Source organism: Aspergillus ibericus (assembly GCF_003184845.1).
Source record: "Aspergillus ibericus CBS 121593 unplaced genomic scaffold BO80scaffold_20, whole genome shotgun sequence".
NCBI classification, from domain to species: Eukaryota; Fungi; Ascomycota; class Eurotiomycetes; order Eurotiales; family Aspergillaceae; genus Aspergillus; species Aspergillus ibericus.
In genome coordinates this window covers 1-243,161 of record NW_020292118.1, presented here as the reverse complement: position 1 = coordinate 243,161, position 243,161 = coordinate 1, and the positions used below count along the sequence as shown (strand labels likewise).

Genomic DNA, 243,161 nt, shown 5'->3' with positions numbered 1-243,161 from the left:
GGTCATCACCGGGCAGGCCACGGTTCGTGCCGATATCCGATCCACCCTCGTTGACCCAGCTGTCCGACTCCATCCAGGCGACCTCGCGCACGGAGCAGATAGGAGTGTCGTCATGGTGGCGGCACAAGCCAGGGAAACCGTTGTGAATAGCAAGGGGGGTGTGGCCGCGAGTCAGGCAGTAGGCGACAGCGGCACGGGTAGCCTGGTTCATACCACCGGCCGGGGCACCGACGTGGATGATACCGATACGCATTCTCTGCACACAATCAGCTAGGTTCTATGACTTTCACAAGCAACCCACCTTGTTCTCAGGAAGCAATAGCTTGGGGTGATCGGGAGTGGAGGTGTTGATGTAGGAATAGTGGTATTCTTTGAATTCCGAGTCGCGCAGGGCCATCGCTTGGTCGAACTCCTTGGCCTGGATGTGCTTGGTAACGGTCTGGGTGTGCTGCACTGCCTCCATCAAGGGCATGCGCAGGATCTTGTTCTCGCGGATGGTGATCACCGGGGACGGGGAATCGGGCTTCATGTCTAGCACGGCGCGGACCGCTTCCACACCCTGCAGAGTGGACAGCCAGCGATCATAGGCACAAGCCGCACCACCTCTCTGCGTGTGACCCAACACGGTCACACGGGTATCCAGGTTCAACCGCTCCGTCAGAATATCCTTGACCTTTGAGCTCGAAATCTTGTTGAGGTGCCGGTCCTGTGCTCCCTCGGCCACGATGACGATCGTCCTCCGCTTTCCGCGCTCTTTTCTGTTCTGCAAACAGTTAGCCTACATCTGTGTTAGACATGGCTCTGACGTACCTTGGTAATAATAGCACACATGTCATCCTCCCATCCGTCCTTAGGGGGCATCTCAGGAACAAACAGCCAGTCAGCACCGGTGCTGATAGCCGCCATCAAGGCGAGCCAACCGCAGTGGCGTCCCATGACCTCGATAACGAAACCACGCTGGTGAGAAAAGGCCGTGTCGAAGACGTCGTCGACGGCGTCACAGATGCGAGTCAAAGAGGAGTAGCAGCCGATGGTGGCGTCGGTGCCGGACATGTCGTTGTCAATCGAACCCACCAATCCGACGATATTCAAAATCTGGTATGGCTTGACCTGCTCCTCGGTCAACTCACCCTTCTGGACCAACTCCTTCAACAGACCGGGCCACTCGGAGCGGAAGACATCAGCACCAGTCAAACTGCCGTCACCACCACACACGACCAAGGCATCAATACCGCGGAGGATCATGTTCTTTGCGGCCTGCAGACGACCGGGACGCTCGCGGAAGGTCATGCAGCGGGCAGAACCGATGAGGGTACCACCGCGAGACAACCAGCCGCGGACATCCTCCCAGTGTAGCTGACGGATCATGTCACCGCCATTGACAAGACCTTCATAACCTTCAAAGACAGCAAAAGCCTCACAGTCGGAGTGGATGGCCATGCGGACGACGGCCCGGACGGCGCCGTTCATACCGGGAGCATCGCCACCCGAGGTCAAGACACCGATGCGGCGCCTCTTGGGAGGTTGCACGGGAGCTTGGGGGGGAGCCATCGTGCGAGGTTCAGCAATTGATCGAGAGAGCAATAGCTGAACAGACGTAAGATGGAGATGAGACGGAGAGAAGAGGAGCTGCGGAGGGAGCCAGAGATAACTTGTGTGAGGGTGGGGGAGGTGCCGGTGAGAAAAAGCGGGTGTGGGCAGCAGTACGTCACAGACTCGCCGGCCGTCACTGCCCCGCTAATATACCTCGTCGTGCTCGGCAGATGCAGTGAAGAACACTCGAACAGCCCACTCTCGTGGGGAATGGCCTAGATTCCCTCCGACTGCCGATCGGCCGTGTGACTGCAGTTGCTGCAATGGGGAGATTGGGTGGTGTGAATGTTGGGCTGCTTCCGCTGCATTTCCTCGAGAGTGACTCGTTCTGGTCGCCGACCGCCAGCGGCTGATGTCACCGCCAGCTCCTCATTGGGCTAGTGCGGGACACGTCACGTGAAAGAGTGGGTTAGGGCCCGTGCTGCACGTGATAGCCGTCCAGTCCCAAAGAGGCAGCCACGCGCCTAATCCCCCGGCGCTGATTGCTCCGCCAGCGATAGTAGTAACACCAGCGGGAGGCTTCTCCGTAGAAACACCAACCTTATCAGCAAGGTGGCATGATATTACTCCGTACACTGGAGAGGAAACCAACATAGGCGGCCTCGTCAAACAATCGCCCTTTTCAAATCATCTGTCGGGTGATGTTGATATGCTTGGGCTCACTCTTGATCCCCGGTCCACTCCTACTATATAGTACCCGGTTTGGCGGTGGAGACATGACAACATCGCTCACTCTCCATACAAGCATGCTGGCTCCGGTGCTCATTACACAACTCCAAGCAAGACACTGGACTTTCAAAGGGCACAACATTCAATAGGCTGAGTGGTCCGTCACCACATCACATCGATTGCTTGGTGTAACACGGTGATACCTTCTGTAACGACCCAGCAGTGGCGCGGTACAGAGCAGCCTGAAGCCTCGTCACTCCTCTCCCTAGCAAGAGAACCGTCAGGTCCTGGCAACCATCACGAGATCCATGAACCACCACTACTCTGACACGATACCCCTGACCAGGAGATCCAATTCAGCAAACCAACCAGCATCCCAATCAATACCATCAGCGACTGCTACAACTTATGATCCTCATTCAGATAATTCAGACTGAAGCACGCTGAGTAAGGTACACCTCTCCTTTTCAATCACAGATTACTTATCCAATTCCAGGTATCATTACTAGTGTTCTTCTGTCCTAGTTTGAGCATACTACGCCTTGCGGTGTCTTCCGCGGTGTCTTCCACGTTGGCCCACACGCTATTATATACCTCATCTAGGAAGCATTCTTCAACGAGCAGCCCGGCTAGCTCAATCGGTAGAGCGTGAGACTCTTAATCTCAAGGCTGCGGGTTCGAGCCCCGCGTTGGGCTTATCTTTTTGCTTTTTATCGAATCGTTGTGTGGAATGTGCTGCGAATTCAAAAATTTTTTGGTTCGGAGATTTGGGTGACTCCACTGGCTCCACCCTTGCCTTGTCGAGTAGAATTTCACTTTCACCAAACAATGAAAATGCAAGTGCAGGTAGGTCATTTTAAGTATTCACCATAGACTTCAATAGAATAAATAATAAGTGGAATATGCCTCCGGTTGATGGTTCTAGATGCCAATTAATATGTCATGCTTTTCCCTGGACCTCTTTTTCTTTCCGTTACGGATGCTTCGTATCCGCAGAAAATATATATATTTGAAGTCACCATCAACGTCCTCATCTAGCCCGTTCATCCAGATTAGAAATAGTAGCCTAGTACTCTCCCCATCCAACAGTAAACATGCTCTCGAGAGTTCAAATTCCTTTTGTTATCGTAGGTAAAGCAGGTGGCGTGGTACACTACCACCCCTGCCCACGCCAAACCTTGTACTACCCCCCAAGTCAGCAAATACGATCATCACGAGATGTATCCGCATCACTTGCTACCCCTGACAGGATGTCCCGGTTAGCAGATCCATGTCCGTCTTTGTTTAGGATTTGCCATCTAGGGTGTCATAGGAAGAGCACAGATTAAGCCTTTGAGATGGGAGGAGACTCCTGGTCTCCTTTTTACTTTGCTGGATTTACGGTATATTATAGGTCATTTCACTGGAATAATCCACATGCGAATATTGTAAAATTATTTGTGATTATTTTGTGGATAGCCACGCTGCTGCACTAACAGTGTTCAAACTCCTGCAAATCACCGTTTTGTAAAAGTAATTCGAACAGCAACGTCTGATTGCTTATCCCACAATAGTATGATGATAACGCTGATATCCATATACATAGCGAAAGTCAATCAAAATCATAATACTGAGTTTCCTCCCGAGCCAACTCATAGATATTTCCACCCCGAGGTTCGAATTTCTCCCCCTGAGAGAGCTTCGATGCCAGATACATCCAGCTGACTGCGTTTCCGACCGTTGTAGTCTCATCTGGAAGCTTGGCATTCTTATTAAACACCTTCCTGGATGAAGGATTGGGCTTAAGCTGATGTGGTTCATCGCCACTGAAAAGACGAACCAACTGCTCTGCTATAGCATCCGTGTCCGCTTGGTTGACCAAAATGGCATTCTCGTGTTCACGGATGAAAGGGAAGAGTTGTGCTTCTCGGATTGAAATCACCAGTGTTTCCTTCTGAATTGCTCCGAGTAGCAATTCAGGGACGCCGTGCAGGATGGAGAGTTGCACAAGGGCCATTGCGTTGGTGAGGAGGGCGTTCCACATCTGGTCCAAGGCGCCGATTGGGATGATGCAGACGGATGAGGCTAAGCTCTCGATGTTGTCGAGCTGCGACATAACGGTGTCGTAGAGCATGGAGCTTTCGGGGCTTCGGAATGGGCCGTGGTGGCAGATGAGTAGCTTAGGGAAAGCCTGTCCGGGATATTTCTTGATATATATGTCGCGGAATTTTCCATATGACTCAAGAAGACAGAGGGTGCCATCGCCGGGGCGGAACTGTGATAGATGGAGGATGTATTGCTCTTCAGACAGGTGTTACTGAGCGAACACGGTTGATGGAAAGTGGGTGCTGACCTTCAGGATATCGTATGATAGACATCTGCAGGGTTCGGCACAGGGAGCTGAACTCTCGGCCATAGAATACCATGTCCCAGTTTGTCAATGGTTTATTCTGACCGTCGAGCCTGGACCAATTAACAAGTGTCCAGTTAGCCTATGGACTAACGTACTGGTCAACAGAAAATGGCATGTAGCCAACATGATCTTCTGGCATTATGCGTGGTGCAAGTTCCTTGGGAAGAAGAGACACCACCAAATCCACATGCGTCAGCCTAGTTTTGATAAACTCCCATGCCCGAGATTGTGGGCTATGAGGATCCCCAAGCGAGTCGCCTTGAGGCTGGAGGCTGCTCTCAAAAATGACAGGCCTCTCGGGGTCTTGCTGCTTTGAAAGAAGAGCCAACGTCAACAGAGGTGCACTGTCAATGATTACCACATCGACGCCACCTTCTGCACGCGGCCGGAGAGGCCCATTCTCGCACAACCAATATCTTCGGGCATTTGAATACGCAAAGTCGAGAATCAGTAGCTCGTCGTTGATCGTGATATCTGGAAGGGTATCGCCCAGTCCTTCAAGGGTGTCCTGCATCTTTCGGATAAGAGGAATCATCCCGGGCCGTGGCTTTGGTACGAACCTGAATAGATTAATATAATTTAGCTACACTCAGCATAGTCATAGCGAAGAATAACCTACCATTTGATGTAAATCCCAAGGCTCTGGGAAAACCTTGCGAGTGCATGTCGTGTAGGAACATCAGGCTTGCCTTGGCATGTCATACTGAAGAAAGCAATCTTCACATCCCTCTGCCTTAGGTCCTGGGCATAGTTTTGAGCCAAAGACCATGTAGTAGGGTCGACGGTGTTCTCGTAATCGTCCTTATTAGCGAGGTGCACATGGTAACTTCTGTCAACGTCTACCGAGCCATCGAGGTTTATATGATTGTGCAGTACATGCCCGATGCCAAAAGACCTGCACACGTTATCAAAGCTCACATATACTCCGAGACACCTACCGTATGCACTTTCGCACCATGGAATCCGCCCGCTCGTCAAGCTCCTTCTTATGCCATCCGGAAAAGGTAGCCAACTCGCCCTGGTCGTCGTATTGTCGTTCGCGGTCTTTATGGTCTAGGACCAAGGGCACAATGTCTAATTCGCCCCAGAGTCGCGAGCAGAGGGATGGACACTTGTCCGCGAGAGACTCATGCAATGCAGCGCTGATTATCTTCTCCCCATGCTTATCCCTGTACTCCCTCAGCTCCGAGATTATCTCGCTGGTGGCGTGGTCTGGCGCATCGGGGCGAGGGGCATGCAAAGTACAGACGAGCAAGTCGACCAGGTCTGTAGAATTCCGAATGGCAATCGCAACTCTTCCGCCTGAGGCATCGCTTACAAGCTCCGTTATCCCTGCGTATATGATCTAAACCACAGCATTAGTACTAACAAAGTATACACTGGGACCAAAGCATGATCTCACATTTAATGGTCGCCCAGCCCAGGCGTCCGCGGTGAAGGAAGGACTGACCGATGCCATTTGCTTTGTGTTGGAATTAAGCACTTGCTTTATCGGAAGAAAGCACTACCTAGATAAGATACAGTGTCTACCCTGCAGGTCTTCCCGTGCTACTGATACTTGTGTTGCCCCGCCAGTTGAGGGGGTGTCGTTCCCGAACGCCGGGCCGGGGCCGGGGAAGGTTCGGGGGTCCCAGACACAAAGACACCCCCTCTTTATCTTGACGCAGATATGACATCCATTGAGAAATCGTAAATCGTCCATCGTATGACATGAAGCGTTTCAGCCAATCTCGTCCCTGTATGTCGCTTGCATCACGACGGCGATATTTCGGAGAACTCGGAGCATCGATGCTGATCCGGCCGAGCTTTGATTTGAATCGGGAGTTCAACATCTTCGTATCGGAGGGGATATCTGCAAACTGCTTTCAGTGGATTGTTAGCGAAGGATATCTCGCTTTGACATCGCGGCGACACCAACCAAGCCAGCTAGGATGCCGATGTCATCGCTGTTCGGCAAACTTGAAGTGAAGTTATCCTCAGGAACTGAGTTGGCAGGGGAGACGAGTTGTCGCTCGCTATGATCACCTGATTGGGGCTCTTTCACGGCATTACAGCGGAGCATGGTTGTTTGCAATGCTAAGTGGCTACTGGGATAATGGCTTCACAGCAACTTATGGACCAGTCTTATATTCATCTCATTTCATACAGGCACATTCATTCTACAAGGATCTCGTTTGGGGAACCAGGTCATGCCACTTACGAAACACATTCTGCGGATCATACTTCCTTTTGATCTCCTGGAGCCGGGGCAGATTATCCCCAAACAGACTTTGGGCGCTTATCTCGTGTCCTGTTATGGTTACTACTCGCTAATAACGGTAGAGAAGCAATGTAGAGAGACTTGCCAGCAAAATTCGCATGCGCCGCGACATGCTCGTCAGTACTGCCTTGTTGCGCCTCCTGAATCTTGGATACCATATGTCGCTGAAGAGCATGCATTTTCGCGTCAAGGTCGGGATCATGCCAGCATAATACCCAACCAACGTTGTAATACGGGCCTCGGTTGGCGCATGCGGTCTCCTCAACAGGCACCTGGACAACCTTGGAGTATGGCAGCATCTCAAAGACTAACACGCTATCTTCCATGCGTGGGTATGCTTTCATGGCGTGGTCAAACTGATCCCAAAGCTCTCGTACTAGGCTTGTGTTGAATGGTGGCATGATGTTCGTGCCACCGATACTTTTTCGGCCTTCTGGCACTGGATCGACATTCGCCATGGCATTCAACTCCGAGTAAGACATCATGCCAGCGCGGTTGACCAGAGACGGTTGTGATAAAATAGGTGCAAAGAATGCTGCAGCTTCGGAATGAGTTCCGTTATAAAAGAGCATGGTCAAGACCACGGTCTGGCCGGCTGGTCGCCAAGTCGTGAATCCAAAAAAGAACCCACTGTTCGGATCCTGTTGCTCATCGAACCGATTGGCAAACTCGATAATCGTTGGCAATTTGTCCACATCAAAGTACATCAGCCCCCCGAAAACGGTGGCAGGAACCTTGTGAGCGCGAAACACAAACTCAGTCGCGATGCCAAAGGCTTGCCCTGCGCCACGGATGGCCCAGAATAGATCCCGATTGCTCTCTTCCGACGCCTCGACGATGCTGCCATCGGAGATGACCATCTTAACACTCAGCAGCTGGTCTATGATAAGCCCATGCTGCCCGGTTAGCCATCCATAGCCACCTCCCAAGGTTGACCCGCCTACCCCGATGTGACTGGCGGTGGCACCCACCACAGCAAGCCCGTAGGGAACAGTTGAGTGGTTGACAGCATCCCAGGTAGCGCCACCCTGAACGCACACCGTCTTGGAGGCAGGGTCTGTCAAGACTTTGTGCATACTGGCCATGCTGATCACGACGCCCCCGTGAGACGAGGAAGACCCGGTTGTAGAATGCCCGCCCGCCTCGACCACATAGTCAATGTGGTGTTTTCGGCAGAAGCGGACAACTTCGGATACTTCCGATGTAGTCGTTACCCTGACAATAGCGCCCTGACTGGGTTAGATCTGAACCTATGAATGGAGCAATTCACACACAGCATCCTTCTCGCAAGTGTCACTCCATCGGCGAATGCTCGCCGCATAATCGTCGGACCCGAGACAAACGACCTCTGCCCTGGTTCCTTCCAGCTGTCGTCTCAACTCCAGTACACGGGCAAACGATAGAAACGGCATGACTGCAAATGATACGATACATAGATCTTGGACGATTCGCCATCCTAGTATAAAGAAAACATGGCAGGAAGCTAACCAACCCCACAACGCGACAGCGATGTGAAACACTTTTATCTACGCATCATGAAGGCCATTACCTAACAGAATAGGAGATCCCGGACCATGACATGGAAGCGTCCCCGAGCCGCCACTAGGAAGCGGGGAACCGTAGGTGTGACAGTCGGGATACAACATGAAGGGCGATCTGACTCTGATTGCAGATATCACACGATCGTAGTTCTTCATGCCGCAATTGTGACGTTCCTCGTGTGTGGCTGCTCGCGACCACGGATGGATCCGTCTAGGTCTCCGATTCTCCGGCTTAGAGTTTCTGCCCGTATATCCTCTTTGCACGGGTGCAACCACTACAAGCATTACCAGCCAATCATCTTGAAGTCCACGGGCTCGGCGATAACCATTCTGTGGCCTGTGTTTTGGTTGCTGGCAATCCCTACATCCATCTCGTGATTTACCGTTCATCATGACCGTTCTATGACATCGTGGCTCTTGGAGTTCCAATGTCACGCTGCAGGTGTCAACACCTTTCTCCTCATAAGCCTATTGCTCCCTGATTACTTGTTTGTTTCCATCTGTCTGACACAAGACCTGACTACTGGCCGGAATTACCCAGATGAACCGTCGAGGAAGCTTTACCAAGCGCGATCCAGCGGCCACCCACGCCTGGCTTATCGGCAGTGGAATTGCATCTCTTTCCGCAGCGGTGCATCTGATCCACGATGCCCATGTTCCAGCCGCTAATGTTCACATTCTTGATGTGCACTCACACGCCGGCGGTGCTATCAAAAGCTGCGGCAACGCCGAGGATGGCTACGTCCTGTATACTGGAAGCTTGCCCTACTTCCACGATCGATGTGTAGAGAACCTTTTGTCTCTGGTCCCAGATGCCGAAGACTCGCAGAAATCACTATTGCAATCCATCAAAGAATTTGACAAGGAATCTGTCCCGGAAACCGCAGCCACGACGCGTCTCATGAAGCAAGGGAAAGATGGCCCGGAACTAGCTCACACCAAAAGCATGCAAATTGGTCCTCGATACCGGTTGGAGTTGATCAAGGTGATGCTTGAGAACGAACGGACTCTCGGGGAGAAGAGCATCCAGGAAATCTTCGATGAGGCTTTCTTTAAAACTAACTTCTGGACGCTGTGGTCTACCACGTGAGTTGCATCTTCGTACGATGTTATGCTAGGCTAACGAGGTACAGCTTTGCTCTGCAGCCGTGGCACAGTGCAGTGGAGTTCCGGAGATGCCTCTGTAAGCATCTGGCTGATATCGAACGCCTGAACGATGTCAAAGCTCTGGATCGAACCAAGTATACAATCTACGAGTCTATCATTCTTCCGATTGAGTCATATCTGAGAAGATCTGGGGTCGACTTCCACTTCCATGCAAAGGTTACCAACCTCCAAATGAACGCGAAGGAGGTCCAAACCACAGTCTCGCAGATCTTCCTGGATGACGGCGGGGAACAAAAGGCCATCGAGGTACGACCGGAGGACATAGTCATCGTAACGCTTGGATCAACGAGCTCCGGTTCCCAGAGGGGCTCGAATGATGCCCCTCCAACCCCACCACAGGAGGTTAAAAATGGTGACTGGTCATTGTGGATAGAGTTGGCGGAGAAGTGTTCGGACTTTGGAAACCCATTGAATTTCCACCGGAATATCGAACAAGCAGCCGTGGAGAATTTCACAGTCACCCTCCGCAACTCCGACTTTATGCAGCGTTACGAAACGTTGACCCACGACAAGCCTGGTGCGGGTGCTCTAATTTCATTCGCTGATAGCAACTGGGGTCTCAGTCTCAGCGTTCCCCGTCAGCCCGTGTGTTCTAACCAGCCGCCCGACGTCGACGTATTCTGGGGCTATGGGCTGCATCCGGAAAAGGCTGGCAACTTCATCAGCAAGCCGATGTCTGCATGCTCGGGCAAGGAGATCATGACCGAGGTGCTTGCCCATCTGGGCTTCCCCCCAGAAGATATTCTTGCCAAATCAATCACGATTCCGGTCCTGATGCCCCTAGCCACGGCACCTCTGCTCGCTCGGGCTCATAACCACCGCCCGGAAGTCATTCCATTCCAGAGCAAGAATTTAGCTTTTGTGGGGCAGTACGTTGAAATCCAGGATGATACGACACTGAGTATGGAGTACAGCGTTCGTGGAGCCCAGCTGGCCGTGTGCTCTCTGATGAGGCTTCCGAAGCATCCACCGAAGATTGAACGACACCTTCTATTGAATGTATTCGATTTGCTTGGCGGTGCTTAGTTGCCTGTCCCATGATACAGCGTTGAGTGATTCGTTTACTTTTCACGGGCTATGCACCCCTATTGTTTTTTCTAATCTGGACATACCTTGATGTTTATCATTTCGCACATCCCTCCTACTGCTTAATTCTATGTTGCTACACACCAAAATGATAAGGCCTAGTGATTGTCGAGGGTTGACCTCCAGAGCCTAGCTCATCACAATATGTGTACTCAATCCAGACTGACCAATACCATAAACATTCTCCTGCCAATTCACAAACATAAGACTCCTTCCAACCCACCACCCCTACACCACCCACTCCTCCTCCCACTCCCTCTCCCCCTCCCGACAATGCCCCTCCTTACATCCCTCACACAGTTTCCGATTATGCGGCCCATTCGATTTCCCCCTCCCCATACTATAAACCGGCCTCTCCATCCTCACCCCACCCCACTTCTTAATCCGATACGCCACTCTCTCCGCGTAACTCTCATCCAACTCCGGCCGACTCAGCCAATCACACTCCTTACACCGCTGATGATACACTCGCGCGTTGTACTCGTTGTCTCTGTATTTTCGGATCGTGATGGCGATTTTCATGCTTGACCATCCGGTTGAGCTGCAGGAGGGGTTCGCGCAGGTGAATCGCCCCATGATGTTTGTGTCGTAGGAGCGGGTGCAGGTGTGGGAGTCGTCGAAGGGATGGAAGGTGGGGGGTGGGAGGGTGGAGGGGAGGAGGTCGAGTATGTCGGTGTGGAGGGCTGGGTACATGGACCAGCGCGGGTGGGAGCGGGGTTTGGTTTTGCGGGGGGACATGTTGGGATGGTTTGGGAGGATGTGGGCGGTTTTGAGGGCTCGGTAGGGTTTGGGGCTGCTGGGTGAGTTTTGGGAATCTCTTGATGGTGAGGTAGATATGCAGGAAGGTATGATGATGGTTTTGTAAAATCAGGCTATCGATGGATTCGAGTCATGACGATTCACTAGTGAGTCTACAGAAGCTACAGGATCGTGTATATAGAGAAGAAACTTGACTAGATCACATGCAGATGAAGGAATCGTCGTACAAGAACTAAATACTGAATTGGGAAGTAAAACGCATGCTTGTGCGATTTAGTGCCATGGCTGTTTGATTTAGCGCGTAGGGATTCCGCCTATGGGATATAGACCAGTACCATGGACTGAGCATTGAATAGTATGAGAATTGGTCCGGATTGTAAAATGGTAGTAATTGTATGCTGCAGCCAATGTAGCCAGAAGTTGGGAAGACTGTGTTGAACAGCTCTGTGGTCCTGATCTGGAAAGACGGGTATATAGCCTAGATAGGTTGGAGTCGAAGGGGTATTCCTGCCACACCTTCAGCATTATATCTTCTCATCGCATGGAATCTCATTAACTATCCAGAAAGACAATTAACTCAGAAATAGATATCCTGCATTGTGGTTGGTTATTGATAGTATGTATGGTATATATTACGCTAGTCCCAGAACGGACTTAGAGTATTAAGCTCCAAATCACGTGCTCCTATCAGTCAATCAAGTCCGTCACAGCAATCAACATCCTCTCCACACCTGCAGCTGCCACCACTTCGGCCAGGGACTGCACCATGTCCGACTCCTTCAGTCTCCCCCTGCGGCCGCTCACCGAGAAGCGCGACCATCCCGATACCCTCCCGATCGAGATCGCCCAAATCAACGCCCGGTGGGGATCCTTCCGCGACATCAACGAGGAGACCCTCCGAGCCAAAATCGAAGAGGAAAAGAACCGGGACTCATGGTCGGACGAAGATGAAACGGACAAGCCTGCCGAGGATGTGGACACAACCGAGCAACGGGAACAATTGTACAAGCGACGGGCGGAGATCTTGCAATTCGCCATGTAAGTTTGTCGAATCGAGTCCGTATGCACTGGACTAATTGAACTGCTAAAGGCAGGCGCATATGGAAGCCCTGTTCGCTTTAGATTTTGTCTCCCTCCTCCTATCCAAACATACCCCTCGTCAGGCTGAGACTTCCATGTCCAGTTTTCTGAAACAGGTTGCGCCTCTCGGTTCGCTCAACGCGGAGATTGTCAATCCGCCGCCGAAGTCGGATGCCGCTGTGCAGGATGTCAAGACGGTGTCGCGGGGCTGGAGAGTGCAGAACTTCAATGCTGCCGCGAATAAATTGCTCAATTCTGCGACGCGGTTGGAAGGAGAGGTAGCCTCGGAGACGAAATACTGGGATGAAGTACTCTCGGTCAAGGAAAAGGGTTGGAAGGTTTGCAGGTTACCACGGGAGAGACAGGCGTTGGGGGTACAATACGGGTTCCTAGAAGGTAGGCTGGGCATGATCATTGCTTGAATGCTGCTGACGTATCTAGCTACGCCTATCTTCCGCGATCGAGGTCTGGCTGCGTTACGAAGGGGCGAGAATGGGAGCTTGAGACTGGACAAGGGACTGGCACCACAAAAGACACGAACGGTTCGGGTGCGTGTGAAGCACCGCGGTCAGCTCACGGGATGTTCGAAATTACCAGAGTCGCCGCCTGATACGGTCTCGGTCGAGAGGACGATCCTTCAAGCGCGCGACACCGTCTACGAAGAAGAGCTGTTCCACGAGTTGATGCGCGAAGCACGTATCATGGGCAGCCAGGGAGTTACAACCCGCCAAAACCTGGTTCGACTTCCGATATCCCAAGAACAAGAGATCCTACTGGACTTGGTCGATGCCGATGCGCCTGCAGACGATGCCGAGACGGAGTCTACAGAACATGATGTCCTTGCTGACGGGCTCTCCCACTCAATTAGAATCCTGCTCGCATATGCGCACCGCCAGAATCTGCGGCGCAGGACACAGCCGCCGCCCGCACTCTCCAACAAGCGTCGCCACACCCCGGAGTATCAGCTCTTGCGCCCGGTCATGGCATATCTTCAACACAGTGCACATGTCCGATGGCTGGAGTCGTTCCTCAAAGATATTTATGGGGTTTTGCGAGCGGCAGGACTCCAGTGTGAGTTCCAAGCAGCGCCCTTTTCATCCGTTAGTCTTCCTCGGATGCATCCTGCTGTTCCAAAAGTAGAAGCACTGGTGCAACAGTTCTTGATGCCGTTTGAATCGACCTTCTCCGGCAACCTGGTGACCCCACAGAGCTCTTTCCGAGTGAAGATCCGTACCAATCCCGTTACCCCGCCATTTGGCTCCCTTTATGATATCTCTGTCGATCTGCCTCACCACGCGCATGTCCAGCCTCCAAGTCGGGTTGGACTGCAGAGCGACGCCGCTGCTGCTCTCACCCATGTTTTCAAGTTGGACATTGTTTCGGCCATTGCGGCTCATGGCTCCAAGTCGGCCCCGGAGGGTACCAAAAAAGAAGGCGAGACGGGACTGACTTGGGAGGCAGCATATCCACACCATGGCGAGCTGTTGGCGCTATCGGCTACTGGCCGGAGCAAGAAACTAAAAGTTACGCTGTCACGAGACGAACTGACCGCCGAGACTTATTCCATGCGTGGGATTGACGGGCATGGCCAAGCTGCTGGGACCAAGCCCCCAAGTCACTCTCAGACCTGGAAGTCCGAGCAAACGGACTCTCAGCCAAGTTTGATGGATTTTGTTGCTGAAGTGTCGCGCGAGCAATCATGAATCCGTGGTCAACCGTCCCCTGCATTTAGCGATGGTTAACATTTCAACGACATGCTTGAGTGGCAACGCGGGCTCTGGCGATATTCAATGAGTTAGATAGGCAGATTTTGTAATTGATACCCCAAGCAAGAGTGGCAGTAGCATGTGAACGTCCAAGCACCCAATGAAATCGCCTGTACCGATGTTCATGAGGACCTCGACCGCCTGACGATCGGAGGAGCGGGACGGGTGAAAGGATACCATTCACGTGGTGTGAGCTGTCCATCAACGGTGTCCAGTGACGCAACAACTAGATGGCATTCTGCACTTTAGTCACGAAGCAGTCAGTCACTTCCAAGTGGAGGAGCACTCGCTCTGGTGACCGTGTCAGTGATTCCGACCGGAGTGACCACAATACGGCCTCGGTGCGGCCCCATCTGGCCCCTCCCCGCATTCCGCACAGCAGAAGCAGTCGCCCAAGTCAGAACGAGAATGAGAAAGGATTCAAGTTATTTAATACTCTGACCTCCAGATAAGCTTTGAGTTAGCTCTATGCAACACAATCAAAACTACTCCGTAGTCCGTACATATTTCGAATTTACCCGGGTCTGTCGGGCTCCCAACGGACCGAGGCATGCGGCGAGTCTGGGGCAAGGAGGCTTACTAGCGTGTACCGCCGGGTTTAAGGTTGCCTTTACCGCTAGTAACCTGGTACAGTACAGTGTCAACAGTAAACATCACCTGTAGCAGTCCGCGCCTTTTGTTGAAGGGCTATGGCTGCTCTCCTCAGATGGGCCAGGACTTCTCTCCGTAGAGCAACGTCTTCACCCCTGCGTTTCCCATCCACGGGCTTTCAGACCATCCCGGCATCCACGATCCTCGAAGAAGAACGCTTCAACGCGTTCAAACAAGGCCACTACTACCCCGTCAACATCGGGGATATCTTCAACTCGACGTACCAAGTCATCGGCAAACTAGGATACGGAACCACCTCTACCGTATGGCTAGCCCGGGATCTCAAGTAAGCCATCCCACCCCATAACTATCAAGTATAGCATCTAATCAGACCAGACATGACAACTACGTAACACTAAAGATCTACACCCGGGATCAATCCCACACCGAGGAATTCCAGATCTACAAACACCTTACTCACAGAAAATCATCACATCCCGGATATAAGCATGTTCGAAAATCCCTCGATGCGTTTACTATTCCCCGTTCCGGGGGAGATCATGGCGTGCTAGTCCAGAAACCCATGTGGGAGAGTTTTCGACATCTGCTGTATCAAAATCCGAGTCGTCGGTTTAGTGAAGATTTACTGAAAACTGGTCTGAAGCAAGTGTTCCTTGCACTTGATTATTTGCATACTGAATGCAAGCTTGTGCATACAGGTAGGTGTGTGAGTGCAGAAGGTTAAAGCATGGTGGCTAATTTGCAATTGGATAGATATCAGTAGTGATAATATCCTCCTGGAAATCGAGGATAGTGCCATCCTAGATGCCTTTACGCGAGATGAGATGGATAATCCCTCGCCACGGAAATTAGTTGATGGGATGCCGGTATATGCTTCTCGGCGCTTCGATTTGCCTAAAACGTTTGGCCGGGCTGTGCTGAGTGATTTTGGTTCCGCAGTGCGGGGAGATGAGAGAAGGAATCATGAATGCGCAGCCGGATGTTTATCGATCGCCGGAAGTCATGTTGAAGATGGAGTGGAGTTATCCGGTTGATAGTTGGAATGTGGGTGTTCTGGTAGGTTTTGCTCTTGGTTATCTACTCCCTGTTGTCATGCGCATGCTAATCAGAATAACTAGATCTGGGATCTGTTTGAGGGAAAGCATATGTTCTATGGGAATGACCCCGATGGAAAAGGATATTCCACCCGCGCGCATCTCGCGGAGGTTATTGGGATGCTGGGGCCACCTCCGTTGGATTTGTTGCGACGGGGGAAACGGAGTAGCGAGTTCTTTACTGAAGATGGTAAGTTGTCATTCATTGCGTTGTTTTACACCCGAATTGATGGATTGAATAGGGCAATGGAAGCAAGATATTGAAATACGCCACGATCAAACGCTGGAAACGTCAGAGGAGTGGCCTTGAAGGGAGGAATAAGGAGATGTTCTTGGCTTTTATCAGAGGGATGCTGCAGTGGCGACCTGAAGATAGAAAGACAGCGAAGGAGCTGCTCCAGGATCCATGGTTAAACCATGAGGCAGAATAGGACTCTGGTTATTGTAAGGCGAGAGGAGGTAAAGCACGGGGTGATTTCACCCCATGGATTTATTTGCAGAAGGGTGCCATGCATGGCCTTTCGAATCTCTCGTCTATCGAGCGGTGGGGTTAGATGCAACCATAATTTGTGGCCTTCCCAAAAATCGGTCGGAGGACCGTTAAGAAATGTGTGAAGCAGAGTAAATGCACACATTGCATCCGACGTCATTAGGCATTGTTCCATATGTATATCTTAGGTAGACTCCCGTGCAGCCGTCCCGACCCCATGGGGTCCCTTCAACGTGTCGAGCAGCCTAGGGGTATCTGATTCAACTTTCGGTCCCAACTGAGTTCCTCGGCATCCGGCGATCTTCCACTCATCAGGCCCATCTGTATCGGTACAGATTCGTACACACCCCCCGCGCCCGTGGGCGGGCCAAACGGGGGGCTCCACCGGGCGTGTGACAATACGGAACGCGCCAGCAGTCGGCTGAGGGCAGCGGCCAGCTTCCCTCCAGCCGAGGCATCTCGCTCTCCCTTCTTCCTTGTCTCGTCTCTTATCTCATGTGGTCTTCCGGTCTTCCTTTTTAGCCTGCTATCCACTGCTGCCTCTTCCTCCTACATAACCCCTCCAGCTATTCATCCCCCTACTCTTCTTTCTCCTCTAACCGTCACAACCGCGAGGCATGTTCACAGCTTCGAGCAGAAGCCGTCTCACCACCCTCCCCCGGCCCCGTCTTCCCCCCAACTCGCTCCTCGCCAGATCTGCCGTGGTGAGTCCGGTCCATACTCAGACAATCTGAATGACAACTAACCGGCGTCTTGTAGACACCGATAATGGCACCCCGGCGCAAAGCATCGTCGGTCCCCGAGGGTAAGCGTCACATGTGATCTCCCCTCGAGCCCGACTGACAAGTTACTGTCCAGGATACAAGGAAGACCTCTCCAAGGGCAAAATGCTCCGCTTCGAAGATTCCCTTCCCCGTTTGCCGGTCCCTTCGCTAGAAGAAACCGGTCGTCGCTACCTCAAATCCGTCCACGCCGTGGTCTCCGAGGCCGAATATGAGCGCACAAAGAAGGCTGTCGAGGCGTTTGTCCGCCCGGGAGGTGAGGGCGAGCCCCTGCAGGAAAGGCTGCTCGCCCGCGCAGCCGATCCCAAGACCAAGAACTGGATTCTAGAGTGGTGGAACCACGCTGCGTACCTGGGTTACCGCGACCCCGTCATTCCTTATGTTTCCTACTTCTACTCCTACCGGGACGATCGCGCCCGTCGGAACCCCGCCCAGCGGGCCGCCTCCGTCACCACCGCCGCCCTGGAGTTCAAGCGCCAGGTCGACGATGGCTCCCTGGAGCCCGAATACATGCGCAGCCAGCCCATTGCCATGTCTTCGTACGAATACATGTTCAACTGCTGTCGTATCCCCGGCGACAGCGTCGACTACCCCCAGAAATATCCGGCCCAGGACAACGAGCACATCGTGGTCGTGCGCAAGAACCAATTCTTCAAGGTCCCTTTGACCGTCAACGGCAAGCGCCTGAATAATTCGGAGTTGCAGCGTCAGTTTGAGCGCATCTACAAGGTCGCTCAGCCGGCCCCGGCGGTCGGCGTGTTGACCGTCGCTAACCGAGACCTGTGGGCCGATGCTCGGAAGAAGCTGCTGGCAGCGCACCCCGCCAATGAGCAGTCGCTGCGGGACATCGAGTCCAGTGGATTCGTGGTCTGTCTCGACAACGCCGCCCCCGTCACCCTGGAGGAGCGCGCACACCAATACTGGCACGGTGATGGCACCAACCGCTGGTTCGACAAGCCTCTGCAGTTTATCATCAACGACAATGGTACCGCCGGGTTCATGGGTGAGCACAGCATGATGGATGGTAGCCCCACCCACCGCCTCAACGACCACCTCAACAACCTCATCTTCAACCACAAGATCGACCTGTCCGAGCAGCCGGTGCGGTCCGATCTGCCCGACCCTCGCCCCATCACATTCCACCTGGACGGCGCCGTGCTGGAGTCGATCGACGCGGCCACCAAGGAGCACCGCCAACAGATCTCGGCGCATGAGCTCAAGGTCCAGGCGTACCAGGGCTACGGTAAGGGTCTCATCAAGAAGTTCAAGTGCAGCCCGGATGCGTACGTGCAGATGATCATCCAGCTGGCCTACTTTAAGATGTACGGCAAGAACCGCCCGACCTACGAGTCCGCGTCGACGCGCAAGTTCCAGGAGGGACGCACGGAGACGATCCGGACGGTGTCGGACGACAGCGTCGCCTTCTGCAAGGCTATCAGCGACCCGACCGTTCCCCGCGAGGAGGCCGTCCGTCTGTTGCGCACGGCGCTGGCCGCCCACACCAAGTACACGACGGAAGCCAGCGACGGTCGGGGTGTTGACCGCCACCTCTTCGGTCTGAAGAAGCTGCTCCGCGAGGGCGAGAAGCTGCCCGCTCTGTACGAAGACCCGGCGTTTGCGTACAGCAGCTCATGGTACCTGTCGACCAGCCAGCTGAGCTCGGAATTCTTCAACGGCTACGGATGGAGTCAGGTGATTGACGATGGATTCGGCATTGCCTACATGATCAACGAGAACAGGTAAGACCCTCGACTGGAGGATTGATCTTTGCTAATTGCAATTTAGTTTGAACTTCAACATTGTCTGCAAGCGCCTCGGGGCCGAGCGGATGAGCTACTACCTGAACGAGGCGGCATCGGATATGCGGGATATGCTGATGCCCGACTTGGCTGCTCAGACTGAGAAGGCCAAGATGTAAGATAGGATAGATCGGATGCTGTGTGCGCATGTTGTGTCATGCTGAGATTATACCTGATGTAAATCGTCCTTATAGACCGGAATCAACAATAAACATCACATACTTTTACAGCGCATATCTATATTTTTACCAGTCAAACCACAATAGAGGAACATCAATGCCCAGTACATCTTTATCAGTAATCGTCAAGAAATCCATCTTCCAAGTTAGCTCATCACTACCGAAGACAAGTGTCGAATAACAAGTGTTGAGACATGCTATATTCTTCCTTCTACACTCAGGGCTCAAAGTCATCGGCCTATCTGGTCTTACTAAGACACCAGACCCCGCTAAAAATTCGAACGCTAAAATGTCCACCCTTGAGCACATATAATTCACCCATCCTTATCACCTAAACCTATCTACCAGCCTATCGATAACACTCTAACCCCATCCGTCCTAGTCCAGGGGACACCAGCGCCCAGACCGATCTGATCCAGCCCGGTGTCACCACCCCGGCAACCATCCTGCTGATCAGGGTCTTTCATTCATCCATCCATCCATCAATCAATCGATTGATATTTAAGATGGCGTCCCGTCTAATCCAAAGAAACATCCTCCGCGCTGGTCGTGGTCTACACGCAGCTACCCCATTCCCCCGACATGGATCTCCCGCCTTGACGCGTACGGGCACGCGTACGCGCACCGCTACCGTGCACCGAATCTCATCTAACCGGATGTATCATCCTTCACCATGTTACTACAACACCGATTCCACAACCCAACCCGGTTCTGCCGATGGGAATGCCAATGCCTCTCAAGGGAGAGTCGGCCCGTACGCATCCAACGTCGATGCCGTAGCGCTCGAAGGAAAAGGTCTCACGAGGGTGCATTGGATGAATCAGGACTTGTCTGTTGGTATTTTACCTTCTATCTATTATTATGGGTCTGATTGTGTCATGGGGACTAACAATAACAGTGGACCGTCTCATCCCACCCCAAACCATCATCCAATTCGTAGAATGCCTAATGCACGGGGTGCTACCTAATGGCAAGGAAACCCAGTTTGAGATTTTGCAGCAGGAAGAGATGGGCTTGCTCTATGTTCCCGTTGATCAGTGGGCACCGTCATCCTCCTCCTCCTCCTCCTCCTCCTCCTCCTCCTCCACTTCATCTGGGGAATCCGAATCCACTCTGCACCGCATCATGCTAGCTGTTGGCAGCCATGAAGATCCGCGACGACTCTGCTCGGTAGGAAAGAACATCCACTCCGTCAAGACTCGACTGTGGGAAGGCATGGTGCCTATGTCTGCTGCGCGATGGAAGGAGAAGGGGTTACATGAGGGAGAGCATTTCGAAACGGCGTGCGAGTATCTCACGTCCGTGGTGACGGTGTTTGAGTATTTGAATCATCCCCAGGTGCGGGCCAATCTTCGGGACGGGTTTAATATCATTTCCGGGCATTTGGGGGTGTTTCAGGATGGATTGAATGTGAAGCGTCGAGAACGGGGGCAGACGGTGTTGGATTTGAGAGGGCTGTGGGAGGAGTTTATGAGGGCCAAGTATGAGGTTATGACGAGTCGGGCGCATGGGTGGGTGTTGGACCGGGTGAAGGAGTTGCAGGAGCAGTTGGTGGCGGATATTTGTGCCTTGCCGGTGTTGAGTGAGGGGGAGTCGAGCCCCGAGTTGGCGAAATTGTCGGATAAGTGGTTCAAGGTGACGGAGGTTACGGCGCTGGCGGATCTGACCATTTGGTTGCCGATGGATGGGTATGTGGGCTATCGGCCGGAGGAGAAGGTGGTTGCGGGTTTGAGGAATCCGAATCTGGAGGTCTTGCGCAAGACGTATGCGGAGAAGCATAAAACCATGGCGTGGCCGCGGATGGTGCAGCTGATACAGGAGGACCCGTCGGGGCAGCCGGGTGAGAGCAATGGTCAGAGTCCAGTGGATCGGGCCAAACGCATCGCCATCAGTGCCGTCGTGCAGGACGAGCTGCGTCAGGAGATCCGTGGAGCAGCCCCGCCTGTTGGACCGGAGCCGTGGATCCAGCGGATCTTGCATTTCAACGAGCTATCGCAGTCCGTGGAGGAGGAGGCTCGGCTGGGCGAGGGACTAGCGATCTACCGTCTCTCCTACCAGGTATCGGACGCCGAATGGGACTCCTTCAAAAGCAAATTCGAAGCCCACCTCTCTGCCTGGGGCGCCGGGGTAGCCAAATCCGAGGAAGTCAAGCCCCTGCTCAAAATCCACTGGTTCGACGGAAAAGAGCTCGGATTCAGCGACCACGACATCGATGCCGCCAAGAAACACTACCAACAGATCCGAGCCTCCGACACATACGCCCAGAAACTCCAACACGACGTCTTCCTCGTCGCCGACGGCTGGAGCATCGGATCCTACAACGAATCCGGCTTCCACAACCCAACCAAAACCATGCTGCCCGGCGACTTCCAGGGCCACATCCTCGCCGTGGACGCCTACTTCGACCCCGCCACCCCCAACGAGCACGTCGAAGAATCCCCAGACTTTGACGGCCAGATGCGCATCCTCGGCAACTTGGTCTGGAGTGAGCTGTACGCTATGCTGGCGCTGCGGTGTGCGAGGTTAGAGGATCTGTGGCCGTTGGCAATGCATCATCCGCAGAAGGTGTACACGGGTCCGACGGTCCCGGCGCAGCGCGCTGAGTGGGCCGAGCAGAATGCTATCAAGGCGGCTGTCATGAAGCCGTTTTTGGAACAGTTGAAGGAGAAACATCCTGAGATGGCGCCTGCGGTGGAGAAGTTGATGATGCCGCATCAGTGATTATACTAGTGGACATTGTATTATAACTACATTCTGTTTTGTCTTTGATACTTTCTTCCTATGGGTTTAAAAAGCTTGTAGATCGGTAGTAGTGTTATTTAAGAACCTTCCATCTTGTAAACTGTATTGTTTATTCACAAGTTTTATGATCATATCAATTCTCTGGACAAAGCAGTACAATCCCTGACAAATTTGGTTGAAGACACAAACCATATAATAATCACCAGTGGAAAGCTAGATCCAATAGACAGACACTATCTCTCAACTCCCTTGACTTAATAAACTAAGCAGCGCGCTAGACATCCACGCAGTTTTGTCAAATCCCAAGCAGAAGTAAGATGAGGATGTTTGAAGAACCTATTTCTGACCAAGCCTGTCTGAAGAATTGATATCAGAGTCATCTGCATGATCTCGTATAACGGTATAACCCTTACTTCAAGTTGTGATCGGGAGATGGTAAACTCACCTGCGAGTGATTCTTCACATTACTTTATTCCGAATAGGAAAAAAAAGGAATAAGTTAACAAAGTAAAAATGTTATCCAGTATAACCTACGCATTCTGCCCCGGGGGATCTGGTTTTGAATCTATATAATATGATATTTTATTAGATAGGTTCTTGCAGTGTCCATCCATGACTGTATTGGTAATTCAGTTCTTTTTTTTTTATTTTTTTTTTTTTTTTTTTTTTTTTTTTGCTGGGGACAAACAGTATTGCCGTTGTCGTGGTTAAACCTTCCTTCCTGGAGACTGATATGGGACAAATGTAGAGATCAAAGGACCCATACGCTAGTCTGAGAACCTCACCAAACCCTCCTGGAGCCCCGGAGAATGTGAATCGCACGGACGATAGAATATAAAGTTCCATGCGTTGTATACGTGCGGGATGAGAGGATCCGAAAATAGAATTACGTGCTATAGAGTGATATACTACTTACTGGCAATAGCGGAAGTTTGCTTTATAATAGTGGCAGAATTGAGCCGGTGCGTGTTTTGTTGCCTACACGTACCATTCGAAATAATACGATATTGTGCGATTGAGCCTGCCTTCTTCATAATCTTGTGCCTGTTTGACAGTCAGCAAAAGCTGTAGCCAAAATACTTGAGACTTACTAAGGCGTTAACAAAGTAGTCTACCATTTCAACCTCTTTTTTGATCCATTTTTCTTGTCTTGGCGAAAGATCACCCTCAGAAAAAGTTTGGGCAGAATCAAAGTCTATCCAGACTACCCTCTCGTACGCTGAGGATACCATCATATTACGGGGCTTGGGATCACCGTGGAGAACTTTTGCCTTGTGAAAATCACCGAGAATCTCGCGAAATTTAGCCACGCGCTCTTTCGAGAAGTTGGATAGACCTATTTGCTGCAGGTCTGGGATATACTCGATAAGTATAGCATTGGGCGGTAGTCTGTCGTCAAGGAACATATCAAGATTCGGCCAAGCAGCTGGTTGGATCTTTCTAATTGTTCCGTAAAAATCTGGGATAACGCCCCTCTTGCAGAAGCCCTTCAATTTTAATCGATGGTATGCGGTAGACTCAGAAACAAAGAGATTGACTTCGCGGTCACGGGGATCCAACTCAGAAGGCTCTCTATCATGATACTTCATTTATCAGGAATAAGCCAGTAAGTTAAAGATAATATTCATACTTACCACTTTCATCACACATATTCTTTCCCGGAACTGGACTTTGAAAACCACTGAGTACTTGCTCTGCTTCAACGTTTCGAGGAATTCCACCTCAAATGGTTTCACATCAATCTCAGTAGACATGAGGCCTATGTGAGTTCGTAAAGTAAGCGAAAGATGAGGGTCGAATGTAAGTTGTGCTGGTTGAATTTGTAACTTGGGTAGTTGAAGGATAGAAGAATGTTCGTCCGCCCCTGTTACAAGTTTTAATGTTATGTTCGGTGCCTGAGGCACAACTAACCCCTTACATCTCGAGGCTTTGCCTACGACACTTCTTTTTGGTGCTTCATACTAGCTCATCCTAGCAGGAACCTTTCAGCCAGTCCCTCTAAATATTGCGCCCCGTGACTAAAATAACACATGTATAGTAAGCGCCCATGCGAATATGGGAAACGATGGGAGCATCGGAAAGTGGGGTTTGGTGAGTGGAAAGGTTGAAAAGGTTGGAAACACGGAATCCGAGCCAATGCATTGGAGATTTTGCCATACTAAATCGATAATCCCTGTCGAGATGGACTGCTCAGAAGAAAAAATCAGATTCTTCGATTATTGCGGTCCAAGGCTGAAACAATATTTTTTTTAGCTTTCCTAAGCACCCATGAAATCATTATTGGGCCAAGTATCCATTGGAAAACATCTGAGGTAGTTCCTAAGCGCCTATCAAACAGAAATCTTGCATCAGGCAACTGCAAGTTTATTCTCATAGCCCGCATATCGCACCTTCAACAGAATACAAGATGTCCTGTTTGGTATATAAAGCAAGGAATGCCACCTACGATCTAAGAACATTGATCTCGGATGTAAGAAACAACTTACTATCATTCTGTTCTTTACATATTCATCACGATCAGAAGGCAACATCCTTATTTGTATACCATGGCGGCCCAAGTTAGCCTCATGACGTACTTACAACATGGTCCTCCTCCACTGCCTATCATCGATCAAGGACAGTCACCACAGAACACACGAAATGATAGTTACAGGGCTGATGATATCAACAATGTGGGCCACTGGGCTGGATTCAACCTCGCCTCTATCCAACAACAATTCGGGCCCCTTTTAACTGCCGCAGGAATTCCAGATGAACCATTTCAACCTTCTCCTCCGCGGCCAATAAACTCCGAAGCTGCAGTCCGGTCCCGTATTGACGTTTATTTAACCAGCCGGATTGTACGTGCCCTTTGCTGCGGATTTTCGCATTTGCAGTCTACTCAACAGCTGGCCAATCTCATAATTGTGAAATATGATGTTGGTCAGATGGCTGCAACTCCTAGTGGCTTCGTTCCTGACTTTGCCTTCTTTGATCCAGATCTTGATTCTAAAAACCAGACCGAACCGCGTTTTGGGTGACGCTAAACCTTTGTTCAAATGGTCCTCTGGCTTGAGGAACCATCCAAACCCCAGTTCGCGCGAAGAATTCAGACAGGCCTTATCTTAAGTCAATTACTATATGAAGCAACATCATGCGCGCTACGGCTATATTATAACAGATCGTGAACTTGTCGCTATCCGAAGGCTCGATGAGGATGGAAATTTGGAGCTCTCGACGCCCATTTCTTGGATAGCGAAGGGCACTGCTTCAGAGCTGAGACTAACAGTGTTACTTGGGATCTGGTATTTGGGAATACTCGCGGCAAATAACCAGGTCTGGTATCTCCATCGATTGCATATTTGGAAAGTAGATGGAGTCTAACAATACTTTCTTCGATATTATTACTTGGTGATGTTCTGTTGATGTTCTGTTGATTTATTATGATTGGAACTTATTCTCCCCATATTTTTCATCTTAGTTCTTTTTTTCTTCCCTTCTTCTTTCCCTCCCCAAAAGGCGGGTGAAGAGGCATTCAACATGCCCTTTTGATGGCCACATTATGTTGCTGTCAGACCTCTTTGTGAACTAATGGTTATTCAACTTAACCAACTTTATAATTCTGTAATACAGTACTTGATCTATCACATGACTCTATTTTCAGCTAAACATAAATGAAAATGATGAAAACCCTGTCAGCATTGGTGACTGTCACGTGCCTGTATGTGTCTGGCGCCCCCCCCCCCCCCCCGGGGCCCCGGGGGCCGCTTCGTGAGGCTTATGCCGCACATTCAGAGCGGTTAATTCTTGGAATATGACCTCTGCTATTTTTCTCCTTTCTTTGTTTTAATTTCTATGTATCAACATACGTGGGCACTGGTCCTTTAGTGTAAATGATAGATAAAACTTCTATTACCGTGTAGACTGTAGAATTGCCTATATATTGTTTTATTTTTCTCTATGTTCTATGCCTGATCCCTTTATTTTTTTCAGAGCCCCTTACTAAAGCCATGCCTCCAGTTCCAATGAACAACCAAGACTGAGTGCTGCTTTTCATGCCATAGAATTACATTCTATTCTGTTATATATCTTTAGTACTTATTTTTAATCATTATAGGTCTGATTCGACTTAACCATACCCCTTATAAGAACGAGGAGATAGTATTTCAGTACTATTATAAGATTTAAACTTTTTAAAATAATATTAAAATATTAGTTATAATTTTAATTATAATTATATAAAGTATAAGACCTGTAGGCCCTGTAGTTGTAGTATAAATTTCAAAAACTTGATTCATGTGTTAGGAGTTGTTTTTCTGATCGAACAAATCAACCCCACTGATCATAAGCACGCTTCCTCGGCACGGTGCTTTGAGCCGTACCTCGAGCATTCAAAGTAGATTGACCACCAACTGCAAGGGCGGCAGGTCTTGTTTGGGGAATTGCCAAATTTGGATGCGCAAAGGTAGAGCTATAACTATCACCAAGTATCTCCTTCATGATGTCCTTAGGGAACTGCTCCAGCTTGGCCTTTGCCGTTCGTGCTCGTTGGATCCATGCCTGGGAGTTGGGGAGCAATCATCGCTTGGGTCTTTTCAACTCGTAGGTTGTACAGTGTGTGATGTCTGGTTATGGTTGTGTTGAAATAGGACGTGTCGAGTTGCTGTTGTACATGTTTAACGCTCTGTCCGGATAGCTTGAAAACATCGATCCGGAGGGACGTGTTCCTGATGAAGTCGCCTACAAGGATACATTCACGACAGGTACATCGCATAGTAGTCTTCACTTCCCAGTCGGGTGGTGGTGGGGAAGCATTCTCGACGTAGTCCGTCAAATATCTGGTCACACCCGTCTGATTCCGAGCCGATAAACTGACTGGAGAGCATCATCTTGAGAGTGTCGTCTTGCCAAGCCAATACTTCCGTCGCCGGCTGGTGATTCTGCCTCTCACAAATTGAAGAATATTCTCGGGCCAAACGTGCAATCAAACTCATTGGTCGAAAGATTTGGTCGGAATATTTTATATTCAAGATCTTGTCCAGCCTGCAAGACCTATCATTGCATGAACGCCATATAGATGCATGGCTACAATTTACGAAGACCGAACAGCATCAATGCTATGCTCCGAGATAAACCTGGCGGCTTGCGCGACCTGGGCGGGTGAAATGTCACCCTTACGCGCCACCAGGACCCGGCAATATAACGCCGGTTCAGCAAGTTCAACAGCAATCTGCATCACCTTTTCTTGCCATGATCGTCGGTCCCTGAGCTTGGCGGCCGCATAACAACGTGAATCATCGCGTCTCGCCGGAAATATTACCCGGCAGACATGCAGCAGTCTTAGCTTGGCCAACTTGTCATTTGGACGCTCTAATACGACACGATGACAATCTTCGAGAAATTTGCCGGCATCACGCTGGCCATGTTTGAGCTGTTGCAAGTCCAACATGAAGTGAAATCCGGCTGGGATAATCAATGCGCCCTAGGAAGCCATTGTAAGTCGGGGAAGGGTAAAGGAGAACAGCAAAGTGCGTAGGTGGCATAATGACCAGCATGAGGACTTACTGTCGCTCGATAAAAGTGAGTCGCTTCAGCTGTCTCACTGCTCCCAAAGTCATCATAGTCTTCATAGTCCGGATCACGATTGAACGTATCCGCTTGAACAAGCATCCTTTCGGGGAACGGTAAATGCTCCCCGATCACATTGCCTTCCAAGTCCACCACCTGCGAGAACTCAAGGCTGGACCTCATCAGCTCTATGAATTCATGAGTGCCATTGTCTCTCCAGCTCCAATCGCCATCTTCGCATTTATCATTGTGAACCTCACCCGTATCTTTTTTCTCAACGTTAGCTAGGAAAATTTCCAACCCCGCCCTTTCACATGCATTTCGAAGTTGCATGAACCGAGATTCGTCAGTCCCTGCCAGCTGAGAAATGCCGAGCTTCGCACTGGTATACTGGTTTTCGAGTAAGTAGACGAGTGCTGGTGGATACATATCATAGGGATCCGTATCCCACCCATCGAGATAACGGATGGCGTCCTCGTCAGCGGGGCGGGCCCAAGGAACAAGCAAATGAGCAAGCTTATCGGCCTGACTGGCCTTACTATTCAGAAGTGCGGCCGACGGGTGATGGATCAAGTTGTAGACCAGGACCACCCGATATCCGGATGCTACAGGCTTCAGCTCGTGGGTGACATCCGCATACCATGCCGCCCAGGAAAAGCCAAATTCCGAGGTTGGCGCCGTCTGAAATTCGAGGCGTGCGTTCTTGTGAAAGGCGATCAGGTCTCCTCCCTCATGCTTGGAGGGGAGGCATACGGCGAGCGTAGCGAACATGCCATCAGCCTTCTCCGAATCTGGGTGTGGTGGGGAAAAGGCGCCCTCCTCGTCGATCAATAATTTGTATAGGTCCGCCTTCACCTCTTGGGAGCTTGCCGGCAGACCAAGACCGGCGATGGCCTTCTTCACAAACCTGCCGAGTTGGACCTGCCATTGGGGTTTCTGGAGAACAAACTGGTCTGCGTCGAGCTGCCAACTCTTACGGACCGATTCTTCTCCCAGGGGTTCAATTCCCTCGTCGTAGGGACTCTGGCGGCAGAAGTGGCTGATGGCCTTGGCGTCATCGGTTGAGATGGGCAGCCGGATGGGGCCCACCTTGGGAATGAATATGGCGGGATTGACTGCGCTGGAAAGACCGCCACTGGTCATAAAAGGCTCGCTGGATCGAGCGTCTTCCATTACAGCTTGCAGATATGCTCCGATGGACTCGCTGATGAGCTGCGACCAGACACCTCCTGGTTGTAGTCAAGACCATCAGATCCTTCGTCGTCCGACATGGATTCCTGCAGTTCGGATTCACTCTCGGACCAGGTCATTGTGTCTTGCACAGCTATAGATGTGGATAGAGGGGGTCGGTGGGGGAAGAGCCACTGTTGAGCGTTGTGTTTATGGTTTGGCTACACCGCCTGGTCGAACGCGAGTCGCGTACCATTCCTTCCTTTGAGGTGGAAGGTGACTGGTGAATGCGGCGTCCAACTGAGATACAGGGAAAGATGCGACTTGTTGGGATTCTCTCGGGAAATCCGGGGGACACATCTTGTGATGATGAGAATAGAAACGAATCTCCTCGACTCCGTACAGAGTAGACATCAGTATCCACTCACTTACCGCCTGACCGAATAGGGCTAGCGCTAGTTTGAATCACCCCCATCGAAATTTTGCATTCTTTGCATTCTTTGCAATCTTTGCATCTTTGCATCTTTGCAACGTTTGCAGCTGCAGCTGCAGTGGCATCCGTCGCCAGTTGATGCCTGCTGTAGCTCCTGGTGGCATCCATGGGTCGTCCTCCGGAGGGTCGGTCTTCTCCGGGCTCCCGCTCACCCTCCGCAGCCTCGGCCCCTGAGCGCCCGATGGCGAATCTGCTCGTGGCGGCAATAGTCCATCCAGCCCCCTGCATGAGATGAACATTAGCCTCCTGCACTATGCGTCCAGGATTGCGCTACCTCTCTAGATTCCTCCTGTGTATCCATCGGATCGACAGCCACCGGGAGGATGCATTGTCCATTTTAGCCCTGCATATATCGAGTCAGGAGCCGGATCGTGATGACATGCTTTAAATTCACCGACGCTGGCTGGCTCGGGGAGGATTGGCGCAACAGGAAATGTCAGTGTCATCGACGCCTTGGGGGGAGCCACACGAACCAGAGTTGACTGCTTGGCCAGCGTCCATCGGACGGAGACACCCGACCCCCGACAACGCTCTTGATTGGCGCTATTTGGCACCGCGGGTGGGGAAGCCAGCACCTCGAAATTTCCTTCTCGGATTCCCGTGTAGCAGACTAACTCGGGCCCTCGCGAGTCATGCCGCTTCACCATTTCTCCCCGGCTCGTCGCTACTCGTTTCCCAATGGATCGTGGCCGCAGCCTGAAGACCCAGTTCTTCCGTTAGTGCGTCAGATATGCAATTGCGGGGACCGCCTTACGTTTCCTGGCGAGATTCGGCACGTAAAATCCTTCCCATGCCCAAGGATCCTTTGTCCCGAGTTTCTGGAAAATTCAATAGTGACTGCCATGGACGATAGTGTCCACGGCCAACACGAGCTGGAACAGTGGTCCTCGAAGGAGTGCCGAGTGGAGATCTCGCTTGGAGAGCACGCCAAGCCGCCATCAGACCGCTCCAGGACAATCGCTATCAGCGTGCCCCCGTTCTGTCTGGCTGCCAAATGAGGGTCGCAGAATGTTTAATTCTCGGACAGCCGGAGAGTTCTAGACCAGCAGATCATAGCGGGCAGCCGTGTCGTACTCACGGGGCTCGTGGTAGGGTACACTTGGAGGCATATCCACTCCGGAAAAGTTTCGGAGCACACCAGCGAGTCAGAGCCCCCAACGTTGGCCTCGATTGGGTTTTTCCTGACGTTAGCTCGGGTGTGGGGACGCAAGACTACAGTTATCCTCCTCAGTTGGTGAAGCTAACCAGACGATCACTTAAGGTTTAGGGGTTCGTATTCCGGATGCCGGAGTGGGCTCAACATGGCAAATGCCACCGGCGTCGTCGTCTGGCGCCCTGAACATATCCCGAAATAGTCCTAGATCAGGAACTAACGCGAATGCGTCAGGGCAGCAGTCATGGCAGAGACTTATCATAACCCATTAACACCCCACTCATGTCCACACCCCGTGTTTACTCGAACTTATGTTTTACCCCGATGTCCTGACTGCACTCGTCGGATTCTGACATCGCTCTCACCGTGACGCCATGGCCATCTACGCCGACATGGCGCCGTCCCTGGCGGGCAGTGTCATCATGTTAACGACACTTGCGTTAATGACCTATGGTCTGCGGGTGTACTGCCGATTGACTCGGAAGTCATGGGGCGTGGAGGACTGGATCATGACCGGAGCATTGGTAGGTCTCAGAACGGTTTCCCGCCGGCCCAGCTAACTCTTTAGGTGCCATTTGCCGTGCTGGTGGCTGGATGTGTCGGAGGTGCGTTTAATGGCATTGGGATTCATATCACTCGACTGGAAGAGCCCGCCAATGTGAAATATCAGGCCGAGGGACAGAAGGTAAGTCTGCTGCTTAGTTGCACGGTCCGTACTGACAGTTCAGTTTTTCCTCATCTTTGAAGTCGGATACTGCGCTGCCATTATCCCTATCAAGCTCAGCATCAGCTGGATGCTGATTCGGGTGGCGGAGGGACGCAGACTATACCTCTATGCGCAATATGTGGTGATTGCTATCTTTGTGGTGATGAACATCATCGCCTTGATTTTCATCCTCATCAATTGCATCCCGGTTGAGTACGATGACTGCCGATGATGACAGGATGATTAGATACTGACCGTCCTAGTGCTGCCTGGAATGCAGAAGCCTTGGCCAATGGCGGTCACTGTCAGCCGTCCTATGTGTTGGCCGACGTCTACTACGCCTGTACGGCCGTCAACATCGTCACCGACTGGGTGACTGCGATCATGTGCGTGCCCCTCTTCCACTCCTCAACTATCACTAACTCGGCCAGGCCGGTGCCGTTGCTCTGGAACGTGCAACTGAACCGCAACACCAAAATCTCCATCGTCGGCCTGATGGGCCTCGGCATCTTGTTCGTTCTCCCTCCCGCCCATCCACCACCTACTAACCCACCCAGTGCCTCCATGTCCGCCTGCGTTCGCCTCAAGTATACTGTCAACCTGACCGACCAATCGGACTATCTCTACGGCGTCGCCAACGTGGTCATCTGGGGCTTTGCCGAAAACGCCCTGGGAATGATCGTCGGCAACATTGCCACCCTCCGTCCGCTCTTCCGCATTCTACGCGATCGCAAAACCTCCAACAACAAATACTACAACCAGTCTCCGGGATACTATAGCTCGCAGCGCACCGGGCCGGGAATGTTCTCGCGCACGTACGAATTAGCCGAACACGGAAAGAACACCAACGAGATCACGACCACGTCGATACCAGAGCATACGCGGCGACCGAGCCAATTGAGCGACGGAGACAGTCAGAAGCAGATCCTCGGGGGCAGCCCGGGACAGACTGATATCATGGTTAGTCGGCAGGTGATTGTGGCGTATGACTGATTTTTCCTTGTTTGGATGGATGGAGTTGGATTGGAAGGGTTGGAGTTGGCATATTATTTACATTCCTTTATTATCATGATAGATATTTCCTTTTTGTTGATTTGAGCGATCATCTAGCATGTGTAGCGTTAGAGTGTATGGAATACTCAATGCACATCATCGCAGCCTGCTAAAGCAAATTAACTTATTTGTGTGGGTTAAGCTACTGCCAAGCCTCAACGGCTGCGTGTCTGTGCCGGTGGAGATGGCATGACTCGACCCTGGTGCATCATGCATGAGGTCATGCTTGGATTCTTTTAAACTTATACTTACCGGTCGCTTTTCGTGGACGTTTTGTTCTCGAAATAAACGTCATCTCATGATAGTCCTTCCAATGCAATGGCCTGAGGCAACACGGTAAAAATATTTGCGGAACTCTACTCCGTATACATCCGACATTTGATTTGGCGACGAGAACCCGCCACGTGCTGGTGCTTTCTTTTTCTTATTACTATTGTCTTGGTTTTCTTTCAATTTATTAGTAACACTCCGTTGTTCCTTTATCTAATACGTTGTTTGTTTTGCTTTCCTAAACCGTCATTGCGCCAGTTATGAAAAGCGCCAGCCTTATGATTACCCTGTGTACCTCTTCACTAGGGCTTCTAGCCCACATTTATAGCAGCACTTCTTGAGCCACATCAGGAATATTCATTTTTCTAAGTTTATCATGTCATTATGCTCGATAGTTGCCTTCTATATCTCTCACAACCTGGTCATACAAAAACAACAAAGTTGGCTGACAGGTACCTACTACGACCCCCTCTGAAATACGATCGGAAGCGAAGCCGTCAGCCGATCAGTTGCACTATTTAAGGCCTACTTATGCTCAAGTCAGCATAAATCCCTGTGTCACGTGAAATTATCCCTCAGGGGTTCCGGAAAGTCCCTATCTACCTCACATGACTGTGCTTACAACCGTATCATTAGAATTGAGATGACGCTGATTAACCTGACACCATGTCCGTGCAATGTCACCTTGGATGGCTTCATAAAGCACGGGTGGCTCGATGCCAGGCAGCCACAGCACCGGCCCGTCCGGTATCGCCGCGATAAGCACAACAAGAACAACAACATCATCCACACTATTTATATCCATCAACCGGCTATATATATGCATCCATCTACTATCTATATATAAAGGAAACACCCGGCTAACCGGCATCAAAGAGCCCCATCGAACATTTCCAAATCTTCTCGAACATATAATCGCGCCCCCTTATACTACAACACCTCCTAGTATATCCGATTAATCTGACAACATCGTCCGTGCGGAGTCCGATTCGACGAATGGGAAGTGCCGGATATTCGAGAGATTAATCGCGCTCTTGTCTGGTATATCGATGATGCTATCGACAGGATCATGCAATTTGCATCGCGAATCCACCAGCTGATCCAGATCTACCCACCTCGCGCCTTCTAAGCCTTGAGGGGTCGGGAGGATCGGAGGACCGGCACGGCGGTACGTGGCGTGTCTCCTTTGTTTGGGGGGTGGTATATTGGGGGTTTAGGGAGGATAAGTATTCAGTGTTCCTCGTTATGATTCTGTCAGTCATTGATTCAATATTTCTGTGTTAGTAGCATCATGGCAGTCACAGGTATGACCCTATCCAACTGCAGTATGCAGCAAACATCTAATGATGAAACAGACGTATACATCTCCGCCCTCGACCACAACAAGGAATGGGCGGCGAAAATCGCCCAAGAAGACCCAACTTTGTTCGCCACCCTCGCTATCGGCCAACACCCCCAGATCCTCTGGATCGGGTGTTCGGATTCGCGCTGTCCGGAAACCACCCTCCTGGGGCTCAAGCCCGGCGATGTCTTCGTCCACCGGAACATCGCCAACATCATCCACGCGACGGATCTCAGTTCCTCGGCCGTGATTGAGTACGCGGTCCGTCATCTGCGAGTCAAGCACGTCGTGCTGTGCGGACATACTAGCTGTGGTGGTGTGGCTGCCGCGCTAGGAAACAAGCCCTTGGGCATTCTGGATCCGTGGTTGCTGCCTCTTCGACAGATCCGGTCGCTACATCTGAAGGAATTGCAGGGGATGTCAGCGACGGAGGCGAGTTTGCGAGTGGTGGAGTTGAATGTCCAGGAGGGGATCAAGCTGTTGAAGCAGAAGGATGTCGTGTTGGAGGCTATTGAGAAACGCGGACTGCAGGTCCATGGGTTGATCTATGATGTGGCCTGTGGCGTGCTTCGTGAGTTGGATAGCAATGAGCCGGAGGAGGCGATTAAGGCGAGACTTGCGTCGTTTAAGCTGGAGGCTTAATTCTTTTTTCTCTGTCTTTTCTACCTTCTCTTTCTTCTTCTTTGTGTTGGAGTCGGACCATAGTCGGCATTGGTACAGCGGTGATGTGCAGTTGAGCGCGTTATTCTTCATCATCATTTCCCAACATGAACAATTTCTTGTCCACCATCAATTGATAGACTATCTTTACCCTTTTGACACCACCTGCCAAACCCCGAGTACTATGTATATAATTAGCCCTGACGGCAGGAATGACGGCCAGCCCCTGAACGGCTCCCTCCCCACTGCGGTGGATCTCGCCCGCTTCAGCTGGGCCCCACCCCCTCCTGGATTCATTTTCCCTGATTTCACCCTCTTCCCCTCTTTGCTTCATGACCGGCACGATGAGATGCAGATCCCGGTGTTGGTCTCGGGCGATGACGCTACTTCCTTTGTAGGTGGGGGACAAAACATGATCATTCTGTTGGATATCGATGCATTTTAGACACTCCACGCGCGATGCGAAGTTGACGCGTCGAGAGCTGTTTCGGGAGCTATTGAACCGCATCAATGGTCGCTGCCTATGGATAACGTGTGAAAGCTTCAGAAGGATTTGCCTCGCTGATGACCTGGAAAGTCCGAGATCGCTGCCACAATGTTGAGACAATCGAAGTGATCATCAAAACTTAGCCGAGGTCCTAGCATATGAGGATGGCAGACAAAAGGGACGGCTAGGATGCCACATCCATTGCTGATCCCGGAATTACACGTTTGACCCCCGAACTCCGCTTTGCTTAGGGACTAGTTTCTGACTAAGGTGTCTCTACTAGCCTGTCTGTTGCTCGCTTGATCGGACGACCATGTGCGGCAAGGGAAATGGCTGGATTGAGATGTCACAAGTGAGAATCAGTGGGTTACAGTTACTGGAGACTGCACCTCACATCAGCCCATTGATCATATACTACAGATGCTGGTGCAGACGAACCAGAGAATGCATGGCTTCAGCAACAGTACGAAATGAATGGCACTTATATACGCTGTCATATTCTTCATCATTTGTCTCCTACAACACAGGAACGCTGCAGAAGCATCATACCAACGTTAAAGGTGCCTACCGCGCCACCGCATACTTCGTCCACAATGGATCATTAAGCAACCGCTCCAAACAGCCATCCGCCACGCCTATCACAACCTCCATTCCTCCCTCGGGAGGACTCGGCAGGACTATCTGCAGACCGTTGATAATTCCCACATGTGGAGTCCGGACCGACTCAATATGCCCGCCCAGCAACGTGCCCCAGTCAATATCATACAGCTTAAAGCCAATCCACGATGACAGCATGCAATTAAACCCCGGCAGGTCAACCAGGGATGCCGGAAAGATCTTCCGAATGTCATCGAGCCCCTCGATGAGAGTGATCACGTCGTCCGTGAACTGCCCGTCCAGCCGCTGCAGCTCCTGGCGGATCAATGCAGCCAGATCGGCCAAGCTGGCAGAACCCAGCATCTTTCGCACAGGCATGGATACCCCAATGTATTCCAGGAAGCAGCCCAGAGTGTCGGGGTGAACCGGTGGGTCTGTTCGCAGGCGACCATTTAGAGCGATGTTGAAGAGCGATACAGGATCGCCTTCCAGTTGCTCCAGAGGCCACTGGACTGCCATTACAGTTCGCCATAATAAGGCAGACAGAGCGTCATTGGTGGAGACCCAGGATACCTCGGTTGGCTCCGTCGCATTAGCCGGAGACGCTTCTGCCTTCAATGCCGACAAGGCCTCAGGGGAGAAATAAAACACCTGCGCACGATGGTTCTTGGAGAGCATCTTTGGAGGTATACCTGCAGGGGGCGTGACGGGTAGGACGATGTACTCCGGGTGGTCCTCTGGTCGCCCTGGGTTACGTCCGGACGAACGCATCGTTCGTTCGCGGTCCTCGAAAATAACCGGAGGCAACACGTCTGACTCGCCGATATCGAGGCCTTGCGCGCGTCGGCACTCTTCCGCCCAGACCTGCATCCAGATCTGAAACGAGGTCCCATCGCCAGCCATGTGCAGAATGTTCCATGCCAGGATCAGTCCTCCCTGGATAAAGTTGGCCTGAATCAGCGAGATGGGCAACGGCTCGCCCGGCGTAGGCCAGACATCACCCCGACAGAGTGTGTCAGCATCAAAGGCGGCGACAGGAAAGTGCTGCGCCCTGAGATCGGCATAACTCGGGAAGGCATCCGTGCGCATATCGTTGACCAGAACGGCTTCATCCTTACTCTCATCCACCTTCTGGAGCTTCATCACACCGCCCTGTCTGGCATTTGGGTCCGGGATGGCCTCACTTGCGATGACGGGGAGCCGCTGCGTAGCAGCCGTGTAGCCGGCCTTCAAGACCCCTGCTACTTCTTCCAAATTATAGTCGTTAGCCAGGGGAAAGGTAAACACGTAACGAATGTATCCCTTCGGGCCAATGAGCTCCAGCGGAGTGAAAGACGGCACGAATTCGGGGGCGGTGGAACCCATACTTGTTGGATGTCAGACAAACAGCTTGCAGCTGAGCAGGACGGGGTTGCCTCTCACCTGAGACGAGGTTGTCTTGCTTTTTATCTGCCCATCAGGGGCCACCGTGGCATACCTTCCCCGCTGGTCAGGGCCGACGGTGCTGGGAAGGATATTAATCGTGCTCACTATTACTCCTGGGCGGTTCTTACCATCATGCTTACGGAGTAGCGAGGAGGAGACAAGGCTGTTAATCCCTGCGAGATGCATTAGTGATCACACCCGTCGACGTTAGGGCCAAGCGAAGGAAGCGATCCCCGGTCGTTCTCAACCGCCCGCACGCCGGCGCTGGTCACCGTCGGCTTGGCCCCTGTCAGCGGCGCAGCGCAGGCTAATCGCTTACTAGTTAATTATATATGCGCGCCCCCCGCCCCCAAAACAAGCACTCCAGCATCTACGCGGGCTTGCTCGGTTCGCTGCCACCTGCACGTCTGATTGGTTTGGTTTGCTTGGACTCAGCCATGGGGTTCGTGGGCAGCGCCCTTCCCGCTCAGGATCCGGTCCGGCTGGTTTAAGACCATGGCTGCTGGACATTCTTCATCTTCTCTTCTCCCTGCTTACGCTGCTGTGGAGGGCGACACCTCGCCCGACCATGGCCGTGGACCCTGCTATCGTTGCGATTTTTGGGTCGCCGTCGGCCGGCCTCAACCTGGCCGACACTCGGGTATCAGTCGATAATGCGGTCGCGGGGGTTCTTCTCTGTCTGGCTTTCATTTCCGTGGGGTTGCGCTTTGTGGCCCGGCGTATCCTCCGCAATCCGCTCCGGGCCGATGACTGGATCATTATTCTCGCTTTGGTACATACCCCGGTTGAGCTTCTGCGATCGTCTGTTAACGATGTAGCTGTTTATCTTCACAACATCTGGTCTGTGCATATCAGGTAAGACCATAACCCCGCTATCTGACTGCTGTCTGCATGTTGCGAAACGGAGAAGGGAATAACAGGTGTAGGGGGCTTTTTCGGAGCAGGAAGGCATGTTTGGGTTATGAAGATTACCGACTTGGTGACGCTGTTCAAGGTCAGTGATCCGCATCAGTTCACCTTCCTTGACTGACAGCAAGCGGGTTAGATCCTCTTCGTGTATGTCCTGGTGTATGCGGCAGTCTGTGCGTCGGCCAAGCTCTCCATCCTCTTTTTCTATCGCCGCGTCTTTATGGCCTCGCATGCGGATCTCACCCTCCGTCTGAGTATCTACCTCGGGTTCTTTCTCACCCTCTCGTACCCGATCATCATCTGGGTCACCATGGCCACCGCGTGTCGTCCCACCTCATACTTCTGGAACCGATATGGCGGAGCTACCGGCAGCTGCATTGATACGGATACGTTTTTCCTGGCACTCGGCATCATCAACATGCTCAACGATGTCATCGTCCTCCTGATTCCTTTTCCGCAAATCGCCAAGCTGCACATGAATCGCCGGAAGAAGCTGGCCATTAGCGGCATTCTCGCCGTGGGCGTTGTGTGAGTACACTCACCATACCATTACATCTTTCCTAACACGCTCAGCGCCTGCGTCGCCAGTATCGTCCGCATCTGGTCCGTCGACGAATTCACCAAACGCAAAGACGTCACCTGGACGCTCGGTCCCGTCTTCATCTGGTCCACCATCGAGCCGGGTCTCTCCATCGTATGCGCCTGTATGCCACATCTGGCTCCGTTGGTCCGATTAGCACACATCAAGCTCTCCTCTAGCCACGACAGCAAAAGCAAACCCAGCCGGCCCACCCACCCCAGCATCCCGTGGCGATCCCGGAGCGGCAACGCCCGGGCTTTTGCCAACAATGACTTCAATTTCAGTGGACATGACGATGAGATTTGTCTCACCAATCATGTCACCACCAGCGCGAGTGGCCGCAAACCGCAGTCGATTGAATCGGGGGAGGAGAGTCCAGAACAAGCCATCGTGGTGCATTCGACTTTTGTACAGTCGGTTTCGAATAAGTAGATGCCATACGAATGTACTTCGGACTGTAGTGTGATGATATCGTAAGCGGTCAGCAACCTTATGATGGCTGTCTGTCACAGTTGTCCTTCATCATGGGTTGCGCTGGGTGTCACGGTGACCTGTTAAGGGTCGATGATATGCTAGACACTGTATCATAGATAGTAATCTATACAGCAACTGCTTCCCGATAACTTGATGATTAGTTTCTATTTTCTGTGTTACGTACAGCGTATCAGTAGTGACTGTTGCCTTGGTGCCTGAACCTAATCAGGTGACTCGGTAGTTGCAGCTGCCGATTGCTGCCTCAACCATCAGGCCGTACCAGCACACCACGCCAGGATTGCTGTGCTCTGCGATCACATCTCTAAATCAACATGCTAGAAAGGGAGGCTATTATTCTCTGTCCAGGCAAATTCACAGTCTATACCCAGAGACTAAGGTTCATCTGACGGGACATTGCTAAAGATATAGCCGATGACTTCACCCGGCGGACATCGGCTACGCGGTCGGCAGTGGATTGCCTCGCGGCACCCATTATAATCATCGCCGGCACCCGTGCTCGCTGTGCCCCTCGCTGTACCCTCATTCATATCGCTGCTTCCATCAACATGGCGACCCCCGGCCTTCTCTGGGTGACGATGCACCCTCGTCCGTCTCTCCCCACCGCCCAATTCCACGACTGGTACAACACCGAACACGGCCCGCTGCGTCTGCGGCTGCCATTCTGTACCAATGGCTTCCGGTATCGGGCGACCGACGGAGAGGAGCCCGAGTGGGTGGCTCTGTACGACATCACCGACATGGTGGAGTTGACGCGCGAAACCTATCTCGCCCTCCGCGGGGACGGCATCAAAACCCCGCGCGAAAAGGCGACCATGGCCCAGATTGCCGTGGATCGCCGCCTTTACGACACCGTTCTAGAGCAGAAGGCCGCCGACTATAAAGCCCTCGAGGATACCCCGGATACCGAGGCGGCCGGCGCCGTCCTCATCGCCGTCTCGATCACCCTCTCGGACGCCACCCACGAGGACGACTTCACCCGCTGGTACGCGGAAGAACACATTCCCATGCTGTCCCGCGTGCCGGGCTGGCGCTCTTCCCGTCTTTTCGTGACGGCTGTCATCGACCCCAACGCTCCGCGCGAATACCTGGCCGTGCATGAGTACCACGCTCAGAATGGCCTCGGCGGGCCCGAACACAAGGCCGCCATGGACACCCCCTGGCGGAATCGTCTGATGACCGAGGCCGTGAGCCAGGCCCGTCGTCGCGTCTACCAGTGGGCATACACCTTTGGACCGGCCCCCCGCGAGCTCTCCTCCCTGGCCTCTCCGGATGTCGTTGGTCCGTGGTCCTCGATCGATGGTCGCACCCGTACATTCCCGTCGCCGACCCGCCCGGCCGTCGAGTCGTTTGTCACCACCCCGGATGGTGTGGATCTGCCGTACCGGCTCGAGGGCAGCACGGATCCCCACAGCCCGGTGATTGTGCTCAGTAACTCGATTCTCGTGGACTACACTATCTGGGATGACTTTGTCGAGCAGTTCCTCGCCGACCCACGTAATCAGCACTATCGGATCCTGCGCTACTGCACCCGTGGCCGGCTGCAGGAGTGTGGTGAACAGCCGGTCAATATTGACCTGCTGGCGTCGGATATTATCGCCCTCTTGGATGCCCTACGCATTCCTAAGGCGACGTTGATTGGAGTGAGCTTGGGTGGAGTGACGGTGCTCAATACCTCGCTGCTGTATCCGGATCGGGTAACGCGGTTCATCTCCTGCGACACCAACAGCTCCAGCCCGGAGTCGAACCGCAAGGCGTGGAACGACCGGGTCGCCATGGCCGACAGCGAGGGAGCTGTTTCCGCCACCACCCAGCAGACCATTGTCGGCGAGCAATTGGCCGAGATCACCGTGCGCCGGTGGTTCACCCCGCAGACGTATGAAACGCAGCCTCATCTGCCCGCCAAGGCTAAAGAGCTCGTGCGGACCAACAGTTTGGAGGGCTTCCGTCGGAGCGTGCAAGCCTTGTGTGCGTATGATGTGCGGGAGCGGATGGCGCAGGCGCAGGTGCCGGGATTGTTTGTGGCGGGGGACAGTGACGGTGTGTTGCCGAAGACGATGCAGCAGATGGCGGCGGATCTGAAGGGGGAGGCGGAGTTGAAGTTGGTGCCGAAGGCAGGCCATTTGCCCATGTTGGAGAATGCGAAGGGGTTTACTGCGGTTGTGAATGAATATCTTCAATAGGATTCTGTATAGAAATGGATTCTACTGGTCTGCTCGTGTCATACCTCATGCTTTGTCTCATGCGTTGTCTCGTGTCTTGTGTCTCGGTGATCGGTGGTACAGAGAGGGGATGTGCGGGGTTGCCCCCACTGTCTCCTCCTCTTATATCTGTCTCTCGTCCTGCCTGTTTTTCTTTCACCCTTCTGTATCAACTATCAAACATCTACATAGGCAACCAACCACAATGTCGACGCAATACGAGCTTCCATTCAAGGTATACCCTACCTCTACAACCAACTACATCTATACACTATCACTCACTAACACAGCTCTCCGACCCTACCCTCCTCCACTTTGACGCCTTTGTGAACAACACCTGGGTGCAATCCGTGAGCGGCAAACACTTTGAAGTGATCGGTACAGTGCCCCCTCCCATCCCTCCCCCCTTCCCCCCATCCCACCAACTAACTAACGACACAATAATAGACCCCGGCACGACCCTCCCCTGGGCCCGCATCCCAACCTTCACGCCCCCCGACATCCCCTCCACCGTGCAATCCGCCCACCTCGCCTTCGAATCCTACAAAACGCTCCCCCCCTCCCGCCGCTCCCACCTCCTGACCACCTGGGACACCCTCATCCGCACCCATGCCGCAGACCTCAGCCAAATCCTAACCCACGAAACGGGCAAACCCCTCCCCGAAAGCCTCGCCGAACTCACCTACGCCACTAGCTTCACGCACTGGTTTGCCGCCGAGGCGGAGCGCATCACCGGCACCCTCTCCACCGCATCCTCCATCCCGGGCCGGAGAATCCTAACCCTAAAGCAACCGATCGGGGTATCTGTCGCGCTGGTACCGTGGAATTTTCCCATCGCGATGGTCCTCCGGAAAGCGGCGGCCGCGTTAGCAGCAGGATGTAGTATCATCGTGAAACCATCCCCAGAGACACCGGTTAGTGTGCTCGTTCTCGCGGAATTGGCTCGTCGGGCGGGGTTTCCGGCTGGGGTGTTTAACGTCGTGACTACCGACATTGAACATACCCCTGGTGTGAGTGAGGCGTTATGTACGCATCCCCTCGTCAAAAAGGTCTCCTTCACTGGATCAACGGCCATCGGGAAGATAGTAGCGGGGTACTGTACCCCCGGTTTGAAGAAGTTGACGTTAGAGTTAGGGGGCAACTGTCCGTTCGTGGTCTTCGACGATGCGGATTTAGATGTCGCGGTGGAAAGTCTGATGAGTCTGAAGTGGAGACATGCCGGGCAGGCGTGTATTTCGGCGAATCGGATATATGTTCAGCGCGGGGTGTATGAGAGGTTTGTGGGGATGTTGAAGGATCGGACGGAGAAGTTGGTGGTGGGACATGGTGCGACGGAGGGGGTGGGGATGGGGCCGTTGACGACACAGCGGGGGGTGGAAAAGGTGGAGAGGCAGGTGGAGGATGCGAGACGGTTAGGGGCCGAGGTGGTATTGGGGGGCGGGCGAGTGGATGGGTTGAAGGGGTTTTTCTTCCAGCCGACGATCTTGACTGGCATGACCGGGGAGATGTTGGTGAGTCGGGAGGAGTCGTTTGCGCCGTTGGCGGCGGTGTATGTGTTTGATGGGGAGGAGGAGGCCGTGCGGTGGGCGAATGATACGAGTATGGGGTTGGCGAGTTATGTGTTTACCAAGGATGCGGATCGGTTGTGGAGGTTGTTTGAGAATTTGGAGGCCGGGATGGTGGGACTCAATACCGGGAGTATGTCGGCCGCGGAGGCGCCGTTTGGGGGGATTAAGGAGAGTGGGTATGGCAAGGAGAGTGGGAAGGATGTTGCGGTGGAGGAGTATTTGATTATCAAGACGGGGACGTTGACCGTGCAGGGTCATTATTAGGTACAGTTGCTTGCTGCTTGCTGCTGCTTGCTGCTTAGTTTTGCTTTAGTTGTGTTGTTTAGTGTGGCTGCTATGTATGAGGTCTTGTTGCAGTATGTGATAAGATGTGCTCATAATGCATGTACGGCAGCAGCTGAGTACGCAGCTGGGTACGCAGCTAATCCACCCGCTCCAGCTTCTGTACCACCATGGCACTGGCCGCGCCGCCTCCATTGCAGATCGCTGCCACGCCATACTCCCCCGGTTGCAGCTGGTGCAGCAGCGTCACCAGGATGCGCGAGCCCGAGCTGCCCAATGCATGGCCCAGCGAGATGGCGCCTCCGAGGGGATTGACCCGCGCGTTGTGTAGTCCGAGAATCTACCTGATCAGCCATGCCCATATACTCCGTAGTGGGGATCTCACCTTCTCATTCGCCTTGATCACCGCCGCAAACGCCTCATTAAACTCCCACACCGCGACCTGCTCCTTGGTGATGCCTGCACGCTCCAACGCAATCGGGACCGCCTTGGCTGGGGCCACCGGAAAGTCCACGGGATCAATCGCCGCATCCGCCGAGGAAACAATCCTCGCCAGGGCCCGATTGCCCGTCCCAAACTCCCTCGCCAGGTCCCGATTCGCCAACACGACCGCCGACGCGCCATCATTCATCGTGGAGGCATTCCCCGCCGTAACCGTGCCCGTCCCATCCCTCAAAAACGCGGGCTTCAACCCCCGCAACTTCTCTGCCTTCAGATTCTCAAACCCCTCATCCCTCTCCACCACCACATCCCCCTTCTTCCCCTTCACCGTGACCGGCACAACCTCCTCTGCGAACACGCCCCCCGCCCACGCCTTCTGCGCCCTCTCATACGACCGAATGGCATACTCATCCTGCTCCTCCCTCGAAATTCCATACTTCTTAACCGTCTGCTCCGCACAAATCCCCATATGAAACTGATTATACACATCCCACAACCCATCCTTGATCAATCCATCCTCGAGCTTAATCTCCCCGAAGGGGGGCAACTGACTCGACCGCGGCAAGTAATACGGGACCCGCGACATATTCTCCATTCCGCCTGCGATTTGCGCTTCCGCGAGTCCGAGCTGGATGTTCTGCGCCGCGATGGCGATGGCTTTCAGTCCTGAGGCGCAGACTTTGTTCACGGTGGTGGATTCCACGGTGGGCGAGAGGCCCGCGAAGATGGAGGCTTGGCGGGCGGGTGCTTGGCCTACTGAGCCTTGGAGGACGTTGCCCATGTAGACGTCGGTGATTTTGGAGGCGGGGAGGTTGGATTTGATGAGGGCGGATTTGATGGCCTCGGCGCCGAGTTGTGGGGCTGAGAGGGAGACGAAGGAGCCGTTGAACTATGATTGTGTTAGGATCGTAGTAGAGGAGGGAGGGGGATGGGGGCACCTTGGCGGTGGGAGTGCGCGCGCCGCTCAGGATGTAGGCGTCTTGGATCTCCTTGAGGACTGGCCGGGCGACGCTGAAGTGTCGACGCCAGGGGCGCGATGCGGGGATGGCCCGGCGGGCAGTCAAAGTGGTAGTCAGCATACTGTATCGTGATAGCTACAACGGTGAGGAAGACGAAGAAGGAAGATGAAAGTTGATACGGGAGTACTCCGTAGAGAGATGATGTATGTTCTCCGCCGGCGGACCGCCGCTAACCGCTGCCGAGGTTCGTTGCTCGGCCCGGCTTATCTCCGTCGTCATGTGGTCAAATCCATCTTCATTCACTCATTTCTCCATACTCATAGTTAACTAACTAGTTACTCTTATTCAGATTAGTCAACAAGCATCATCAACATCCAACATAGGAAATCAAAAATGTCCAATCCAACGCCAGTACAACTCATCTAACCACTCCCATGCTTACGGCCAATGCCACCGCCGCGACGGATATCCCTGATCGCGCGCAATCCGCTCATCCCCCGACCGAATCGCCGTATACCGATCCGACCCCCGCTTGAGTGGTCTCCATCGCCCCTGAAACGATGCCTGCATTTCCTCCTCTTGTCTCCGTCGTTGCAACTCTTCATACGCGCGCGCCCTTTCATACAACGGTCGTCCCTCTTCGATGATCTGCGCTGGCGTTCGCACCTGCGCAGGATGTCCGGTCCCACCTACAGTGCTCCGAAGTCGTGCCGGTGCAGGTGCAGGTGCATATTGTCGATATCGTCCTGGTGATTGTGGTGCTGTCGAACTCCGAGGATCGGCAGGATACACATACGTATACCTTCTGGGAGCTGGAAACGGCGAGCTAGGTCGTCGATGGCCATAGCTGCTTGGGGAATGGTCGCGGTGGATTGCGCTGCTGCTGAATCGGCTGTAGTAGCGGGGAGGGAATACCAGTGAGGATGCGTCGCTGGATAGGGTGACGTGGTCTACCGTGTCGGAGAAGCGGACGTGGCGGGGCGGCGGGGGCTTGGGCCGGGCGGGGTTAGGTTCGGGCCGCGGAGTTGGGGGATTATTGATTTGAACCGGGGTGCTTGGAGTCGATCGTGTCTTGCGGATCGGTTCACGTTCTGTGACAGGAGAGCGCTCTCTCGGGGGCCGGACCTTGACGGGCGGCGTTGGAGGCTGAGTGGGCGGAGGAACAATTGCTGCCGGTTGTGGTGGTGGTGCTGGTGGTGGTGGTGGTGGTGCTGCTGCTGCTGCTGCTGCTGCTGCTGCCGGCCGTGCACGATATCTGGCTGGTCGAGCAGGGGATCTCAGCTCCTGATGGATCACCACTGGATGAGGTGTTCTTGGTGGCCGTGGCCGATGGGGTGGAGGCCGGGTTGGAACTCGCGGGGAGACCACACGGATCTGTGGTGGTTCTCGCTGGATGGATACATCCGGGGTACTCGCATACGGACGAGACCGTGCCCGACCGCGCGGACTAGGCTCGTCATCCGAGTCTGGACTCCGTCGCAGGAATGGAAATAAAATGCGAAAGCTGCGGCTGCGTCGAGCGGGTCGCGGCGGCTCCCGTGGATCAACCCGGTGGCGCAACGAATTCATCTCGACCGGTCTAGGCTGAGCGTAGAAGTGAGTGGTCGGGCGATCGTGAAAGCGCTCGCCCAGATTCACCACCCTGGTGCGATAACAATACCCGACCGATTTACCCAAAAGGCACCGCTGAAGGACCCGCCTTCGCCGGACGTCTGCTGGGTATATGTCGGTGTACTCTTCAATCACGCACATGCAGTCTATACCCTAATACTCTTGTGTCTCGTGTAGATCTCTTCGCAACGTTAAATAGGCCGCACTCGTAGCATCAGAGCCGGGTCGGACACATTGTGAAAGTACAAAGAACGAGGTACTGCTGTGAAAGCACAAAAACGAGGCACTGCTGTGAAAGCACAAGAACGAGGTACTGCTGGGAAAGCAGTCGCGACAATGTCATGGATACAAGACATGTGGAAGAAGTCATGGGTTCACCGCGCCTGATGACAAAACCTGAGCTGAAATACGAGGCAGGTGAAGGAACCGAAACACACAAAGGATTAAAATAGAGACGATCTCAAAGAATGATCGCTCCTTATGATACAAGCCCAGCGGCCAGCCGATTATATACTGTCAAGACAATGACGGAAGATCACCCGGGACGTCTTCCCACATCGTGGCTGAGCGAGGATGTGCCACAGCCGTACCAACAATGAAGCCTGCAATGAAGCCTGCAAGGAAGCCCGGCTTGTTGGTAACTGTCGGTCACCGGGCCGCCCGCAAGGGTCAGCAGCACTACAGTGATCACTGGGATGATATCACCCTCTGATCAAGAGACAGAAGTACTGAGCCTCTGATTTGTGCAGGCTGCTATGTCTGCCTAATGGTATCATAGGCAGCCGGGAAGATCTCCGCGCCAGCCTTACCAGTTACCTACTATGTAGACTCGGTAGAGGCTCTGTCCGATTAAGTGGCGCAGTGAGACAGTGAGGCCGGACCGACCCGATGCACAACATATGCCGCAGCAGCTGTTCAGCTAGCCTTGCGATTCTACAGAGTAGTCTAGACTTCACATGCATCCAACAGTAGATTCAGCCTCATTGGCCGTCTTGCACCCAATATTGCCTCACTTCACTACCATACATCTCACTTCACTACCCTATCACTGCACCAACTCTTCCACATCCACCACCTCGACGACCGTCTCCCCCTCCAACGCCCTCTTCACCGCATCCACCACCACCAACGCCCGTAACCCCTCGACGGCATCACACCTCGCCACACTCTCCCTCCCCTCAATGACATCGACAAAATGCCCTAGTTGCAAATCAAACGGCACTCCCTCCCGATCCACCTCCCCAATATACTCCTCCACCTTCAACTTCTCCCTCCAACTCCTCTCCCCCTCATACCTCCACGTCTTCAAATCCGGCACACTCAACGCCCCTCTCGTCCCCAACACCCGATAAAACCCCCCTTCCCCATCCCCATCCCCCTCGACCATCGGAATCAACGGATTCTCCCCCGTCCCGACCTCAAAACTCCACGGCGCCACCACCCCATCACACACCACAAACGTACCCACCACCCCACTCTTAAACCGCAACGTAATCGCCGCCCCTTCCTCCGCCGTATGGCTCTTATCCTCCCCTCCCCGCTGCATCATCGTCTTCTCACCATATACTCTCGTAATCGGTCCCAACAAATAATGCATCAAATCGACATCATGGATGAAATTGATCCCCAATACTCCACCCCGTCCCTTCTCCCGTCTCCACTCCGTCGGCGGAGCGAAATACTCATCTGGTTTATAGATCGTCCAGAGTCCCGAGATCGCAATAATCATCCCCAAAACCCCAGAGTCTAGAATCTCTTTCGTTTTGGTAATGTACGGATTAAACCGGCGATGATGTCCAATCAACACCTTCACCCCCGGATACTGTCTCACAGCACGAAGTAGGGGAAGTCCCGTCTCAACACACTCACTCACCGGCTTCTCAAGCAGGACGTGTATTCCCGCTTCGAGGCACGCGATGGCGATACTCACGTGGGTGTGATTCGGGGTGCAGATTATTGCGGCGTCCGGGTGGGGAATGTCCGGGGTGGAGAGGAGAGCCGGGAGGGAGGGGAAGTAGAGTGTGTTTAGGGTTGAGGCGGTGGTGGGGGCGCTGGGGGAGGGGTCGATTAGGGCGAGGAGCGTGGTCGAGGGATGGCGGACGACGGAGTCGGCGTGGCGGGGACCGATGAGGCCGGCGCCGATGAGGATGATGTTTAATGGCATTGTGTTTCGAGTCAATTGTAGTTGGACGTTGGGGGGTGGGAGATGGGGGGTGGTGCTGATGGAGTGTGAAGGGAGGGGATGAGGGGGGAGGGTTATATACTGGTAAGTGAGGAGTGAGTCAGATATGTGGGTATAGTGTACTACGGAAGTTGTAGGTTGGGATATATCTGGGGTAAATGCAGTCCCTGGTCAGTGGGGTAATGGGGCGGTGGATCCAGAACATGACGGCGCTGTGTGGTGCAGGGTCGTGTTTACACTGGGGATGTAGATTGCATCGCTCGGATAAATGCTGTGATAGGTGGCAAAGGACTTATCCGGCAGTGGAGTGTTTTGCCGACGGATCCTGAATGATGAACTGTGGGGTCAGGGTCTCGGTTCTGACGGGTCAGCAATTAGTGTAGACAATTAGTGTAGTAGGATCAGGAATTTCCTGATACTAACTAAAGATGTGTCCAGCTTATTTAGTATCAGACTTGAAGAATCATACATGAAGTCATACTGGAATTAAGAGTGGAGGCTCAGTCTTCTGACTCCATCAGAGTATACCCGCCGGGATTCATCCCGTGGAAGTCAAATCGTTCCCCGGAATCCATCCCGAGTCTAGACTCGACGGTACTGTGTTGGCATCCCCACCTGTTATTCCTTTCGGCCTACTTGGTTCTTGACATGATCTAGATCCGTCCATTCCCACAACCAGATTCTAACGCCAAACGCCTCGAGAAGCCGCCCGCTCCGTCAGGGGAATTTCATCTTTGTCTGCCCGCGTGCTCCTCCAAACCAATAACGCGCGAGCAGTTGCACAGCATCGGTGTTCTTCTTGGTGAAGTCATATAATTTGGAGACGCGGATATTAAGATGCTCCCCATCGAAGTCAGCCTCCAGGACGCGAACGTGGCACAGACCCATAAAAGAGTACACAAGCATCTACCAGAGCGTAATCAGCAGGTCGCGGTGGACTTCAAAGCGACGAGAGCCTTACTGGAGCAATGATATGCGGGCGAAGCGACTTGGTCCTCAGACGCGCAGCCATGATATCGGTGATGGTCATGATTTCTCCCCGAAGCAGTCGACCATCGCCCATTGCATCACTTAGCACCATGGCCTTGAAATGCGGATAGTTGCCCCCCGAGCAATCCGTGACCGAGACAGCTTCCCAGGAGAACGTGATACACTCCAAAAGCTGACCGAACTTGTAGTCGCCGATCCTGTCAGACCTCTGTGAGCGATCCTATATCAGCGAGGGGGTGAGGAACCACATACTGTCGGTATTGGCCAGAAGGCGGAATAATCTGGGGAGAATCTCGCCACATATAGTATAAGCATCCATTGAAATGATCGCTGAGAAAGTGCTCCAAATCACGGTTGTTCGCCATGATGTGATCCGGGTCGGCCTCAACTTCTAAAAACTCATCCTCCCGCTCGGGAAGAGGAAGCTTTCCTCGGTAGGGCTCGAAAAAGGACGGCTGGTGTTGGGTACCCTCTAGGGACAGCGGGAACTGGCGGATTCCGGCCGCTTTCAGCTCGGCCGCTTCGATATGTTGACTTGGGGCTTGCTTGATCAAACGTTCAATCTTAGCCAGAGCATGGCGGCGAGCAGCCCGTTCTTCCACAAGAGCCTCGTCCATCTTAACAAATGCCACAAGTCGTGATGTGGGAGGAGAAGTGAAAAGTTGATGGGCCTCGCGTGTTGATGAGGGCGGCAAGGCGGCGGGTGTCGATGCCTGAGGCAGCATGGGATACTGGATAGGCTCAGTTAGCGCTGTCCATGATCCTCAGCTTTGCGGGGTTGCCTGTGAGCCCCGTTGTGAGAGGGACGCCCCTTCCTAATAAGAAAGAGAGATCTCTCGACTCCCTGGCTATCATCTTTCTCTGAGCACTTGACATCCTTCTCGTTACTATGGCAGGAAACCCAAAGCTTCCGGCTCATGAAAGCCAGTGGAATACATGGACCGCCGAATACGGCGTCTCCGGTACGATCCATGATGCGACTCTCACCTCTGCTTCCACCATCAGCGAGAAACAATATCTCCTACTCCAGGTTCTCTGGATCTCGGCACCAGCTACCCGGCTCAATCTCAAAACCGTTCACTTGGAGAACGTGGAAGCAGCAGGCCGACGGCCTCCTAAAAACGTTTCAATCCTGGGCGAATTACCGACGTAGTTTTACAAACGCCCCGATTCCTGAGGGGACGTTTGCATTGGCAAAGAAATATCAACTCCAAGCCGCCGCGTCCAACGACGAGAGTTTCCGATCTAACGTGACCTTCTCGCCAGTTGCCAGCCGTACCCGCGGCAAGATGACACAGTTTAGAACGGAAATTGAGGGAGGTGCAACTGGCGACCCCCACCAAGTCAACAGGGAATCTACCCAGCTCACCCGAAGTGGGAGATACCCCAGATACCCCAGATACCCGGGATTCTCCTCTTCTTTCTCCTGGACCCCAGGAGCTTGCTCATCTCATGTACCCGCCAACGAAAGATGAACAGATCGTCAATACCGCCCTTGTCGATGTTTTGAATGCGTTGACCATGCACTTTCCAAACGCGAATGACTGGACCTTGCATCGCAAGTCATTCAAAGCCGAATTTGAACATGCGTCCTTTGAGGCCCGGACGGATGGGTATCTGGAAGACGGTCCGTCATCGAACAAGGTGCGAGCCCTAATTGAGGTGAAACCGATGACGCGAAGGAAGAGAAGGAACCCGACTTGTCTGCAAGAGGCGGCACAGATGGCTGCCTGGATCAAATCTGATCTTGATGTCGGTGGCGCTTTGAACCTCCCAGGCCGGTAAGAATGCATATGCCCATGAAAAGTGTCACCTTAGATATCCTTTACTGACAGACACAGTCGTCTGCATGTGTCACAGGATCGCCATCAAATATTTCTCATATTCGCAGACTATACCGAGGATTATATTCGCTATTTGAACAATACGCTGCCACCGGAATCTCCGCGCCCGTTCCTGAAGATGAACGAGTTTGGGCCTTGGGATACCACCCCTGTGAGCGAAATGATGCAGGTTGGTAGCATTCTGCTGGCGATCGCCTTGCGCAGTTATCACGATGCCAACAGCAATGTCGACCCGAGCAGTGCCACTCCGAGTAGTGATATGAAACCGAAAGGGGATATTGAGCAGCCTGGTCGCACGGGACTGCCATAATTGCTCAGCGGACGTTTGAAAGAGACGTGTTGTGTGGCCTTGTCGTATCGTTTCCTTGTAACGTTCATCGGTCGGATAGCTATCCATGTCATATTTCCATCTTTCAGTTATCGTTCACCGCTTCGTCACCTTCGTTCTGTTCTTCCCTCACGTTCTTCCCTTGTTTCTCCGGTTTTCATAACCCGTCAGGCCCTGCCACGTCTTCATGTGTCATTCAACTGGTCTCTTCTGTTCTCAATCAAACTTGTCGTTCAATGTCTGTAAAAATCAAAGCCGACTGCCGAACTTCTGCAAAGCTATAGCGCTGCGCCACCATAACAGATAGGTCACGATCCTCCCTAAGTGCGCTTTTAGGGTGAATCGTACCAGGCCTGGAGCTGCTACCAGCTAGGCTATCCGGCAAAAGACTAGAATGCCAAGCCCCTTGGCTCAGAACGCGCATCACTTACAAGTCATTCACGGGAGCCCGATCCCACTCCCAACCTTGTCGTCTAACGATAACCTCTCTGCAACCTCACCTCGATGCCAATCAAAGTGGTACATCCGGCAGTTCCGACGGCTATTGGGATATTATCTTTGCGGATCCGCGTCGTGCTGGAAACGATGTCTACATTGATGGCTAGGAAGTTTGAGGATGAACAGAATCTTAATGAATTTGTATGGAGGTTCGAAGAAAATGGAGCCCAACTGATGCCGGGTTCTGATTCGGTAGATTCTGTTGCATCTTGCACGTGATGTTTATATTTCCTATCCCGTCGATGCGGATGCAAGCCGCACTCTGATTGGATACTTCCGATGCCAGCGGGTGAGCCACAGCTATATATAGACCACGGTAGAAAACCCTGGGCCCTGCAGGCAGATTGCTATTCACAAACTAGATCCCTGATCTGTTCCCTGCAGGATTTGCAGCATTGTCTTTGACAGGTTGATCACACGTGGATCGCGGGCCGAGCGTTGATTGGCCGACGGATGGCACCGCCACGCTGGACCTAACTTTTCTTCCGGCCCGACCTCCTGTCATCCATACACATCACGATGCTCGGCGCGATTCTATTGACTCCTTGATGTCGCCAGTCCCGTTCGGTCCATAATTTATACGGCATTCCGCGGTCATGGAGCCCGGAATGGTGCCTGCCATGGCACCCCTGACCCCTGACCTCCAGGAAAAACCCCAGCCGGCGGCCAGCCGGCTCCGCTTCTTCACCTCCCAGCTGGCCACCGCCATCGATGCAACCAGCATCGATGATCTCTGCGCCGTCTATCATCCATTTGAGCTGCTCCTGGAAACAGGAAACCACAGTGGCCTGTGGTGGCTCGATATGACGGCGCCGACGGAGGAGGATATCGAAACCATTGCGCGCTTCTTCAGCCTGCATCCGCTGACCACGGAGGATATCAAAGTCCGCGAAACGCGAGAGAAGATTGAGCTGTTTGGTCAATACTACTTTCTCTCTCTGCGACCGCCGCGTCGTCTTGAAACTGATGAGGGTGTGCGTATTGTCTCACACAATCTCTACGCCGTCGTCTTCCAAGGGGGTGTGATCAGTTTCAGCTTTGATCCCACTCTGCATGCCGACCACGTTCGACAGCGTATCCGAGAGCACAGCAGTCATCTGTCACTGACCAGCGATTGGATCTGCTATGCATTAATGTAAGCCACTCCACCTTTTCACTGCATATGCTGACTCTGTAGCGACGACATCGTCGACGGCTTTGCCCCGTTCATCGACCGGGTCGAAACCGGCGTGGAAATGGTGGAAGACTCGGTGTCCATTACCCGTCCGGATGAGATGGGATTGGCTCTGCAGCGCATTTTCAAACTGCGCAAGGAGGTGATGCACATTCGTCAGCCCCTGCACGACAAGATTGACGTTATCCGCTCGTTCGCGCGGCACTGCGCGTCGGATGCTCCGTCATCGCAGGTGGCCCTCTATCTCAGCGATATTTGCGACCACATCGTCACGATGATTGCGAATCTGGAGCAGGCCGAGCAAATGCTCTCACGATTGCAGTCCAAGTTTCTCACCCAGGTGCACTTTGATTCCGGCCGCATGCGCAATGGCATTGCCTCGGCCCTGAACAAGCTGACGATCCTGGCGTCGATCCTCGTGCCGATGCAGTTCATCACGGGGTTCTTTGGGATGAATGTCAAGGTGCCGGGGAAGGGGGAGCATACGTTGAACTGGTGGTTTGGCATTCTGGGGACTATTTTGGGGCTGACGGTGTTGTTTGCGTGGGCGGCGAAGCGGGCGGGATTGCTGGATCGATGAGATATCACTTAGTCATTGCTATATATCACATTTATCTTCATTTTTTCAAGTCAGTTTATCACTCTTGTCTAGCATCACGCCTTCACATCCAACCCGATCTCCCTCTGTCTGTCCCGGATACCACCCATCAACACCTCCAAGTCTTTTTCTGCTCCCAGCCACTCGCGCTCCACCACCTCTTTGGTCTTGTCACTTCTCGGCACAAACACGGCCTCAAAGGGGTCTGGCGAGGACACAAACCCAGAATCAAACGCCATATCATCCACGGGGATAGGCTTGCCGTCCTCTCCCAGCGGTGCCTGAATATCAAACGCCCAGAGAATCCTCGCCATCAACAAAAACAACGAATTCCGAGCAATATGTCTCCCCGGACAGATCCTCCGGCCATAGCCAAAGAAATTCGTGAACTGCCCCTCCGTTTCCCCCTCCAACCACCTCTCCGGCCGAAACACCATCGGATCCTCCCACCGCGCCTCATCCAAACTCATCGCCCAAAACAGGGGCACCACCGTCGCACCCTTCGGAATGCGATATCCCATATATTCATCCTCCTTAGTCGTCGCATGCGGCACTCCCCCAGGGGCCATGGACCTCCACCTCAACGTCTCATCCACCACCGCCTGCACATACACCAACCTCTCCATATCCTCAAAACCCGGCAATCTGTCCTTTCCCACCACCTCATCCAACTCCCTCCGCGCCACTTCCACAAACCGCGCATCCACCCGCACCGCCAACACAAACACCTTCAAGACCGCCCACGTCGTCTCAAACCCCGCATCCACCAGAATCCCCAAATCATACCCCAACTCCACCGCCGACATGTCGCTCGCATACTTGGACCGCGAAAACTCCTTCGTCCAATTCCATGACTGGCTCGCCAACCCCCTCGCCAAATGTCGCGCATGCACCTTCGACTCCAGCTGAAATAACTCCTCCGCGATGCGCTTCCACGGCGCCACCACCGCCGGCAAATAATTCAACACCGGAATCGCATCCACAATCCACCGACCCACCTGCGCCGCGTAGACAAAATTCCCCTGAATCGTGCGCATATCGCGTAACTCCCGACTCTTCGGCACCGGGAGACGAAACCCATATGCTAACGCGAACATGAGGCTTCCACTGTATCGCTCGAAATGCGCATCGAAGTTATTCGACCCGAGGAGGTCGAAAAGCAGCTGCTTACTCTCCAGATCTTGGATGGGCAAATAGGTATTTGACGCGCGCGGACTCAGAACCGGGGCTTCGAGCCGCTGGTGCAGTTTCGTCCAGCTGTCGTATTGTCGCGTGAGGATGTGTAGTCCCTTGGTGATGTTCTGGGCCATGATTAGCTCGGGCCGGTTGGCGTAGATGCTGCCCCGGCGGTCGAGGAGGTCGTGCGCGATGGTCGGGGAGGTTATCAGGATGAGGGTTTGGCGGCCGAATTGCGCGGACATGATTGGGCCGTAGGTTTTGCTCCATTCCGTGAAGATCCGCCAGGGGAGGGTTTTGGGGGCTTGGTGGAGGTTGCCCAGGAGGGGGAGACGGCGGGGGCCGGGGGGGAGACGACGGTCGCGGTGGTGTTCGTAGAGGAGGCGGAGGGTAACAATGACGAGGAGGGTGACGAGGATCATTGTGGTATTTGTGTGAGATTAGGGTTGTGGTATATGAGATGGACGATGTGAGGGAGGTGAGTGGGGTATTCATATACCCTCCCCTGGCTGGAGCAACCTGGCTGGGGCAACCTTGCAGGAGGCACGGCAGACAACCTGTTTACTGGGTCATGTCTGCAGACGGGCCTTGAGTAGTCAATGGTATCGCTGTAGACGGTGCGTGCATTCGTCATCCCGTATGTCCGGGAACGGCATTGGATGTCAACAAGGAATGCCCCATTAGCATGCATTAGTACAACGGTCAGCTGTCACTTGACGCACGGGCCTTAACGGGATAAGGGAAACTGTAAAGTGAAAGGTGGGGTAAACCAAAGAATAATTAAAGGATACACTGGCAAGATTGCGGAAACCCACCCGTAACCCTATCCGTTCCACATTTGGGAGTGGGGTGAGTGGGTCATGTCCACTTTTAGAATACTGTCATGACTGGTATTACGGTTATTACGGTTATTACCGTCCAGCCAGCAGTGGCTCACTTAGTACTCAGGCAAGTGGGCTACCCGCGCAGCCGTCTCGGCACGGCTCATCATAATCCAACGTCCTGCCGTTCTTTCATCCCCACCATCATGCCCGCCCTGTCTGATCTCCCGGCCGACATCCTGCTGCATGTCATCTCGTTCCTCGACCGCAGCCCTGATGTCTGTGCCGTAGCAGCAGTGAGTCCAGCTTTACACAGTCTGATTTCAGCAAACGACCTCATCACCAAAACCCACTACCGCAGCCTCCGCATCAGCAGCATCCGCGACGTAACCGATGGCTTCACCACATTGCTCGCCATCCTCCGTAACCCTAAACTGGGCAGCTATGTGCGCCACATCGAGATGGACATTCCCATCCGCTCTCCACTGAGCTACCTTCCACGGAAACATGACCGATCTCTCAATGAAGCAGACACACAGCTTCTCCGTCAGGCCATCAACCGGGCTGGCTTCACCGCCACCGATGAAGGCCGGTTACTCAACATGTTAATGCAAGAGGCCACGCCTGCGAGGGATTGGCTGTATCCCATTTACTACGAGTGCGCCCCCTTTTATCCCCTTCCACCCCCCTACCGAGCTAACAGAACAGCTCCGACGACGGTTTCTCGGGAAAATCCACCTTTATCGCCCAAGCCATCACCACGTTGCTGGTGGCATCATCCCCGCAACTAGTCTCCCTAGCTATTTCGCCTCCATTCTGGGAATACACCTCCTCTCCGCGTGACGACTCCCCAGATGATATTTCTCTACTCACCGCCAAGATCGAGAAATACCCCCTCGCCAAGTTCCTCAAGCAAGCTAATTCAGCCAATTTGAGCAGACGAAGTCCGTACTTAGGCCATCTGAAGCACTTTCGTCTCCTAACCACGGGGAAGAAATCCGATGCGCGATCTCGGGCCTGTGCACCGCAGGATTTACTGCTCTGTATTGAGTTAGTTCATGCACTCCCGGGGATTCAATCGTTGCAGGTGCAAGCGATCCAAGGATTCGGCAATGCATCTGGCCCTGCATTGGCGGGGATGCTACCCCCCGCGTCGTCGAATATCTCTCGGTTGGATCTCCGGGGCTGTGATTTCAAGTCCGAGTTGTTGTGTCGGGTGATTTGTGCGGTGAAATGTCTCCGTGAGCTACGGTATTCGGTTGTGCCAGGGGGCTGCTATGCGGGGTTTGTGGAGTTGTTTAATCGACGGAGTTTGATTCAGGCGGTGTTAAGACATCGGAGGACGTTGGAGGTGTTGGATTTGGATTTTGATGATCGGGTGGGGCAGTTTCTTGCTTCGGGGGTGGGAGGTGATGATCGTGGTTGTGGAAGGGAGGGGTTGAGGGGGTTTAGTGCGTTGAGGAGTTTGAGTCTGGGAGTGCATTGTCTGTGGTATATTGCTAGTGGGATGGGAGTGAATGAGGTGGTCTTGGTAAATCAGTTACCGTCGCAGTTGGAGTTTCTTTGCGTGAGGGGGTATGAGAGGGGGGAGGCGGATGTGATGGATAGGATGGTCGCGGGGGTTGCTACTAACAAACTCCCCGCATTGAGAACTGTGGTTGGCATCACCCAGTGTATACCAGTCGGAAAATAGCCAACAATGCCACTCAATAATCCTACAATGAACGATAAGAACATACATCCAATACATACAAAGTTACCCCGGAATGCAACTTTCCCGCATCCGGCATGTTGCCTCGGCTGCTATTGGCTGCATCCAACCCCAGAATACCACCGTTTATCGATCCGAGCTTATTCTCGTGCTGATTGTTTCTATGGAAGCGTCACATTCCGATGCGCATGCCATCCATCCCTCTATCTATCCAGTCTCCTCCTTCACCTTCACTTCACAACTCCAGCATCATGCATCATGCATCCCCTATGGCACCTCCTCTTCCTCATCGTGGCTGTACAGGCCATCGATCTCGATCTCGATGACCCAGGTCCCCCCTCCCCCCTACCCCAACTAACCCTCTCTCAAATCCCAACATACTAACCCTTTAGAAAAAACAGCCTCCACCAAAACAACCCTCCACACCCTCGCCACCCAAATGCTAACCCACTACACCGGCAACCTTCCCGGCGACAACCCAGGCAACCTCCCAGACCCGTACTACTGGTGGGAAGCGGGCGCCATGTTCACCGCTCTCATCGACTACTGGTACCTCACCTCCGACACCACCTTCACCAACCTCACCCTCCAAGCCCTAACCTGGCAATCCGGCCCCAGCGGCTCCTTCATGCCCGCCAACCAAACCCGCACCGAAGGCAACGATGACCAATCCTTCTGGGCCTTCGCGGCCATGTCTGCCGCCGAGCGAAACTTCCCTGACCCTCCACCTGAACTAGGTGTCCCCGGGTGGCTAGGTATGGCGCAGGCGGTATTCAACACACAAGCTGCCAGATGGGATACGGGGACCTGTGGAGGTGGATTACGATGGCAGATCTTTACGTTTAATGAGGGGTGGATGTATAAGAATACGATTTCCAATGGGTGTTTTTTTAACCTGGCGGCCAGGTTGGCGCTGTATACGGGAAACGGGACGTATATGGAGTGGGCGGAGAGGGTGTGGAACTGGACGGAGGAGGTGGGGTTCGTGACGGATGAGTATCGGTTTTGGGATGGCGCGGATGTGGAGAGTGCGTGTAGGGAGTGGAATCGCGTCGAGTGGACGTATAATACCGGGGTTTATTTGTTGGGGGCGGCGGTTATGTATAATTTGGTGAGCCCCCTCCCTTCTCCGTTTCTTTCTTGGGTGGTGGGGAGTTGAGTTGACTGGGGTTGGAAAGAGGGTAAGCTAACGAGGTATAGACGGAATCCCCCACCTGGCGCACCCGAACGCAAGGCATCCTCAACGCGAGTCTCGTCTTCTTCCAAAACGACGTGATGTACGAACGAGCCTGCGAAACAATAAACACCTGCGAAGTCGACCAACGAGCCTTCAAAGGGTTCCTGGCGCGATGGATGGCCGCCACGACGCAAATGGCCCCGTTTACATTCGACCAGATCATGCCGAAATTACGAACCTCGGCGAAAGCCGCCGCGGAAACGTGTACCGGGGGGGCAAGCCACGCGGCGTGTGGGTTGAAATGGACGGATCGGAAATGGGACGGGATGGATGATGTGGGGATTCAGTTGGCCGCGTTGGAGGTTATACAATCGACGTTGATTAGTCGGGTGGATCCCCCTGTCACGCAGGATACTGGGGGCACGAGTCGCGGGAATCCCGGGGGTGGGGAGCCGGGACCGCCGGTGGGGGAGGTGCCGGAGGGGTTGAGGATTGAGATTACGGGCGCGGATCGCGCGGGGGCGGGGTTGGTGACGGCGCTGTTGGGGGTGATTGTGCTGGGGTCGACGGGGTGGTTGGTTTACGAGTGATGCACTACTTTTATGATTGATATTAAATTGCTGGCTGAGGCTTGTCCCTTAGCTCTAACTATCTCCTAGATGAATACCCAATATTGAAATTTAGTAACATCGATGCTAATGTGTAAGTAACATTTCAATATCGACAGACAACCCATATATTTATTGAAACAATCCTTCTCCACTGCAATAAATGCACTTGAACAACCAATCCAACGTTACCGTCACAGAAAGGAATTACACCCTCTTCAACAACCTCCTATCCGTCTTCACCCGAATACCCACGGCCAACACCGCCGCCCCCAACGCCATAACCCCCGCATACAAGATCGCCGGCCGATACGCCTTAATCCCGCCTTCTTCACCCCCACTCGCATCGAGAATATATCCCGCAATAGGAGATCCCTACCACACTCAGCATCCACATACGGTGATAGAGACCACCATGAAGCAGAGACTATACCATTAGATATGAAGTGGGAAAGCAGGGAGGGGCGGGACCTTGTGCCAACGCCCATGACAACACCAGCTGTGACGAACAGTCCCCCGATTTCTTTCACGGCGAAACCACTCAGAATCTCTCCAAGTCCAAGCATGAAAATACCCAGTAGGGCTGACTTGCGAGTCCCCAGTTGGCGGATCACGCGAGCATTGAGAATGCCCATAAATGAAATACAGGCTGGAGCTAACGACCCCACGAACGACAAGGTGGTGCAGTACGATATTTCCGAATCATGGTTGAGATTAGGGCTGTATAAAATATCGGGTAAACCCTACCAGTACCGACAGGAGGGTCCAGTCCGATCTCGGCTACCCACGGAATCGCGCGCACGGATTGCCGGCATCGGCAAGTGGAGCGTGTCACTGGCAGGGCGTGAGAATTTCGCCTGTTCATCCTCCTCTCTTCCATCCTCCATCTGCTCACCATGCCGGCTTACCATCCAGATGGAGCACGCTCACGCGCTCCCTAAATTATGTAACGACATTCTGTCCCTACCGCCCCTAGACGAAGGCCTAGCCTATCCTGCCAGCGTGGACCCCATCTTCGCCCTGCCCTCGGAGCTGGACGCCTCATCCTGCGAAGCCCCAGATGCACTCGGTGACAGTGGTCCTTCTCGTCCCCGCAATCATCAACGACTCTCCGGCGATGCCGTGAGAACCCTCAAAACATGGCTCAAAAGCCACCCCAACAACCCCTATCCCACGTCCCAGGAAAAGGATGACCTGGAGCAACAGACCGGGTTGACTCGTACGCAAATCTCCAACTGGTTCATCAACGCTCGTCGACGCAAGCGATCCACCGGGTACATGGCTATCCCACAGGGCCAGTCTCTCCTCTCCCCTATGGAACGCTGGAGACACTCGCCCCCCGAAAGCGAAGCCGCCGCAACCGACGACATCTTACGCGCTCTGGCCGACCCCGACATCCCCGCCTTCCCGGGTAGCTCGCCGTACGGGGTACCGCAGTATGCCTTGTCCAGCAATGACTCCAGCGGTTCATTCATCCTCGGAGAGCCCTCCAGCAGCTGCGGACACAGCCAGTCCTCCAGCTCAGAGATCTCCATCGCCTTATCGCACCGGCCTCCCCAGCGCCCTCCCACCCCGCTGCATCGCGCACAACCTCGTCGCCGCCGACGGAAACACGTCCGCCACGCCAACCGCCTCCAGGATACCCGCCGACCCTACCAGTGTACCTTTTGCGCGGACACCTTCGCGACCAAATACGACTGGCAGCGGCACGAACAGGCCCTGCACCTGCCCGTAGACCAATGGCGATGCGCCCCGGACGGTGGCCTCATCGACCACGACGGCACCCCTATGTGCATCTTCTGCCAGGAGCTCGGCGTCGACGAAGACCACCTCGAAAAGACCCACAACTACAGTATCTGCCGCGACAAACCAGCCGAACAGCGCACCTTCACCCGCAAAGACCACCTCCGACAGCACCTGAAACTCACCCACCACGTAGACGGCCTCCATCCCGCCATGACCTCCTGGCGGGAGACGCGAGACTCCATCCTCTCGCGCTGCGGATTCTGCACCGCGACGTTCCACACGTGGCCTGACCGCGTTGACCACGTCGCCGAGCACTTCAAACACGGCTCCGACATGAAGCAGTGGACGGGCGACTGGGGATTCGAACCGGCAGTGCAGCGTCTCGTGGAGAATGCCCTCCCGCCGTATCTGGTCGGCCGGGAATGGCATACCCCGGATCCGTGGCGGACGTCGGATGTGCTTGGAATGCCCGGGGAGGAGGAGGATGAAGAAATCCCGTTTCATTGGGATGTGCCGAATGCGTTGGATCGGTATTACAATGTCCATCGGGATCTGTTGGCGTATATTCGGGATCAGATGGCGGCGGGGATGCGGCCGTCGGATCAGATGATTCAGGATCGCGCGAGGGTGTTTGCGTATGAGAGTGATGATCCGTGGAATCAGACGTATGCCGATGATCCGTTTTGGTTGGAGATGGTGAAGCAGGAGGCGGGGTTGGTTTAGTTGGTTATATGTAGATGATCTTTCTGCTTCATTTTGTTTCCGAGAAGTGGATGCGCTAGCGTTGTTTGTATGATTTATCTTCATATTCAGCGTCGTCCCTCGGTGAACTATTTCTTATGGCCTTATACATCGAACTCGATCAAGAGCATGTTCTATCATATGTCAGAGGGTAAAGAGACGTCCCGGTCAGGACGAGAATAGTCGGTATATAACATATACTCTCGACTCTGCCGATCTAAGACTCGAATAATCCACCTTGGTATCTTCAGAACAATGCCTTATGAGATGATTGCTGGCTAGAATCACGACTAGATATAATAGGAAAAGGCGTATAAAAATGTCGGATCACCTTTCCCAACAGATTTACTTCAGCCACTCAGTCAAGATCCATCGGATCCCCCCCCCAATCACTATCCGTATCCATAATATCGCTGTCCGGATTCTTATCCCAGTCAATATTCCAATCTTTCAAGCCATTTGCCTCTTTCAGAATCACCTCAAACATCGAGACAATATTCTGGTTCTTCTGCGTGGCTTGCCCCGGATCCAACTGCGTGGAGCTTCACCGGTCGATTCAGATCATACGCCATCTGGGCGTACGTCTGGACAAACTTCTTCACATACACCTGCACGCGATCATGTTCCTCGCGGATCCAGGTTTTCCAAATCCCTGCCAACCCCTGCAGCGTATACGCCTTATCGTATACCCCACCGTTATCACCGACCGAGCTGTTGATCAGACCGTTTTCATCCAAGTCTTCGAGTTTAGCCTGGATCCGGTTCGCCTGCTTCACCAGGATCTCCTGGATGTCGTTGAAATAGTAGTACTTCCATCCGAGGATGTGCAGCTTCAACACTTTGCCCACGTTGTCCCATTCTTCGTTTCTGATGAATCCGTCGATCGATCCCTCGTACAGGATCTTGTTTCCTGAGAACCACTGTTCTTTGTTAGTCTGTTTTTCTGAGGAATGCAAGGCAAGCAGAGAAAAAGCAACGTAGACCGATGGATATCCATGATCCGACGGCTGAACGAAAGATCCGAGTAGGCCAAGGGAACCCTAACACTGGTGGAGGGGCAATACACGTACCCTGTTCTTGATCTGACCATTCAGTACCGCTTCATACAGGACAAACTCTTGAAGTAAAACGATAGTGATACCCGGGGTACACGCTCCCCAGGACACTATTCGCATTCATATTCTGCGGAAATCGCTCAGGCAACTGCCACCAGGCGAACATGTATTCGCACCAGGAGACCTGATCCGTGGTGCCTTTATTGGGATCGGGGTATTTCCGCGCGAGGGGAATTCGCTACCTTGGTGGAGTTCGAATACATCATGATGCCCACGTAGTTGAAGAATCGTTGCACGGACTGCGATTCCAGAACATGTTCGCTGTGGTATTCGCGGCCGTTGTTTGCCGTCTTGTCCATGGGCTTTTCCGGGGTCTTGGCCAGCTTGATCAGGTTCAGGTTCGTGCAGCTGGTCGGATCTACGGCGTCGTAGGTGGCGACGAACGCGTCGTACTTGTTCACTAGCTCGGTGGAACTGGGATATTGGGGTGAAGATGGTCTCGCCTTCGTAGTCGCCATCGAAGCCGACGAATCCCTTGGCCCCGGCCTCGGTACAGTATGACAGTTCTTTTTTGTTCCGCTTGTAGAGAGGGTCTCGGCGCGAAAGGGCACCGTTGTTGTCGTCGGCCCTCTCGGCAGGAAGATCATTCAAGTCACAGTTCGGGTTGGGGTCGTCATTCTCGTCTTGATTCGCACAATACACCCCTTCCACTGCGAAGGCGCAAGTGTTCCTCGACCGGTCCGGACGGCTGAGGGTGGTGCCTGGCGACCGCGGGGCCAAGCTCGTCATGTTGCCTTCGAGTTCTCGTTTGGCCAAGAGGGTGAAAGGAACACATTCTGAGAAGAGGGTGACGGGGGAGGTGTCCTTCCACGTGTAATTCTTGCTCGACCACCCTGGAAGGGCGTTTTCAACGGCCGTCCCGACGCAGGTTCTGGAAGTCATAGTCGTAGTGAAACTCGTAAACCTTGTAAGACGAACGAGACCGCTTTTGTAGATGAGCTGGAATGGTCAAGTTGTCGGTACGTTCGAAACGGACCGCTCGAACATAGTCATCGGGGCCACAGTGAGCGGGCAGACGCACGACGGTTCCTTCCACACCCCCCAGCAGGATATCCTCACAGTTGTTGTGGTCACCGGTGCCTCCTACACAGACCGCTTTAGCGATTTGGGTACTGTAGTCATCAGGATGAGTGTCCGGGCAATCGAAGAGCTCCAGGTCTGAACCATCTCGCTTTTCAAAGCTCTGCACGTCCTCGGCCTCTCCGACCCTAATGATCCAGGTAAAGGCCCGCTTGTCAGGGTTGGTTCCCTGTACACCACTCGAGGTTTCATCCGGATTACTGTCAAACGCCTCGGCAAATGTCGTAGTAAAGCTGTCTGTGAACGAGTCCGCTGTGGGGAACAGATCCTCTAGTGGTACGGGAAGGAAAGCAGACCCATTGCTTAGAGGAGGAGGACAGCAAAAGGCCTGCTGGCAGCCTTTATTGCAGCCACTGTAACTCTGTTTGAGGCCTTCATGCCACCCGTGCCACCGCAGCAGCTCAACTTGGCCCTTGGGGTGCTGTTAGCAAAATAGCAGCTGCGAGAGCGTGTCCGACACTCACCAAGGGACACTCGCTGTCATTGCAATAATGGCTGTCTCCGTGCCAGGCACATTGCTCTAGATCGTATGCCTATTGGAAAATACGCTGTTAGTCGGATTATTCTGCGCTGTTGACTCTTCACATACCGGCTTCTCCGGACAACAGAACTTTTGAGTAGCCTGGATCCGTGATGCGTCCAGGTCACTGATCACATTTCCGACAGAGATCATCGCTTGCGGCTTGTCACTCGGGCATTTGTCCGATGATGTTAGATAGCATTCTTCAATTGCTTTTTGTCTGTTGGTCGCCGGACAACACCCTGTCGGCAGTCTGGTCAGATATCGTATATAATTTCACAACAGCTGCATCTGCACTTACAGACTTTCTTGCCCCCCATTGGTGCATCGCTTTTTACTGTCCCCATAGTCATCCAAGACCATACTGACCTCCCCGGCCGCGCATTGGCCATGACAGTTGACTGGGCCTCCGGTCCAGTAACAGGTTGACGAATCGGGGGCGTTCACCGCAGGACAGCAAACTATATAAGTCCGATAACCAGTCAGTCTCAAAGCGTACACAACGCATCCAGCAGAGCACATACATGACCGAGCATTGTGGTTCTTGCCAGAACATCCACGACCGCTCTCATCTTCATTGAGCTTGGTCATTGTGACATCGCCATCTTTACAGCTGGCATTGCAGTCTGTAATATAGCACTGATCCACACTAAAAGCCCCAAAGCCATCCTGGGCTGTGGAAATGGGCTCCACATCTTTCCCGGTCACGCCTCGCAATGCATGATAGTACTGATCGTCTTGATCGACGGCCCAGATTAACACTCCAGCGAGCCCATACTTGTTGGCAAGATCGATCTTAGCCTTGAATGAGATGGCGTCATCAAACGAAACCCAATTAGCGCCCCCTTTCCCGTAGGTAGTATGATAGACGCCCCGCATCCTGGTCGTACTTGGGGGAGAGATTGTAGTCGGAAATGATATCTTGGATTTCACTGTACGAGAGGATTCCCGCAGTCGTGGTGCATGGGCCTGCCGGTCCCGGGCCCTTCCACTCGCATCCAGCCTCGGCGCATAGGGGAGTGGAAAGCTCGAACGTGCGTCCGTAGAACCAAGGCAATCGCAAGGTCAGCTCGCTGTCTGGCTCTCATGGTAGGGAACATACAGCCAACCCGAGGTTAATACTGCTGGGGCTGATATCATTCCGCCAGAACAGATCCAAGGCCAGATCGATCTCCGTGAGGTTTGTGTGGGCGTAAACGTAGGGACCGATTGGATCGTCCCGATCCCAGGTGCCATGGAGATCATAGGCCATGAGATTGAACTCATCTACCACCTTCTCTAAAGCCTTGATATCAAACCATCGGAGGTACCAGTAGGGTGTGGGTACAGTAATGGAGATCCCCCAGTCCTTCGAGTAATTGTTTCCTCCTTGGAGAAAATTTCTTCATCGCAGCCAACATCTTGGGATAGTTGCTAACATCCTGAGTGCGGCCTCCGCGGTCATCTGCACCAGGATATTCCCAATCCAGGTCAACGCCGTCAAAACCAAACTTATCGAGAAACTCCATCAAGTTATTGATGAATGTCTGCGTAGAAGCCTGATCGCCCGCAAGATTGGAAAACACAGACTGATAGGTTCCCGGATCGTTGAAGGACCATCCACCAATGCTAACCCAGATCTTTGCTTCTGGGTTACGCGTCTTGATGTCCGCCACTCGGGCATATAAATCCGTAGCCATGGTTGTATTATCCATGGCAATGATCTGGTAGCTCTTGGGGTCAATATACAAGAACGCAAGGTTCACCTGGTCTAGATATTCGACCGGGATCTCCTCGGGTGCCATGGTGCCACATTTGGAGCCTCCCGCCCTCCACGACTCGTAATATCCAATAACCCTATTACGGATATCTCCATTAATGCCCGGGCACGGGCGTTCTGGGTCATTGCAGTTTGATTGACATCCTAATAGATTCTTCCATTAGTATTACTAGTATGAGTGGATCTTCGGATGATCGTACGCACCAGATTTGCAAAATTCATCAGTCGTCCCTGTGCGCCTATTAGTCAAGTGTACACAGATAAAATGCATGGATGACATTACCGCAAACCCCAAATTCACTGTCTTAGAGTAGGAAGGTTAGAGCCCTTTCTACAATCAAACTACCGTGACGCACTCACCTGCAACAAATATTCAATGGACACAGCTGTCCGGGAGTTGCGGCATCCCTACCGCATTCTGCCTTAGCATCACAATTGGATTGACATCCTAATATACCATGATGTTAGGTGAGAATCTTGATGGTCTTTACTAGTAGCAAAGAATGGACGTCCTTACCGTTGCCGCAGTAAAGCCCCCCAAAACTGTCATTGCACGCAAGTCAATGAGAGACACTATGTGATGGATAAAGTCCAACTTACCCGCACACATGATTGGGACCGCAGCATGCCTTGTTCTTACACTCCCGACTAGGGCCACATGTATAATCATCCACTTCTGGGGCCCGTTTCAGGAGCTTTCTGCCTGGCGCTGGAGACGTATGTTGCGGTGCGAATGAGGAAGTCGATGCAGAGTGGTGACTGTGATGGCCACTAAGGTGGTGCCCACGTAGGGTATGACGGTGTGCTGAGGCTGCTATTATCTGCAAAGAGAGCCAGAGGATAGCAGATAGCCTCATGGTGAATGGAATGTGAGCCAAGCCGATTTGACGACTGCCAACCGTGCTGTGTTCCCTTTCTATTTATTCACAGCCCTTGCCCCTCAGCTTCGGTCCTTCAGTCGCCCACTGTCTTTTTTTCGTTCGATGTTCCAAGGAAAAAGTCCCACCGGCATTGGATTGAGCCTAGAACAATCCGTACTAGCCATCGTAGCCCTAGATATACGGCGTAAAACGACACTGATACATACCGGCGGTGCCTAAGACACCATTTAGACACTGCTCACTAGGGAGCCATGGATATAGCCGAGATGAGGGGACTCAGTTTCTTGTGCAAATTAGTGGGTTAAAAGGGGCTACTTGGGGAAAAACTGTTCGTAGCCAGTTAAACTGCTCGAACCCAAGGTCTACGGCCCCGGCCGATCCGAAGATTACGGGTCCGCAGCATTTAGCACCCTTTACTTGGTTATGTGGGTCAGCCCAGCGCACGATGAACCTAAAGGTCTTTGCCACCCAGGGAACCAAGAGTGCCGGGTTGCTTGCTTTGATTCCAAGCCCCTTGCCTAGGGCCGGATATTGCTGTGAGACATCGCTACAATAGACTTTCGGGGACTCTTCGCAAAGCCTGTCAGTTCCCAGGGATCAAAAGTCTCTTCTGGATTTTTAATATGGGTACGGTGTTGTACACTCTCGGTAATGATTAGGGCCGAGTCCTTCATTATTAGCTCAGAGACACAGGGACAGCTCTTCGACTTCACTCTTCCTGGATCTCCGCAACGGCGCTCGACAAACGTGGGGAGCTCATCGGTCAGAATGCAGCTCAACCATCTGCGGCTAGGCATGCTGGGCCCTGGGAACAGTGCCAGTGTGGGCAGATATACAATTATTTACCTCGGATGCGTTCCCCTCGCTTTCTACCGGATGCGTGGATGCATTGACAGCCAACTTGTCATGTGGATTGATTGAAACGGGAAACACGATGTATCAGCTGACAACAAACATCACGAGAGAAGTTTCTCGATCAGATGTGCACAAATGAATGCAAGGCCTCAATCGCCTCGTACCGTGAGGCTGTGGAAAAGGCTTGCGCAGATGACCAATATGACGACAGGGGAAATTCCACCAGCATCACTGCAAGCTCCGGAGTGTATCGCCCCATTGTCCTGCCAGATTACTATGTGACAAACTACAACCAGCGGTGTTTGAAAGATAATGATGGCGAATATTGCTTGTTCCACTTGCAATCGACAGATACGCAGGATGAGTGTGATATATGTGGGCTCCGAATGTTTCAAACTGAGATAAGTAACGGCTACTTCTATTATGACGATCTAGCCGAGCAGTACACCTCGTTGACGTCGAGTTGTGGTGTCTCAACCCTGGATCTTCCCACATCTACCTCAGTGGTCGTGAAAAGGCACGCCGCGCTTTATTCATTGCATCTCTCCCCCTCTACGTGCAGTTCTAACTTTCTCAGCTCCTCGTCACCCAGCGCGACCCCAACCGCGTGTTCCGATCGGAGCGCTGTCATCCAGCCTGGTGACACCTGCGATACATTTGCCGCTACAAACAATGTGAGCACCTGGCGGATGCTACTTGAAAATGGTCTGCAGAGTGGCTGCGTCGATACTCCTAGCAATGGAACGCTCTGTGTCACTGGCCATTGTCAGACACATCTAGCAACTGCCAACGATAGCTGCATGAGCTTGGCTCGGCAATACGGCATAAGTATCACTCAATTCATTACCTGGAGCTCGGTTCTGAATTCTCTGTGTAGCAATTTCGATGTTCTTGTCGGCCATTACGTCTGCGTAAGCTACCCTGGCAACGCAACCTCCCAAGACAACCCTTATGCCACCAGTGCTGTAGGAGCTACAGCAAGCATAGCGGCTCCCATACCCACTGATGTGGCTCCGGGAACCAATACAAACTGTGGGAAGTATTACCGTCGATCCTGTGGGGAAGATGCTAATCTCGCCAAAGACAATGATTACTGTCAAGCCATTGCGATGGCACAAGGCATTGCTTTATCTGACTTCTATTTCCTCAATCCGGAGGTTGATGCAAACTGCACCAATATGTGGTCTAATTACAGCTATTGTCAGTGCTGCCCTAATCGTCCGGTTCACACAGCTCGAGAATCTAACATTCTCCTTAGGCGTCCAACCAGTAGGTAATATCGAAACTTACTCCGGCTATGGGGGTACCACTGGAACAGCTGCAGTTTCAGCAACAAGTACAGCACCCTGGTGGGCTAAACTAACAGGAACTCGCGTCGCCTGGGATGATCTTCCTCTGGCGACCAATCTAACATCATGGGTCCCCATTGTGACCCCTATCACCGCTCCCTTGGTTCCTAACACGCGACTGGACTGTGATATATATGAAGACAACGTCTACGGACAAATCCCGAGCCTCTGGCTGGTTGCTGGGGTATCGATACTAGACTTTGCCAGTTGGAATCCATCAGTAGAGTGGTTTAACTGTACCCTGACAAACAACACCCGTTATTGCACCTTACTGGGACCAGGATATGACTTGACCAAGCTGCCGGATGTCCCAGAAAGTTCTTATTATGCGGATGTCCCATCGAATGCAGCATCGAACTCCACCCACAACTGTTATCGATGGTATACAACACCGTCTACAGGTCTGTTTCTCTCTTGTTCGAGTACTGCCATAGCAAGGTCACCTTCAACTTATTACTGTTTGGCCATGAATAGGAACTACGTGTGACAATGTTCTTGCGTTCGCGAATATTTCCTTCCCGGCGTTTTATGCTTGGAATGTAAGTCGCTGTCGCCCCTATTCCCTATCAAATACGAGTTAACCTTTCCTGTCACCTGTCCCAGCCCAGTATCAAAGACGACTGCTCGAACATCTGGCTCAACACCTCATATTGTATCAGTAGCACGGGCTATGATGATACCTTTTACTCCAACACCACATCGGCCCCTCCATCGTCAACTCCGACCGCAACGAGCTGCACGACTACCACAGTGACTCCCCCTGGACCTACCCAAACCGGTATACCCTGTGACTGCACTCAATATGCCATGAACGAGGACGGTACGTAATACAATTCCACGTGTCATTCGCGATATCCCCTATGAATTACATTCATATCAGGCCTGTACTGCGCAGACATGGCATCCAAATACGGCATAACGCTCAATGAGCTATACGACTGGAACCCCGCTCTCAATGGCGACTGCAGTGGACTTTGGGTCGGTTACGCATACTGTGTGGGAGCTGGATCCCCTACAACATCCTCTCCTACCACGACCACCCCAGTTATCACTACCACATCGGCGCACTGTGCCACTGTGACCCCTCCTGGCCCTACTCAGACTGGTATACCCTGCACGTGCAACAAGTACTTGATGCAGGCCGACGGTGAGTTCATTTCCGTTTTGGTCTGCACATCACGCTCATACTCTCTAGGCGTCTGGTATTACGCTAGACGAGCTGTATGGTTGGAACCCTTCGCTTGGTGGCGATTGTAGCGGATTATGGGCCGGATACGCATATTGTGTTGGCGTGCAGTGAGCATAGATTGATCGAGATGTGGCCCTGTGTCTCTGTTCAATGAGGCTGGCATGTCAGCCTTGAGTGACAGGTGGAATCTTTCCCTGTTCTTTACGGTACATGTCCTAGACAGGCAGATAGCAGTGCGGTCGCTCATTTTCTGTGATCGTGAATCATTCGATTCCGATTTAACCAGTATTGGTGGCATCATTAGTACCAGGGAATTATGAGACCGTACCAACCCCCTCGAGTGGTTCCTGATAAACCCATATAGTAAACATACCGAATCTAGCCAGTTAACCAGCGACCTTGTAAAGTAATTTCCAAGACTCTTTGATGAGGTGGGTCTTTCACACCAAAACCACCCGATGAACTTTGGCCTCAAAAATAGGTCCCAAATGTGGCCGAAAGCCAAAGTCCGAATTACCGTTTCAGGGCTGGTAGCTCATACGGTCGTGACCAGGACAGATGTAGAATACCGCAGGGGTAGAACTGTGATTAATGGCTAAATTGGCTCCAGAATTGGACCTGGTCTTAAGGTCTCACTGACAAGCGATCGAAATCGCTCCAGCGTTTTGCATGCACCTGCCAGGGACCAGGAAATGTAATCAAACCAGTCATCATTGGACCCACAGCTACCACTGGTACTGTACCTCTCCTCTTGTGGTACGGCGACGGAGTCGTCCGGTCTCCTTAAGGTGATACTCGGTCGAGATTGATCGCTTTCGAAGGTTAAAATCCTGCCATGACCTTTACTATCCCTTTTTAATGTGAAGACAACACTGCAGGGTGGATGTAATAGCGGGGGATTTAAAGTATTACGTTTTATGTAGGTTAGGTGGGCATATATGGCGATGCACAACTCTAAAATCACCCTCCCCTGGTAGCGCTTCCATTGACATTGCAGTATGATTAAAATGCTATTAACTAGCGAAGGAATGAATCGGTATGACAAAGGACGATAATTACAATCTGGAAGCGATGTAAATGACCTCTGGTAAGCGTGGGGCAAGCTGCGATACATGGAACAGGAGGAGGCGGGTAATATATTTCTCAGTAGCAAAGCTAAAAAGAGTCTCAAGTACGGATGGCGAGCATCACCCGAATGATCAGAAATCGTGCTGAGGACATAACTATTCATTGATTCTACCTGAGAAGCCCTCTTCAATCTTGGAACCTTCCGGTGTCGTTGCCTGAGGATCTGCAGGAGACCTTGTCTATGGCCCGCCTACTTGAAAGGGTGTGAACCTGCTGCGTATTTTTTCATTGGTATCATTAGTTCTGGATATCATCGAGGTTTTCATTTAAGCCCTCCTACATTCCTTTCATTTCTGCCCAGTTCACACTTTTTGGTTAACGCCCTGTCTTGGCACTCCGGAAAATTCTCTCAACAAAATGCCAAGCTAATAGTGGGAGTGGCAATTTGGGGTCCGATCATTGCTTAGGGCCAACCGTTGAACAGCCTGTAGTCTTCCAATCCTGTATGGTATAGTAACGCTGTAGGCACAATCTAGGTTGGGAATAGAATGAAAGAGAGACCGGTTTCATGGTGGTCATAAAATTTATGTCTCGCTTAGTCAGCTATGTGGCTGGGGAATGCGAGCGAGAACCAACGTCGTACTTCCTTGCTTTCGCACTCATGACTAGTGACCACCAGTTCAGTGGTGGCCACGATATACCATGGCCGGCACACTCCCTTTAGAGCTTCTATCTCAGATTGCAGGTTATTTGAATCATGGAGGTGAATCCTTGGTCCCATATACAGTTGTCTGCCGTCGATGGCAGCCAGTCTTTGAGCAATTCATCTACTCTAAAAACCTTGTCGTCCACAGCACCGGGGACGTGGACGAATCCCCTCAACCAGGGATCTCCCTAACACGCTTCACAGCACTAACCTCGGGTGTGGGAATGGCACGGCGTGCCTGGATTCGCCATGTTCAGTACAATATAGTCGTCCCGTATGAACTCCCAGACTGGACCACTCGCAAGCACAAAGGATATCAACTGAAGAATCCGGTCCGAGATGCAAATGACGAGGCATTTCAATCAGCGGTACTTGAACTGTTTCAAGCTTCTGAACTCCTGGGGCTCAGGCCATCGCCTGTCCCTGCAACTAGGACTCGTGGGCCGCGAACAAGGTGAAGAGCCGTGCACATCATCTTACCCCGATGCTTGGGAGTATACATGGGAATTCCGAAATGGCCGTACAAAGGCCACCAAACCCTATCGGGCTTGCTTTCCAAACCATGATGCGTCCATGCTCCCGCAAGTTGCGTGCATCCATAAGCTCTCGTTTATGCGCATATACGAGCCATCGGGTGTCGAGAGGGATCACCAGGTGTGGGCGCAAGCCATTTTCCAAATTGTGCAGCACTGTCCGACGATTGTGGAACTGCACGTGGACTTGGATTATCTCACTCGGCCGGATCAACTAGAGTACATCCAAGCAAGGCGTCAAGGTGCGACAGCTTCTCCGTTGGATCCTCCTCGTTCATAGCACTTACTGACATCTTGTCCACTGGCCTTAGCGGTGTCTGACGGCTTGAGCATTGTGCCTCGCAGTCTTCAAGTCTTTGGTTTTATCAACCAAAAGGAGGGACCTTGGAAGACTTCCATGCCTGCCTTAAACGTTCTATCCTCCGAGGTTGATCGCCTCGCCGTGACCCTCCGAGACCTTAGCTTTTCCCTCCGGGTCCTGAAGTTAAACAAACTTTCTCTCTCCCTCGATTTTCTATGTCCCCTGGATGATGACGGACAACCTAAAACTACATCCTTATGTTGGCCTCACCTCGAGGTCATAGAGTTAAGCTCTATTCCTCCATGGCTTCCTTCCGGTAAATTTTGCAGCCGATCCCTGCACAGTATGGACCCTGCTGACCGGTTTCCTAGGTAAATGGCTCCTCCGCCCCAAACCCGAGGCTGAAGCTGATATCGCGGCAATCGATGACTGGGAGGAGGAAATCTGCCATTCGGAAAGGGGGCATGTGGCTCGCCGTATCATGGAAGTTGAGCAGTTTCACCGGCTGTTCATATCGCTGGGATATGCCGCACGGCATATGCCTCGGCTGACCTCGTTGCAATTCAATCTGAATGCCACCGTTCAGCTAAATTTCAAGTTCGCCGCCGGTGTAGACGGCGTAAGCGCCACGTGGTCCGCCAAAGTGGACTATCGGCCGGACCAGCGGGTTGCTGCAGCTTGGGGTTTTCGCGAGGATGATTTGCAGCCCGGGTTCCCGTGGAGGACATATACTCTTCAGTTGAATAACTGGCCACCTGATGAAGTGCAGTCTTAGCCATACTCACGTTGTTAGAAGACATGCCTTTTCTGTTTATCCGGGGGTTTCCGAGACGAATTAGCGGTCTTGGGTGTCGACGCACATGGTCTTGAACAGGGGTGTCTGTGGTCTTTTTTTTTTTTTTTTTTTTTCATCAAACTTGGTCGGTGATACAACTACAATGCGTAAACCCACCCGTCGTGTGGGAAACAGTAGCCTGACGCTGAAATAATGTATTCAACCTCCCTCATGAGCACTTAAACGCGTTCGGGCTCGAAAAGACGCTAACCACGGGCTAATGCGCACTATCGATCCCTGAACCCCTAGACTAGTCCTAACGCGGGCCTCGCGTCCGATGGAAGATTTCCCAGCCAGTCATCTGGCTTGCCCTGCTGCAATCTCTCGGGCACTATGCTCAACACAGCCCAAGTTCGTTTCGGCTATACACCCACTTTGCTCTTATCGTGGAAATTATGGGGCCCGGTGAAATGAGGCCGACACCGCCACCAGGGACAAAGGGTCATAAAAGGGCCCGGGACCCAGTTTACCGAGCCTTCCGAAATCTGACTGGACCAGTTCATCATGAAACTTCTTGGCCTCCGCGCCACGGTTGCGGTGGCCGTGGGAGGTTTCACGGGTACGCATTGCCATGATGACTACTATCTACTAGTTCCGGATCAATTTATTGACGCTGAGTAGTCGTTGCGGCTCAGGAGTGCTATGCCAATACCACGTATGGGGATTTTGACGTGGACGTGAAGAATTTTTTCAGTCAAGAGGAGCTGGACACGTATACGACAAACTGCACCACGTTACATGGGGACATTGGCTTTGGGAAGAATTTCACCGGTGCAGCCATCGTTCACAACCTGATCAACATCACCGGCGTCGTCACCGTGGGGTCGAATTTAACCTCGATCGAGTTTCCCGATCTCTTATCGCTCGGCTCCATGGACGTCGACTCGTCGAATTTGAGATCCCTTTCCCTGCCCCAGCTGCAAACTGCGTCCAGCTTTAATGTCGACAATTTCGAATCCTTGAGTTTCTCTTCGCCCAAAATATACCAGGCAGATTACATCTGGATCACAGGCCAGTTAGCAAGGTATTTTCTCCTTCCCCGATCAGATCGATCGTCTACTAACTGTGTAGCCTTGACCTCCCGAAACTTGATACAGTGACCAAGATTCTCGAGATATGTAGCGACTCGGACTGTACAGCGCCCTCGGGGACAGCCTTCGATGTGAATCTTCCGGCCTTGCGAAACGCCAGTCAAGTGAAAATCGCAGGAAATCTCTCCAGGTTTGCCCCTCCCTCCATCCCTCCTGGGCGTTGAGGTTAATTGATTAGTTTATCATTACCCGTCCTTGCCACTACCGGAAGCGATGCACACTATGCTGGTGTCTTCATTTCCAACCACGGCAATCCCCTGAACATGAGCTTCCCTGAGCTGAGCTCCGTCACAGAAAGCCTCAAGTTCAAGGGAGCTATGAGCAGGTAGAATACTTCTTCCACCCCCTCTTGCCCCTGCGCTGACCGATATCGCAGCATCAACCTACCGTCATTGCACAACACAACAGCGGATATCACCATCGACAGCTCCACCCCCCTCGATGTGGACCTATCCTCCCTCATCGAGGCGAGTAAAATCCTCCTCGAGGGAAAAATCTCCTCGTAAGTCCATCTGCCTCTGCACTCATCAATCAACCTCTTTAATATTCAACCGAGGTATAGAGCGAACTTTTCCTCCCTCGAAATCTTCCAACAGGTGGAAATCGAATCCCAAGTCCACATTAACTGCGGCACCTCACTTCCCCAAAACATCACCGTTGGGGAAGTGGCCAGTTGCTCGTCGACTGCAAAGTCCAAGGGCTCGAACATCTCCAGTCGCTCGGTTAATATTGGAGTAGGGGTGGGCGTAGGGGTCGGGGGTGCCATCGGACTCCTCATCATCGTTATCTGGATGTATAGGAGAAGTCTGAAGCGGAAGAAGAGGGCCAGTCAGGCTGTAGCTACCCTGGATGTGTATGGGTTGCAGGAGGGTGTGGGGGTGGATAGGGTTGAGACGGCACCGCCGCCCTATTCACGATATTGATCAATATGATATTAACCCCGGCGAGTCTAGAGCTATAGATATACACAATGACGACTCCAGGGGTTGGACTCTACATTATCATCGCTTGAAGCAACTTGAGTATGCTTGATTTGATACCTGGACTGTGACTGGGCTGTTCCCAATGTGCCGGTTCTGTAATCGGCGAACCATGTAATATAATGACAAGCTAATCCCATACACTCGTCTGCAACATCATCATTCAGGGCTGCTCCCACTGCAGCCTCAATTATCCGGAATCCGATGCTCCGCCGCATCCACGCCCGCATGCCAGCGATACTTTGCAGCCGGATGATCCGCCGGCGGACCACTCTGACCCTCCTTCCCGTAAAGATTCTCACGATACGTGCCCTTCGTCACGGCATAATCATCCCAGAAGAGGCCTCTCTTGCGAAGCTCCGGAATCAGCAAGTCGATGATATCCTTGAACGAGCCGGGTTTAATCGCATACGCCTGCATCGGTCAGCCACTTCCCCCCTGTACCTATACCTACCATTCCATGACCACTCACCAGATTAAACCCATCCACATCCGCCTCATTCACCCACCGTTCCATCTCATCGGCCACCTGCTGCGGTGTTCCCACCGGCGTCGCCCCCAGCCCTCCCACCGTGATATGCTGGCCCACCGTGGCCTTGGTCCATTTCTCCACCTCCGGCGTGGCCTTGGACCAGCCCTCCACAGCCGACCTACATAACCACCCCATTAGCATCCTCACCAACCCCCAACAAAGCACCACAAAGACCCCATAACGAAACCACATACCGAATCGCATTACTCTCCACAAACCTCAACTCCTCCTCCTCCCCATACCTCCCTAGATCAATCCCCGTCCAGCCCCCAAACAGCGCCAACGCCCCCTCCACACTCCCCAAACTCCTAAAATACTGAAACTTCTCCCTCGCCTCCTCCTCCGTCCGTCCCAGCACCGGACACAACAGCGCCAGAAACTTGATCGCTTTTCCATCCCGTCCGAATTCCCGGGTCGCTAGTTCGCGAATCTCGGCGATGTTCTTCGCCACCACGGAGGGGCTGTGCCCCGCGACGAAGATCGCCTCGGCGTGTTGTGCGGCGAAGGCCTTGCCTGCTTTGGAGGTCCCGGCTTGCAGGATGACGGGCGTGCGTTGTGGGCTCGGTTGGCAGATGTGGGGGCCGGGGACGGTGTAGTATTTCCCGGTGTGGTTGATCGTGCGAACGCGGGTTGGGTCCGTGTAGATTCCGCGGCTGCGGTCGAGGACCACGGCGTCGGAGCGCCAGGAGGATTCCCAGAGCTTGTAGGTTACTCGGATGTATTCTTCTGCTTGGGCGTAGCGGTCGTCGTGCTGGGAGTTGTTAGGGGGTTGTGTTTTGGGGGGGGGGGGGAACCAAAGGGGATTGGGGAAGGCATACCTGGGGTTGTTGGGTGTGGCCGAGGTTGCGGGCTGCGGAGTCGAGATAGCCGGTGACGATCTGGGATGGTGAGTTGGGGTAGATTAGCTGGGATTAGGGGATTTTTTACATTCCATCCGATTCTGGGAATGTTAGTATCATAGTGATACGGATAGGGGAGGGAAAACTTACCGTCCCTTGGTGAGGTGGTCAATCGTGGATAAACGGCGGGCGAGATGATAGGGCTGTTCGTAAGTCGTCGTGACCGTCACTCCGAAGCCAATGTTCTGTGTCGCCGCCGCCATGGCAGGCACCACAGCTAGAGGCTCATTGACAGGCCATTGCGCCCCGGAGATGATGGCCGGCTCGAGATTCCGCGGGCCTTTGTATACGTCGTAGCCGCCTGAGGGGTTAGCATGGTTTGGTTATTGAGGAGGGGTAATGTACCGAGGACGTCGGCAATGAAGATGCCGTGAAACTTGGCCGATTCGAGCAGTTTAGCCAGCTCGATCCAGTGGTCGATGTCGTTGAACCGGTGCGATTCATCCTCCGGGTGTCGCCAGAGTCCAGGGGACTGGTGACCGCTGCCTGGGAAGAGTTAGAAACTGCTATGAAGTCGGTTCGGGTGCGTACACATTTCCACAAAGGCATTGAGAATGAGCGATTTGCGGGGTCGAGGTGCGGGGGTGTCAGTCGCCATGGTGAGTCGCGGTCGGATAGAAGGTGTAGGGGATATGCCGTGACTGTCGGTTCAGGCTGGTTGAAGATGTGGGAAAACTAACAATTATATAAAAAACCGTGGGTAATATCATCAACCTGGCCGACCGCGGAATAAGTACGGATGATCAGCAACCCCTCGATGGTGGTGATGTAGCACCACAGTGGGCCGGGATGGCGTGATGGCATGAGGGGTTGACGGGGATCAATCCATGCAAAACCCCGTACCGCGGGGACTATCGGAGCTCTTTATCTTAAAACTTGGTCCTACCTTTCATAACCGGGTTTGATGATTCGGTTGGACGGAGCTTTGAGCAGGCTTAGGGTTCCGCGGCAGCGCCCTATCTTTGGGCGATGCCGCCAACCATCCGCGCTGTCACGCAATCCTAAACTTTCTTTTCACTTCATGCACTCTATCGGCCGACTGAGCTTATTTCTAGGTATTGATTGGACCAGAGCACCTCATATGCACTAGCTATCGTATCATCAGGGAACACGGGTGTTCATGCAGGATCGATGATCGGCAACAGCGTGGTCATGCTGGATGTAGATCTTAGGAATATATCTGTCGACGTCCACGTCGTCTGCTGCTACTTTATGGACATAAGCCTGTGCTCGAGAAGAGTACTAGTGTATCAAAATGCTTGAAATTCACGCCCGTGCAGCAGAGCGCGTCTGTGCAGCCCCCGCTGTCCCAGGCTGTCGGATATGTCATTGTCGTAGTGTTGGGGCTGGTCATTGCTTGTGGTATGTTCACTCGGTGGATAAGGGATCCAGCTAACCGAGCAGTGATGATGGTCATCACCAAGGTCCTAAAGAAGACGACTGGAGAAGATAACAAAAAAACTGAGATGTATGTCAGGTGTACCTCGATCTGCTCATACTAACCGTCCAGGTTCATGACTGCCAATCGCACGGTCCGGACAGGCTTGACTGCATCGGCTGTGATTTCGGTAGGACAACTTCATGTTTAGCTATGCCTCGCTGACAGCCTAGTCCTGGCTATGGACAACGGCCATGCTAGGAGCATCACTCGTCGGGTACAACTACGGAGTAGCTGGTCCATTCTGGTTCGCAGCGGGCTGCAGTCCCATGATTGTCTTTTTAGCGTTAGTATATCATGCAAAAGGAAGATCCCAGATGCGCACACGTCGCTCGAAGTGGTCCGGATTCAATACGGTATGTGCTCCCATCTCCAATGGATATGGCTGACAGTTTAGGCCGCGTCGCTCATGTGGTCTTGATGACCTTGTGTCTGATTAACAACATCTTTTCCTGCGCGAACATGCTCTTGGGCGCTGCAGCGGTTATCTCAGCCATGTAAGTGTTCCTTCAGTGTGGAAATCATCACTAACCATATAGAACCGGGATGCACATCATCGCCGCAACATTTTTACTGCCCGTTGGCGTGACAGTCTACACCTTTGTAGGTGGAATCAAAACGACTTTTCTCACAGACTACTTCCACACAGCCATCATCCTTATCATCGCATGCTACTTTTCCATCAAAGCGTTCACTGTGGAAGAGGTCGGCTCCATCGGCAAGCTATATGACCTTGTCCAAGCAGCTGCACAGCGTCATCCTGTCTCCGGCAATCAGGACGGGCCATACCTGACGATGACTTCGAAGGGGGTGCGTACATTGCCCTATCGCTTTCATTTCTAACATTACTAGGCGATTCTGTTCGGCATCCTCCACATTTGCTCCAACTTCGGCCTCGTGATTGTAAGCACCTCCTCCCCCTTCATCAGCACCACTAACAGTCCCAGATGGACACCAGCTACTTCATCAAAGCCTTCTCAGCCGCCCCCTCATCAGTAGTGCCAGGCTACACCATCGGCGGCATCGCCTACTTCGCCATCCCCCTGGGCCCTCGGCACCATCAAAAGCTCTCTCGCCCTCGGTCTCGAAAACACATCCTTCTTCCCAACCTATCCCCGCGTAGGTACCCTCCCAATCACATCACCCCACCACTAACAAGCACAGCGCATGACCTCCGTCGAAGTCAGCAACGGCCTCGTCCTCCCATATGCCGCCATGGCCATCGCAGGAAAAGGCGGCGCGGCAGCCGTCCTCCTCATCACTTTCATGGCCGTGACCTCCACCCTCTCCGCACAGGTCATCGCCGTCAGCTCGATCCTCAGCTTCGACGTATACCGTGAATACATCAACAAGGCCGCCTCAGACAGAGACATCATCCGAGCTAGTCACTTTGGTGTTATATTCTTCGCTGCCTTTTCCGCTGGCTTTAGCACAATGCTCCATTGCGTTGGTATTGATCTCGGGTGGACGTTGTATATGCTCGGTACTCCCTTCACACCTCTACCTCTCTTATGAAGAAAGTTTATTAACGTGTATAGGGGTCGTAACCTGCCCCGGCATCTTCCCCATGGCATTCACCATCCTCTGGCGTCGTCAAAACCAAGCAGCCGCCATCCTAGCCCCCATTCTCGGCATGGCCACAGGAATCGGCGTGTGGCTGGGCACTGCGCGACACTTCTACGGTACCGTATCTGTTAGCTCGACGGGGGAGATTCTCCCCTGTGTGTATGGGACTGTTGCGTCTGCTTTCTCGCCTATCGTGTATTCTGTTGTGATTACGTTGGTCAACCCGCAGCGGTACGACTGGGCGGAGTTCAGGAAGGAGAAACTAGGTCTGGATCGAGTGGATAGTGATGTGACGGTTGGTGAGGAGCAGGGGGCCATATCGTCATTTGATCCTCGGGAGCTAAAGAGATGGGGTCGTATTGCGGCGTTCTGGTCCATTGCAACGTTTCTGGGTCATTGGGTGTTGTGGCCGTTGCCGATGTATGGGTCGAAGTATGTTTTTGGGAAGGGGGTGAGTATATGTTCCGTTTATGTTGGGAGGAACCGTGCTAACGGGGTTAGTTCTTCTCTGCGTGGGTTGTTGTGGGTATCATCTGGTTGTGGATTGCCATGTTTGTGGCAATCTTTTATCCCATTCTTGATGGGGGAGTGCAGCAGATGGTGCAGGTAGGGAGGGCACTGCGTGGCGGGAAAGGTGGTTCATCGGCGCTGTCGATTACGGATGGTTCGGGTGATGTGTTGAAGGTGGAGGAGAAGCAGTAGTGGTGCTTTGTTAGGTTTATTATGACACTGATAGGTAATATAATTGATGAACTGGAGACGTTGAAAGTTTTCTTACTACATACACAATCAATCCACGATGAATCGACAAGGGATGGTATGCCTCTTGATGACTAACCCCAGAGTAAATGCACCAGTCCATTGGCTTATACATGAATGGCAAGCCAAGCCGACAACTAAAGCTCAGGCTGTTGCTGCAAGAGATAGTGGGGATCGCCAGGCACGCAGCCAGCTCCACCCGTCGGCTGGAATTCCTGGATGGAGAGCCATCGATCCGCTGTCTTTAGCTGGTGAAAACCTAAAATACTATATTAACCGGTTCTCCGCCGTCATGACTGCAAAGAGCGCAGTCAAACCCGTCACTCATTTGCTTGGCACAAGGGGTCACTCCCCGATTCATTCACCATGGCCATTCGTTCGCTCCTTTTGCTCTCTAGCATCCTATGATTTACCCAGCTAGCTGTCGCCGATACCTGCACGACAAGTGATGTGATCAAGGGCGGCTCCTCCGACTATGTCTCCTACTGGAGCATGAGCGCCGGCCCAACCCTAGAAACCTTTCCCGTCATCAGCACGGGGGGGACCTGATGGAGGCGCCTACCTGTGAGTACAGCTGCATCTCAGCAAGGCCAAACTAACTCACCCAGGGAAATATCAGACTGGAGATATGACTCCGTCCTCGTTCGGCAAAACATCCCTGCCCTGGTAGCAGACACTTACAAGTTGTCACTAGCTTGGTCCATCGCCACCAGTTCATCCACCACCTCGCAGTGTACACTAGAAGTCTCGGTGAACTCCCAGGGGCTCTCCGCGGCTAGTGCTGGGATCAGCCCCGGCGGACATGGGTCTTGGTCTACGTTGACGGGCACATATACAGCAGCTGCTTCGACGGGCGTCCCATTGGTCATCTCCATCAGCTGTTCCGAAGGGGGAGGCTGGGAAGGAAATCCAATCATTGGTTTGGCTGATATTTCGTTCACCAACGAGTGTGTTTCTGCGACTACTAGCTCTCTCGCAGCCACCTCCACGGGCAGCAGTGTTGCACTTTCAACCGACGCCCTCAGCACCGCTGCCACTGCGACCACAAGTATTGCTTCCGGGTCATCCTCGTCCAGCGCATCGTCCACGACCACATCTGGGTTGACCGTCTCAACTGGAACCGCCGAGACGAATGCAGATGGAACAACCACGGTGACTGCCGACAGCACAAGCGGAACGTCACTGGAGGCTTCCGAATCAGTGGATAGCTCAGATTCGGGGTCAGTGTCTGGAACCTGGTCGGTTTCGTCTGACACGGCGAGTACCGAGCGCAAGGGATCTGCCGCAGTGTCATGTACGTTGAGTGTCTACCAGGGTAGCAGTCTCCTGGATAGCAGCACCCTGACTGTGGGATCTACGGCTCCGTTTTCTGCATGCTTGGGCAGCCAGTCGGAAAGCTCGTCTGTCTCTGTCAAGGTTGTCTGTACTGGCCCTGGAGCTGTCATTGAAGTTTGGTTTTGCCGTGGATACCAGTGTTGCAGCCGTTGAACAATGCGCTGCTGCTGCTGCTGCTGCTGCTTCCAGCTCGCATGTTGCCGCTCAGAGCCCATCGGTAATTTCTTTTGTGCCTTCGTCTATTGCTGCATCTCATACTCTCCGTCCTCCTTCTACTAGCTCTGCAAGCCCAATTAGGGCTTCCAGTGCTAGCATCCATCGATCTTCCAGTTTAATCCGGCCAATCGAGACATCCCGGTCGAGCGTCAGGCCCGAACTCGATCTCTGGCCTTGGGTCCTCGTCTACTCTTATTCATACACCATCCGGGGCTCATACGACTAGTTCTCCTGGCACGGGTTATGGATCGCAATTCCCGACTTCTGTGGTGTCCCATACCGCCGTCCATACTGTCACGGCATGCCAGTCCTCGGTCAAGAACTGCCCGGCATCCGACAAAACCATATATCTGACCACTGAGACAATTGTGGACTATACTACGATTTTTCCAGTGACTGTCACCGAGACCAGCACTGCTGCTCCCGTCAGTATCTCTACTCATCTGGCCATTGGGGCATACACTACCACCGAGACGGCTGTTGCATATATTACCACCTCTCCTGTGGCTACAGGAATGGTTTCTGAGACCCAGTCGACCGGCGCTAGCCTGTCCGAGAACGAGATTCACGCCACAGCAACGAGATACGATACCACAACCCTAACTCCCTCTGCAGGCGAAGCATCCCACGAGACAATCTCCGTCTACACCAGCGTAGTCCCAGTGGAAACCACCATCACTCTTTCCTCTGTATCAAGTGGATCATCCGACAAGACAAAACCTATGCACACCACCCCATCCTCAGTGACCACAACTGTCCAAACTCCAGGCAGTACTAACAATTACCTCTCCACCCCCGCCTCCATTCCTTCCTCCCAGTCAGAATCCACCACCCCGGAAATCACCGGAAAACATCCCATCGCAGGCACCAAAGATTCCTCCATCAGCTTCAATTCCGAGAATCCCGAAGACATATTCCCTGCAGAGGTCATCTCCGCAGCAAGCACCCCTGTCGCAACCATCAAATCGACATCACTTATCCCGGTCAAATCGTCTGCCGTTTCTTCCCCACTCATTTCTCCCCTCCACAACTAGTCATACCGCGGCGCTTGGTACTTCCCCGGCTGCAGTATACACCGGCACCGCGTCATCTCTCACCATGATATCCAGTTTGAATTGGGTGGTTATGACTCTCCTGGGAGTCGTATTCCTGTATTAAAAACGGTAATTTATTATAATTATTATATGTTACCAGTCTATTATCTAATAAATACTTCGAAGAAGGAGTAAATTTAAAAATATAATAGGCTAAGAAGCTAGGTAGACTACATAAAATATAATAATTTATAAAGAAATTAAATTTATTAAAGAAAGAATTATCTAATCTATAGATACATTAGGTCTTCTTATAGACAACTCTTTCTAGAGAATTTTTTTATAATTTTAGTAAGCTTCTTTACTGCTCTAGAGATTTCTATCCTTTCTATAGATATTATCAGATTAAGGTCTAGGACTAGATGGGTTAGAACATAGATGTTCCAATTCCGGATGGCTGACAGGGCCTAGCCCTTTTCAGATTCGTTTATCATGTTACGCGGGACGGTTCCCAAGACTTTAGTCCGACTCTAATAGGAAGTGCAAAGTCTTGGAATAGTCTGGAGCGAATGAACCGTGCCAGCCTGGTAACTTGGTGTCTTCGTTTTGGTGATGTTGTGAGTGTATGTCTGGAGGCGGGTACTGAAGATCCCTGCTAAGGTGTCCGATATTAGAAAATTGGATGATGGGTGCTTTGTTATTGTTTATATATGGCTATATACCAGACCTCAGGTTGCTGCTGAGCTTGAACTGGATGATATTCTCTCAGAGTACTAATGGAAAGATTTGGATGGAAGATAGCCTTAGAATGCTTATTATTAGTTTATGTTAAGCACTAACCGTACAGTATTATTATAGGACACGGCCATCTCGCTAGTCCTGTATGAGGTGACTTTGAAGATATACTATAGTTTGATTTATAAAACAACACCTATAAAATGCCGGATATGGAGTGAAAAGATTGTCAGGTCAGATGGATGAGAAAAGTACTGGAGCTGGAGGCAGGGGCTTGCGGAGAATGACAGGCAAATAGAATCCCAGTGATTGAAGCTACAGGAAGCTAGGTCAATTTTAACATAATCAGTAAGCGAGCCGGCAATAACAACCCTCTATTGTATCTTGGAATACATTTCTCGAACAGTATCATAATTGTGATACTGATACTACTAATATATATCTTTGGATTTCACAGGGCTTCCTCCATCGGCCTATTAGCCTTCGTTCAAGCTTCGTGCAATTCTGAAAATATAATCACCTAAAATCGAACATCAAGTAATCCTGTATTTGAAAAAGACTACAACCCCTTATCACAACTGGCCGCCTCCACTCCAAAGCACCAATTCCAGTTCGTCTCCCAGTTAGTCCCGAACCCGTTGCTCTCAGCTTCCATGGCCCACTGCCCACTCAGATCCCCATCCACCCACTCGCTGAAGGAGAAGCCCGCGAAGGTAGAATAATTCACAAGGTTGAGGAAGACGTTCATCGCCGCCGAGCTGCTACTTGTGCCCGACATGGGGGAATCCAGAAACAATTCTACCTGCGTTTCCGTCATCACGGCGCCCTCGGAGTTGCACTGCAATTTGACGCCGCCACTGCCAACATGGGTGTAGTTCGGGTCAATGGCTCCGCGGCGTTGGAGCGATGCGCTGTTGTTCTCACTGCCGCTTCTGCTGCTACTAGGAACCAGATGCCCGATGTGGTAGTGAGTGCCGTTGGTGGCCACCAGGAGGGGCACGTAATTCTCGCGCGTGTCCTGATACACAAAGCTCAGGGGCATGCTAGAGTTGTGGAGGGCGCGGATGGCCGAATCCTCGCCCGCGCTGCTGCGCTTGCCCATGGTCTGGGGCAAGTGCGTGACATTGAGCGGAACACCTTCGAAGTGGACGTCGGAGATTGCGACATGGGACCCCATCTGGCTGAAGTAGTCATCGATGTACGCGACGTCGCCTCCGAACCCATCACGCTTGTTTGTCCAGTAGCCCACCTGCCGATAATTATTGTAGGCCATCCCGAAGAGAGCAGCAGCGGAGACAACAGACTTAGCACAGGTGAGAGAGTCCTCAGTACTGCCGCTTTCTCCGACGGGGATGCAGTTTTCGATCGTTTCGATCAGATGGATGGTACCAAACCCCGCGGACACAATAACACCGTTCCCAGGAGTGCCAAACTTGGTGGCTAGAACACTTGAAATGACTGAGGCTGCCACATTCCATGTATGCGGGATGTCCGCGGCGGACACCTCAGCCAATGCGGTGCATAGACTCAGTGTTCTGTAGTTGAGAAGTCTCATTTTGCGATCAGGAGAGGTTAAAAAGCAAATGTAATGAAGGACGACAACATGAACGAGAGTAGGGTCAAGAAGCCAAAAGACAAAGGGATTGTCCAATTTATAGTTGTTTTCTGGATAGGCTTATGTCCAGTCTCTTAGACCAGCTTTTTATTTCTCTAAGCGAGACACAATAAGTCACTACTGAACATAGATGTCGAAGCAATTAGAGGCAAAGGCAGACAAGAAGATCCGTTCGATAGGACATATCTCAAAGGCATGGAGACTCTGCGTCTCTACTATTCTATACTACTGTGGATCCTCGTTATAACGGACCTCGCTACAACGAATTCCTTGACAGAACGAATTTTATAAGCGGGCTTTTTCGGCCATTGTCATACAAAAGTCCCCCTATATAACTAATTCCTCTATATAACGAACGAAACTGGCGTTCCCAATTAGTTCGTTATAGCGAGGATCTACAGTATCTACAAAGCGAGTACAGCAGTGGAGTGTGTCTGCCTTTACCGGAACCAAGCCGCATCGACCCGCTATACCCAAGCCTCCACAAGTGGATCATATCCACAGCTAAAAAATCAATCTGCTCTCAACTGAGGCAAATAGATGCTGATTTGCTAGGTTTCTGTTTAACTACACTAAATCGGACCGCAGCCTTATGAATGGATGCCGATTTGCTAGGTTTCTGTTTGACCTTGCTAAGTTAGGACCCCAGCCTTAAAATGGATGCCTTTAGGGGATTGTTCTATTGTTCAGTGAAAAAGCCTCTCTTCCTCCTCCGAGAATACTTTGTACTATACTTTTTTATACCAACCCCCTTTCTTCCCTTCCGACATACACTCCAGCACTAGCTACCACCAAAAAGTCCCAAACCAAATGGTGACCTTCATATTGCCGACCGAACTCCCATCGCCCGCCGAGATTGAGGTATTTTTCTCTTATCTTGCACTGTCACCGACATGGGCCCCCTTTTGGTATAGCCTGTACGAGGGGGTAGGCAGCTGTGTGTTGTTGTGGATCCAGGTCTACTGCTTCGGCCGATGCACTGAAATCACTTTGGAGCTCGCCGCATTCATCACCATGCACCTTGCCACGATCCTGATTGTCTCGTGGTTCGCCTGTTACCGTGACGGATGGACCGACACGGCAGTAACCCGATGCCTGGGAATGGTTCCCGTGCTATGTCTGGATCTGATCACGGTGTATATACTCTACTGGCGACCGCGCAGGAGATTAGGGTATGTATTTTGCTTCTTCAGCTTTCCCTATGTGTGCTGTGAACTTAGTGGACTAACCTTGATTCAGTTTAAGGGGATGAAAATCTAGATGAGAGAAGGTGTCGATAGAATCCTACTTCCAATCAGCGGTCACATTCTTTGCCTGGTCTACACTCATGGTCCGCAAGGCACGAACAGATTCCAGCTCGGTATCTGCCCCAAGTAGCATATCGCCCGCGTGTTTCAGTTGGGAGATATTGCATTTCAATCATATGGGGGCGGGGTAAGACGACACCATATATAAGAAGCTGTGAGGTCGAATAAGGTCTTACCACCATCGAATCGAGGATAGGCCTGCGGGTTGGAGGGAAGAGCTGAAGTAGGGCTAGTATGTATTTACGCACAAACTGGCAGAATAAGCCTTACATAGCCCCATGCTTCCTTCAGGCTGAGCTCTCTAAAGCTAACTTAGTACTAACATATATATATCATCTTTTCTTCTCTTCTAGCAAAACATTCCAGTAATGGAACTACTGGGTTGGTTTGTTATGCTGGGTTCTTTCATATCGCGTATTGGATTCTTTTCTTTTTCTGTTTGTTTTATTATAATAATGTGTCCGAGTTCTTTGGAATATTGACCTGTAGTCTGGACGCATGTTTCTTTCATTCTTTATCTAGATAAAATAGGTATACTGTGTAGATAAGTATAAAGAAACTTTCTGATTAACTGTATTTTATTGGATAGTGATGGTTCAGCAAATGGTAGTAAATGCAGAGCGCACGTCATCATCTGCACTGCTGACGTTTCCAACAATGACCAGGCGGGAGGGTGACGACTGACGACTGAGTACAGAGTAACAAGGTTGGAGGTCCATGCTTTGATTCTGGCGAAGAGCGGTGTAATCCATTGGTGGCTGGTGCAGACGCCGGGAATGAGAAATCCGGGTGGAGTGGATTATCAGATTCTTTTTATGGTGCTGCCTACCCTACTGCATAATGCAACTGCAACTGCATGCTGAAGATTACGTGGAGGTCAAAGGGATCGGTCAAGGTATTGGTCGTAGAATTAGTTATCATCAAGAATATGCCATCATGCCTCCATGCCATGCATCAAACCATCCGTCTATTCAAAAAAAAACAGGGATATCAAGGCGAAATATCTTCAAGAAGCAACGCAATCACATCAATCTATTTACAGGGTGAGGAAGAGGCTAGCCATGAGGAGACCCCCGACCAATGAGGTGATGTCGCTGCGCGACATCGTGGCCAGACTCTTCTTGTCGTCGGTGGAGCTCGTGCCCGAGGCAGAGGAGGAGCCGGTCTTCGACCCGCTCGACGACTGCGCAACGCCCGTGGCGTTGGGCACGGCGTTGGATCCCGTGCCGATCTCCAGGACGTGGTCGGTGCCTGGGTCGAAGTTGGCCTGGGCGATGGAGATCTCGTTGTTGCCGAGATCGTAGACCACGTAGGCGCTGCGGAGGAAGGTGTCGCCGAGGAGGGCCTCATCGTCGATGATGGACAGGCCAAAGGTGCAGATGTTGGAGACGCCTTCGTCTTCGATGACCATCTCGCTGATATCGACGGTGATGTTGAATTCAGAGGCGAATTCGAAGTAGAAGGTGAAATCTTCGTTCTTGACGCTGCAGTCGACCAGGGCGTAGCCATAGTCGCTGGAGTATTCGGCGCCCACGGCGGTGAAGATGCTCTCGGCAGCAGCGGAGGGGATGTAGGCCAGGGCGGTGCCGCTGTCGAGGACGGCCGCGATGGGGAATTGCTGGACCGTGTTGTTGACGGAGACGGCCTTGCCGCTCTGTTCCAGGTGCACGGCGGTCAGGTTGACGGCGAACTCGGCGTACACCTCATCGCCGTACCCGTCGCTCTCGGGGATGATGGGGAGAGTTTTCAGGCTGCCGTAGTATTTGGCTGTGTTGACACCGCCGAAGAGGATGGTTCCTTCACCCGAGTCCAGATCGTCCAGCCATAGACTGTAGGCCGGCCAGTTGATGATGCCTTGGTCCACGAGGGCTTCGGGGAAGTTGGTGTAGGAGCCGTAGCCGGTGGCCTCGCTGGCTTCGTCGGCAGCGTATCCGATACCAAAGACGCCCTCTACACGATAATTAGATGGGAGTTAAAGACGGGGATGCAGAAGACTTACCGTTGCTGTCGCTGTCGTAGGCGACGGCAAAGGTGAAATCCGTCAAGGTCACGTTGGCGAACTGGAGGGTATCATTGACGTAGTCGCCCGAGGCTTCGCTGTTGTCGACGTATTGGATTTCAAAATCGTCGTTCACGTAGACATAGGTGGAGGAGTCGCTCGAGTTGTAGGTGCCATAGTCGGTACAGGGGCAGGCGCTCGAGTTGCCGGCGTTAACCCAGAGGTCGCTGCTACCGGTGTCCAGAGTGACGCTGACTTTTTGTCCGGGGGTACCGAGGGTCAGATTCATGGTGTAGCCAAGATTGGCCGCCTAGAGTTGGTCATTAGCGATCGTCCGGATGTCAAACTTGGGTGCCGCATACCAAGTTGACCAGCTCGGCCGAGGCCATCGATCGCTTCCGTCGCGGACGGTCGGCGATCTGACGACGTTCAAAGTTGAGGGCGAGAGTCGCGGGTTCATCGCGCTGGTGGAGAGAGGCCGCATAGGCCGACTGGGTGGCCCAAGCCAACGATAAGAGGGTGGTGGACTTCATGGTGGTGGATATGATGTTTCCCGCGCAGCTGGGGGGGAAATGATGGGGGCAGGCTGACGGATCAAATATAAATAGTGGCCCCCCGGGGGGGGGGCGCAGGAGGGGCACGAGTTCGGAGATTCTCAGCCTTGCTACGGAGTATGGCTTAACCTGTTCCTAGCTCCTACGTCGTCGTAGACCCTGGGCTGTGAAGAGGCTCTGCCTGGCCACGACGACGAATCTGAAAGGGGGAAACCAGACGAGTGGGTCGAGGGCAGGCAACCATCATCCAGGATCCATCATCCATCATCCATCCACCATCAATCCGACCGAGGGCTCCATCGCGCCACCCGAGCACCACCGAGTGGGCGAACACCGTTGGTCCGACGGCATCACCGGAAATGAACCCTTGGCGAGCAGTGACTCACCTATGACGCCGTTATTGAGGGTGATACCTGGATTTTTCTGCTATTCAGTTAGTTCTCAATAGCGCTCACAAAAGGGCGCAAAGTGTGCTGCGGACTGCTGACCGTCGACCGGGGATTGGGACGCGTATGCTCGGTTCCAGGCGGAGCTGCCGACCCAAGTGGATGCCAGAGGATGCGACGCCAGCGCTAACCGACGGAGCAGCCAATGAACGACCCGTCACCAGCTGTCGCCCCGAGCTAGTTATTCAGCGGCGCGGCTTTGGCGCTGACGGTCCCCAGCCTGGCTTAGCCCATGGCCTGGGGAGTTCGTCGGATCCTCACCCTAGTAGTTTAACAAGCCTGGGATCAATTTTGATCCTAGGGACGGTGCTGCTGGAATAGCACCGGAGGCCCTTGGCAAGACCCTGTTGGACCCTTTTCGAACCAGTCATCCACTTCGAGTTCGTATAGGCTGGGACTAGCCCTAGTGCATCGCCGTTATCGACCGGAAGTCCCTGCGCCTCAAAAGGGGTAAGACTTGGCAGATTTAATTGCTCCGGACCATCAATATGTTGATATGACAGACCTCATTAGGCTAATGAAAGATAACAGAAATTGCCCTGCATGCATGCACCAGTCAGCAGAGATCACAGCAGCAACTACAAGCCAAGGTGGAAGCCCCTGTCAGCTTCACTCGCACATTCCGTCGTACTCCTGTTCCACTCCGCATCCGAAACATAATGCCCCCAAACTCGTATCACTGTTCCCCAGCTCCCTTGGCAATCTTAACCCATTCATATCACCTGCTATTTGCTACAACCCCAACTTCCTGATAATCTCATTAAAACAAATCTCCCACTTTTCGCCGGGTAAGCGTGCCGCCGGCGACTGGGTCTCGGCGTGGGTTCCGGTGCCGGCTCGGCTTCCGAGTCGGTCCAGGGCGACAACGAGAGCGAAAGCGAGGGTTTGTGCTCCGCTTCAAACTCAAGCTCCAGCTGCAGCGGGGGTAAGTTGAGGCCATGTCTCAGTCTCTCCGCTAGTGTGGTAATAGAAAGAGGGGCCTACATTAAGGGCCTGCGCCGCTTTCAGTCGTTCTTTTGGCGTGGTTGAGACGGGTTCTCAATTATCAGTTCGACATCGAGTTGGATATCTTTTCGCGGTGGCTTATTGCGCCGGCTCGTGGGCTAGTCATTGTCGGCAAATTGAGCTCTTGTGGGCGTGTTCAATCTTCTTGCGCTGAGTGGCCTGTTGGGGGACTAGATGTGACCACCTGGACATCGACGGGACTTGACTGATGTACGGAACTTACTACCCTCCGTGGTGCCGTGGAAATTAACTGATACCAAGATCTGGTGGGAAAAAAAGAATGACTGAATGAGATAACTGCCACGTGACAGTATGAACGAAGCTGGTGGTAATTATGCTCTATGGGAAGACCCTGGATTGAGGAAGGAGTGTATTTGCAACCTGTCAAGCCCGAGCTGTATGGTTCTACGATTTATGCGCAGCTGTCTACTTGGTAGGAAAGAGAAACTAACTCGTCGCTCGTGCAGTCTGTCCCTTGCTGCCACCAGGACTGTATCGCCACGTCGCAGCTACCAGACGCCCGTAGCTTCGTCTAGACTCCTGTACTAAACAGCTCTAGAAGTAAGCTTAATACGTGAATACTCCAGAGCTCAAATTCTTGATTTTCTCCCGTCCGTAGGGGCAGGAATCAAGCAAACTAGCAGCAGACTGACCATCTGATGATAAGCCAATGTAGGTGTCAACCTTTGCATTCTGCCTTCAGGACAGTACTGCTTACTATTGACAAGTACTGCAAACTTGCTCTCAAGTTGTATTGCAATCTCTCGAAACTCGCGTGCCAGTCCGATTGAAAATCAGTCGGGCATGATAATGATACGCATGTAGGTCCCGGACTAAACGCAAACCAACTAAGCCAGAAAACAAGCATCCGGTGCCTACCTAGCCTTACATGATGCGCATAGAACCCAGAAAGTGTCACGGCTTATTTTTCGGTTCAAGCCATCGCGGATACACGGAAGAACTGTGAGGCGGTCATGCATACAGCTCTACGATTATCCATGTTACCACATCTGCGGCTGTGGTTTGGAATAGGTCTGCAGAACACATGGCTCTATTAAACTGTTCCTATCCTGTTTTACCTCGCCCTTTAAATTCCGATGTTGACTGAGACTAACTACCAGTGAATGTATCGCGCAAGTCCACTTGGTCCATAGTTGCAGTATAGTCTTAATACTGCTATAGATGGTGTCTTGAGATCACGAACAAGTACAGCTGGAGAATATGTAGTATGAGTGCATATCTGCATCAAGAACCTAATCCTCCAGGATTCCGACTCCACACTGGACTGGGTAGATTTCCTGAAGAGACAGCTCGATTCGCAGATGGTTCCCCGTTGCAATCAGTTATCCTGCGACGAGTTACAGGGGAAAGTTATATCAAGCTACATGACACCCATCTCACATTACCAAAAGGCATTATGATATGTCAGGGCGCGGGACTTTCGCTTTCTTCTTTGGGATGGCCCAGGTGATGGATCATTGGGAGGGTAGGGTATCAAAACAGTGGAATCTATGTTTCACTTCAGCATATAGGAAACACTTGGCTGGGAACATTCCGAGAATAGTAACATGTTTCATTGTCTCTAAGACTCTACTGTTCTAGATCCTATGCTTGGCGCAGGGGATGTTTTATTCCCAGAAGGAATTTACAGACTTAACCTATGGAATTCAAAGAAAATATAGAAGAGATTCACGCTCTGCAGACTTGACTACACTGCTAATGAAGAAACGCGAGGTATTAGCTAAGACAACGAAAAAAATTAACCCTCTCATGACAGCCATCCCCACCTCTGAGACCGCCAAAAAACAAAAATATATGACAAGAGTGGGATTCGAACCCACGCCCCTTTCGAGACTAGGAATATTCCGAAGAACATGTTAGATCAGGTAACCTGACCCTAGCGCCTTAGACCGCTCGGCCATCTTGCCCGGTTGTTGAAGTGGCCAGACACTTTTAACTACACACTCACGTTTAACTTGATCATCATGTTCAATATAGGGTAGTGAGATGTCTTGGGCGAGAGCCAAACTGTCGCACTGGGTTGATGACCCTATGTCTAGGTATGTGGCTTGGCCGACTGAGTAGATCTCGGGCGTGAGAGATAATTTAAGATTTGATAGCAGTAAGGTGCCGTGATTCGTTGATGGCTGGTTTGAGGAGAATTTACTGTTCGGATATATAATATCAGTCCACTGGTGGCTTTTGTCTGTTTATGTATGTGGGTTGGCTGGTTGGGAATTGATTTGATCATTCAGTGTGAATGTAAGAATTAAACTATGAATTCGAGACTGCCGGCATTTGTCTACGGGAATAATTTCGCTAATGTGGCCATGTAGCATCAACGGACACGAGCCGGGCATGGGTCAACAATTTCGCCCTGGTTCTCCCACGATATTCCCAACTCTACTACCCACTGCATGCATCCTCGAACTACGAGGTCAGTTGATTTCATTACAGCACTTTCTGAGAAAAGAAAAGGGGCACCGGAGCAGTCTGCTGCGAAGTTCGAGGATCTCGACATGTCTGCCAAACTTAGTGCATCGGTCATCACCTGGGCTGATTCCACGGCGCAGAGGAACCACAGATTATGTAGAGCATGTTCCGGGCCATTTGACACCGTTGCATATGTGGTATCCTGGAGAAGAGATCTGTCCCAATATATTAGCACCACATGGGGAATTTAGTCAGTGTCAGCCCTTTCCGGGCGCAGGTGCACAACTCCCAGTAACGCCTCTGCGAAGTGCACGCGAGACAGCAGCAGACAACCCAGTACCGCTAGCAGTATCAAAAGCATCCTGTAGCGCATATGCGACCAGCCAGAAGATCGTGACGAGTTTCAAGCCGCGATTGCCAAAGACACGGTGGATGCCGCGCGTGGACAGGCGAAAAGCCTCGAGAGCAAGATCACACAGTCGAATATGGTAGAAGAAAATGAGATCGTATGCAAACCAACGGCTGCTGGAGAATATTGGAACCTGCACAAGGGATCAAGAGTTCCGATATACCAGCTGGTATCCGAACTGCCACCTTAATCAGTACCCTGTCCAGGCCTGTGCGATCAACGTCCAGAAGGGCCATCGAGAAGAAGGTAAGCTAGGCAGCAGTAGCAGTCATAGGGACTGTGCTTGGATGTTCGTAGGAACTGCACTGGAGCACCCTAGAACAGATGCGATCGTAGGAAAATCACTGGCCATAAGCACCGACCGAGAGTTCATCTGGATAAGTCAGTTCGCCATGCCCGCTTACCTGGGAAGTAGGAATTTTTGGAATTTTCTTCCCTCATTCTTCTAGACTCGGGAGCCACGAGATTGATTGTCCATAAAGAAAGGGTCCACAGCGATGCTAGTCCGATGATTTGTACCACCACGTCGCGGCTCGGACTGCCCCGTCTATAAGTTGTATCGGAAGAGTGTACCAACCGCATCAGCGATGATTTGGCAGACTGCCGCTCAATTGCAGGTCACTAGTCGATTTTGCGCGATACGATAAAACAGGAAGTCCTGGTTTGCGCCCGGGAGGAGAACCCGATATTCTCTGGAATAGCCGCAACATGACGAGGGATGTGGTGAGATCCACGGCCAAGTAGTGAAACGCGAACCGCGAGTGCTGGGTATAAAACAAAACATCTTGCGTCTCCAGAGGTGAAATGCGTTCCCCTCACATCGGGAGGTTGGGCTGTATGGATACCGAAGAAACAGGGAAGACCAGGCCAAAGCTAGCTGGGGGAATTTGGCCTTTTCGTCGCTCCGCAACTCCTTTCCGGGGGAGCCAACAGCCACTCGGTCGCAGGTCACAGTTGACGATTCGATCAATCCCCTGGATCGCTATCTCGGCGCCAAGGAAAGATGTCTTGGAGCTCGCCTGTTATTGCCCACGTGAAAGAGATGTGCACCTTCCTGTTTGGACTGGCGCCGACGCGTCATCCGTCCATTGTGCCTGGTCATCTCTCTGCTCATCTATTCCAGGAACAAAGAAACAAAGAAGTGTCAACCAGACCAATCCTCTTTGGTAATGAGCGCAACGGTCGCCAATCTATCCCAGACAATGGCCCAACAGCCTGCGAGGCTCGTGCGCGACGGGGTACCAGGGTAAACATCCGTGGTGTCCGGACCTGTGCGAGCAGACCAACCACCACATCATCACTAGGAGCGATACCCCTGAGAATGGCTCTTGGCAATGTCACCAGTGTGATCTGCTCAGGACAGGAACTGATGTCGTGTGAGGTCCGTGTTGCCCTGATCAAGGAGTTAGGAGTTAAGCAGCCGTCTTGGACATCATCCATGGTCCAAGAAGCAATCCCAGGCATATGATAGGATCCCCTGGGGATCCCGAGGCCACGGTAAAAGAGCCGATCAGTGGGCCATGCCCGAACAGGAGCGCACCCCGAAGCCACCAGCCATAGTCTCCCCAGTCTCACGGCTTGATCCAAACAATCGCATTAAACCCCAATGCCATTGAATCTAATGAGGTTACACCGCATTAGTTGTTTATGCTTTTGCCAGCCCGTGTCCTGCCTCGCCTCGAGTGCATTGGGAACTCCAGACGAGAGCTTAAATCGTTGCGCCCACGTGCTGGGGTGCACTGGGACTAAGAGGCACTGACTCGGATACCCCATCGGACTCGACTCGACACAGGGATGGGCAATTTGCCAAGTGGGATCCATCCAGGCTGCAGCCAAACCCGACCGTTCATTTGTTGGTCTGCGCAGGTGGCTATCGGGCGACCTGGCCATGTTCGTGGGACGAAGTGGATGTCACCGCGTGGTTTTCTTTTCCACCCCCAATCCATAGGGCTGAGAACGCTGTCAAGGCGACCATTTCCGGGGGCAGAGGGCATACGAGAACCGCAAAAAGGATCATCATGCTCTGCCATCCTACGGCATACGGAAGTCCTCCGTCGCCCGGCCCGACCAATCCGTAACCATGGATCCAGGGCCGTGTCTGACTGTGTCACTTCCTCCTGGAGATCCGGCTCCACCTCCTTAGATTAATTCCTCGAATGGGAAACCGTGCTTCGAACCTTTGGAAGCTTCTTTATCCTCCCGCGCTCTCACCCCAATTCCCCCCTTTCGGTTGGCTCGCCAGCCGGACTCCGCCTCGTGGGCCGACCATTCCACAGCGTCCAGATAGTGCAGTCGATAACAATCACCCAACCCTGATCTTTGAAGGGGGTCGATCAACGGTGAGAAACTGGAGCCATGTAGCAGCCAAGATCGTTGGTGCCTACAATAGTGCCCCTGGCACTAGGACGGAGAATTTTCATGCGATGGGGATTGCCACCACCACCACCAGCCAGCACCACAGGCAGAATTTTCTCGACGCCAAATACGACGATCATTCTCCACAACACGAGACACCAAAGGTTCCAATGTGAAAGAAAAGCTGGGAAAGGAGCCCGGGAAAATCCGACGCCATGGACTATGAAACCCGGAACCACCTCCTGACTCGCCAGCCGGCTTCCCACTGGCGCTGGCAGCTCGAGTGGGTCGTCTGAGAGCGGGGATTCCTCCATCAGGGCTTCCACTTGATGCTCCCACACTGGGGAGATAGTAGGTAACAAGAACCCACGAATTCGAGGACACTGGAGTGTGCAGAAGCACCTGTGCTGTGTCCCGATCCTAGCGAACCCAGATGCTCCGATCAAGAGCTCGTAGCTTCCACTATGACAATGTTGTATCCCGCACGATGATCTGACCGCCGCCAGGAATACCACCACGGAATGCCCGCACGAATGAAGGCCAACACAAGCTTCAGTGGCGTTTCTAGGGTTCACTTGCTAGCGACTAAATCCTCCGTTGGTTGCCTTGGAAGTTGGAACCGCGCCGGCCTCAGGGGACTATTGCACTTATAAAGCTTGGTGTCGACTAGGGTGCCTGGGATTTGCCTGGGATTTGCCTCCAACTCCACGAGTGGAGATGCGCCCCGACTCGTCGCGGATGATGATAACTCTTTTCGGCACCTGGCCGAACCCGTCCCGGTAATTGCAGTGAATCGAGCCGTCGCGCGCATCCCCCTCGATCGACAGATGACACGACGGGCCTAATTCGACCTAGACGAGAGGAGGGCTTGCAGGCCCCCCGTGCCCCCCCTCCCCGTGCCACCAACCCCAGGGGTCGGGGTGGACGGCGGTGGTGATTGCTTATATAGGTCAATTGCCGTCGGGAAAAAGGATGTCTGAAACATACCCTCGGCCATCCTCCCCAGCATGCTGTCCCTGGCGATCCAGTCGTTGCTCTTCGAGGCCGACCTGCATCCGGCCAGCCCGGCCCTGCAGCGGCGGTCGTCCGCGGATAGCGAGGGCCAGGCTGTGATGAGCCCACTGCCCGACCTGCAGACCAAGGGCTTGATCGTGATCAGTGCCCTGGCCACCCTCTCGCTCATCTGTACCTTTTCTCTGCTGGCCTTTTTTACCTACCGCTTCATTTTCTGGAAAAAATACTACAAGCGCTACATCGGCTACAACCAATATGTCGTGCTCATGTTCAACCTCGTTCTGGCCGACTTCATCCAGAGTCTCGGCTTTATCATCAGTCTGCGATGGATCGCCACCAACTCGGTGACCGCGTCCGATCCGGCGTGCTTCCTGCAGGGCATCTGGCTACAGATTGGCGACCCCATGAGTGGCTTGTTTGTGTTGGCGATCGCGGCGCACACCTTCATCCACGTGAGCTTGGGCCATCAGATTGAACACCGCGTCTTCGTCGCCATCGTCATCGGGCTGTGGACGTTTGGGGTGATCACCACCATTATCCCCATCGCCGCGCACGGACGGTACGTCTGGTATCCCGCCGTGGCCTGGGTAAGTCTTTCGCGCCGGTGCCTCCCCCCGCTAATCGCTAAACCTTGTTCCTCATAGTGCTGGATGACGCCCAAGTACGAGTCCATGCGACTGTGGACCCACTATTTCTGGATCTTCGCCTCGGAGTTCTTTACCGTCGTCCTCTATGCCATCATGCTCGTGCAGCTGCGGAAGAGGATCGCCGAATCGTCCATCCTGGGCGAGCACAACTCGGACAGTCTGCGCCGTCTGAAGCGCGTCATTTTCCATATGGGATTGTACCCCTTGGTATATATCTCCCTGACCTTGCCACTGGCCGCCGGGCGCATGGCGTCCGCCAGCGGACACTCCCCGAGCGTGTTGTATTTCTGCGTGTCGGGCAGTTTGATGACGTTGTGCGGCTTCTGCGATTCCCTCATGTACACCCTCAGCCGACGAAGCGTGGTGCTGGAGCCGGAAGCCCGGATCAACGGCAGCAGCAACAAGCTCTCCAGCCGACGCAATAAATCCTCGGTGGCGCACCAGTATGGCGCCAGTGTCGATGGCAACGGACCGACCAACACCACGATTGCGCGCGGTCGGAGCGACTCGACTGAGGAGATGATCGGCAAAGATGGGCTGGAGTTGACCCCGATGGGGGTGGTGTTGCAACACACGACGATCGAGGTCACGCATGAGGCAGCCTATGACTCGGCCTCAAGCAACCTGAGTGCCCCCCGGGACCGAAATAGCATGTACCATTAGTGCGTGGGGCGTGCCAGTCAGCTGGTTGAAACAGATTGGCGTCTGGCAGCTTGTGCGACCGATTTCACTGGCCAACGATAGTGATTGGCCACATAATCTCATTACACCCTGGACAGTTGACAAACCGTCATTCTTCGCATCCGCCGACTATCCACACAGATGGAAGCATCAGTGGCAGCAAGACAAGCTTGTGACTGCGACGGGTCTTATTCAGCGGCATGGACACTGCTCGAACCGCTAAGCCGGCAGAGCAACCGGGTACGAGCTGACTGCAATGCCCCTTAGCAGTGGGCTTAGCACTCCCTTTAGTGCTGCCCGGAACGTCCACTAGCAATATCAGATGGGCTGTGCTCCATTCATAGCCCCTGCAGCATGTTCTAGCCCCTGCTACAGGCCAGAAGAGCGTGAGAAGCGCTATGCTGACACAGGAGATCCAATAGCCGCGCCCGGCTACTCAGTATGATGGGACAGTCCCATCCACTCTTTATTCACTGTATATATTTCCCTAACTACATTAATGAACAATGCATGAAATAAACTCAGTCCACCAAACCTTAATCGAAACCCATAGTTAGGAACTATCCTTAATGAGTCATCTCCCCACATGGCCAAAGTTATCGACCCTCTCCCCGATCCTCCCCACTCTCCTGCAGCCCAATGCTTAGCAAGATACTATTCCATAGTACAGCCAAGTAAACACCTCATAAACTTTCCGCCGCTTCCACTCCGAAGGGCATCCTGCTTTTCATCCATTAACAGCCTCTCGACGCTTTCACCACGCCACCCCTTCCAATCTAACACCCCTCTTTCCACCCGCAGACATATATGTATAGGAATTGCCGATAAGAGCTATGTCTGTCCAATTCGAATAACCACGACATATCCAGAGAAAAAGGTTACGATCTAAAACTAACATCAGTCAGACTAAGATATAAAGCAAATCCAACACAAGCCAGGAACAACTTACAAGACATAGATTAGAAGAATTAGAAGATATTCTGGTAATTGATAAATTAAATATATATCAAGGCAAGATGGCCGAGCGGTCTAAGGCGCTAGGGTCAGGTTACCTGATCTAACATGTTCTTCGGAATATTCCTAGTCTCGAAAGGGGCGTGGGTTCGAATCCCACTCTTGTCATTTTTTATATCTCCTATATGTTTCTTCTTTTTTTGCCTTCCATTTTTTCCCTTCAGCTGGGGGAAAATTGTAGGTGGGCATGCAGAAAAAAACCGTAGGCTTTGGTTAGGGACAGAACTGGCATTGGGAGGCAGGTTAAATAAGTCGCGCAGGAGGAAGGGGTGATTATCGTTCCAGATGCGTCTCTTTCATACCAAGCGCTGTATTTTGAGAAGTAAATGGGAAAGTAACTGGGCCCAGAAATAACCATTAAGGTAACTATGGATTGCATGTTCATGATGTAGGTAACATTCTGCATGATGTGAAGACATTGTCTGTCCCTGCGTCATGGATCTTGACTCCAGTATTTGTATCCGAGAGATGCGCGGATCTGAGTCCACATCACTTCACAGCTCCCACCCTACCTCGTCCGTGGAAGGTATTCATCCTAGGTGAATGGTGATGATCCTACTGATGATGATTGAGTAATCCGACACCGTAGACACTCTACCGTATTCATCGTCAAGGCGACCGACTGCCAGTCAATCCCATGAAGACATGAATGAATACCGTTCCATATTCCAAGAATCACACCCCCCCAATATAGATACTGTCAAGAACTACGTAGGACAAAAGGAATATATCCCTTCTTAGCCCCGGGCGTAGAAGGTAAAAATATGGCATGTCTCAACAGATACTCTACTCATCCTGGCAGTAGATAATTGGAGACAGATATCTTGAGCACAACGTAAATGTCGTCGATGGCATGGACCTGATAATACTATCATCCCTCTCGCGACTAGCGGAGACGGGAAGGGAATATGAACCTGATCATTGAACGAGGGCACGCAAGATCGGTTCGGGCTCCCGGTAGGTGATTTACATCTGATTGATGTCACTGAGTAGAGACCAATTTCGGGCTCGATGGTATTAGGCTAGAATGGAGAAATTTGGTAAGGATTGTCTGTGTATCAAGATATTGGATATCTCGCGGAGGGCGTGGGTGTCGATAAGATTAAGGTCGTTGACGTTAGAGTGGGGAGGGTGTGTGGATGAAGTGAAAAGGATCATATGGATGTCTTGCCAGAACGGCTGGGAAGGTTGTCTCGGTCGAGCTGGTCAATTTTCAGCGTGTATGTCATGTTCAAGGGACATGAAGACTGGCATGATCAAGGCAAATTTCGTTCTAGATCCTCGGTATACATGGTTCATCATCATGCTTCTTTGGAATAAATCAGAGAATCAAGCGCAGTCTAAAAACACGCGACAATAACATGCAGCTATTCATGGCTCATGACATTCCCCTAATTCTCCCGTCCCTTGAACACACGAGCCGAGACCAGTGGACTGTCGTTCAGGATAGCTTCAAAGTTATGAGCGTCCAGACAGGCCTGGCGCGAGTTAATCACACTCGGCTCGGCGCGCGTGTAGACATCGTTTTCGTACGCATCCAGAGACTCTCGTAGGGCTTCTGGGGTTATTGATCTGCTCGTTTGTTAGTATTGTTTCATGGGGTGTATGTGGGAGCAATGGATTCGTACCCTAGAGAGCGCATATCCACGCGCTTGGTAAGATCGTGTACGTCTACGATGGCGTTGTTGGCTCCTTCGCCGCGGTCTATACCACATTAGCATGGAGGGTACAAAAGTATGATGGGGGAGCTTACACATGGTCATGGTATGCGCCGAGTCACCCATGAGCACGACCCGGGGATGTGCGGTATGCTGCTGCGGTCGGAACATGAAATCCGCGATGCGGATGGACCGCGCCTCGGTGTCCTCGGGCAAGCGATGGACCAGAGTTCTGAACGGCTCGGCCCAGTTCTCAGTCAAGGATTTCATCAGGGCGATGCGCTCGGCGTTGTCGCTGGGGACGGGGATGTTCTTGGAGTCCGCCCAGGAGATGATGACCTGGCAGAGGTATTTGTCCTTGCTGCTGTCTTCGAAGTTGTTCGGGGTATCGAGGACTATCACGATATTGAGTTAGCTATGGCGTATGAGGGAGGAGGAGGAGGAGAAGGAGAAGGAGGAGGAGGAGGAGGAGGGTCGGACATACTGCTGAAGAACAGGAAGACGTTGGTGTCCGGATGCGAACCCTGGAAGATGAACGGATCGATGTCCGCAGCGCCTGCCATCTCCTCTGCCGTATACAGGGTCGCCCCGCCCAGGATCTGGATGGGAAGTGGGTTCATCTCATGGCCGTCTGGGTATAAGATCTCGCGGGTGGGGGATCGCGATCCATCGCAGCCGATCAACAGGCAGCCTGTGTAGGAGGTGCCGTCTTCGAAGTACGCGGTGACGGTGTCGCCGGAGGATTCGATGTTTTGGAGGGCTTTGTTCCACTAGAGGTTGTGGTCAGAGGGGGTCATCGCAGATTCCCGGGTAGCAGGGGGGAATACTGACTTTGACATCGAGGTCCGTTGCCAGCAGCTGTCGCAGACGCACTCGGGACACGCGGATTCGCTCCGCTGCCGGAACGCTGGACAGCGCGGATCCGGTTTTCAGGTTAAAGAAGGAAAAGCGACCGGTGTCACCGCGGGCAGCGGCAGCCTTGTTAACATATGTCTCGGGGAGTTGTTGCACGAGGTGGTCAGGGAGGAGATCCCTCAGCGCGGGCAGGGCCCAATGCAGCGTCAGCCCCCAACCACCACTGCGGGCATCGATGGCGGCATCGCGTTCGAAGATCTGGTAGGGAACCCCGAGTTTGTGGAGGTGTTGGGCCAGCAGGAGGCCACTGATGCCCGCACCGACGATGAGCACGGGAAGATCAGCCATGATGGGCAAGGAGGAGGCACGGATGTTCCACGAGGGACACTGTTCAGGCCTGACTTTTGACTGACGCAGCGCCTGGATGATCGAGCCGATTGGTGGCCGGAGGGCCTCGGACGGTGACTTCCGTGGCAGGTGCGCAGGATTCGGATTGGTGGAATCATGCCAGAGGCGCATGTGTCATGGATGTGATTCACTAGGTGGTGGGCTTAGATTGGAAGTGTCTCTGAATAATTTGTGCTACGTCCATTTAGGTTACTCAGGGGAGCCTAGGTTGATCCTTTGGGAGTGAATTTGTCAAGACATGCGTATCTGCTGGAACCAGGCGACAATAATTCAGTCCCGAAGGAGTACTCTGTAATCTTGCTTATCTTACGGACTACTTGATTTGAATTGTTCAGCTGCATGAACCGTGTCCACCGGACAGGGGTGTGAGAGTCAGCCACTGTGCTAAGCAACCAAGCTTAAACTGAAGCATAAGTGCATAATCACCTTAAGCCTGGCCCCACGGCACGGTGAGACAAGGCCGACCCTAAGAGAGTCTTGAGGGCACTAAGAGGTTTAGTCCGGGGACGGCGCCATCCTTCAGCCTTGGCTCGGAGTTCTAGCCCTATCTCGATCCGCCCGCGGTGGATGCCCCTCATATTGCAATATCACACACGAATGCCATTTGCCATTCGCCACGGGCCAGTGGCCTGACGTGCGTCCAGATGCGATTTCGATTATGCAACACGTTTGTCCATCCATCACGATCAGACCAGTTATGGGCGCGTGGGACACACCACCTCGGTCGATGTCCGGGGATGTCTTCCCGGGTGGAACCCATTAGAGTTTCACGGAACGCACAGGATTCCTTCTGGATGGAGCTGAGCTTGATGGCCGGGAAGATCCCGTTGGGGGCCGTTGGCTCATTGGCGATGACCCTGGTCTCGCTCATCCGGAGGGGGGCGTCAGCGCTGATTATCTGCCCGGCGCTACCCAAGCACCGCCGGAAATGATGACCCATTAGGAAGGAAAATACGACCGGTGAGCAATTAATCTTGGCTAATAATTAATATACGGAGGACACAAAGGAGAGACAAAAGAGTGTTTCGAAAGGAATGGCGCCATTTGGCAGGGGTCTAGAGCAATGGCATGCTCTCACGCGTCGCCCTCGGTCGGTCGTTTCTCCGTCGAAACCCGCAGTTCAACCGTCATATGAATGCCCCCCTCTCCCGAGTCCCCACTGTCGAGGATAAGCTCTTCACTGGGCGTCCGTCTGGGTTGCGGCGCCGCCGACGTGGTGGATTTGAGCTGCGAACGAGGATCCCGCGACCAGGACTGCAGCGCATACGTGCGGCCATCGTAGCCTCCTTTCCGCCCACTATACGATCGGAAGTCACGCACGGCGCCTTTGAGCAGAGGAGCCAAGAAGGGCACGCAGGTCACAATGTTCTGGGCATGTCAGCATGGTACCGTCCGTGGGCTCATGATTGGTACTCACCCCGACATTAAATTCGATGGTGCCCCATAACACCAGCATCGAAGAATTCCCATCTCCATAGGCCACGCGATGGATCTGCGTCAGGCGCAGGATCGAGCAGATGGTGGTGAACAAGCCCAGCAGAAACAAACAGACCACCCCCGCTTTTTGGGCGGGTTTGATGTTCAGTTGCAGCAACAACGGGATAGGCAGGCAGATGATCACGATATCACAGATAATGCTGAAGATGGCCAGCCCGTAAAAGGTCGGTCCGGCCGGGAGACACGACCCAGGAATGGTGATATTCCAGGCGCGCTGAACCGGATGGCAGTCGAAGATGAGAACTAAGGCTCCGGCCAAGTGGCCCAGCGTGCTGATGACAATCACCACCCAGATGAGGATGCGGTAGTAATTCTTGGATGTGCCCGAGATCAATCGCAGGTAATTGAGGCACAAGGAGCCTTTGAACCCGGCGATTCCGACCTGGTAAAACGGGCGACCGACATAGTTGAGCTAATCCCTGTCAGTTTTCTTCAGCATCGTGGGGTTCGGCAGGCATACCTTGGTGTAATTAGGTAGGTCCGGCACTGGGCGGAGCTTCAAGGGCAGCCCAAGACCGTATCTGGTTTGCGCGATACAGAGGGAGCTGTAAATGATGCTGAACACCATCGTCACCAGCATCACATAGTCGGACGCTTCCAAGCGACGGGCTTGAAAGCGAATCGCCAAGCGCAAACAGACCGTAATCACCATCAGCAGCGTCAAACTCAAACACACGCCGAGAATGAGGCGCCATTCCGACACGGCCTCCACTTCAGGCGTGGCATGGTGCACCCAGCCCATGATCGTAATACCGGAGAGATGCAAAGACTGGGATAGAAGACATGGGGATGAAGGCGTGGGATATCATGTGGCAATGAAACCCCCTGGCCCTGGCTGGGGAATTGGGGCTCTCGGCTTTGCACGGAGACGCATGGCGAAGGAAGCCCTACAACCAGGGGCGTAAACGTGATCCTGAAGACACGAATAGGGTTTGAACCAGACTCCTTCGGTCGTGAAGTGTTGGGGCCAAGAACGGAGCACTGTATCTGACAAACCAGAGTGGGTTCGCAATCAAACGATCAGGCTTCGGAGCAGAAATCGGGTTGGCCCTAACGACCAGGCCCTGACTAGCGTCGCCTTAGAGCAGCCTATCTCTGCTGCACGCCGCACGTTTCTGCACGATGAGGTGGCTACGCTGTTAGTGACTGCGGTATTTTGACTAATATAATGGACCGGCACCCAATGGCACTCGTCGGCCAACCCGTTGGACCGCCCATGGTTGCTTTTCCTGCAGGATCCTGCATGCAACCCCCCTTCCTGTCCCTTGGCCGAGTCTTGTTCTCTCCCCTGCATTGAATCGGCTCTTTTTCTTTTTCTCCTCTTCCCCTTCCTTGTCTGTACCCAGATTCACGTTTCTGACATGGAGGAGAAAACCCCCGAAGCCTTCTCTCAGGCACTGCCTGCGGATCGCACTGATGATGCCGTGCAATACCTCCAGGGCCATGAGGCGGGCCCGGACGCCTCCCAGGTTGATCTCCGGGCTCTACGTCGGAAGATTGATTTGCACCTGATGCCTTATATGTTCTGCTGCTATGTTTTGCAGTTCCTGGACAAGGTGATGCTGAACTATGCCGCCGTCATGGGGATGAAGACCGAGTTGCACCTGAAGGGCAACGAGTACACCAATGTGGCGACCTGGTTCTTTTTGGCTTATCTGATTGCAGAGGTTCCCAACAGTAAGTCCTCAACCTAGCACTTGGTCAACTCTCGCATACTGACCTTCCAGTCTACTGTCTCCAGAAAGTCCCTGCGGCCAAATGGCTGGGAGCCAACGTTGCCCTATGGGGCGTGGCCGCTGCTGCATCTGCAGGCGCCAAAAACTACGCGACTCTGCTGACGGCTCGTGTCTTCCTGGGCATCTTCGAGGCGACCATCGGCCCGTCGCTGATGCTGATCAGCAGTCAATACTATACCAAGTCTGAGCAGGCCCCAAGATACACATGGTGGTACAACGGTCTCGGTGTGGCCCAGATCATCGGTGGACTGGTCTCGTATGGCTTTCAGCATGTTCATCACGGCGCTGAAGTTTCCGGATGGCGGATCATGTTCATCGTGATCGGATGTCTGACGATCGTGATCGGTGTTCTCACCCTGTTCTTCATCCCGGACACTCCCATCAAGGCCAAATGGCTGTCCGAGCAAGAAAAGGTGGCTCTCCTGCAGCACGTCAGTGTCAACCAGACCGGCGTGTGGAGCACGACCTTCAACTTCAAGCAGATCCTGGAAGCTGTGCTGGACATTCAACTCTGGCTGCTCGTCCTGATCACCATTCTCGTAAGCCCTCCTCCCACCTTGCCTTCTCCATGCACCACTAACTGTCTCAGATCTCCGTCTCCAGCGGCGTCGTAACCACCTACTCCGCCACCCTAATCGCCGGCTTCGGCTACCCAGGCCCCATCTCCGCCCTCCTAAACATGCCCTCCGGCATCATCAGCATCTTCTTCACCCTGCTCGTCGGCTTCGGCATCCGTAAAACCTCCCACCGCTGGGCCTGGAACGCCTTCTGCACCATCCCAGGCATCATCGGCGGCGCACTCCTCTCTTTCCTCCCCAAGAGCGACAAAGCCGGTGTGCTTATCGGCATTTACCTCGTCAACGCCATCGTCGCTACCCTCCCCATCCTCTACCAATGGACCATGGCCAACTGCGCCGGCCACACTAAGCGCGCCTTTAGCAGTGCGCTTGTCGCGGGCTCCTTCTCGGTGGGAAATATCATCGGTCCGCAGACGTTCCAGGCCCGTGATGCGCCGGAGTATCGTCCCGCTAAGATTGCGGTTTTGGCGACTCAGGCTGCCGCGGCGGTGATGTCCGTCGTACTGTTTGCGTATTATGTGCGGGAGAATAAGCGCAGGGATCAGCGCTATGGAAAGGTCGAGGATTCCATGGTCGATGAGGCGAAGTGGGCGGGGTTGACGGATAAGGAGAATACGCGATTCCGTTATGTTTATTAGGTTAATGGGTGCTGTCGAGGGGTTGTTGATGGTATTGGGATTGATATCGTATCCTGTTGGTTAATAATAGTGTTGTATATATCTGACTCCGTAGTCTTACCAGCCTCGTGCTTGGTTTACTGCGTGTACTTACTCTTATGCTTATCTGAAAAGACTTCTAGCTTCGACGATGACTTAGTCCTATCACGTAGTCTACCTCGCACTCATAACCCCCTGTCGGAACAAATTTCCGCCACTGAAATAGCCCATATCCACGATCCAGTACCTGTCAATTATCTTCCAATGATACACTTAGACAGAGCCCTACTACAGAAACCCAAGTCAGTACGTGAACTAGGAATAAGCCCGACCCACGACTAGATCCACCAACCTCCCAGGATCCAGGATCCAGATCCAGGATCGCGGGACAAATCAATCTGGATCACAATTCGGTGAGAAGCACAGAAAAAGACTTGGCCATAGCTCTAAGACCTTCTTCAAAAAAGGAAATATGGGTGAAGGTGATTGGTTAGAGGAGTAGCAACTCTCCGATCCTGGTAATGATCGACGACATACGAAGTACTATACATCGGCAAGCTACTGCAAGTGATTTCTAATTTCAATGGCAGGGCAATGGCAATCCACTTAAAGAGCCCAGACTCAGAGGGGTATCAGTGGGCCTCATGTGGAGTCGCTTGTCTGAATCTTGCAGGAATGAGGAATCGAAAATAAGAATGTCTCATTCATTAACTTCCTAGGAATAGTCTTCTTACCAAATTTAATATGCACAATGCCGCAAGCCCACATTCTAGAAATGAACCCGGTTTCGGAAATAACCATCCCCGATCCAGATGGATCAGGGTCCCTGTCATGGTATTAATCATCTATTCGAAACCTCTACCCCGAATCAGTAAACCCATCCCTTAGCCTCGACGAGATCCCCCTCGTCGGCCTGATCCCACCCGTGATACCACCCCCCTCCACACACCGGCTAACCACATACTAACCATCCATCCAAGCAAATCCACAAGAGCGTCATCCTCCAGCGCAAGTCCCACTCCCCCGTGATCATCCAGAAAGACCCGCGGGAACTGATTTCTCACCGCGAAGTGGGGCGACATACACTAAACGTGGATCCCGACGATCAATACCAGAATCTACATAGCACTGACTGGTAAAGTGAGATGGGCTTAGTGATAGGCGGTTTGCTTACAACATGGGTGGGATCTTAGATCGATGTGGACATTGATGGTGCGATGGGTATAGCGGGATGGGATATAGCGTACTTCATCGGGGAAGACTTCAGGACGATGGAGTCTGCGAGAAGTTTTGGCTGAATAGCAGAATTATCAAGATTCTCTGGACATAGTAGTGTTTGATGAAAGACATGGGGGCAATATATGTGAGAAGCTGGAAGTATTGAGACTGGGTAAGGACGCACTGATGTTCCGTTGGTTGTCAAGAGGAAAGGCTTCAATGATGATAATCTGGGGTACTGTTTCATAGTAGCTTCTGCTGCACAATGACCAGGGTATACTGTTTAGGTGAGGTCTGTGACAGCCGCGTCGTCACGGTATTGTGAAGATTTCTATCAGCTTATGACTGCTGGTTCTTATTGAAGGGTTAAGATGGGGACCATCTTTCTCGTAAGAGTTATATTGCATAGTTCTGGTCTTGGATTTGAAAGGAATTGTTTTCATATGATTGTCTGATGATTCTGATGCACACCACTCATTCAATAATCAACTATGAAAGTATCTACACTCAAGGCCTGATTACTATGGCAGCACAAGGAACCGGAAAGCAGAGGTGCTTCTCGAAATTCACATCTGGAAGGCCGGATATTTACTTTATAACACGTGTCACGTGTTATGACGAAACAAACATAAATGACAGGAGTTGAATGATATCCACAAGAACTAAATAAAACTCGATATACATGACTCTATCTCATAACTGCTTCGACCTCCAGCTAAGCCGCAATGGCACCATTCTGCGGAGACCTCCTCGTAACCTGCTCGCCAGCCCGTACAATAGGCTGCCCCTTACTATCCTGCACGACGAAACTGTTCTGCTTCTCCGCATAGTCCTGCTTCCAGATCTCCACCTCACCACCACCATAAATAACTCCCACACGCATGGTAGACAGCAAATTATGCGCGGCGTTAGAATGCCGATAGACACCACCATTAAAAGTAGCCGTCGCATCCTTCCCAATAGCCGAAGAAATAAACGCCTTGCCACCGGGATGCTCTTTGATAAAGTTGGCCACGTCATGAATGACCCCGGCGATGACCACTAGGGCTCTCCCATCAGCCTTGGCAGACTCGATCTTGAAGTCGTCCCACGTCATGACCGGTAGCTGGGAAATTGGAGTGCCCCAGTCCAGCTGGGAGGATCTGATATCGAGCTTCTTTTGCTGCTGTTGTAGTCTGCCTTTTTCAATCTCATTGGCCTTGAATTCCTTCAGGTCGTATGCCAAGCCGAGCTGCTTCCAGGTCCAAATCGCCCACTTGGTCGGGTCGTACTGCCACCATTCGATAGCATTGCGGTAGTCCGACGGGAACTCGTGGTGGAAGTTGTGATATCCCTCGCCCAAGGTCACCAACGCCGTGATGACATGATCGCGAGGGGAATTACGATCGTCAAAGGGCTGATCTCCCAACCAATGGGCCAGAGAGTTGACACAAAACGTGGCCTGTTGCACGAACGTCGCCCGGAGAATACCTGCATAGATGAAGCCACCCGCCCAATCACCCCAACCGATGCCGCACACCAGAGTAGGAAAGATCAGGCCCATGAACAGCACGAGCTTGACATAGTGCCGATGCTGCCAGATCACAATCGGGTCCTCGTTGAGGTCAGTGATATCGGACCGCCCGATGTTCTTGGGGTTCTGCTTCATCACCATCCAGCCGATGTGGGAATACCAGAACCCTTTGCGCACAGAGTAAGGGTCTTTTTCGGTGTCGGTATACCGGTGATGGGCGCGGTGGCCTCTCGACCACCATCGAATGGAGCCCTGGACGGCGCCGACGCCGACGGCTGCCAGGTAGATCTTGAGAGGGGTGGACGCGCGGTAGGAGGTATGGGCCCAGAGACGATGGTAGCCTATTGAGTCAGTATTTCCTCCCCGACCGTGGCTGACAGTTAGATGTTTGTAGACGTACCTGCGGTAATACCCAGTCCGGTGTTGAAGTAGTAAAGAATGGCAAAAGCGGCTGTGGCACGCTGGAGGGGATAGAAAGAGGCCGCGACGAAGCCCATGAGCGGGACAATGATGATAAAGTAGACGTTCAGCCAGTTGACATGTTGGTACCAGTTTCCCCATGTGATGGGCAATTCTGTGATATGAGGCTTGGACCGTCGTGTGCTGCCTGCTCCAGCAGCAGGAGGTTTCGAGGCCGCCATTCTGGGTCAAGTGTGTCACTTGCTGGGTCAGAGCAGACGACGTGACGCGAATAATTTCAAGACGTTATCTGGACTGTGAGTACAGGAGAGGAGGAAAAATCGCATAAGTACAGCAATGTTGGAGGCCAAGCGTCCATCGGCCCCGCCGTGCCGCATTTACTAGGGTTGTGTTTTGTTGGGTCAGGGGAGTTGGCCCATTTTGTTGGGGACGCTGACTGCCCTCATCAATTGCAATGCAATCGACTGGATCGCCTTATGTCGTATGACTTTCTTATGGGACGACTCGCGGGGGTACTACTATCCTCACTAAAATCGCAGGATTATGCTATTCTAGCTATTTACGGAGTACCTACTATCGCATAGATCGCTAATTCCAGAGATTCTATCTCCAAGGCCGCTATCACGTGCACCGATGCATACATGATCTGTGTATTGAGGATATCCAGGTGGTTAGACTTGTTGAGTTTACTACAGATGTCTTACACCGAGATTTATCTGGGTGGCTCGATGTTTCCTTGGTAGTGTGGTAAACAGTTCCAAAGGTGAGATTTTGTTGAATTTCCTATTTTAAAAGTACAGAGCGGGCCGAGCGGCTTGGTGGGGTTCATCTTCTACTCCGTAGATCTAACCATTACATACAGTTTTCTCGAGTTATGCATGGAATATGACTAAGAATTATGATTGATGATATTTGTACCATAATCCCGAGGTTGACTATGGTACGGTGCGAAAACTCGTCTGTTTTATCAGTCGACCTCAGGATTCTGCTAGCGCACTATAATCCTAAGTTACTGCGACATGTCCGGAGCTACTGAATAACCTCATATCATTACTCTGGTAGGAAGCGGTAGTGCTTATATTATAATTGCCCACTGGTGGACCAAATGATCCCGCTGACGTTCTTTTCACACTGTACTATAAGAATAGAGAGGATGAGAATACTAGTCCACACGCTAGTCGGACGCGGGGGCTGTAGTACAGGCACGGGCAGTCTTGTGAATTTCTGCCACTGTTTCCCCGGGTTCTTATCTGTCAGGGAAGGATATTCACGATTCGGACTTCTAGCTAATACAAATTCAACAATGACACGCATTCAAGCACACGATACGAAGCAAAACAGTACAGCAAGATAGCAGCTCCCAGAAGCCCGCTCATGCAGAGCCCGGAGCTCCCCCCTTTGCCGGAGAGGTCTTATCCCAGGGGTCATCCTCCCCAGCAAGGTAGCCCGGGATATTGGCCTGCGCGAGCCTGGTGCCAAATCCGCCCTCCCGACCAGCACGGGATGGGAAGAACTTGAAGGAGCCATTCAAATGTACATGAAGCGTGCCGACACGTAAGCCTCCTTGTGTCTGCAACCCCACCGTGATGACTTCCTCCAGGTCGGTTCTGTCCTTGGAGGATATATGGGCTTTGGCACCTCTGTAGACAAACTTAGTGGTAACCCAGCATGAGGCAGGAGTGAACTTGGTAGCTTACTGGATATCCGCAAATACAATCCGGGGATCCTAGGTGTGCGTCAACCAGATGCTTCATGCAGCATGTTCTGGGGGGGGGGGGGGCTTACCGCTCTCTCGACCGCGTCGCAGATGTTTCGAGTGGATTGCAACCAGCGAGCCCCGTTGGGGCCATTGATGCTTGTGATTTGCATCATATCAGCACCAATGTACTGAATGGCAGCTGCGGTGGAAGTTTGGAAGGCTCTGACGACGTTCCGACTCATGGCAGAGGTTGAATGATCGACGAGGTATGAGACAGGGATGGAGATTTGGAACTTGGAAGAAACAAAAGAATGACTATCCTCGCGGGATCTGGGACGCCTTTATGCTGAGCATGCTGGTGGCTAACATGCTGTAGCCGCCTTGGATAGCCAGTTTGCTTTGCGAGGCTGAAGCAGTAGATGGTATATGAGCGCAAGGCTTAAAAACAGCTAATGTTTCCTTGTAGCCACTCAATTGTGCGCCATGCTAGATGGCTGAGCGGGTGCTTTTCTCCCAGTTGTAATGATTGGACATGAAGGAGTGTCCGAAGGCAAGCTGCTGGTCCTCAGCTAATGCGCCCTTTACCAGGCGGCGGTAAGACTATATTTAGGAATTGGTTAAGATTCGTAGGCGCCCTGTCCACGACTATGGCGCTCCTTCCGTCTCAGCCTTGTGAGAGATACTCCAATAAGATCATCAGCATTGCATGTCAATGATTTCCCTGCCATCGCTCAAGCTATCTCAAATACTAGATGCGAATGGCAGGGTCAGAATTGTGCAGTGCTTACATAAGATGCATATCACCAAAGAGGCCTAGCGTGGCCTCCACCCGCTCGGGGCTCCCCGTTCGGGAATGGATCTCGCGCTCCTCCGCGTTCCCCCTTCCATCCATCTCCTGTTTATCTTCCTCCCGTAGCCGCCAGAGTCATTGGCACCCGTCAAGATGATAAATCAAGCAACACGATGCGCTCGCCGAATACGTACTCCTCTTCTTCCCCCCTCCCGTTCGACTTCCCGTCTCCCCCTACCTATCCCCTTCCAACGCCCGCGCGCGCCATATCGGACCATTATGTCTTCCCCCGAATGGACGGTCCCGTTGAGAGAATTCCCTACCTCCGATCTCGCCCTCTTTGAGCCGTCCGTGGAAATCGAGGAGGAGACCCTTCCAACCTACCAGCCGGAAAAATACTACCCGGTGCGCCAGGGTGAGGTGCTTCAGAACAGGTACCAAGTGCTTGCCAAGCTGGGTTATGGAGTGACGTCAACGGTGTGGCTGGGTCGCGACCTCTGGTACGTGCACTCGATCCCTTCGCACACGACGGGCGCTCACACTGCGAAATCAGTGACGCGAAATATGTGGTCCTGAAGATCTATGTCACGGGCCACAAACGGAACCATGAGCTGGAGATCTATAACCGCATGAATGCCGTGGAAGCTCACCATCCGGGAAAGGGCTTTGTTCGAAAGCTGCTCGACCATTTCACCATCGCGGGACCCCATGGTCCTCACGTCTGCCTCGTTCATGAGCCCTTGGGGATGAGTGCCGATGCGCTCTTGCAAAAATACATCCCGGGGAAGGCCATGACGCTCGAAGAGATGAAGCCGTGTATCAGGCAGTTACTAATCTGCTTAGACTTTCTGCATTCTGCGGCTCAAATAGTCCATACAGGTATAAGCTTTGCCCGCCCCACCGCCCCGTATAAGGTGAGATGCAGGACTAATCGATAACAGATCTCCAGTTGAAAAATATGCTGCTTCCTATCACCGATACCAAGACACTGGCAACCCTCGAAGAACGAGAAGTGAAATCTCCGTCGCCTCGGAAGGTGCTCCAAGACCGAACCATCTACTTATCTACCATTTATAACGCGGGTGGGGATGGGCTCCCTCTTTTGTGTGACTTTGGCGAAGCCCGGTTTGGCGATGTGGAAAACAACGCGGATATCATGCCAACCATGTATCGAGCTCCCGAGGTCGTCTTCAAAGAGAGCTGGGGCTACAAGGTAGATATTTGGAATGTTGCTATGGTGGTGAGTAGCTCATGTCTCCATCCTCCCAGAGCTAGGGTGTCATCCCGCATTGTGCTAATTGGCCAAGGCCTGGGACATTGTAAGCTCCCGCCACATCTTCAACGGCAAGAACTCCGATGGTATCTTCGATGATCGCGTTCACGTGGCGGAGATGATAGCGCTCTTGGGTCCTCCACCGCCTGAATTCCGCGAGCGGTGCAAACTGGCCTATGTTTTCTGGGACGAACAGGGTGAGACCTGATACCTAATTGACCCGTGGGTTTCTAACGTAGCTCGCTAGGTAACTGGAAAGAGTTGGCCCCAATCCCAGATATTTCCCTGGAGAGCCTGGGTGCCGACATCAAGGGAAAGGATAAAGAGGGGTTCTTCCGATGGCTTCGAGCAGCCTTGCAGTGGAATGCTGAGGACCGGCCATCGGCCACGGATCTCTTGTTCGATGAGTGGCTGATGGAGGGCCTCGGCATAAAGAGCACGGGGGAAAATGCCAAGGATGGATAGCATATTGCCTATCATACAATGATAGATGTTCATAGTGCTTTGATGGGGGACAGATCCCTCTCAAAGATTTGTAACACTAGATACAGGGATCCGGAATATAATCGCTTCTCACTATCATCGCTCTGAAGCTGGCCTTTCAACATCTCCACCCACCAACATCAGCACTAATACTCCACACTCCCCAAATCCTCCGCATGGCTCTTCTCCCAGGGGTATTTCTGCTCCAGCGACCGGATAAGCTCCAAATGCGCTGTGCTCCGCGGCCGAATGGACACATTGAATGGGGCCGGGTGACTGATGACTCCCGGGAGAAACTCGGCAGATACCTCCTTGACTTTACCATTCTCCACAGGCTTCGAAATATCAAAGACAGCGAGCGATTGCGCAATAGTGAGGAAAACGTTCACGTCGGCTAGATTGCGCCCGGGACAGATTCGCCGGCCAAACCCAAATACAAGCAGGTGAGGATCTCGTTCCGCGGGATGACCCTCTGAGGCCAGGAATCGATCCGGGTTGAACGCCATGGGGTCGGCGTAGACGTTTGGATCATGCGTGAATTCCCTAATGTCAGTCAGCGTCAATAACAAACAAGGCGTGCCAGAGGATTCACCGACCAGATGTTGGCAAGAATTGACGCTCCTTTGGGGATGGAGTAACCCTCAATGGTATCATCCTCGATGGACGTATGCGCAAGGGACATCGGAACGACAGGATGCCATCTGAGTGCCTCTTTGACGAGCGCGTTGGTATAAGGCAGCTGTTCCCGATCCGCATACTGAGGCAGTCGGTCCGTCCCGACCACCGCGTCGAGCTCCGCCTGAGCCTTGCGCTGCACCTCGGGGAATAACGCCATCGCTAGGAAGAAGCTGGATATCGATGATACCGTGGTATCTGCACCTCCTGCGTAGAGCGATCCGGCGGACCATTTCACTGTATTTTCTTGTTCTGATCCCGGCTCGGGGGCTTCGTCCTGGAGGAGATTGGATAGAAACGAGGGCAAAAAGGAGCCGTCTCGCATCTGCTGCTGGACGAACCCATACGGGATGTCGCTGAAGGCAGCTACTTTCTTCCGATAGCTTTGCGCGATCTTCTTGAACCCCGCTCCGGGAAACCAGGCGGGCACGTATCTCACTGCCGACTGTCAGATCAGACCCCACGGGTGTACCGTCAACTTACAAATAGGGAAAAAGTCCACCGCCCAAGTCGCGGGCAACATCGCGATGCCAAACGTCTCCATCGCAACGTCGGCCAGATCCACCAAGGGATCCCGATCATGCGGTTCAATGGTGTATCCGTAACCGATCCTGAGGATGATTGCTCCCGCCTCTCTGTTGTCGTTAGTGGCGCTCATGGATCCACGGCTAGATAACCCACTTTCGTATATGGGAAAACAACTTGTCGGGTTCCTCTACCACCCGCAGCAGAAACCGACCCACCTCCGCCATCTGGATGTCATTAAACCGAGCAACGGAATTATTGGAGCCGATCTCGCGATGAAGATGTCGTCTTGTTTGTCTGAATTGTTCCATATCTGTCACAGCCCCGAGGACTTTATCTTTCCAGCCCGCCCTAGTACAGTCAATCACATACTCGGTATATTAGGTAGTGAGGTATGTCTTACAACTCAGCAAAGACCTGTTGTGGACGTGATGAATGGATTACGGATCGCTTCTCCAGCAACTCCACGGCGAGCCGGGCGTCGTTGACGATGATGATGGTTTGTCCCATGACGCTGATTGAGCTGATGGGGCCTATTCGGAGTGGTTAATGACGGTGTCGTCGATTCGCGAGAGGGTTGTCACCATAGAGACTCTTGTGCTTGCGCCAGAAAAGCCAATCCTGCTGGTTTGGGTTGGGCAAGTCAAATAAATTGCCTATAATCGGCTTTCGTGGAGGACCAGGAGGAAGAGGTAACTGCTGTCGTTTATGACCATAGCAAGTCGCGATATAGAACCCCGCCAAAGCGACGAGGGCGCCTATCCACAGCGATGCCAACATGGTGCCCGAGAAACAAAATAATGATGGCAAAAGAGGGGGTGAACAGCTGAACCAGCTCTATTTTATAGTGGTCTCAGTGGAAGAGGGGTGTGCAGAATCACTGCATATTAGTGCTGCTGTTGATTGGCCTGTGTGGGGTGTCATCCACATTCCACCAACGTACTGCAGGCAGGATGCATTAGTTCGGCCGGTGAGCTCTCGATAAAGCCATTTTCTGTCGTTTTATTGGTGTGACGCGGCATGCGATCGGGGCTCGAGATTTCTGGGAATTATCCCTGTCTGGTTTGTCCTACCATATCGCTCCAATTGGCACTGTCTCGGAGTCTTCAATTTGCCACTCGTCGGAGGGTCCTTGTGAGTCCGATCGGTTGGTGCATTTTGCTTCTGTGCTACTTTGTATTCCTCGGCTGATTGGGCTTGGAATAATGTGCTCTTTTTAAGTTAATATAGAATGGTTGGCTTTGTTGGTGGGCGAAAAGCAATGTTCAGCGTACCGATTCGTTACATGATGGCCACCCCGGAATATATCTCCGAGCGTCGAAGATTGGTGCAAGCAAGAGGATTTCCCACCCAATCCTCCCAAGACATTCTGACCAAAAGAATTTTAAATATATCCTAGTCATTTACTGTCAGCCTCCTGATATTTCTACACGAGTCCCTCACGGCGCACGTGTGTCCAATATAGCCGGTTGAAATCAAGTAACAGCCGACCGTTCTTTATCCTCCTTTGTTGTCTTAGATAACAAAATAAGAAGCATATCTCTCATTAAATGGGGCTGTGGTTTAGTGGTATAATATTCCCTTAGCATGGGAGAGGTCCGGGGTTCGATTCCCCGCAGCTCCATTTTTTGTTTTTCCAGCATCTGCTGGCTATATCCACTCTTCCTGAGACGAAGCATCCGGGCCCTGTCTAAGAATACAGGTTCAGGAGTAATTGTAATGGATCGCAGGGTTAATAGCTAGTCAACGTGACCCGCAACTAGCCCAGCCCGTGGCCCAAGACGGACAATATACCATGCGCTATTCACCAGTGTTCACATATGATTCCAACCAGCATATGCATATCCTCTGACTTTTCACAAGCAGGATTGCACTCACTGCACTAGGATACCCTTGCATCCTTTCTGCCGAGGCAGGACGTTCCGTCATCCCAGATACAAAATAGGCCAGTGGCAGCTGATTCAGGATGATACGCAAACACCGCGGAAATGAATATAGACTGTCATGATTCGAGCTCATTGCTCCCCCAAGCCGTGTTTGGTGGCCTATGGCACTTGTTCCATAGTTGGTCAAATAAGCTCTATGGTTCTACATCTGCAGATACCAAGACGATGCGCATAGTGGAAGATTACGATGTGATTTTAGGGCTGGAAGTGATTCTTACATTCTACGATAGTGATTGCTGGTAGAAGAGGGCATACCCTTGACACAAGCTTATAGCCCGCAGAAGATTCGAAAACTCTCGTTGAGTAATAATCTCAATTCTGGCCTATTGAACTTCTCACAAATTCTTTCCAAAAGGCTTCCCTTATTGACTTTGCAATCAGGATTTTGCTGACTTTGACATCCACCGGGTAGATAGGTAATCAAGAGCTTATCTACTCCATATCCACTGTCATTTTATGCGAGTTCTCCACATGACGATCTCCCGCATGGAGTCTTACCACACCGTATCTTCATCAAGAATGGCTAACACGGCAACCGAAAGACCTTGACGATATAAGCCGCGGTGTCAAGTGCCATCTCTGCCGTGCTCAAAATTCATTGGACGCCTCACACGCACCACGCTCGGATCGGACAAGCGACTTGGGCAAGATCGATCCTGATGCGTCATGTCAGGCCCACCGGAAGCCTCGGCTACTTATAAATGACCCGAGCTGCTGATAGACCGACACTCGAGCCAAATCCATCCCTTTCGCACTCCGGCACTTCATCATGCTGCTCTTCCTCATAACGAGCGTTCTAGCATGGCTATCCTCACTATTGCATCCTCATAAACAGACATGCGACCGCTTGACACTGCACCGGATCCCTGGGATCCACAGCTTGTCCATCGAGACCCGAGAAAGGCACAATTACAGCTTCCCGGCCGTTCCCCCGTTCAACTCTACTGATGTTTCTGATCTCAACTTCTGCGACGTCACCGTCACCCTGACCCACCCTGGAGGCGATGATTTCGTGACTGTTTCAGTATGGCTCCCATTAACCGATTGGAACGGACGATTCCAAGCCACCGGTGGTGGCGGATTAGCAGCTGGATATATCGGTCCCGCGCAAGCAGCAGCCGTCAATCAGGGCTATGTAGCAGCGTCAACAGACGGCGGCTTAACATTAAATGGCACGATTGATCCCCAAACCGGAGCCTGGGCTCTTCGTCCGGACAGAACCCTAACACTGCTCTACTGAAGAACTACGCTCATCGCTCCATTCACGATATAACCGTGGTCGGAAAGGCGCTCACCAAGAACTTCTACGGCGTCCCTCCGAAGTACTCCTACTGGAACGGCTGCTCCACCGGCGGCCGACAGGGATATTTCGCGGCAGCCCTATATCCAGACCATTTTGATGGCATTCTGGCTGGAGCTCCCGCCCTTAATCTTCCGCATCTGTTTTCGTACTTGTTTTGGGCTCCAGTCCTGATGATCAACTCGGTTAAACCACCGCAGTGTATCTTCCAAGCGTTCCAACAAGCAATTATCGAAGCCTGCGACCCGCTTGACGGTGCCATAGACGGCTTAATCTCCGACTACGACCCAGAAATCTGTGACTTTGACCCCGAAACCCTAATCGGCGAAACCATCGAATGTCCCGAGCTCGACTCCGACATCAATATCACATCCGAACACGCCGACCTGGTCAACCAAATCATCCAAGGCCCGCACTTATCAGACGGCCGCCGACTCTGGTACGGTCTTTCCCCCGGGGCCTCGTTCTACGGAGCCGCAAACACGGAGACAACCAACGGAAGCACGATCATAAAGCCCTTCTTCCCTGCCATCGGATGGGCGAAGCACTTTGTCTTCCAAGATCCTGATTACGATATATTCTCAATGGATTTTGAAGACTTTGACACCGTCGCCATCCTCTCCATAGCACGGTATACTGACCTTCTCGGCTCGGACGGGCATTATCTGTATGATTTCCAAGACGCAGGAGGGAAGCTCCTATCGTGGCATGGGTTAGCGGATGATCTCATTCCTCCGTCTGGGACGCTTCGGTACTGGGATCGGATCGAAGAGGATATAAAGGATGTGGAGGAGGTGGATGAGTTCTATCGGTTGTTTTTGGCCCCGGGAGTGGGTCATTGTGGGGGTGGGTATGGGCCTGTTCCGGTGGATCCGTTGGGGGCGTTGGTGAGGTGGGTGGAGGAGGGTGTGCCGCCGGAGATGTTGGGTGCTACGAGGGTGAATAGGGAGGGGGAGGTGGTTACGAGGAAGTTGTGTCGGTATCCATTGGTGTTGGTGTATGATGGGGAAGGGGATGTTAATGATGCGGGGAGCTTTTCGTGTGAGAGATCCTGAGGTGTGAGTGTCTGAGGGTATATATATGAATATTAGTTTAGGTTTTATAGGCAGTATGGCCGATTTATTTCGATTGTTATGGAGTTATCGATATCTATTCTATTCAGTATAAAATGGCATACAGTCTCTCAGATGCAGCAAAATGAAAAGACATAACAGACAAGAAGATGGTCATCAAATTACGGCATCAGAAATATGAGGACCACGGGGACGCGTTTCTACTGAAGTAATATAAATCTTACGATAGAAGATCCTAAAAACGGAGGGTGAAAACCGGGATCATATGCCATGAAGAGGATATTTGACGAGCGTTTTATATCCAGTTACGTATGATTATCGTCGAAACCAGTACTATAATTGACATCAACAGAAACATCCGAAACCTAGAATGAGCCTGGCAGCTCATTACTCGGCATGTACATTGGACATCTCGTCCTTAAACTGAGGGGCTCAACAGACCAAGTTCAATAAGCTTTGACGCGACGATATTAGCATGCCGCATGGGAAAATAAGGTTCAACCATCCGTGATGTTACCGCGAAGTCAAAAGAAGACAGCCGAATTGGCCAGGCTCAATTCAATTAATTATTCATCTTCTGACCGAGGATGCGGCAAACCTGACTTAAGAGGGAGGGTTCCCGCTATGAGTTCTATGAAAGTATGAGAAGACGGATAAAGTTGGGCCAAGCCTGGATTTGCTAGGAATACTCGGGAGACTCGTCGCATTTTGGGAGAAAAATAAGGAGAGAAGTGGGTAAAGACTGGATTGTCTCACGGATATACAAAGCCGGTACTAAATAGAGGGAGAATCTCCGTCGCATGCTGAACCTAGAAAGCACGCACGTATCTTTCTCTCTCTATATTCTATTTCCATCCCCACCTCGGTTCCTCTTATGGGCACATTCTACATACTGCTCCTGATAGACCGTGTCAACTGTGGCCTAGAAATTATCCCCCTGACTACAATCTCAGTCTACACGCCTTAGTGCTTCCCAACCCCAACGAACAAGACGATGGTGGAAAACCCTCCCATGGACAATTCCGGGACCGGCAAGCTTCAAGTTCCACGGTTTGGGGAACTCGAAGTGAACCATACCTTGTATGACACCAGCAAATTCACAGATGGCTTGAATGGAGGCGGCCATCCCGACCGTCTGACAATATGTGAGGTCTACATGCTGCGTCTTATGGAACGACTGACCGACAAGCCGAATTGGGAACAGGATATTTTTGACGACAGGCTGGTCGCGCAGTGGTATACTGAATTGTCCGATTCCAACCTGCATTCAGAATCCGAACCAAACTGCGATGTTGATATGGATCTCGTCTATCCCCGAACATGGGAATGGTGCATATCTGAGCTTCGAGATAAGGCGATTGAGTTCCATAAGACGGGCTATGTGCTTACCTTTAATGCTGATTCTGGAGTCTGCAAGCCCGACACCCTGGTGGGAATGAAGAATGAAGAGCAGGAAGCCTTTGAACCGCTGCGCAACCAAGCAGCATTTACATCGAAAGATCCGAATCCAGTCAAGGACTTGGTCGACCCGTCCCTTTTCATGCTAATCTACGGCCGTACCGGCGTCCTTACCGAAGGGGGCCAAGTCACCATGGCTAATGGCGATCTATTGTACCCGACTAACGTCCCTATCGCACCCGCTCGAACCCGTCCATTCACTGTGGTTAGGACAGAAACATGGAGTACACGGGATGCGCAGAGCTTGCATAAATGGACTCACGACTTCCAGTGGTTGCCATGCGAAGTCGAGTTCACTGGGCAGGACTCGGGAGTACGGATCACATCCTACATCAATAACCTCCACCCCAAACACCAACGGGCCTATGCTGCAATTGAGAAGTTGATTTCCTTCAGCCTGGACCCGTGGAGTGAGGTTCTGGCTGAATGGACAAGTTGCTATCCGCCGCGCATCAAGACCCGCGGAGTTGAAAAGGATTACGATTACCTCAATGATGAGACCTATGTTCCCATCCCTACCACGAACAGGAGTATGATGCCTACCGAACGCTGGAGGAAGTATTGCTCCGACGCTTATTATACCCAGGTGAGGGATTTCCTTGATCAACCAGAGCCAGATCTGAAGTATCGGTTTTTGCATCCGCATCGATCCGATGCAGAGGGCATGCCAGTGGACTCGACCCTGGCTGAGTACCTATCGCAACTCTCGCACGACGAACTCGCACGTCTGATCAACGAGAAATACCAACGACTTCGCGCCTTTCGGTACCCAGAGCCTGGCATCTCATATTCCTATAAAGAGTGGAAACAAGGCAAGACATCTCAACCAATCGTCGAAAAGACACGCATACTCTACCCCGAACCGGATCACACCTACCAGACCCACTCTCTGCAGGACAAATTCCGGGACAAGGGCTTGCAGGTCATCATCCGGATCTCTAGCATCGAACTCACCCCCGACAACCCATCCTACGCCGGCGATGACGATTTCTCCATCGCGGGCTTGATGAACGAACACATCGTGAGTATATCGCGATACTACTACGACGTGGAAAATCTCACCCCCGCCCGAATCTCCTTCCAACAAGGGGATGGGACTGATGAGCGATATATGCAAGGGGAGCCGAATGCTCTGGAGAAGATCTATGGCCTTTCGCCCACCCCACGGCCCCGTCCTGACCCGCGAACCGCGGAACATAAAGGCCTTCATCGAAGACTTCAAACCCTGGGTTCGGTTTCCACTCGTGAAGGTCGGTTCCTGGCTTGGTCTAATACTCTCCGATCCAAAACACAACCATTCTCGTTGAAAGATAAATCTCGTCCGGGCCACCAACGATTCATCGATATCTTGCTAGTGGATCCCCACTACCGCATTTGCTCGACCCGGAATGTGCCCCCGCAGCAGAATCACTGGTGGCGGGAAGTCGTCCAGGCTAGCACGCCACATTTGCCCCCTGAGCTGATGATTCTGATCATGGAAGAGACGGAGTATTGGCCTATGGGCATTGAGGAAGCCCAGGAAAGGAAAAAGAAGGCAGAAGTGGAGCTGGAGCAGGCCAGGAAAACGCAATCTAATGTTGGGTTTATTGATTTCTGGTATACTGTTATTGGGCCACCGAGTCCGTGGAATCTAGTCCTCATTGACGGGAGGTTTGGATTGCAGGGTTTTCTGGATCCCGCCTAGCAGTGATGAGTATTTACGGTGGGTGGTGGGTTTTATTCTTATTTTAGTCAATAGATTCACATTGTATGATGAATTATGCGTGAACTTGAAAATATTATCAATGAGTTAGCCAAATTTCCATGGACCTTTAGAATACAGTGTAAGTCATTGTGAACGCCAGACCCTGATGCCGCAGCTAAACGCCAAACCCGCTAAATAACCGAAAGAACAACCCCGCTGCGAGGAATCTACCGCATGTCGACGTGGAAGAGGTATTTCTGTCGAATCTGAGCCACATCATAAACAATGTACTCATTGTACATCAGTCCTCGGGAGGTAGCACTGGCCGACGGAACCGACACATCAGGCATCCACACTCCCTGCAGATCAGGGTTGACACAGCCAGCATCCTTCCACGCCGCAGGGATCGACCGACCACGACCCAGGGTCGCGATCTTGCCTTCCTTCTTCGCATCATCACCTGCGTTGTAGTTACCCCAGTCTAGTTCGAGCATGGGGTTGCCCACTTCCACGTCACAGAGTAGCAGCAGACCCTTGTTTCCACTCCCATAGGAACAGCAGTAGTTGGCCGACTTGGTGGACATGTCCGCGAAGTAGACGCCTTTGCCGAACATGTATCCGCTCACGGGAGCCTCCGGGGGCGCGATACGCAGACCCTGACTCAGGATACCACCGAAGTTGGTGCTGCGGGATCCGTGCCAGAGCAGACGACGGCTGGAGTTCTTGATTTTGGAGTATTTGGATGACTCAAATCGATCGGTTTCGCCTTGGCGCTCGATGCGGAAGATGTTGATGACCTGCTATAGTTAATAATGATCTGAGATGTCGTGTTGGATGCGAACCTTGTATCGAATGCCATGGGTGGCACCGCGGGAGAGGTTGAGGTAGTTGTCCAGCTCGATAAACTCGGTAGACGAATGGTCCACTATTGGAATTAATAATAAGAAGGCAGGGGCAGATGGGCAGACATACATGGAGTCATCTCTTGCATGCCCAAGCCTTGGAATTGGCGGTCGAGATGATGGACTGTATCGACCTCCTTGGCATCCTTCATAATGTTATTCGCCACTTCCATGTCGGTCAGAGTTTCAAGTAGCTCAATCTCTTTCTTGAGCAGAGACTCCTGGTTCAAAACCGGGGGTCGGTTGCGCCCAAACACGTGAGGAATCACGGTGAAATACTGGTTGCTGAGATACTCAGCTGCAGCAGGAAAGGTCATGTCGTATTTGGTAGTTGCCAATGCGGGGGTAGCAACGAGCTCTGACAGGTCCTTCAAGGCCTGGAAACCGTTGCGGAGGGTGCGCTTGCTCAGTTTCCCCAGTGGCAGTTTCTTAGCGTCGTAAGCCATAGATGCCATAGTGGACAGGAAGAACTCTTGGTTGAAGATAAATGCGATGAGGTCCTGGACAGCCGCAGGCAGGGTGCTTTTCACTTGTGGTTTCTTTGCCTTGGTGGGGTTCACTGGGGCGTCTTCATCTTCGTCCTCCGTGTCTTCTTCGTAGTTCCGCTCAATGAAGGTGTATTTGCCGTTTTTCGGAGCGTTGAGGCGGTTTTCCCAGGTCAACCCCGACTTGTCCTTGAACTTTTTCTTGAATTCAGCTTCTGCCCACTCGAAGGAGCCGTTCCCAAGCACGGCACTCTGTCCAACTTCGCCGACTCGGCCCCAGTGTGTCCACGTTTGGAAATCATGGTTTCTGCGAAGAAGCTGTATGCGGTAAAACTTGTTGTTATTGTTGGTCGCGCTGGTCTGATTCAGCGTCGCATCCCAGATGAGGCCAGTCGCATCAATGTACACTCTGTAGGTACCTAGTCTGCTGTTAGCTCCGTTAATGCCGAGTGGTCCGTGTGCATACCTCGCAGAGGACAAAGATCATCCACCGGAACGTTGATCGTTTTGCCAACGGCAGATTGCGCATCCTTCAACTTCTTAGCAGTGCCATCTCCGTTCACACCCAGAGCCTCTTCCAGTGTGCGCTTCTTGGGTTTTTCATCTTCACTGTCGTCTTTCTTGTCGGCGCCCATCAGAAAGTTCTTCTCATCGAGTTTCTTGCCAACCCGATCGGACTCCACGAGCCAGTCCAACGATACGATGTTGCAGGTGTAGACTTTGGAGGCTTGCGTGTCTGAGGTTGTTAGCAGGTGAAGTAGATGGATTCTCCGTACTTACATTTGACACTCCGGTTGTCCACTTCCCTCTGCGTAGTTATCAAGTGTGTGCATTCCTCTGTCACAGCTGGGTGGAATGTTCCTCCATTGCGCTTTATGATGGTCCTGAGGTCCGCTAGTAAACCGCATCAGTATGTGACATCAATGAGTAAAGGACGCGCTCACCTTGTTTGAAACCGGGGAATGTACCGCCGACGGCTATGACGAGGCCGTCAAAAGGTTGAGCGGTCATGGCGACGGTGAGATTGAGGTGTTATTAGGTAAGAAGTGAGAAAGAAGAAACTAGCGTGACGAATACGAGGTCGTGGTGCAGCAGATAGTGCAGCTAGCGATTAAATTCGTAGTAAAGTAGCCCCTGAGGGTGAAGCCTTGAATAGTCTGGAAAAAGGGATGAAAGAAGCCGGGGCGACATGGCTATATAAGGAGATGAAGGAAGTGAGGTGAAGTGGGATGTTGGTGCTTGACGGTGCTTGCCTGCCGGTCCACAGCCTGAGGCCCCCGTCGCGGCTGTTGCCTGAGACCCTGAAAGGCTTGCCGATCTGATTGGTCTGAGCTTGGGTGGGCCATCCAGGCACCAGTGTCCACGTGACTTCTGCCTGCGGGAGACACTAACCCCATCGAGCGATGGCCTTGAATCTTCAGGCAGCAGTTGCCTGTGTTCAATGTGCCTAGTAGCATCATCTTGTAGACACTCTTTTTTATGGCTATGAACACATCACGCTGACTAGCTTCCCATCTTCTTGTGCCGGCTGCCAAGAATCCCCGTATCGACGAGTATGCAAATGACAGAAGCAGCATGTTCTGCCTTCTATGGCGCATTTAAAGCTCGAAACCAACGGCTTCGCCAACAATATATTCAAACATCTGCTGAGATTCTCTCAGACCTAGCATCTCGCGCGAAATGTCTGAACAGCGTGTTGCCTTGTCAATTCCCCGAAGAGATCATCCTGCCTTTCATTCAGCAAGACCTCATGTGCGATGAGCTTATTTTATATCCTGATTGTAATTCTGTTTACTTCCAAGGAAGTTGGCTTAGACTCAGTATCTCATCTTATCATGGATCTTGTCTTAATGGTGGATTTCCGCCCTATCTTATCTCCGCACGATCTGTCCTTCCATCGGAATGTGGATTACACAAAACATAAACAAGAACACAGCGTGGAACCGACAAAATTCGGGAAATCTGAACATGAAAGTGACCGAACATGATCGGCAATTTTGGCGATGCTAGGAACTGATCCTGCTACCGTGGCTCCACACTGGCTAAATTGCTTGATCAGGCCAAAGACTCACCATAGCTACCAATGGTAACGGGAAGAAGTTGGACGCCCAAATTTAATACTCTGCAATTATGTGTCTACTAGTCTGTAGGGAGAAATGGGCCAACATAACCTCTTGCACATAAGGCTGGCACCACCCCGATGCCATATCTCAGCTGAAGTGGGTCGGGTTGCGGCGCACCGACGGACCAGCTCCAAGATATGCCACGCCGTCAATAACTGCTCCTGATTGGGTGGTAGCTCTAAGCGAGTGAAGCTTAGACGGAGACTAGCGCAGTACTAGTTAACCTGCTGAGTTCTGATTGGTAGGATGATTCGTTGTCCAGCCTGCCTGAAAGGCTGGAAGAGGCTCCGGGATTATGTTCCTGTCAGCCTGACGTGAGGATTGTATGTGTGTGCCCGGCTTTGCCTTCAGCCCTGGAATTAACAATGTGGTATAGAGAGTCGCTGCCTGGCGCAGGGGTCAACTTCGATTCATGAGCAGATTGGTCTCGTTGGTTATCCCTAAGGACTACAGCTAACAATCCGGAGTATGACCACTATTCACTTCATTTGTCATGCAAAGTTGCGTGGGGTGTCAGCAGTAATTACCCCGCTTCAGCTGCGCCTGATTTACCCTAAGCCTTAAGCCTATATTAATCTCCCACCCCTCTCTCCATCTTACCCGATCTCATTCCCATCCTCCATCCACCCAACACCCCAAATACCCCATCCAAATGGCACCCACCATTCTCTTCGTCCCCGGATTCTGGGAAGGCCCTACAGTCTTCGACCCAGTATCCACCCTCTTATCCGCCGATGGCTTCACCACAGAAACAGCCATCCTCCCTAGCACAGGCACCACATCGCCCGGTAACCCCAGCATGGCCGACGATATCGCGGCCGTGCGCGCCCACCTGGAGAGTATCGTCCAGCGCGGAGAAGAAGTCATTCTAGTTTTGCACTCGGCTGGAGGATTCCTTGGCAGCGCTGCCATGGAGGGACTTAGCAAGCCGACTATCGGAAAGGGTGGTGTTGTGAAGATTGTCTTTTTGAGTGGTGCAGTTTTCCCAGAGGGGTTTGAGCATCAGCCGTTGCCGTTTGCTGTTGTTAAGGTTGGTTAACCACCCATTTTTGCTACCTACCGCGATTTCTGGTGAAGATTGTTAATGATGGTCATAGGGAGGTGCGATGTACTGCGTTCAGCCAGAGGTGCTTCTTCTGGATGATGTCCCTGAGCCCGAAAAGGCGCAGTGGTTGGCTGCATTGAAGCCGCAGCCGGCTCAGGGCTGGGATGGCACGGTGCCGTACGCGGGGTGGAGGGATGTACCTAGTGTTTACCTTGTCTGCGAAGGGGATAAGGCTCTCCCGGCGGGTCTTCAAGAGCAATTAGCTGGACTAGCCGGGAGTCAGATTGAGCGGTGCAGTGCCGGTCATTTGCCCCAGGTCAGTCAGCCTGAGCGGGTGGTGGAGGTGATTAAAGCTGCTGCTGCAACTGTGTAAGAGACAAGCTAGATGAAGAAAGTAATCTGGGAAGTGCAGAATTACCAGACTGCCTATTCGATCTTGAATCGGCTGGCTGCTACATTCACGCATGGGCACAACATTTGATATACATATTTCATAGCTACATAGAAGTATTGTACAATCACTCAGAATCATCAGACTGGAGAGTCTTGCCATTAATAGCGAGCAGCTCCACATTACTATAGAAGATAAGTAAGATATAAGCCTAAATTAGGGACACACTTACAAGACAAGGCTTGAGTTACCCGGAATGAACGGAGGGGCACCCCTATACGCACATCAGCATATACTTCAAAGACCCGTAGATTGATCAGGTTGAACATACCTTTCACCATAGCCATAATGACTATCGGACAGTACATGGTTAGTATGGGAAAAGAGAAGAGCCAGGGAGGAAACATACGGGCCAAACGTGAGGTAAGCTTTCTCCCCCAGGCTCATGCCTAAGATACCAACCTCCCATCCTAACCATCGTAAGCATCCGAATAATCGCCGACATTAGATTGACAACAACCTTTGATAACCTGGCCCATCCCAATCTGGAAGGTAAACGGAAATCCCCGTTTGATACTACTGTCAAACCTAAACACAAAAACAATTAGTCTCAATCCAACACACCCTTCGAACAGAGAATACTGTAAACAACGGATCAGCTGGAACATACCGACGCCCCCGATTCCAAGACCGCGTCGGGTCATACAGATAGCCGTGATAATGCACAGTCACCATGTCACCAGGTTTGGGGTAATCGACCCCATTCCCCGGGCGAATAATATCTTTGATAAAATCGATGAGCCCCATTTTTGATGAAAGAATCCGTGGAGATTGTGGAGTACAAGGGTGAAGGACAACGAAACGGCGCGTTCCGATCGGGCAGTTCACGTGATGAGTGAGGAATTGTGCCGGAGCGGAAAAATGTTGAGGCGTCAGTGTGGACTGTTAAGAGCGATGTCTATCTACTTGTTATTGGCCTGGTCACCATAGGTTTAAGATTCGATATAGTGTATGGAAGGTGAAAAGGAAATTTACGCGGGGAACTTTTTGCCAAGCGACTGACAAATCACTATCACTGTGCCTGAGGAATCAACACCATCAAGCGGTGGTAGTTACCTTGGGCTGGACTGGGCGAATGTCTTTGTTTCCTGTTACCCATCCCTTTATTTCACTTGATACATTGTCACGCAACTGAACAGCCCGAGACCATCAGGCGCAACAATGAGCCTATGCATCAAAGTTGGGAATATGAGTAAACAGGCCAGGGTCGTTCCTGAAATGTCATGGACAAACCCGTTATTTTTCATTCCATTGCACCAGTCTTCCGTATACAGTGACTGAGGCTTCGTTCAAGCGCCTTGTGACAAAATGGGCGCAATAGGGTAGCTAGCATATAAGAACAGCGTCGTTAGCAGCCACAATGTTTCTATCCTCATCCTCAACATCTTTTCTCAGTTCCTATCAATCCAACCAGTCAGAAACCCACTGAATTCGACATGCAAAGCCCACAGAGCCCCGAAAGAAGAACAACGGGCATGATCCGACCAGTTGGATATAGGATCAGAAACTCCAATCCCAAAAAGCGGCCCAACGCAGTTGAAGTTCTCATCGCCGAAGCCAAATACTTTCTGGCTGATACGACGGTGGAGGTGACCAATCCATCCCTGAGTCAGGAGGTCGGATCTACACCAGACAACCCGACAACTCTGGATGATGAACCGACCAACGTCAGCGTTTCGCAACCAACAGCGGATGGTATGAACGACCCCAGGGCTGGCGTCGTGCCTCGCATCTCGGCAGAGAATGTCATCAAGCCCATCCTCATAAGTGGCAATGCATGTCATCTCATTGCGAGGCCTGGGGCCACGAATTACAGCATGGCTTGCAGCCCTAGTCGTCGCTCATTGCGCATAGTCAAGCAGGGAGGATCACCCAATTACAGCTGGATGTACCCAGTGGGTCACCGGAGGATAGTGCTGCTGAGTGAAGTTGATAAGACTGAACCGCGGAAAAAACCCGATAATGCCTTGAACCACCTCACAAGTCCGACCTTGCGGCGCCAGGGCTTTGCTACCAGGGATTGCTCAGGTGGATTGGAACCTGGGAGAGAAAGTTCTGAAGGGTCGACTTCCTGCGATGCATCGGAGTGACGATGATGGAACTGCGAAAACAGTTCACAGCGATGTCAAAATGGGTGAATATGTTCGTTCTACCAAAGACAGGGTATGAGGCACGTGGACCTTATTTCATTTGATAATGTGCAGGACACACTTCACAGAGAGACGGAAAATCCCACTATTAAGAGCATCTAGCTGCAATTCGAGATAGGTGGAAGGGAAAAGAATGCGACAAAGGCTGCTGATAAGACCAAAACCAGTTAGATGACTGTATGTGCGAGAGTCTAGTTGAGCATGAGATTTTAGAAGAATAGATGACGCGGATGGATGATGAGCATTAGAGAGGTGCACGATGATAGACTTCGCCAACCAACCCATTGAAGTTTAAGATGTTAATATCATTGATTTGTAATAGTTCTGCGTTCTGTACTCCGTAGCAGCTGCTAAGACGAAAAGCACGCTAACCCTAGCTCGTATTCCGTTTATGCACGGGCGAATTTAGCTTCGGTCTGCTTCGGCCCATTCCCTGGCTCGTATTCAGGGATCGGCAGATGCACCAGCTATACGACGCAGGTCAGTTGAACCACAGTCTTGGTTTACTGTACTGCAATGGCAGCGCCTCCGGACATACCTCACGATCGGTGCCGAGGAGGACATATATAAGAGAGGCATGACTGCCTGGAAAGATCTAATATGACTTGTCTCCCAGGATCTTGGTCTCTACTGTACAAATTCTGTTAAAGACAGAGCAGCTCTTCGAATATTATACTCTTAACCACACCTTCTCATAAACACCTTACTGTTGTTAAAGTCCGACAATGGCCGACAGCGCGTTCCCCCAGCCCATCTCCTTCACCAAAACATGGCACTCGGAGCCCTACCCCTTCATCTCCGACCGACCTGAGCTGTCTGCATCTGGCAAGAACATCGTCGTCACAGGCGGCGCGACAGGAATCGGAAACGCCATCGCCGTCGCATTTGCCAAAGCAGGCGCCAAGTCCGTCTCCATTCTCGGACGACAAGCAGACAAACTGCGTCTCGGTGCAGAAAAAATTTCCAATGCCGTCCCAGTGGACGGAAATACCCAGGCCCTACACGAGACTGCTGACATTCTCGACCCTGTTCAGCTCACCGCTGCCCTGCAATCCATCGTCGGAAAAGTGGGCAAGATCGATGTATTTGTTGCGAACGCAGGGACCGTGGCACAGCCGGTACCCCTGGTGGATCAGAGCGTCGATCAGTTTGTAGTCGACGTCGGTGACGCTGTTCGAGGCACCTTGAACTCCTTCCAGTGCTTTTTGTCCGTGGCTGGACCTAGTCCGGTGCTTTTGCATACTTCGTCCTGCTTGGCGAATATCGCACCAACTCCGGGACTCAGCAGCTATGCAGTCGGCAAGGCGGCTTCACTGAAGATGTTGGATTATCTTGCTGCCGAGAACCCCCACGTGCATATTGTTAACGTGCAGCCGGGCTGGGTGGCTACTACTCTCAACGGTTATCAAAAGGAGGCCCCGGACTCGGGTAAGTCTAAATCATGATACTCAACCACAGTAAGAGCATGCTGACGAATGCAGCCGATCTGCCCGGCCAGTTCTACGTATGGCTTGCTTCCCCGGAAGCCAAGTTCCTCAAAGGCAAATTCGTCTGGGCCAACTGGGATGCGCAGGAATTGTTGCAGCGGGCGGATGAGATCCAGAACTCGAAGCTGTTGAACTGGATCGTAGATGGTGTTCCTATGTGATCTGCTGTCGCATTTGTGTCTACTTCCTAGTATCAATGGATTGATGGTCATCTTCCACTTATCTCGTTTCTACGTGTCGGGCTCTGGCGGGGTTCATCCTTCGTGCCAAGCAGCCGTGACGCCGCTTTGCTCCATGCGGTTTAAGGGCTGATTGGATGCCGCCATCGTGCTTACGGTGGCGCGGCCATTAAAGTCCAACTCTTCGCTGACTTAGGAACGGCAGAATGGACAAAGCCGACATCATGGGGGAAACTCGGTTTCAAATCCTAGACATGACTGTGTCAAAGCCACGTCTGCGGAGACATCACAAAAAGTCTCGTCTGGGATGTAGCAACTGCAAGCTGCGGCGTGTCAAGGTAAGGCGGATCCTCGCTGATAGCATGCATAACTCACGCATGGACTTTGGGGTAGTGCGACGAAGCGAAGCCCGCGTGCAAGAAGTGCAGTTGGTATGGGGTCGTCTGCAGTTATGACCCGGGCAAGGGACAAAATCTTCAGATCTCGCAAGAGCTTGAGATCCCGTTGCCCGCCAGTGCAGATGCGGTGACTGTATTTGAGCTGGATACCACCTGTGTGAACTGGCTGAAGTGGTTTCAATGGGCGCAGACCAGCGTGAGCATTCTGAATGTTCCCCAGGATGATATCCTGAGACTGGCACGCTCGGTATTGCCCCCTTCCTTCAACCAAGGCGCTGCTAATATTGCGAAAGCATCCCTTCTTGATGCATATAGTCCTCACCATGTCGTCGATCCATCATCGCCATCTAAGCCTGTCGGAGTCGGACCATCCGCGCGCGTTTGAAGCCCACCATACCTCACAATGTGTTCAGCTGCTCAGTGAAAAGCTCGCACATCCAATCCCGCCCGAGGAGCGAGATGCCGTTTGGATCGGTGCTACATTCCTTGGGATCGTTGTCTTCTCTTTAGTATCCGCGACCACCGTAGAAGAGGTGTGGCCGCTCAAGTCCGATCCGTCCGATCTGGAGTGGGTGCGCATGACCAAGAATAAGATGTCACTCTGGACTCTGATCGATCCGTTGCGAGATGACGGCCTCTTCCGAGGCATGGCGGGTGAGTATGAGGAGATGTTTGAGCCAACAGCAACCGACGCCAGCGTTCCGGAGCCCATGGCTCGCATATGTCATCTGGATGAATTCTCAACAGCTGAGAACAACCCGTATTTTACCGCGCTTCATACGCTGCTTCCGCTCTGGGATCGATCGTTTGAAGAACAATCAAGAGCGAGTGTTCTGGCATTTCCTAGTCAGATGACTCCGGCGTTTCGAAACCTGCTTCATGAGAAGGACTCAGTGGCTCTGCTGCTTTTGGCCCTGTGGTATGATATTGCTGGCCAGGTAATCTGGTGGAGTAGACAGCGCGCGACTGTCGAACTTGAGTCCATTTGTTTGTATATCCAGCGGTACCATCCGGAATTGCAGGATCTGTTGCCATGAGCGGGTATTGAACAGACATATATGAATTTTATTCAGAATTTAATTTGAGTGACATAGGGACAATTAGCTCATCTCGAAACCCTACGAGGGCGTTAATTATAAGGTGGTATATCCGACCTAGCCCGTACCGCCCCTTCCCATCTTGATCCATCTCCGTCTCCCACTGACTACATCAACCATGTGTCATTGAGGAAAAAAAGTGCCCCAGGAAACTGATCTGACTATTAATACTGCAGTCGCGACCTATAGATCCGCTGTGGCAGCATCAAGTACGACCAAGGTGCTATGATGTCATGGAGGATGACCCTCGGATGATTTCATAAACCGCTGCTCCACTTGCATCTCACCTTGTTGGTAGATTTCACGCATCATAATAAATGATATTCTTTATCTCACAGGACGCAGTTTCTGATCCGAACTAGAATATTCATTTCCAATTACCCGCATTCCTAGACGTGCCTCCAACCAACTCCATGATGCGCGGCAAAATAGTCCTCGAAGAAGCCTACGAGCGACCCAACATGCAAGAAAAATCCAAACACGAAGCCAGTCTCTACATCGCTCCCAAAGACCGTCCTCGCTACATGCGACAAATCAACGACATCAACCAAGAACGGCTAGAAATCGCCAACACCCACGGCATCGGCTACACCATCATCTCCCTCACCGTCCCAGGCATCCAAGGCATCACCGACCCAGCCGAAGCCGAGCGAGTCGCCACTGAAACCAACAACTGGGCTGCTTCACAGATTCAAGACCATCGCGACCGACTGGGTGCTTTCGCCTGTCTCTCCATGCATGATCCGAATCAAGCTGCTGACGAACTGCGTCGCTGCGTCCAGCAATTAGGGTTTCACGGCGCGCTGCTGTGCAATTTCCAGCATGCGGGCACAGACGACGAGACGTACCTTTTCTATGATCAGCCGGAGTATGATGTTTTCTGGAAGGCTCTCACGGAACTAGATGTGCCGTTGTATATCCATCCCTCTGGTCCGACCGGTATTCTCCATGAGAAGCTTTATGCGCAGCGTCCGTCCCTGATCGGGCCTCCGTTGTCGTTTGCGAATGATGTTAGTCTGCATACACTTGGACTTATCTCCAACGGGGTCTTTGATCGATTTCCATCTCTCAAGGTTATCATTGGACATCTGGGCGAGCATATCCCGTTTGACTTTTGGCGAATCGAGCATTGGTTTCGGGACGTGAAGAGGCCGATTGCGGATGAAGAGGGCCGAGTCATGGCAAAGAAGAGCATCTATCATTACTTTAAGAACAATATCTGGCTGACGACTAGTGGCCACTTCTCTACTCAAACGCTGAAGTATGTGGTCGATGAGATTGGTGTTGACCGAGTGCTTTTCAGTGTTGATTATCCGTATGAAACGACAGAAAGTGGCTGTGATTGGTGGGATAATGACAAGGACGCGATACTCGAGGCAATTGGGGGGATTGATAACTACCGAGCTATTGGCCGTGATAACGCGAAGAGATTGTTGAGGCTGGACAGGTTTCACGATTGTGATGTTGTATAATTGCAGTATGTGACTCAGTCGCGTATAGACAAACAATTCTCCAGTACAGCTAAGAAAAGCGAAAGTACAAAAGACTTTTATGTTGCAGCGGTAACCACAACAGAGCACTATAATTGCAAACTGTAAGCAATTAGACATTCACCCCGCCCTCGCCCTCTCCGCCGCAGCAGGAAACAACTCCCACGCATTCATCCCAATAGTCCCCACCTCAATCCCCCCATCCCTCTCAAAATCCACAACATCCTGCCTATTCCGCATCATCGTATCGATCGTCGAGCACGGCGCTCCACAATCAGATCCATACAAACAATGCCCAACGCCCACCATCTTCTCCGCAGCCGGAAGCCCCGTCAAGGCCATACCCCCGGTATCCACAAACAACCGACTCAACTGAGTCTCCATTTCCTCCACGCTGATCCCCTCCGGATTCGACACCCAGCTCTCGGTCCCCAGACGTAGAATTCGACCGTACAATCCGGGAAATGCACCGGCACAGTGGCTGAATATGACCGTAATGTCTGGATACCGACGGAACCACCCGGTGTATAGCATATCTGTTAAGGTTCGGGCCGTTTCGAAGGTAACTTCGATGAGAGAGCCGGGCCGGTCTCGGAATGCGGGGACGTATGCGTCTGGATGGATGTATAATACCGCTTTCAGCGTGTTCAGTTTGCTCCAGACCGGGTCCAGACTCCTATCACTGAGATACACTTTATTATGACAGGGATGTACAGCGAACCCATCCGGCGGGATGCGGAAAGTCAACGTGCGGTCGATTTCCTGCAGACATGCATCTGGAATGTCCGTAGGGAGGGCCGCGAGGAGCCCGAACCGGTTCGGGTGAGATTGGATGATTGAGCAACCGAAGTCGTTGGCGGAGCGAAGGCCTTCGAGGGTAGACGGGACGTTGGATAACATCTGCATGGTTACGCCCATTTTGTCGGTGTTTGCTAGGGACTCCTCGACGGACCATTTGAGTCGGTCGGCGGTGGTGATGAATCGGAGGTCGTCGGTCAGCTCTTTCGCTGCTGCTTCGCGTTCGGCTTCGGTGGAGGGAACCGCGAAGTGGCCGTGGACGTCGAGCCAGCCGGTGGGCATGGTGGTAGTTTAGTGGGCAGTATAGGTGTCTTGGTGTCTTGGCAGTGGAAGATGGTCAAAGAGTGATATAATTCTGAATGTAAATGAAAGGAGTTCCTGTAGTTATGTGCTAGAGATACAATTAATTAAAAGAGAGATCAATCGACAAGGAATGTAAGATTGGGCTTATATATGACGACACATCGATCCCCGAATGCGTCGATCTTACTTCCGAATTCGGCAATCTATGAATCATGCCCGGCCCGCCTGACATGCAAGGGTTGGCGATCAAGATCACTCAACGTACTGTGGACGGAGTAACCACACGGAGTATAAGCATGGATCGGCAATGGGTCTTACTCCCAGGATACTGCCCGATCGAAAAACTACGAGAAATCATCTTTGGTGTCCTTCCAAGTCAAATTCAACGAACAACAAAGGTGGATCACCTTTGGAACCAGGTGCCCAACTCAAGAACCCCAGGACGATGTGACCAACGGCTGTAGGGGTGACCAGTTGTCGGAGAGCCTTGGGCACAACTCGGTCCTAAGTACCAAGTAGATTGCTCAGCGCACGCTAAAAGTGCCATGTGATCTGACCAAGAGCCAATCAGAGTAGCGGGGGGCAAACTCGAGCAACATAGTTATCACAATCACCTGATGTCTTGGTGCTTACGTACAGCGTCACTGCCCCTTCCTGGTCGCTGGCTGGCGCTTCCGATTCATCTTTGGATATCATCACGCCGACCAATCATGAGACGCCATCCCAAAGAAGTCATTGGGCGCTTGATTTCCTCTCAATACTCAAAAGAACATGTTTAGGGTTCTGCTTGAGATTTCCTGACAGCACTTGCTCTAGTACGAGAGAACTCTCAGCTCAAGAGTCGTTGCTCTGATCCTGTCCCTGATCCTGGGTCGGTAGGTGAGAGTAACCAATAGGACTATCGACAAACTCGTCCAGGAACTCGATCGGTGGCCAAACAACCTTATCAGACTCCGGTCCACCCCGACAAGTGTTGTCTGGTTTCTCCGGTGTATGCGTAGCTTCCGTCAGGGTGAGATCCTCTTTTCCATTTGTATATCCATGTGAGGCCACATGGTATTCCCGCGAGACTTGATCACTGCCTTTGAAGGCGAAGGTACCATGCCAGTCTCTGGGATCAATGATATGTCTGCCTTTATTGGAGGTGGTTTTGTGCAAGTCCGCACTAGGAATACCTTGGTCAGCATAAAGATAACCGAAAACAGTCACGTACATGGCTGCCTGTGTGGGCTGTTTGAAATTCATGTATCCTCAAAGGAGATAATAGTGGATATTGGGAACTATCAACCCGAATCAAAATTTCCTTGGGAGCCAGTAGTTGGTCTCGAGCTGTCGCGTAGGCAAGAGCAACCAAAGCCCTCTTTCGCTCAAGGCTGAGATTGTTTCCATTGTAGAAGAAGATTCGGACGAAGTTGACGCCACCTCTAGCGGCTTCAGCTTTTAAAGTAAGAGGTTTTGCTTTTCTTCCAGCGGTGTTGGGGTCGAGTTCTTTAGATTTGACTAAGGTCTCAAAAGTGTAATACTATGCAATCCAAGAGGTGCTCCGTTGGAGTGCTCTCTACTGTCTTATATCTTTTGCAACTAATCCCTGGGAGTCACGCAGTCTTGCACCCCATCACTCGTGCTCGTCTGTTGACGCGTAAATCCTCGTCTCTAAGTGGTAGGACTAGCAGCCTGATAGGAATCTAATCATAGAGATGGAACCCAACCCCGGGGGATTTGCGCAGCCTTGTCCTACGCATCAAGGATTAATGTAACCTCACACATCACCGTCCGAGCGATTAGCTCTTCCCACTAATCCCAAAACGCCTAATAGAGAAAGTGCCTATGCTATGCAAATAGAACACAACTGCCTGTGCACGGAAACTCTATAAAATCTGCCTAGCTCAGACCAGTGGAATAAGGGTTCCCGACCTTGCTTTCTAGGCCTTTGCATTGATATTCTGCCTTGTCAAGGCTATCGCATCCTCGCCGCTGCCAAGTGATCTGGCGCTACAGCTAAGGCAATGAGCCACCAATGATCTTATGCTGTTGTTCAGCCGAGCAGTCAGTGCGGCGCTTGCTTGCCAGCCTTATCCAGCCTATTGCTCCCGCAAGTGATCAGCACTTATTCATTGGCTACACGAGACGGAGTACCCACCTGCCGCAATTTACGCGCCTTGGTTTGCCTTGCTCTCCGTATTGCACCAGCCTGTCCTGCTGCAGATTTAGGTTCATTTCAGGTATCTTGCTCATTGTTGACGTGGGTGTATAATCCCACTTCTTGCTTGGTTATTGACGCGCGCGCCCCAGTATGAATCTCGAGCAGTCACAAGCTTTCCACATCTTTGTATGGAGTAGAGGACATGAACGAGGCTGAGCTAGTGGGAGCTTAGGGTGCGGGGTTCTTTCCTTAGTAGAGTTCCGTCGAAGCTGTAAGTTGTCATCCGTAGGCCGTGTGGTTGGTGGAGAATACTAGCCTGTATGCCACAGGAGTCTCGCTGGCTGTCATAGCGGCTTGCCAATCACGACAATCCTTTCCTCCACGGTGACTGGGTCATAGCTTCTCTCGAGAGAATTTCCGTAGGCTTTGCAAATGGCAGTAAGGTGGAAGAGGTCGAGGGGTTGGATGGTAGCTTAGGATGTATGGAATGTCTTTTCTTTTTTTTCCGACATGTACCTATCTGAGAGCAAATTTTCCATAAATTCCGATGTGGTGTAACGGCTAACATCGCCGTCTTTCACACGGCAGCTCGGGGTTCGATTCCCCGCATCGGAGATTTCTTTTTCATCTTCTCACAAGTTTTTAACTCGAGAGTCATATATAACCTTTTTTTTTCTGCCTTTTAATCATTCATTATCGCATAATTCAAGCGGGGCAATGAGTCCATCGGAAGGCAGACGGAAGGGGGCCACACCACAGCTACCATGCAGAAGAGCCATTTCGGTCACATATTGCTTGTAATCCATGTCGTCTATTCACAGGGTACTTTGTCTGCCGATATTCCACTTGACATTTTTCAATTAGATACATGAAGAATACTGCTCATTTTAGGACATGCTCTCCTAAATATACCGCGGTCTCCCTATCATATCCCACCCGTTGTTCAGGTCAGATAGTCAATGCACATATGCCATTCACGATAATTTATCCAATCCTTGTAATGACAACTACTCCGACCGCGGCTGATAAACACTCATCTCGAACCCATTCGTGAAAGGCAGCGTCATATTCCGAAACCCATTCTCCGGGGATCGCAAAAACGCCAACAGCTCCGCATACCCCTCAGCTCCGGAAATGGTATTGTCAGTCAAGACCACTGCGCCGGGCCGCATACGAGGAAGGACAGTCTTCAATGTCGGTAGGGCGAGCGGGGTCCAGACTATTCGCTGTTAATTCACGTAGCACGACCTAGATCTTCGGGGGTCACCTACTATCCAAAAAAAGCAGATCGATTTCAGGTAAATCCCCCTTCAAAGTTTCTAATAGATCCCCTTCTCTCAGATCGATCTGTTCCTCCACCACGGAACCACACTGCACCCAGTACTTGCGCGCGACATCCGCCTTAGTCTTCTCTTTCTCTGTCGCGATCACCGTACCCGACTTGCCGGTGACGGCTTTTGTCTTCGCGATAGCCAAAGCAAGGTAGATAGTGCTGACACCGAAACTGGTCCCCGCTTCGATGATGTTGGTAGCCCCCATGGCGTTGATCAGCTGGTAGGTAAATTGGCATTTATCTTCGTCCAGGGCGATGAATTTGTCGAGCATTAGTTGGTTGAATTCCTCTTGGGGGTTGGTTGCGGAGCCTTTGTCTTCGAGGTCGCCGAGGACATTGGTGGAGAGGACTTTGCCCGTTTTTGAGATCTGGGCTTCTTGCTCGAGGGAGAGTTTGTGGAGTTCTGAGAGGAGGTGTAGGATGTGTGGCGGGGCGTCGATGGGGGTAGGGGCGGACATGTTGTAGAAGTAGTTGGTGCTGGTGGAGTGGATATGAGACAATGGATTTACCAAGATAGAGGATCAGATATGTGCAGGTGGACAAAAGAATTAGGCGGGGTACGCGGGGGAAATTCCGTTGTCTTGGCATCTTACGATCACATCCACTGCCATGTCCGAGCAGCTTGGAAGACCATCACCTTTCAGGAAGCAATCGAGCCACAGGCAAAGGCAGATATATAGAGATAGCACTAGGGTCTGATCTCCCACGCAATGATCGAACTACCACACCAGAAAGGGGCGCCGCGCCATTTGCCATTAAAGAATGAAAAAGTACAACAGAAAAGCTTTGAATCAGACTCTAAGGCTTGAATAGATGATCATTTACAGATGCTTAGCTAAATGCAAGATTTCATTCCCTTACCCATTCAACTACCCGTCTCAGCACCTCAAAGCCATCCGTCGGCTGCTCAAGCCGTTTCAGATGACTGTCCAATTCGTCCTTGGAGAGATTTCCATTATAAACGTCATCCTCTTCCAACAGCATCTTCTTGGCGAGGACGGGCTGAACCTCCGGATGCGATTGAAAAGTCAAAACAGTGTTCTGCTGATTGACAAACATCTCATGGTTTTCTGCCGGATGGATGAACTTCTCTCCGGGTTGCGCCACCTCTCGGACATGAAACTCCGGCAATCTCTGAGGGATCATTAATGAAAAGTTACAGAAAGGGGAGTAGAGGAGCAACGCACAAAGCTTGCCACATCCGGTGTAGTAGAAAAGAATTTCTTCCCGGCTTCAGTCAACTTGACATCTTCTATGGCCGCCTATGGTAACAGATGAGTCATGTTTTTCTAACATTTAGGTAAGTGTCTGGTATACATACAATTGGAACCGTGAGCACAGCTCGCACCACTCCACCAAAAGCCCTCGAGATGGCCTGGTGACCCCAGCAGATACCTAGAAACTTGGTCTTGGGGGATGACTGCGCAGCGTTGCGCACAAATTCCAACACACCCAATACCCAGGGCTCCGAAGATGAAGCGTCCGCTTTCCCGCCGCTTAGGACGATCAGGTTATACTTCTGGGGGTCGGGGAAATTGCTCTCGAAGACCGGGTCGTACATGTCTAGCTGAGCAGTGGGCGCAACCACGCCAAAAGCAGCACGGTAGGACTCGCTCACGTCATTCCAGAAGTCGTTGTCCGGGGGCGTGTTGACGAGGACGGCAATGCGGAGGGGTGCTGGGGCGGACATGGTGCTGAATAGTGATAAGTACTGACTGTGTGAAGAACAGTTTCATGTACCACTAGATGCTATCTTGTCTGCTATATAGCTTGCTTATACGGAGTACTCGCTGCCGGCATATTGCTCGGAATCTTCCATGTGCTTCTCCATGTCCGATTGATGGGACATCGCAACGGCGCACCCTATTCGGAAGTGATACTCCATAATCGAGAAAACTTTTTCCTGCGCCTCGGTCACCCTCGATAGTCACCCTGAAAATTGTGACTCGATTCCATACAGCCGCAGACATTACTACTCCGTCCGAGCTAACCCAAATCTGGTGCACGGGAGCGATCCGGTCCCACTCCGGGGAGAACCCAGAAGCCCCACAAAATTCCCCAATCGGGTGCACCAGAACGATGGCCCCGAGTTCCAATCATCGGGATGGCAATAAGGTCGAATCTAGAACAGCAACATTGCCTCGTTCCAACGTTAATAAATTCCATCATGCTCCCCAGTTTCAAGCCCCGCCTCATCCATCAAGTCTTTTCTTCCTTGCAAACCGATACCCCCAAACACCACACAATGTTCCTCCCCGCCGTCCACGCCGAACCCGACACGGAGGCTCTCCTCCAATTCATCAAAGAGAACCCTCTCGGCATGCTCATTACCGGCATCGACTCCACCGCACAAGACTTCCTCCAATGCACCCACGTCCCATTCGTACTGGACCTGCCCAGCGCAGAATCCCCCGCGCAACTCCGCGCCCACATCGCAAAACAGAATCCCCAGGTTAAGACCATGATCGAGAAGACCGAGAACGGCAAGCCATCGGGGGTGTTCCCTCTTGAGCAGGACGTCCTGGTTGTCTTCAACGGACGACACGATCACTACGTCACGCCGAAATATTATACCGAGACGAAGCCGGATACGGGGAAGGTCGTTCCGACGTGGAATTACTCTGCTGTGCAGATCTATGGGAAATTGTCGATGCATTATGATTCTAAGGATCCGGAGGCGGGAGCGTTCCTGGCGAAGCAGATGCATGATCTATCGGAGCAATGTGAACGAGGTATTATGGGTTACACGGGGGGAGAGAGACCGCAGCCGTGGAAGGTGGCTGATGCTCCCAAGCGGTTTATTGAATTGATGCAGAGGAATATTGTGGGTATTCAGATTGAGATTCGGAAGATTGAGGGCAAGTTTAAGATGAGTCAGGAGATGAGGGTTGGGGATCAGGATGGAGTGGTTAGAGGGTTTGAGCGGTTGGGTGGGGAGACGGGAACGGCCATCTCGGCTTTGGTTAAGGAAAGAGGAGAGCTGCATGATGAGAAGAAGGCGTTGAAGAATGCCCAGAAATAAATGTTCTTGTGCGATGGATGAAGTGATGAGTGTACCTTTTACAGACCGTAGTATTTGTTCCGCGAGTTGGTTGGTATAAGACTTCACCAACACTCGCCTCTTGCTCTTTGGTAGGCCCCTTATACAAATTCTGAGCAAGTGTTCTTCCAAACTAGTATGCTTGTTACAAATAAGAACCGATTCCTTCTCAAAACACCAATACATCCGATCATTGTCGATTTCCCTTAACTATCTTTACCAAAACCTCCTGCAGCCGGTCCGGAGCGCTCAAAAACGGAGAATGTGCAGTCGGCAGCCGATACGTATTCTCTGGACCCGCAATCTTTGCGGCAAAAATCTCCTGCAACGGAGGTGGTATGGCCAAATCCTGCTCGCAGATGATATACGAACACGGAATCCCATCAGCCCAAGGCTCATTGGTGACTTCGCCCTCAATGACCGCCAGGGAGAGGTGTCGCTCCAAAGCACCCCATTTGGCTTGCTCCTCCACGGGGAGGTCCTGGTAACCGATATTGCCCTCTCCGTCGGGATAGAGATAGTTGCCCTGCAGCATTTATTAGCAAAACCAGACATCAGAAGGGATTAGGGGGGGCAGGTAGATACCTCGACTCGCCAGCAGTCCGGGTACGTTCCTCCTAATACCCCGAGCAAACTCTGTCCCCGGTCCAAGGCAAAGGAAGCCATGTAGACAATTTGGATAATACCACCTGACTTACCGTCCCTTGCGCGAGTCGCTTTGTCCAAACCCTTGACTGCGTTGGAAACCACCACTCCTCCGTAGGAATGGGCGACGACGACAAGATCTCTACCCTCGTCGGCGAGGCTTACTAGAACTTCGCGGAATGAGGCGACATCATCAGCCAGGACCTTCGAAGGCGGTTCGGCCCCGACGGATGGATGCGCAGGACATTCGGTGGGATATCCGAGGTTGTTCAGTCGGGACCGGATATCGTCGAAGAATTTGGGGCTGATCCAAGCACCGTGGGAAAAGACAATGGTTGGCGAAGTCATCTTGAAGTTGTTAGGTAGATATCAGAGAACGTGAGAAGGACAAAAGCACGAAGGGAAGGACATTAATAAACAGCAGATTTTAGTTGGTGCGGTTGATCCACAATTGGCCCGTATACCGTTCCTGGATGCCATTGGCCCTATCAAGGGCGTTGAGTGGCAACATCATCCGAGGTTGGCAGCCGATCAATTTAAGCTTAATCGAAGTCGGCAGAAAATTTCGGCAGATCCGAGCCATACTTTACCACTCCGAATTGCATTGCCAGACTCCAGACAGGGGAGTATAGTTATGACGTCATGCGAAGTTCGTCGATGAGAACACGCTATCCTTTTCTTTCGTCCAAGCAGGTATGAGATGTGGGTAGTCGGTATCTACATTTACATTTATCTGAGGATCAACTCAAGCTTTTGTAACTCTTTGCCACCCTCAACCCTTCAAATTTTTCATTCGACTCTTCTTGAAACGCTATCAGGTTATGTCCTTACTGATCATTTGCGACCGGTGGACTAAGCATTTATATTATTTTGACGCAAGTAGCACGGAAATAACCGGGGCAGGTCAGAGGTACGGAACATGGTTGTTCTCAACCACGATCGATCCCAGATGACTCTCTGGGTTAAAGAACTTCGTAAGGAGGGACATGTACTCCCACTCTGGACAACGTGGCCATTTTATGCATGTTATTTGGTTTTTGAGGCCGAGAAGGAGGCATCAGAAAGAGACTTGGCGCATCAATTTCATGCACAATTACTGCCAAGACACAAACCAACAATAGCATCAACCTCACTCCTGAGACGGACAAAAGACAACCTTCTCCCCAGAAACCCCTTCCTTGTTCAGAGACAGTGCCTGTTCCACCGCCGTCAATCCCCCGGGAACCACACGTGTCCGATTTGGAATAAATTGTCCCTTAGCTATATATTCGCCCAGATTCCTCGCCAGAGGCTCACTAAGATAGCGTAGATGAGGGGCGCTACCAACACCCAAAACCTGCTTGATCCCCACTTTGAACTCATGGGTTTGACCAAGCGCGACGGCCTCTTGATCGGTGGTCTCTGGATGGACTGTATGCACCGTCACGACATGGCTGTTAGCTGTCCTGGTTGCCTGGAGAATCTGTACACCGAGAATCTGTGTCGCCTTGACTGAGATAGCATCAAAGACAAACATCAGCGGCGTATCCTGTACTGCTTCCGCAAAAGACCCCGCATCCGCTTGGTGTCGATCCAGAACAACATGGGCCCCTAACTTGCGCAATAGGTCGAAGTTTGCACTGCTCGCATTGGTGATAACATTTTCAAACCCAGACAGTCTGGCGAGTTGAATTGCATATTGACCAACAGAAGAAGCGCCACCAAGGATCACGATCGCGTGGCCACGACCGGCCTCCGTACCCCCTTTCTCCCAAGGAGGAATCAGCCCGTAACCTTCCTTGTCGTAAAACGCAGTGACAGCAGCCATGGTCGCGAGACTGATCCCTGCAGCTTGCTCGTCACTAATGTTGTCTGGTGTCTTCGCGACCAAGGCAGCTGGCATTTTGCAGTATTGTTGGAAGGTGGAGGAGTCGTAAGTGCCGATGATGCCCTGGAAGAAGACCCGGTCGCCAATAGCGAACCCGGAGACCGCCGATCCCACGGCCACGACTCGTCCAGCGGCATCGGACCCTAGAATAGCAGGATATTCGGTGATGAAGGCGTTGTAGTCGCGCATTTTCCAGTCTACTGGGTTGATAGCTGTAGCGAGGATTTCGATCACGACTTCGTCGTCCTTTAGCGGTCCGAGGGTACGATCAGAAATAACATTTTGGGCCTTGGGCTCAGGGACAATGGCGGCTTTGAATGATTGAGGGAACGACATGAGGAAGACGTTTTTGATTTTAATCGATGATTAGATTGAGCAGACCTTCGCGTTTTGGATTCTGAAAGTGTGGCCCTTGTGGGGGAATTGCTTGCTCTTATAATGGTGATGGATGGATTATAAATCAGATGCAACCGGTCGGAGGACGATGAATACAGGCGATTTTATACGAGCCACCCCAAACAGGACGCAAACTTGCTGCAACACGAGCCAGACTCCAATGGTTGGACGGAACGCTTCAGTGTGGCATGACATCATAGACACCGAATGGCTGAACCGGGAAGATTATCGCATGATTGGGTGATTAGATACGGGGTTGCGAGACTCTGAGCAGGTCTGAAAAGTCAGTATTGCTCATCCTGTGTGAAAAGTACGTTGTTTGAAAACTGCCATTTTTGATTTCACTTGAATTTTGCTGGGAGGTTGGCAGTGAAGGACGATTCAGACTGTCAGCGGGGCTGGAGATAAGAGAAAGATCAGATAATCTCCGATTGCTGACACCTACCCGATATACTCCGTACCTGACACGACTTTCTTCTGGGATATGAAGGACATTGAAAACTGCCAAATTAACATCATAATACGCTGACAAATCCAAGGGTCACACTCTGTCCAAGCCTAACCCCTATTGGAATTAATAGCATGGAATATAGGCCCGGGAAGCCAATCGGGATGTTGCTTGAATCCAGTTGCCTGGGCTGCGGATGGTCCTAGAAACCCACGGAACATGCATGACTGGAAGTACTGCTCTATTGTCCCTATTGTTCCACTACCCGTGATTATCTTGAGAGTGAGTGGCTTTTCTATCTTTACGAAAATCTCACTAACTACTTCGTCATTACGGTTGCACCTTGTCTATCTAAATATTTGCATGTATCCATCTATCGAATCAGCGCAAACCCCCCTATCGTCCACCGTACTTAGCCCCAGTCCTGAAATCCTTCGCCAACGTCCCTCTTCTTTCAACTCTGCATCCACCCATTCACAGGAAGAAGAACAATGGCATCAACGACCCAACTGCCTACAATCCCACCAACCATGCGCGCCTGGGTACGCAAGCGGTGCGGTCCCCCCGACAGCGTCCTGGAGCTAGCGACCCTCCCCACGCCCCCCATACCGACAGGCCAATCATCCGACGTGTTGATCCGAGTATCGCACGTGTCTCTGCAATACAGTACCGAGATGTTAATCCGGATGATTCCCATCCTGCCCCTCACGGGACCATGGATCCCGGAGATCGAGCTCTCCGGGGAAGTGGTAGCAGCGGGTGCGGGGGCCCCATCTGAATTGCGGGATCCGGGCACTCCCGTCGTTGCATTCCAGAACATTTTCAGTGCCTTTTCATGGGTAATGGGACCATGGCAGAGTATATTCGTCTACCTGGTTCTCTGGTTACGCGTATAGATGCGGCAATGGACATGGCGTCGGCTTCGGGGATTAATGGTAGTGGTAGTACCGCCCTGAAGATGCTTCGCACGGGGGGAGTGCGTGAGGGCCACACGGTGCTTGTTAATGGAGCTAGTGGCTCGGTCGGCTCGGTCTTGGTCCAGCTATGTAAGCTGCGCGGCGCTAAGGTCGTTGGTGTGGCTAGCGGCGCTAACGAGGCCATGGTGCGAGATCTGGGTGTCGACGAGGTAAGCAGGATGTTTGCTGAGGGGGTTTCATCAGGCTGATGCGCCCACAGTTCATCGATTACCGCAGTCATGACTCTCTACCAGCCTACCTGGCACATCAGTTCGGGGATAAGCCACTTGACTGTATACTGGACTGCGTTGGCTCGCAGGCGATTTTCGCACATTCGCCCGCCTATCTCAAACCTGAGGGTATGGTGGTCAATATTGGCACGCTGGAGGGTGCCTGGGCTACAACACGCAATGTGCTCTCGAATATGTACCTTCCCACATGGTTAGGTGGTGTTCCGCGTCGATACATCATGTTTAGCACAACGCCAACAAGCGACAGTGCCGTCTATGTGGCGCAACTGATCAAGGAGGGCCGCTTGCGCATTCCTGTCGACTCAGTCTTTAGCATGGAGGACGCCGTGCGCGCCTACGAGCGTATTGCTACCAAGCGTGCGCGAGGGAAGGTCGTGGTAAAGGTTCGCAATGACTAGTGGACTGCGCTTTTGTTAGGCGCATGGACATTGCGAGAGCAAGATGTTCATTGTTCGTAGCTTTCCCTCAATGTACGTAGGCAAAGGGGATATATCACGATGTTGTGATCACTCATTTGCCAGAGGAGGCTAGCATGTAGGACCACAAGGCATGAAGGGCAGCAGGGTGTGGAGGACAGTGGTTATAGTCTGCCGATGGAGGATTTCTTTTCTAGTACCCTTTTTAATATTTTTGTCATAAATAGCTACCCCATTCTCCAGTCGAAAATGGTACTGTCAAATTGAACAGCTGTGTTTTTCGCGTTTCTCTCATCAATATGTCAAATGAGTCCCACAACCATAAAGCTGGATTCATTGTGGGGAGTATCCAAAACAGCGGGCCGAGACGCATGGCCCTAGAAAGCTACCCTAGCAGGTTTGAAAATACCATTGTTGGCTACCGGATACCCTCCCCTAGCGTTAGGCAATCAACTGCCTTGGTTGGCGTCAGCTTCACGGTCAGAGCTGGGTTATAACAGACGATCCATGATCTTTGCGTCGAAAGCCACGTCCTTGGGTCTGTAGATACTTCAAAGTCAAAGTGCAGAGCCAAGTGGCAAATCATCAGAGACATGAGATAGGGTGCCATACTGTTGAGTATTAGTATCAATTCTGATCTGGTATGATGGCAATAAACTCACTGTTGACCGACACAATTATACGGTCCGATAGAAAAGGGTTTATAGGCATCTTCATCATCCTTGAATGCAGCCTCGCTCTCCGTCGTCTTATACCAACGTTCAGGCGCAAAGGCCTCGGGGTTATGAAAGTTATCAGCCGAGTGGAAAGCCGCGAGGGAAGTGATGTAAACGCGAGTTCCACCCGCGACCCATTGTCCGGCGATATTGGCCCCAGAGGACGGCACTACGCGAGCAGGCATAATGGGAATTGCGGGATACACCCGAAGAGCTTCCTTGATGCAGGCCTCCAGAACTGGCATTCCTGCCATGGCTTTCATGGTGATGTCGGAACTGCTACGGAATTTTGTCCGAACTTCCTGCTGCAGCTGCGTGAGAATGTGAGGGGTAAGAAGCAGATGGGCTATCATTCCGTTGATGGCCACTGTGGTTGTCTCAGAGCCTGCAAGGCTGATGAGTGGTGCGTTGGCACGTAGCTCGGCGGTGGATAGGCTATCTGCTCGTGCCTCCGTAAGAAACTGAACCAGGTCAGGGCGATATGCCTTTGAGGCGAGTCGTTTGTCCAGTCTCTCATTTGTGACTGTAAAGTAATTGTGTCGTATTTTGAGCAGCCTGCGGACGATTGGTTGAAGGGTGATTCTGACCAAGGGAAAGTCCACCAAAGCGGAAAGTATAGTAGCACCGGGTATTATGACGAGTGAGGCGCGAGCAAAGGCCTGGTAGGTTGGGTCATCTAGCAGGCGAAATGATTCCCCGAACTGCAGATCCGTCATCATATCAAAAAGTGTTAGATGTAGGAACTTGCTTATGTCAACAGGTTTTGCTGTCTGCTTTGATTCCTCACAAAGCTTCCTTATTAGCATGCTAGCATACTGAAGCATTATAGGCTCCTGCGCAGCCAGCGCCTGCTTTGAGAAGGCTCGAGCGTATACACGCCGCATTCTGGCATGATCCTGGTTGTCGGCAGAGAGGATTGTAGGGGCACCCTTTTCATCCCCAAGTGCCTTGAAGAATGCCATATCTCGGGGTAGACCGACAGGATGAGCCGAGGTACTAGAATGAATATCTTTCCAGGCGCGTGCGCTGGAGTAGCTAAGCTCATTTGGAGCCACGCGCACCACTGGGCCGTATGCTGCGTGCAGCCTCGTCAACCAAGTGGCGGATCTACCCGTCAAGACTAGACAGAATATGGGGATGCGGCTAGCAGCCATGATACGAGGTCCTGGGTAGTGTTTAAGAGGATGGAAGAAGACATTGTAGATAATACGGATAAGAAGATACTGATCATTTGTTAGTACGAAGACATCACTAGGAAGTCTGGGAGTGCTTACAGGCAGCAAAGGCCATGCCAAGAGCTTTAGTATAAATGCCGGTGACATATTACTCGTAAATATGGCCATGCTGCCTAGTAGTGATTAGATTAATCACTAAAGACGAAGAGCGAAAAGGCATATGCTTGAGAAAGAGGGTATCGTGGGTCAGAGGGAATGAATTGAAATCCCAGGAGTGTGCTAGGTAGTAAACCCTTGGAAATGACAAATGTCTGTAGCCAGAATGAAGGGCAATATCATATTTAAATCCCGTGCAATTTCCAGCACAGCTCGCAGCATGATATGTCGGAAAATAAAAGGAAGACAAAGGCTAACATGGCTGCATGATACGAACTTAATTCGGTAAAGCCAAGAAAAGGGAAATAGATCACTCAGAAAAAAAGAAAGGAAAGGGAAGGGAAGGGAAGGGAAAAAAGCAATTACTCTTGGTGTTAAATCATATACACGATAAGATAAGACGGACAATCTGCAGATTCAGACCCTTCTTTATCTATATAAAATTGCGTAAATTGCTAGGATATAACGTCAGATATAAAAAAAAATGTCCTTCATAATGGAGGCCCAGAAACGAAGGCAGCGAGAGGCATGCTGTGGAAGGGACCGCGGCAGCGAGGGGGTGGCGGAGGTCACGGGGCGCCCCGGCAACCGCCAACATTTTATGACTCATTATTTGGTTCCACGCCTTGTGGGACTGGACCAAATAAGCGTGGGCATAGTCCAATGTGGTCATCATTTAGGTAGTTCATTTTCTGCGACAGTGTGACAGTGTGGCCTACACTGATCGCATAATATGGAAAATTGAGTTTCGCTAATCTTCAGCCGCAGCATCTTCCGTCTGCTGGTAAAGAGTGGGTGTAAATCTCGGATCAACACATGCCAGTTACTGTAGCCAATGCGATACCATAAATATATCCAATATTCAGAAAATTCTTTAGCATCCATGTGGACTGACATCATATGCTAGTATAAAGGGTTGTGGCTAGGGAATTACTCGAAGTCGACCCCAGCCGATCTAGTGCCCAGTACCAGTACACTCGACCAACTAGCGTGCCTATGTATAGTCATTTGAATACGGTTCGTCATACCAGTCCAGTCCTACAGGTATACCGAAAAATGGGCATTCTGCATGCCAGGAGATATTACCCAGGGAAATACCCCACCAGGGTCGGTGGCACAGAATGATGGCCCAAGTCCATGAGCCCCACAGCAAAGCAGCACCCTGTAAGCAGCCCAGCGATTGGCTTCCGCCGCCAGTGGGCGGCTTTAATACACTAACTAAATGCGATTGAGAAGTCGGGCCAAGAAAAAGGCCAGATTGCCCGAATTGGAGGGAATTAACAAGATACATAGATCAGCCACGTCAGAAACCAAACGCACGAACATAAGTTGACTATTATATGCAGGTGAATGTAAGGCTCCTAAAACCAGACTAAATTTTGACCGTAAAGAGACACCACTGGAAAACGTATCCGCATCTGATTTTAGGTTGCTATGACACAGCCCGTGCTATAGATAATGTAGGTTACACAATGTAGATCATGCTGACTACGGACTAAAAGCCACGCAAGCACCACCTCGATTTTCGCCACCTGAGATCAAGTGGTTGTAGTCATTTCCCAGTGTATGTTTTCGACGGGGCAGTAGCGCAAGGGGCTAAGTGGCAAGAAAACCTCTGATTGTGGACGGTTGTGGCTCGTTATAGCTGGTTACCAATAATTTCAAGATCATATATTAAGGTTATTTATTGATCAATGCAGCTTTATTTTTTCCCGGTATTTGGATCAGCAATTTCCTCTACTTTAATCTTAGTCTGGTACTCTAGTGATTGGTCAATGATCAATGACAATATTGTTCTTAGCATAATAGCGTCGATTTCCTCATCATATCGCTTCTGACCATCAGAGGCCCAAGCCACTTTTTTCTGTCTAGAACTATCTAGGTAACAGTATTTGAACTAATATTTTCTTTTTCCTTCCAAATTTTCAGCCATCTTCTTTGGCCATTGATGGCCATTTGTAATTATTCCTAGCTATTAGAATTACTCAATTTTGAAAGACATCAAGAATGAGAATTCATAGATATATACGGTATTGTTTACCAAGGCGCTCGGGCTATAAGAATCCTCTTCTTCATCACCTCGGATTTCCCCCACCTATCATGGCCAAGTGGTTTGTAATTTATGGATGACCAAATTCCTCCCATAATGTCCACAAGTGCCCAACCTGAACGTTTCTTTACCTTGGTATCTTCATTTCTGAAAAATGTTTTCTTGTCCATTCCCAAAGTGCCAGATGATGAACCCTTTGATGCAGAAGTCCTCAACCACTTTAAGCTGTCTGGACTGCCATCGGACGATGTTCACAAATATTCCAAAGCAGCAGGTTTCATTGCCCGGTGCTTCTACCCACACTTGAATCGCGAGACGCAATTATCGATTGGAGTGTGGACCGCGTACATTTTCTCAATGGACGATCTATGTGAGGGAACCGAGTTCAGGGAAAAATTGAAGAATCACCGTGACTACATGTTTGGAAACCGTCATGCCCAGTGGGCTTTTCTAGACGGTTTCTTCTCATCTCTGCATGATCTGTGCGGCAGATACGAGCCTTTTGTGGGAGATATGATCACGAAGTCTTCTCTGGATTACCTCAGTGTGAACGTCCTCGAAGTCGAACAAAATGGGAAATTCAAGGTGGATTCTAATACGCGTCTATTTCCCGCGTTCCTCCGTCAGAAGAGCGCAATCGGCGAGGCATATGCATTCGCCAATTTTCCAAAAGGCGCCTTCGATATCGCGTCTTATATTACCATGATTCCTGACTTAACTCTCGTTGTTGGGCACCTCAATGATGTGGTCTCCTTCTACAAGGAATCAATTGTTGGCGACGAGCAGGACACGACAATGATGCTTGTTTCTGCAGTCGAAGGGTGTTCGGCTTACGAAACACTGGAGAAGACTGTGGGCCAGTGTCTAGATAGCATCCAGAGGATGCGTGCCACCTGTGTTGGTAATGAAGACCTTCAGAATGTGGTGAACAATTTTGTGCAAGGATTTGCTTTCTATCATCTAAAGTTACCTCGTTATCATTTGGAGGACTTTGGTGATTACCGAGAGTGGCTATCTAAATGACATTAAGTTTATCAAATATACATAGAGCTGAAACAGAAAGTTGGTCCACACATAGCTGTGAGAATAAGTTGAGGTGCCTGGTTGGCTGGTAGGCAAGGATCATGTGTTCTGATCACTTTGGCTATTACTACCAAGGTGTTCTTCTTCCGCTTTCTAGTCATAGCCTAGATAGTGATTCCGCGGATATCGCGGAAGCTGGCATGAGAGGATGCTCCCCCATTGAAGCTCGTCACCGAGAGTCAAAATGTTTAGAGACACAGGCCAAATTGAGGATCAGGAGGCTGTGGCGTTATTTCAGTTGAGGAACGTGAGATCAAGCTTCGGCCGTGGGATTGAATATCCAAGACTTTTCGGAGACTTTTCGGCTGTGTAACTGGAGACACAGTGGAATAGACGTGCGCTAGCATGGTCGCTCGTATAGAAGCCGCCGGCATGAACCAGTTTAAGGTCGGAATTCGAGCTCGTATGTCGACTGTAGAGGAGCGAATTGGAACCTATGCACGGAGCAAAGTCAGCGTCCACCCGCTTCCTGACAGCGTCAGCTTTACCGATGCCGCCCATGACGGCCTGCACGACTCGAAGATGACACAATGCCAGGCATAATGTATCATCCTTTGGTTGTAGAAAAGATCAGGTTCTTACTCTTAGGTGCTTCCAGATGAACTCAGTAAAATAGGTACATGCAAACAAATCCTGCAATTTATGGATAACAAATTTTAGGTAAAGTCACCGTAGAATCATCTTTGCAGTTTGCAAATCTCGGATTTCCTTCTCCAACTGCTGCCGAATCCTTTGCTGTCTCGGTTCCTCGCCGGCGATCTCTTTCAATTGTTCCACAGAAAGCCCACTCACAAGAGTGGGTGAGAATAATTTCATAGGTGTGTCAGGGCCGCTTATCAGATGATACCCTGTTGCTTGCATACATATATTGTCCACAAAGCGCTTTCGGGCGACTTTGTAGTACGATTGAAGAATATCGTGGAGGGCTTGAATAGTGTGCTCGAAGTTGCTCATATGTCGCTGGTAGTGCAGGTCTTCCACACGTACCACCCTCCCATGAGAACAGTCGTCAAATGCCTTTCCCTCTATTGCCGAAGCTGCGCGACTTTGGCGACTGAGAAGAATTAGATCTGATAGGAGAGGGCGGAAGCGACAATAACCTACCACTTCTCGAGTGTATCGTTCAAATAATGGTTCAGAGTCGTCGGCGTTCCCGTACGCTCCACAAAAAGCAAGAAATCAACCTTGGCGATCCCTTTCTGGTACGTTTCCAGCAGCCTGTCCATCAGAAATGATTGAACATTGTGACACAATCGAGCATCAGGGCAAGCTCGGTTCAATGCGCGGACGATAAACTCGTGAACCATGATGATTATGTCGCTTATATATCCCTTGGCGAGCGCCACCCATTTTTTTGACTGGCTTTTCATCATCGTCGACAGAAGAGTACCGTTAAAGGTCCCGATTTCGAAACCCCGCGAGGCCCTATACAGCTCCTCTATCCATGAGTGAATACCCCCACGAAGAGGGAAGCTTACTGAGGCAGGCTCATCGACAATACCCTCCAGGTCTCCCACAGTGTCGACCTTTCTCGTTAGGAGATCTCCGTCAGGAGACGTCTGGTCTTCTACCGAGGCGCCTAATCCGAAATGATGCTGATGTCCCCATTGTGCAACGTCATCGGAAAAGTTGTCATTTCTGTTCACCACCCTTGTAGCTAACCTTAAGATTTCATCATCTTCAAATGCATCATCTGCGCCGTAGTTCGAATTCAGCGCGTGCGACACGATAGTTTGGAATGATGACATGACATCGACGAGGTAACTCCGTTGCTGTTCAGGTGTTGTGCGCTCCGCTCCAAGGATGTGTAGTTTGTCTTGGCAGTCCTTCAGCTTCTTCACAATCTCCAATTTTACCTAGAGGGGGATCAGCAGGGGTCCACACAATAGAAGAGACAGCGGAGAAGGCGAGGCTACCAATGGAAAGGCGTTGCGTGCATTTGTCGTCACAGTCTCCTGCAGACGAGCCCGCAATGTTTGAATGCCTAGTTTGTCCGACCCGACTGTACACCATGGATGCTGCCTCAGGGTGTTTTCCTCTAAGACACTCCGGGATCTGTCCTTTTCCTGGAGGTCGCGTTGGCCTAGATTTCGCACAAGGATCCATCCTAATTTCATCGGCATAGTTCTGCCCTCCAGAATATCAATGACCTTAGACTCGGCGCCTTTGTCGACTAGATCCGGTTTGGTGATGACTCCAATGGTTCTCTCGCCATGGGGATCCTGCTCCCGAGCCATTTCAATAATTTCCTGTGTGGCGATGTCAACATTTGCAGGCACAACAGTGAGCATGATAGAGCGAGGGTTTTTCATGTAAGATTGCACCATCTCCCGGACCATTTCCTTGTCCTCTTTTGTCGTTAGCCCTGGTGTCGTGTTTCGAAAAATACCCGGAACATCGATAACACTTAGGTGATCTTCATCGGGACCGGAGATCTGCAATCTCAAGACGCTGTCCGAGAACGTCGGTAGACCATCACCTTCGGTTGTAGAGAGCCCCAGTAGGGCATGGACCTTATATTAGCACCGCGGGTAAGTTTACGGTTGGCTCATGTGAAGACAAATCAGCTTACATCCGCCATTAACTCACACAGGGAATTTGGTGTAAGATTATGTATATCTTCCGCAACCCATTCTCTTAATTGTGCTGCTCGCTCCTCAGGCTCATTCGGTCCTGGAATGATAGATGCTGTAATCGTCCTTGGGCCATCGTTGGTCCGGCGGAAGATGATCTGCGTGGCGTGCCTCGTACAAAGGCCACTGTCCCGTGGAAATGTAAACAATGTAAGCCCCTCTAGTACGGAGCTCTTCCCGCTGGATTGATCTCCAATAACAGCGAGCTGAGGAAGGTCGATGTACTCTCCGACATTGCAGGCGAAGAGCTTGTCGATCTTGTCCAACAATGAAGAATCTGCAAGACCTTCGCTTGTCTTCCTGACGTGCTTGGTCATGATGTAAGCGGTTGTTGCATCCCGGGATGTGTGGACAGATTCATGGACGTCCAGAGTAATATATTGTGTTCAATATCCAGAAATCTGGCCATCACCCCTAGTAGTACATCGAGTCTGGGAATGGTATTTGTGGCACTGCATTCTTAATACCATTCAGCAAAATGCACCTACCAACAGAATGCTGTACGGTATATTTACCCGCACACGAATGGCAACACAACTCTCCTTGCATGAACCGCCGTGCTGAAGCCAACAAGATGGCATGTATGAATGTGGATGAAACGGTAACATTTTGTGGAATTTGGTGTAGTGACCCGGGTTAAGCCGCGTACCGTTCAGGGCATAACTATGCCATATTATGCATTTCATACGGGGAAAACCACTATGAGGGGCTGTGGCAAAGAACGTCTAGAAATACTGTAACCAACAACTCTCTTGTGGTGCGGTTTACTCGTCGCCAAGAACACTTACAAGCCCCGAGCCAATCATGATCACTATATCAAAAGTGAAGTAGAGTAGTCTTGCTGGTTCCGACTCTGCTCCGAAAGAGACTTAACTCTTCAACCCTCTACAACGCGCATTGGCCATATGATAGCCCATCCAGGTATGTCATTTGCAGGGGCAGGTTTTTGTGCCCCCGCCCCATCATTCATGCTTCTCAGCATGTGGAATCCTTAGTTGGGTTGCTTGGCAGGTTTCTACGCGGATGGAACCGCCCCAGCCACGAACTGCATCGCATTTGCGAGTCGCTGTAAAAGTCAACTGAAACACTCCAAAGCAGCGTCCTCGCATTTCACTGGTCCCTTGGGGAACAGCCATTCAAGGCGGAATCAGTGGGCATCGGCTACGCCGGGTTGGCTGCCGCACTGGATCGCATGACCAAAGGCCGGTCGGTGATGGGCATCAATAAGGCTAAATCTCTAGAACAGGTATCAAAAGAGGTGGCCACCTCATGGTCGTCAGCGTCAGTTCCCTCGGTGCCCCCCAAAGAGTCCCGAGCACAACGCTCGGGTGAGGGAGAAGATCCTCAGTCCCACGCCGATGACATACTCTCCTCCGTGCTTTCTCTCGACTCCCTTCTTATCGGGAACGACAATGACCAAGATCGTCCTTCTTTGGCCCCCAGTTAACTCTCGTCCTCAGCATCTGCGACCGGATGGGAATCCTGTGCAGACGAGCTCGCGAGCTGCAAGCGGAAATCACCGCACCCCCCGACGACAATATCTCCGGGGATACCCTCACACATCACCGGCTATACGACTCATCAGCTCACCCGCTACACCACACCCCTAGACGAATAGTGGAGCTAGCGCGGCGCGGTTGCGCGGTGTATTGGCCTCTGCCGTCCAAGGGCGGAACCATAAGCTGCTAGAGCAATTACTGGATACTGGGGTGTTGCCGGGTCTCGGGGAGCATATTCATCCGCTGAACGAGGCTGTGCACCGGCACGACTTCGAGGGTATGCAGCTGCTTCTGCAATTTGGTGCGAACCCAAACGAACCTGATTAGCAAGGTAAGACGCCTCTGCTTGTCGCAGTGGACGAGTCGTATGTCGACGGGGCGATCTTACTGCTCAAGTATGGCGCCGATTCCAACTATGCACCAGAAAAAGGACGGGACTCTCCCTTGATTCGGGCGCCATTCGCGACAATCGGGGCGACATCTTGACCCTGCTGCTGGAGCGCGGGGCAAACCCAAACGTCATAGCGTCCGTGTATCCTACTTGGAAATGCATCATTCACAACCGGCTTCATTTCCTGCCTACCTTGGTGGACGCTGGTGCGGATCTTTTTGAGCCACCGGGATTGGTCGAGCTGGCCGTCCAATTCAACAACATTGAAGCCCTGAAGTGGCTGGTTGAGCAGGGAGGCGTGAACGTGAATGACCGCAACGCACAAGGTCATACAGCCTTAACCACAGCCATCCGCGAGAACCGGTCGGAAATGCTTAGCTATCTTCTCGCACATAGAGCCAATCCCGCTCAGCGCGGGCAGGACTGGCCCGTATGCATGGCCGTGCGGTCGCCGACTATATTGCAGAAATTGCTCCCGATGGTTCCTGATCTTTCTGCTCACAAAGTCATCATAGAGATGGCAGTACTAGCCAACCAGTTGGAGAGCATTAAGCTCCTACTAGCCGCTGGAGCTAGTGTTAAGTAGAAGAATGGCGGTGTCTTCTCCCCACTAACGACGGCCTTGCGAGAGCGCCATGTGGATATTCTAAGATTCCTTCTGGAGGAAGGAGGTGCCGATCCAAGTGCCCCCGGTGAACATCTGCCTCTCGTCAAGGCAATCCGCCGTATTCCCAACGGCGATCTTTCCATGATTGAACTTGTGCTTAAAAAGGGTGCCGACCCCAATAAAGCTTACCGGAACGGGAACGCTATAATGCAGGCGATTGAGTACCGGGAGCTACCATTGTTGCACTGCTAGTTAAGAAGGGAGGTGGAGTTGATCCCACGCAGCAAGATGAGACAGGTCAGACTTTTCTGGAAATGGTGGATTCCAGGTGGCCTGAGGCGACGCAGTTCCTTCTTGATCATGCACGTGGCTAGCTTGTAGTTTGTTCTGGATCTTTGAGAGTCTTATGATTATGATATAGGCCTGACTCACATCATAATACTTAGTAATATGAATGTTATGCATCTAATATAGCTAATTATTATGTCTGTAGACCCTTGGGTAGAGTTGCCAAATCGATGACTCCAAGATGCACCCAGGAAAGCGGCCGTTTCAAGTAGGACACCCAGAGCCATGGTGGCTTTTAAGCCGATACGACGGTTAAAAATCGTGACTATGGGGGAGATGAACAATGCCTGTGAGGCGGAGAGACCTCCGATGAAGGCATAATCAAGAGTGCGACTCCCGGGGAACATGAAGTGAGAGGTAAAGAAGGCCAAGAAGACACCGTAGCTCTCAAGGGTGTTAGTGTAATTGGGTGTGACCTAGAAGGTGATGCTAACAGATAGGATCCCCCAATGGTGAGCATTGTTCCAGAACACTGCCAGCACTATCACCCAAGCATATTTGCTGTCCAGTTCAGAGGAGCTCATAGTGCTAGTGTTTTACATCGGCCTTGCTAGCAAAGCTTTGGAGCCACAGCGGGTTTTGTTATTTGAAACGAGCCCCTAGATGACGGATAACGCGGTGTGTATGGAGAGTCTGATATCTAATCTCGGAGGCATATGGGATGTGGGATGTTGTGGGATGCACGTCATGAGAAAAAGCTTCTAGAAAATGTGGAGAACAATATATAGCCAAGCCGTAGAAAAGGAATAAGAGACAGGCATCTATTATCGTTGAGAAAATTAATCATATCTATGTACAACTAGTAGTAGTAGTCAATCATCATGGGCGGAATCCACGATTGTAAGACAATTCCGGTGGGGGGGATAGGGGACAATTGCTTCACTAACGGACCCTGGAGAAATATAAAGCAGGTAAAAGACTACCATAACAGACAATCACCCAGCAACTCAATCGAATCATCTTTTATCATTATAGATACTTTATTTCCCATTTCAAGCCTTTTGAGTTATTAACCTTATAAACCCAAACTCAAAATGGCCCCCTTCCAAGGTTCCGTCTCGGTCACCCACATTACCACCGCCACGGCGATCATCAATATCGAGCGCATCCGCTTCCTCCGACCCAGTATTCTGCCCAGCTGGGTCCGAATACGTCTATGACGGCTGGGCCAAAGCTGACTGGGAAGAATGGGGCTTCAACGGCCACCCTTCAACCTCAACGCTCCGCAGCTTCGAGGGACCCGCACTCCAGCTTCACGATATCCCGCCCATCGACGCTGTCCTCCTCAACCACGAAGACCACGCCGATAACCTTGACCCCCTGGGCCGCCAGCTCCTCGACAGCCGCCGCGTCTATACCACTCCTGATGGTGCCAAGAACCTGTCTCCTCGGCCCGGCGTCGTCGGCCTCCAGCCCTGGCAGACGGTTGAGACGTTCATCAGCGGCAAGCACTTCCGCATCACTGGCACGCCATGCAAGCATTTCCCTGGCGGGGAAGTTACCGGGTTCATTGTTGAGTGTGATTCGTTCGGTGTCAGTGATGATGGGTTGCCGAACGTGGTGTACTTCTCTCGAGACAAGCAAGATTTCTTGATATCCCAACAACAATAACTTCAAAGTAAGTTAGCCACGGACTTGTAACTGAATATAAATACATTATTATCACTTCTCTCTTATAAGAAGATAAAAGGGTAAGATTTGATTACTCCTGAGGGTCGGTATCTATGATAACTTGAGGTCTAAGATATATATATTTCCAGGATGGCATCTCAAGAATATCCATACGGTAGATTATCTCTTAGATAATTGTAAAGAGTTGTGTGATCAATTCTGAGTGGCTTTTTAAATATTGCCTTTTGTAAGAATTACATGAGGTTGTGTGATGAATTTTCAGCCGATGACTAAACAATTTCTTTGACTTTTCTAAGAAAATACTATATCTCATACACTTGTTGAGATAATGCAAACCATGTTCAATGTTAACGTATATTGGTGTGATTAAGCGTATTTTCGAAGTATTTTGCATGCTTACAGTATCAGTACTGCATACGTGTCTTATGTCAACGCTTGTAAAGAGAAGCTTAATGTATCGTGAACCTCATGAAGCAGGCTATACTTCACTGCATAACTATCCAATAGTTATCTGCCATCGCTTACATAATATATATATACTATTAGCTTTATGTTAGCCAACAAAAAACGTGGCTTTAATAGAAGGGATTATAGAAATTTGTGATAATTCAGTTCAATATATATCCTCCATCAAAACCACTACCTCTCCATCCCTTCCCCATCCAACAACCTCCCGCACGATGAGATCCAATTCCCCTCAACACGACCATCCAGCCGCATTCCACGACGACACGCTTCCATCTGCAGCAAATGCGACAGCTCCCAAATTGACTGTGCCACCCAGAGATGCCGAATATCTGGAGGCGGAAACTGTAAATCAGAAATGCGTAATACTTTTCTCCCTTCACCCGTATCCGCTTCACTTTCTAGTATATCGTTTCCGCTCTGACACAGCCGGCAATCTTTATACAATGCCAATCCGAACCGCTTGAGTTCTTCCATCCCGACCCAGATGCAAGTGATGGATTGCATGGTATGATGGTACCGGTTCATCATTTGTGGATAATAGAATATGTTGTTTCGGAGGCAGGTACTCACCAGGAGGGAAAGGATGTGTTGGTCCATGGGGGAGAGAGTGTGTGTTAGGTCGAGGGAGCGTGGAGTGGCGCAGATGCCAGTAATATTATTGCTAATATTGGTGTCAGTATTGCCGTTGCTATTAAGTACAAGCGAAAAGATCAGATATAGGAGGATTGCCTGGTTTGTGGCTACGGGACATCGAGATACGGTTGCTTGCTCTGGTATTGGGTTGTTGACGACGTCGTTGAGTGGTTCTCCTTGAGAAGGAAGGGCGCAAGTCCATCTCTCCTGGCTCCCCGTTAGGCTTTGCCCCCCCCCTTTTTTTTTTTTTTTTTGGCACGTTTGTTGCTTAGAAAGGGGGAGAGTTACCTGCTGCGCTAGTATGGATGGGCCCAGTTTCCGATGCAGGCTGATGGCCACCTCCCGCGCTGAAGACTTGTCACTGACCCATAACCCGATCATGGAGACAGCCTGTAGGAGTAATGGTGGCTCGTCGAATGAGTTGAAGGTGGCATGATGCAGGATGGGCCAATGGGGGTTGGAAATGGGCGAAATAAAGGTGGATATAAGGAGTGAAACGGGTGGTAGAGTCATGGCCTCCGTCAGTGGGGAGGGGAGAGAAAGAAGGCGTTTGATCTTCCGGTGGCTGCGATGTCCGTGAAGATTGAGGTTGCTGGTCGTGTTGTTGAGTTCTTTGGCGGTCGTCATAAACACAGTGCCGTGCCTGGGCGGAACAGCGACTACAGGGAGCGCCTCCACTGCAGCGGATTTGAGCTAGGCGACAGCGCCGGCATCCTCGATATACCCGAACGGCTCTTGTGGCCCGTGATCGAGACGGATATGGAGACGAAGGGAGTCACTTGATTGAAGAGCGTCAGAGGATTACCTACATATTTCTGCTGCTAAGAAATAGTAAATATATACGCACCTTCTAGAGAATCTTCGGGCGCAAAGCGGACACTCACGGGCCAATGCACCCGTGTGCTATCCTAACACGGCGATTCTGGTGTTCTTTTCGCCGGAAGCTGGAGGTGCAGCTGGAAATTCGACATTTGAAGCGATTTTGAATAGTACGTAATGAAGACATTTCTTTTCCCGAAATTAGAGGTTCGGTTGTGAGAGTAAAAGACTCGATGGAGGTGATGTTCATCCCACCAGCCCCACAAACCCTTTAACTCCATCCCACCGGATCCCTCCGAGTGGCCAACTGAGTAATCCCAAGATTGTTCGAGCTTATGAATTCGAATAGGGGCCCCACACGCGATAGGCTCGGGGGTTAGTGCAGGAGTCTCAAACTGGAGCTGGAAAAAGTACAGATACATGTAGAAAAACCTTTAATCCAGAATGAACGTATACACGTAATCTGATGTTAAAGTCACTAAATAATCTACTTCTAATACTCAATGAGTCTACGTGTGGTTACGAAACGGTATTGAATCACCCCTACAACATCCTAAAGACCTACTTATCTTAGTTTAAGTAGATAAAATAGGCTCATTCTAGTTCCTTCGAAATCAAGACTGACTCATCTGACATTTGGTCATCGGTCTCAAGTGTTAACGTCAACTAGAGCTTATTTAGTATTGGGAATTCTCTGAAAACGCCATATTACCGAGTTTACTAAGTTCTGAACCTGCCACGTGTGAGATTCTAACCGAAATCTAGTCAACGCATCCAATTTCAGTCTATGGCAGAATCAGGAAAATCCATTCAAGAGTGTCTGGTGTCATCTCCTAACGAAAGATTCCGGAATACACTCTGTAAGCCGCGGTTTAACCGAAACAATCAACAAGCGAAATAATTCACGCAGAGACTCGGGGCAATGAACTAGCACGTTCGGAATGAACTTTTCGGCTAGTCTAAAATCTAACGCTCCTAATCAAAAAGTCATTTCAAACACAGCGCTTGGGAACATCCTGTAGCATCCCACATTCTACCCCAGTACCCCTACTAATCCAGCGGTTCGGAACCACTCGACCTTAGATCCTCTGATCCAGAGAATAAGATTTATATAAATATAATTCATATAGACTATAAGAATAGTAAATTTATTATATATCTTATATTAATAATTTAATTTTGTCACGGTGCCTGCCTGCCTGCCTACCTAAACCCGTGTGGTTGCCTGAATCCTACCTGAATCCTGTTCCTGAATACTCTTATATAGCGTGCGCAGTGTAAAGCCATTGGCTTTACATCCTAGTTCTTTTGCTGATAGTGCAGCGGGAAGTACCTGGAATGCGCACCCAGTATGCCCCGTGACAGTTATAGCCTAGATAGCAAATACAACCAACATCTTCAACCCCCTGAGCTGTAGCTCACAACAGAATATGCTAGGTCCTGTTTTCAATCACCATGACCTCAGATTGTGTAAGAGACTAAACAGGCTAGAAGTTTCACATGATTTCCTTCTCAGTGAGTCGGCATATCTTCAAGTTCCTTTCACAACGCTCATCATGCACACCATCCCTGTAGAGGTTGTCATCCAGATATTCGGGGAGCTCCCTCTTTCTGATGCGCTTCATCTGGCCGCGACTTGCTGTTGACTCTGCCAGATCTTGGATGAAAGCACGCCGAGGATTTACAGGCGCCTACGCAGACAGATCCAATGTGAAAGATATGCGAGAGTCTTATTTGCAGATTAATAGAGTCTACTATCTGATTCATTTTCCGTGACTATTAATAAATTTTTATAATTACAGCGGAACTCCCGTATCATGGAAAAAGTAATCAGGGTATTTAATCGTGATATTATATAGAATATCCAGAATAAGTATATTAATTAAGTACAGCACTTATACAAGGTCTTAGCTAAACTATCTATCTCTTAGTTCCCCTTAAAAGCATTAATAATAAATTCTATGGAGGAAAACCACGTCCATTACATTTAACTCTAATAGAGCGTCATTGGTTTACCTGAAGCTACATTCAGTCTAGAGTCTTTTATATCTGGATCCACTATCTTAGTAATAATAGTATCAAAGTATGCTGCTGAAGTATTTATACCAGGTCTATAAGATGATTGATTTTAACTAGCTAATTAATAATGAGATGGAATCTCCAGCCATTGACGAGAAATGACGTGAACTTCTTAAAAAAGTCTATATATATGTCCGTAGTCTATATCTTCACATCCATAAGCAGGATTACATTGATTTCTCGGGGAACAGTATTTCTATGCAGACACGCGGGTATATAGTTATATAGGACCATTGCCAGCTAGACCTGAAGAAGATCGTTTACTACCAGTGGCGAGATCCAGGGAAGAAGCTTGTTAAGGAGGAAGAGGTGTGGGACCATACGACTGATGAAGAATGAGCCTATGTTTTTATATACTATGAATGATGGTAGAAGAACAAAATATAATTCCAGCCTTAACATCCCAGGACGTTCTCATCGCCCCGTTTCAGCACTCAACCAGAGAAAAGAGAACACTACCCGCCAATTGCACCCTTGGTACTACACTTTCTCACCCCCCACATAAAACCGATACTCGTCACCCCGATCCAGGTAGACTACCTGGCCATCCAACCCCGCCTCTTTCACCTGGTTTTGGAAATCACCCAACGAGCTAGCCATCACATCATAGTCATCAGTATGAATGGGAATCGTCACCTGTGGTCGAATCAACCGCATCAATTCCACTCCCTGTTTAGCATCCATCGTCACCATCATTGCCAGCGGCAACATGGCAGGAGACGGTACTGTCGTGCCGCCCAAATGCACCAGCATTAGATTAATAGCCTGACCGTCGTACCGCCGTGGGATCTCCTTCAACTCGTCGAAAATTAACGTGTCCCCTGAGATGTAGATGCGATACCCAGGCTCGAAGTCAGCGGTTGTGCCGCCATGGTTGCCATAGCCGAGTTCAAGCATCCAGCCGTTGGTCGGGGGAATCTATAGTCTGTCAGTGTCATTCATTCCCAACCAGCAGAGAAAAGTGATAAATCTCACCGCCCCCACCACTTCGTTCAACTTTTCAAGGGGTTTCCCCATCGGTATATGCTTCCCGGGCATACCGGTCACCCTCAACCGGGGGCGTCTCCCGGTCTTATCAGCTTTAATATCAACCAATGCTTGGTTATACACATCCACGGCGGCAACCTGTGTAAATGAGTCTTCACCTTTCGCTGTTAGAATCGACTGCGCGTGAGGTGTAGTGATGATGGGGAGGTCCCGCCGTAGGGAGGCTTCCACATGTCGGTCAAAGTGGTCTCTGTCGAGGTATCAGCCTTCCACCACTACTTTTTATACAGCGATAAAAACAACCAAAAAAAATAGCAGTCACGCTATTTAGCACACACTCGGGGTGACAAAAATAAAAAAACATACAACAGAAGGGATTCGCTGGTGGTCACCCACCCAACTACTAACCTCCCGGCGTGTGGCTTAAGTACGGCTGAGCGGACGGGAAGCCCTGTTCTCCACACCCTATGGTCGTATGTGCTGGTTTTATGGCCAGAACAAATGATAGTCTCCATATCGCATACTGTACCGATCATCCTTATCATGATCTGAGGTCCCTCGACCCAAGCAAGCCGCAACGCAAAACCAACAGAAGCAAAAGAGAGAAAGGCCAAAAAGAAATAGAAAAGCAATCAATACTTACTCGTGATAATGCGACAACAACATCAAATCTACCGGCGGTAAAACCTCCAGATCCACTGCCGGATTTAATTTGCGCACAGAGGTCACCCCCGGACCGAGGTGGACGTGGTCTCCGGCGTGCAGGAAGTTGGGCTGTTTGCTCTTGGTTAGATACGACCAAATTCAAGAGATAGTATAGCTCGAGCTGGGGCATAATAACTTGGGTGTTAACGTACATCAGTCATGATACGGATACCGTGCCATTGTCTTTATGGAAGAGTCAGTATGGTCTTAGTGAACAAGAGTGAAATCGTACATAATTGTGGTCGCATTTCCGACAAAGTAGACCGATGCATTCTCTTCAGCTGAAGTGCTGGGGTGAGTTTTAATGGCTTTGGCTGGAGGAAGATTAGTCGGGATGGAGGATGAGGTGTGGTGGTGATGCCTGGTGGGTGGTTGGGGGTGAGTTGGGTCGAGGGTCAGGATTTGGGAGGAGGATTTCGAGCTGGGGCTCGTGAGGGCCATTTTGATTTTTGGCTTGATACTATTGCTGTACTGGAGAAGTAAAACATCGCGGTCGTTGAGGGAGAGTGGATGATTTCTACGTAGTATTGGTAAAGCTGTCGCACGGGTGACGTCAAACTGACCTACTCTGTTCTCTCACTACATCTCAAGCAACCGCCCCACGAATGATTGTTGTGTACTAAATAGCACGGCAAAGACAATTGAAGTGGTATATTTCTTGGCCACGATGCATATGCTGGAGCCATACTCGGAGCCTCGTCACTCTTGACCTACTGTGTGGCAACGTCGTTAGTGCATCAGGACATTGCGTTAATGACTAGAAAACCATGTGGATGATGGATCTACTCTCCCAGGATGGAGCAAGGGTTCATGAGAAATATCGGAATTACAGACATGGAGTCCTCGCCATGTGTTATGGGAGGAATAAGGTCGCCGGAAATCAGGCCGGAGACCGAGCCGCACCTAGTCTGTTATCTCCGCAGGATTCACCAACTCTACCTATTTATACTCAATCACGGTCGCTCCTTGCCCTGACTATTTTCATTCCATTGTCTTCTGTATATCCATTACTCGCCATGTCGAAAATCGTCCTCATCACCGGCTCCAACACGGGCATCGGCCTCGAGATTGTCAAGGCCCTCGCGGGGGCCAGCAAGCCCTATACCATCCTCATGGGTGGACGAACCCCACAAAAGGTGCACGATGCTATCTCAACTGTTCAGAAACAGCTCCCTACGACTTCGAGCACATTCACTCCAATCCAAGTGGACATCGAATCAGATGCCTCCATTGACCAGGCCTTTGCTGAGGTGCAGTCCAAGTACGGCAAACTAGACATCCTCGTCAACAATGCCGGTACGTCCCTTACTCCTGTCTTTGTATAACACCCCTTAACTCTTTCAGGCGCCCATTTCGACCAACAGCTCATCACCGGCAAACTCGCCATCAGCGCCCGGGAGATGTGGAACAAAACGTGGAACGTCAACACCACCGGAACGCATATCCTGACCTCAACCTTTGCTCCTCTCTTGCTACAGGGCTCCGATCCTCGCCTGCTATTTATCACCTCGGGCACATCCACTCTAGCGGGGACGGAGGACCCAGCGATCCCCTTGAACTGGGTTCCCCCCAAGGGCTGGCCCAAGACAGGCTTCAATGCGCCTGCTTACCGCAGCGCCAAGACCGGTCTGAACATGCTTATGCGCGAGTGGTATCGTTGGTTGAAAGAGGATGGTGTCAAGGTGTTTGCCATCTCGCCTGGGTATTTGGCCACAGGATTGGGCGGTGATCCAGATTTCTCGAGGAGGATGGGGGCTCAGGATCCGGCCAGTTCGAGTGTGGGTTCGTTCATTCGCAGTGTTATTGAGGGTCAGCGGGATGCCGATGCGGGAAAGGTGATTAACAAGGATGGCGTCCAGGAGTGGTAGTTTGGCGGATTCTAAGCAATCTGTTGGGTGGTAGTTTTGACATGGACGCTGGTCACTGTTCGTTTGTAGAATAAATCCTTAGATAGACAAATCTCCCTTCACTGTTTACTTGAGCACGATAGTGTAAGCGGCTAGCTGGTGAATTGCAAAGGAGACTGGCAGACCTATATAGACAGTCCTGGGTGGGGAACATCTTACCGGATGGAGTACGATGGAAGTGATGCCTATCCTCATGACCAAATCATATCGGTCTCTGTGTCAGTATAGCCTTCTATTGCTCCCATCTTGAAGTTGAAGGCTGGACGAGTTCCGAGTGCCAACACCAAGCTATAATCAATAGTTGGCGTATGCTTTATAGATCAATTGCCCATATCTAGAACGCAAATATACACTGATAATAAGGAAAGGTACTGGTCTCTTCCTGGCCATCGGGAGATTGTCGTCGGTCCAATGCCCTAATCCACGATTTTGTACCACCCTCCCACCACCGTACCTATGAGGTCCTCCTCTACGTCGTACATCTCAACTAGCTCGGCTTATTTCATGACAACGACATCCTCATGGCTCACATGATAGCGACATCTCTGACGCGATAGGGTGGTTGACTTCGCTCCCGCGTGCCGCAACCCTACGAGATGCCAAAATCCGGTTCCGAGCAGCCGTGGCGCCCAACACCCCAACAACCCGGTTTTCTCGATGCTTATCCTCGCAGTGGGAAGAATAATCGCCCGAGGTAGGCTTACTCTTCCTCTCAGCACCATGAGTGCCCCACTACGAACGGTCACCATCCTCCCTGGCCCGAGATGTGATGCCTTCCACCATGGTGCAGGCTGAACCCAGTGTTCAGGAGGTGAGTCTCCCCGCCAGAGATGGGGCGCAGTACCAGGATGAGTATGAGGTACACTGGGACGAGGATGATGCCGCCAACCCACATACCATGAGTTCGAAGAGCAAATGGGCCATCGTGATTCTCGTCTCGTCCATGACACTCTGCGTCTGTGTCACGAGCTCCCTCTACACGACTACCTACCACCAGATCATGGTTGAATTCAACTGCTCTCGGACCGTCGCAACTCTCGGACTGAGCTTCTATATTGCTGGGCTTGGATGGGGACCGATGGTTATGAGTCCTTTGTCCGAGTTCTACGGTAGAAGACCGATTTACCTCGTTTCGCTGCCTCTTTTCGTTATATTCCTCGTCCCCTGTGCCGCGGCCCACAATATACAGACCATGTTAGTCGCAAGGCTCTTGGATGGGCTCGCCGGAGCAGCCTTTACGTCGGTCGCAGGGGCCACAGTGGGTGATATGTACAGCAAGAGCACTTTGCATAGTCCGATGCTGGTATATACGGCCTCACCATTGTATGACCATCTCTTTCGTTGTTGATCGCGACTGACTCTCGGTAGCACAGGGGCTAGTTTGGGTCCTGTACTTGGTGGATTGATAAACAGTTGGGCTTCATGGTAGGTACGTTGACATAGCCAATACCATGGAGACTGATACCTACAGGCGGTGGTCATTCTACTTCCTGCTCATCTGGTCAAGCGTGCAATCTATCCTCGTCATGATATTTGTCCCTGAAACCTATCACCCCGTGCTGCTGCGCAATCGAGCTCGCAAACTGCGCCAGGAAACCGGGGATGAGCGATGGCGAGCCCCGATCGAAAAGATGGATCGCTCTGTGCTGAAGGTATACTTGCACCTATTCTATGTCATACTCGCTAACTCATTCTCAACTAGACAGTCCTACGCTCCCTCTATCGCCCGTTCATGCTCCTCATTCTCGAACCAATGTGTCTCAACCTCTGCATCCTGTCCGCCATCGCCCTCGGCGTTCAATACCTCTTCTTCGGCGCATTCGGGGTGGTCTACGGCAACGCATATAATTTCAAACTCTGGCAGTCAGGACTGGCCTTCTTGGGCCTTTTGGTGGGAATGATCCTTGCCGTTGTGATTGATCCGTTGTACGTGAACCCTAGGGATATAACCGCATGCACGTCACTTCGCATGCCTTTTACATTCCAATGGTAACATCCAACAGATGCTGCAAAATCTACCCCTACTTCTCCAACCAGCCTGGCGAACAAGACACCACAGCAGACAAAGAACCCGAGTCTCGTCTTCCCCCCGCCGTCATCGGGGCACCGCTTCTCACAATCGGACTATTCTGGTTCGGATGGACCGCGTAAGCCCATCCCCTCCACCACCAGACCCCAGATTCTAACCTCACCAGCACCCCCTCAGTCCACTGGATCGTCCCCATCATCGGCAGCGGCATCTTCGGAGCCGGGTACGTCCCCCCTCATACCCCCTCTCCCCCATGACCTTCCCGCGTAATTCCAAACTCACACAAACAGCATGATCTTCGTATTCCAAGGTATATTCACATTCTTCGTTGACGCATACCCCCTCTACGCCGCTAGCGCTCTCGGCGCGAACAGTTTCACGAGAAGTACCTTTGCCGCGGCGTTTCCGCTCTTCGGTGTCGCTAGTGAGTTGTCTGATTCCTTCCCTTCTTCCCTGCCCCCATGTGATATGTGATATGTGATGTGTGGGACGCCCGATGACGATTACACTCAGTGTACCATAAATTGGGGGACCAGTGGGCGACGTCGCTTTTGGCGTTTTTGAGTCTGGTGATGGCGCCGTTTCCGTGAGTGATGCATTGTAAAATTTGTAGGGAGGGGTGGGGGATGGGCTGACGGGTATAGGTATATTTTTTTGAGGTACGGGAAGAGGATTAGGAGGAGGAGTCGGTTTGCGACGAAGAAGTGAGGGGGGAGCATGTGCTTGGGGTATAGTGTGGGAGGTTGTAGATGGAGATGAGGCATAGTTAGGAGTTAGGTGAGAATGAGAAGGTCGATTTAGTTGCAATCTAGACCTCGCTAAGGTAAACCAAAAATACAAGCAGTAGTACATATGTAGCCACTAATAAACACACTAGCTCAAACTTTTGTATCCAACTCTTTCACCATATTCCATATTGACACTCGTAAACCTAGTAAAAAACTCACGACAACGAATAACGACGGATGACAGACCAATTCTACAGCTTAACACTAGCCATAACCACCACCGGATGCCCAATCTCAATCCCCTGCCGATGCGCCCTCAACGCCGTCACCGCATCTAACCGATCCGGCAACAGCTCATTCTCAATCTGCATGGCCCGAAGGCCCGCCCCAGCGGGTGTCAAATCACCGAATACCTGCTCTAGAATACTCGTGCGATAAAAGTAGAACTGTGCATATCATTAGCCAACGTCCCCTATCCCAAGGACTCATATTCCAAGAACTGAATGTGATCTTACCGGCCCCAACCCCCTCTCCTGTGCCTTCGCATACCCCCCAATCACCTCATCTGGTTCACTTTGCACTTTCCACGACATGGAGAGAATTCGCCCCGTGAAGCCGGCTGCGGAGGCGAGGCGGAGCATCGTGTCAAGGGGGACGCGGCCGCCCATGCTGGAGAGGAGGACACCGGTTTTGCTAAGGAGGTTGAAGGTTCGGGCTTGGAGGAGACAAATGTAGTGGAGGTCTAGGAGGGCTGCGGAGACGAATAGGGGGCAAACGCTGGAGATGTCGCCGGACTCGAAGTAGGTGGAGGAGGTTTGGCCGTCCAGGAGGTTGGCGTCGTCGGGGAGAGGGATGTTGGGGAGGTTCCTGTTGGCTTGAGTCGGGGGTCTGGTTGGGTGGTAGTGGAGGGGGGCTTACTCGTAGATCAAGCCGAAAGGCGCCTGGCCTCGAAGAGGCACTAGGCATTCGCCAGAGAGACCGACAGCGTCCTTTGCGACGGACTTTATTCGGTCGTCGGCTTTGTCGGTGGCGGATAGGACATTAGCTTTGGCCTTGGTGACGACCTCGTCGTGGAGGTCGGTCATGGCGATGCTGTGGAGGTGAGGGAAAACATCCAGTGCGGCGATAACGTCGGTGCCAGAACCAGTGCCGATGGTCGCGAAGCGGTGCACGGGGCCAAAGTTGGCGGCTTGGAATGCTTCGAATGAATTGAAAGCAGCGGTTACTGCCCAATCGGCTCGGGGGTTGTGAATCTGGAAGGTTGTTGGTATACGGAAGGTTGAAGGGCAGGGAGGGGTACCTTTGGCTGGTAGCTAAGGTCTGACAGCGAGATGTTGAACTTGCGGTTCACGCGCTGTGGTCCGATGCCATAGAATGCCTTGAAGTCGACAACATTTGTAGTTGGCTCCTCGGCAATGACCTGCTTGACATCGTTACTGATGTTGCAGGGCTCTTCTTCGACAAAGACGGGTGCCATTGTTGATGGTGTAGCGCTGTTCAGGAATTTGATGGAATGCTGATGATTGACGATCTTGATGAAGTTTGATGAATATGAAATGGAAATGTGATCGTGAGTGCCTCTTTCTTGAAGAAGTGTTTCTATAAGAGCGAAATCTACCACCTGCACAAGTGTGACAAAACTATTCTTCGAAAGTTACGTGACTCATATTCCACTCAACCAAGGAGATCATAGAAGGTCCATATAGAATGAAGGGATAGTATACATGTGATGGGCGCCTTAGGTTCCTTGTTGGACTAAACAAAGTTATGCCGCGCCTTATGATCCGGTAAGTGTGAGCATATATTCCTGGAACGGATCGGTCAATTCCGGGCTGCATGCCTATATCTACAAAAATAGTCACAAGCTTCATCGGACGGGTACCAGAAGCTCAAAGTAGTGTCGAGCTCCAGGGGAAACACGAGAGGACATAATCGCGTGGCAATCAGATCCATTCACAAGCAAGCTCCCTACAGCCCTGTTCGTATGTCGATCATCAGATCCAGTAGAGCATGCGTTCACAGGCTGAGATACACTTTTAGGCCTCCTGAAATCGCAACAAGCTGAATAAAAACTCCCGAGCTTAGGGAACGTCTGAAACAGTAAGCCCGGTGCTTGTCGTCATTGGCTGGACACATTAAACTCAAGCCACGACCAGAGTATCTGTCTGGTACCTGCTAGGAATAGTCCGATACTCTAATTTGGTACCGCTGGATGAGCTGACACGGGAGTGGCTCGCACAGCCATCCTTAGTCTAACCTTGTTGGCGATTGGTCTTGTACAGCTCAGCAAACTTGCTTCGGTGTTGCCTATATGCCCAGTCAGCAATTATCTGAAGAGGAATGCAGATCAGTGGGCCAAGGGCCTGATGTAGCTGTCATATGCAAGCCGGTTGACCTGCGTCTAACTCTAATCAAACTTCTTCTCATTGGATCCTGCTGACTCGGTTACCGATCTTGAGGACTTTCTTGGCACGAGGTTCTGTTTACATCATGGGGGCGCAGAGTTCTGTAGCTAAGGCTTGTAGACGAGCTGGATTAGATCATGCCCGACTGCAGTGGTCCGTAGATACACACCTAGGAATATCTACTTGCTTGTATTGAGTGGATATCAAGTAAAGCTAGGGGCGCTTCTACAGATGAATCACTTTGTGGATAGTGGCAGAGGCTAGATCTCGAGCCACTTTTCTCGAAAGTGTATTATCTGTCAGCAATAGTCACCATATATTGGACCAGCCTGTTTCTGCAAGGCATCAGCACTTTACTGCTGCCTGAAGTCTTATTCAGCTCTACATATTGGATCCAGATGACTCATGCAGTGGTGAAAGTTTCGGCAAAACGGACTACTGCCTACCCATGGTCAATCCGTGAGTCCAAGCTGTACCCAAACGTATTCAATGGCGTGGTAATAGCGCATCCCTCGTTCCTTGATTGCAATCCACTCCCTGGGCTGTGTAGGTCCGAGTGGATACTGAGGCCGATAAAGGGGGCCCCACCAATCTCCCCACGATATGCCATCGTTTGTCTGATAAGCGATAGCGAAGCACTCTACTTCGTAGTTGACCAGTAGTACAGAATTCCCTGAGAGGATCATATTATGACAGCTACCATCCAGCATTTCCGAGTATCCCTGCTACCCGTAACCGTCGTCACTTTAAGCATGCATTGGCTGGTTCTCAGCAATTCACTTGGATAACTCGTTGACAAGGCTGACTGCACGCTGCCGTGGAGTGACGCGGTCCCTTGCCCGATAGGGTTTCGACCTGCAGGTGTCCCCACCCTACCTTGGCTAACCGCCAATGAAATCGCCACGGGTCCAGTGGGGGCCGGTATCATTGCGCGTCAATACCGTCCATACAGGGTGTACGACCCTGTCGGAGGGTTTGGAAGTGCTGCTGTCACCCGCTATGCCTTAGCGCTGCTGGGTATTACATCTGGGTCAAACGTCAGCAGTGTCATTCGCGTCCCAGGTCGGGCTGATTCGTGTAGATGTGAGCCCCTGCCACGTTGTTGTGGGCACAAATGTTCTTCAAAACCCAGCGAGACCCTCGTGCGGTTCGTTATTTCCGCTGCATGATGCCTCTCTCAGCATGGGCTCCTTCAGACTCCCTAAATTATGGAAACGGCTTTCGATAGTCATAGGGGCCCTGGTGCTTCTCTGTCTCTTTTATTCCTCGCCTGATGCCGGCTGGACGCAATGGCAGCCAGAAACGGCACATGTACCGGTCAGCGCGTGCGCCGGATTCGACTTCGCCTCAGTATCCCAAGACCTCCACGCGCGGATGAAGGCAGAAAGTGACTATGCCCCGGCGGAGATTGGCCAGTTCGTCTGCGGCATTGTCAACCACACCATGAGCGCATCCGCCCAGCTCGAGTGTCCACCCACCATCAGCCCGCGATATCAGTCCTTGATCCCCACCGGCATCGGACCATCCCCGGAAATAGCCTATTTCTTTGCTCTCAACCTGCACCAGGTGATACATATTATACTCCCGCTGATGGGGAGCATTCTCGAGGCGATCAGATATCTGGGACCGGAACACTGCTTTTTGTCGATTGTGGAGGGACGCTCAACGGATGGCACATATGAAATTCTGGCCGATCTGAAGCCAGAGCTGGATGCCATGGGAGTCCGCTATTATCTATCGCGAAGTTCGTTGAATCCGCTGGGTCCGGGCGAGGATCGCATCAAGGATCTGGCTGAGCTACGGAATATGGCCCTCGAGCCCCTCATCACAGGCGTCAAGCAGCGGGACGTCCCCTTCGGTCACGATCCTATGATCATATTTATCAATGACATTGGCATTTGTCCGGAGGATATTCTCGAGTTGGTCTATCAGCAGAAGATCCAATCGGCGACCATGACGTGTGCGTTCGACTGGAGGGAGGAGGGGGTTATTCACGATGTCTGGGTGTCGCGTGACCTGGCTGGCGATCTGTTCTTCGACATTTCCTCCGACGGACGCATATGGGACTCTCACAACCTGTTCTCTCATCATGAGGACAGTCGCAGGCGCTTCTCAAAGCATCTTCCGGTTCAGGTGTTCAGCTGTTGGGGCGGTATGGTCACATTGGACAGTGGGCCATTCATTGATGGTCTGGTGCAATTCCGCTATGCAGAAAAGGAGGACTGCTACCAGGGCGAGCCGACTCTGCTGGCTCAGGACCTTTGGCGGTTGGGCTTGGGGAAAGTGCTTGCCGTACCCGCCGTGAATGTGGCATACGAATATCGCTGGACATTGAGGGCCAAGCAAGACAAGGGCTATGTCCATGATATCGTCAACAGGCCGCGATATACCAATCACGACGAACTCGTGCGTTGGCAAAATGAACCGCCGGAAAAGATCAAATGCATGCCCAGTTGGGATCGACAGTCCTGGGTGGATGCTATTTAATGCCCGTAGCCTTTGCCTCCCATTTATCGGGAAGCCTTGTATCAATATTTTTGAAATCATGCATTTTCTAAACCCTGCCCCCACGATCGAATACCCTACCACGCGGCGGTCGGCGGTCGGGCCTACACAGTAAATACCTATCTACGTGGCCTGCAGCGACCCTTGCTAGTCTTCTGTAGCTGATATTGCGTTCCCTTGACCAGCCAATAAGCTAGTGGGTGATGAGATGCCCCGCCCTATTTGTGCCGCCGTCGCGATTAGTGCTGACCGAGTGGAACACACTTGGCGATTCCAGTCACGAACTGCATGTGACTTCCTGCGCGTGTAACCTGGTGCAGTCTTTGATTTGTGGTGACTGCCGTATCGATCTATTTTTATGGAACGTTAAGCAATCATGGCTGGTTACGCCCGGACGGCTGCATTGGCCCGGTTATCTAGCGGCCAAGTCCTAGGCCAATCTCGCAATTTCCCTGAGCTAGGAGCTGCGCCGCATTGACCAGGCTTATTCTTTGTTCGCGTGTGGACCCCGCCTGTTTAAATGGCTCGCGTCGGCCTCAGCGTTCCCCTCCGCATTCCCACGTTCGCTGGCAGCCGGCCTTCACCATGGGCCCCCAGCATCTTTACACGCTGGCGGATCAAGGGGAAGCTGAAGTGGAAGCCGAAACAAGCAGAGAGACAACAACAGATGCGTCTTCACTGCGAAAGAATGAACCGTATTCCGATGAGCCTCCGATAACCCCTTCCTCGATCGCATCCTCGTTGGAGAAGGGGACTACCGTCACATCGCGGTGGACCATCGGATGGATGACCCCAGGGTCTATTGTCACTTGCTTTCTTTTAGGTAGGATCAGGCCCTATATTACTTGTTGTGATTGCGATTTACTTATTATTCCCCCCAGCGGCCTCTCTGGCCTCCATGCACCTGGGCCTCTTTCATTGGCTGGACCAGCGGGAAGTCACCAAGACCATCAAGCAGCCCTATGTGACGGCGCTCTCAGTGGTCTTCGTCAATGCTTTTCGGACTTTTCTCGCCGCTGCACTGGGTATGTCCTTCATCCAGATGCTGTGGAAAGATTTACGCGCCCGCCCGATGCGCATCGGCGATCTCGATTCGTTCCTCTCCGTCTTGACCAACCCCCTCTACCTCGGGCAGGTACAACTCATAGGAGTAGCCCCGATTCCATTCATATGCGCTCTCATCTGCTGGTGCATTCCCATCGCCATGATCTTCCCTGGCGGCGCCCTGACCGTGGAGCCCAAGTCAGTGCACATCCAGACCAATCAGTCCGTTCCAACATTTGACCCGACCTTCGTGGGAAACGGGACCTTTCAGGGCATGATGGCGCAGGCACTATGGCAACCGGACGATTTTGACGCGTACAGGTCGGTAGCCTCCGATGGCAGCTTTTCTTAACTGACAATCATATAAAGCGGACCCACGAACAAGCTCACACGCGTCGCAAGACAGGCCATCATGGCCGGCCATTACCTCCCCTCATCCTCTCCCTGCGATACCGACTGCACATACACGATAAGCATGCTGGGTCCCAGCTTCGAGTGTCGCAACTACTCCTCCCCTGATCTGTACAGCTGGGTCAACAAGACCTACCCGCAGACTCAATCCTGGGAGTATCTCTACATCGCCTCAGCGGACTATGCTGCGCGCACCAACCAATCCGAATATATCCTCGACTTCGAGCTCCGCTGGATGCAGAACGGCGAGTATCAGAACCTCACCTGTCGAGCATACGAATCCACCTACACCCTGGACATCGCCTACACCGGCAGCACACAATCCATCGCCACGACCGTCCACCCCATCCGCCAGCTCAACAGCTCCGGTCTCTACGACGACTACGGCATGTACCCCCAAACCGGGACCAAGAATTCACGCATCAACGCAACCACAACCGGAGCCAGCGGCGGCAACGTCACGGACATCTACCGTCGGGCCAACCTCGCCGCCATCCAAGACTCACTAGTCCTTGCGCTGTCCGGGTACATCGATATATTCCGTAAGTCACCTCCTTCACCAGACAACCCCCACCACTCCGTAGCCATAGCACTACTAACACAGTAAAGTCCTCCACAACCAACCCACCGCCAACACCATAATCTCCCTCTCAAACCTCTACACCGGCCCCGCCTCCACCCCAACCTTCAACATCACCCCCATATCCATCCAATCCCTCCTCCAAAACATCACCCTCTCCCTCCTCACCCTCAACCAATCCACCACCCAAACAACCATCACCAACACCATCACCATGAACGTCTACACTTTCAACCGCCCCGCCCGGCTCATCACACCCTACTTCGTCTGTCTGGGCGTCGGACTCGCGTTCATCCTCTTCGGGGGACACGCGCTCGTGAGTAATGGCATTTCGGCCAGTATGACGGGCTTGTTTCAGACGTTGTGTACGACGAGGGCGAGTACACGGTTGGATGATCTCGCCGCGAAGGGGTGTTTGGGGGGGAGGGAGAATGTACCGGAGGATTTGAGGAATTTGAAGGTCATGTTTGGGGAGATAAGGGGGAGGGATGGGGTTCGGATGGCGGGGTTGGGGGAGGTGGAGGAGGTGGTGCCGTTGAAGAGGGGGGCGATTTGATTCAGCTTGGTGGTTGTGGATGAGTGGAGTGAATTGTTTAGATGTTGTCATCTTGAACGACTTTACTACGAAATCTAGAACTAATTAATACCTTTATTTTGTTATGGTATTCTTTCTTTCCCTGTTCTCGTTCTAAAAAACCGTTCATATCAACTACCAGCCTCTCGAAACATCGTAGCTACTACAATGCAATGGTTACTGTACACACTACACAGACTAAGAAATTCCAGCACAGGGCGGGAATAGATGCTCCTAAGATGCCATGTACAGTAGAACGGTTACTGGATATTATACTCGGACATTGTCCTATCCCTACCGACAAAATACTAACCAGAAGAAAATAGTCATGGTTGAAGATGGCACGTGGGTGCAATAGCGCCATCTATCGGACTTGTCTCGGCGACAAGATACCGTCTGTTGTCCGCCCAGCCAAGAACCCACAGAGACTGTATGATGTGGCTTTTGGTTCTAGCACAGGACGTTGAACGAGGAAACCTCTTTGGAGGCATTTACATCATCGTTTTGTTATGACTGTGCTGCGGTATTAAATAAGTTAAGATCTCTTTTCCAAATAAGATGGGTTCAGGGAGGCAACATATATAGTATACTACGACTGGCTAACAGTGTTGGTAATCGCATACAACCGGGCACACGCGCTCCTAGTTCCTGGGTTTCTTCTAAATTATAAACTTTAAGTAATCACGAGTCCACAACTCGACTATATACAATCATCATCTATGTACATTACCCTAAGCACGGCACAACCTTCCATCCTCCAACTGCGTCCAAGCATCGGAACCGACCGCCTTCAGAGCATAGAACAATCCATTGGGATCATACTTGTTCTTGACCGCCAAGAGACGATCATAGTTGGAGCCATAGAACGCCTTCTTCCATTCCGGCTGCTGAAAGTTACCCTCATTCATGTATGCTCCAGAGTTCGGAGACAAGGCCTCGAGCAAGGGGATATAGATATCGGTCATCTTGTTCTGCTCGACGATCATCTCATCCCGCGCATCCCATTCCCAGGGCGTGGTGAGAGTGGTATCGATCAGGGCGTCACGCCACGCGGGCAGAACCGCGTTGTCCACGTCGCCGGAGACGGAGTGGTTCACGTTCAGACCCACGCCGATGAAGGTGGCCCCGTCGGAGACGATCTTCCGGTAGGCTTCCGTCAGGGCGGAGGTGTTCTGGGTCACGACATCGCGGGGGATCAACCATCCGCCGTATTGGGCTTTGCCGACGGCGATCTCGGATTCCATGGTGTTGAATTGCTCCAGGTAGGTGTCGAATTCCTTGGCCACCAGGGTGTATTGGATGCCGAGCTTGGTGAGGCCGGCTTCGAAGGGAGCGACCAGGGAGCGCAGGGTGGAGAGAGGGATGCCCGGGCCGGTCAGAGGGGAGATGTAGAAGGTGGTGTTGGTGAAGTACCAGATGCTCATGACACCGGCGTCGACGATGCTGGGGAGGAGAGTGTGGTAGAGGGTGACGGCCTCGAAGAAGGTGTCCTGGCTGATGCCGGAGTTGGTGAAGGTCAGGTTCAGGCCGGAAGTAGGGGTCGAGTCGTGCAGCTTGGAGGTCATGGCCACCACCACACCGTAGGTACCACCGCCACCACCGCTCAGAGCCCAGTAGAGGTCCTTGTATTCGTTGTCACGAGTGGCGGTCACGAAGTCACCGGTGCCGGTGACAACCTCCCACGCCAGAACCTGGTCAGCGGCCAGTCCGTAGCGAGAGGAAAGAGCCGAGTGGCCACCACCTTGAGTGTATCCACCAGCGATACCGACGGACGAGCATTCGCCGCCCACAACCTGGTAGCCGTGGTTGTCGGCGAACTCGTACGCCTCGAAGCCCTGCACACCGGCGCCCAAGCGGACGGCCGGGCCGGTGTAGTGCTTGTCGGTGTAGTTGCTAATCAGGGTTCTCGACTTCAGGTTGTGAGTCCACACGCCCAGGGCTCCGGCGCCGGTGGACTTGCCATTGTAATCGTGTCCGGTGTTACGGATGACCAGACGGATGTTGTGGTCATCGGCGAAGCGGAGCGCCGCAGAGATATGCGCGGGGGTGGAGACGTTGACCGCGTAGTCGATGTAGTTGCCCATCGTACAGGGCTTGGCGACGGGGTGGAAGGGGTCGCAGGAGCCATTGGCGAACCATGGGGCCATGATGGAGCTGCTGGAGGTGTAGCTGGTGGGGTCTGTGAGTAGGGATCGGCAGGGGGGAGAGGGAAGGTAGGGCTTACTGGAGCTCGGGCTCGGTCCATTCTTCCTTCAGGACGGCGCAAACCGAGGCATCATAGTTGGGAGCATGGCAAGGCTTGCCCAAGGGGATGGTCTTGATGAGGCGACCGTCAATGGTCTGGTTGAACTGGTCCCATTCACTGAGGGAAGGCCAGCAGGCATCGCCGGGGAAACAGCGGCAGTTGGTGGTGTTGGTGCTGCTTCGGCTGCCAATGGCAGTGGCCGAGGCCGTAACAGCCAGCAAGCTGGTCCAGAGAGCGGGTTTGATCATGACGGCGGAATGGCGGGCTCTGCTCGGGGAATTGATCTGAAGCGACAGGGGGTGGCCATTTTATATCCCTCGGTCGTCAGATGTCGTGAAAACGGTTATCCGACCACCGGCCATGTGCCGACCACGATGGTGGAACTTACTTCTTGTGGAGTGGGCCTGGCTATCCCTGTTGTGAAGAAGATATTACCCAGGTTGCATGATTCCGGAGTGTTCCGGTAGGACATCCCCTGAAATTCTGGCAGTTAGGCAGAGAAGTTTCGTCTACTTTTGAGGCCGTTGTTTTTTCCTTGCCCACATCAGCTGCAGAATGGCTTTTCATTTGCTCGCACCACCGCGTGGCTTGGTTCTAGTGTTTGACGGGCTCGGAGAATGTCCAGGAAATAGTATGCAGCCCCTCCACCGGGGCGGCCGTCCTATCATGCCTCGAGATCGATATTGCTCGAGGGCCTTAGTCTCATCGCTTGCTGACCGGACGGTCCAGTCCGGTCAGTGGGCCCGCTAGGGATCCGATTCGCCGTTCCTGTGCGCTGACGAGATAGTGGTTGTCTCCACAGCGGGGCGTTAGGGTCTGGATGGTTTGCTGTCCGGTCCTGGTCTTAGATTTAGCTTCCAAGAAGTTGATCCATCGCGTAATACCCAAGGGGCCGTAAATTGCACGTCAGCAGCCAAGCAGCCACATGGTCGATAACGAATGCCGAGAAAATAAACAGGGGAAAAAAAGTCAAAATCTCACCTTAAGGTGCCGAGTCCCTAGTGTTGGGGGATCTCACCCTGCACCGTGTGTATCCTGCACATCCCTCCCTTCCTGTCTGTTGACTTTCCCTTCAGCTTCATCGACGGACAGCGGAATGCCATGACCTGGGTCCATAACCTCACCCGCCCCGACCCCCACAGCCATGTCGCGCGAGTCATTGCCATCTGCCTGGTCTTCAGCATCAGTGCAGTGATCGCCGTTGCGCTACGGTTGTATATCCGGTTGCACACGAAGCGCGCCCTTTGGCTGGACGACTATGCGGCGGTGTGCAGTGCGGTGTTGGGGATGGGGTATGCGGGAATCTCGGTGGCCCGTACGCTTCCCCTGAACTGAACCGATCGACCAGTGACACTGACGATCTAGAAACACGATATGGCCTAGGCCTGGACGCCGCTTATTTCCCGGATGAGAATGTGGTGATGTTCAGCAAGGTTGATGCCCCCCTCCCTGCCTCCATGTCGTTGAACCTTGACACCAATGACCGACTCAGATCCAATACGCCGGCGGCCCCGTGTACATTCTCGCTATCCTCTGCTTCAAAATCTCGCTTTTGACGTCCTACTTGCGGGTCGGGGGGTTCGTGGCCGCATATCGATGGTGTATCATCGCGGTGGCGGGAGCCGTGGTGATCAACCAAGTGGTGTTCACATTGCTCTTGACACTGGCCTGCAATCCGGTCAGTCTGTGCTGCCTCGTCGCGGATTCTCTCTAACAAATGGCTAGGTCGCGAAGCAATGGGACACAACTCTCCCCGGGAAATGCATTGACACGGTCGCTTCATACTATGGTATGTCCACGATCCCCCCCCTTCAGATTCCATGCTAACCAAACAACAGCCTTGGCCGGTAAATTCATCTGCTCCCCTTCCTAGATGACAAACCATAACCTAGATATTCAGGAACAAGTCTCGGCTTCGACATGCTCATTATTGCCCTCCCCCTTCCAGTCCTGTGGTCCCTGCAACTCCGCCATGCGCAAAAAGTTCCCTCCCCTCCTCCCTTCCCGCTCCCTCCGCCCATACTGACCGGTATCTTACAGGTAGCCCTAATCGCCCTCTTCGCTCTCGGATTCTTCATCACCATCATCCAAATCATCCGCATCTTTACCATCAAGAACCTCAAAACCTACACCGACAGTCAACCGATCGTCCTCTGGTCCGACGTGGAAATCAGTCTGGGAGTGCGTCCCCTCCATCTGCTCCCTCTGCCTTTTCCTCCGTAACAGATACTAATTCAACCCAGGTCATCATCGCCTGCGTCCCTACCTACGGTCCCTACTTCCACGCCTTCGCCTCCACCCTCACCTCCAGCTACAACACGCGTCGCCGCAAGCGCCACCCCTCGCAGAGCCAGACCCTCGACCCGGCCCGCTCGTACGCGCTGAGCGGGGTGCGTCGCACGCAACGCAACCAAAGCCGCATGCTGCCCTCTGAAACAGACGACCAGGCCGAATTCCTAGAGCTAGGGGAGAATACTGCTGGGCGACACAGACCGTGGGATAATTCGGGCGCGGTGACCACGACGATCGGACACGGGGATAGCGATAGCGATAAGAGGGGATCGGTGGGGAGCGGGAGTGCGAGGGGCAGCGGACGGGGAAGCGGGGAGGGAAGGAGAGAGGTGGGGAGGATGGAGGAAGGAGAGGAGGATGAGAGACCGTTGCAGATTCAGAAGGTCGTCGAGTTGGAAGTTCGGGTGGAGTAGTCCCCTACTACTCGTTTTCTTTTGTTATTGTTTTCTAGTCCCTATGATTTATTGCAGAGTGTTCACAGTGATGTGAATCTCGAGGCGGGAAAATTACCTAGAGCGGTTATCATCTAATTAATGACGCGTTATTATTGCTATTGCCGTGACGATCCGTTGCTTCATAGCCTGATTGGCACCATTGTAGATGCATCCATACAGCTTCTTCAGTGGAAACACGTGTGATTCTCAGGCACCGCAAGAAGGATTCTCGATCGGCAGAAGGAAATTACGATCTATCACCTCGAGACGAGTCAATGCTTTAGCGCATGCAACTATCGGACGTCCGACAGAGGAGGAGTCACCTACGCTGTGTACATATCTCCGAGGCAACCGGCTTATAGCTTATTGTCACTTAGCTCTGGCTAGTGTGACTATGTGAGAATCTAGTCTAATGTCTTACATCTAGTTTGTCAAAGGACTTTAGATTATATTAGTTATTCTGTAGTAAATGCTTGTCATGGTGTCAGCACATAATCCAGGCCTAGCCATCTTGGCGTCGCTAGTATATATTTAGATAAATGCGCTAGGTGCTGACAGGGATTCAGTTATTGGGTGGAGTACTCCGTATACGAGCTGCTCATGATAAGGAATCCTGTGATTGGATAACCCCTCACACGGGACTTACGGATATCCTCGCCAACTGGTGTCTCATGGTGACGCTGATGCTGTCGCGACCACACACTCGGGATTGTGGCGCTGCCACAGTTGTTCATTATTCAGCTTGCTGGATTCCAATTTTGGCGGTCCGGCATGTCGCGGAAGACCAATCATATCTCAGAGTTTACAACGAGAATCTTACAATTATCAAGGGGTTCAAAAAAAAACATTTCACGATTGTCGTGCTCGGGACCAGATCTAGGATACAGCGGTTTCTGCTGACTTGTGAAGACGGCGGTTACATATAGGTATGAGCATATTATTTGCTACTAGCATAATAACAGATTGGCTCAATTAGATAAACGTTGCCTATTCAAAAGTGTTCTTAGTTTAATATTAATAAAAAATAATACTTTTTTCAAAAGTAAAATGTACATTGCATTAATATATCCACCTAGCCTATCATATCTACCACTTTGCCTGGTTCCGCGAGACAAACTCCTCCCACTGAGTAGGCTGATCCTCCTTGTCGAGGAGTTCATGAGACGGCGTTAGAGACTCCCCAGCATAGTACCCCGGCTCCTCCAACAAGAGGATATTTTCCAGCATCTCCTGTGCGATCGGCGGAGGTAGGAAGGACTTGAAAATCTCGGCCGGGATAGTGACAGCCTGTGCCTTGTACCCGGTAACTTGCTGGAACTCCTCCACGATGCGACTGGGCGTGTAGTAGTCGGTGGCTGCGAGGATCCGCTGTCCGACCGTCGCGGGATAGTGCTTGAGCGCCGCTTTGACGAATTTACCTATACTCTAGATCAGTATATACGTTTTGTCATCTGGAGAAGACTTCTTACCCGTATCGCCAACAACATCAAACAAAGGCACCTGCGCCTTATCCACGTCAACCGGCCAAGCCAGCGTATAGGTATCATCCCGCTTATTCAGCATCTGAAAGAAATTGGACATGAACAGTCCGGCGAGAACAAAGGTCGCAGGGACCCCACTGGCGCGGATATACTCCTCGATGTCGGCCTTGCCGTCAAAGTGCGACACGTTGGGTAGGCGGCCCTCGCTGATCTCGGTGACATTGCGCAGAGAGGAGAAGATGAGATGCTTGACACCGGCTTCTTTACAGGCATCTGTCACGGCTTTCCCTTGGGCAACTTCCGTGTCGCGGCTCATGGTCTCCCAGAAGTTGGTGACGAAGAATACGGTGTCGGCGCCCTGGATGGCGGGGAGGGCGGATGACACTGAGGACATGTCGGCCTGTGGACTTGTTAGATGAAGTAGTCTGATTGACATGAGGGGTACATACCACGACTAGGTCAACGCCCTGATCGGCTAGTTTTTGGGCAGCTGGCTTGGAGGCATCGCGGGTGACACCGCGGATCTTGAATTGTTTGGATAGGTCCGGGTCGGCGAGGACGGCCTGGATTACCGAGCCGCCCTGGTTGCCGGTCGCACCGAACACAGTAAGAATCTTGGACATTGTGAAAGTTGGAACGAGCTTGAATGATGGGTTGTGAAGTTGATGTGGTTTTTTACGAGGACAGCCTTCGTATTTATATAGCTGGACAGGGACAATGTAATGTGCGGGGTAAGTAAGCTCGGGCTCCCAGGAAGGCCGAGCTGATGTAATCGCGGGGCGGCGATGTATCATCCATGACCGTGCCCTTCTTTCCCCTTCTCTCTCAAATGCAGTCAGACAAAGAAAGACTGGGTGCATTGCATAGAATTTATCCTTTAGAAAGAGTTCACCCTCAATGCGACCGATATAACCCGTGCGGCAAAAAGAAAGCCGTCCTGCATAAAGAACCCCGCGGCCTCGGTCAGTGATACGGATGCTGCAGCATACATGGAATCTACACGGACTAGAATTCAAAACCACACTGCGGCACTTGGAGGAGATTGTGACCGCTCCGTATCAAGATTAAAAGTGTCCCACTTTTGCCTTACTGACGTGTTCAACTAATCTGTGATCAGACGATCGAGGTACATGGCGATACCAAGGCTGTATCCGGCCCCCTATACTCATGCAGCTAAGAATGCTCGTCGCATCAATGAGTGGCTGGACGGGGTCAATGCCACGGAATAAATGGACTATGCTTCTTATTCGCGATGACCGTGATCAACTACTCTATTAGAGTTCGTGACTTTGTCTAGCAGGACTATACTTGGTAATGACTTCAATCTTATCACGTCGCCTATGAGGCGCTGACCCCGTGCATATAACAGTACCAGTCATCACCACGTCTCGCAGTACGGTCGCAGATCAATCTCATGGGTAAATGCGGACCGAGACTGGGTATGCAAGAACCAGTACGCCTCAGCAATCTAAACAAACCCTCATTAGCTGTCACCGCACAACCAGGTCTCGAAAGCAACTCACGCCTTTAGGGTCAATCTTCGCATCGGGTCGGTCATTCAGATACTCCTTGGTCTTTTCAGTGGCGATTATCCCGTCAATAATGGCATGCGCTACATGCACGCCCTTGGGGCCAAATTCTCGTGCCAATGACTGCGCCAGTGCCCTCACGGCGAATTTGCTCATGGCGAAGGAGCCCAGTCCGGATCCTCCTTTCAAGGCCGCTGTGGCTCCTGGATGTTCCGAAAGTCGTTCGTTAGCGGTTTCTTTTGTGTCTTTCACCCCAGCAGTCTAGATTAGAACTCACCGGTGAAGATCAGGGTTGGAGGATAGCCCTCAGTATCGTCCACCTCCTTCAAGAGGAGTGGAAGCACGGCTCGGGAGAAATTCGAGGCCCCTCGTGCGGTGGCCTCCAGACTGTCCAGGAAATCTGGCTGGTTCTCCAGAAACCCATTGCGGGTGAACTTGCTGGCTACATTGAAGATAGCAGCCGCCACACGTGGCTCGGCCCCAAAGTGGTCGCGCAGCTGGGTGAGGCTGGAGAAGAGCTGGTCGGTATGGGCGACATTGGCGGGAATGCCCAGAGCGGATCCGCCACTGCGATTGATTTCGTGCACCAACGGGTCGAGAGTGCTAGGAGTCCGCGCCAGAAGCACCACCGGGTATCGTTGAGCGAATCGTCTTGCCAGGGCGGCTCCTGTTCCGGGGCCAGCGCCCGCGATGATGGCGATGGGTTTGGTGGACAGGGGCATACTGATCCGAGGGGTGGGAATAGGGTTGCGGGCCGGACTGCGTTGCATTCTCACCCGCTTACTTATATGCTCGTTCGAACCTTGCTTAGTGTGGATCCAGGGATCTCGCGGTCATCGATGACGTTGCACAGCAGCATGGTTTTTCATGCGTGAAGAACCCCCTTACCCCACATATTGCCTTGGTGGATCCTCCGGATAAACACGACACGAGTTGTGGGTCAGGGTCCCAGTTGCGAAGGGGTCAGAAATTAGTACAACAGGGTCAGAGAATTTCCTGACACTGGATGAGCTCTATCACGTGGAAGACGCAACTAGTATCAGAAATCCTTTGAAGCTATCTAAGCTATTTTTCTAGCACCGGTCTGACACTATCACACTAATTTCTGACCTCTTCGGAGCTATATCTCCTTGTGGGTCCACTCCATTGTACTAAGGATATGCTTGGTAATCATACTCGGGCTTCGGTCTTTGGAAATGCGAACATCTGGCTATATGTTCAGCGAACATGGCCATCACATCCATTGGAGTCAATTCCTACATTCAATCACATCATCAATCATCCACCATGAGTACCTCCCTCCAGCCCATCAAAGTCTACGGCGGTTTCGGCCCCAACCCGATGAAAATCTCCATCATCCTCGCCGAACTCAACCTCCCCATCGAGCCCATCCCCATTGAATTCAATGAAGTCAAACAACCCGCCTACGAAGCCATCAACCCCAACGGCCGACTGCCCGCCATCGAGGATCCCAACACAGGCCTCACCCTCTGGGAATCCGGCGCCATCATCGAGTACCTGATCGAAACCTACGACACCACCCACAAACTCAGCTTCCCTGCCGGATCTCACGAGGCGCATCAGGCCCGCCAATGGCTCCATTACCAGATGTCGGGCCAGGGGCCGTACTATGGCCAGGCGGTGTGGTTTGCGCGGTATCATCCTGAGCGCGTCCCGAGTGCCGTGGAGCGCTATGTGAATGAGATTAAGCGGGTCTCGAAGGTGCTGGATACGTGGTTGGCGACGCGGGAGTGGTTGGTTGGGGAGAAGATGTCCTATGTTGATTTGGCGTTTGTGCCGTGGCAAAATGGGGCGCGGAAGATGTTGGTCGAGGAGGGCTTTGATCAGAGCCAGTATCCGCATTTGACGCGCTGGTTGGAGAGGATGAATGAGCGGCCCACGGTGAGGGAGTTGACGGCGAAGCAGGATGCGATCATGGCGGAGAAGTCGAAGAGTATGGCGGCGGCGCAGAAGAAGTAGATCCGGTTAGAGAAATGGAATAGAGTTAGGGTTGCATACAGAGGGGAGGATTAGTAGCATGTGATGTCACCTTCCTTTCCCTAATGTACGATATAAACCAGGAGCCAGGTCACCATGGCCCTAGCTTGAACAAGAGTCTGCGGGTGGTTGGCGAAGGTGAGGCGGGGAATGAGGCAACAAGTTGGCGGGAGTATCTGGAGAACCTGCTGTGCTGGCGATGGACACTCATTGAGGGCGAATTATGTTGTTAATAATTGCATCAGACTTGGTGCCATGAGTGATGTTGATTACTGAATGAAGACTGTAATCTGTCAGCCTCGGAGTTGATCTCAATGCCGAATTACTAATTCTCAGGCATGCTCGGCGGACTTGGCAGATTTCTCACCCATGGGAAGAAAAGAGAAGAATTCTCAGGTAGTGCTAGTTCTTTGCTTGGAATTGACAACAGTACGGAGTATTTTCATAATGAATTCAGTTTCAACGATAGCGGATAGAACTATCCGGATCACCGCCTGCTCTTACCCTCCCGGAGAAAGTTCACACCCGGGTCCACTTCAACTCTGGATACCGATCAAGCTTACCCGCGCCCGAGGAAATATTTTCCATGTATTGCATTCCCTGCCAGGCGGGCATGACCTGATCCTCGTCCCTAAATGGCCTTAACGCCCGGATAAGCCCCTCCAATACGACGAGTGGAAAGAGAGGTCGTGGGTTAGTCACAGGTTTGTACAATTATTCTCACTTGAAACATCTCAGCACTATTATAGAGTTTATTTTCTAGATCCTTGCGTATCCTTGCCACCGGTCGATTAATCCCGATTAGCTATGTACTACAATGTCGCGTTCGTTAGCATAAAGTCAGTAATAAGCCGCATCTCGGACGGGTACAGAGCCGAGGTCCACTGGGCCCGGAACATTCTTCACCGAGCCTCTCATTGGTCGGAGATGGACAACATAAAGTTTGGATCAGACAAAATCTGAGATAAGTAGTAGACTTAACATGATCAACATTTTCTGAAGACTTTCTTATCGAGGTCTGCTTACGTTTTGGCATGATCACAGACAATGACATCTTCCCTCGTCGACAATGGTAACTACGTCCCTTCCTTGAACTCGCTTGGAAAAGACATAATGAGCAAATTAAAAGCACAATGTCCGGATAACTACATCATATTTACATGCGTTTGAAAATAGTCAGACCCTTGGCAAATTCTTCTATGTCTGTCTTTCACCCATATCTATACAGAACCCTGTCTTGGTGGACCGGGGATAAACCCCGACATAAATATATTAAAATCTGTTAGGTTAGTTTAGGCTTGCATTATATAGTTACCAATTTGTCTTCTTTACATCTGCATTCTTAACGCTTCTTCTTCACACCAACAATGCCTTAAGTCTTCCGCGTCTGGTCCTCGTGGAGAAACCATCGGGGCGATGACTGCTCGGGCCTCCCCTCAGACGATATACTCCGAGGATAGTGACCCAGTCATCGAGCTCAATTAATCTATTTCTTCAATTGCGTGGGGTCAGCTTGCCACGTACTAGTCGATCTCTTTAAGGCGGTTTGAGTAATTGAAAAGACCCGGTTGGGTTGCATCTTCGGCCATTTTAAGGGGAATTATTCGTCATGAACCTTATCCAACTAATAGGCAGAACGCACTCGAGCATATACATCCCAGCTCTTTCTAGACTGCAATTCTCCCTTCACCGACCGAGACAGAGGCACCTTGAAGCAGAACTTCGGATATCTTCTCTCCATCTTCGCTGCGAGAAACCCGGACATATATATCATTCCTTCGTCCCATCTCCACTCCCTGGATAATGTGATAGTGGAACGGTCCACTTCCCTGCTCCTTTGTTTCCCTCAATGCTAGAAAGCAGGCAAGTGCACTGGAAGCGCTGCCTGTCCCAGGATCCTCCCAGGTGACGAACATCCTGGTTCTGAGCTGTCGGCATCCCTGATCATCTTTTCCAAGGTCAACAAAGTATTTTGTCCCAATAAGACCAACGTTCCATCCTTCATCCAAGTTCTGCGGGTTGACACAATCCTTCAGCAATCCGCTGGAAATCCTTGCCAAAATCTCGACGTCACGGAGCTCTGCTAGCACGAACGAAAGTCCTTTGGCAAGGGACACAACGGGCGAGGCATCGGATATGGTCACGTTGGATGGGATGCGCGCCTGGTGCATATGATAATCTTGTGGGATAGAAGCGCTGACTAGACCGGTTGCCGAATCTTGCGACACGGGAATATGTCCGGCTTTGGTCACCAACGCTTTGAATATTCCAGACTCAGCTCCAGGGAAGTTCTGAAAGATGTAGGCTGCCGTTCCAATCGTGGGGTGGCCGGCAAACGGAATTTCACATTTGGGTGTGAAAGTATCGATTGCAAGAGTCTCTAGAGGGTCTTGGCAACCCTCCGAAGGTTCATGTAGAAATATTGTCTCGGAGAGATTGAACTCGACTGCAATCTTTTGCTTGGTTTCTTGTGATAGGGTGGACCGATAGCTTGCAGGCACTCGCACAATGGCCAGGGGATTTCCTAAAAAAGGTGTGGCTGTGAAGACATCCACCAGATCGTAATTGAGAAACATATTGACAGTTCAAGTAAGAAATTCCACAGTCTTAATTCATCAAAGCACCGTGCTTGGTCAGTTCTAGGTGTACTTTCGCTCTCTTTATAGGATTATCGGTGTCTTCCAGACCTGCTCGGGGATGATGTCCGAATGCTTGGCGCGGAGAAAGTGGTCCGAGTATGGTTGCATGGCGACGGTCGGCTGGCTCGGCAATCATTGTCCCAGTAAGCGTAACCCCCAATATGTAGTGGTCGATTGTCAAGGTCTATATATATGCAGGAATACTTGACCAAGTTGGTAAAGCAACCCATTACCGGATCATTGATTCTTCACGATGACCGAACAATGGGCCATTTTCACCAGTCAGGCGCCAGCCCCATTCCCTGTCTTCTCGCAAGCCATCGTTCGAAATGACACCGTTTATTGTTCGGGCATGGTTGGTCTAGACAACAAGACCGGCGCCCTAGTCAGTGGTGGAGTGGCAAGCCAGACGGTTCGTAGGGTCCCTTTGTTTCCCTATGTATCCTCGCTCATCTGCTTCAGGATCAACTTCTGCGTAACCTGGGAGCCATCCTGGAGGAGGCCAAGTCTGGGCTGCAACATGTGTTGAAGGTGAATGTTTACATTACCTCCATGGAGCACTTTTCGACCATGAATGAGGTCTATCAGAAATTCTTCTCGGCCCCCATGCCTGTATGTTCTGAACTCTTGGGCTTTTGTGGTTGCAATACTGATTATTGTAGGCCAGGACTTGCGTGGCTGTCAAAGAACTGCCCCTCGGCGCGCTGGTCGAAATGGAGTGTGTCGCTTTCACTCCTTAGATGATGCCTTGATTCTTCACTCCCCATGTATATACTTGCAGTGCATGTAACCCTGTTCCATCGGATCAATGGTTCCTCCACACACCGATGGAGTTTATATTCACGTGATTGTTACGTACCGTCCGAGTCTGACTCACTGGCCCCTTCCTAAACGATCTATATCCGACTCCATATAGAGGGCAAAGATGCCGAATACCCCCAAAGCATGTGCAGAGTGCAGAAAGCGCAAGTTAAAGGTGGGTACTACGCCGTCATCAGATCCATCTGATCCCTCGCCAGTGCGATCGCCTGCAGCCCACTTGCTCCAAATGCCGACGTTCTCGCAAAGCATGTAGTTACCACACAATAAGCCAATCACCATTGACCAGAAGGTAGAATAACCACCGTTTCAAAGGATCTACAGCGGTGATTCTGGCATTTTGCTGACTACTGCGCCAGATACTTGACCCAAATTGAGGATGAGCTTGCTCAAGCACGGGCTCTTCTAGAAGAGAGGGATCACCATAGCCACCAAAGTCCCAGTCGCCAAACCCTCGCGTGCAGCAATACTGACGCTCATCTTGGAAGTGGGCTTAACCCAGATTCACCAGGCTCCAGATCTCGCATAGGTCCTTTGGCAGGCCTTCGAGATGGCTTGCCACCCGACGACAGTGCCCAGAATGGGTTGTTTGCAACGAACACTCCCATACTGTCCTCAAATCCATAGCAACAGGAGGTGCGTTGTGCTCTGCTCCCGCCGGAGCTGATGACCCAGGTCTACTGGTTTCGAATGGGATGAACGCGGAGAGGCGATGCAACGCAGTACTAGTTCAAATCCGTCTCGTACTATGAATGGTGCTGGCAGAGGCGGTTACTTTGGTAACGCTTTGATCTTGACATGAGCCGTCCTTCCGGCTAATCTTCTCTAGGTATTGCATCCACACAGGCCTTTCTTCGCATAAGCGGCAGACAAGATGATAGCTACCCACTTCCAGTGAGTACGCAGGCATCAAACAATAAAAACCCCCAGATGCAACCTCCGCTTTTGGGTGATTACGTAGATGCTTATTTCGCGCGTTGTCATTCCGTCTATCCTGTGATACATGAGTCAACATTCCGGGCTCAATTGATGGAGGTTGTGGACCGACCATCAAAGGAAGTCTGGCATATGCTCCTCTACACGGTTGCAGCCTTGGGAGCATTCTCGGCATCTGCGGGACCAACCCAGGTTGATGTGGCTCTCTTTGACATGGCGAGAACTAATTTCTCACACGAGATGATGGAAATGGGAAACATGGCATTGGTTCAGGCACTGGCACTAATGTCAGTCTATCTACGAAAGAAATACAAGTTCAATTCTAGCTACAACTATCTCGGGCTTGCGAACCGCGTGGCAATGGGAATTGGTCTGTACAAGGACTTTTCCTCTTCATCAGGCGCTCCTTTCTCTCAGGAAATGCGTCGACGGGTCTGGTGGTGCTTGTACACTTTGAGTCTGGAAGACTCGATCGCATATTCACGACCACAGGACTTTCCCCAGAGTGCAATAGAAGTTGGATATCCGCTTAACATCCACGACCTGGTTCGTTATCCAAATCGATACGATGTGACCTTGGTAACCAAGTCTAGGACCTCAACCCCAACACGACCCCTTTCATCGCTGAAGCCAACCACACGACTCTATACTCTGGCCTGAAATTTGGAGCCGCATTCTATTTCACAATCAGCAAAATATACTCCCGCATCATTTCCAGCCCGTACCCACGATCCAGGGAACTAAGCTCATTTGATGACACATCCATCCGACATTGGGAATCGTCGCTGCCTTCATTCTTCAGCAGAAACGCCATCCAACCCTCAAAGTACTCTTTCACGCATGCTCTTCTTCACTGGCGATGCCTGAACTTCCGACTTCTGATGTACAGACCATTCGTGGTCTGGCGTTACATCATGCGCCCTCGCAACAATCCACCCCGAGATCCTGCTGATCCCATCAGCGTCAATACTGCAATCACCCGGTGTCTTGAAGTTGCTGAAGAGACCATCACAATGATTGCAGATTTCTGGGACTCTCGTGAGCAGGATGCCTTATCCGCCTGGTATGGACTCGATCTCATTCTTCCTGCAGTTTTGGTATCTCTTTTGTGTCTGCATTATGATTCCGCATCGGCGCAGGCAGCTGCATGGCAGCAGCAGGTCCGGAGAGCAATGGGTGTGATTGATTCAATGACTACTTTGAACAGTTCTGCTTGTCACTGTCTCGATATCATACACTCTCTTCTGAATGACTGCGGGCTACTGGAGAGTCATATGAATTCTCCAACCCAGCAGCTTACCGGCATGCGGGTAGAGAATCCGCTTTCTACGCAGATGCCAGATTTTGACGATATTTTCACCCATGATGTCTTGTGAGTGATCAGGCCTCGATACTGTAGTTACAAGCGATATGCTGCTGACTGATGCGGATTTCGAATAGTCCGGATTACCAATTCTGGGAGGAGATCAATGACGGATAGATGTGCATTGTTTGCATGGTAGAACGCAGGGCCGCATAGGACCAATGGTGTCTAAGGGGATAGAGAACAGCGATTGTGTGTGATTGAGAATACCCTTACTACATTTCATTGTAATCGGTCCGTCTATGTCTACAATGGCCCTCTTCACGACGGCTATATCGCTGCAACAGAGAGACTGCGAAACAAGGGATAAGGCATTCCACCGACTGCAAGGCTTCACTACTACTTTCAGTCCTCCAGCCCGCCATCAGGGCGGCGCGCAAGGAGGCATTCACCTGTCCTATCATCTGTTAGGCTTTAACCCATCTCGATCTCCATCTCTCCGCGATCTGTTATTAATGACATCTCCACTACTCTATGCAACTAAGGACGAAGGTTACATCAGCCCTATATTGCGGCTTCCAGAACATGATAGTCTACGATACCTTGATTTTATCCCTCTGTGCTTTATCTCGCGCAAGGCTATCCGAGCCATGGGAAATGTCCCGAATGGATACGAACAATGACACAAGCCGCACGCTACCAAGCAGGCCAAAAGAGATATCTTCTGGAACGATGTCCAGGTCTTGACAGATAACTCTGAATCTCAATCATCACGGAATAAATAATACAACCCGTAAGGCTGATCAGATCTGCCATCTGCATGCCCAATAACCGCTTACGTCAGCTCATCGGGGCGCGCGAAACCGAAGAGAGAGTAGGTCGTTCTATTATTATCTCTCGTTATGAAGCAGTTCGTCACTTTGTTGATAAGAGGGCTCTTCATCCTACGCTTCTATTTAAGCTTCCCTACTAGAATTATGTTGCTAATCACTGTTGCTCAGTGTTCATCTGCCGCCCTCTTCCCCCACTGATCAACCATTGTACCCTCCACACCGACATATCGACCGCCTTTAGTGCCGCGTGGCGCCCACGTCGCTCTTCATCTCCTTTCAGTCTGGGTCCGACGGCCATCGTTGCCCGGAAAAGTGGCACCATGACTTTCCTAGTCCCACTCGCCACAAAAAAGCGCCAGAGAGCCTTTGCCAAACGATCTCGCACCGGCTGTCGAACCTGTCGGTAGGTATCTCGTCCTCCCCTTCAATCCTCCACCAGTCGGTCGGACTTACGCGACCATCTTAGACATCGCCGGATCAAATGTGATGAGACCCCCGGGCAATGCAGGAATTGCACCTCCACGGGTCGTCACTGTGAAGGTTACGACACGGCCCGTAAGCAGTGGGCCCCAGACCCGGCCACTACCACCGCTAGTCGCGGTCCCGGGGCCCCCCGGCTGCCCCGGCTGGCCGCGGGGGTCCACTCCTCCTTGACCTCGGCCGAGCGCCAGGGCATCCATTATTTTCAGCATTGCACCATCCCAACTCTCGTCGGGTTCTATGATTCTGCCTTGTGGGAGAAGCTAAGTCTTCAAATCAGCCACGCTGAGCCGGCCGTCTGTCATGCTTCTATTGCCCTGAGTGCCGTCCATCGCGGGTTTCCGCTGGGAGGACCCCTCCAAAAAGAGTGGTATCACTTCGCGTTCGAGCAGCTGGAACGGTCGTTTCGCTTGCTTATGCGCCGTCGGGCTTCGCAGGATCCGCAATTTACTAATGTTGTGCTCTTGTGCTGTGTGATGTTTGTGGCGCTCGAGTTCATGGTGGGGGAGTATGAAAACGCCTTTCGGCATTTGCAGGGTGGTTTGCAGATTTTGAAACACGGGAAGAGACAAACCTATAGGGGTACAAGCCCGTTCGTTGAACAGTGTCTGGTGGACACGTTTGCATGTTTGGATATCCAGTGCGCGTATTTCGGCAGCGGAGACCGCGTGTTATGTGAAGGTCCTGAGGATTCGGGCTTCCATCACGACGTGGAGGATCCCCCATTATGGCGCTTCAAGTCAGTCCACGAGGCACGTCAGGCATTGGAGCCAAGCACCGGCGATGTCATTCAATTCTGTGGACTCCGAGTCACGGCAGGGTACAAGGAATCTCCCATGCCCCGGCAACTTGAAATTCTCACTCGCTTGGACCGGTACCTTGATGCTCTGACTGAGTTTCGTCACGAATACGCTGACCGACTCAGTCCAAAGGATATCAAGGGTGTGAAATTACTAGAGCTGGAAGCCTTAGGAGCGAGAGCATCGCTCCAAGTCATTCCGTACTTTAACTGCGATCCTGCCTTGGACCAGTATACGGATGACTTTGAACTCTTGCTCTCTCTGTCAGAGGCTGTGCTACGCGAGAATTGGGATATCCCACGAGTTAGTATGGATATTGGGGTGATTCCACCTCTGTACCTGGTGGCTAAGCGAAGCGAGGACTACGACCTGCGGTGGCGGGCAATTCAGCTGCTTCAGTCCTGTCCACACCAGGAAGGACCCTGGGATGCGGCTCTGCTTGCTCGGATTGCAATAGAGATAATCAGGATTGAAGCTGTGGTTGCTCTGGAGAGAAAAGGCTCGGTTGCAGCAGCTCAGTTCCGCCAGAAACCTCCTGCTTTTGGAGGCTTTGTGATGATGTCGGATGACCGTCGCCATTTCCGGGTGCCATTTCTGGTCGGAAAGGTCGAGAAGCACTGGTGTTTTGACCTGGATGATCAGCAGTCGGGGGTTAAATCTATGCCTGTGCCGGGGGAGAGTGCTGCTGGTTGGCACCGAGTGATCCCGAGCCATCTTCGGTTCGTGGAGTAGTCGAGGATCTCTATAGCATGTACGGCAGGCCTACAGCCGGTTTTAACATCTCCACCATATACAATATAGTTATAATAGATGATATTCCGAATATAATCATGTTACTCCGACCAATATAAGCATACAACATCTCCCGAGAAATCACCTACTCACTCAACCCCAACACCCAGGTCACCTCATCCCTTATGACCTCCGGCGTAACATACTGCAATCTATGCGTCCGATACATGCCCTCCGCATAAACAAACCGACTCTGTCTAGACAAGCCCAGATGCGCTCGCTGCCCATATTCATCCACCCGCCCCATATCCTGCAACCGCACAGCCAGACGCTGTCGAGCATCCTCCGTCCCGACATTATTCTCCACAGCATACATATAAAGCTTAGTAAAATCCACCGACTCAGTAGCAAAAATCACACTCAATCTCCCATCCCCCAGAACCGGACACCCCTCCGGCAATGCATCATTCACTATCTGAGTACTGGTCTCCATATACGATTCCTCGATCTCCGCTGTCGACATATTCCGCTTCTCGTCTTCCTTGATCGCTGCGTACTCCTCCTCCGAAACTACATGATTCTCATCCAACCCCACACTACCATAGTACGTACTCTCGCCCAGCAAATCAAACGTATCAGACGGTAACTTCGTCCTCGTCCTCGCTGAATCCACCAACACCATCCCCGCCATTTGATCCGGATACTGCCGGAGAAACTCCCGCACGAGCATCCCGCCATACGAATGCCCAACGAGGACATACGGTGGTTCGATTCCGGTGATGTCGAGTAATTGCGCCAATTCGCGAATGCGGTTCTCGGCTGTGTAATTTTGTGCTGGTGAGGGCTCGCTGAGCCCGTAGCCGGCCCGGTCGTAGCTGTATACTCGCGCTCGTTGGGCGATTAGGCGGCTGACGGCTACTCACTCGGTTAGGCCGCTGCAGAGTCCGGCTTCGATGATTATGGCTGGTTGGAGGTGGGTGTTGGTCATGGGGCGGGGAGGGCCAGCGGCGGTGAGGTAGAGGGAGTGGTTGCCCCGGGCGACTAGAGCGGCGTGGGTGCCGGAGTGCCAGGGGAAGGACATGGTGATGAGTAGATTAGGGTTTGTGGGCTTGCAATCATGATGCTGCGGGGAGGAGGGAGGGGGGGGGGTTACTTTTTCGACAGGTGAGGCGGGGCTGGGCTAATGACTAGTTCCAAGAGTCTCATGAAGGCTGACTCGGAGGTCCAGTTATATCCCCTAGTGCTTATCATCCTCTGTATTCCCGCCGGTTTTATCTAGGCATCCAGTGGCTTATCCTGTCCTGATACGCGTCAGCTAGTATGGCGTGGTCAGATCAGATCAGGGCTTAGTGTCAGGTGTTGCAGTAGACTCATTGTCTCACCGTGTAGTGGAGTTATCGACTAATATTAGTCATGAGCTATCTGATGAAGATATGGATATCAAGTTTGTTACTATACGCAAGCTCCAACTATCGTCAGTTTCTACCCCCGTGCCAATCCCTCAACCAGCGCATTCATGTTGGGAGCGCGTCCCAAGCAGTCCTCCAGCATTTGCAGAAGATCAGACTGACTTCCACCCTGCTCCAAGATCCCCCGACGATATCTCTCCCAGCTCTCCTTGTTGTATGGATCATTAGCAAAGACAGTAAGGAATAAGTCCTGTGCCATCGCCGTGCAACTGTGGTTGTTAGCACTATCCGTCGGGGTGTTCAATATGGTGCGAAGAAGAGAAGCGAAAAAAGAACGGGAAGGTAGAAGGAAGGCATACCATAAGTAGGCGTAGTAGCACACATCGTAACCAGCCGTCAGATGGGTAAAAGTTCCAAACGCAAATCCGTCCCTGCACTCGGTGATGTCCATACCCTCTGTTTCCTCAAGGATATCATACCAGAGCTTCTGAACATCAAGGTTAGCAATCTGCTCTTCGGTGCGTAGGCTGTGGATTTGCATGTCGAAGATAGATATAGACCTAGACCATAAGTTCCCCATTAACGATGTCTTCAAACAGCGACGCAGATCAGGAAGGCGTACAGTATACGTAGGTAGTAAAGTCCCTGATTAAAGTAGCGATGCTTCACCAGGCGGTCAACCAGCTCCTCTGGGATTTTCTTCGGCGGATCCGGCTCCCCAGGATGCTGCTTGCGCCACGCTGCCAGGTAGTCGTCATTCACAGTAGTGTAGTGACAACTGAGCCCTTTGAGCACATCTTTCATCCAACACCAATTCTCCAGCATGACGCTGGGCATCTCGCCAAAGTCAGGGGGTAGGTGGTACCCATGGAAACGGACATATCTGGTCTTAGCCAGCAGGTCGTGGATGCCATGACCCATCTCTGTATCCCATTCAGTCAGTCAGAGGTTTCCCTAGTATGAGATTGCTTACCGTGAAATAAGGTCACCACTTGATGCTGCTTGAGCAAGGCACAACTCGCTGGCGTTGGCGTCGGGAATGAACACATGAGAATTGTGGCAGGGTGCTGTCGGGTCCCATCCGGACGTAGATAGCCCTGTCAATCCAATAAGCTAACCACACTTCTCATAACCCTGAATAAGTGCTATGGTATACTAACGCATTGGATATTCACGCTCTGGTTGCCGCGATATTTGTTCTCCCGCCACAAGAGATCGAAATAGAGATATCCGATGAAACCTCCGTCTTTCCCATCCCACACGGAAAATACCCGAACAGTGTCATGCCAGATGACATTGTCAGGCAAGCTCTCAGTCGGTATAGGGTCAAACCGCAAATGGAGGAGTGAGGCGAAGATGCCTAACATTCCGGTCGCAGTTTGCTCCAGCGGAAAGAATTCGGAGATCTTTGCGTGATCAACGTCAAACTCCTGTTCCATCAACCGTTCATAGTACCGCTTATCCCAGGGATAGAACTTTTGGAATTTCTGCTCTCCAGTCTCACCATTCTCCCCAAGTCCGTTCAGACGCCGACGTTGTAAAACCTCAATTTCCTCTTTACCCCGCGGACAAAGAGTCTTCCGAATCTGGCCAAGGAACCCCTCCAACCACTCCGTAGTCTTCACCATTCTCCTCTCAATTCGAAAATCCGCATGAGTGGGATACTTCATCCGATGCGCCTGTGCAGCTCGTCTCTTAACAATCTCTTCAAACAGCGGCTTATTCTCTGCCAGTTTCATATTATCCGCCAGGAACATCCTCTTGCGCGTCTCCGGACGACGCGCATAGGTCAAAACAGCCAGCGTCCCTCCATTCGCGAATGGTACGAACTTCTTACTTTCTCCATTCTCTAGCTGCAGTCCATCCTCCGGTCCATCCCTCCATTTTTCCAATTCCTCAACTGGCAAACCATCCAGTTCCTCTAACGTGAACCACACGCCCCCGTTCTCCCGAGCGATGTTCTGCTGGAATTTCATTTCCAGATCCTTAATCGCCATGTTCTCTCGCGAATATGCGTCCAGCTCTGAGGCATCCAGCACTCCATGTCCGGCATGCTTGTACTCCAGTAACTCCCGTTCCAAGAGATGCTTCGATTCCGGGTCCAACATTTCAATCTCTGGCTTGTCTCGTGCTGCCCGGAGGAGCTTGAAGAAAGCCCCGTCTGCAGTCCAGGATGCTTCCGCTTCGACATACAGTTTCCGAGCCTTGTTGAACGCCTCTTGCGTAGCGAACGAAGGAGACCCGTACTGGAGCATGTAAATCATGCCCAGCTCGCCCTGGACGGCGTTCTCGACCTCGGCTAGGGGCCGCATGACGGTGTCAAAGGTAGCGGTGGAGGGGGTGATGGTGTCAAGGATCTTCTGTCGGACGCCATTGCGCTGAGCGATGATGCGTTGGATGGCGGGGACAATCTCGTCCGTGGTAGGGACGATAGGAAGGGGGTGCGGGAGGGACATGGTTGATCTTGTTGGGGGATATGGACTACTGGGGTGCGTTGACGGCGTTTTTATCCCTGGGCGTGACCCCTCATCCTGAGGGCGCAAGGTTCCTAAAAATTGCCTATGTCGTCAGTAACAGGGGTTGAAATTAGGATACTACAAAATGTTCAAGTCACGAGGACCAGATGGCATCATTGGTCTCAAATTCAGATGCCTTTACTACACCATTGTCCAATGCGAGTGAAGCGACCACGGGATGGCGCATGTAGGGTGCAGTTAGTGCTTACTCCCTCCGGTCATTCCCCTGTGCACGACCCTTGGGTGGGCAAGGATAAGGACTTCGAGCGGGGTAATGGAAGGTTTAGCCTGCTGGTGCCTGGACGGGAGGCACGACCTGGCATATCATTGGAGGTAGCAATTGCTTATCAGCTAACTAGTCGTGCACATGCAGCATCATATTGGATCCGACAACCCGGACCATTGATGATAATCAGTCGCACAATTTTCTAGAGATGCAGTCTAGTGCTAGATCCTTTGGTTCATTCCGTGATTTGGCTCCCCACTCTAGCCTCACCAATCTACAGGAATCAATTACGGGGATAGCGTCGATTTCTTCCCAGGGCACCCCATATTCTGCGTTGCTGTGTCGCAGGATGGCAAATGCAGGGCGATGCTCATTGTTCCCCGATCCTTCTCTCACTGCTATCCCTTTTTTGAGCTGTGTGGCAAGGTTCTCGGCCATGTCGTGGCTTTATGATATGCCATAATCTCCCGGACGCAGCTACCTCACCTTCTAGTTCTTGGTTTTCGCCCAGCGCACGTAAGCCTCCGCGTGCAGCGCCATCTGATTAAACATGGGCTACAATCTCACTGCAGAAATGTTTAGCGAGTGGGCGATCGGACTTGTTGTCGTGGCAGTTCGTCTGTATGCCCGCTTTTCGGTGGATCGAGGGATTCTCCGCTGGGACGACGTGTGCCTTGTGCTTGGGACAGTAGGTGACAAGACGGATGCCTTAAGTGTCAGGGACGACTAACGCAGAAAGTTAGATATTCTGGACACTGCTGGTGGTGTTCTTGTATCTATGTACCGGTAAGGTTTCTTCCTCGGTCGCATTCAATCGGGCTGGTTCTCACAGCAATTAGCTGTCTACGGAAGCAATATCGGTCTCAATGAAACAACGGCAGCCGAGGTGCCAGATGATGAGGTGCCAGCTTTGAGAAAGGGCTCAATTTATGCGCTTGCGTGGCTTGCATATATCCTCATGGTGTGGTGTTTCAAGGGAGTGCTGGTGTTCCTCTACAACCGACTCACGTACGTCCGCATCACCCTGTCCCTCACCCCAGATAAAGCTGACGGTAACCAGTGTGGGGCTTTGGCAGAATCGGATCGCTTTAGCAGTGGCTGCTTTGACCGTTTGCACCTTTACCACCTCGCTCCTTTTCGATCTTCTGAATTGTCGGCCAATCCAGAAAAATTGGCAGGTCAAGCCATATGCCGGAAGTGAACTCAGACTCCCTCCACCGTGTTTCCCATGCTAATGGTGTCAGATAACTGCACGGTTCGGCCCTTGAATTACATCGTGATGGAAGTCTTGAGCATCCTGTAAGTTCTGCGCCTTCCGGAAAGTCTCCCCAGCTCATCCATCAGAACCGATCTCTGTATCATGTGCGTTCCGATTCCGTTGATCATCATCGCCAAAATTCCGACCTCGCAAAAGTGGGTTCTTTCCGGTCTATTTTCCTCCGGCATTTTCGTCATGGTCGCTGCAGCCCTCCGTGCGTCCTACTCCGTGAAAGACATCAAGACTCTCGCCACTGCCCTCGGTTGGGCCTCGCGGCAAGCTTTCGTCTCGGCCATTATCGTTTCAGCACCCGGCATCAAACCCCTCCTCTCCCGCTTCGCCTGGTTCGCATCCTATAGCTCTTCCCGCGGGTACGACAAGAAGGATCAGACGCGGACCACCTTCTTCAACTCCAAGAGCGGCGGCCGAGACAATACCGTCACTAGCACCTGTGAGCCTCAGTCGTATGAGCTCTCGTCTTTGGGCTGGAAAAGGAACAAATGGAATTCATCGGGCGAGAGTCAGGAGCACATTATCGACTTTTTCCCACCATCTCAACAAGGCCATGGCTCCGACCTTGGAGGAAACACAGGCATTATGATCACGACGGATGTCACCCTGGCGCACGAAGAGATTGCTCCGGACGATCTGCATGTGTCAACCACGCCGCCATTTCACCATTGAACCTTTCATATCGACGAGCATATAGCTTGATTACTCTCATTACAGGGACTTTGCCTTTCAACCCTTTTGTTTTGTCTTTAACGAAAAGTTTCTGTATATCTAGATATTCTGTTATGACTATGCTACTTAATGCCTAATACAGTAGGAGAACTAATCTCTCCTCTGCTGAGAATTCATGGTACTCGATCTCGTCAAGTACATCTTGAAACGAGCATACATCTACAGCTCTTTCAGACAGGACCACTATGCTACTAGATCTCGACTCGATCAAGTGAACTCTCACTTGCTTTGTCATATATTCCATTCCAAATTCCCCATCATAACAAACACAGACAAATTACCCCATAAAATCACGCTCCCATATCATTCTCGCTTTGAATCAATGCCAATTCAACAAACACCAACGCAAACCCACAACGTCAGGTCAATCCCCTCTCACCTCCATCCTCAGACGACACTTTTCACTTCTATGCTCATCTCTTCCCTGTGTTCGCCTGCTGGCCACTCTGCTGCGAGCCCGACGATGAGCCCTGCGAGGATGAGGATCCGACATTCGACGCCGCGTTATTTGCATTTCGATCCGCAGCTGACTGAGCCCGTGCGGCGAATCCGCCAGAGGACATATCCTTTCCTGCTTGGGCCTGGAATCTGTTAAATATGGGATCTGTGCTTTTAGTGAGATGTGCTCACCTGGGTAGATTGGATGCGGGAAGCATCTGATTTGCTCATTTGGTGAGTCGGCATGCTGATGATAGTTGAGTAGTGATCTGTGGGGTTTTTTTCAGGGTTCAATTGACGGGTTTTAATTGATCCGGGGTTCTTTGTTGATTGGGGAATAGTGAAATGAAAAGAGGAGGTTGATCTAATTTTGTATTTCAGACGTTTGTATCACTGACGTGCATCTGATTTCATCGTTGCATAGATCTTTGCTTCGGCGGGTATTGCGCCCCGGTGGTTATTTCCGTCTAGTTGCTGGATTGGGTGGGGCGATTCCCACGCAGTGAGTTCTGGTTCTGACCAGATAATCTTACATATGTGTCTTGGGTTATAGTTCGTGTAACCATTATGCTGGACAAATCTGAGAGAGGATTGATTGAGAATACCACATCAAAACATTCATGAAAGTATTCTCACCCGAAAATCTCAGGGTAATGGATAGTAACAGCCCGGTGTTAAACTTTAGAGCTGATTCTTATACACGTCTCAGATCAACCTCATGTACGGAGTAAGCCTTGAAAGAAAATATTGGGGATTATGTAGAAGAATTTATCCTGCTTCTTGAGAATGAAACCCACTCCCACAAATCTTCAACTGTCAAAATCTGACTTCTGTGCCCGTGCCGCTATACACTGGCGCTGCGGGGTTGAGCCATGCTACCTGGGCCCCTGTGCTAATCTTGGTTGTAGCTATTTGTATGATTATACAATTGCTATAACCCGATGATCATACGTACACCCTTGGAGTAGAGACGCCCATCACCTTCAGAACAGACGGTCTAAGCCAGGTGGTACACGCATCATTACAGTGTACCTATCATGTGAGGCTTGTTGGTGACCGCCGGCGGCGATGTCAAGTCGCCAGCGAGAGTTCCAGTACTCCATGAAGACCCCGAGACAGAACATTCCAGGTCTGTGATACAGTCACTTACTGCATGAGACATCAATTGCTCAATCATGACGAAAGCGACCGAAAGCGACCGGCGAAAGGGATAGCTATACACGATGGAATGGTCTGGAACTGGTGATATGGCATGACAATTTCACCCGCACCCTTGAATCCGCCACCCGTATGACAGCTTCCGACAATGCCTACCAATTCTCTCAGATATTGGTCTGCAGCTGCGGCCGAATCCTGCTATACGAAGGCTGTGGCACCTGGGGGTGGCAAATCGCGTGTCACGTGACTCTGATCGAACCCGCGAGAAGCGTCGAGGGATGCCTGGGGCCTTCGGGTAGCGTCTCGGCCTCGGGGTCTCCCGCGAACCCTATTCCTGGCAGCTTCCAGCGCCCTCCAGCAGTTACACCAGAGTGCCGGCATCTCCCATCGCAGCTTCCCCTATGGTGTTCAAAAGGTATAAAGAGACCCTCGAGGTCCTGTCCAGTCGATCTTTATCAATACAGCAATCAAGCTTCTACAACACTCTCAAACACACTCTCAGCAAACCAACCGCGCTTCCACCATAAGCTTCTAGCGCCTGAAATCCTTCCCAACCAACCACCACCACCAAAATGTCTCTCTTCAGAACCTTCCCCGCTGCCGGTGAATTCGCCCCTCTCTTCCGCCTGCTGGACGACTATGATCTCCACCGTTCCAGCCAAGGCACTCCCGCTTCGGCGCGCGCCTTTGCGCCTCGCTTCGACGTCCGCGAGACCTCCGATGGCTACCACCTTGACGGCGAACTTCCCGGCATCAACCAGAATGATGTCGACATTGAGTTCTCCGACCCTCAGACTCTGGTGATTAGGGGTCGCATCGAGCGCGAATACCACTCCGACAACGACGAGGCCCAGAAGGACCCCAACACCACCGCGGAGAACACCACCCCGGGTGAAAGCAGCGCCGTCATTCAGCCCAGCGACAAGCAGGTCTCCAAGCACAAGTCCAAGGCCAAGTACCACTACTGGCACAGCGAGCGCTCCGTCGGCGAATTCCACCGCACCTTCTCCTTCCCTAGCCGCGTCAGCCAGGACGATGTCAAGGCTTCCTTGAAGAATGGTGTCTTGTCTATCTTCGTCCCGAAGGCGGCTGCTCCTGTTGCCAAGAAGATTACCATTGAGTAAATGGACCGATGCTGCGATTATGACTGATGATGGATATGGGAGTTGCTGCTAGCGAATTGCTTTGATCTTTCCTTGCTTGCTTTGCTTTGCTTTCCTTTGCTTTTGAACAAGAATGCCTGGGGATGGTTGTCTAATGGAGGTGCGCTCACAGTTGCTTGCTGGCTTGTCGCTCCTTTTACCATTGTAATCTATTAATACTCGCTAATTAATTCAACGTGATCGCTCTATACTCGGTTTATCAACTTCGTAGAGAATGAAGTGAATAAGCTAGCCCGGACTATGATCTGCTATCCACACATAGTACAAATGTAACTCTACAAATATTATTCTTCGGACTTAGATCTGCCTTGTAGCCTTTATATCCTTTTTCAATACGTAGGACAGAATAGATAATCGTCTTGATCTTTGTTTATGTCGCAAAGTTCAGGGTTCACCCGATATCGTCATTACTGTCCACGGCGCGGATTATTTCTATCCTCTATTCTGCTGACACCTCGCCGGTGGGTTTCTAGCTTTGTGTACGGGGGCCCACGGGGTATAAGGTGTCCAACCTCTGGGAAATCAATGCGGTAAAGTGGAAAGGGAAAAAAAAAAAAAAAAAAAAAAAAAAAGGCCAATTCAATATCAAGGCCGCAAACTCAAGGACCACAATAATATATATCCACATAGGGGTATCCGAAGCAAAACCCAAGCAAGATGTACATTGCCCAAAAGGCAAAATATACGCGAGATAACCAAGCGTAAACAAGTAAAGCCTCAACGAAAGGCCATATTAGTTCAATTAGCCTCCATATTAATTATTTTGGGAAGACTTTCTCATTTAGTAGCTTCAGGAGATTCCGTAAATTGTGAAACGGGCTTTGTATTTATGTAACCAAATAATGCCTAGATCAATATCTCCAATCCTCGATGGTCTAACGGTCATGATTTCCGCTTGTCAATCCCACTCGGGAACAAGCGCGGGAGACCTGGGTTCGACTCCCAGTCGGGGAGGTTTCTTTTTGTTTTTCGCCAGTGTAGATGTCCCACTTTTTTCCGCCGTTCGGGTCATCCCGGTCGCATGCAACTGCCTTCTCACCTGTTGTCATGGCCTGTTCTCTCTTCGTTCTGCTTTCTGATATGCTTCATGTACAATACTCCTCTTTGTTTATTAGTCCACAACAGACTTATCAAGCATGAGCATATTTGGTCCGGTTATCTCCCCCAAAGCAGCAAAAGAACCCTTGCACACATCCGCCCCGGCTGCCCGGTTATACCCGAAGCTACCCACTGCTTGCAGCCCAGCCAGGGTATCCCTTCACAGCATGTTCTACCGAACACGACTCTTGTTCGGACCCAACAACAAGGACTGATGGATCAGGCCATAAGCTGCGGCAGCCGCGATTGCAGCAACCTATCATCGCGCGTTAGTAGAAATCCACCGAATGTAACAGACTCAACTCACCCAAGGAATGCCACGATGGAACAAATGGGATGCTGGTACACCCAGACACTGGGCGGGATTCAAACCTGTTGGTTGTCATTAGCAATTGCACTCCAAGGGACACTGTAACTGTAACTTACTCGCACCAGGATACCCCTGCCATAAGAGTCTCGACCCCCAGAAGACAGCCTCCGTGGCAATGCCCACTACCCATGGGGATAGAGCATCTCTATACATTCTTCCCGATCTTCGATCAACAGATACTGCCAACACGACGGCAATCAGAGCAAAGCAAGAGATGGTCTCGACCAGATAAGCATCGCGTGTAGATACCCCCTCCACACCAAAGCACCCTCTCACAACAAACTCCGTACCCCCGTATGCTTTCCGTATGGCCCAACCCGCCAGAGTACCACCTATCGTTTGACCCACAATGTATAAAACCGCCCGACAGCAGGATATACCCTGGGTAAAGTACGCCGCTAGTGTGATGATCGGATTCACATGGCCGCCGGTCGAGCGCGCGAAGGTATAGATGATCAACGGGAGGAGGAGCACGTTCACGAGAGTGGCAGGTAGGAAGCGGACCGAATCGAGATTGTAGGGGGGGTCGAGGCTAGCGTTGCCGGGGGGGAAAGGGCTGGTTGATACCCAGTTCAACATGAAGGTGTACATCATGCTTGCTGTTCCTAGTTAGCGCTTGATGTGTCCGCATCACTCAATATGGGCCGCGCTCACCGAGACATTCTAGCACCGCGCACCCCCATAAGCTGATGCTTGTCCATCTCTCTAGATGGACTACCCCGGATGTTTGTGGGGAGTCTATCTGCGGGATAGTGCTCTGCATCTGGGACGCATCGTGCATAGTCTTCGCGTGGCCGACTGGCATGACATCGTACACACGCCTCTCACAAGAAGCATTTTCCGTCTGAAGTACCATCGTGTATAACGATCAGACAGTAGCAGATGAACAATCCTGGCTGCATCGACAGTCAAGTATGCGGATGCTCGGTAGCCGGCGATTGCCGATCGGGTGAAAGTGGATCGCTGATAGAGAATCCCGTTATGCTAGGGTTATCGATCCATCACAAATCGGAATGACAAGCCTATACCAGTATCCCGTAGGATACTTATGGTTCTTGCAGCTGTCTCAAATGTCGGCTTTAGGCCTATTCGGTTGTTCGGTAATAGATAATAGGTCACTCACTTCTACTTAAAATTAGACCACTGGTCGAATGGGCCTGGTCTAGCTAGGCGATTCTTAGTATGAGACAAGATGGGGATGACCTGCCATCTACTGCCATGACTGCTACCATCATCTATTAGTTTCATCGATAATTTAAATATCTCGACCGATCATGTAGTAGGATAAAATATGCGTGAGCGCTGGCACCCATGCGAACCCCTTGTATAGCCATCCCCCAATTACTCAGAGCCTACGCCAGCAAACCTTATGAGGATGACGCTTTTCTTGCCCTGACTCACAAAGAAGCCATCGAGATCATCATGAGCTATATACGCCTCGTCACCCTTTGTCGTCATCATGATATCCCGTAGGGCGATACGAAAGAGAAAAAAAAAATCCAAACCGCATCCCTCACAATCATCTCTCACAATCATACCTCACATCCATACCTCACATCCATACCTCTACACACCATACAACTACAACCATCATTACAAGATGCAAACCAATGCATACGGACGCCACGACTGCTGGGTCTGCGGCTGGCCTTTTGCCTCGCCCAAGTCTCTTATCAAGCCATATGGCTATACCAGCACCGTAAGACATCCCCATCCCCATCCCCATCCCCACAAACCAAAGCTAACATACTCACAACAGAATACCTTCCTCGCCAGCTTCGGCCTCCTAGACAATCACCCCCTAAACGAAACCGAGTACCAGAACGAGACCGAGAACAAGAATGAATCCATCTTCACCCACCCCCCCAACCAACTCACCCTCTGCGAAGCCTGCAGCTCGGGCATGTACGATCCCCTCGCATGCGGCTTATACATCCTCCCCTCGGACCTGGACTACTTCATCAATTTTGAAAAAGAAGATCAAATCAGACGATCCACCTCCCAGCCCAAAGCAGGGCGAAAAGTCCCCTCCGCGCAAGACTATTCTCTGCATCAGCGCAGACAAGGGAGTCTGACGTTGGGTGATCGAATGGGTCTGTATGATCTGATCCATATTGAGCGGAAAGGAGGCGTGAAGTATGTAAGAGAGATGGGGGAGTGGGCGGGGGAGCCGCTCTTTGCGATTTTGCGCGCGTTGGGTGTTTTGGTTTCGCCGTGGGGAGGGTTGGTGGACAGGGGGGTGATGAGGAAGTTGGAGGTGTTGAGGGGGTTGTATCTTTTTGATGATGGTGATGGTGGTAATCTGGAAGATATGGAGGATGCTGTGAAGGAAGAGGATGGATTCGACTTGGATGGGGAGGTTGTGGGGCTGGATTTGGATTTGCGTGCTGGGTCGCCGGTGTATTCCCCATCGCTGGGATCGCAGGATGAGGAAGATCTGGACTCGCTAGCGGTGGAGTCTCCCTTTCAACATGGGTCGAGACTGGCGACGATTCAGGATGAACAGTTGACATTGGAACAAGCTTGGTTCTTATAGTGGAAATGCTGGCTGTACGATTGGATGAATAGTATGGTGGTACTGGAGATTTCTAGCTGTATGTTGAATTACAGATCTCGCAGAGCAAGCAGTGCTGAATTGAAGCCATATATAACCGAAAACTATAAATACAGAGTGATATCACAGAAACAAGTCGCAGAAACAGTAAGTGACAAGGCGCATGTGTTCGCAGAACACTGCATACCCTATCGTCAAGTCAAGAAGAGAAACGAAATATCGACAACCCCGTTACCAATGCCAATCCAAGACCCCAGCTATAGCCATTAGGTCGTGTCAACGCTTACGTGATATACCTTTGTAGTCAAAGTTAAATATATCACTGCAGAGAACCTGGCGAGCTTAAGTGCACTTGGTGGCAGCCGTGGTCCATCCAAGGAGACGGTTGGCAATGTCGGAGGCGTAGCAGGAGGTGGCAGCACCGGTGGTAGAGACCAGGTTGTCGGTGCTCTCGAGGGAGTAGGCACCGGAGTTGTAGAGACGGGCAGCACGGTAGAAACCGGCGACGGTGGTGCGGTCGGCCATGTTGATGAGTTGAGCGAGACCATATCCATCAGCGTAGGCGGTTCCGATAGCTGAAGGAGTTAGCCAAGAAGTCGGGCAAGGAGAAGAGGGGGAATACGTACATCCATCACGGATCATCTGGACAATCTCCGCGTTGGAGCAGGTGCTCTTCTGCCAGCAGGTACCGGTACCCTCGTAGCTCTGCATGAGACCCGGGTTGCTCACAGCGTTGGCGGTGGTCTTGACACGGACACAGCCCTTGGATTCCTGCAGAACAACGGCCAGGATGAAGCGGTGGTCGACCTTGGACTCCTTGGCGACCTGCTGGATGGCGGCCTTGAGGTCGGCAGTCTCGGTCTCCGAGTTGTTCTCGCCCCAGCCGTTGTTCTCACAGGACTCGGAGATGATGTCCTTGTTGGCTTCCCACCTAGGATGGGTCAGTAATGCACATAAGGTAAGAAGACATGCGAGCGTACATTGCGTCAAAAGAAAGCCATTCGGACTGGGCGGGCCATCCGGCGGCAGTGGAGCCGTCGCCGGTGTACAAGGTGTAGGAGTTCTGGGCGGTGCTCTTGCCCTGGGAGTTGTTGATGGTGCTGACAGCCAATGCGCTGACGGTCACGACGGCGCTGGTGGAACGGGAGGCCAAAGCCTCTCCTCTCTCGGTGACCTCCAGGGTCCGAGTTCCCAGCGGGGCAGCGGCCACGAGACCAGCAAGGGTGCTGACAGCAAGGGTCTGGAAGGGTTAATGGTATGTTCTAGATTCCATGGTGTGTGCGTTGGGGCTCACGTTGATGACCTGAGTGAAACGCATCTTGAAGAAAATGTACTGGTATGTGGATAAAGATGGACAAAAATCAATGAATGTGCTGCAAAGAGCAAAGAGTGTATGTGTGTGGGTTAAGGAATGTGGTGAAGCTAGTCAATAGCTTCAAAAAAACTGATAAAAAAAAAGGAAGGACTGTCGAAATCGACTTGAATCTGTGAGTTGCTCTGCTTGGATAGATTCATTTTGGAGCAGCGGACTGGCGCCCTTTATACTGGATTGCCGGAATGAATCCTCCACCTGGTCTGGGAAAATTCGTGAAGGATGGCCACCGGCCCCAGTCCGCAGTCGGTTGGAAGCCGCTTGGGAACGGTGGGCTCCATGACATGGGGGCTTAAACGAATCACCACTTGTAGACGGTCATCACCAACGGCCCGCACACTTGGCTACAAGCTGTGGGCTGACGTGGGATTCTCCGAGGTGAAGATACAGCAATCAGGTTTGTCCATTGCCTGTGAGAACGCATCTGAGAGGTCCATTCGACCGGGCCAGATGCAGGAACCTAAGATCGTGCGGCACTGGACCGATCACACAACTTCCCGGGGGGTTTTTTTCCAGACCAGTAGGGTGGAAGATCCTCCCAATGATGACCGACACTAAGGCAAGAAAAAGCCCGAGAACCCATGTGGGCGAGGTTGACGGAGCAAAGCACAGCAAGCGTCCGCGTTGGCTGGCCCGATGCGAGCGATCATTGGAGGAATCCAATGTCACGGTTTCGTACCCACGAACCAGTCAGAGAGTCGCAGTGGCCAACGCTCGTGCTCGTAGGGGCCTCCATCGGAGGGGCATCCGAAGTCACCGTGACAGAAACACGCCATGATTGTGCGATTTCACATTTCACTGTCAGGCAGACATGTTCGGGCTGAGGCCGAGCTAGTGCGGGGTCGGTGGCCCTCCTTCTGAGTCAACCTCACCGACTGCAAAATTTGACTGGAAATACACCAACAAAGCGATACAATGGCATTCACAGTTTGTCATATGCGTGTCAGTTGGTTTTCTCCGGTGGCTTGCATTGACGCGCTCAGGGGTTATTGACATACGCTGGTAACCCTAAATGCAGAATTTCCCGAGGCACAGCGCCACAACTTACTCGAAGACAAAGAAACCCTGTCCGACGCTGCCCTATCTGGGTATTCAGCGCCGGTTCTGAGCACGGAAGGGGCCGGTTTCAGCTTGCAGGGACGAGCGGTGTTTCAGGTTGAGGTGGTGGCGATCCAATCTGGGGGCAGAGATCCGACTTCCCCTCTTGGAGACTTTCACCGAACGCCTTGCGCTCGACAGCTGAGATGGCGGACCGGTGCTGCGCCGGTGTAGCGGTGGGGCGATGCTACACGACTCCCCTCGCCGAATGGTGGTGCTTCGCTACGTTGGTGCTCAAGCTAGGGCATTTTCCGTTAGTCCCGGATCGGAGCATCCTGACGCTGTCCGGCGGCATCCCCGACGAACTGGACTCGTCTCTTCGCATCTCCTCTCCGATCCACAACCATCAAAGAAGAACATCCACCGGCGGGATTGTGCAACAAGCCAGAGATTGCCCTCCAATAGATCCAACTCTGTCATGAGTCATGAGGGGTCTTTCGGCCCGGAAATCTGGCTACGTCATCATCTCGACGGTGATGTTGGAACCTAGTTCCTCGCCCCAGATTGTGAAACCAAGAGCTCGTGGCCCCTGGACAATGCATTTGGTAAACTACAAAGGAGGTTGCATTTCCGTCTCACAGCCTCAAAGGATGCTGTAGAAATTCCCCTGTCAGCGGAAGTCCGCCCCCAACATGGGCAGCCCCCATTCGCCGGGAACATCGTGACTGAATATGCAATGCAGGGACGGTTCGTCAGATGCTTCGGTCGATTTGGAAATTCGTCTGTTCAATTGTTGTTATTAGAGGAGATAATATTCTGCAGGCTCCTGTGGCATATGCAAGAAATGATATGGGGTTAGCCACACTAGCATCGGACCGAGCTGGCGACACCAAGATCAGAATGGGTTTGCGCGATAGCGTCTCCCTAGCGAACCAACATGTCATCAGGCGAACCGATGTTCCTGGCCAAGACAGAATAGACCCAAGGATCGCATAGTCCTTCCAACATGGCCCGATCGACTACCTGTGGCTGTGCAGTCTGTTATAATTTGTCATAGGGGTTCGTGTGCCGCACTTAGGGGCTGTTTTGTTTCTCGCATCCAACAATTGAAGTACTATGATCAGACCCCCTTATCCAACACATTCATGACTGAATAATCCTCGACCCTAATGTCCCTTCCCTCGAGGCCTCCGTTTGACCGACTGGCTCGCACAGATACGGTTTGTCCCTGGCTATCCATGCGAATTGTATTCCAATTTAGGAATATGTTCGACGAGGCAGATGCCACAATGCTGTTATCGGCTTGGAACGTGCTTTATAGGCTGCGTTGGTTGACCGGCAACGTTCGACAATGAAAAAAACAACAGCGATCATGACTGAGTCGAACGGTACTATGTGACCTGAGTGAAACATCCTGAGCATCCGATCTAGGCACCTCCCATTTTCTCTGCTGAAAATTGAGAAACATCTCCAGATTCTTTGAGCTACAAAGGTTTGCCAAAATGTGATTAGGAGAGTCCTATCCCCAGAATGTTCGGAGCTGACAACTGTCTAAGAAAGCAATGCTATAGTGATATCGAACCGGGATGCTTCAAAATAGTCGAACCAGGGAGTGCAACTGTGGCCAAGATGGACGCATCCTTGCCGAGATGGCCTCTTTCTTGTTCTTCGACTCCGATTCTTCTTTCACACTGCGTGGCCACAAAGACAAGGAATGACGGACACAGAATCGGGATTCATTCAAGGTCTCCGTCTATTCCATCCCCTTTGAGAACTCCATGTTCCTATGATATACTGCGACCGTCACAACTATTCCCGGAAAAAAACAGAATGATCATGGGTTTGCTCATTGGATGTTTCACTGACCATCTCCTGCCTTTTATCTATGTTCATCCCGACGAAAACAATCCTGGTGTGCATCGCACTGCTGGTGTACCTCGAGAACACTAACCTGGCCAGCAGCATAACTATCAACAACAATAAGGAAGCGCCGGTCAGATACCTCAGACAGCCTCATGTCTCTCAACAGCTTATCCATAGAGACTGGCACAAGCGGATGCTTTGTGCCGTTGAGGATGCTTGCAAATGACAAATCTGCTCTCTTTCCTGCCCTTCATGCACTGGGCTAATCTTAGTTGGCATGCTGTACTAACAGGAAGCTGTACAGCGATGACAATTCCCACAATGGCGTGTTTCCTTCAACAGCGATTTCTCGATTTGCAGATGACGCTGCGGTCGGGCGATGGCGCCATAGGAGAACCTTGAACAACTTCTGTGGAGGCAGTGCGGTCCAAAGACACCTCTAACACCATCAGGGTCACCAAATTCCTTGCATAGGTGCATGTAACACTAATCGTAAAAAATTGTGTGCTTGAAGTATCCGTACTGCATAGACTAACCAGTAACCAACGGCAACGAAATCAATCCTACGGCTACAACTCCCACAAATAAAACTCCCAAACAAACCCCGGTCGGAAATCTGAATAGCAGACATAAATCTCAATGGCTATCCGGCTACCCAATCTCCACTGCCAGATTGACCCAAGTTAGCACCCCACTTGCACCACTAGTCCAGTCTAAAGTGACCCCGGCCCATAGCCCTAGTGTCGTGATAACCGCTCAGCCTCGTGTAGCACGGGCAACGGTTTGTCCTTATAAATGCAGGATCCCATGTCGTGATCCTGCTTACTTTTCGATTGTTTATTCAGTCAGATCATTCTTGCAGGGCATCTCAGTATCCTGTCATCATGGCGGGATCTGAGGCCTTTGTCTCGGTCCAGAACGACCCTATGTCCTCTAACCAGGCCGAAAAGGGCTCCAAGAACAAGGAGGTCGGAATCACTTCCCATCGGCTGATGATCCTCTGGAGTTGGTTTCTTCTCACTGTTCCTCTCACTTGTTTGACCGCCGTCTTCCTCGCTCTGGTCTTTTCCTACCGTATCGGAAAGGGTGACTCCGGGTATGAGAGTCTCTGGGAGGGCTTGACGTTGGATCTTTCGGGCGCGTACTATGTCAACATGAACTCGAGTGTTCTCCTGTTCGTGACGTCGTGGTCTAGTTCCCTGGCACCGATGTTATCAGGCTTCCTCATCACCCTGGCGTCGTTTCCTATCGCCAGACGCTACCTCCAGGATATCCAGAACGGACATTTCGAACGGCTGCCCACCCCATACCAGCTGACCCTCATGATGAAGTTCTTTGATGGAGGCACTCTGGGCGCCACTTGGAGTTGGATCGTCTATGTTGTCTCATGGGGGAAGAAGCGCCAGCCTCAGACGAAGCCGCTGACTTCGGCTGCCTCGGTGGCTCTCCTGGCAACACTCTTAGGGTAAGTCCGCCATCCGATGTTCCCTATCCACGATACCCCCCCCCCCCGTCATATGCAACAACCCTAACAGACAAATGGTATAGAGCACTAGTTTCCGCAGCAGACACCTGGCTCCATCTAACGACCAAAACCGTCACCTTCACCCGGGCCTCGGTCGTCCAAAACGAAGTAACCGACTACAGCTTCGGCCTGACCCCCCAATGTCTCAAGGGCAACAACTCCGTCGCCGCCCAAGAAACCACCCTCTGCAGTGTGTCCATGGCCGTCACGGGCCAATTCCTCGCCAACGCCACGGTCAGTCTCGGTGTCTTGAACAACGTCTCCAGTTTCGCGACCGTCTACGATTATACCACCGAAGACGTGACGATTCCGGATGATACCACGGATAACGCGACGGGCTATGACTACGTCTCCCAGTCCGCGACGTATAGTTATCTGGGTCTACCGGAGGGGACACTAGTGAACCGCGACTGGGAAGCCACCACGTACGGAGCGCGTACGCAATGCCAAATGATTTCGAAACAATGCAACCTAACCGAAGTGACCACCTCGCTACGATATAACTGCTCGAGTGCCTTTGCCGGATTCATCGACAGCACGGAACTGATCACGGGCTTCTTCACCGACGAGACCATGACCGACGACATCAAAGACAACGAAGTCTCAAATTACGGCACCGGAAACCCATTCTACTACGCCCTAGCCGGCGTGCTGAGTACCTCCGGCGGCGCGGTGCCCAACTCGACGGATTTCGTTCAGAATGAGTCCGGTGTCTATGGGTATGTCATGGGGTGTAATACTACCATTTATGATGTGATTTATGGGAATGCCAATCACTCGTTGGTGTATTTGTCCCCGACTGCGAGTAATACTTCTGTGTCGAATATCTTTCAGACGAGTATTTCGCAGACCGTGGATTGGGAACCCGCGATTGAGTTGGAGATTGGCGCTGCCGCGTATAGTTCGACCGGACAGGGGTTTGCGGATCAGTTGGCGGCGGAGTTTAATCGGGTCATTATGGCGCTGGGGGCGGGGGCGTTGGAGGCCAGACCGGCGTTTGCGGTCCAGCAGAGGGAGAGTTTGCTCGTGTCGAGGGTGCCGATGGCGCCGTTGTTTACGTTGGTGGCGGTCAACTTTTTGTATGTGATTTGTGGGTTGGTGTTTGCGGGTTTCGCCTTTCGGGCTGCGCGTCGTGAGGTCCCCGATATTCATGCCCGGTTTGGCATCAGTGGGTTGGTCGCGGATCGATTTGAGAATCCGGGGTCGAGGCATAATACGAATTCGGTGGATGAGATGTTTGAGGAGTATGCGGGGCAGCCGAGTCGGAGGGTGGCTATTGAGCAGGGGGAGGAGGGGGGCGTGTATACCTACAAGACGTGGGAGACGGATAAGGGGAAGTATACAGCGGTGGATGTGCATGAATCATGAGGGTTAGTAAGTGATAGAATGGAATTGATGATTTAACCATGTGAGATGCATCGATTGAGCAAGGTCTCTCATTCCTACCATAGTAGAGTATAGAGTACAATGGGTTCAAAGACCCCGTCATCGCACCTGTCTACGGAGTACTCCGTACTTGGTGGACACTTAAAAGACCCCTCAGCCCTGAGCCAGAGCCCTTCATCGTGGACGAACAACGACGATCGGCTATACCCGTCACCGACACCCTTCCGGCCCACTTCTCGGCTCCTATGATTGGCAGACTCGCTTACCCTGAGTGCACGAAAAATTTAGTCTCTTCCTTCACACTCTCCCACCCAATCATCACTCCCTTCACCCAGCAGGATCGCTCTAAGGGATCTAAGCCTCATCCCTGGGTGCAACCCTGATCGATTCCCTGATTTCGAGGCAAGTCAGCCTCGCGGTCTACGATAGCCTCCCTCTGGGTTAGTCTTCGGTCGGGGTGTTTGTTTTGGTGGAGCGCGCCAAGATAGGGTCTGCAAGGCTGGCGGTTGTACCTTGAGGCATTGGTGGGTTAGTTGTTGTAGGATTGTGTGGGTGGTCATTGAGCTAGCTGGGGCTGTGAGATACGATTCTGCTGTGATGGCATGATATCATTGGTTGTGTGTGAGTGATGTCTTGGAGGAGGGTGATTTTTCCCTCAGAGGGTTGGATCTTCCTGATTATCTTTGTTGATTGATCGTATGAGCCATGTCTCAGAGACCACTCGCGGCCCGTTATATATCATCCTTGGCATCCCCGTCGAAGATAAACAACCTTATCCGTGGTTGAAGAACCCTATTCTGCTGACGGATCTCCCCGCATTTAATCAAGCTCGATGGACATTAATATTAGACCATGGCACAGACTCATTGTCGAGAGAAATTCAGGCAAAGAGCAAAACCACAGGGTGTCCGGAGCTGGACGTGCGTGGGTCGGCTGTTTTCCGGATCAAGTTGTCCCACATTCCAGGACCCGCATTACACTCGAGGCCAGATCACTGGTTGCCCGGATACTAGTATTGCTATTTTAAGAACCGTTGGAAAATTTCCCGTCGGCCATTCCAGGGCTCCAGGTAGTTTTCTAGAAAAGTCATGGAATGCTGATCAGTGATCGCACGGCAACCGTGAGAATCCGGCTGCCATGCCTGCGGTGTTTATTCACTACTGTTCAGAACGGTCGCGTGATTACAGAGTAAGTCCATCAAGGGCAAAGCGCTGGTCGTGGCATTCCCTAGTCAGTACAGACCAATGGGTGCCCGCCGCAATTGATATGATACATGGTAGTCGGAAGGCCACATTCGAGACAGAAAGAAAATCAGCGCAGCGCTAGTGGTACATCTTTGGTTCAGCCAGTGAAGCCCATGCAAGTGTGGTATCGCGAGCCGGGTGGAATAGATTCTTGCAAGAGATAAGAAAATTGCTGATGGCGATGATTGAGTGACGAAAACCAAGACCCAAACTCCAAGAACCGTCGAAAGAGAGGAAAGAGATGATGGAGCCGAGCCAGAGGAATCATTGGTAGCTCAGCTCCAGGGGAATATCGTCGAGAGTGGTTGCAGGAGGTTTTGCAGATCATCCGTCGTCATGCCTCATTCCATTCCCGAGTCGCTGCTGCTTCTTTAGCATCTCGTTGTTTGTTGCGCCAGAGGAAAAAGCAGCACACCGAACATGCTGCCAGGAAGATTCTGGGGACCGCCATTAGTACATCCTGCTGTGTGGGGAGGACGTTCGAAGATGTTCGGCAAAACCGCCAATACTCACACGCCAACGATGATGCCCGGGACGCCGCTCTTGAGAAAGTTACTGACGGGCTTTTCGCCGGACGAGGAGTCGTCACTGCGTGCCAACAGTGGCAGCGTCAGAGCCGCAGCTCGTCTGGTGAGATGAAGGGCGTGGGATGACTCCATTGGGGAGGGGTTCTTGCTATGCGAGTTCCGGGGAACGGCAGGCAGGGCCGCAGGAAAAGACGGAGAGGGGAAGATAAAAGGGGACGTGAGGATCACGTCTGGAATCGCATGCGCCTCCCTGAAATGGGATAAGACATTGTCAGGACTAGTGCGCCAAGCACAGACCATCAGGGGGCATGAATGCGGAATGCTGTTTGGTTCCTTTGCCCCTGGGCGGTTTGAGATACGGCCGGGAATAGTTTCATCCCCTCCTTTGCCCCTCACGGGGCCGGCCTTACAACCCTTCGTAGTGTTCGTTGGTTTCGAACTGTAGCAGAATTGGATGTCAGACAGATAAATCAACTCTGTCTGCCCGGGAGAGCTGAGCCTGGTGTTCGAGCTGATTCTCAGCCGCAACCTGAAAATTTGGGGCTTTACCCCTGACATTCCCGAATAGGCAACCGTGTTTCACTGCCGGTGGGGCCGGTGCCTGGGTGCCTCAGGCATAATTATCTCTGCCCGGCCTAACCATTTCCGGCCCGGCCAGCCCTGGGTGTGTCCGAACCGTTGCAGAGCCGATCCCCGATCTTGAGGATTGGCTCTTGGGGAATGGGAGAAATGGTTGCCGACAAGGGAATGGAGGTGATAGAGACCAGTGGAGCCGCCCGGATGAGGAACCACACCACACTTGGCACAGGTGTTTGTGTGACTGCCCTTGGCCCAACCTTAATTCAATTGGCAAAAGACAACTGCACAAGTGCTAAAAAAAGCCAAAGTGTGAAGGCTCCAGGGGATGGGTCCCAACATGGCACGGCAGAGCAAGAGCCGAAATGACATCAACGTCTACGAAATTCACCCTGACCCCCAGAGCCTAGAGCAGCAGCCCTTGGCTCAGGTGGAACTCTTTCGGTCTGCGTCCTGGCTGATTGGACGACCCCTGATCCGATGCAGGTCCCAGTCAGTCTAATCGATCACAGGCGATGCTAGCCGCCGAAGCACCGATCCGTGCACCAGGCAAGTTAGATCCGCTTACTGAGCATCGATTACTACGGCGGAATTCGTGCAACAGCCCCGTCCGATTGGGTCTGCTCAAGTGAAGCAGTCACTAAAGGCTTTAAAACTGGCTGTGTAGCGCGTCCCCCATCCCGGTTTTCTCATAGTCAGTCTTGTGAAGGCACCGTTATACGGACTGCGAAAAGAGAAAACGATCACCCATTGCCGCCGCAGACTTTTGAAAAGACGGACATCTTGGGTCTTTGAACAGTAAATCGCAATCGGTCGCATCGGAAAATGACCACTCTTCCGCAGCCCCCTCCTTCCAGTTCAGCCGATTGTCGCAAACGAGTCTACAAAGCTTGTGACCGTTGTAGGGTCAAAAAGGCCAAGGTATGCTGGGAGCTGAGCCATCCAGGAGCTTCAGTCAATATTTAACGCGTCTATAGTGTTCTGGGCTCCGACCTTGCGTCCGATGTAAATCGGACAATGCCATTTGCTTTTACGGTGCGGGACATAGGGCTTACAACAAAGCGTATCCGACAGGGTAGGCACATCTGGACGGATCCTCGATTGGGCAAAGACGCTGACAACATATGGTGGCCATAAGATATGCGGAGGCCCTGGAGCAGCAGCACGAATGGCTTGTCAATGGTCTGCAGCAGCTATATCGGCGAATCCGTGATGGAGAAGGCTGGCCAGGGGGCCCTGCGAAGCTCGATCGTTATGGCCATCCCTGCGCCAACGAACTTCTCACGCAGCTGGGTGTTCTGGACGCGACAAAAAGCGAGAATTTTGAGGAGGACACAGGGGCGATGCAGCAACGTCTCTGGAGAGCGAGTACCGTACAGGCCACCGTTCGCTCCGAGAGTGGCCAGAACCCCCTGGATCATCCATTCTGCTTGGCAAGCCCGCTCAGCAGGCAGCCGCCCTTGCCTCCGGATTGCATCGCCCCGTCCAGTGTCTGGCCGTCTAGTCAGATGTTCGCTCTTCCCGTAGACGGAGACGGGATCTCCACGCCGATGCCAAACCCAATGCTGGGGATCACGGAGATTCGGAACACTCCAAACGCCGACTTGGGATCTAATTATACCGGCGGGGTGGACCGGGGGCGCCACACTAATGCTTCCATGGTATTTCTGTTCGAATCACAATGATTGCGCTTAGCCTAGTTTTGCCCGGATTGATTGGCGCCGTATTTCTCAAGCCACTGTAAGCGATTAGAACGGGTCCCTGTCATTCCGAGCCAGCATAGCACCGCCACCCATATATATCCACCATCGCCGCACAGAAGGTCTCTGAATTCACAGACTCCGGATCAGATATACCAGATCCATATTTAATTTCCAAAGAGTTGTGTGTCGCCGTTCAGGGGCGCGTGGATCGCGAGATGGCCTATTGCCTGTCCCGACTCCCACACTCTCTGATGACTGCCGCATCTACTAGTGCCATTCGCCCTCAACATGCAACAAGAGAAGATGGTGGATGGTCCATTCTTGTTCTGTGAAGAGCGGCTTGGTGGTTTTGGAACATGACACCTGTCACCCGCGACACTAACATTCCACGCGCTGGAGCCCAGACCCGATTCTGTCGTGGACATCGATGCTAGGAGGGGTAACCCCGGTCTTCTTTTCGCCATTGATCGCCCCGAACCATCTACCTGAACAGTTAATCGGATAGACCAGGCAACGAATCACATCCGAGCTAGAAGAAAGAAACTTTGATAAATCCGGTTAAGCCCGAAGCTTAATCCGGAAACTATCTCCTTCCCCGCACGCGTCCTGCATCCAGGCCACGATAACTCGGGTCCGACTTTTGACCATGGCCCAACTCCCGCAAGAGGAGGTGTCGATCCCCTTCTTCATTGAGTTTGACGCCATCTTCTATAGCCCCGCGGCTTCTGGACACGTGGTACCGTAGAGTGACCCGAGCGCGAAATCTGCATGCGTATTTAGATGCCGACCACGCGCCCCGCGGTTGCCTGAGCACCTGCCAGATCCAATTCTTCATCAATCTGTATTCTTGGAGCCCCAACATGACATCTTTACCTACCCTCCTCTTTGTGCCGGGTGCCTGGCACAGCCCGGAATCCTACCGCCGCGTGGTCGACCAACTCGAAGCCGTGGGCTATGAGTCGGATCTCGTCCACCTCCCGTCCGTAGGCCCGGCCCAGCACCTCCCGGACTTTTCCGCCGATGTGGTCCACATCCGGGGCCATATCCAGCGCCTGGTCGATGCCGGCAAACTGGTCGTGGTCGTGGTGCACTCCTACGGCGGAATTCCAGCCAGCGAAGCGGTCAAGGGCCTGGACTGGGATACCCGGCAGCGAAATGGCCAAACCGGGGGCGTGGTCCATCTTTTCTTCTGCTGTTCCTTCATCGTTCCGGAAGGGAAATCCCTGCTTGGTGCCTTTGGCGGGAACGACTTGCCGTGGTTCAACATCTCCGAGGATCAGCTCGAGGTGTACCCCGACCAACCGGATGAAGTCTTTTACAACGACATGTCGGAGGAAGATGTTCGACATGCCGTCAGCTCTTTACGGCCGCATAGCTACCGGACGTATCATAGCCCCTGCACCTATGCGGCCTGGAAGGACGTCCCCAGCACTTATCTTTACTGTGTCCAGGATGCCGCGATCCCTCTGGCAGTGCAAAAAATGATGGTGGAGGAGTTGGCGGCGGGATATCCTGTCCGTACGGACTTGATCGACGCTTCCCACAGCCCATTTTATTCAAAGCCTAATGAGGTCGCGTTGGCGATTCGGAGGGCCGCTGGCGAGGCGGTTTAATGCGCGGATACCCGACGATGGCAAGGATGAGGTTGTATGGGAGTGTGTGTGTGTGTGTGTGTGTGTGTGTGTGTGTGTGTGTGTGTGTGTGTGTGTGTGTGTGTGTGTGTGTGTGTGTGTGTGTGTGGAGACCGGAGTTGTGTGTCGGTAATCTTAATCTTAGACCTCTATAATGGCCACCGCTTCATTGAGTGTAGATAACTCCTCAGAGTATAAATTAGAGCAGTTATTGGGACACTTTCCCCTGGGAGAGCTGCCGGACTCCTCCCCGATGCAGGAAGAAGACAGAATTGCTGGGCGGGGGATTAATAAGCCATCCGCCAGAAGTCCCTTCCCCATCCCCTCGGAACCCTTTAAACCCTCGGAATCCTCTGGCAGATTTCTGGCAGATTTCTGGTATCCTCCAGCGTCACTCCCTCCAATCTCGGCTCGCTGCCTCATTGTGCCGGATCCACCCACCGGCGGAATTGTATTGGAAAGGGTTTGACAGATTTACCACCACCATCACCAATGGACGGCTCAGAACCATGTACTGTCGACTCATCCCCTACCTTGTCTTCGCCACTCAAGTAGCAATCCCACTGACGGTGAACCTAGATCGGGAGCCCCGGAAGCGGACTCGCATTGTCCAGGCCTGCGAGCAATGCCGCGCCAGAAAAGTCAAGTGCAACGGAGAGCATCCCTGCCTTGCCTGCTGGCAGCACAATCAATCGTGCAGGTACCAAGAAGCCCCGCGCACCAGAGGGCGTTCCTCCAAAAGGCTGAAACCGAAGGCGCCCACTCCGCTCTCTCCTGGGAATCCGACTTCTACCTCGTCCTCTCTTCGCGGGAATGGCATTGGCGACCGGAAAGTGGCGTCAACGTGTACCAGCAGCGATCGAGGACCGGCTCGCTATAGCCCGGAGGAATATCGTCAGCAACTGGAGCTCCGAGCGGGGATCGCGGTGTCTAATCGCCAAACGGGATCCTTCCAGTTCTACGGTATGTCTCAACGACCTGTCCACCACCCGGAAAAGCGCATAGATGACTGACGACGATCAGGACCCTCGTCGCATTTCTGCTTGATCCAGCGCATCTACCAGCGCATGAAGCGGCAGTCGCATGGAAGACTCCTGGACGCGCCCAAGGCCACAGATGCGACCGGTATGGGGGAATCGGGCTTGGAGCGGTTCATGTTCGCCGCAGGGTCGGCGGCTCTTCGCCCTTTGGGCAGCTCAGTGGACTCGTTCCTGTCGAAGGACATGGGATATCAGTTCATCGCGGCCTATTTTACCGTCATTCATCCCCACATGCCTGTTCTGGACCAAGGGATCATTACCCAGTTGTGGGATCAGCTGTGGGATGCCCCAGCTCCGGGGCGCGAGATGAAGTCGAAGGATCTGGTCTACATGACGCTGGCCCTGGGCGCTCGAACCATGGCGCGCGAGGACACCAATCGTGCACAGATGCTCGATAACTGGGCGGACCACTTCTGGGCCCAATCCAATGACTACAGCATGTTGTTCCTGGAACCTTCCCTGAAAGGTATCCATCTACTACTTCTGAAGGTAGGCTGGTGTCGGATTTTGAGTAGCAAGCCCCCATGTTGCGAGTGACTGACAAGGGCGTTTGCTTTAGGCCATGTATGCTTTCCACGGGATGAGGCCCAACGACGCCTATCTCTTCCTGGGGCATGCGGCGCGGAGTGTGCTCGCACTGGGTCTCAATCGCAGTCAGGTCGCGAATGGCCCCGGCGCCATCACGCATAAGCTCCGGGTTACGTTCTGGTCCGTATACTACTACGAGCGGCTGTGTGCGTTTTTTACCGGTCGTCCATCGGGCTTCTTGGACATACACATCGACGTGTCACTTCCGGAAGACACCACCCACAGTAGCCGCACTACGCTCCTCGACGCAACTAGGGGCGACACCGATGGCCCGTCGACAGAATGCGCTTTCCTGAGGGCGATGGTGGGGATCGGGCAATTAATCGAGAAGGTGTCCAGCGAACTGTTCTCCTTGGCCAACGTCCAGACACTCTACAGCCAACGGAAGGTGGACACTGCCATCCTCGAGTGTGATGCCTCCCTACAGAAAATTCAGCGGACGCTGCCTCCGTACCTGCACTTCTTCACCCGAGACCGGCCCCGGAGCGAGCTGTGGCGGGAGATCCAGTGCGCACATTTGGGCCTAGCCTTCCACCTGATCAAGATGATGATCCGGAGACCGGCCCTGGTGCATTGCACAGTCGCCCAGGCCCAGGGTCAGAGCCTCGCGGAATCGCAGACGTTGGAGGACCTCCAGCCCTCGATCGACCTATCGATTCAATCGGCCAAAGAGATCATTGACATCGCCCACAGCGCGATCATGGATCGGGCGACGTGTATGCGCAACGATGTATCGGTGGCCAATTATATTGTGTCGGCGTGCGTAACACTTCTCTATCACGTCCTGGACCCGCTCACGGTCGAGCATGCGAAAAACATCTTCAGCTCGGTGGAGCGCGGGATCCACTGCCTCGATCAGATGGAGCATCACGGGCCCATGACGGAGAAGGCGCTCAGCATGGATATCATGAAGTGTGCGAAAGATGCCCTGCTGCTCTCCACGATCGAGAAAAGCCTGGAGGAAGAGATGACGGACAATTTCCCCTGGTTGAAGTAGGTTGCCCGCCCCACCCCAGCGGCAGTGGGAGCCTTCGTCAAGAACGCACCGCTAACACGCGATTTGGACAGTGAGATCTATCTGCCCGCCAAGCCGGGAGAGGTTTTGGATCCCATCGACGAACCGATTGGCTATGTGCCCGAGGTCATCCCCGAGCCGCCCGAGCAGCAGCTTTCCGACGGGAATAACTTTCTTTCGGCCAACATCTCCGGCGTCGATTACATGTCATACTGGCTGAATGGGGATCCTACAGGGCCGGGTATTTCTCATTGTCTGTCTTAGAAAATTAGTAATGCCAATATTTGCTGCTGGTGGTGGTGGTCGTCTCCGAACGAGCTCGGAAGCAACAGCAATTCCTTTAGGGTTCCCACCCACCGAGCCAATCGGAAGGCCCGGGTGCATCCGAACCGGCTCGGAACGAACAGCAAGAGACACAGTGACCCCCCTTCATCGTGGACAAGTCAATTCATGCCCTACAGAGCGGTGCTGTCGTGGATTATCTAGCAAGATGGATGTCCCAAGTTATAAGTCCTCGAACCCCCTGGGTCCCTCACCTTGTCTGCATCGCCTTTCTGAACACGCTTCTGGTGGGCGAAAGCTGCTAGCCTTGTCGCCCTTCACCCTTGCACATAGCCTGGTGGACCAATGGTGATCGCCCTGGATATTCCAATTCCGGATCCGCTCTAACCCCGTGGCTATAGGAGAAAGCAGGCAACGCGAGCGAGACCCGGACGCCCTCCCCGATATACCGTAGGGATGGCCGTGCCCTGGGGGTCGTCTTCGAGCACCTCAATGTCCTCGGAGTGGCTGCCGGGGTCGATGGCATTACGACCCTCCCGGCCATTATCAGTACGATCCTGCAATGGCCCGTTAAAGCCATCCGTCAAGTCACCGACAACCAGGCGACACCGACCACCAAGATCCTCCACGATGCCAGCGGGGTTATCTTCCCTGGAGAGTCCATGTTGGTGCTGGGGCGACCCGGAGCCGGCTGCACAACCCTCTTGAAGACACTGGCCAACAACCATGGGTCGTTCGTCGAGGTGCACGGACAACTGGGCTATGCTGGCCTCTCGAGTGGGGAGATGGCCGGACAATATCGATCGGAGACGGTCTACTCGAGCGAGGAAGACTTCCATTTCCCCACCCTGTCCGTCCAAAACACCATGGGGTTCGCCCTGGAGCTGCGCAAGCCGGCCAACGAGACCCGGTCCGACGCCGAGTTCACCCGGGACATGACGGAGGCGTCGCTCCAAGCTGTCGGCCTCTCCCATACGGCCAACACAATTGTCGGAAACTCGTTTGTTCGCGGGGTGTCGGGAGGAGAGCGCAAGCGCGTCACCTTGGTCGAAGCCCTGTCCGTCAATCCAGTGATGGCGTCCTGGGATAATCCGACTCGCGGCCTGGATAGCTCCTCTGCCACGGAATTTGTGCAGCTGATCTCCTCCTTGGCCAAGGAGACGGGTATGAGTAATGCTGTAACCATGTATCAAGTCTCCGAAAACATCTATAGCTGCTTTGACCGGGTCACGGTGCTCTACAGTGGGCGGATGATCTTCTGTGGCAAGACTGCTCAGGCCAAAGAGTACTTCATCCAACTGGGCTTCGAGTGTCGCGACCGCCAGACGACTCCCGACTTTTTGACCGCAGTCACTTCCCCAGCGGAGCGTCTGATCCGGAAGGATGCCGTGGGGGTGGTCCCCACTGACCCGGATGGTCTGGCACAAGCGTTTCGAGAGAGCCAGGAGTACCGACAGCTCCAGGAGGACATCCAACGATATCGCACCGAGGTGGCCACCGATGTCCAACTGATACAACGTTTCCGAGACAATGTGCAAGAGATCCGCTCACGCTGGGTTCCTAGACAAGCCATTGCGCCCAACACTCTCTGCAAGCAAATCCGGATTGCTATCTGTCGGTACTACCAGTTACTCTGGGGGGACAAGCGCACCTTGTTGACCCTAATGATCTTTGTCATCCTGAATGCGGTGCTCAATGGGCCTGCCTACTATATGGCTCCGAAGAACGTGACGGGATCGTATGAAAAGAGCAGCGCCCTGTTCTTTGCCCTGATCTACTTTTTCTTAAACGCGATGACCGAGGCGATCTCGACGGTCAAGTCTCGCAATATTCTTCTGAAGCAGGTTCAATATGGGTTCATCCACCCGAGCGCGTTCGTCATCGCGCAGACCATTGCGGATATTCCGATCGCCTTCGTCCAGTGCCTTGTCTTTTCCTGCCTCTACTACTTTACTATTGATCTTCAACGGACTGCTTCTGCTTTCTGGATCTTTGTTTTGATTGTTTTCACCCATTACGCGACCGTCCAGAGCCTGTTCCGGATGCTGGGTGCTTGGGTCCCCAACATCTCCCTGGCCCTGTTGATGGCCGGCAGCGCCTGCCCCGTCGGCTTGCTGTATTCCGGCTTTGGTCCGCCACGGCCCACCCAGCACCGATGGGGTTCCTGGCTGCGTCGAGCCTCCCCGTCACCGTATGCGCTGGAGGCACTGATGGGGAATGAGTTCGCCGGCATTGCCCTCACCTGTTCGGATAGCGAGATGGTCCCCTCAGGTTCCCTGTATACGCAGCTTCAATATCAAACATGTAGCATCCCCGGCAGTGAGAAGGGCCATCAGTCCGTGGCGGGTTCGGTGTACCTCGCCGAGCATTTCAGTTACACGCGGAGTCATCTATGGCGCAATTTTGGCATCATCCTGGTCTTCTGGTTCCTCTATACGGTCTTGGGCAGCATCGGGCTCACCCTCATGACTCGCGAAACGGGTGGGTCTCACAGTCGCACTTTTAAGCGCTCCAAGGGTCGTGATGAGGAGAGCCAGCCCAAGTCTGCCCCGGCCTCCTCGGCCTCATCCTCGACGCGGACCGTGTCCGCAGCTTCGGAGTCGGGGTCCACCGAGACCAACAGCGTCGGCGGCGCGGGAACATTTACGTTTGAGGATATCAGCTACTATGTCACGGTGGACGGTCAAGAAAAACAATTGCTGCGCAGCGTGAGCGGATACGCTCGCCCCGGGCAACTTACAGCTCTCATGGGTGCCTCGGGGGCTGGAAAGACCACGCTCCTGGACACACTTGCCCAGCGCAAATCTACCGGAAGGATCGAAGGGACGCTACACTTGGATGGTGCCCCCCTGGGTCAGACCTTTGCGCGTTCCTGTGGCTTTGTAATGCAACAAGACGTGCACGAGCCCAATGCCACGGTTCGGGAAGCCTTGGAGTTTTCGGCGCTTCTGCGCCAACCGGCTCATACCCCGGACGAGGAGAAGCTGGCTTACGTGGACTATATCATACACCTGCTGGATCTCGAGGACATCGCCGAGGCCCTGATTGGGAAGCCGGGAGATGGGCAGCTCAATGTTGAGGAGCGCAAGCGGGTGACCATCGGAGTCGAGCTGGCCGCCCGGCCCAGCGCGCTCTTGTTCCTCGATGAGCCCACGTCCGGTCTAGACAGTCAAGCTGCGTTTGCGTTGGTCGAGTTTCTGCGTCGAATCGCCGCAGAGGGAATTCCGGTGGTGTGCACCATCCATCAGCCTTCGGGGGTGCTCTTCGAGATGTTTGACCACGTCTTGCTTCTGGCTCCTGGGGGTCAGACGGTGTACTTTGGGGAGACAGGTGACAAGTCTTCCCAGGTGGTCGCCTATTTCGGTCAGTACGGCGCTATCATCGACAGTCAGGCGAACCCGGCTGAGTTTATCCTGTCCACCGTCACCTCCAAGGAGGCAGGGCCTCAGGACTGGCCGGCCATCTGGCGCGAATCTGCCGAGCGAAAAGCCTTGGAGGCAACCATCCGGCAGCTGAATACCCGCACCACATCTGGCCGAGGAGACCTCAACACCGGGGCCCAATATGCCCTGCCTCTGGGGGCTCAGATTCTGGCCGTCACCCGCCGCCATTGGCTGTCTGTCTGGCGCGACGGCATGTACACCTTCAGCAAAGTGGCCAAATCCCTGTTTGTGGACATGTTCATCGCCTTCAGTTTCTTCAGAACTGGGTCCTCGGTACAAGGCATCCAGAACCATATGCTCGCCATTCTGCTCCTCTCGTGGATCATCCCGACCACCTGCGCCGACCTGCAAGACATGTGGTTCCGCAAGTGGGCCATCTTCAGCGCGCGCGAGAAGAACGGTATCTACGACTGGAAGGCTTTGCTCACGGCCTTGGTGGCCGTTGAGCTTCCCTGGCAACTCGGAACGTACACGCTGATCTTCTTGGCCTCGTACTGGACCGTCGGCTTTCCCAATGTCTCGACTATCTCGGGGCTCAACTACTTCATGTGGCTGCTCCTCGCCATCTTCGGAACCGGGTACTCGCAGCTCCTCGCGGCCCTGTTCCCCAATGAAACCATGGGTGGTTACGCCAACTCTCTCTTCTGGGTTATCTTGATGATCGGCTCCGGAGTCCTCACGCCCCACGCCTACATGAATGACTTTTACCGCCCCTGGCTGTTCTGGGTCGATCCGATGCGGTACTTCTTTGGGGCTACCGTTGGGACTGTCCTACATGACCTCCCGGTCGTGTGTCGCCCGAGTGAGCTCGTCTCGTTTGATCCGCCCCCGGGCCAGACTTGTGGCCAGTATGCCATGGCGTTTTTGGAGAGTAGTGTTGGTTACCTGGTGAATGGCAACGCGACGGCGAATTGTGAGTACTGTGCGTACTCGGTTGGGGATGAGTATTCCGATACTTTGCAATTCTCGTATGGTCAGCGGTGGTGGAACTGGGCTGTGTTCTTGGGGTTTTGCTGCACTAATATCATCTTGTTGTTTGGGATCGTGTGGTTCACCATGGGGAGGGGACAACGGCGTGTTTGATTGAACAGAGATAGTTGCTGGGGGATCTTCTAGCGGGGTCTTTTTTGTTTCGGGATTATACATTTAGACTAGACTGCTTAAGATAAACCGTGCATAGAGCAAAATTATAGAGAGGTGGATAATATATGTTCGGCCAGATGACGTGCCTACTGGTGATATTATTATGAGCCAGATCCCCTGGAAGCTACAGCAATGTGCTCAGCGCCAGTTGTAGTCCAAGAATCGTGGAAGTGTCTGTTATTTGCCATGCCACAGCATTGGGGGTCTTCCGCCCCAAAGGGAAGTTGGAGTCTCCAATTTCTCCAAATTTGGAGAACCCCACACGAGGACCGACTCATCTTCGGAAGCATTTCCCAGAAACACCTGGAAAAAGCGTGAACCATAGTTTCATTAACAAGAACTCTTCGCTGGTAAATAAAAAGTGGCAACAGATCACTTCCCAAAAGATCTTGTCCGATAAAGTTGATCGATACATAGTATAATTCAAGGTACCCGGACCAATTGGTCCACCTCGAACCGATCTCAACAAGTGATAAGGCTAACTCCGAAATACTCTGATCCTATTGCTATTATCACTTGTTCCTTATCTTGTAGCTCCTTGAATATCATATCTCCTGTAGATCACCTGCGTCGCCAACGTGCAAGCCGGTGGAAAGGCCTTCCCCGGACAGATGGGAATCTACAGTGACGCCCACCTACCAGGACTGACTCGCATCGCCAATACCATCCGCCAGCATGGGGGCATTTCATCCGTTCAGCTACACCACGGCGGTATCCGCGTGGATCCGTCCCTCAGCCGCAGCACCCCCGTCGGTCCATCCGACATCCCCGGTGTGGCGCGTGGCTTATCTCTGAAGGAGGTAGAAGCAACACGGCATGACTTTCTCGCGGCGGCATTGCGCGCCCAGAAGGCCGGGTTTGATGGCGTGGAAGTGCATGCCGTGTTCGGATGGATCATGATGCAGTTTCTCTCCCCGGACTTTAACCTCCGGACTGATCACTACGGTGGTAGTTTGGGGAATCGATCCCGATTTCTGTTCGAGATCATCAATGGTATCCGCGCTGCCTGTCGTGGGGATTTTAGATTGGCTTGCGGATCTCCATGGAGCGGTACGGTGTGTGTCACTGATGGACATCCGCGAGATAGCGGCACGAGCTATTCGCGAGACTACTGATTACCTTGACCTGGCAGTCTGGGACTACCGGAAGACTGCATTGGAGGCGCCATTTGCTGGTCAGTCCTTACTGAGTGTCTTTACTGGGCTTCCGCGTGCGTCGGTTCGTGTCGGGGCGTCCGGGCATGTCATGACTTCTCAGCAGGCGCCGGAGGTGTTGGATGCCGGATGCGATTTTGTGATGACCGGGAAGGCGGCAATCCTGGACCCGGATTTACCCCGGCATATTGGGGAGGATCATACGTATCGTGCTCCGGCGTTACCGGTGTCGAGGGAGTGGCTGAGGGGCTCAGGACGGAGTGAGCGGTTCATCGATTACATGAGAACCTGGGAGGGATTTGTATTGGACACTAAATAGGCCTGGGTGTTTCAATCAATAACTATTGAATGTTCGTGGTCCCTTGAATCGGGATTTATCCTAAACTTCGTCAAACTGCCCGATTGGGTTTCCGATAAGATCGGGCCCATGATAAGATTGTGTGTCTGATAAGATTGATTCCTGACCGCGTACCGGGACTGTACCTGAATTGTCGCCTCATATATTTCAAGACCGTTTGACGATCGTTTGCGAGTCCAAGTCTCAGGCATTCGCAGTCCCACTGTCAAAGACCGAGGTACGTGGCGGTAGGGGAGAAACTTAAAGAGCGGCACGGAGACGCGTCATGCATCGGCCAGGGTCTCCTGTTCCAGGCAACGGGACCGAGTGAGCCGCGGAGAAACGGGGATCACCAGCACGGATGTTATAGTGTGTTGTCGAATGGTTTCATCATGCATTCTACTATATACATCCCAACCATGCATCATTCCCTCCGAACCCTATATATTCCTAGTGTCTGCGCAATTCTTCACCCAATTTCATTGATTCTATCAACTCCCTAACCATCCTCTCTATCCGTCTACTGAGAAGCAACATGCACCTCCATTCCTCCCTCCTCACCACCCTTGCCCTCACGGCAAGCGACACCCTCGCATCCGCCTCCCTCCCCGTCCGCACCGTCTACCAATTCTCCTCCAACGACACCTGGCTCGAGAACCTCGCCGTCCGATCCAACGGCATCATCCTCGCCACCGAGATCGGCCCCCCCGCCAGCCTCCTCGCCTTCGATCCGCGCTCTCCAAACCCAAAGAAGAACGTCCTGCATACCTTCAACAGCGTCCTCGGCCTTTCCGGCATCACTGAAGCAGCCCACGACATCTTCTACGTTACCGGCGCGAACACCACCTCCGCCAATATCGGGGACCCGCCCGCAAACGCCACACACGTCTGGCGGGTGGATTTCACCACCGGCACTGACACCAACCCTAATATTACCCTCATTGCGCGCCCCACGGCCCCGACGGGATTCAATGGCTTAGCGGCGTTTAATGAGACGATTGTTCTGGCGTCGACGTCATATCAGGATTCGATTTTCGCGATCGATAACCACGACCGGACGTACCTGGGAGGCGATTAAGGATGCATCCCTGATGAGCAGTATCAATGGATTGAAAGTGAAAGATGGGTTCGTGTATTGGACTGCCGGGGCTGACTTTTGCAGAGCACCCCTATATGAGAATGTCACGGCCGGGGCGGGTGAGGTGATTGCCAAGGGCACCTCGTTTGATGATTTTGCCGTGTCGCCGGATGGGTTCCGTGCGGGCAGTGGTCGGAAGTTTGCGTATGCGGCGACGGCAGCGCAGAACTCGGTCATGCAGATTAGTTTTGATTTGAATGGGGGAAGCAATCAAACTGAGGTGGTTGCGGGGGATGTGGATTCGACGGAGATTGCGGAGCCGACGGGGGTGTGCATTTGGGAGGGGTGAGGGGGAAGTGAATGTGTTGTATGCCACGACGGGTGGGGGTAGTGGAGTGGCGGTTGATGTGAATGGCACTGATGTTGCTGTTGGGGCGCAGTTGTTGGCGATCCGGTTGGATTAGGGCTGAGCTGGATGCTGCGAAGGGAGTGTGGGAGGTGACCCATGACTAGTTTTGTATGATAGGAGATAAGGCGGACGACGACAATTGTACTATCAGATCTAAGGCAGAATCGTGGACTTCTGTAGGAGTTCCAGACTACTATTGCTACATGATACTGCTGGCTTTTTGCATCACCTACTCGGCCGAGATCTTTGATTCCATGGTCCTTGGTGTAGGACAATTATGGAAGTGTTGTTCGTTAGCCCTAAGTCTTTAAAAGATCCACTACCACTATAACTACTGGAACGGTACGTGAGCCCGTATAATTTTAATACCGATCAACCCTATTCTCCGATGTACTACATCCATTCAGACCCTTTCCATAGCGACACCCTCAAGCAGACGCCGGTTGGCCGCCCACCGCAGGACGCGCACCCTGGGGCTACCTGAAAATGCCCAAGAGGGGACGCTGGATACGCCAGAGACGGCATCGCAATTGCGTACCATTGCCGCCGGTGGAATTGTGTTGTTGAAGAACGAGAACAACATTTTGCCATTCCATCGCGAGAGGTCTACTGCCGTCATTGGCCCGAATGCAGCAATTGCTGCATACTGTGGCGGAGGCTCGGCCGCTCTGTTTCCATACCATGCCATCAGTCCTCTGGAGGGCATCCGAGCCCAGGCTCCCCAGACCGAGTACGCTTTGGGTGCCCCGGGATGGAAGTTGCTTCCTCTTCTGTCGCGTTCTGACGCAGACTAGAACAGGGCAGGCCGGCCACGATATGGAAGTGCATCTCGATGCCCGGGGGTGGCGAATCGCCAGGCAGTAGATCATATCCATATCAGTCGATCCGAGGTCTTCCTGATGGACTACAACAATCCGCACATCCATGGCTACCTCTATTATGCTGGCCTGCACGGGACTATGACCCCAAAAGTGACTGCGGAATACGAGTTCAGTATATGTGTCGCTCGAACCGGAAGGCTCTTCATTGACGGAAAGTCGCATCGTGGACAACGCCTCCCATCAGACCCGCGGAGATAGCTTCTTCGGGACCGGAACGGTCGAGGAGAAAGCAACGATGTTTCTCGAAGCCGGTCATACGTACACTACCCTGGTTCACTTCGGCACCGATCCCACCATTGCCTTCGAACGACCGGGAGCAAGCGGATTCGGTGCGGGTGGGATCAGGCTCGGGGCAGAACGCAAGGTTTCTTTGGCCGAAGAAATCGACCGTGCCGTAGCCCTGGCCCAGCGGGTTGACCAAGTCGTGCTCTGCATGGGATTGACTGGTGACTGGGAGAGCGAGGGCTACGATCGCACTACCATGGATCTGCCTCCCGGCAGTGATGCCCTGATCGAGGCCGTCCTAGCTACCAACCCCAACACAGCTATCGTCATGCAATCCGGCATCCCAGTTACCATGCCCTGGATTGACCGGGCGCTATCTGTGGTCTAGGCTTGGTATGGGGGTTAACGAAACAGGTCATGCCATTGCCGATGTAGTCTTTGGGGCAACAAACCCCAGTGGGCGACTGCCTCTGACTTTTCCTCGGCGCTGCGAGGATAATCCGGCCTTTGTCAACTTTCGAAGCGAGCGGAACCGAGTTTTATTATGGTGAAGACGTCTATATTGGATACCGTGGGTACGAACAGACTCGGAAGGAGGTCTTCTTTCCGTTTGGCCATGGCCTGTCTTACACCAGGTTCGAGCTGACTAACCTGAACGTGCAAGTGGATAATGAGAGGATCACCGTGTCGGTGGATGTGAGCAACGTGGGTGCTAGAAATGGCGCTCAGGTCATACAGGCCTACGTATCTCACGATCAGCCAAGTGTTTCCCGTCCTCCTAAGGAGCTAAAGGGCTTCGCCAAGATGGTGGAATGGACTATGATAGAAGGGGCCAGGGAAAGGCATGTTGTGGTGACTTGGTAGTTAGGTGATTTTGGTTCTATACAAAGGACCAGAGGAGTAATGGCGATAGAAAACAGATAGAGTGACGGCTAGGCTCTCGTGGTCTGATCCACAGTTCATCCCATCTCATCTGGAGCATTCATCATGAGATCACGCTTCCTGTCTTACCTGCAATGCGTCCTGGTCGCTTAGTTCATTGCCGCAAGAATCGACACTCTGTCCGTGACCATTTAAATGCTGCTTTTGTCCAGTTCGCATAATCAATCAATATCTGTCGGTTAGACCTCAGATACATAGCAACCCTAGTAGTACCCACATCCTCTGTGTCAAGTGAAGCATTTCTTTCAAGCATATAGCCAATCTGAGTGCTGGATTACAACACTACTGATACTCCATCGATCCAAATGACGTACACGGGCAAGATCCTACATACCGAAGGGACATAAGTTCCAGCATAAACCATACGCCCCCTTGGGTGTTCCACGTCGTATATATCATATGCAGGCATATGCACTGGAAGGGCTGAGTAGGGCAACGGTGCGGCTAACGGGATGGGGTAGGTGGTCGCCAATTCCGAGCCACACCTAGGCAGACAACGATAATTCAAACAAGTATGACCCGCTTTGATGAAGCCTTCTGTTAGTACGCGCCAGCATATTCATAAGCGTCGATATTAAGTCAAACGTGTTGGACAGACGCTGCCCGGGCCGCCCCGGCGAGAACCCAAATGATGTGTCGCCTCGGGAGTCGCAGATCCCCAACCAATGGTGGCAAACACCAATGCATGCCGGCCAAACTTCGGGCAAAGTAATGCCCAAACACGTCTGGCAAGGCTTCGCGTCAGAGACTAGCAGGATACAATACAATGTCTATTGTCCGCAGCCAGCAGCCAAATACCGGGAGTTATCTGCATATAGGTCTTGGTAAAACCAGAGCACCTGCTAGCGAATGGAATTTATGCTTGTCTTATCCAACCACTAGTACTCGACCGGATACATCTGCCACCGGCTCTTGTTTCCGGACGTACACAGGGAGTTGAAAAACACAGCCAGTACCATGAAATTTACCAGACGTCGTGGGTGTACTCCGTACTGACAAGGCTATATTGCCAGCTCTGATATGCCATTCCTTCATTCCCCACACTCTCCGCGGTCGGCCTCCTGTCGTGCCAACCTTTCCAATGAAAGCTTGCACCAAGGCACTATTTGCTGGCTCCCTTACCTCGGGCGCTACGCGGCAAAGCCATCCGGAGGGGCATAGTGGGGCAACCGGGTCAGGGCTGTCGATCCCTGAACCTGAACGTAGGGCATCAAACCTGTCGGGCCAACCAGCATGCAGAAGTCGAAGGCATTGTCGACACCTCTCCTGGACATCAGCTCCCTTTGATCTCAAGTTTACTTGGCCAGCAGTCTGTACCCTCACCATCCTTGTTCTTCGGGGAGCAACTCTTCGCTAGCAACCACTCCAGACAACATCCCTCAGACTGACGTTTGGTCTCTTAATACAAGATGGGTGACCAAGATACCTTCAATAATACGGAACACTCCACCACTCACAACCAAGCTGGCCACCAGGTCGTCAATGGGGGTATCTATAATATCAACAATTACTATTCGAGGGACAGGGTAAAGAGAATCCGTTTGGTACCCATAACACAGGCTAATACCATATAGTCTCAACTCGACGAGAAGCTGCTCGAAGCAGCCAAACGCGGCGACACGGCAAGAGTGCAACAACTATTGGATGACGGCGCAAATGCCTCTGCGACCGATGCACATGGGCAGACCGTGCTTCATGTAGCTGCTTCTGAAGGGCGAAGGGACCTTGTCAGCCTTTTACTGAACCGCGGGGCGAAGAGGGATGCGAGGGACCACTCCAACCGTCAACCTGCGCAGCGCGCACTGCTATCTGGCCATATTTCCCTGGCGAATTTGCTTGGATGAGTTCTTTTGTTACATGGTTTAGATTGGATAATACATTATGAAACACTTTGAATCAGCCGAAACGCTCAATTTTATTACCAGGCAACACAGGAAAGCTTGAAATGGAAATCAACAGCGGCGTTGCCCTTCTTGTGGCTTATCAATTTACCCGAACAGCAAGATACAACTCGCCATAAACAATGTTTACCCAGGGGATTGCTTCTCCTGTCCTATTCTAACGACTGTTCACCCTCCATTTCACGCCTTCAAGGCTCAGATTGCACCTAATCATTATGTTCAACTTATCAACTGCACAAGCACCATCTACCGTCCAAACGACCCAAAGTTCATGCCTCCATGAATGGTCTGCTGACCTGCCTGGTTGTTGATGGCAGCACCAGCGTTGTTGAAGTTGAAAACCGGGCTCTGCGGGAACTCAGTCAGTGTTATTTAACCAGTCTTATCGGAGCGAATCCTCACAATTTCCTTCTTCCTCACGGGTACAATAACGAGCATCTTCTTCAGCGCCCCAAGGACCAAATCATAGCCTTCGTCATCTCTCGATCCAAATTTGCAGATGTGCTTATGATCGGCCGGGATGGAAATCATGTCGCCGCGACCGGGGATGGCAGCCGAATTTCTGTCGACCACCTTGCGAGCGTCAGCATAACCCTATCAGGCCATAAATTCACTCACCATCACGCCCTGTGTCTTCCGCTGCTCGTAGAAGAAGGTGGTTCGGACACTCTCGTCCGAGTTGTCACGTTTTCGCAACACATTTGCGAATTCCTCCATGAGATGCTGTAGCGTATCGGATTTGCTCTTCAGGTCGGAGATATTGGCCTTGTTGCTCTCCAATACATATTCCGCCACTCTGTGAAAGCGAGATACCCAATTTGCGATCTCGGATCCGCAGAATGGAGTCCCCAGGAATACGATTCCCCGGATGTGTTTGCTGACCGTCTCAGTGTTGTCGGAAGGAGCACTCCGATTGCCGGCGACAACGGCCTGCATTATGCTTTATTACCACTGAAGGATCGTCAGAAGATAGGAACAGGTGCTCTTACCTGTGCGCAGACCAGCCCACCAAGACTGTGGGCTACAAAGATAATCGGTCGCTCTGCCTGCTGACATCCTTAGCATTTCATCCATCAACCGGATCAGTGAACCCTCCGACTTACCGTTCCAGACTCGGTTCGATAGCGCGACAGCTGCGCACAGAGGTCCTCGGCGTTCCCAATGATCCCGTTCTGCGACAAGGCTGCCGTGAAGCTGACCACCCGCGAATCATATCCGAACGTCAGGATCCGGGATTTTGGGAGGTCCTGTGGTAGAAGTGCTTGAGGCCAGCACACATTATTGACCGTCCAGGTGGCCTCTCGACTACCGCCGAGTCCGTGGACAAAGACGATGCTGCGAGAGTCAGTGATGGTGATCAGAATGATGGGTTGAAAAAGCATACTCCACCTCTGCCTCTTCAGAGTCGTGCAGCTGCTTCAAGCCGTACTCGGGCTCAGGTTCGCTCTCCGTAGACCTCAATGTACGGAAAATGGCCATGGTGTCGCGATTCTGTCCAACAATTGATGGCCGCAGGCTGTGGTGTGGTTAGTAACTAGAGTATTGAATGTAGGACATCCAACAGTTAGAGCTCCTTTATATCTTCGTTTTCCCTCAAGGTGGCAAAGAGCCACCGGCTCAACTCAGCATCACCATCACAATGGTCGTTTCTTCCTAACCCCACCATACTTCGGGCTGCAGTAGGCCCATCAGACGACGGAACACGGGCCCACGCCAACATGCATGGGAGTCCGGTCTATCATGTCGATCCCTGTAGCCCGACAGGTTGCCGGCGACTCATGGAATCAACTCACATTACCGCCTGCTCGACATTTTACGTACAATCTGAAAATTACGTGTCCCAAATCACTAACATCTAAGTACATTGTTAGATGCTTTTGTAATACAGGTGGTAGGCTTTGCAGCAGATAGCCATATGGTTAGTATTTTGGCAACGATGAGCTGGGCAGGCGTATCCTATGCATGCATATCCCCCCCATTCTCCTACACTACCACACAAGGGCTTTGTTATCATCGTACGTATAGGTGCCCCTTGTCCTTTGACTGGGGCAATAACTGAACCCCAAGGTCCTCAACATATGCCTACGGATTGGGACAGCGGAAAAAAATAGACATCTTTCCTAGGATAAGCAGATCATATCGATTTGACAAAGCAGGCGACTGAAGCAATGATGTAATCTTCTACTATAGTCCTTCCCTTGTCGAAGAGATTTTCAGTTCCTTATCATTCTCTTCCCCCTCATTTCCTGCGTCTTTGTTGACAAGGTGGATGACGCCGAGACCGGGAATTTCAAGTTCAGGACTCATGAATGGAATCTGCTGTATTCACGAGACCCGAATCCGAACTTGACTCAAGCCCAGGTCCTTTTTCGGGCTCGTGTTCAGACGCACACTCAAGCAAAGGCTCTGGCGCAGGATCCAACGTGAGTTTCATCCTCTTCCAATCCTCCATAGCGTCCTTAGCCTCCTCAAGAGCCGCAGATACCTCCTCCAGCTCCTTCTCGTACAGTGCCAAGACCTCATCAATAACAAATCGATCAAATTTCTCGTCGTTCCCAATCCCATACGCCGTCATCATCCATCTGAGTTTTCCATTCCTGTTGTTGTACGCGATTTCTAATCTCCTGCGAACAAAGCCCTCTAGCCACGTGCGACCAGATTCCTCTTCGGAGAGTCTGGGATATATGTTCCGTGCTACACTCAAAATGTCTTCCATCGTCAATCTCTCCGCGAACCGGACCATGAATCCTTGAGCCATGTCCTGTAACCCCGGGATCTGGTACCGAACCGCAGCGGCGTACGTATGGGCTGCGCGTTCAAACTCGATGCTGTCGCGGGTGCTGAGGACCTCTGGGATGTCATCCGCAGTCCGAGGGGGCTCGAATGAGCTTTCAAGGGTCTCAAACTCCCCCGTGTATAGGTAATGAACGAAGGTATGTGCGCTTTGCGGATTGATAGCCAGCTCGAGATGATAGGGTTTGGGATTCAAAAACTGGCTTTGCACAAGGGCATGTGGACTGCATTTCAGTTGCTTAAAAGAACGGAGGTAATACTGTGGAATGGTGTAGTAGCGGTCGCTAACCTTCAGCGTGATGGCGGGGGTCAGGTAGGGACTGCCAGTTGACGTTAGAGATGAGAGGGACAAATCGAAGTAAATGGCAGAGATAGCGCGTGTGTGCGGCCTACCTTTCAGGCGCTTGGCTGTATTCCGAGAGCTCTGGGATGAGAAGACCTTCAGCTTCCACGGCTTCCTCCACGGCTTCCTCCACGGATTGCTCAGCCATCTCTTCCCCAGCTGGTGTGATAGATTGTTGGATTGAGCTTGGGTAGGTCTTCTTCACAAGCAAACTCTTTCTCTTCTGTTTACCAGCCATGGTGACGTTTGTGTCGGAGTCGTGCCCGCAAGAAATGATCTTGATGCTAGATCCAAGAAGTCGCCTTGGAACCCGGATCTCTAGGCTCTGATAAAGAACGCAAATACTCAAGGCTGCGGCGGGGATGGAAAGCTCAGACCAAGAGTGAACTGACACGTTACACATGATCCCTGCAAGCAAGGCTGCGATTGATAGCCGCAGGCGTGCTCTGTACGCAATGCATTCTGGGTGTGCGCTGGCATGCAAAGTGATTGCGGCGTTCCATCCTGCCGGGACGGGGCAGCCAGTCCGAGTGGCGCCACAGCATATATCTACAGCTAGGGAGCCATCCGTATGGCTGTGAGAGCGTCAGTTGATATTCCTGAGACTAGTACCCTGTGAGCGGCACAGCCAACTTGCGGTTGATGTTATCTTTCCTCCTCCAAAAATTGAAACACACTCAGCCTTGGGCGCTTAGCAACTAACGTGAGCGATGAGAATAAATGTTACTGAGCTTTCCAGGGGAAAAGATTTCCTTGCGCGGCTAACTTATTGCATATCAAACCGTTTGGAAATCTGGACCAGAACGACATTAGGAGACAGCCGTATTGAGTTGGTGAGCGAGCAGGTTTTCAAGAGCTCGAGGATCCGTCGTAACATACAGGATCGGAGATGTTGGGATTGCCAGGGACGAATATCTCCATTCGTGGCAGCTCTAGGTTCGCTGTGCGCCAAACGAATCAGGCTGAATCGGAATCCCGCGGATGTTGTTGGCAGCCAGATAAGCGTACCAGAGGCGTAGTCGACTGGCCAATGCTGTAGGCTGTGAAGCCATAACAGCTAGGCTACCATGTCTCTCCAGGCGCCATTTGGCTAACCACTGTGAGTTCTAAAGCATCAAAACCTAGGACACTTTGGAAGCTAGGCCGAGGCTGAATCCGTACCCCGCTGCTTGGTGCCCGCGCCAACTTGCATCGGCCTGCTGCGGCGTCAAGGAAATACGTGCTTGCCATCCAATCAATCCACCACATCGCTGAGATCGATCTAGATTAGTCTCAACTATTGTGCCAATGGTGAGAGCTTGCGGGGGAGGACACGTCATGATAAGTGCCGCCAAACTCCGATCATAGGGCGACAGCCTTGTTGGGCTTCCTTGACCTTCCCAGCACAGCCACTTCACTTCCACATCCATGGTTAGTAGGCGCTCGTGCGAAGCGATGATGATAATGATACGAAATATGGCGGTACTAAAATAGCGCACTGGTAACATAGTTAAATGGCAAGTTTGAGGAGCACGCGAGCCACCGGCCCGAAACCAATTTTCTCTGCTCTGAGCAGGTCACTTATCCTCTTTACGGTTGCTTGTCTCCCGATCTACAGAGACCCAGGGCTCTAATAAAATCTCCTTTCTCTTTGCATTCGGGAACACCATCCTCACCATGACAAAAGTTCCGGTTTCGGAACAACGCCAGATTTTTCTTGCGTGTCGGGCCATCTTCAGCGGTAAAAATGCAGACTTACGCAAGGCCAAGGCTATCCGGACCCGACTCAAGGATCACGAGGGCTCCTTGAGAACGTTAATTCCCAATTACGGGCTCACTCGTGTTCTGTCCGTGGTCAAGCTTTTCTTGGAGAAGGGCCTCTTCCAATCACGTGCCAAGGCCGAGATGCAGTTCCCCGGTCTGTTCGAGCCGTGTCCAGTGCGGCAGACGCAGCATGCAGTACTGGAAAAAGAAGCCTCTCAATCGACCAACAAAGTGCTCGAGGGGATATCGAGCGCGTATGAAACAGAGAGGGGCAAGGAAGAAGGGGAGGTCCCTGCAGAAACCCCAGCCATTGTATCAGTAGATGCTGCCCACGCCCCAGCGGAAAAGCAAGAACAGGAAGACGATTCAGGTATGTACGCACCCTAGAGCGAGCTCATCTTAAGGATAATCGTGTCGGTTCACTTAAACGTGGGTCTTGCAGATCAGACATTGACTACCGAGAGACCGGTCGCTTCGCTTTTTCCTCTTTATCTGCCCTACCATGCTCAGCATCAAATCTTGACTACCGTCCAACAAGTTCTGGAGGAGTGTATATTCGACTTTATGAAAAAGTGGCTCCCCGTCGAACTCGAGAGTCGAGGTTGGGACTGTGCGGCAGCCGTTGAATTGACCAAGGGGACCAGGCTTCTCGCCAAATGGGCCTCGAGACTTCCGGAAGATGCCCTTCGTCCAGCGGACCTCAAGCTGGATTCCATTCTCTTGACGGTCGTGAAAATCCGCCATACCGCCGTACATCGACTCCCGACGACAGCACCGGGGGTTTGTGATTTCGTGGCCATCGCCCAAAAACTGACTGAGAATCTCCGAGATCCAATACGCACTTCACAATTTGAGGATCTTCATCGCGATCTGCAAGATAAGATCAAAATCCTCGAGTTCAATAAGGATGTTCTCGAAGAAAATCAAGCTCGCGAACTCAGACGCATAGAAGCAGAGCGTGAACAATTGAATCAACGGGAGGAGACGCTCAGAGCTAAAACAATCGAGGATGATGGAGAAAACAAACTAATGATGGGCCTTCTGTTACAGGAGACGATGGAACAAATATTCAAGACTGGGGCGGTCGAGTCCGAGACTGGGAGGGTCTGGTATAGTACGGCTGACGAAGCCGTATGCCTTTCAGATCTTGTTCTGGGGTTGCTTCGAGGTGAACTTGCTGAACGAGCTACTGCATTGGGTTTTTGGATGATTGGTATCTTTTGTTTTGTGCCAGTGTTCGCGTGGGTGTTAAGTGTAATAGTTTGATGGACTGAGACGTGGCCGAACATGGGCCGAGATTGAATGAACTGACGGTTGGAGTGCACGGTCGCATTTGTTTTTCTGAAAGACTATGCTCTCGGAAGTTTTCATTAATGGCCTATTTTCGCATGGAACCTGGATGTAGGTAGGTTTTCGGACAAGATGCTTTCCAGTCGCCGAAAGTTATCATTGGGAAGGGTGTTCACGGTATGTCAGTAACCAGCGTCGTGTGGGGTCCTAAGAACATTGTGGAGGATTACAGCCCTGGATTAAACCATGCAGTAACAGAAAAAAAGTTACAGAGGAATATGTAAAAAAAACCACAAAACATACAACAGAAGGGATTCGCTGGTGGTCACCCACCCAACTACTAACCTCCCGGCGTGTGGCTTAAGTACGGCTGAGCGGACGGGAAGCCCTGTTCTCCACACCCTATGGTCGTATGT

General features: G+C 52.0%; 107 protein-coding genes and 6 non-coding genes across 113 annotated transcripts in view; 64 read left to right on the top strand and 49 right to left on the bottom strand.

Moving 5' to 3' along the window:
- The window catches only part of BO80DRAFT_425247 (ATP-dependent 6-phosphofructokinase), a 2,953-nt gene extending 1,054 nt beyond the window's left edge, over positions 1-1,899 (bottom strand). Inside the window, exons 1-3 of the mRNA XM_025719474.1 lie at positions 811-1,899; positions 302-763; positions 1-256 (exon numbers count right to left, since the gene is read on the bottom strand). The exon at positions 1-256 is cut by the window's left edge and continues 1,054 nt beyond it. Of these exons, the coding sequence (XP_025575173.1) occupies positions 1-256; positions 302-763; positions 811-1,551 (1,459 nt within the window). The 5' untranslated portion in view covers positions 1,552-1,899. The remainder of the gene's footprint in view (positions 257-301; positions 764-810) is intronic.
- Positions 1,900-2,885: 986 nt separating this feature from the next.
- BO80DRAFT_t166 lies at positions 2,886-2,958 on the top strand. The gene has a single exon. It is a non-coding gene; the product is annotated as a tRNA-Lys (tRNA).
- An 837-nt stretch (positions 2,959-3,795) lies between these two features.
- On the bottom strand, positions 3,796-6,238 carry BO80DRAFT_88667 (putative heat shock trehalose synthase). The gene is made up of 6 exons (XM_025724884.1): positions 6,057-6,238; positions 5,593-5,999; positions 5,274-5,549; positions 4,750-5,214; positions 4,595-4,704; positions 3,796-4,542 (listed from the first exon to the last, which is right to left on the bottom strand). The coding sequence occupies exons 1-6, from the start codon at positions 6,111-6,113 to the stop codon at positions 3,854-3,856; spliced, it is 2,004 nt and encodes a 667-aa protein (XP_025575172.1). The 5' UTR covers positions 6,114-6,238; the 3' UTR covers positions 3,796-3,853.
- Positions 6,181-6,716, bottom strand: BO80DRAFT_445159 (uncharacterized protein; the record flags this gene model as incomplete). The annotated part of the gene is made up of 2 exons (XM_025721478.1): positions 6,181-6,513; positions 6,573-6,716. 2 exons carry the CDS (start codon positions 6,714-6,716, stop codon positions 6,181-6,183), a joined length of 477 nt encoding a protein of 158 aa, XP_025575171.1.
- A 72-nt stretch (positions 6,717-6,788) lies between these two features.
- On the bottom strand, positions 6,789-8,384 carry BO80DRAFT_493732 (FAD-binding oxidoreductase). Its single transcript, XM_025723834.1, has 3 exons — positions 8,189-8,384; positions 7,000-8,143; positions 6,789-6,944 (listed from the first exon to the last, which is right to left on the bottom strand). Exons 1-3 carry the CDS (start codon positions 8,324-8,326, stop codon positions 6,814-6,816), a joined length of 1,413 nt encoding a protein of 470 aa, XP_025575170.1. The 5' UTR covers positions 8,327-8,384; the 3' UTR covers positions 6,789-6,813.
- Positions 8,385-8,855: 471 nt separating this feature from the next.
- Positions 8,856-10,884, top strand: BO80DRAFT_464936 (oleate hydratase). The gene is made up of 2 exons (XM_025722689.1): positions 8,856-9,541; positions 9,589-10,884. The coding sequence occupies exons 1-2, from the start codon at positions 8,997-8,999 to the stop codon at positions 10,646-10,648; spliced, it is 1,605 nt and encodes a 534-aa protein (XP_025575169.1). The 5' UTR covers positions 8,856-8,996; the 3' UTR covers positions 10,649-10,884.
- Positions 10,885-10,936: 52 nt separating this feature from the next.
- Positions 10,937-11,648, bottom strand: BO80DRAFT_475458 (3CxxC-type zinc finger protein; the record flags this gene model as incomplete). The annotated part of the gene is made up of 1 exon (XM_025723212.1): positions 10,937-11,648. The coding sequence occupies exon 1, from the start codon at positions 11,444-11,446 to the stop codon at positions 10,937-10,939; it is 510 nt and encodes a 169-aa protein (XP_025575168.1). The 5' UTR covers positions 11,447-11,648.
- A 555-nt stretch (positions 11,649-12,203) lies between these two features.
- On the top strand, positions 12,204-14,721 carry BO80DRAFT_425241 (mediator of RNA polymerase II transcription subunit 17). The gene is made up of 3 exons (XM_025719473.1): positions 12,204-12,505; positions 12,558-12,943; positions 12,989-14,721. Exons 1-3 carry the CDS (start codon positions 12,234-12,236, stop codon positions 14,248-14,250), a joined length of 1,920 nt encoding a protein of 639 aa, XP_025575167.1. The 5' UTR covers positions 12,204-12,233; the 3' UTR covers positions 14,251-14,721.
- A 281-nt stretch (positions 14,722-15,002) lies between these two features.
- On the top strand, positions 15,003-16,450 carry BO80DRAFT_455366 (kinase domain protein; the record flags this gene model as incomplete). The annotated part of the gene is made up of 5 exons (XM_025722107.1): positions 15,003-15,250; positions 15,301-15,623; positions 15,679-15,929; positions 16,044-16,209; positions 16,332-16,450. 5 exons carry the CDS (start codon positions 15,003-15,005, stop codon positions 16,448-16,450), a joined length of 1,107 nt encoding a protein of 368 aa, XP_025575166.1.
- Positions 16,451-17,097: 647 nt separating this feature from the next.
- BO80DRAFT_425238 (carnitine O-acetyltransferase CAT2) lies at positions 17,098-19,324 on the top strand. The gene is made up of 4 exons (XM_025719472.1): positions 17,098-17,213; positions 17,269-17,314; positions 17,368-19,030; positions 19,077-19,324. The coding sequence occupies exons 2-4, from the start codon at positions 17,278-17,280 to the stop codon at positions 19,207-19,209; spliced, it is 1,833 nt and encodes a 610-aa protein (XP_025575165.1). The 5' UTR covers positions 17,098-17,213; positions 17,269-17,277; the 3' UTR covers positions 19,210-19,324.
- A 208-nt stretch (positions 19,325-19,532) lies between these two features.
- BO80DRAFT_407212 (uncharacterized protein) lies at positions 19,533-22,076 on the top strand. The gene is made up of 2 exons (XM_025717798.1): positions 19,533-20,106; positions 20,168-22,076. The coding sequence occupies exons 1-2, from the start codon at positions 19,776-19,778 to the stop codon at positions 21,988-21,990; spliced, it is 2,154 nt and encodes a 717-aa protein (XP_025575164.1). The 5' UTR covers positions 19,533-19,775; the 3' UTR covers positions 21,991-22,076.
- Positions 22,077-22,911: 835 nt separating this feature from the next.
- Positions 22,912-23,836, bottom strand: BO80DRAFT_382194 (uncharacterized protein). The gene is made up of 3 exons (XM_025716882.1): positions 23,646-23,836; positions 23,103-23,594; positions 22,912-23,055 (listed from the first exon to the last, which is right to left on the bottom strand). The coding sequence occupies exons 1-3, from the start codon at positions 23,763-23,765 to the stop codon at positions 22,990-22,992; spliced, it is 678 nt and encodes a 225-aa protein (XP_025575163.1). The 5' UTR covers positions 23,766-23,836; the 3' UTR covers positions 22,912-22,989.
- A 742-nt stretch (positions 23,837-24,578) lies between these two features.
- Positions 24,579-25,374, top strand: BO80DRAFT_455362 (uncharacterized protein; the record flags this gene model as incomplete). Its single annotated transcript, XM_025722106.1, has 3 exons — positions 24,579-24,929; positions 24,991-25,084; positions 25,121-25,374. 3 exons carry the CDS (start codon positions 24,579-24,581, stop codon positions 25,372-25,374), a joined length of 699 nt encoding a protein of 232 aa, XP_025575162.1.
- Positions 25,375-26,923: 1,549 nt separating this feature from the next.
- BO80DRAFT_88583 (uncharacterized protein) lies at positions 26,924-28,941 on the bottom strand. Its single transcript, XM_025724883.1, has 2 exons — positions 27,556-28,941; positions 26,924-27,472 (listed from the first exon to the last, which is right to left on the bottom strand). The coding sequence occupies exons 1-2, from the start codon at positions 28,729-28,731 to the stop codon at positions 27,083-27,085; spliced, it is 1,566 nt and encodes a 521-aa protein (XP_025575161.1). The 5' UTR covers positions 28,732-28,941; the 3' UTR covers positions 26,924-27,082.
- Positions 28,942-30,748: 1,807 nt separating this feature from the next.
- On the top strand, positions 30,749-32,073 carry BO80DRAFT_445149 (uncharacterized protein; the record flags this gene model as incomplete). The annotated part of the gene is made up of 6 exons (XM_025721477.1): positions 30,749-30,898; positions 30,943-31,059; positions 31,103-31,293; positions 31,344-31,466; positions 31,512-31,592; positions 31,638-32,073. The coding sequence occupies 6 exons, from the start codon at positions 30,749-30,751 to the stop codon at positions 32,071-32,073; spliced, it is 1,098 nt and encodes a 365-aa protein (XP_025575160.1).
- A 1,621-nt stretch (positions 32,074-33,694) lies between these two features.
- BO80DRAFT_445148 (carbonic anhydrase) lies at positions 33,695-34,387 on the top strand (the record flags this gene model as incomplete). Its single annotated transcript, XM_025721476.1, has 2 exons — positions 33,695-33,707; positions 33,759-34,387. The coding sequence occupies 2 exons, from the start codon at positions 33,695-33,697 to the stop codon at positions 34,385-34,387; spliced, it is 642 nt and encodes a 213-aa protein (XP_025575159.1).
- Positions 34,388-35,370: 983 nt separating this feature from the next.
- Positions 35,371-36,930, bottom strand: BO80DRAFT_425232 (uncharacterized protein). The gene has a single exon (XM_025719471.1). The coding sequence runs from the start codon at positions 36,852-36,854 to the stop codon at positions 35,457-35,459; it is 1,398 nt and encodes a 465-aa protein (XP_025575158.1). The 5' UTR covers positions 36,855-36,930; the 3' UTR covers positions 35,371-35,456.
- Positions 36,931-37,287: 357 nt separating this feature from the next.
- BO80DRAFT_407194 (uncharacterized protein) lies at positions 37,288-39,024 on the top strand. The gene is made up of 5 exons (XM_025717797.1): positions 37,288-37,686; positions 37,733-37,769; positions 37,841-37,908; positions 37,960-38,351; positions 38,397-39,024. The coding sequence occupies exons 1-5, from the start codon at positions 37,483-37,485 to the stop codon at positions 38,833-38,835; spliced, it is 1,140 nt and encodes a 379-aa protein (XP_025575157.1). The 5' UTR covers positions 37,288-37,482; the 3' UTR covers positions 38,836-39,024.
- Positions 39,025-39,232: 208 nt separating this feature from the next.
- On the top strand, positions 39,233-41,307 carry BO80DRAFT_425230 (putative alpha/beta hydrolase). The gene has a single exon (XM_025719470.1). The coding sequence runs from the start codon at positions 39,444-39,446 to the stop codon at positions 41,076-41,078; it is 1,635 nt and encodes a 544-aa protein (XP_025575156.1). The 5' UTR covers positions 39,233-39,443; the 3' UTR covers positions 41,079-41,307.
- BO80DRAFT_475428 (NAD-dependent succinate-semialdehyde dehydrogenase) lies at positions 41,302-43,006 on the top strand (the record flags this gene model as incomplete). The annotated part of the gene is made up of 3 exons (XM_025723210.1): positions 41,302-41,331; positions 41,387-41,474; positions 41,544-43,006. 3 exons carry the CDS (start codon positions 41,302-41,304, stop codon positions 42,926-42,928), a joined length of 1,503 nt encoding a protein of 500 aa, XP_025575155.1. The 3' UTR covers positions 42,929-43,006.
- A 79-nt stretch (positions 43,007-43,085) lies between these two features.
- Positions 43,086-44,466, bottom strand: BO80DRAFT_355921 (thiolase family protein; the record flags this gene model as incomplete). Its single annotated transcript, XM_025715771.1, has 3 exons — positions 43,086-43,286; positions 43,332-44,276; positions 44,326-44,466. 3 exons carry the CDS (start codon positions 44,464-44,466, stop codon positions 43,086-43,088), a joined length of 1,287 nt encoding a protein of 428 aa, XP_025575154.1.
- A 215-nt stretch (positions 44,467-44,681) lies between these two features.
- BO80DRAFT_425227 (uncharacterized protein) lies at positions 44,682-46,521 on the bottom strand. The gene has a single exon (XM_025719469.1). It carries the CDS (start codon positions 46,096-46,098, stop codon positions 44,785-44,787), a length of 1,314 nt encoding a protein of 437 aa, XP_025575153.1. The 5' UTR covers positions 46,099-46,521; the 3' UTR covers positions 44,682-44,784.
- A 481-nt stretch (positions 46,522-47,002) lies between these two features.
- On the bottom strand, positions 47,003-48,121 carry BO80DRAFT_407182 (Gfo/Idh/MocA family protein; the record flags this gene model as incomplete). Its single annotated transcript, XM_025717796.1, has 1 exon — positions 47,003-48,121. One exon carries the CDS (start codon positions 48,119-48,121, stop codon positions 47,003-47,005), a length of 1,119 nt encoding a protein of 372 aa, XP_025575152.1.
- Positions 48,122-48,856: 735 nt separating this feature from the next.
- BO80DRAFT_356032 (uncharacterized protein) lies at positions 48,857-49,746 on the bottom strand (the record flags this gene model as incomplete). The annotated part of the gene is made up of 3 exons (XM_025715774.1): positions 48,857-49,045; positions 49,101-49,326; positions 49,382-49,746. 3 exons carry the CDS (start codon positions 49,744-49,746, stop codon positions 48,857-48,859), a joined length of 780 nt encoding a protein of 259 aa, XP_025575151.1.
- A 357-nt stretch (positions 49,747-50,103) lies between these two features.
- On the top strand, positions 50,104-51,283 carry BO80DRAFT_434909 (uncharacterized protein; the record flags this gene model as incomplete). The annotated part of the gene is made up of 3 exons (XM_025720892.1): positions 50,104-50,449; positions 50,481-50,910; positions 50,971-51,283. The coding sequence occupies 3 exons, from the start codon at positions 50,104-50,106 to the stop codon at positions 51,281-51,283; spliced, it is 1,089 nt and encodes a 362-aa protein (XP_025575150.1).
- An 882-nt stretch (positions 51,284-52,165) lies between these two features.
- BO80DRAFT_382163 (magnesium transporter CorA family protein) lies at positions 52,166-53,600 on the top strand. The gene is made up of 2 exons (XM_025716881.1): positions 52,166-52,934; positions 52,977-53,600. The coding sequence occupies exons 1-2, from the start codon at positions 52,396-52,398 to the stop codon at positions 53,551-53,553; spliced, it is 1,116 nt and encodes a 371-aa protein (XP_025575149.1). The 5' UTR covers positions 52,166-52,395; the 3' UTR covers positions 53,554-53,600.
- BO80DRAFT_475394 (cytochrome P450) lies at positions 53,339-55,169 on the bottom strand (the record flags this gene model as incomplete). Its single annotated transcript, XM_025723209.1, has 1 exon — positions 53,339-55,169. The coding sequence occupies one exon, from the start codon at positions 55,167-55,169 to the stop codon at positions 53,628-53,630; it is 1,542 nt and encodes a 513-aa protein (XP_025575148.1). The 3' UTR covers positions 53,339-53,627.
- A 585-nt stretch (positions 55,170-55,754) lies between these two features.
- Positions 55,755-57,287, top strand: BO80DRAFT_382159 (uncharacterized protein). Its single transcript, XM_025716880.1, has 2 exons — positions 55,755-56,226; positions 56,277-57,287. The coding sequence occupies exons 1-2, from the start codon at positions 55,775-55,777 to the stop codon at positions 57,259-57,261; spliced, it is 1,437 nt and encodes a 478-aa protein (XP_025575147.1). The 5' UTR covers positions 55,755-55,774; the 3' UTR covers positions 57,262-57,287.
- A 250-nt stretch (positions 57,288-57,537) lies between these two features.
- BO80DRAFT_493711 (glycoside hydrolase family 76 protein) lies at positions 57,538-59,046 on the top strand (the record flags this gene model as incomplete). The annotated part of the gene is made up of 3 exons (XM_025723833.1): positions 57,538-57,610; positions 57,681-58,390; positions 58,480-59,046. 3 exons carry the CDS (start codon positions 57,538-57,540, stop codon positions 59,044-59,046), a joined length of 1,350 nt encoding a protein of 449 aa, XP_025575146.1.
- A 225-nt stretch (positions 59,047-59,271) lies between these two features.
- Positions 59,272-59,699, bottom strand: BO80DRAFT_445134 (uncharacterized protein; the record flags this gene model as incomplete). The annotated part of the gene is made up of 2 exons (XM_025721475.1): positions 59,272-59,439; positions 59,547-59,699. 2 exons carry the CDS (start codon positions 59,697-59,699, stop codon positions 59,272-59,274), a joined length of 321 nt encoding a protein of 106 aa, XP_025575145.1.
- A 263-nt stretch (positions 59,700-59,962) lies between these two features.
- Positions 59,963-61,737, top strand: BO80DRAFT_425221 (homeobox protein meis). The gene has a single exon (XM_025719468.1). The coding sequence runs from the start codon at positions 59,980-59,982 to the stop codon at positions 61,531-61,533; it is 1,554 nt and encodes a 517-aa protein (XP_025575144.1). The 5' UTR covers positions 59,963-59,979; the 3' UTR covers positions 61,534-61,737.
- A 2,826-nt stretch (positions 61,738-64,563) lies between these two features.
- BO80DRAFT_455345 (glycoside hydrolase) lies at positions 64,564-66,882 on the bottom strand (the record flags this gene model as incomplete). The annotated part of the gene is made up of 8 exons (XM_025722105.1): positions 64,564-65,187; positions 65,369-65,614; positions 65,685-66,169; positions 66,230-66,264; positions 66,386-66,473; positions 66,543-66,568; positions 66,626-66,701; positions 66,813-66,882. The coding sequence occupies 8 exons, from the start codon at positions 66,880-66,882 to the stop codon at positions 64,564-64,566; spliced, it is 1,650 nt and encodes a 549-aa protein (XP_025575143.1).
- A 995-nt stretch (positions 66,883-67,877) lies between these two features.
- BO80DRAFT_407163 (uncharacterized protein) lies at positions 67,878-69,597 on the top strand (the record flags this gene model as incomplete). Its single annotated transcript, XM_025717795.1, has 2 exons — positions 67,878-68,961; positions 69,035-69,597. The coding sequence occupies exons 1-2, from the start codon at positions 67,887-67,889 to the stop codon at positions 69,595-69,597; spliced, it is 1,638 nt and encodes a 545-aa protein (XP_025575142.1). The 5' UTR covers positions 67,878-67,886.
- Positions 69,598-72,059: 2,462 nt separating this feature from the next.
- On the top strand, positions 72,060-73,682 carry BO80DRAFT_493708 (F-box protein; the record flags this gene model as incomplete). The annotated part of the gene is made up of 4 exons (XM_025723832.1): positions 72,060-72,405; positions 72,461-72,848; positions 72,918-73,223; positions 73,279-73,682. Exons 1-4 carry the CDS (start codon positions 72,070-72,072, stop codon positions 73,680-73,682), a joined length of 1,434 nt encoding a protein of 477 aa, XP_025575141.1. The 5' UTR covers positions 72,060-72,069.
- Positions 73,683-74,245: 563 nt separating this feature from the next.
- Positions 74,246-75,830, top strand: BO80DRAFT_425220 (uncharacterized protein; the record flags this gene model as incomplete). The annotated part of the gene is made up of 6 exons (XM_025719467.1): positions 74,246-74,301; positions 74,364-74,766; positions 74,814-74,963; positions 75,012-75,158; positions 75,210-75,335; positions 75,396-75,830. Coding segments are annotated over 6 exons (1,243 nt in total), but the record flags the coding sequence as incomplete, so codon positions are not given.
- A 42-nt stretch (positions 75,831-75,872) lies between these two features.
- On the bottom strand, positions 75,873-78,039 carry BO80DRAFT_425219 (LLM class flavin-dependent oxidoreductase). The gene is made up of 8 exons (XM_025719466.1): positions 77,776-78,039; positions 77,590-77,730; positions 77,335-77,545; positions 77,273-77,285; positions 77,164-77,223; positions 76,540-77,096; positions 76,286-76,463; positions 75,873-76,227 (listed from the first exon to the last, which is right to left on the bottom strand). The coding sequence occupies exons 1-8, from the start codon at positions 77,840-77,842 to the stop codon at positions 76,000-76,002; spliced, it is 1,455 nt and encodes a 484-aa protein (XP_025575139.1). The 5' UTR covers positions 77,843-78,039; the 3' UTR covers positions 75,873-75,999.
- A 336-nt stretch (positions 78,040-78,375) lies between these two features.
- BO80DRAFT_493706 (sodium:solute symporter family protein) lies at positions 78,376-80,962 on the top strand (the record flags this gene model as incomplete). Its single annotated transcript, XM_025723831.1, has 13 exons — positions 78,376-78,483; positions 78,525-78,606; positions 78,637-78,712; positions 78,755-78,812; positions 78,856-78,957; positions 78,993-79,038; positions 79,080-79,179; positions 79,222-79,492; positions 79,535-79,585; positions 79,688-79,801; positions 79,847-80,165; positions 80,221-80,699; positions 80,750-80,962. The coding sequence occupies 13 exons, from the start codon at positions 78,376-78,378 to the stop codon at positions 80,948-80,950; spliced, it is 2,007 nt and encodes a 668-aa protein (XP_025575138.1). The 3' UTR covers positions 80,951-80,962.
- Positions 80,963-81,373: 411 nt separating this feature from the next.
- BO80DRAFT_434899 (uncharacterized protein) lies at positions 81,374-83,592 on the top strand (the record flags this gene model as incomplete). The annotated part of the gene is made up of 3 exons (XM_025720891.1): positions 81,374-81,383; positions 81,582-82,301; positions 82,952-83,592. 3 exons carry the CDS (start codon positions 81,374-81,376, stop codon positions 83,590-83,592), a joined length of 1,371 nt encoding a protein of 456 aa, XP_025575137.1.
- Positions 83,593-84,886: 1,294 nt separating this feature from the next.
- Positions 84,887-85,882, bottom strand: BO80DRAFT_434898 (uncharacterized protein; the record flags this gene model as incomplete). Its single annotated transcript, XM_025720890.1, has 1 exon — positions 84,887-85,882. One exon carries the CDS (start codon positions 85,880-85,882, stop codon positions 84,887-84,889), a length of 996 nt encoding a protein of 331 aa, XP_025575136.1.
- A 2,238-nt stretch (positions 85,883-88,120) lies between these two features.
- On the bottom strand, positions 88,121-90,047 carry BO80DRAFT_88104 (pepsin-like aspartic protease). Its single transcript, XM_025724882.1, has 3 exons — positions 89,611-90,047; positions 89,255-89,558; positions 88,121-89,199 (listed from the first exon to the last, which is right to left on the bottom strand). Exons 1-3 carry the CDS (start codon positions 89,779-89,781, stop codon positions 88,286-88,288), a joined length of 1,389 nt encoding a protein of 462 aa, XP_025575135.1. The 5' UTR covers positions 89,782-90,047; the 3' UTR covers positions 88,121-88,285.
- A 3,022-nt stretch (positions 90,048-93,069) lies between these two features.
- BO80DRAFT_t156 lies at positions 93,070-93,181 on the bottom strand. The gene has a single exon. It is a non-coding gene; the product is annotated as a tRNA-Leu (tRNA).
- A 79-nt stretch (positions 93,182-93,260) lies between these two features.
- Positions 93,261-94,544, top strand: BO80DRAFT_434896 (uncharacterized protein; the record flags this gene model as incomplete). The annotated part of the gene is made up of 6 exons (XM_025720889.1): positions 93,261-93,313; positions 93,442-93,467; positions 93,590-93,690; positions 94,070-94,192; positions 94,290-94,341; positions 94,393-94,544. The coding sequence occupies 6 exons, from the start codon at positions 93,261-93,263 to the stop codon at positions 94,542-94,544; spliced, it is 507 nt and encodes a 168-aa protein (XP_025575134.1).
- A 1,618-nt stretch (positions 94,545-96,162) lies between these two features.
- BO80DRAFT_425216 (uncharacterized protein) lies at positions 96,163-96,605 on the bottom strand. The gene has a single exon (XM_025719465.1). The coding sequence runs from the start codon at positions 96,588-96,590 to the stop codon at positions 96,429-96,431; it is 162 nt and encodes a 53-aa protein (XP_025575133.1). The 5' UTR covers positions 96,591-96,605; the 3' UTR covers positions 96,163-96,428.
- Positions 96,606-97,359: 754 nt separating this feature from the next.
- BO80DRAFT_88054 (uncharacterized protein) lies at positions 97,360-98,999 on the top strand. Its single transcript, XM_025724881.1, has 2 exons — positions 97,360-98,051; positions 98,109-98,999. The coding sequence occupies exons 1-2, from the start codon at positions 97,458-97,460 to the stop codon at positions 98,772-98,774; spliced, it is 1,260 nt and encodes a 419-aa protein (XP_025575132.1). The 5' UTR covers positions 97,360-97,457; the 3' UTR covers positions 98,775-98,999.
- Positions 99,000-99,802: 803 nt separating this feature from the next.
- BO80DRAFT_t167 lies at positions 99,803-99,914 on the top strand. The gene has a single exon. It is a non-coding gene; the product is annotated as a tRNA-Leu (tRNA).
- Positions 99,915-101,197: 1,283 nt separating this feature from the next.
- On the bottom strand, positions 101,198-102,667 carry BO80DRAFT_434894 (FAD-dependent oxidoreductase; the record flags this gene model as incomplete). The annotated part of the gene is made up of 5 exons (XM_025720888.1): positions 101,198-101,378; positions 101,435-101,510; positions 101,560-101,859; positions 101,949-102,234; positions 102,296-102,667. 5 exons carry the CDS (start codon positions 102,665-102,667, stop codon positions 101,198-101,200), a joined length of 1,215 nt encoding a protein of 404 aa, XP_025575131.1.
- A 1,134-nt stretch (positions 102,668-103,801) lies between these two features.
- On the bottom strand, positions 103,802-104,966 carry BO80DRAFT_464905 (uncharacterized protein; the record flags this gene model as incomplete). The annotated part of the gene is made up of 3 exons (XM_025722688.1): positions 103,802-104,095; positions 104,145-104,636; positions 104,685-104,966. 3 exons carry the CDS (start codon positions 104,964-104,966, stop codon positions 103,802-103,804), a joined length of 1,068 nt encoding a protein of 355 aa, XP_025575130.1.
- Positions 104,967-105,437: 471 nt separating this feature from the next.
- On the top strand, positions 105,438-107,263 carry BO80DRAFT_407148 (putative MFS transporter). Its single transcript, XM_025717794.1, has 3 exons — positions 105,438-105,901; positions 105,952-106,499; positions 106,550-107,263. Exons 1-3 carry the CDS (start codon positions 105,586-105,588, stop codon positions 107,174-107,176), a joined length of 1,491 nt encoding a protein of 496 aa, XP_025575129.1. The 5' UTR covers positions 105,438-105,585; the 3' UTR covers positions 107,177-107,263.
- A 1,776-nt stretch (positions 107,264-109,039) lies between these two features.
- BO80DRAFT_382132 (acyl-CoA desaturase) lies at positions 109,040-110,714 on the bottom strand. Its single transcript, XM_025716879.1, has 2 exons — positions 110,326-110,714; positions 109,040-110,266 (listed from the first exon to the last, which is right to left on the bottom strand). Exons 1-2 carry the CDS (start codon positions 110,564-110,566, stop codon positions 109,128-109,130), a joined length of 1,380 nt encoding a protein of 459 aa, XP_025575128.1. The 5' UTR covers positions 110,567-110,714; the 3' UTR covers positions 109,040-109,127.
- A 742-nt stretch (positions 110,715-111,456) lies between these two features.
- Positions 111,457-112,567, bottom strand: BO80DRAFT_425211 (uncharacterized protein). The gene is made up of 3 exons (XM_025719464.1): positions 112,131-112,567; positions 112,043-112,071; positions 111,457-111,985 (listed from the first exon to the last, which is right to left on the bottom strand). Exons 1-3 carry the CDS (start codon positions 112,284-112,286, stop codon positions 111,718-111,720), a joined length of 453 nt encoding a protein of 150 aa, XP_025575127.1. The 5' UTR covers positions 112,287-112,567; the 3' UTR covers positions 111,457-111,717.
- Positions 112,568-112,945: 378 nt separating this feature from the next.
- BO80DRAFT_425210 (kinase-like protein) lies at positions 112,946-114,997 on the top strand. Its single transcript, XM_025719463.1, has 5 exons — positions 112,946-113,334; positions 113,388-113,713; positions 113,776-114,074; positions 114,142-114,304; positions 114,355-114,997. The coding sequence occupies exons 1-5, from the start codon at positions 113,114-113,116 to the stop codon at positions 114,570-114,572; spliced, it is 1,227 nt and encodes a 408-aa protein (XP_025575126.1). The 5' UTR covers positions 112,946-113,113; the 3' UTR covers positions 114,573-114,997.
- Positions 114,558-116,670, bottom strand: BO80DRAFT_382127 (cytochrome P450). The gene is made up of 6 exons (XM_025716878.1): positions 116,375-116,670; positions 116,194-116,323; positions 115,947-116,141; positions 115,749-115,900; positions 115,187-115,703; positions 114,558-115,133 (listed from the first exon to the last, which is right to left on the bottom strand). The coding sequence occupies exons 1-6, from the start codon at positions 116,568-116,570 to the stop codon at positions 114,737-114,739; spliced, it is 1,587 nt and encodes a 528-aa protein (XP_025575125.1). The 5' UTR covers positions 116,571-116,670; the 3' UTR covers positions 114,558-114,736.
- Positions 116,671-117,342: 672 nt separating this feature from the next.
- BO80DRAFT_t168 lies at positions 117,343-117,414 on the top strand. The gene has a single exon. It is a non-coding gene; the product is annotated as a tRNA-Ala (tRNA).
- A 1,079-nt stretch (positions 117,415-118,493) lies between these two features.
- On the top strand, positions 118,494-120,091 carry BO80DRAFT_502195 (tannase and feruloyl esterase; the record flags this gene model as incomplete). The annotated part of the gene is made up of 2 exons (XM_025724313.1): positions 118,494-118,871; positions 118,979-120,091. The coding sequence occupies exons 1-2, from the start codon at positions 118,506-118,508 to the stop codon at positions 120,089-120,091; spliced, it is 1,479 nt and encodes a 492-aa protein (XP_025575124.1). The 5' UTR covers positions 118,494-118,505.
- Positions 120,092-121,133: 1,042 nt separating this feature from the next.
- Positions 121,134-123,137, top strand: BO80DRAFT_327423 (DUF4246 domain-containing protein; the record flags this gene model as incomplete). The annotated part of the gene is made up of 1 exon (XM_025715165.1): positions 121,134-123,137. A coding segment is annotated over one exon (2,004 nt), but the record flags the coding sequence as incomplete, so codon positions are not given.
- A 181-nt stretch (positions 123,138-123,318) lies between these two features.
- BO80DRAFT_407137 (putative poly(ADP)-ribose polymerase PARP) lies at positions 123,319-125,840 on the bottom strand. Its single transcript, XM_025717792.1, has 6 exons — positions 125,583-125,840; positions 125,419-125,532; positions 125,105-125,374; positions 124,224-125,057; positions 124,094-124,176; positions 123,319-124,048 (listed from the first exon to the last, which is right to left on the bottom strand). The coding sequence occupies exons 1-6, from the start codon at positions 125,647-125,649 to the stop codon at positions 123,479-123,481; spliced, it is 1,938 nt and encodes a 645-aa protein (XP_025575122.1). The 5' UTR covers positions 125,650-125,840; the 3' UTR covers positions 123,319-123,478.
- A 1,369-nt stretch (positions 125,841-127,209) lies between these two features.
- BO80DRAFT_425208 (alpha/beta hydrolase) lies at positions 127,210-128,366 on the top strand. The gene is made up of 2 exons (XM_025719462.1): positions 127,210-127,791; positions 127,859-128,366. Exons 1-2 carry the CDS (start codon positions 127,414-127,416, stop codon positions 128,177-128,179), a joined length of 699 nt encoding a protein of 232 aa, XP_025575121.1. The 5' UTR covers positions 127,210-127,413; the 3' UTR covers positions 128,180-128,366.
- Positions 128,252-129,252, bottom strand: BO80DRAFT_87882 (FKBP-type peptidyl-prolyl cis-trans isomerase). The gene is made up of 6 exons (XM_025724879.1): positions 128,868-129,252; positions 128,718-128,785; positions 128,607-128,667; positions 128,529-128,549; positions 128,430-128,471; positions 128,252-128,382 (listed from the first exon to the last, which is right to left on the bottom strand). Exons 1-6 carry the CDS (start codon positions 129,002-129,004, stop codon positions 128,325-128,327), a joined length of 387 nt encoding a protein of 128 aa, XP_025575120.1. The 5' UTR covers positions 129,005-129,252; the 3' UTR covers positions 128,252-128,324.
- Positions 129,253-129,693: 441 nt separating this feature from the next.
- Positions 129,694-130,347, top strand: BO80DRAFT_434883 (uncharacterized protein; the record flags this gene model as incomplete). The annotated part of the gene is made up of 1 exon (XM_025720887.1): positions 129,694-130,347. The coding sequence occupies one exon, from the start codon at positions 129,694-129,696 to the stop codon at positions 130,345-130,347; it is 654 nt and encodes a 217-aa protein (XP_025575119.1).
- Positions 130,348-131,132: 785 nt separating this feature from the next.
- BO80DRAFT_475352 (SDR family NAD(P)-dependent oxidoreductase) lies at positions 131,133-132,055 on the top strand (the record flags this gene model as incomplete). Its single annotated transcript, XM_025723208.1, has 2 exons — positions 131,133-131,835; positions 131,889-132,055. The coding sequence occupies 2 exons, from the start codon at positions 131,133-131,135 to the stop codon at positions 132,053-132,055; spliced, it is 870 nt and encodes a 289-aa protein (XP_025575118.1).
- A 272-nt stretch (positions 132,056-132,327) lies between these two features.
- Positions 132,328-133,508, top strand: BO80DRAFT_356112 (Zn(II)2Cys6 transcription factor domain-containing protein; the record flags this gene model as incomplete). Its single annotated transcript, XM_025715779.1, has 3 exons — positions 132,328-132,411; positions 132,467-132,718; positions 132,765-133,508. 3 exons carry the CDS (start codon positions 132,328-132,330, stop codon positions 133,506-133,508), a joined length of 1,080 nt encoding a protein of 359 aa, XP_025575117.1.
- Positions 133,509-133,964: 456 nt separating this feature from the next.
- BO80DRAFT_407128 (amidohydrolase family protein) lies at positions 133,965-135,040 on the top strand (the record flags this gene model as incomplete). The annotated part of the gene is made up of 1 exon (XM_025717791.1): positions 133,965-135,040. The coding sequence occupies exon 1, from the start codon at positions 133,982-133,984 to the stop codon at positions 135,038-135,040; it is 1,059 nt and encodes a 352-aa protein (XP_025575116.1). The 5' UTR covers positions 133,965-133,981.
- A 13-nt stretch (positions 135,041-135,053) lies between these two features.
- BO80DRAFT_407124 (amidohydrolase family protein) lies at positions 135,054-136,264 on the bottom strand. Its single transcript, XM_025717790.1, has one exon. It carries the CDS (start codon positions 136,136-136,138, stop codon positions 135,179-135,181), a length of 960 nt encoding a protein of 319 aa, XP_025575115.1. The 5' UTR covers positions 136,139-136,264; the 3' UTR covers positions 135,054-135,178.
- A 684-nt stretch (positions 136,265-136,948) lies between these two features.
- Positions 136,949-137,588, bottom strand: BO80DRAFT_382110 (uncharacterized protein; the record flags this gene model as incomplete). The annotated part of the gene is made up of 2 exons (XM_025716877.1): positions 136,949-137,334; positions 137,441-137,588. Coding segments are annotated over 2 exons (489 nt in total), but the record flags the coding sequence as incomplete, so codon positions are not given.
- Positions 137,589-138,845: 1,257 nt separating this feature from the next.
- Positions 138,846-138,917, top strand: BO80DRAFT_t169. Its single transcript has one exon. It is a non-coding gene; the product is annotated as a tRNA-Glu (tRNA).
- Positions 138,918-139,108: 191 nt separating this feature from the next.
- On the bottom strand, positions 139,109-140,162 carry BO80DRAFT_407118 (O-methyltransferase). Its single transcript, XM_025717789.1, has 2 exons — positions 139,574-140,162; positions 139,109-139,521 (listed from the first exon to the last, which is right to left on the bottom strand). Exons 1-2 carry the CDS (start codon positions 140,091-140,093, stop codon positions 139,310-139,312), a joined length of 732 nt encoding a protein of 243 aa, XP_025575113.1. The 5' UTR covers positions 140,094-140,162; the 3' UTR covers positions 139,109-139,309.
- Positions 140,163-140,484: 322 nt separating this feature from the next.
- BO80DRAFT_464891 (class I glutamine amidotransferase-like protein) lies at positions 140,485-141,339 on the bottom strand (the record flags this gene model as incomplete). The annotated part of the gene is made up of 3 exons (XM_025722687.1): positions 140,957-141,339; positions 140,823-140,897; positions 140,485-140,769 (listed from the first exon to the last, which is right to left on the bottom strand). The coding sequence occupies exons 1-3, from the start codon at positions 141,323-141,325 to the stop codon at positions 140,485-140,487; spliced, it is 729 nt and encodes a 242-aa protein (XP_025575112.1). The 5' UTR covers positions 141,326-141,339.
- Positions 141,340-141,880: 541 nt separating this feature from the next.
- BO80DRAFT_355893 (FMN-binding negative transcriptional regulator) lies at positions 141,881-142,657 on the top strand (the record flags this gene model as incomplete). Its single annotated transcript, XM_025715770.1, has 1 exon — positions 141,881-142,657. The coding sequence occupies one exon, from the start codon at positions 141,881-141,883 to the stop codon at positions 142,655-142,657; it is 777 nt and encodes a 258-aa protein (XP_025575111.1).
- A 116-nt stretch (positions 142,658-142,773) lies between these two features.
- BO80DRAFT_382096 (alpha/beta hydrolase) lies at positions 142,774-143,701 on the bottom strand. Its single transcript, XM_025716876.1, has 2 exons — positions 143,261-143,701; positions 142,774-143,201 (listed from the first exon to the last, which is right to left on the bottom strand). The coding sequence occupies exons 1-2, from the start codon at positions 143,666-143,668 to the stop codon at positions 142,866-142,868; spliced, it is 744 nt and encodes a 247-aa protein (XP_025575110.1). The 5' UTR covers positions 143,669-143,701; the 3' UTR covers positions 142,774-142,865.
- A 748-nt stretch (positions 143,702-144,449) lies between these two features.
- BO80DRAFT_434874 (zinc-binding alcohol dehydrogenase family protein) lies at positions 144,450-145,523 on the bottom strand (the record flags this gene model as incomplete). Its single annotated transcript, XM_025720886.1, has 1 exon — positions 144,450-145,523. The coding sequence occupies one exon, from the start codon at positions 145,521-145,523 to the stop codon at positions 144,450-144,452; it is 1,074 nt and encodes a 357-aa protein (XP_025575109.1).
- Positions 145,524-146,561: 1,038 nt separating this feature from the next.
- BO80DRAFT_464887 (NAD(P)-dependent alcohol dehydrogenase) lies at positions 146,562-147,933 on the top strand (the record flags this gene model as incomplete). Its single annotated transcript, XM_025722686.1, has 3 exons — positions 146,562-146,856; positions 146,928-147,157; positions 147,208-147,933. 3 exons carry the CDS (start codon positions 146,562-146,564, stop codon positions 147,634-147,636), a joined length of 954 nt encoding a protein of 317 aa, XP_025575108.1. The 3' UTR covers positions 147,637-147,933.
- Positions 147,796-150,149, bottom strand: BO80DRAFT_475324 (cytochrome P450). The gene is made up of 2 exons (XM_025723207.1): positions 148,317-150,149; positions 147,796-148,265 (listed from the first exon to the last, which is right to left on the bottom strand). Exons 1-2 carry the CDS (start codon positions 149,711-149,713, stop codon positions 148,073-148,075), a joined length of 1,590 nt encoding a protein of 529 aa, XP_025575107.1. The 5' UTR covers positions 149,714-150,149; the 3' UTR covers positions 147,796-148,072.
- A 1,631-nt stretch (positions 150,150-151,780) lies between these two features.
- Positions 151,781-152,787, top strand: BO80DRAFT_382091 (terpenoid synthase). The gene has a single exon (XM_025716875.1). It carries the CDS (start codon positions 151,824-151,826, stop codon positions 152,772-152,774), a length of 951 nt encoding a protein of 316 aa, XP_025575106.1. The 5' UTR covers positions 151,781-151,823; the 3' UTR covers positions 152,775-152,787.
- Positions 152,788-153,500: 713 nt separating this feature from the next.
- BO80DRAFT_355705 (dynamin family protein) lies at positions 153,501-155,784 on the bottom strand (the record flags this gene model as incomplete). Its single annotated transcript, XM_025715763.1, has 4 exons — positions 153,501-153,888; positions 153,939-154,690; positions 154,751-155,347; positions 155,407-155,784. The coding sequence occupies 4 exons, from the start codon at positions 155,782-155,784 to the stop codon at positions 153,501-153,503; spliced, it is 2,115 nt and encodes a 704-aa protein (XP_025575105.1).
- A 161-nt stretch (positions 155,785-155,945) lies between these two features.
- Positions 155,946-158,396, top strand: BO80DRAFT_502181 (ankyrin repeat domain-containing protein; the record flags this gene model as incomplete). Its single annotated transcript, XM_025724312.1, has 6 exons — positions 155,946-156,048; positions 156,304-156,388; positions 156,566-156,713; positions 157,078-157,243; positions 157,298-157,331; positions 157,391-158,396. 6 exons carry the CDS (start codon positions 155,946-155,948, stop codon positions 157,941-157,943), a joined length of 1,089 nt encoding a protein of 362 aa, XP_025575104.1. The 3' UTR covers positions 157,944-158,396.
- Positions 158,397-159,346: 950 nt separating this feature from the next.
- BO80DRAFT_445093 (uncharacterized protein) lies at positions 159,347-159,923 on the top strand (the record flags this gene model as incomplete). Its single annotated transcript, XM_025721474.1, has 2 exons — positions 159,347-159,437; positions 159,499-159,923. The coding sequence occupies 2 exons, from the start codon at positions 159,347-159,349 to the stop codon at positions 159,921-159,923; spliced, it is 516 nt and encodes a 171-aa protein (XP_025575103.1).
- A 660-nt stretch (positions 159,924-160,583) lies between these two features.
- On the bottom strand, positions 160,584-162,051 carry BO80DRAFT_475309 (uncharacterized protein; the record flags this gene model as incomplete). The annotated part of the gene is made up of 6 exons (XM_025723206.1): positions 160,584-161,252; positions 161,334-161,392; positions 161,544-161,722; positions 161,770-161,823; positions 161,893-161,924; positions 161,959-162,051. The coding sequence occupies 6 exons, from the start codon at positions 162,049-162,051 to the stop codon at positions 160,584-160,586; spliced, it is 1,086 nt and encodes a 361-aa protein (XP_025575102.1).
- Positions 162,052-164,423: 2,372 nt separating this feature from the next.
- On the bottom strand, positions 164,424-166,076 carry BO80DRAFT_407096 (MBL fold metallo-hydrolase; the record flags this gene model as incomplete). Its single annotated transcript, XM_025717788.1, has 6 exons — positions 164,424-164,535; positions 164,596-164,861; positions 164,919-165,180; positions 165,574-165,704; positions 165,788-165,818; positions 165,868-166,076. The coding sequence occupies 6 exons, from the start codon at positions 166,074-166,076 to the stop codon at positions 164,424-164,426; spliced, it is 1,011 nt and encodes a 336-aa protein (XP_025575101.1).
- A 552-nt stretch (positions 166,077-166,628) lies between these two features.
- Positions 166,629-167,716, top strand: BO80DRAFT_425200 (putative short chain dehydrogenase). Its single transcript, XM_025719461.1, has 2 exons — positions 166,629-166,931; positions 166,980-167,716. Exons 1-2 carry the CDS (start codon positions 166,652-166,654, stop codon positions 167,501-167,503), a joined length of 804 nt encoding a protein of 267 aa, XP_025575100.1. The 5' UTR covers positions 166,629-166,651; the 3' UTR covers positions 167,504-167,716.
- A 607-nt stretch (positions 167,717-168,323) lies between these two features.
- Positions 168,324-170,267, top strand: BO80DRAFT_382078 (MFS transporter; the record flags this gene model as incomplete). Its single annotated transcript, XM_025716874.1, has 9 exons — positions 168,324-168,865; positions 168,911-168,967; positions 169,014-169,194; positions 169,245-169,468; positions 169,546-169,689; positions 169,738-169,794; positions 169,862-169,995; positions 170,085-170,157; positions 170,216-170,267. Coding segments are annotated over 9 exons (1,464 nt in total), but the record flags the coding sequence as incomplete, so codon positions are not given.
- A 283-nt stretch (positions 170,268-170,550) lies between these two features.
- Positions 170,551-171,776, bottom strand: BO80DRAFT_475284 (uncharacterized protein; the record flags this gene model as incomplete). Its single annotated transcript, XM_025723205.1, has 4 exons — positions 170,551-170,745; positions 170,815-171,166; positions 171,218-171,552; positions 171,600-171,776. The coding sequence occupies 4 exons, from the start codon at positions 171,774-171,776 to the stop codon at positions 170,551-170,553; spliced, it is 1,059 nt and encodes a 352-aa protein (XP_025575098.1).
- A 2,016-nt stretch (positions 171,777-173,792) lies between these two features.
- On the top strand, positions 173,793-175,252 carry BO80DRAFT_425199 (glycosyltransferase family 69 protein). The gene has a single exon (XM_025719460.1). It carries the CDS (start codon positions 173,887-173,889, stop codon positions 175,189-175,191), a length of 1,305 nt encoding a protein of 434 aa, XP_025575097.1. The 5' UTR covers positions 173,793-173,886; the 3' UTR covers positions 175,192-175,252.
- A 440-nt stretch (positions 175,253-175,692) lies between these two features.
- Positions 175,693-177,921, top strand: BO80DRAFT_425198 (uncharacterized protein). The gene is made up of 4 exons (XM_025719459.1): positions 175,693-176,032; positions 176,091-176,574; positions 176,623-177,206; positions 177,274-177,921. The coding sequence occupies exons 1-4, from the start codon at positions 175,996-175,998 to the stop codon at positions 177,798-177,800; spliced, it is 1,632 nt and encodes a 543-aa protein (XP_025575096.1). The 5' UTR covers positions 175,693-175,995; the 3' UTR covers positions 177,801-177,921.
- A 545-nt stretch (positions 177,922-178,466) lies between these two features.
- On the bottom strand, positions 178,467-180,402 carry BO80DRAFT_382070 (FAD-dependent oxidoreductase). Its single transcript, XM_025716873.1, has 2 exons — positions 180,043-180,402; positions 178,467-179,987 (listed from the first exon to the last, which is right to left on the bottom strand). The coding sequence occupies exons 1-2, from the start codon at positions 180,309-180,311 to the stop codon at positions 178,550-178,552; spliced, it is 1,707 nt and encodes a 568-aa protein (XP_025575095.1). The 5' UTR covers positions 180,312-180,402; the 3' UTR covers positions 178,467-178,549.
- A 689-nt stretch (positions 180,403-181,091) lies between these two features.
- Positions 181,092-182,768, top strand: BO80DRAFT_407080 (uncharacterized protein; the record flags this gene model as incomplete). Its single annotated transcript, XM_025717787.1, has 8 exons — positions 181,092-181,378; positions 181,429-181,496; positions 181,556-181,741; positions 181,789-181,852; positions 181,902-181,910; positions 181,964-182,046; positions 182,104-182,244; positions 182,307-182,768. Exons 1-8 carry the CDS (start codon positions 181,165-181,167, stop codon positions 182,766-182,768), a joined length of 1,227 nt encoding a protein of 408 aa, XP_025575094.1. The 5' UTR covers positions 181,092-181,164.
- Positions 182,769-183,826: 1,058 nt separating this feature from the next.
- BO80DRAFT_502173 (NmrA/HSCARG family protein) lies at positions 183,827-184,964 on the bottom strand. Its single transcript, XM_025724311.1, has 3 exons — positions 184,720-184,964; positions 184,259-184,670; positions 183,827-184,207 (listed from the first exon to the last, which is right to left on the bottom strand). The coding sequence occupies exons 1-3, from the start codon at positions 184,891-184,893 to the stop codon at positions 183,876-183,878; spliced, it is 918 nt and encodes a 305-aa protein (XP_025575093.1). The 5' UTR covers positions 184,894-184,964; the 3' UTR covers positions 183,827-183,875.
- Positions 184,965-185,518: 554 nt separating this feature from the next.
- On the bottom strand, positions 185,519-186,537 carry BO80DRAFT_502172 (NAD(P)-binding protein). The gene is made up of 3 exons (XM_025724310.1): positions 186,077-186,537; positions 185,794-186,002; positions 185,519-185,738 (listed from the first exon to the last, which is right to left on the bottom strand). Exons 1-3 carry the CDS (start codon positions 186,519-186,521, stop codon positions 185,649-185,651), a joined length of 744 nt encoding a protein of 247 aa, XP_025575092.1. The 5' UTR covers positions 186,522-186,537; the 3' UTR covers positions 185,519-185,648.
- Positions 186,538-186,987: 450 nt separating this feature from the next.
- On the top strand, positions 186,988-188,017 carry BO80DRAFT_425195 (glutathione S-transferase family protein). The gene has a single exon (XM_025719458.1). It carries the CDS (start codon positions 187,087-187,089, stop codon positions 187,777-187,779), a length of 693 nt encoding a protein of 230 aa, XP_025575091.1. The 5' UTR covers positions 186,988-187,086; the 3' UTR covers positions 187,780-188,017.
- A 1,447-nt stretch (positions 188,018-189,464) lies between these two features.
- On the bottom strand, positions 189,465-190,395 carry BO80DRAFT_475265 (PhzF family phenazine biosynthesis protein; the record flags this gene model as incomplete). The annotated part of the gene is made up of 1 exon (XM_025723204.1): positions 189,465-190,395. The coding sequence occupies exon 1, from the start codon at positions 190,371-190,373 to the stop codon at positions 189,465-189,467; it is 909 nt and encodes a 302-aa protein (XP_025575090.1). The 5' UTR covers positions 190,374-190,395.
- A 294-nt stretch (positions 190,396-190,689) lies between these two features.
- BO80DRAFT_356049 (yabJ protein) lies at positions 190,690-191,176 on the top strand (the record flags this gene model as incomplete). The annotated part of the gene is made up of 3 exons (XM_025715776.1): positions 190,690-190,848; positions 190,899-191,048; positions 191,099-191,176. 3 exons carry the CDS (start codon positions 190,690-190,692, stop codon positions 191,174-191,176), a joined length of 387 nt encoding a protein of 128 aa, XP_025575089.1.
- Positions 191,177-191,894: 718 nt separating this feature from the next.
- BO80DRAFT_475257 (fungal specific transcription factor domain-containing protein) lies at positions 191,895-193,720 on the top strand. Its single transcript, XM_025723203.1, has 4 exons — positions 191,895-192,034; positions 192,085-192,737; positions 192,785-193,563; positions 193,632-193,720. The coding sequence occupies exons 1-4, from the start codon at positions 191,968-191,970 to the stop codon at positions 193,669-193,671; spliced, it is 1,539 nt and encodes a 512-aa protein (XP_025575088.1). The 5' UTR covers positions 191,895-191,967; the 3' UTR covers positions 193,672-193,720.
- Positions 193,721-194,463: 743 nt separating this feature from the next.
- BO80DRAFT_382053 (Zn(II)2Cys6 transcription factor) lies at positions 194,464-196,386 on the top strand. Its single transcript, XM_025716872.1, has 2 exons — positions 194,464-194,730; positions 194,794-196,386. The coding sequence occupies exons 1-2, from the start codon at positions 194,648-194,650 to the stop codon at positions 196,337-196,339; spliced, it is 1,629 nt and encodes a 542-aa protein (XP_025575087.1). The 5' UTR covers positions 194,464-194,647; the 3' UTR covers positions 196,340-196,386.
- A 98-nt stretch (positions 196,387-196,484) lies between these two features.
- On the bottom strand, positions 196,485-197,420 carry BO80DRAFT_445077 (alpha/beta fold hydrolase; the record flags this gene model as incomplete). The annotated part of the gene is made up of 2 exons (XM_025721473.1): positions 196,485-197,214; positions 197,263-197,420. The coding sequence occupies 2 exons, from the start codon at positions 197,418-197,420 to the stop codon at positions 196,485-196,487; spliced, it is 888 nt and encodes a 295-aa protein (XP_025575086.1).
- A 309-nt stretch (positions 197,421-197,729) lies between these two features.
- On the bottom strand, positions 197,730-200,215 carry BO80DRAFT_382051 (M3 family metallopeptidase). Its single transcript, XM_025716871.1, has 5 exons — positions 198,909-200,215; positions 198,722-198,845; positions 198,371-198,671; positions 198,108-198,308; positions 197,730-198,017 (listed from the first exon to the last, which is right to left on the bottom strand). Exons 1-5 carry the CDS (start codon positions 200,202-200,204, stop codon positions 197,822-197,824), a joined length of 2,118 nt encoding a protein of 705 aa, XP_025575085.1. The 5' UTR covers positions 200,205-200,215; the 3' UTR covers positions 197,730-197,821.
- An 825-nt stretch (positions 200,216-201,040) lies between these two features.
- Positions 201,041-202,432, top strand: BO80DRAFT_407061 (uncharacterized protein; the record flags this gene model as incomplete). The annotated part of the gene is made up of 6 exons (XM_025717786.1): positions 201,041-201,178; positions 201,234-201,276; positions 201,330-201,498; positions 201,551-201,687; positions 201,735-201,789; positions 201,835-202,432. The coding sequence occupies 6 exons, from the start codon at positions 201,041-201,043 to the stop codon at positions 202,430-202,432; spliced, it is 1,140 nt and encodes a 379-aa protein (XP_025575084.1).
- A 473-nt stretch (positions 202,433-202,905) lies between these two features.
- On the bottom strand, positions 202,906-203,176 carry BO80DRAFT_445074 (uncharacterized protein; the record flags this gene model as incomplete). The annotated part of the gene is made up of 2 exons (XM_025721472.1): positions 202,906-203,073; positions 203,123-203,176. The coding sequence occupies 2 exons, from the start codon at positions 203,174-203,176 to the stop codon at positions 202,906-202,908; spliced, it is 222 nt and encodes a 73-aa protein (XP_025575083.1).
- A 1,385-nt stretch (positions 203,177-204,561) lies between these two features.
- On the top strand, positions 204,562-205,445 carry BO80DRAFT_464868 (Hsp20/alpha crystallin family protein). The gene has a single exon (XM_025722685.1). The coding sequence runs from the start codon at positions 204,661-204,663 to the stop codon at positions 205,210-205,212; it is 552 nt and encodes a 183-aa protein (XP_025575082.1). The 5' UTR covers positions 204,562-204,660; the 3' UTR covers positions 205,213-205,445.
- A 670-nt stretch (positions 205,446-206,115) lies between these two features.
- Positions 206,116-206,205, top strand: BO80DRAFT_t170. Its single transcript has one exon. It is a non-coding gene; the product is annotated as a tRNA-Asp (tRNA).
- Positions 206,206-206,734: 529 nt separating this feature from the next.
- Positions 206,735-210,519, bottom strand: BO80DRAFT_356140 (aquaporin-like protein; the record flags this gene model as incomplete). The annotated part of the gene is made up of 7 exons (XM_025715781.1): positions 206,735-207,318; positions 207,374-207,563; positions 208,418-208,487; positions 209,067-209,156; positions 209,626-209,848; positions 209,900-210,204; positions 210,254-210,519. Coding segments are annotated over 7 exons (1,728 nt in total), but the record flags the coding sequence as incomplete, so codon positions are not given.
- A 2,624-nt stretch (positions 210,520-213,143) lies between these two features.
- On the top strand, positions 213,144-213,757 carry BO80DRAFT_87485 (uncharacterized protein). Its single transcript, XM_025724878.1, has 2 exons — positions 213,144-213,175; positions 213,240-213,757. The coding sequence occupies exon 2, from the start codon at positions 213,313-213,315 to the stop codon at positions 213,631-213,633; it is 321 nt and encodes a 106-aa protein (XP_025575080.1). The 5' UTR covers positions 213,144-213,175; positions 213,240-213,312; the 3' UTR covers positions 213,634-213,757.
- A 596-nt stretch (positions 213,758-214,353) lies between these two features.
- Positions 214,354-216,477, top strand: BO80DRAFT_502163 (uncharacterized protein). Its single transcript, XM_025724309.1, has 2 exons — positions 214,354-215,011; positions 215,095-216,477. The coding sequence occupies exons 1-2, from the start codon at positions 214,431-214,433 to the stop codon at positions 216,437-216,439; spliced, it is 1,926 nt and encodes a 641-aa protein (XP_025575079.1). The 5' UTR covers positions 214,354-214,430; the 3' UTR covers positions 216,440-216,477.
- Positions 216,478-217,562: 1,085 nt separating this feature from the next.
- On the bottom strand, positions 217,563-218,724 carry BO80DRAFT_425185 (uncharacterized protein). The gene is made up of 2 exons (XM_025719457.1): positions 218,215-218,724; positions 217,563-218,138 (listed from the first exon to the last, which is right to left on the bottom strand). The coding sequence occupies exons 1-2, from the start codon at positions 218,358-218,360 to the stop codon at positions 218,036-218,038; spliced, it is 249 nt and encodes an 82-aa protein (XP_025575078.1). The 5' UTR covers positions 218,361-218,724; the 3' UTR covers positions 217,563-218,035.
- A 420-nt stretch (positions 218,725-219,144) lies between these two features.
- Positions 219,145-219,436, top strand: BO80DRAFT_445067 (uncharacterized protein; the record flags this gene model as incomplete). The annotated part of the gene is made up of 2 exons (XM_025721471.1): positions 219,145-219,234; positions 219,317-219,436. The coding sequence occupies 2 exons, from the start codon at positions 219,145-219,147 to the stop codon at positions 219,434-219,436; spliced, it is 210 nt and encodes a 69-aa protein (XP_025575077.1).
- Positions 219,437-219,462: 26 nt separating this feature from the next.
- BO80DRAFT_382035 (Zn(II)2Cys6 transcription factor domain-containing protein) lies at positions 219,463-220,544 on the top strand. The gene is made up of 3 exons (XM_025716870.1): positions 219,463-219,725; positions 219,782-219,879; positions 219,943-220,544. The coding sequence occupies exons 1-3, from the start codon at positions 219,630-219,632 to the stop codon at positions 220,487-220,489; spliced, it is 741 nt and encodes a 246-aa protein (XP_025575076.1). The 5' UTR covers positions 219,463-219,629; the 3' UTR covers positions 220,490-220,544.
- A 625-nt stretch (positions 220,545-221,169) lies between these two features.
- On the top strand, positions 221,170-222,200 carry BO80DRAFT_87347 (alpha/beta hydrolase). The gene has a single exon (XM_025724877.1). It carries the CDS (start codon positions 221,368-221,370, stop codon positions 222,118-222,120), a length of 753 nt encoding a protein of 250 aa, XP_025575075.1. The 5' UTR covers positions 221,170-221,367; the 3' UTR covers positions 222,121-222,200.
- A 316-nt stretch (positions 222,201-222,516) lies between these two features.
- Positions 222,517-224,918, top strand: BO80DRAFT_87332 (uncharacterized protein). The gene is made up of 5 exons (XM_025724876.1): positions 222,517-222,649; positions 222,718-223,101; positions 223,162-223,667; positions 223,738-224,763; positions 224,835-224,918. Exons 1-4 carry the CDS (start codon positions 222,631-222,633, stop codon positions 224,761-224,763), a joined length of 1,935 nt encoding a protein of 644 aa, XP_025575074.1. The 5' UTR covers positions 222,517-222,630; the 3' UTR covers positions 224,835-224,918.
- Positions 224,919-225,395: 477 nt separating this feature from the next.
- BO80DRAFT_475229 (uncharacterized protein) lies at positions 225,396-229,707 on the top strand. Its single transcript, XM_025723202.1, has 2 exons — positions 225,396-225,411; positions 225,465-229,707. Exons 1-2 carry the CDS (start codon positions 225,409-225,411, stop codon positions 229,587-229,589), a joined length of 4,128 nt encoding a protein of 1,375 aa, XP_025575073.1. The 5' UTR covers positions 225,396-225,408; the 3' UTR covers positions 229,590-229,707.
- Positions 229,708-231,561: 1,854 nt separating this feature from the next.
- On the top strand, positions 231,562-232,853 carry BO80DRAFT_475216 (uncharacterized protein). The gene is made up of 3 exons (XM_025723201.1): positions 231,562-232,199; positions 232,240-232,513; positions 232,569-232,853. The coding sequence occupies exons 1-3, from the start codon at positions 231,676-231,678 to the stop codon at positions 232,680-232,682; spliced, it is 912 nt and encodes a 303-aa protein (XP_025575072.1). The 5' UTR covers positions 231,562-231,675; the 3' UTR covers positions 232,683-232,853.
- An 890-nt stretch (positions 232,854-233,743) lies between these two features.
- On the top strand, positions 233,744-234,121 carry BO80DRAFT_434841 (glycoside hydrolase family 3 protein; the record flags this gene model as incomplete). The annotated part of the gene is made up of 1 exon (XM_025720885.1): positions 233,744-234,121. One exon carries the CDS (start codon positions 233,744-233,746, stop codon positions 234,119-234,121), a length of 378 nt encoding a protein of 125 aa, XP_025575071.1.
- Positions 234,122-235,964: 1,843 nt separating this feature from the next.
- On the top strand, positions 235,965-236,589 carry BO80DRAFT_87316 (ankyrin repeat domain-containing protein). Its single transcript, XM_025724875.1, has 2 exons — positions 235,965-236,201; positions 236,250-236,589. The coding sequence occupies exons 1-2, from the start codon at positions 236,085-236,087 to the stop codon at positions 236,517-236,519; spliced, it is 387 nt and encodes a 128-aa protein (XP_025575070.1). The 5' UTR covers positions 235,965-236,084; the 3' UTR covers positions 236,520-236,589.
- Positions 236,578-238,168, bottom strand: BO80DRAFT_425181 (esterase/lipase family protein). The gene is made up of 6 exons (XM_025719456.1): positions 237,961-238,168; positions 237,680-237,911; positions 237,566-237,625; positions 237,195-237,506; positions 236,979-237,149; positions 236,578-236,924 (listed from the first exon to the last, which is right to left on the bottom strand). The coding sequence occupies exons 1-6, from the start codon at positions 238,053-238,055 to the stop codon at positions 236,823-236,825; spliced, it is 972 nt and encodes a 323-aa protein (XP_025575069.1). The 5' UTR covers positions 238,056-238,168; the 3' UTR covers positions 236,578-236,822.
- Positions 238,169-238,872: 704 nt separating this feature from the next.
- BO80DRAFT_356017 (uncharacterized protein) lies at positions 238,873-239,860 on the bottom strand (the record flags this gene model as incomplete). The annotated part of the gene is made up of 2 exons (XM_025715773.1): positions 238,873-239,689; positions 239,763-239,860. The coding sequence occupies 2 exons, from the start codon at positions 239,858-239,860 to the stop codon at positions 238,873-238,875; spliced, it is 915 nt and encodes a 304-aa protein (XP_025575068.1).
- A 1,373-nt stretch (positions 239,861-241,233) lies between these two features.
- On the top strand, positions 241,234-243,011 carry BO80DRAFT_407033 (ubiquinol-cytochrome-c reductase cytochrome c1). Its single transcript, XM_025717784.1, has 2 exons — positions 241,234-241,825; positions 241,898-243,011. The coding sequence occupies exons 1-2, from the start codon at positions 241,369-241,371 to the stop codon at positions 242,719-242,721; spliced, it is 1,281 nt and encodes a 426-aa protein (XP_025575067.1). The 5' UTR covers positions 241,234-241,368; the 3' UTR covers positions 242,722-243,011.
- Positions 243,012-243,161: the final 150 nt, after the last annotated feature.

What these genes read in the sequence shown, in the direction of transcription:
- BO80DRAFT_464936 (XM_025722689.1), top strand. Translation starts at nt 8,997, where the DNA reads ATGAACCGTCGAGGAAGCTTTACCAAGCGCGATCCAGCGGCCACCCAC. An exon ending in TGGACGCTGTGGTCTACCAC is followed by an intron (nt 9,542 to 9,588) that starts GTGAGTTGCATC and finishes AACGAGGTACAG; the next exon opens with CTTTGCTCTGCAGCCGTGGC.
- BO80DRAFT_382096 (XM_025716876.1), bottom strand. Translation starts at nt 143,668, where the DNA reads ATGACTTCGCCAACCATTGTCTTTTCCCACGGTGCTTGGATCAGCCCC. An exon ending in CGGACTGCTGGCGAGTCGAG is followed by an intron (nt 143,202 to 143,260) that starts GTATCTACCTGC and finishes TAAATGCTGCAG; the next exon opens with GGCAACTATCTCTATCCCGA.
- BO80DRAFT_425200 (XM_025719461.1), top strand. Translation starts at nt 166,652, where the DNA reads ATGTCGAAAATCGTCCTCATCACCGGCTCCAACACGGGCATCGGCCTC. An exon ending in CATCCTCGTCAACAATGCCG is followed by an intron (nt 166,932 to 166,979) that starts GTACGTCCCTTA and finishes TAACTCTTTCAG; the next exon opens with GCGCCCATTTCGACCAACAG.
- BO80DRAFT_425208 (XM_025719462.1), top strand. Translation starts at nt 127,414, where the DNA reads ATGGCACCCACCATTCTCTTCGTCCCCGGATTCTGGGAAGGCCCTACA. An exon ending in TGCCGTTTGCTGTTGTTAAG is followed by an intron (nt 127,792 to 127,858) that starts GTTGGTTAACCA and finishes TGATGGTCATAG; the next exon opens with GGAGGTGCGATGTACTGCGT.
- BO80DRAFT_382091 (XM_025716875.1), top strand. Translation starts at nt 151,824, where the DNA reads ATGGATGACCAAATTCCTCCCATAATGTCCACAAGTGCCCAACCTGAA.
- BO80DRAFT_382159 (XM_025716880.1), top strand. Translation starts at nt 55,775, where the DNA reads ATGCCCGCCCTGTCTGATCTCCCGGCCGACATCCTGCTGCATGTCATC. An exon ending in CTGTATCCCATTTACTACGA is followed by an intron (nt 56,227 to 56,276) that starts GTGCGCCCCCTT and finishes CTAACAGAACAG; the next exon opens with CTCCGACGACGGTTTCTCGG.
- BO80DRAFT_493732 (XM_025723834.1), bottom strand. Translation starts at nt 8,326, where the DNA reads ATGCCGTTTCTATCGTTTGCCCGTGTACTGGAGTTGAGACGACAGCTG. An exon ending in ACACTTGCGAGAAGGATGCT is followed by an intron (nt 8,144 to 8,188) that starts GTGTGTGAATTG and finishes TAACCCAGTCAG; the next exon opens with GGCGCTATTGTCAGGGTAAC. An exon ending in GGCGCATGCGAATTTTGCTG is followed by an intron (nt 6,945 to 6,999) that starts GCAAGTCTCTCT and finishes TAACCATAACAG; the next exon opens with GACACGAGATAAGCGCCCAA.
- BO80DRAFT_502163 (XM_025724309.1), top strand. Translation starts at nt 214,431, where the DNA reads ATGGCGGGATCTGAGGCCTTTGTCTCGGTCCAGAACGACCCTATGTCC. An exon ending in CTCCTGGCAACACTCTTAGG is followed by an intron (nt 215,012 to 215,094) that starts GTAAGTCCGCCA and finishes CAAATGGTATAG; the next exon opens with AGCACTAGTTTCCGCAGCAG.
- BO80DRAFT_425210 (XM_025719463.1), top strand. Translation starts at nt 113,114, where the DNA reads ATGTCTTCCCCCGAATGGACGGTCCCGTTGAGAGAATTCCCTACCTCC. An exon ending in GGCTCAAATAGTCCATACAG is followed by an intron (nt 113,714 to 113,775) that starts GTATAAGCTTTG and finishes AATCGATAACAG; the next exon opens with ATCTCCAGTTGAAAAATATG. An exon ending in TGTTTTCTGGGACGAACAGG is followed by an intron (nt 114,305 to 114,354) that starts GTGAGACCTGAT and finishes GTAGCTCGCTAG; the next exon opens with GTAACTGGAAAGAGTTGGCC.
- BO80DRAFT_382070 (XM_025716873.1), bottom strand. Translation starts at nt 180,311, where the DNA reads ATGATCAAACCCGCTCTCTGGACCAGCTTGCTGGCTGTTACGGCCTCG. An exon ending in TGGACCGAGCCCGAGCTCCA is followed by an intron (nt 179,988 to 180,042) that starts GTAAGCCCTACC and finishes AGACCCCACCAG; the next exon opens with CTACACCTCCAGCAGCTCCA.
- BO80DRAFT_382035 (XM_025716870.1), top strand. Translation starts at nt 219,630, where the DNA reads ATGACCACTCTTCCGCAGCCCCCTCCTTCCAGTTCAGCCGATTGTCGC. An exon ending in GTAGGGTCAAAAAGGCCAAG is followed by an intron (nt 219,726 to 219,781) that starts GTATGCTGGGAG and finishes ACGCGTCTATAG; the next exon opens with TGTTCTGGGCTCCGACCTTG. An exon ending in AACAAAGCGTATCCGACAGG is followed by an intron (nt 219,880 to 219,942) that starts GTAGGCACATCT and finishes GGTGGCCATAAG; the next exon opens with ATATGCGGAGGCCCTGGAGC.
- BO80DRAFT_407212 (XM_025717798.1), top strand. Translation starts at nt 19,776, where the DNA reads ATGGCGTCCCGTCTAATCCAAAGAAACATCCTCCGCGCTGGTCGTGGT. An exon ending in GAATCAGGACTTGTCTGTTG is followed by an intron (nt 20,107 to 20,167) that starts GTATTTTACCTT and finishes TAACAATAACAG; the next exon opens with TGGACCGTCTCATCCCACCC.
- BO80DRAFT_425227 (XM_025719469.1), bottom strand. Translation starts at nt 46,098, where the DNA reads ATGTGCGTGATTGAAGAGTACACCGACATATACCCAGCAGACGTCCGG.
- BO80DRAFT_425198 (XM_025719459.1), top strand. Translation starts at nt 175,996, where the DNA reads ATGACCCCAGGGTCTATTGTCACTTGCTTTCTTTTAG. An exon ending in GACGATTTTGACGCGTACAG is followed by an intron (nt 176,575 to 176,622) that starts GTCGGTAGCCTC and finishes AATCATATAAAG; the next exon opens with CGGACCCACGAACAAGCTCA. An exon ending in CGGGTACATCGATATATTCC is followed by an intron (nt 177,207 to 177,273) that starts GTAAGTCACCTC and finishes AACACAGTAAAG; the next exon opens with TCCTCCACAACCAACCCACC.
- BO80DRAFT_88104 (XM_025724882.1), bottom strand. Translation starts at nt 89,781, where the DNA reads ATGAAGTCCACCACCCTCTTATCGTTGGCTTGGGCCACCCAGTCGGCC. An exon ending in CGGCCGAGCTGGTCAACTTG is followed by an intron (nt 89,559 to 89,610) that starts GTATGCGGCACC and finishes GACCAACTCTAG; the next exon opens with GCGGCCAATCTTGGCTACAC. An exon ending in CGTCGCCTACGACAGCGACA is followed by an intron (nt 89,200 to 89,254) that starts GCAACGGTAAGT and finishes ATTATCGTGTAG; the next exon opens with AGGGCGTCTTTGGTATCGGA.
- BO80DRAFT_425211 (XM_025719464.1), bottom strand. Translation starts at nt 112,286, where the DNA reads ATGAGTCGGAACGTCGTCAGAGCCTTCCAAACTTCCACCGCAGCTGCC. An exon ending in GCGACGCGGTCGAGAGAGCG is followed by an intron (nt 112,072 to 112,130) that starts GTAAGCCCCCCC and finishes ACGCACACCTAG; the next exon opens with GATCCCCGGATTGTATTTGC. An exon ending in ATTGTATTTGCGGATATCCA is followed by an intron (nt 111,986 to 112,042) that starts GTAAGCTACCAA and finishes GTTTGTCTACAG; the next exon opens with AGGTGCCAAAGCCCATATAT.
- BO80DRAFT_382194 (XM_025716882.1), bottom strand. Translation starts at nt 23,765, where the DNA reads ATGTCTACTGAGATTGATGTGAAACCATTTGAGGTGGAATTCCTCGAA. An exon ending in GAATATGTGTGATGAAAGTG is followed by an intron (nt 23,595 to 23,645) that starts GTAAGTATGAAT and finishes TGATAAATGAAG; the next exon opens with TATCATGATAGAGAGCCTTC. An exon ending in ACTACTTTGTTAACGCCTTA is followed by an intron (nt 23,056 to 23,102) that starts GTAAGTCTCAAG and finishes ACTGTCAAACAG; the next exon opens with GCACAAGATTATGAAGAAGG.
- BO80DRAFT_425219 (XM_025719466.1), bottom strand. Translation starts at nt 77,842, where the DNA reads ATGGCGACTGACACCCCCGCACCTCGACCCCGCAAATCGCTCATTCTC. An exon ending in CAATGCCTTTGTGGAAATGT is followed by an intron (nt 77,731 to 77,775) that starts GTACGCACCCGA and finishes AACTCTTCCCAG; the next exon opens with GCAGCGGTCACCAGTCCCCT. An exon ending in ATGTGGATGGGTTTAATCTG is followed by an intron (nt 76,228 to 76,285) that starts GTGAGTGGTCAT and finishes TGACCGATGCAG; the next exon opens with GCGTATGCGATTAAACCCGG.
- BO80DRAFT_475216 (XM_025723201.1), top strand. Translation starts at nt 231,676, where the DNA reads ATGCACCTCCATTCCTCCCTCCTCACCACCCTTGCCCTCACGGCAAGC. An exon ending in ATCGATAACCACGACCGGAC is followed by an intron (nt 232,200 to 232,239) that starts GTACCTGGGAGG and finishes CCTGATGAGCAG; the next exon opens with TATCAATGGATTGAAAGTGA. An exon ending in CTGAGGTGGTTGCGGGGGAT is followed by an intron (nt 232,514 to 232,568) that starts GTGGATTCGACG and finishes GGGAGGGGTGAG; the next exon opens with GGGGAAGTGAATGTGTTGTA.
- BO80DRAFT_407118 (XM_025717789.1), bottom strand. Translation starts at nt 140,093, where the DNA reads ATGTCCGCCCCTACCCCCATCGACGCCCCGCCACACATCCTACACCTC. An exon ending in CGATCTGCTTTTTTTGGATA is followed by an intron (nt 139,522 to 139,573) that starts GTAGGTGACCCC and finishes AACAGCGAATAG; the next exon opens with TCTGGACCCCGCTCGCCCTA.
- BO80DRAFT_88054 (XM_025724881.1), top strand. Translation starts at nt 97,458, where the DNA reads ATGCTGTCCCTGGCGATCCAGTCGTTGCTCTTCGAGGCCGACCTGCAT. An exon ending in GGTATCCCGCCGTGGCCTGG is followed by an intron (nt 98,052 to 98,108) that starts GTAAGTCTTTCG and finishes TGTTCCTCATAG; the next exon opens with TGCTGGATGACGCCCAAGTA.
- BO80DRAFT_87316 (XM_025724875.1), top strand. Translation starts at nt 236,085, where the DNA reads ATGGGTGACCAAGATACCTTCAATAATACGGAACACTCCACCACTCAC. An exon ending in ATTACTATTCGAGGGACAGG is followed by an intron (nt 236,202 to 236,249) that starts GTAAAGAGAATC and finishes AATACCATATAG; the next exon opens with TCTCAACTCGACGAGAAGCT.
- BO80DRAFT_425230 (XM_025719470.1), top strand. Translation starts at nt 39,444, where the DNA reads ATGGCGACCCCCGGCCTTCTCTGGGTGACGATGCACCCTCGTCCGTCT.
- BO80DRAFT_382053 (XM_025716872.1), top strand. Translation starts at nt 194,648, where the DNA reads ATGACTTTCCTAGTCCCACTCGCCACAAAAAAGCGCCAGAGAGCCTTT. An exon ending in ACCGGCTGTCGAACCTGTCG is followed by an intron (nt 194,731 to 194,793) that starts GTAGGTATCTCG and finishes CGACCATCTTAG; the next exon opens with ACATCGCCGGATCAAATGTG.
- BO80DRAFT_87485 (XM_025724878.1), top strand. Translation starts at nt 213,313, where the DNA reads ATGGACGCATCCTTGCCGAGATGGCCTCTTTCTTGTTCTTCGACTCCG.
- BO80DRAFT_502173 (XM_025724311.1), bottom strand. Translation starts at nt 184,893, where the DNA reads ATGTCCAAGATTCTTACTGTGTTCGGTGCGACCGGCAACCAGGGCGGC. An exon ending in AGGGCGTTGACCTAGTCGTG is followed by an intron (nt 184,671 to 184,719) that starts GTATGTACCCCT and finishes ACAAGTCCACAG; the next exon opens with GCCGACATGTCCTCAGTGTC. An exon ending in TGATGTTGTTGGCGATACGG is followed by an intron (nt 184,208 to 184,258) that starts GTAAGAAGTCTT and finishes TCTAGAGTATAG; the next exon opens with GTAAATTCGTCAAAGCGGCG.
- BO80DRAFT_382051 (XM_025716871.1), bottom strand. Translation starts at nt 200,204, where the DNA reads ATGTCCCTCCCGCACCCCCTTCCTATCGTCCCTACCACGGACGAGATT. An exon ending in AGAGCGTGAATATCCAATGC is followed by an intron (nt 198,846 to 198,908) that starts GTTAGTATACCA and finishes TTGGATTGACAG; the next exon opens with GGCTATCTACGTCCGGATGG. An exon ending in TGCTACTACGCCTACTTATG is followed by an intron (nt 198,018 to 198,107) that starts GTATGCCTTCCT and finishes TAACAACCACAG; the next exon opens with TTGCACGGCGATGGCACAGG.
- BO80DRAFT_425181 (XM_025719456.1), bottom strand. Translation starts at nt 238,055, where the DNA reads ATGGCCATTTTCCGTACATTGAGGTCTACGGAGAGCGAACCTGAGCCC. An exon ending in TCTGAAGAGGCAGAGGTGGA is followed by an intron (nt 237,912 to 237,960) that starts GTATGCTTTTTC and finishes TGACTCTCGCAG; the next exon opens with CATCGTCTTTGTCCACGGAC. An exon ending in GGAAGACACAGGGCGTGATG is followed by an intron (nt 237,150 to 237,194) that starts GTGAGTGAATTT and finishes GACGCTCGCAAG; the next exon opens with GTGGTCGACAGAAATTCGGC.
- BO80DRAFT_88583 (XM_025724883.1), bottom strand. Translation starts at nt 28,731, where the DNA reads ATGGAAGACGCTCGATCCAGCGAGCCTTTTATGACCAGTGGCGGTCTT. An exon ending in CTCACTTTTATCGAGCGACA is followed by an intron (nt 27,473 to 27,555) that starts GTAAGTCCTCAT and finishes ATGGCTTCCTAG; the next exon opens with GGCGCATTGATTATCCCAGC.
- BO80DRAFT_87882 (XM_025724879.1), bottom strand. Translation starts at nt 129,004, where the DNA reads ATGGGGCTCATCGATTTTATCAAAGATATTATTCGCCCGGGGAATGGG. An exon ending in GATGGGCCAGGTTATCAAAG is followed by an intron (nt 128,668 to 128,717) that starts GTTGTTGTCAAT and finishes TACGATGGTTAG; the next exon opens with GATGGGAGGTTGGTATCTTA. An exon ending in GGTAACTCAAGCCTTGTCTT is followed by an intron (nt 128,383 to 128,429) that starts GTAAGTGTGTCC and finishes TATCTTCTATAG; the next exon opens with TAATGTGGAGCTGCTCGCTA.
- BO80DRAFT_87347 (XM_025724877.1), top strand. Translation starts at nt 221,368, where the DNA reads ATGACATCTTTACCTACCCTCCTCTTTGTGCCGGGTGCCTGGCACAGC.
- BO80DRAFT_475257 (XM_025723203.1), top strand. Translation starts at nt 191,968, where the DNA reads ATGCAACGCAGTACTAGTTCAAATCCGTCTCGTACTATGAATGGTGCT. An exon ending in CGCTTAACATCCACGACCTG is followed by an intron (nt 192,738 to 192,784) that starts GTTCGTTATCCA and finishes AACCAAGTCTAG; the next exon opens with GACCTCAACCCCAACACGAC. An exon ending in ATTTTCACCCATGATGTCTT is followed by an intron (nt 193,564 to 193,631) that starts GTGAGTGATCAG and finishes GATTTCGAATAG; the next exon opens with TCCGGATTACCAATTCTGGG.
- BO80DRAFT_425195 (XM_025719458.1), top strand. Translation starts at nt 187,087, where the DNA reads ATGAGTACCTCCCTCCAGCCCATCAAAGTCTACGGCGGTTTCGGCCCC.
- BO80DRAFT_87332 (XM_025724876.1), top strand. An exon ending in GGGATCCTTCCAGTTCTACG is followed by an intron (nt 223,102 to 223,161) that starts GTATGTCTCAAC and finishes GACGACGATCAG; the next exon opens with GACCCTCGTCGCATTTCTGC. An exon ending in TCCATCTACTACTTCTGAAG is followed by an intron (nt 223,668 to 223,737) that starts GTAGGCTGGTGT and finishes CGTTTGCTTTAG; the next exon opens with GCCATGTATGCTTTCCACGG.
- BO80DRAFT_425232 (XM_025719471.1), bottom strand. Translation starts at nt 36,854, where the DNA reads ATGGGTTCCACCGCCCCCGAATTCGTGCCGTCTTTCACTCCGCTGGAG.
- BO80DRAFT_407137 (XM_025717792.1), bottom strand. Translation starts at nt 125,649, where the DNA reads ATGACCGCTCAACCTTTTGACGGCCTCGTCATAGCCGTCGGCGGTACA. An exon ending in GGACAACCGGAGTGTCAAAT is followed by an intron (nt 125,375 to 125,418) that starts GTAAGTACGGAG and finishes TAACAACCTCAG; the next exon opens with ACACGCAAGCCTCCAAAGTC. An exon ending in CATGCAAGAGATGACTCCAT is followed by an intron (nt 124,177 to 124,223) that starts GTATGTCTGCCC and finishes TAATTCCAATAG; the next exon opens with TGGACCATTCGTCTACCGAG.
- BO80DRAFT_407124 (XM_025717790.1), bottom strand. Translation starts at nt 136,138, where the DNA reads ATGCCCACCGGCTGGCTCGACGTCCACGGCCACTTCGCGGTTCCCTCC.
- BO80DRAFT_464868 (XM_025722685.1), top strand. Translation starts at nt 204,661, where the DNA reads ATGTCTCTCTTCAGAACCTTCCCCGCTGCCGGTGAATTCGCCCCTCTC.
- BO80DRAFT_382132 (XM_025716879.1), bottom strand. Translation starts at nt 110,566, where the DNA reads ATGGCGGCCTCGAAACCTCCTGCTGCTGGAGCAGGCAGCACACGACGG. An exon ending in CGGACTGGGTATTACCGCAG is followed by an intron (nt 110,267 to 110,325) that starts GTACGTCTACAA and finishes CTGACTCAATAG; the next exon opens with GCTACCATCGTCTCTGGGCC.
- BO80DRAFT_425221 (XM_025719468.1), top strand. Translation starts at nt 59,980, where the DNA reads ATGGAGCACGCTCACGCGCTCCCTAAATTATGTAACGACATTCTGTCC.
- BO80DRAFT_502172 (XM_025724310.1), bottom strand. Translation starts at nt 186,521, where the DNA reads ATGCCCCTGTCCACCAAACCCATCGCCATCATCGCGGGCGCTGGCCCC. An exon ending in TCCAACCCTGATCTTCACCG is followed by an intron (nt 186,003 to 186,076) that starts GTGAGTTCTAAT and finishes CGGAACATCCAG; the next exon opens with GAGCCACAGCGGCCTTGAAA. An exon ending in CGAAGATTGACCCTAAAGGC is followed by an intron (nt 185,739 to 185,793) that starts GTGAGTTGCTTT and finishes GGGTTTGTTTAG; the next exon opens with ATTGCTGAGGCGTACTGGTT.
- BO80DRAFT_382163 (XM_025716881.1), top strand. Translation starts at nt 52,396, where the DNA reads ATGGAGCCCGGAATGGTGCCTGCCATGGCACCCCTGACCCCTGACCTC. An exon ending in TGGATCTGCTATGCATTAAT is followed by an intron (nt 52,935 to 52,976) that starts GTAAGCCACTCC and finishes CTGACTCTGTAG; the next exon opens with CGACGACATCGTCGACGGCT.
- BO80DRAFT_425199 (XM_025719460.1), top strand. Translation starts at nt 173,887, where the DNA reads ATGGGCTCCTTCAGACTCCCTAAATTATGGAAACGGCTTTCGATAGTC.
- BO80DRAFT_425216 (XM_025719465.1), bottom strand. Translation starts at nt 96,590, where the DNA reads ATGATCGTCGTATTTGGCGTCGAGAAAATTCTGCCTGTGGTGCTGGCT.
- BO80DRAFT_382127 (XM_025716878.1), bottom strand. Translation starts at nt 116,570, where the DNA reads ATGTTGGCATCGCTGTGGATAGGCGCCCTCGTCGCTTTGGCGGGGTTC. An exon ending in CAAGCACAAGAGTCTCTATG is followed by an intron (nt 116,324 to 116,374) that starts GTGACAACCCTC and finishes CACTCCGAATAG; the next exon opens with GCCCCATCAGCTCAATCAGC. An exon ending in TTGTTTTCCCATATACGAAA is followed by an intron (nt 115,901 to 115,946) that starts GTGGGTTATCTA and finishes TAACGACAACAG; the next exon opens with AGAGGCGGGAGCAATCATCC.
- BO80DRAFT_407148 (XM_025717794.1), top strand. Translation starts at nt 105,586, where the DNA reads ATGGAGGAGAAAACCCCCGAAGCCTTCTCTCAGGCACTGCCTGCGGAT. An exon ending in GATTGCAGAGGTTCCCAACA is followed by an intron (nt 105,902 to 105,951) that starts GTAAGTCCTCAA and finishes CTGACCTTCCAG; the next exon opens with TCTACTGTCTCCAGAAAGTC. An exon ending in TCGTCCTGATCACCATTCTC is followed by an intron (nt 106,500 to 106,549) that starts GTAAGCCCTCCT and finishes TAACTGTCTCAG; the next exon opens with ATCTCCGTCTCCAGCGGCGT.
- BO80DRAFT_407194 (XM_025717797.1), top strand. Translation starts at nt 37,483, where the DNA reads ATGGCCGTGGACCCTGCTATCGTTGCGATTTTTGGGTCGCCGTCGGCC. An exon ending in GGATCATTATTCTCGCTTTG is followed by an intron (nt 37,687 to 37,732) that starts GTACATACCCCG and finishes TTAACGATGTAG; the next exon opens with CTGTTTATCTTCACAACATC. An exon ending in ATCTGGTCTGTGCATATCAG is followed by an intron (nt 37,770 to 37,840) that starts GTAAGACCATAA and finishes TAACAGGTGTAG; the next exon opens with GGGGCTTTTTCGGAGCAGGA.
- BO80DRAFT_425241 (XM_025719473.1), top strand. Translation starts at nt 12,234, where the DNA reads ATGTCCGACTCCTTCAGTCTCCCCCTGCGGCCGCTCACCGAGAAGCGC. An exon ending in GAGATCTTGCAATTCGCCAT is followed by an intron (nt 12,506 to 12,557) that starts GTAAGTTTGTCG and finishes GAACTGCTAAAG; the next exon opens with GCAGGCGCATATGGAAGCCC. An exon ending in ACAATACGGGTTCCTAGAAG is followed by an intron (nt 12,944 to 12,988) that starts GTAGGCTGGGCA and finishes TGACGTATCTAG; the next exon opens with CTACGCCTATCTTCCGCGAT.
- BO80DRAFT_475324 (XM_025723207.1), bottom strand. Translation starts at nt 149,713, where the DNA reads ATGGCCATATTTACGAGTAATATGTCACCGGCATTTATACTAAAGCTC. An exon ending in TATAATTGTGTCGGTCAACA is followed by an intron (nt 148,266 to 148,316) that starts GTGAGTTTATTG and finishes AATACTCAACAG; the next exon opens with TATGGCACCCTATCTCATGT.
- BO80DRAFT_88667 (XM_025724884.1), bottom strand. Translation starts at nt 6,113, where the DNA reads ATGGCATCGGTCAGTCCTTCCTTCACCGCGGACGCCTGGGCTGGGCGA. An exon ending in CTTGGGATTTACATCAAATG is followed by an intron (nt 5,215 to 5,273) that starts GTAGGTTATTCT and finishes TAATCTATTCAG; the next exon opens with GTTCGTACCAAAGCCACGGC. An exon ending in TATCATACGATATCCTGAAG is followed by an intron (nt 4,543 to 4,594) that starts GTCAGCACCCAC and finishes ACCTGTCTGAAG; the next exon opens with AGCAATACATCCTCCATCTA.
- BO80DRAFT_425185 (XM_025719457.1), bottom strand. Translation starts at nt 218,360, where the DNA reads ATGGAGTCATCCCACGCCCTTCATCTCACCAGACGAGCTGCGGCTCTG. An exon ending in CCGGGCATCATCGTTGGCGT is followed by an intron (nt 218,139 to 218,214) that starts GTGAGTATTGGC and finishes GGCGGTCCCCAG; the next exon opens with AATCTTCCTGGCAGCATGTT.
- BO80DRAFT_407033 (XM_025717784.1), top strand. Translation starts at nt 241,369, where the DNA reads ATGACAAAAGTTCCGGTTTCGGAACAACGCCAGATTTTTCTTGCGTGT. An exon ending in AGAACAGGAAGACGATTCAG is followed by an intron (nt 241,826 to 241,897) that starts GTATGTACGCAC and finishes TGGGTCTTGCAG; the next exon opens with ATCAGACATTGACTACCGAG.
- BO80DRAFT_425238 (XM_025719472.1), top strand. Translation starts at nt 17,278, where the DNA reads ATGGCACCCCGGCGCAAAGCATCGTCGGTCCCCGAGG. An exon ending in AGCATCGTCGGTCCCCGAGG is followed by an intron (nt 17,315 to 17,367) that starts GTAAGCGTCACA and finishes GTTACTGTCCAG; the next exon opens with GATACAAGGAAGACCTCTCC. An exon ending in TACATGATCAACGAGAACAG is followed by an intron (nt 19,031 to 19,076) that starts GTAAGACCCTCG and finishes ATTGCAATTTAG; the next exon opens with TTTGAACTTCAACATTGTCT.